The sequence below is a fragment of the Furipterus horrens genome, unplaced genomic scaffold, assembly GCF_987537825.1.
Source record: "Furipterus horrens unplaced genomic scaffold, mFurHor1.1.pri manual_scaffold_2, whole genome shotgun sequence".
In the NCBI taxonomy this organism is placed as follows: Eukaryota; Metazoa; Chordata; class Mammalia; order Chiroptera; family Furipteridae; genus Furipterus; species Furipterus horrens.
In genome coordinates, this window is record NW_028327172.1 from 74,117,400 (window position 1) to 74,405,757 (window position 288,358).

The following is a 288,358-nucleotide window of genomic DNA, read 5'->3' on the forward strand; positions in this document are numbered from 1 at the left end:
TTCTTGCCAGTCCCTTCTTGCCTGCCAAGTTTCTTTTGAGAAATTAGCTGAGAGTCTTATAGGCACCCCTTTGTAGGTAACTCTCTGCTTTTCTCTTGCTGCCTTTAAGATTCTCTCTTTATCTTTAAGCCTTACCAGTTTAATTATGATGTGCCTTGGAGTGGTCCTCTTTAGGTCTAGCTTGTTTGGGACTCTCTGTGCTTCCTGGACTTGTATGCCTATTTCCTTCACCAAATTTTGGGAGTTTTCCTTTATTATTTTTTCACATAAGTTTTCGATTTCTGGCTCTTCCTGTTCTCCTTCTGTCGCCCCTATGATTTGGATGTTGGCATGTTTAAAGTTGTCCCAGAGGTTCCTAAGCATCTCCTCATGTTTTTCAATTTTTGTTTCCTTGTTCTGTACTGGTTGACTTTTTATTTCCTCCTTATGTACCAAATCATTGATTTGAACTCCAGCTTCCTTCCCTTCACCATTGGTTTTGTGCGGATTTTCCTTCGTTTCACTTAGCTTAGCCTTCACTTCTTCCTTTCTGCATTTGCCATACTTAAGCATATCTGTCAAGCCTGTGAGCATTTTTATCTTCAGTGTTTTGAACTCCATGTCTCTTAGATTGGCTATCTCTTCATTTGTTAGGTTGGCTATCTCCTCATTGCTTAGTTCTTCCACTGGAACCTCTCTTTTGGGCCATACTTCTCTGTCTCCTCAACTCGACAAGCTCCTGTGTTTGCCTCTGTGTCTTAGGTAGATCTGTAGCACCTGCTATGTTGTAAGAGGTGGAGACTTAGGTATTAATCAATACAGGTCAACTCATTTCATCATGTTGTGGCACTGTATGTGGGGGAGGGGTCTGAGAGGGAACAATGCCACTTGCTCAGTACTTGCCCCCTTTTCCAGGCACTTCTCCCACTTCCTGTATGAGACTGGCACCTCTCTAGCTGTTGCTCTGGCAATCGTTCCCAGAGTGGGTGGGTCTGTGGACATTCTAGGACCATGGGGACCCTCAGAACAAGTGCAGTCTGCTGAGAGACTGGCAGTTTCTTCCTCCACACCAGCTCCCACTGGTTTTCACAGTCAGAAGCAATGAGACTTTATTTCCCCCAGCACTGGAACTGTGAGCTGCATGGTCTAGTCTGGTGCTGGGAACACTCCCCAGGTGACCCTCCCTACTTATTTTAATGTATGACTGCGTTTTCCGCTGGCCTGCCACTGCCAACTACCTCCACCACTGCTAGCACCACACTGCTTCCTCTCCAGCCCAGCTCTGCCCCTCTTTCCTGTCTGGATGAGTATTTCTTCTTTATACCTTTGTTTGTTGGACTTCCATGCAGCTAGATTTTCTGGAACTTCTGGTTGTCTCCAGTTTTGAGGTAGTTGTATTCCTTTCTAGTTGTGGAGGGAGAAGCAGCATGTCTACCTATGTCTCTATCTTGGCCAGAAGTATCCTATAACATGAAAATGTTGAAGTATTAGAATAATTTAAGAAAAATTAGCAACAGACTGGGAGAAGATATTTACAATAAACATGTATCTGACAAAGGGCTCATATCCACAATAAATTAAAAACACTTACAAATATAGAGAGGAAGAGGTCCCTACGGCTGCGGTGGCAGCAGCGGCTGCTTGGACAGCAACGCATAAAGGGGCCACCGCCAGGTGACGCGGTGACCTCTGCGGTAGGCTCAGGAGCCCAGTGGGCCATGGCCCTCAGTAGGTCCCGCTGGACGCGTGCTTCCGAGCTCTCCATCTTCTCCGGTCGACCCGTGATCACTGAGGCAGCCTCGGGCCCCCTCGCTCCGGCCCCATCCCTCACCTGTCCCTGTCCCCGCCCCAGGAGCTGCTGACACCCGCTTCCCACGATGGCTCTAAAGAGAAGCCACAAGGAATTGAATGACCTGGCATGGGACCCCCCAGCACAGTGTTCAGCAGGTCCTGTTGGAGATGACATGTTCCATTGGCAAGCTACAATAATGGGGCCAAATGACAGTCCCTATCAGGGTGGAGTATTTTTCTTGACAATTCATTTCCCAACAGATTACCCCTTCAAACTACCTAAGGTTGCATTTACAACAAGAATTTATCATCCAAATATTAACAGTAATGGCAGCATTTGTCTTGATATTCTATGGTCACAGTGGTCTCCAGCATTAACTATTTCAAAAGTACTCTTGTCCATCTGTTCTCTGTTGTGTGATCTTAATCCAGATGATCCCTTAGTGCCTGAGATTGCTCAGATCTACAAAACAGAGAAAAGTACAACAGAATAGCTTGAGAATGGACTCAGAAGTATGCGATGTAATTAAATCATTGGATAACCTCTACAAATAAAGGTAGGGGAACTCTGAGAAAATAAAATAAAACACTTACAAATATAAAATACCATCATTATTCATTAGGGAAATGCAAATCTATTCCACTACAGAGGGGGACCAAGATGGCCACGGAGTAGGAGCAGTGTTCTCAGCTCGCTCCTGTTAAGGAGACAATCCAGGAGGAACAAACTCGGGGAGGAATGACTGAGTGAGTGGGAATATCTGATAACGTGAACGGGGAGGAGATCGTGGGAGCAGCGTGGAGGGGGGTGGAGGGGTTTATCACAAACTGCAGGCTGAGTCATTCTGAGACTCCGTGCGTTTGCAGTATCAAGCCGGAGAGCTCACTAGCCGGGAGTGAATTCTTGTAGGGAGTTAGGGAGAGGATTTGGCCGAAAAAGCCAGAGGAGGGAGAGAACAGTGAACAACCAGGACTGGGAGAAACTGTGATCTGAGTCTAGAGAGAAACATCCTCAGCTGCAACCTCCAACCGAAAGCTCGGCATTCCGGGCGCGCCCAGCACTTGCGCTAGGGCCCTACAGAACAAAGGAGCAGTTTTGGGGCAAAGAGAGGGGCCGCACTGAAAAGCTGCTGTGGAAATCCGGACCGGGGAGAACTGTGTTCTTGAAATCAGTGTTTGCTCTTTAGTCACGCTAGAATCCCACAGAACAAAAGGCAGGTTTGGGGCTAAGAGAGAAATAGGACGTGCAGGGTGTGTAAGTAGGGAAGAGAGCAGAGGCGGAGGTTCTGGAGGGGAGACGGTTTTAGGGCAAGGAGAAGGGCCCGCAGGGAAGGGCTGCTGCGGAGCTCCAGACGGCAGAGAGCTCCGGGGAAGGAGAGTGCTGCGCTGACCGACCACACTAGAGTCCCACAGAACAAAGGGACGGTGCTGTGGCGGGAAGAAAGATAGAGCGCGCAGGCCGATAGACAGGGAAGCCAGCGGAAGCGGTAGCTCGGAATAGAGAAAGTTTTGGGGCAAGGAGAAGAGCACACACAGGAAAGCCACTGCAGAGCTCCAGACTAGGGGAGAGGCCCTGGGCAGGAAAGGGCCACTGGGCCCGGCACTTTGACCGACTGTGCCAGAGTCCTGCAGAACAAAAGGACGATCTTGAGACAGGGAGAGAGGTAGGGTGCGCAGGCATATAGACAGGGAAGAGAGCAGAAGCTGTAGCCTGGGAATAGAGACAGGACTGGAGGCGGGGCGGGGATTGCTGGCAGGCACAGGCTGGACCGACAGAGGGAAGGAGTAGCTGGACAAGCCTGAGGAGGGCTGAGGGTGCCTCAGGAGGGGACTACTAAAGGCAGCTCACAGCAGAGCGGCGGTAGGCCCACGAAAAAAAGACTAGCAACCCCAGAATCAAGCAGAACCCTCCCACAGCCAGCCAACCAACCAGAAAAGATTTGAAACTCATAGAATTTTGAATAGGAGCAGACTCAGGAAGGAAGCAAGGAAAAACCAAAAAACAAACAAACCAAAAATACCCAGAGACTGTGCATAAAAGTTGAATTGAGTTAAAATCCTCATTCTTTTATCTCTCACTCTCTCTCTAACTACCCCTACCGTCAGTCCCTTCTTATTCTCACTCCTTTTCTCCCCTCCCCTTCCCTCCCTTCTCTCCCCTTAGCATTCTCCCCTGCATCCTATTCTCAGTTAATTTTATAATTTTAAGTTCTCTCCCTTTATCACCCTCTCCTTTCTCTGCGCTACGCACCTTCAACTTTATTAAATTTCTTTCTTTATTTTGTCCCCCTTCAGTTTACATTCATTTTTCTTTCATCTCTTGTCCTTATTTTCCTTCTCTCCCTATACATAATCTCTCTCTCTCCCTATTACACTTTATATTCTAATCTCTTAATATTCAAATTATAATTCTAATCTATCCCCCTCTCCCTTTACTCTCCCATTCTTACCCCTTCTCTTTTTCTACCCCACCCCCCCACTTCTTTCCCTACCTCTTGTATTTCTCTCCTTCATCCTATCTTTTGCCAACTCTTCAATTTCAATCCTCCCCTCCCTAATATCTCCTCTTCCTCCTGATTTCCTTCCCTCCTCTGAGCTCTTTTCCTCCCAAATCCTCTTGCTTTCCTATCTCCTATTCCTCTCTCTCTATACTCACCTTTTCTCTCTATCTTGCAACTTTATATCATGTTTTAATCTCCTAATCTTTTTTATAACATATAATTTAAAAAAAGAATTTTAATCCAGTCCCCTCTCTTCTACCTCCCCTTCTTCTTTTGTTCTCTCTCCTACCCTTCTCTTCTCTACTTTCTCTCTCTCTTTCCTCTCTCCCTTCCTGTCTTGCTATTTTCTACTCTGTATTTTTAGCCTTAAAAAATTCTCTCTCAATCTATTTCCTACCTTCTAACCTCCCCAGCCCTCTCCTTCAATTTCTGGCTGTCTGTCTACCTGGATGTCTGTTGTGTCTACCCTACCTCCCACGCTAATCATATAGTATATACCGATTATATAATCCTAATACTATACACTTCCACTTTCTCTCTCCACACTGTAACCCTCCCCTCATTTTCAAACAGACAGTGTAAGTGTTAATTGCTCTCTTACATAACCTTGATCCCAATTGCTAATATTAATACTCTATCAACTTCCAGCTCAAAAATTACCCTTCCTTCATTTAAAACAACTCCTTTCTGTTTCTCCTACGAAATAAGAGTCCCAGTATCTCCACAAGTATATTAACACGGGCTCATTGGCAGCCTATAGTGGGATTGTATTTGGGGGAGACATTGGAGGGTGTGGGTTTCTTGCTTGGGTTGTATAATTATGTTTTAGCAGCACCTTCACAAAAGAACTCAAGACAAGGTGGGCAGAGTGACTCTCAATTAACTAACCAGAGAAAAAGATCCACCAAAAAGTAGCTGAAATACAACCAGACAGATTAAAGAAATATCATCAAGGACAACACAGACGGAAATCCAGGAGGGCGGAGGAGTAAGTGGAAGCTACACTTACTCCCAGGACCAGCCAGTGCTGACTCAGCCCCAGTACAGCAGACAGACCATCCCCCTCCAAGTGGTGTCATACTAAGGGGAAATAAAAGCCCTGCCTACAGGAATTAAGTTGCCACACCCACGGTCCTTAAGCCTGACGGCTGATCACAGATTGAGTATAGTAACAACTAAAGAAGAGAGACAAAGGCAGTAGATCCCTGGAAGTCTCCAACAGGCTGCCTAGGGCCAGTCTGGTACATGATCTGACGCTACCAGAGGCAGATCCAGGAAGAACTGATCATTCTAAGAAGCACCAACAAACAAAAGGAATCACAAAAATGGGGAGACAGAGAAACAACCCCCCATCAAAAGGAAAGGTAGAATCCCCAGAAAGAGTGCTAAATGAAATAGAGGGGAGCAAAATATCAGATACAGAATTTAAAACATGGATTATGGAGAAGCTAAATGAGCTCAGCGGAAACTACAAAGAACTCCAGAAAAACTACAGTGAACTCCAGAAGAACTATAAGGAACTTACTGAGAATTATACCAGCATCAAAAAGGACATGGAAGCTATCAATAAGAGCCAGGAGGAAATGAAGAATACAATCTCTGAATTGAAGAACACAGTAGAAGGAATTAAAAGCAGGCTAGAGGAAGCAGAAGATCGGATCAGCGAGCTGGAGGACAACGTACACAAAAACTCCCAGACAATGCAACAAAATGAAAAAAGACTGAACAAGACTGAAGAGGTTCTAAGACAGCTGCAGGACAACATGAAACGTAACAATATCCGTATCATTGGAATTCCAGAAGGAGAAGAAGAAGAGCAAGGGATAGAAAACCTCTTTGAAAAACTAATGACAGAAAACTTCCCTCACATGAGGAGAGAAAGAGTCACGCAAATCCAGGAGGCACAGAGGGTCCCAATGAAGATGAACCCCAACAGGCCCACCTCAAGACACATCATAATAAAAATGGCAACATCCAAAGACAAAGAGAGAATCCTAAAAGCAGCAAGAGGGAAACAACTAATAACATACAAGGGAGCTCCAATAAGGCTATCCTCAGATTTCTCAGCAGAAACACTACAAGCAAGAAGGGAATGGCAAAAAATATTCCAAGCAATGAAAAACAAAGGCCTACAAACCAAGAATACTCTACCCAGCAAGGCTCTCTTTCAAAATGGAAGGCGAAATAAGGAGTTTCTCAGACAAAGGAAGACTAAAAGAATACATCTCCACCAAACCAGCAATGCAAGAGATGCTAAAGGGTCTGCTCTAAAAAGATAAAGAAACAGAGAGAAACAGAGAAGAACACGAGTACAAAGGGGGAAAATGACAATGAATAAGTTCTTATCAGTAATAACCTTAAACGTAAATGGATTAAACGCTCCAATTAAAAGACATAGGGTAGCTGAATGGATTAGAAAGAATGACCCACATATATGCTGTCTACAAGAGACCCACCTTAGAACAAAAGATCTACACAGACTGAAAGTAAAGGGATGGAAAAATGTATTCCAAGCAAATGGACATTAAAAAAAAGCCGGGGTAGCAATACTTATATCAGACAAAACAGATTTCACAGCAAAGTCCATAAAAAGAGACAAAGAAGGGCATTTCATAATACTTAAGGGAAAAATCCATCAAGAAGATATAACCCTTATAAATATATATGCACCCAACTTAGGAGCACCCAAATATGTAAGGAAAATTTTGAAAGACTCCAAGAAAGATATAGGCAGCAACACACTCATCGTAGGGGACTTTAACACCCCATTGTCAACAATGGACAGATCTTCAAAGCAAAGAAACACCAAAGATATTGAGGCACTGAACAACACTTTAGATCAAATGGACTTAGTCGATATATATAGAAGTTTACACCCCAAAGAAACAAAATATACATATTTCTCAAGTGCACATGGAACATTTTCAAAGATAGACCACATGGTAGGACACAAAACAAGCCTCAATAAATTCAAGAAAATTGAAATTATATCAAGCATCTTCTCAGATCACAATGCCTTAAAATTGGAAATCAACCTCAAGGAAAAAACTCAAAAACATTCAAACTCATGGAGAATGAATAACATGCTATTAAATAATGAATGGGTTAACAATGACATCAAGGAAGAAATCAAAAAGTTCCTGGAAACCAATGATAATGAACACACAACAACCCAAAACCTATGGGATACAGCGAAAGCAGTCTTAAGAGGAAAGTTCATAGCAATACAAGCCTACCTAAAAAAGCTAGAAGAATCTCTAATAAAAAATTTAACCCTACAGCTACAAGAACTAGAGGAAGAACAACAAGCAAAACCCCGATCAAGTAGAAGGAAGGAAATCATCAAGATCAGAGCAGAATTAAATGACATAGAGTCTAAAGTAACAATTCAAAAGATCAACAAGAGTAGGAGCTGGTTCTTTGAAAAGATAAACAAAATTGACAAGCCTTTAGCCAGGCTCATCAAGAAAAAAAGAGAGAGAACCCAAATAAATAAAATCAGAAATGAAAGAGGAGAAATCACAACTGATACCGCAGAAATACAAAGAATTATAAGAAATTATTACGAACAACTGTATGGCAAGAAATTTGACAACCTAGAGGAAATGGACAGATTCCTGGAAAACTATAGTCTGCCCAAACTGAATCAAGAAGAAGCAGAAAGTCTGAATAGACCAATAACAGCTAGCGAAATTGAAGCAGTAATCAAAAAACTCCCAGCACACAAAAGCCCAGGACCAGATGGCTTCACAAGTGAATTCTACAAAACATTTAGAAAAGAACTAACTCCTATCCTCCTCAGACTATTCCAAAAGATACAAGAAGAGGGAAGACTCCCAAACTCGTTCTATGAAGCCAGTATAACCCTAATTCCAAAACCAGGTCAAGACACAACAAAGAAAGAAAACTACAGACCAATATCGCTGATGAACATAGATGCTAAAATCCTCAACAAAATATTGGCAAACCGGATCCAGCAACACATTAGAAAGATCATACACCACGATCAAGTAGGATTCATCCCAGGGATGCAAGGATGGTTTAATATTCGCAAACCAATAAACGTGATACACCACATAAACAAAATGAAAGACAAAAACCACATGATCATATCAATAGATGCGGAAAAAGCATTTGATAAAGTACAACACCCATTTATGATAAAAACTCTCAGCAAAATGGGAATAGAGGGAGCATACCTCAACATAATAAAGGCCATATATGAGAAACCTGAAGCCAACATCATACTCAATGGGCAAAAACTGAGAGCATTCCCCCTGAGATCAGGAACAAGACAAGGATGTCCGCTCTCTCCACTCCTATTCAACATAGTCCTGGAAGTTCTAGCCACAGCAATCAGACAAGAAAGAGAAATAAAAGGTATCCAAATTGGAAAAGAGGAAGTAAAACTGTCATTATTTGCAGATGACATGATAGTGTACATAGAAAATCCTTTAGACTCCACAAAAAAACTACCCAATCTAATAAGTGAATTCGGCAAAATAGCAGGATACAAAGTCAATATTAAGAAATCGAAGGCATTTTTATACACCAACAATAAAAACTCAGAGATAGAAACTGAAAGAAAAATCCCATTTACCATAGCAACAAGAAAAATAAAATACCTAGGAATAAACTTAACCAAAGAGGTAAAAGACCTGTACACAGAAAACTACATAACACTGAAGAAAGAAATTAAAGAAGATACAAATAAATGGAAGCGTATACCATGCTCATGGATGGGAAGAATCAACATCATTAAAATGTCCATACTACCCAAAGCAATTTATAGATTCAATGCAATCCCTATTAAAATACCAGCAACATATCTCACAGACCTAGAACAAATACTTCAAAAATTTATATGGAACCAAAAAAGAGCCCGAATAGCCACAGCAATTTTGAGGCAGAACACAGTAGGAGGAATCACAATACCCGATATCAAACTATACTACAAGGCCACGGTAATCAAAACAGTCTGGTACTGGCATAAAAACAGACATATAGATCAATGGAACAGAATAGAGAGCCCAGAAATAAGCCCAGGTTCATATGGTCAACTAATATTTGACAAAGGGGGAAAGAACATCAAATGGAGTGAAAAGAGCCTCTTCAACAAATGGTGTTGGGAGAACTGGACAGGGACATGCAAAAAAACGAAACTAGACCACCAGCTCACACCATACACCAGAATAAACTCAAAATGGATCAAAGACTTAAATGTAAGCCGTGACACCATAAAAGTCCTAGAGGAAAAAATAGGCAGGAAAATTTCAGATATCCCACGTAGCAACATTTTCACTGATATATCTCCTAAGGCAAGGGAAATAAAGGAAAGAATAAACAAATGGGACTACATCAAACTAAAAAGTTTCTGCTCAGCTAAAGAAAACATCAGCAAGATGCAAAGGAAACCAACCATATGGGAAAATATATTCGCCAATGACATCTCAGACAAGGGATTGATCTCCAAAATATATAAAGAACTCATACGACTCAACACCAAGAAGACAGACAACCCAATTAAAAAATGGGCAAAGGACCTGAACAAACACTTCTCCAAAGAAGACATACAGAGGGCCCATAGACATATGAAAGTATGCTCAACATCACTAGCCATCAGAGAGATGCAAATTAAAACCACAATGAGATACCACCTCACACCAGTCAAAATGGCAATCATCAACAAATCAACAAACAACTTGTGCTGGAGAGGATGCGGAGAAACGGGAACCCTGGTGCATTGCTGGTGGGAATGCAGATTGGTGCAGCCACTGTGGAAAACAGTTTGGAATTTCCTTAAAAAACTAAAAATGGAACTGCCTTTTGAACCAGCAATTCCATTGCTAGGATTATATCCAAAAAATCCCGAAACACCAATTCAAAAGAACCTATGCACTCCAATGTTCATAGCAGCACTATTTACAATAGCCAAGTGCTGGAAACAACCTAAATGCCCATCTGTAGATGAGTGGATCAAAAAACTGTGGTACATTTACACAATGGAATTCTATGTAGCAGAAAGAAAGAAGGAACTTCTACCATTTGCAACAACATGGATGGAACTAGAGAAAATTATGCTTAGTGAAATAAGCCAGGCAACAAAAGAAAAATACCTTATGCTGTCACCTATTACAGGAAACTAATGAACAACACAAACAAATGAGCAAAATTGAACCAGAGGTATGTAAACAAGAAGTAGACTAACAGTAACAAGGGGGGCGGGGGGGAGGAAAAAAAAGGTGTAAGGGGATGGGTCAAGTTAAAAAATATATATATATATGAATGACCCACAGACAGGTGCAACTGAGTGGGGACTAAATGTGGGGGAGGGGAGGGACAGGGTGCAGGGAAACAAGAGGGCTAAAAAAGTGAGACAACTGTAATGGAAAAACAAACCAAAATTTCTTAGTGGGGGAAAAATGAAAATATGAAGAATGGAAATGCCAGTTCAGTGAATATTAGGACAAAGATTTTCCTTCACATTGTATATTTTTCTCCCTATTTGATCCCTCCAGAGTTTGGCATTCTAAACAAGTAAGTAATGACATAAGTTCCTTTGCATAGAACTAATAAGACCAGTTGTCAACAGAGGTTCTTTTTTTTTGACCAAGTCTTTGACTGGAATGTCAAGCCTAAAGGAAACATACTTGGGCTCAGATTGTTACCAGAAAGCCCTGAGGAACTGGGAATGACTTTCAAAGGTAATAAAAGCCTGTGAGATAAAAAGGCCTGGTACCATGGTTGGTTGTGCGGTCCACAGCAATCTTTCCAGGGAAGGAACGAAGGTTGTTTTCCTGAAAGATGGCTAGAAGGGACCTTAAGGCACAAGGAAAGACCAGAAAGACTTGGAAAAAACAGGTGTGTACAGGCAAGGATGAATGCCAGATATGTGGCACAGCTTCTGTGCCCTGAAGAACAGACTGAAGGTCACCCCAAATATTCCTTGGGTAAGTTCCAGCAAAGCAGAACTAAAGATCATAAGTGATCATTTGCTGCTCTTGTTATGTTTATGCAAACGAACAGGATAAATTAAAAATGGACTTAATGTAGTCCCTTTAAAGACAAGGAGGGTAACCTTAGGGAGAAAAATTATTATTCAAGGAAAATCACAATGATCAGTAGTAGAGTATAAAACAGGGCAACTAACCATTTTAAAAGTTTCTTCTCCAGATTTAGAGACTTGTTTGCGGGTTACGTTACATAAATTAACACGTGTTTTTTGTTTTCAAAGGACATAAGCCTATGATTGCATTACCTGAGTGATTATCTGTATGCATAAGCCTCACTTAATCCTCTCTGCAGCGCTGCCTCCTGAGACTCAACGGTTTGGCTGAACTAAATGGCTGGGTTGGGGAAGAACGGGGTGGTCTGTGGACTTCACTTTAAAACGGGTTTCTCTTTTCTATCCTAATGGCTTGGACAGAAAAGGCCCAGAGGTCTGAGAGGGGGAAAAACCTAAACTATTTACCTCAGCCCAAACTAAGTATAATGGGCAAAAGGGTTTTGGACAGGCGAGATGTGCCTAGCACACCTTCTTACAAAGAAGCCTTTTTTTTTTTTTTCTTTCCCTAATATGGAACATTGAAAAATTAATCCCTGCCTTCTGTCATCTAGTAGTTATGGATTGAATGATGTCTTTTAACCCTTTTCGCCAAATCTGTTGCCCCCAGAACACAACAAGGACACCAGCCTGTTAAACCAAGCACGCTGTTGACTGGAGACAGCCAACTGACCTGGAGTCTGCACGATCCTTCCCCATGTGGGAAGGCCACCCTCCCCTCCACACCCCCACTCTTATTAGGGTTTTCTGGACCCAAGGGTAGGTAGGACGACGACCATGTCCAGCTTGAAGCAGCTAGAGGAGCTTGAGACCTTCGCCCATTGTCCTTTACAAGATTACAAAGGGTCCTAATATTTGAGAGGGGGGGGATAGTTAATGTTTATGAACCAGGGGTATGGACTTGGGGGTGATTGCTGGGGGAGGGGGGTGCTGGGTGGAGGGGAACAGGGGGGGAGAAAATTGGAACTGTTGTAACAATATAGTCAATAAAAAACATTATAAAAAAAAAAATCTATTCCACTACAGATCCAACAGAACTAACTTTTTAAAACAACAATACCAAACATTGATGAGGATGTAGAACTACTACAACTCTCATATACTGCTGGTGGGAATATGAATAAGTACAGCCACTTTAGAAACCTGTATGATGTGGAATTATCTTCTAGAGGGCAGGCCCCTTGTAGGATAAGTTTCCCAGGCTACGGTAACATTCTAGGAACCCATCTGTGACTGTACTAGCTGGTTTTGTTGTAAGAGGCTGCATTTGGCTTCAGTCAATTGTTTTTGAAGACTCAACATGTTTGCCCATTTCATGATGGGTGATTTAGGAATGCACCTGCCCACATCAAGCTGAGTGTTCAGTAGTTTTTAACCAAAAACAGCATAATCCCCATTCCCCATCTTCTCTATATACCAGATCTTACCCTGAGTGACTTTTTTGTTTCCCTGGATGAAAAAAGTCCTCAAAAGGAAACACTTTGCTGATGTAGAAAATGTGATACAAAAAATGGCAGAAGCGCTAAAAGGCATCAAAATTGACACATTCAAAAACTGTTTTGAGCAATGGAAAAAAAACATCTTGATAGGTGTATTGCGTCAAATGGAGATTACTTTGGAGGTAATTGAAGTTAACACAATTTTTAATAAATAAGTTCTGGGTTTTTTGGGATCCCCCCCTTGTATACTTGCTAAAGCTAAACATGTGTATACCCCACTTCTCGTGTATATCCAAGGGAAAATGAGTACATATTTGCATCAATGACATACACAAGAATGTTCATAACATCTTTATCAATAATATCCATGTAGCATAATGATATAATAAGAAATACATATTTGGTCTCAGTTCCTAGCAGAGAGCTCCTCAAACTCTTTAAAGTTCCTGAGTGATGGGATTAGAGAAACATCTTTTGTTATTTATACCATATCTGAGTTTATGCTGTGATGAATCTTGGAAGATAGGATCTGGTTGCTAGAGAAGCCAATAGCGTGATTAGAGAGTTGGAACTCTTAGGTTCACCTTCTGACTTCCAGGGAAGAGAGAGGACCTAGAAATTTAGTATATGGCCAATAGGTAATGATTCAATCAACTGTAGCTCCATAATAGAACCTCCGGAAAAACACTAGAGCAGTGAGGTTCCAGTTGGTGATCACAAGAGGTTCTTGGAGGGTGGTGTACCCAGAGGGCATGGAAGCTCTGTGCCCACCCACCTTTTATACCTTGCGCTATGCATCTCCTCTATTTGGCTGTCCCTGAGTTTTATCTTTTATAATAAATTAATAATAGTAAATAAACTCTTTTTCTGAGTTTTGTGCAACCTTCTAGTAAGTTATAAAACCTGAGGAGAGCATCATGGGCACTCCCTGACTTTATAGCTGGCTGGTCAGAAGTACAGGTGACCCAGACTTGCAATTGGCATCTGAAGTGGGGAAAGTCTTGTAAGACTGAGTCATTAATCTGTGGGATCTAACCCCAGGTAGTTAGTATCAGAATTGAATTAAATTGTAGGACACCCAGTGGGTGTCTGGAGAGTGCTAGAACTGGTCATTGGTACGAAAAACGTACACATTTGGTATTAGAAGTGCTCTGTAGTAAAAACAGATTCTAGTATCCCGAAACTGGAAAACACATAAATGTCCATCAATAGTTGAGTATATAAATATCTACAATGAAATACTATATTGCATTGGAAGGAAAAAATACTGATATGTGAAACAGTATGGGATGAATCTCACAGATGTATATGGATAGAAAAAAGCCTGAACTATGCTTTCATTTGTATGTATTTCAAGAAGTTCAAAAAAATAAAACTACTCTATTATAATAGGAATCAGAATAGTGGTTATGTTTGGTGTTATGAGTTGAATTGTGCCCCCTCCAAAAAATATGTTTAAGTCCTAAGTCAGGTACCTGTGAATGTGACTTTATTTGGAAGTAGGGTCTTTGAAGATGTAATCAAGTAGGATAAAGCTATGCTGGATTAGGGTGAGCCCTAATCTAGTGACTGATGTTCTTAGAAGAAGAGAGAAATTCGGACACAGAGACATAGAGGGAGAATGGCATCTGAGGAGGATGGCAGAGATTAGATTTATACAGCTACAGGATAAGGAACTCCAAGGACTGGTGGCAACCACCAGAAGCTAAGAGAGAGAACAGATTCTCCCCCAGAGCCTCCAAAAGGAACCAAACTTACCAATACTTTGACTTTGAACTTTTAGCCTCCAGAACTATGAAAGAATAAATTTCTGTAGTTTAAGACACCAAGTTTGAAGTAGTCTGTTATGGCAGTCCTAGGAAACTAAAACACCACAGGGAGATATCAACTGGGAGAGAACATGAAGGAGCCCTCTGGGGTACTAAAAAATGTTCGTATCTTGACCTGAGTGGTGGCTACATGGTGTAGACATATATAAAAAATTTAAAAAGTAGATAAAAAGGAAACTAAACAGAAAAAACATAGTACATATAATAAAATAGAGTAAAATGAGTGTGCTGAAAGAGATTATCTCTACATGCCAGACCTAAACATTCTTAATAAGAACTTTTGTTTTAGCAGAGAAAACAAACCATAAAGGGAACTAGCTAACACCTCAGGTCAGGTCTTACAGAGTGACATCACCCCAGCAAAGCAAGAGCAGTTTCAGGTCCAAATGCTGAAATGATACCGCACAGAGACAGGTCGCATTCCAATTTTTTCAGTCAGGGTTCAGTTGCAAAAACAGTAACTAGGAACATTTTAAACATAAAATGATACAAATGGGAGAATTAAGTGCCTACAAAGAAAACATTTGGAGTGCCTGGAGAAGCAGACACTAGTCAGGTCTCCAGGGATGACTTATAGAAAGAATGTCACTATAGAACTAGCCTACCAGAGGAGCTGCAGCCTCTGCCACAGTCAGGAAGGTGGTGAATCCGAGGCTGCCTCTGGAACATAGTGTGGAAACCGTAATGGACCACCAAGTTCCTGTTGCCACACATGGTGATTGTGAGCCCACTTCGTGTCAGTCAGATGCCCAATGCCTTGCCTCTTGCTACCAGTAAAGCTAAAAAATAAAGAAGAAAACAACACCTCCACTACACTTGGTAGTGGAAAATTTTAGAAGTTACAGACAGATAGCCTTTGCCTCACTCCCACCTGTAAAGCATAAAAAATGATATAATTTGTGGAAACTCTATCACAACAATAATCATAAATGCAAGAGAACCTTAAAAGTGCAGTTTGTAACTTTTCTGACTCTAAAGTATAAGAAGGGAAAGTAGAAGGCATTGGAAATGGGATTGAATTATGTTCCCCAAAATTCTGCTCTTTGGCTCCTCAACAGCCATACTTAAACTTCTAAACAATGCAAAGAGCAGAAACAACTTGCTCCTATCTAATACAGTGCACTTTTTATTCCTAATGAAAAGACATGAAAAATCTCTCACAAGAAGGGTATATTCAAATTCTTAAAAATCCCTGCATCCATCTCCAGGTGATGTTCATTCTTCATCTTGTTCAGTCCCAATCCTGTCTTCGTGTTCTATCGGCAGTGGGCTATATTACGAAGTTAACCACCAACAACATATCCTACACAAATAAAGAAAAAGGAAGAAGAAAAAATGATGAAAATTGGTTCAGGTACATAAATATTATACCCAAGACAAGGACATGGGTGCATGTATTTATTTGGGTGGTGATCCCACAAAGGAAGACTAGAAGAGTGGTGTGCTTGAGACAGGAAAGGAGGAAATATAATAAAATACCCATTATTTAGCTGGCTACCACTGGGAGCAACTGGAGCTGATTCCACTGGGAATCCTCTGAGGAACAGATCAAATGCAACTCTAAGTTATCCCTCTGAAGGATGGAAGTGGGCATTTATCCAACAATTCCAGTCCCCCAGGGTAGAGAGTTGACCCTGGGCATTAACACCTCTACATTTCTGGGCTGCCCTGTGCACGGTTGAGCAAAGTCCCACAACTTCAGAGAAAGCCCTGAGCAGGAAAACAGAGAAACACTTGAAGGGAGACACTGTCAGCAAGCAAAGGAATTGTTTACTAGGGGCACTATTCACAACTGCAGTTGAAATTAGAGAACACCAAAGGCATCTGCTACAATATGAAATACTGAAAGGAAAAAAACCTGGGTTGCTATTACAGGTCACATTTCTGTTACAGGTCATAAAACCGTAGTTGGTATTTATAATTTTCTTCTTCATAATTCATTCCACGTTCCCTTTGCCCTCAGCCAGAAGTTCAACTGGTTTGGGTCTTACCTGGTAGGATGATCCAAACTAATAACTGGTAAAATGCAGTCATAAAGGGCCTGATTCTGGAGTTATGTTTCCTGGGTTTGAAGCCTAACTCTGCCACTTACTAATTCTGTGACCTTGGTCAAGTTATTTAATCTCTCTGTGCCTCAGTATGCTCATCTATACAACAAAGATAATAAAATGGTCTCCATCATAGGGTTACTGTGAGAATTAGATGAGCTGACACATATGAAATGCTTAGAACAGCAGATAACACATAGTCAATGCCATCTAAGCACAAGATGTTATTTATTTCCCGAAAAGTCCTGCCTGTATTAGGTAGCTTAGCTTTAAATTAACTTTTATCACTGGCATGGCACATAAGAGGCAACCCAGAGGACTTCCTAGAGTCCAGAAAAACTTTTGGCCACTGTACTTCTATATCTCCTTGGTGATAAAGATCAATCATTTCAGTAAGTGGAGTGACTTTTTATTGGCCAATAGTGAACAATTAGACACTGGACTGCTGTTGCAAAAAAACAAAACAAAACAAAGTTTTCACCACCCATATTCAACAGAAGTTACAGATGACCTCCACCTCACCTTTACATTTCACATCTTGATCATATACATCTTGCAAGAGCCTAGCTCTTGTCAATATTTTTAATGTACTTATCAGTTAGAGATGCCTTCTAAAATATTTATAGGTACAAAGAAATGGCATCTTAGATTTGTTTTTTAAAATTCTAACAAAAAAAAGTGGAGGTAATAGATGGTACAAGACTGGCAAAATGTTGAAGCTGGATGATGCACTGATATGCAGGATCCAAAATACTAGTCTTTCTACTTTTGTAAATGTTTGAAAATATCCATACAAAAGGTTTTCTTTAAACACAGCCACAAAAGAATCTGGAAATCTAATTTTTACCTTTCCAGGCTTTGCTAACCAGGAAAGCTCACTGGAAGAAAATCAAGTGCTAGGAATGATGATGATCAAGTACTAAGCTATGATGTTATCACATAAATGAAACACAAAAGAGTCAATACATAAATTAGGAAGCCCTTGTCTTGCAAGAGATTCTGTCTCTCTAGTAACTGGAATATTTACATCTGTGAAATACAATGACTCTTGGATAGTGCTGCAGGTTATAACTTTCTGGGTTGTTTAAGCACTAGGATTAAAGCACAGTGTTCATCAGCAATAAATGCAGGTGGTGTTCACTGCAGGAAATAAATAATTAATGCATTGATTCTTCTTGGTTTTGCTCTCAAAGCCAACAAACTTAGGGGAATGCCTTACTGTAGCCCTCTTTTACTTATCTCACTGTCATTGGGGAATAACTCAGGTGCTTGTATTGAAAATATCAAAAGGGAAGAAATTAAGGAGAAAAATGCATAAGGAAGCTAAGTTCATAAAATCTACCTTGTACATTATTGCATTATTGTTCAAGTACTGAAGTACTTTTGAAAAAATTTCCAAGCAGAAGTAGAAAGGGAAAAGATTTGAACATTTAGGATGTAATGGAACATCATTTAAAATTAGTGTTATTGAAAAGTAAGGAGGTAAGCACTTGAGAAATTTGGGCATATAGCATTGACTGCATATAAAAATGATACCTTAAGCTCAAGAATGAACTAAAAGTCTTATTGAACTGCTTACAGTTTTGAAAAATATTGAAAAACTATAGTAGCACAAAGAATTGAAAAGGCAACTAGAGGGTCATCCTGTATCAATCATATAGACACTGTCCCCTAATGTTTCTTACAATTATCCTCACAAGCTCAACCCACTTGTCAGCAAAAATTAAATGGCAGAGTTATAGTGCTATTATTACTGAAATGCTGCCTACTTTTACAAAACACTCTTCAAGACATTTACTAATGCACTACAGTGTGCTTTTATAAATAATTAAAGTCAAATAAATTCAGAACAGCTAAATAATTTAAACACTTGTTAAAATAAATCAGCTAAGAATATTTTGAGGTTTAATATATTTGATTTTCATGCTTTGATTTACTTGTTTTCTCATTAGATAAAATTAAATTAATAAAACAGTTAAACTTTTAACTTACATATGCCAAATAACATCACACTTACTGTCCTGAAAAAATCAATTGTTAGAAAACAGACTTCAATGCATCAACAAAAAGGAGTTATAAAGTTTGAAATTTGAGTGGATTTCCACAAGTGAGGAGTGGCTCATATTCAAATAGCAGTCCTCTCTTCCAATAAGGACACATTTTCACAGACCATCTGTCCTAATTTTTGGTTTAATGTATACAGTCCTTAGGCTCAAGGCATTACTATATGTATTAATACACATAAGTGTCCTTGGCATCAAGAAATTAGCACTTTATTGGTGAAATAGAGAATGTATAGTAAAAGTTAACTGACAAAGTAAGATACTAAATATCAAGCCATAAATTCCACAAGGTGAGATACTTCTAGGCTCAGAGAAAACTTCCTAGGGAAAAAAATACCCTTTTTCCCTGACCTTTAAATTATGGTTAGGACCTTAGATAGGTGACAAGTAGGAGAGCATCTGGAAGCAATGTAAAAGGTGGAGTATTAAATGTGACTGTGAAAGAATAAGCAAAAGAGCCTGGCCGTAAGAGGGAATTTCTTGATAAGAAACAGGAGGAGATAAAAAAAAAAAAAAGGTAGGTAGATTGAGACCAAATTTTGAAGGGCCTTGAAGTTCAGTCCACTAGTTTCAGTTTCATTCTATGGACCCTCATTAAAAGCTTTTTGCACAATAGAATAGTATTAAGAAGATTGCTCATGTAGAATAAATTTAAAAGAAAGGATTCTGAAGGTAGTGAGAGCCAGTAGAAGGTAATTATTGTAACACCACATTCAGTAATAGGGTCCCCTTGAGTAGTAGTGATAGGAATACAAAGGGAAAAAATCAAAACAAAGGAAGTATCTATAGAATCTATGGAACTTGGTGATTTCTTCACAAGGAAGAGGAAGAAATTAAAAATAACATGAAGATTTTGAGAGTCATCAAGAGAACGATGGCACTATTGACAGAGAAAGAGAGAACAGGAGGATTCAGTTTGTGAATGTTTGATTTTCAAACACGCTGCACTTCAAGGAGCAATTAAGTTTTCATTATGTCTGGGCCTGCTTAAGATATATGAAGAAGACAATACTACAGAAGACATTTGGGATTCTTTTGCCTAGAAGTAGTAGCTGAAACAAATTAAATTTCTGAGGATGCAAATATAAATAAAGAAAAACAGAACCAACCCAGCAAATGCCCTCACCTAGAGGATGGAAAAGAGGAAAGAAGACAGGCTATTATAAAGGTCAAAACACATAATAGATGTCAGTTCAGGAAATAAAAATATTTAACATGAATGATAATAATGATTATTCTAGAAGATTATTTCTCAATATTATTCAACAAAATATAAGATATTGAAAATGTGCAATACAACAATGCAATAATAATGATAATAATAATAATCATAAGGCAAGCATGATACCAAAACCTTTTTTCAGGAATTCTGTCAATAGAAGTTATAACATGTTAAAAGAAAGATAAATGCTGCAATGTTTTCAAATTAAATGTGTATTGCTGACTTAAATGAGATGAAGGTTAGTAAAGTATTTGTAACAAAAATTTGAGTAAAGAATGAATACAAAATTTCTAGAAAGGATAAGATGCAATTATCTACACTAATAACATTTATGTATGGGAAATAAATCACCTATGCTAGGTGACTTAGTCAATTAATTGGGACTTTTTGTCAATAAATTGACCAAGTTAATTTAATTAATGTATTTGATTGCTTGTTTAGAATTATGTGGTCACATGGAAGAAGCCAAACATATTCAGATATATGCTTAAATCCTAATTATCCACTGACACTATATAAATTATCCTCAAATGTATTCAGTTGTGGGTCCCTGAACTCTGACTGGGTTGATCCTATTTCCACAGCATATCTAGCAATAAAGTAATGTTTGAAAATAATTACTCTATAAGCATGAGGCTATTAATAAATTTTTATGGAACCACCAAATTATTGGAAGAATTTAAAGAGATTGATATTAAAACCAGGATGCTATTTGGTAAAATAGTATGGATTTAGGAGGAAGGCAAACTTAGACCCAGACAGAACATTGGCAGTATTATATGAATGAATATATGCATATAAAAAGTGATTAGTTAATGTTGTTGAATATGTAGTTAAGGAAGTTCTGACTTCAGATGCTCATGGGCAACAGAGGAAACCAGATATATAAGTCATTAATTAAAATAAAGCAAAATAGCCCTGGCCAGGTGGTTCAGTTGGTTGGAGTGTCATCCCTTCACCAAAAGGTTGCAGGTTTGATCCCTAGTCAGGGCACATAACTAGGTTGGGGTTTTGATTCCTGATCTGGGCACATACAGAAGGCAACCAATCAATGTTTCTCTCTCTCTCCTTTCCTCTCTCTAAAGTCAATGAACATATCCTCTAGTGAGGATAAATAATAAATAAATAAAATGCAATAATAACAGTACCTTATTATTAAGTGCTTACCATAGGTAAATTATTATCCTCACTTTATAGAACAAGAAACAGGTCTGGAGAGGTTATATAAATTGCCCAATATTACAGTTAATAAGTCAGTACACATTCAACCCAGGTTTGCTGACTCCAGGGCCCTTAAACACAGATGTTATACAATTTCCTGATGTAGTTAGATAGAAGATTCTATGAAAGTAGAAACAAGGAGGTTCTGATGCAGGGAGGCAAGAGAGCACTGAGAGGATTTTTAAAAAGGGAGCAAGAGTGATATTACTAATAGGTGACAAAGGCAGTTTTTTAGAAAGTAGGAGTTTGGTAGACAAACAAGAATATGGAGAGGACATTAGAGGAAAAAAAAGAGAAAAAAAGCTGCAAACACACAAGGAGTGGCTGGTTCTCAGAGGACATGTGGAGATGTGGTAAACAAGCACGTCAGAAGTCAGCAGGAACACTCCATACAGAGCTGTAACACCAGGAGGCACAGGAATGTCATGATCATTCTGCAACGTGTGATGGAAAGGAGAGGGCAAAAAACACTAGTTAGAAAGAAATTCTAATAGTCCAGACAAAAGATGAGAGCCCAAACAAAGAACGGAGAGGAGGGAACAGAGTTTGAAGATATTTAGGAAATAGAATCAACAAGGTTTAGTACTGACTGGGTGTCATGGATAGAGGGGATGGAGGAATCTAGCCTAATTTCTGGCTTCTGACTAAGGCAACTACATCAAACATAGTTTATTCCTCTTGAAGAATTTAGGCACATGTGCTGGTCTGAAATGGAAAATAATGTATTTTACATTAGACTTGTGTTCAGAGTGCCTTTAAGACATCCAAATGAAGATGTTTAGGAAGGTAGTAAAAAATATGTCTGTCACTCAGAAGTGACTTGTTTAACATCTACTAATAACAAATTTAATTCACTCTTACAAGCATACAATATTCTTTTATAATTCCAAAAGCATCTTTTCATATTTAGAAATACAAGGGTATAGATTAAATAACTTAGACCAGTAAGCAAAATCACACAACTAGTCAATAACAGATCCCAAATGTGAATGCCAATTTGATTCCCAATCTTAGACTCTATCCACTAACTTGTACTGCTTCCATGTGTATCCAACTTGCAATAGCAGAAGGAATGTACATCAACTACTACACTGTTTTAGAAAACATTATACATACTCAAGCACTTGGTGGCCAAAAGTAATCCAAAGGAAAAGAGTCTTAATCTATGTAACCTTTTGGGAAACTTTTTAGGAGCTCTACCATAGTCTGGTATTTCCCTTAAAGAATTTCAGTATCACCTAAAAGAGTTACTCAGTAATGTGAAAGGACTTTGTTCTTAGCTTTATTAAGTTACCAAGAAGTAATGGGTCAATTAGAAATAAGGGCTAGAAGTAAAATGTAATTATTTACTATACTATCTTCCCATAGTCTTTAGCCAAAAGCACTAAAGGTCTGAATTTCTTTCTAGTATTAACAAAAATAAAAGCAGGACTTCCAGTCAAGATGGCAGCATAGGTAAACACGGCTCACCTCCTCACACAACCACATCAAAATTACAACTAAAATATAGAACCATCACTCAGAACCATCAGAAATCGAATGGAAGTTGAATGGAAGTATGACAACTACAGAATTAAAGAAACCACATCCATCAAGACAGGTAGGAGGGGAGCAGATGTGGAACCAGCTGGTCTCTCACCCACATGTGGTGGATAAAAATTCAGGACGGTTATCTCAGGAGTGAGGAGTCCCAGCCCCACACCATGCCCCGCCAGCCTAGGGTTCCAGTGCCAGGAAGGTAAGTCCCCACAACTTCAGGCTGCAAAAATCAGAGAGGATTGAGTTCATGGAAGAAACAGCTGGAGTCCCAAGCAGTTCATATTAAAGAACCCACACATGGACTCACATACCCAGACTCACTCCCTCTGAGCTCCAGCATCAGGGTGGCAGCTGGGGGGGCACCAGTGGCATACAGGGAGAAACTGAAGTGTCTGGCATCAGGGCCAGCAGAGGCCATTGTCCCTTTTCTAAACCCTCCCCCCACAGAGCCAGCAAGCTGGTGGCATATCTGAGACTCCATCTACCTGGCTAACACTCTTTGACCAGCCTCGGAGACCTCCAGAGACTCCTCCCCACCCAATTTATGGGCCCACCCAAGCAGCTTTTCCATATGAATGGCTGGTCTTGGCTCATGCTTCACAACTTCCTAAACCTCTCAAACAAGCAACAACTGGCCTCAAGGAGCTCAAGACCCAGCACTACCAGCAGCCAGCTTAGATTCACAGCTTGGTTTCACCTGGAAATCTCCAAGCCCAGCACAAGTAGCAGCCATCTCAGATTGCTTTATAGCTCAGACAGGGTGCACAGGGAAAAATACAGATGGGGACTGACCTTAATCTGCACCACCAAGGAAACCCCAGGGGCAGCACACCCAGTGGACAGCTACAGACCACATCAGAGCAACGTCACCCTGCCCCTGCACAGCTGATCCTCCACAGAGGGTGGAGGTTGGTGGTCAGTGGTCACAGCGGTCCTTGCAGCTAACTGGCCTGAGTAAATCTGTCCCATTGATCTGCTAGTAGCAACCACTGCTCAACTACAAGAGGAGGGTGTACTCAGCCCACATGAAGGGTACACCTCAAGTACCCAGCTTGGGTGATAGGGGAAGCTATGCTACTGAACCTTACAGGACACCTATTACATTAGGCCATAACACCGAGGCACAGAGTCAAAGCAGCTCTACCAATACATAGAAACAAGCACAGGGAGGCTGCCGAAACGAAGAGACAAAAAAATGGCCTAAATGAAAAAACAGATCAAAACTCCAGGAAAAGAGCTAAACAAAATGGAGATAAGCAATCTATCATATGCAGAGTTCAAAACACTGGTTATAAGAATGCTCAGGGAACTGAGTGTTTATCTCAGCAACAACAACAAAAAAGTCCAGTCAGAAATGAAGGATTCACTAATTGAAATAGAGAACAATTTACAGGGAAACAACAGTAGAGTGGATGAAGATGAGATTCAAATCAATGACTTGGAACATCTTACTTTGGAATATGGTCTCTGTTGTACAGGAGATTCTGTTGAAACTGCCATTATCTCTTGTTAGATTTTGGCAAAAACTGAAACTTAAATGATAAACTTTCACTGCACTAGAGAATTTTTAAGGTCTCTTCCAGCTCTAAAAACTGTATGTGTGTGGGTGGGGGAAGGTGTATTTGAACAGAAAAGGAGGAAAACGGGTGCAAATGTGTGCAGGGTGGTGTGATCATGGAAGAGTGTAGCAGCCAGCCACGCTGTACATCCTGTTGACTCTCCCTGAAAGCTCCAAGGACAAGGCTGAGAAGATGAGCATATAAGATTTCAAAGAATGACTGGCTAGCCACCATCATTCAAATAGATGTTAAGAAGGTGGTTTGGAGAAAAAATAACCTTGTTTCTTCTTTACTTTCAGACCTTTAGGATGTTAGGAAAATGCGGTTCAATATATTTAGCTCTAGGGAGGGCCATAACACTGACTCTTTTATAAAATGCCAGGTCCCTATATTTTTAATAAAAATAAATGGGTACTCTTTTGCAGTAACTCCATGAATGCATTACTGAAGAATGCAGGGTACATTCAGGTTGCCTATTCCTAATGAAATGTTGCTTGACAGAAAATGTAATAAAAGCTAAATCATTCCTTAAGGAATAATCAGAGCTCAAGCATTTAGCTCTGATGAGGTGAATAGGTCCTGAACACTCTTTGGTAGACTTCCAATCAGAAATAACTGGCATCTGAGAAGGCTTAGAGTTGGAAGAGAGCCAATTCTTTCTCTTTCCTCTTCCTCAGTAATACTGATTTCTGAACATATATAGAAAGCAAAATTTTCTAAATGCTTTAGGTTTGTTACTAGAAGAAAATGTGATTCTACTTTCACAGTTCAGAAGTTCCAACAGAATTGCTTTCTTAATGATCTTGAAATTCATTGTGATGATTCATATAACTTGAACATTTATCATTTAATTTCCAGTGATGGGAAAAGTGAGGTAAGGAAAAACCAGAATGATCAATCATCGTGTTAGTCACCCTCAGCAAAATTGTCAATTTGATAGGAAAAAACTACATATCATTTTTTTAATTCACATCTTTTTTATTACTAGTGAGGTGAGGCATAGTTTTTAGAGCTTAATGGCCATAGTATTTCCTCATTTGTGAATAGCCTGTTCATAGGTAGAGTTGTCTTTTAATAAACCAGATAGCAATTTCCAGTGGGGTAAAGACAAACTGGTCCCTCTGTTTATAACATTGCTCCTTAATGATACTGCTCTTGGATGAGTAGATTACAGGCCCTTAGCCATAAAACAAAACAAAACAAAATGCCAGCCTTTATCGCAAATATAAACCACTTTTAGTATTTTTGTTATAACTGATCTCCTATTTTCAGACAAGAAATGCTTCCAGAAAGTCAACTGTTCCAAAAGTAAATTCTTACCCTTGAAAAACAGATGCCAATGTTTAACTTACTTCTATCCTAAACTTATACAAATTAACTCATTCAGTTACCTATATGTATATTCACTTTGAATGTTTGAGACAGGTATTAGTTTCATATAATTTAAGTGTTTTCCAGGTTAACTTACTAAAATTATGGTCTATTATATTGACCTCTGGGGTTTTGAAGAAACTTTTGTCTATGTGCTATAGTGAATTCCAAACTAGCTCCTGAGGAAAATCTAGGCCCTACCCAAGAGTAGTCTCCTGGTCTACCTCCATGCCTTTATAAGGCTTTTCTGCCTTCAAAAGAGGTTGTCAATTCTATTCCCAGCCCAGCTGACTATTAACATTTATGGTTCTACTTTTAACTACACTCCAGGTGCCTAGCAATGAGAATAACATCAAATTCACAATAGTTGTCCAAGTGAGATAAATAATATTTTATGGAAGATTGACTGAATGATCTATTCTTCTAGTTTATGCTCAGATGGTCAAAATTTATAATCACAATCTCAGAAATATTGCTGGTTCAATTCCAAACCACCGCAATAAAGCAAGTCCTGTGAAATTTTTGGTTTCCCACTACATATAGAAGTTATGTTTACACTATACTGTAGTCCATTAAGTATGCAATACCATGTCTTAAAAAACAATGTAGCTACCTTTATTGCTAAAAAATACTAACTGTCACTGGAGCCTTTAGCAAGTTGTAATCTTTTGACTGGTGCAGTCTTGCCTCAATGTTGATTGTTGTTGATTCAGATGGTGGTAGCTAAAAGTTAGGGAGGCTGTGACTATTTCTTAAAGTAAGACAATAATGAAGTTTGAACACCTAGAGGCCATTGTAGGGTTATTAATTGGCCTAATTTTAATATTATTGTGTCTCAGGGAATAGGGAGGCCTGAAAAGAGGATGCGGGGAAGAACGGCTGGCTGGTGGAGAAGTCAGAACACACACAACCTTTATTATGTTCACCATGTTACATAGCGCATAGTTTGTAGTGCCCCAAGCAATTATAATAATAACATCATAGATTATAATAACAAATATAATAATAATGAAAAATTTGAAATATTGTAAGAATTACCAAAACTTGATACACAGAGACACAAAATAAGAAAATGCTTTTGGGGAAATGGCACTGATGGACTTGCTTGATGCAGGGCTGCCACAAACCTTCAATCTAGAAAAATACAATGTCTACAAAGAGCAATAAAGAAAAGTTCAATAAAACAAGGTAAGCTTATAATTTAAAAATCCAAGGTACACCTTGCTTTAGCTATAGTTTGATGCTGGGGATCAGACTATATCAAGAGAACCTAGTTTCTTTTCAGGTTCAAGAGTCTCTGCTTCCTCCAGGCTGGCTCCATCCTCATGATGGCAAGGAGGCTACACTCATTAGCCTCAAAACTTCAAATCCAACTAAAAGAGATATTCCCTTTATTAATTGCTTTCACTAAAATTCTGGGATTCACTAAGAATCACTCATCAGAAGGTATGCACTTACTACATCCTTTCCTCTCTGGCTTACTAGAATATAGATATGATGGCTGGTGCTCATGCAGCCATTTTGGAGGTAAAAGCCTCATGGAGAGCATGGCCAAGCAGTATAGACAAAGCCTGAGTCCCCACCTTTGGAAAGCTGCCCTGTTAGTCCTGCATATCACTTTATACTTATTTTACATGAAAGAGAAATAAACTTCTACAATGTTTAAACCATTGTTATTATATTATTTTTCTTTCTTCTGTCACTCACAGCCTAATCTAATCCTCAGCCATTCAAAGTGTATGGTGTTGAGATAGACCATGGCATTTCAGGAGCCACAGATAGTATAATAACATAGGGCAAGTAGAAATAGGAGGAGGAAAGAAAATCCAGTGGTGACTAAAGAACATTTTATGCAGTCCTGATTAGTCTTTACTCTTAGCTTCTATTCCAACTAATGACCTAATGTAGTTATTTAGGATATTTTTTATCAGCCATTGTAAGTTTAAACTCTTGTTAGTTCAGGATTTTTTTCTCCCTCCCCATATTTGTTCAGATCATTTGAACTCCTGAATGTTTATATGAGTTCATTGTATTAAAGGTAGAGTGTAGAATTGGACATTGACCTAACTGAGAGATGACAAAGGCCTTTGCTAAAGCAATGGCTGTGAAGTCTTATCTTTTATTTATTATTTTCAGATTTTTTAAGACTTTATTTTTTTGTTTTTTTGTTTTTTTATTTTATTGTTATTCAATTATAGTTGTCCCAGTTCATCCCCCATTGCTCTCCCCTGCCCTGCCCACCCCCACCCCCACACCCCTGTTCCCATAGTCAGTCCCCACCCTGTTGTCCATGTCCATGGGTCCTTTATACTTGTTCCTTGACTAAACCCTTCCCCTTCTTTCCCCCGTTACTCCCCTCCTCCCCTCTGGACGCTGTCTGTTCTTTGTTTGCATGTCTCTGGTTCTATTTTGCTCATTAGTTTATTTTTGTTCATTAGGTTTTTCTTATAGGTGAGATCATATGGTACTTGTCTTTTGCTCCCTGGCTTATTTCACTTAGCATAATATTCTCCATTTCCAACCATGCTGTGGCAAAGGGTAGGAGTTCCTTCTTTCTTTCTGCTATGTAATATTCCATTGTGTAAATGTACCACAGTTTTTTTACCCACTCACTTACTGATGGGCATTTAAGCTGTTTCCAGCACTTGGCTATTGTAAATAATGCTGCTATGAACATTGGGGTGCATAAGTTCTTTTGAATTGGTGTTTCAGGATTCTTCAGGTATAATCCCAGCAGTGGAATCACTGGGTCAAAAGGCAGTTCCATTTTTAGTTTTTTGAGGAAATTCCATACTGTTTTCCACAGTGGCTGCACCAGCCTGCATTCCCACCAACAGGGCACTAGGGTTTCCTTTTCTCCACACCCTCACGAGCACTTGTTGTTTGTTGATTTGTTAATGATGGCCATTCTGGCTGGTGTGAGGTGGTATCTCATTGTGGTTTTAATTGTATCTCTCTGATGGCTAGTGATGTTGAGCATCCTTTCATATGCCTGTGGGACTTCGGTATGTCCTCCTTGGAAAAGTGTTTGTTTAGATCCTTTGCCCATTTTTTAATTGGATCGTAGTCTTATTTTTTAAGCATTAAGGAGTACCTAGAGGAAATTCTACCATCAGATGCTCCTCACTACAAATATAATAAAATTAAAATAATGTCCACACAAGTTAAAAATTACTATTACATTTTTAAAGTATAAATTGACTTCTGATTCATTTTGGATGGCCTGTCCTCTTCAGGAAAAAATTGTAAAGACAAAAATCATAATTTTTTAGAGTACTGTGGGTAGCATGAACATACATTCCAAGCTAACGTCTAATTTTTATTTCCATTCACACTATTCATATACTCTGGAAAAGCTCTATTTTCTCAAACAGCCCAATTAGTTAGTTAAACAAGAATTAAATGAAGCTAGTTAACCAGTTGAAATCAGAAATCTGGTTCTAGTTTAATCTGTCTCTAATTGTGAGGATCAGGATATTTAGGGTACCGAGGATCTTAATCACTTCATATGGACCCCACAATAGTCTATCTCATCACTCCCTGGTGAAACTGTTAGAAAAATATCCAGTTTTAACATCAAATATAATTTATTATCAAGTTAATCCTCTGTAGCCAAAAATTATGAAACACTCAATTTATAAATATGAACTTGAACTAATAAAATTCTGTCTCTACTCTCCATACTCAGAATTTTTTCCTTTCAGACAAAGTCTAAAAAAGTGGTGCTTCCGGTAACTAAGGTGATGAAGACTGACAAAGGAGCACATTCTTCAGGTTGTTTTCTCACTTGTGTATCACAACACCCATAGCAACTATATAAAGCACTTCTTGGTGTTTAATGTAGCAAACACAAAGAGCACCTGAAGAAGTTGTGAGTATTTTAAGAGACTCTCAAAACCAGAAGATGCATTAGAGATCATCTAGTTCACTGGCTTTTGAAATTTTTTACTTTGATCCAAAAGAAATACATTTTACATCTTGACCCAGAGCACACGCATGTGTGGACACACACATGCTCATACTCACACTTATGCACATATCATTGAAACACAAACATCCCTATTATGTACAATGTACTCTGGTGTTTTCTTTTGTTTTTTAGTCTGGTAGTTACCCACCAAATTGATTTTCTTATCCCCAGTTTCAAAAACATTGAGGCAGTTTAACCTTTTTACTGTGTAGATGATGAAACAAACTCAGAGAAAGTATGTGGTTTATAAAAAGCCCCCAAATTAACTGGCAATACTGGGACCTTAACACAGGTCTCTTGACTCCTGATCAATAAACAACAAAAAAAAGGTTAGATCCTCCTTCCCAGTTCTTCCCAGATTTTCACTTTCTTTTAGAAATATATAGTAGCATATCCTTGCAGCATAAGCAGCTTTCTTAAAACAAATGTGCCTTACTTACCTGCCTTATTTTCTAAGTTTACACTTCTATAAACACTTACATACCATTTTAATTAAAATATTAAATTATTTGTACTTAACATGGATATCCAAATATAGTTGAAATTAAGGTTATTATTGGATTATTCAAAGCCAAATTTTTGTAATCATAAATTAATTAATTTTTGTTCATCATGAAGCTCATCAGGTTGTATGCACACTGCACATATGTAATAGTAGTCCAGGTTCATAGAGAATTATGGTTAACAGTTTATTTCCACTCAGTGAGAATTTATAGAGCACCACTATGTGCTAGCTGTATATGTGCTGAAGAAATAACAATGAATTAGTAAGTCCTCCTAGTCTTGAGGAACTTACAAGCTAGCAAGAGAGACAGGCATACCAATAGCCACAATTCAATATGAGATATATTATAGAAGACAAGTACAGAGTACTCTGCTTAACTGCTGTAGGACACAGATTAGAGATAAATCGATTCTCCTAGTGGGTATAAATGGTTTTGGAAGACTATAGTGGGGAGATAATATTTGTTCTGTGCCTTAAGATATAAGTAGAAATTTGACAACCAGATGAAGGGGTATAAGGAGAAGAGACAATAGCTTTGGGAGGAAAAAAAGTAAAACATGAATAGCATGTCATATAGAGGAATCACTGCCTAGATTAGAGATGCCACATTATGATTGGTCATACATAACATAATTAGGTATTTAGACTTCATCCTAGGGTGAATAAGTCACCAAAGGTGTTTGACAAACTAATTCTGGAAGCAATGTAGATACTAAATTGTAGGCTATTATGGGTTGAATTGTATCCTCAAAAAAAAAAAAAAAAAAAAGACAGATCGAAGTTCTACCTCCAGTACTTCAAAATGTGCCTTATTTGGAAATAGTCTTTGGAGATAAATGATCAAGGTAAGATGAGATCATTAGTATGGGCCCTAACCCAGTATGACTGATGACCTTATAAAAAAAACAAAATTTGGACACAGACACAGACATGCACAGAGGGAAGACTAGGTGAAAAGACACAAAAATGCCATTAGAAGGTGAAGCACTGGAGTGATATATCTACACTCCAAGGAATGCGAAAGATTGCCAGCAAACCACCAGAAGGTAGGGAAAAAATGCATGGAATATTCTCCCTTACAACCGTCAGAAGGAGCAAACCCTGCTTGCATCTTGATCTTGGACTTTTAGCCTCCTGAACTGTCTGATAATAAGTTTCTGTTACAGTTGTCCCTCGATATCTGCAAGGGATTGGTTCCAGGAGCCCCTTGCTACCAAAATTCAAGGATGCTCAAGTCCTTTATATAAAATGACATAGTATTAGTGTAAAACCCACACACATCCTTCTATATACTTTCAGTCATCTCTAGATTACTTGTAATACCTAAAGCAATGCAAACTCTATGTAAATAGTTGTTATACTGTATTGTTAAGGAATAATGACAAGGAAAAACAAGCCTATATATGTTCAGTACGATACAGAGGCAACCATCCCAGGCCTAACTACATAGTACATGTCAGCCACAAGGTAAAAGTTTTTTTTATCTGAATACTTTCAATCCAAATTTGGTTCACTTTGTGGATATGGAACCCACATATACAAAGAGCCAACTATATTTTAAGCCATTCTGTTTCTGGTACTTTGATATAGCAGCCCTAGGAAACTAAAACAAGCTATTGAGAAATAGAATCTAAGGTGATGAGATTGAACAAAGAAGTGGCAGTGTGACGTGCACAAGTATCATAAATCTGAAAGATATTAATGAGGTAAAAGCAAAAGGATTTAATGATTGGCTGAATATTTCCAAAGAGAAGGAGGAGTCCAAGATGGATACACAGCACAAACCCTCAGCCTCCAAATTCAACACCACAAGCTCTCACTTGTCTAACGAGCTAGAATAAATACTAAAGTCATTAACCAACCTGTAAATATATATGAAAAGAAAACATGTCAAGAAGGCTTCTGAGTTTACTTTTGGACATTATAGAGACTATATTTTTAAGATTTTATTTATTTACTTTTATATATGTTTTATTTATTTATTTTTAGAGAGAGGAGAAGGAAAGGAGAAAGAGGGAGAGAGAAACATTGATTGGTTGCCTCTCACACGCTCCCAACTGGAGGCCCAGTCCACAACCCAGGCATGTGCCCTGACTGGGAATTGAACTGGCAAGCCTTGGTTTGCAGGCTGGCGCTCAATCCACTGAGCCACACAAGCCAGGGCTATTTATTTATTTTTAGAGAGAAGGAAAGGGATGGAGAAAGAGAGGTAGAGAAACACCAATGTGAGAGAGAAACATCAGTCAGTTGTCTCTCTCATGCCCCCCACCGCGGACCTGGCCTGCAACCCCAGGCATGTACCCTGAGCAGGAATTGAACCAGTGACCTTTCAGTTTGCGGGATGATGCCCAACCCACTAAGACAGACCAGTTAGGGTGAGAATATATTTATGACAGAAAGGGAAGGAAGGTATTGACCTACCTCTTCTCCAGGATTGCGAATACCTCATATACCTCATCCAAAGGGATTGGCTTGATGCAAATTCCTGTCCCACTGGCCATATCTCTTTGGTAAGAACATCTGTTTCAAACTGGGACAACTAGACGGTCTCTACAGAGAAATGGAAATTATTCTCCATATGTATCTAGATGTCTAACATGAAAACTGCAGAAACTTTGGTCTTCCATATGAACTAAGCAGCAGGGAAAACTGGTTTGCAGAGAATTGCAGAGAGAGAGAATTGAGCAGATGTTATAGACAAAGACACATGATGCTTGGGTACCTTACAGCTTTCCCTTTTCTGGTTCTAATCCCTTTCTAATACCAGCTACATTTCTTCCTATGGATTCCATAAAAATACTTATGTATCCTTATGATAAGTTTACTCATCTTTGTAGATCTCCCTAACTGGAGTTTGCTTCAAAGAATCCTAACCAACGCAGATGTGTTTAATATGAAATGTGTACCCAAAATCTAAGAGGAGAGGTAGTTGGAAATGTAGATCTGAAGACCAAACTGAGATTGGGCAGAGGTCATATGGTTTGAGTAAGGGAGTAACCACAGTCAATGGAGCAGATGAAGCCACCAGAAACAGCTCAAAGAGAAGCAGGGGGGAAAAAAAAAGGAAGAGGGTACAGAGAGGAAATATGTAGCTCTTAGAAACTTCAATATGTAAGAAATAGGTCACAGAAAGAGGAGTCAGTGAAGAAGTTTAAAAAGAAGAGGAAACTAGAAGAGAATGTTTTTATAGAAGCCAAGAAATAAATTTTCATGCTGCACTTATAAAAAATCCAACCACCAGTAGCTTAAACAGGTATTGATTTATTTGTCACAAACAAGATGTCCAGAAATGATACAACAGATCAACAACTCAATCAGGGACTTAAATTCTTGCTTTCTCTCCAACTACCACTTTTAGCATCTAGCCTTTGTCTTTATGGTCACAAGGTGGTTGTTACACTTTCGAAGTAGGAAGGAAAAGGCAAGGAGAAAGACTGAAGGGCAGTACAGGTGCCAGTCTCTTATCAGAAAAGCAAAAGTGTTGCCAGAAGCCCTACATACCTCTCATTGGTCGAACTCTTTCACTTGGCCATCCCTAACTAGAGGAGGACTAGAAGAATGGTGGTGAAGAGTTGGGTCAACCACTTCAGCATTTTGCAACACAACATAATCAAGAAAAACTACCAGGAGGTCAAGAAAGATGAGATTGGAGGAGTGGGGCAGGTAGAACTCTGCAGGAGGACGCAGCTGTATTAGAAAATTTCAGGAGTGTATCAGGCATGGAGAGGGTTGTTGAAGACCAACAGGTGGGTGAGAAATGAGAATAAATGGTTCTTTCCTAATGTTTAAAAAGGAGAATAATGTAGGAAGCAAAACTCTAAAGGAGAGGCATAATGAAGAGATATTTTGCTTGGTTTTAGGATTGTGGAGACTTGAGTAGGTTTATAGGCTGAGAAGTAGAAATAATTGAAAAGGGGGAGATTTAAAGTATAAATGCTATGAAATAGAGATCAATTGTTGGAAAAAAGTCCAAAAAACATAGGTGGCAGGGGATTAAACATACCCTCTTTCCCCAAAACAAGAAAGGAAGGATAATAATGATAGTACAGGTTTAGATGTGAGCATGAAAAAGTGTGAAACTGCTGAAAATTTTATTTTGGCAAAACTATACTTTAAAACTATGTTAAAAGATAAACTTTGAATTCATTATTTTCCAGTTTTAAGAAAGGCATGAGAAAATGAATAAGGTCTCACCAGAATTCAGGTGTGCTTTGTTTATTAGGTCCCTGACCAGACGAGCTAAACTGAGACCACATTCAGATTTTTCTGATTTATGGAAGGGAGACATAGAACAGGATTTTTTTTTAAAGATTTTATTTATTTATTTTTAGAGAGCAGGCAAGGGAGGGAGAGAGGGAGAGAAACTTCAATATGCAAGGGACATCGATCGGCATGGGATCTTTATTGAGCATCTCAATATTTCATTTGTTTCCTTCACTCCTTTCGTGAGCTGGAGGACACTGAGAGTATGGGGATGATACTTGGCATTTTTCTCAGTCTTCTGTGGTAGTGAAAGTAGTGAGAAAAAGATACTAGTGGGACTTCTGCCCAAGATAGAGGCCTAGACAAACATGCTGCATCTACCTCCACAACTAAGAAGGAATACAACTACCTCAAAACTAGAGACAAACAGAAGTTCCAGAAAATCAGGCTGCATGGAAGTCCAACAAACAAAGATATAAAGAAAAAATACTCATCCAGACAGGTGCGACAGCTCTACCTAAGACACAGAGGCAAACACAGGAGCCTGTCGAGATGAGGAGACAGAGAAGTATAGCCCAAAAGGGGAATGGATCAAGGTTTCAGAGGGATAACTAAGCAACAAGGAGATAGCCAACCTAACAGATGAGGAGATAGCCCACCTAACATACATAGAGTTCAGAACACTGGTGATAAAGATGCTCACGGACTTGACAGATATGCTTAAGTACAGAAAATGCAGAAGGGAAGAAGTGAAGGCTATGCTAAATGAAACAAAGAAAAATCCACACAAAACCAATGATGAAGGGAAGGAAATCAGGGTTCAAATCAATGATTTGGAACATAAGGAAGAAAAAAACAGCCAACCAATACAGAATGAGGAAACAAGAATTGAAAATGAGAGGCTTAGGAACCTCTAGGACAACTTTAAACGTGCCAACATCTGAATCACAGGTGTCCCAGAAGAAGAGGAAAGGCAAGAAATTGAAAACTTATGTGAAAAAATAATGAAGGAAAACTTCCCAAATTTGGTGAAGGGAATAGACATACAAATCCAGGAAGCACAGAGAGTCCCAAAGAAGCTAGACCACACAAAGACACATCATAATTAAAATGCCAAAGGTGAAAGATAAAGAGAGAATCTTAAAAACAGCAAGAGAAAAGCAGAGTTACCTACAAAGGGGTTCCTATAAGACTATCAGCTGATTTCTCAAAAGAAACTTGGAAGGCAAGAAGTATTCAGTGTGATGAAAAGCAAGGACCTACAACCAAGATTAATTACTCTATCCAGCAAAGCTATCATTTAGAATGGAAGGGCAGATAAAGTGCTTCCCAGACAAGGTAAAGATAAAGGAGTTCATCATCACCAAGCCATTATTATATGAAATGTTAAAGGGATTTATTTAAGAAAAAGATAAAGACTATGAACATTAAAATAACAATAAACTCACAACTATCAGCAACTGAATCTAAAAAATAAAACAAAGTCCAACTAAGCAAACTAGAATAGGAACAGAATCATAGGTATGGGGATCATTTGAAGGGTTATCAGCTGGGAGGGGGAAGTGGGAGAAATGGGGAAATGGTACAGGGATTAAGAAGCATAATTAGTTGGTACAAAATAGACAGGGGGAAGTTTAAAATCATAGAGGAAAGGGTGAAGCCAAAGAACTTATATGCAGGACCCATGGACATGAACTAAGGGGAGATGGGACTGCTGGAGGGAAGGAGGGTACTGGGTGGAGGGGTTCAAAGGGAAAAATATCTGGGACTACTGTAACAGTATTATCAATAAAATATACTTTAAAAAAAGCAAAAAATATAAAATAAAAAATATACTAGTCGCAGGGAGCAATGGCCAAAGCCCTTACAGAAGTATCCATAACATTCTCTGCAAATTTATTTCAATCGTGCTCTCAAACTACTTCACATTAAAATACCTCGGAGGTGACGCTCATCAGGACTAGAGACCAGGAAGCGTCAAAAAGAATCTTCATAAATCTGGAAATAACGGAGGCCACAGAGCTGGTCAAATCTATTAAAGAAGCAACAGCAGTGACCCAGATTATGACCTCCCTGACTTTCAAAATCAGAGCCGGAACCTGATAAGCCCGCCCTGACGCTTGCAAGAAAATGATTCTCACTTTTCATTGACCGACAATACCGGAGTTGGGACCTTACTTTATTTTCATTGGTTGTTGTTTCTGTCACGTCCTTTCACCACACCCACTTTCCCACCGGCGCCCAGTGAGCTTAGCGGGAGAGTGATTTACAGAAGTCTGGCCGGAGCCCGCGGGCGCAGCTAGCCTGTTTCCCCCTCCCCCACGCTGCGGGCCCGCCCCGCCCCGCCCCGCCCCGCCCCGCCCCGCCCCACCCCCTGGCCGAGGTCTGGTTGACCCCGCCTCTCCCTCCAGAATGGGCGGGGCTAGGCCCCGCAGCCACAGGAATATGCTGGAAGCCAGCGGGCTGGCGTCCGAGAGGTGCTGAAGGGACAGTTCCCGCGGCCGAACTTGCCCAGGGCCGTTGGGAGGGTGGGGCGGCCCAGGAGCCTGTAGGGTACGTGAGTGATGGAGACAATTTGGATCTACCAGTTCCGCCTCATCGTGATCGGGGACTCCACCGTGGGCAAGTCTTGCCTCCTGCACCGCTTCACCCAGGGCCGCTTTCCCGGACTGCGCTCCCCCGCCTGCGACCCTACCGTCGGCGTGGACTTCTTCTCCCGCCTGCTGGAAATCGAGCCGGGCAAGAGGATCAAGCTGCAGCTCTGGGACACGGCGGGGCAGGAGCGGTTCAGGTAGGGCCGCTGGAGAGGGGATACCCGGGCACCTCAGGGACCGCGCCGCCCCCTCCGTGCACGCCTTCCCCAAGAGTCGGCCGCAGGAACCCTGCTGGGGAGATGCTCTCTGGTCCTTCCCTCTTGAAAGTGCAAACACTTCATTCTCGCTTCCCCTTTGCCCCTCCTCTTCCAGGAACGACTTCCTTCTCCGCAATTACTCACTTCTTTCTTTGGCGCCCATTTCCTGCGCGCCCTTTCAGTCTTTCCTTACCACCTGAACTCACGCTCCTATTCCCCAGGGGTGAACGCTCTCTCTACCCCTGCTGGCATTTTGGCCCCCAGCTCTTGGCTCCCCTGCTGCTTTCTCCCTAAACTCAAAGTCCTTCGCAGCACACACCCTCTTCCGAGCTCGCCTTTTCCTCTTCTGACCAAGCTGTTTCTCCTCTGTGCGGCCCAGGAGAACTACACTTAGTGAATGATCCCTTTGCTTCACTGCAAGTAGGGCTGAGGTCCAGGTTTCCGCATGAGCTCATTGAGCATCGTTTAGAGGGAGATGGATGCGGTAATGGTTGAGCATCTCACAGAACCGAGTGTGGTCATCAGAAATATTGGGCCATGACCCGTGGGAACGTCTCTTGTACAACCACGAGATGTAAATCAGGGACACTGGCATAGCTGAGGGTTTTTTGTTTTGTTTTTTAAAGATTGAGATCTCTTTCGAAGTTTGTCATCATTGGTGCTTTAATGGGGAAAAGAGCTATACTTAGGTTTGTCGGGAACTTTTGTTTATTTATTTTATAATGGGCACTTAACGTTCCAGGGTGATGATACATCAGAATATGCATTTCTAAACAGAGAAGGAGGGATTCAAATAAGTAGTCTCATTCCAAACGTTTGCTGAGACACTGAAAGAAGGATTTTACAAAGGTGACTCATGTTATTTAAATAAAAACTAAATGCAAATTGTATGTATTTCCTGGATATTTAAGACTGAACCAGATATAAAGCACATTTTAAATTTCTAGGATTCAAAGACACTTTTTAGAGGAAGCTGAGGAATCTGATATATTGTGGTCTTTGTGTTTGTTTGTTTTTTAAAGATTTTGAATCCATAAGCAAGCATTTTTCAGTCTTCAGCAAGCACTAGGTTTCTGAAATACAGTACTCCATGAGGGGACTTCCCAAACACAGCTCCTCCTCAACCCAACAGACATCCCATTCTCTATGAGATCAGCCTACTTCTGTGAGATTGTTCCAACATCTAAAGTTTTGGTTTCCTTTCCCAGCTATGACACAGATTCATAGAGATAACATAAGTGAACTGCTTAGCTTGCTTATTCCTTAGTTTTTCTATATACCGAGTGGAAAGATAGTAAGGCCAGACCTTCAAAAACGTGTTAAAGGTTATTGATTTGAGTTATACAACACCTAGAATTCCATGAAAAAATTTTTTCCTCTTCAAGAAGCTCCCTTTAATTAAAATAATTTTCAAACTTTTTATTCTTCATCTGTGAAATGAAGGAGCCATTGTGATCTCTTAAGATTTCTTGCAGTTTTACTATTATAAGGTGGATTGCAAATTCCTTGTGATTGCAATCAGAGATAAATTCAAAGATATATCAGGGTCAGGAAAGAAAGCACTTACTTATAGCTCTTGCTTTAAATTGCAACTGCAAGAAACATGAGTAGTAAAATCTTGTTGTATCTAATTGATCCCTTAAAAGTAGCTCCTGAACTTATTGACAAGAGAGTAAAGGATAATTATATAGATCTTAAAGAGCTTTCTGCTAAATAGATTATTACCTTTAAGAAGACTGTAAATAGTAGTTCATTTTATATACATTATTAAAACCAGACAGGAAATCCCATAATAACACAAGGACATGTAGGAAACGTCTGCTGAAAAAGTTATACTTTATTTTTGTCTGGCTCTTTACCCAAGGTGTATTTATAAATAGGAGGGGGGACCTCAAAAAACCCAGAATTTATTTATTAAAATCGTGTATTCTTTTTAAATTGTTTTTCTATTACAGTTGTCCCATTTTTTTTACTCCATTGCTCCCCCATTCCCTGCCCACCCTCCCTCCCACATTCAGTCCCCATTCTGTTGTCCATGTCCATGGGTCATTGATACTAACTAGTTCCTTGACTAGACCCTTCCCCTTCTTTCTTCCCTTTCCTCCCTTCTCCTTTCCCCCTGGTCAGTCTGTTCCTTGTTTACCATCCTCTGGTTCTGTTTTGCTCATTTGTTTGTGTTGTTCATTAGTTTCCAGTATTAGATGATATAAAATAGTACTTGTCTTTCGCTGCCTGGCTTATTTCACTAAGCATAATACTCTTCAGTTCCATCTATGTTGTCGCAAAAGGTAGGAGTTTCTTCTTTCTGCTGCATAATATTCCATTGTGCAGATGTATCAGTTTTTTGACCCACTCATCTACTGATGGGCACTTAGGCTGTTTCCAGCACTTGGCTATTGTAAATAGCACCTATAGGGGTGCATAGGTTCTTTTGAACTGGTGCTTCAGGATTCTTCGGGTGTACGTAATCCTAGAAATGGAATCGCTGGATCAAAAGGCAGTTCCTTTTGTAGTTTTTTGAGGAAATCCCATACCGTTTTCCATAGTGGCTGCATCAGTCTGCATTGCCACCAGCAGTGCACTAGCGTTCCCTTTTCTCCACATCCTCACCAGCACTTGTTGTTTGTTGATTTGTTGGCGATGGCCATTCTGACTGGTGTGAGGTGGTTTCTCATTGTGGTTTTAATTTACATTTCTCTGATGGCTAGTGATGTTGAGCATTCTTTTATATGCCTATGAGCTCTCTGTATGTCCTCCTTGGAGAAGTGTTTGTTCAGGTCCTTTGCCCATTCTGTCTTCTTGGTATTGAGTCGTATAAGTTCCTTATATATTTTGGATATCAAACCCTTGTGTGAGGTATCATTGGCAAATATGTTTTCCCATATGGTTGGTTCCCTTTTCATCTTGCTGATGTTTTCTTTTGCTGAGCAGAAACTCTTTAGTTTGATGTAGTCCCATTTGTTTATTCTTTCCTTTATTTCCCTTGCCTTATGAGATATATCAGCAAAAATATTGCTACATGGGATATCTGAAATTTTACTGCCTGTGTTTTTCTCTATGAATTTTATGGTGTTGCAGCTTACATTTAAGTCTTTGATCCATCTTGAGTTTATTCTGGTGTATGGTGTAAATTGGTGGTCTAGTTTCATTTTTTTGCATGTCCCTGCCCAGTTCTCCCAGCACCATTTGTTGAAGAGGCTCTTCTCACTCCATTTGATGTTCTTTCCCCCTTTGTCAAATATTAATTGATCATACAGACTTGGTTTATTTCTGGGCTCTCTATTCTGTTCCATTGATCTATATGTCTGTTCTTATGCCAGTACCAGTCTGTTATGATTACAGTGGCCTTGTAGTATTGTTTGATATCAGGTATTGTGATTCCTCCTGCTGTGTTTTTCTTCCTCAGGATTGCTATGGTTATTCAGGGTCTTTTGGTTCCATATAAATTTTTGAAGTATTGTTCTAGGTCTGTGAAATATGCCATTGGTCTTTTAATAGGAATTACATTGAATCTATAAATTGCTGGATTGGCTCAGTGGATTGAGCGTCGGCCTGCGAGCTAAGTGTCGCTGGTTCGATCTTCCAGTCAGGGCACATCAGAGAAGGAAAACTCTGACTCCAAAAAACCTCCGCTGCCTTGCGGCATACCTCTTCAGGGGAAAGGCTAAGGGAGTAAACCCCGACAGAAAATCCGGAGCCGGAGTCCCTAAGGCGGTTTGACGTTGTAGTCAACACCGGCAACTCCTGCGGCGCACCTGAAGCCAAGCTGTATTGACTCCGTCTTTCCCTTGGACCCTTCAGCTGCGAAGAGAGGGGGGGTCTGCTGCATGGGCAACAGCAGACCCTCCATATCACCCTGCCCAGGCTCTGTAGCTTCAGCTTCACTGGAGAGGACACTCCAGCGTCATCGCAAGATGTCGATTCAACACGGGAGGAGACAGATACCGTGTCACTCCCGAGTCGGACTGCACAGCCATTTTCGGCGGTGCAGATAGACTCTTGAGAAGCTACACCATCGTCTCTCGAGACGGATGGCTGCCGACGACGATAAATTGCTTTGGAAAGTATGGACATTTTAGTGATGTTGATTCTTCCCATCCATGGACATGGTATATGCTTCCATTTATTTGTATCTTCTTTCATTTCTTTCTTCAGTGTTCTGTAGTTTTTCAAGTATAAGTCTTTTACCTCCTTGGTTAAGTTTATTCCTAAGTACTTTATTTTTCTTGTTGCTATAGTAAATGGGATTTTTTTTCTAGTTTCTATTGCTGATATCTTATTGCTGGTGTACAGAAATGCCTTTGACTTCTGAATATTGACTTTATGCCTTGCTATGTTGCCAAATAAACTTACTAAGTTGAGTAGTTTTTTGGTGCAGTCTACAGGGTTTTCTATGTACACTATCATGTCATCTGCAAATAATGACAGTTTTACTTCTTCTTTTCCAATTAAAATATGTGTATTTATTCTTGTTTAAATTTCAGTCACCTTCAAAGTACTCTCTATTTGATGCAATACACCTATTGATACACTTTTCCCACTGCTCAAAGCAGTTTTTGAACTTACCAATTTTTATGCCTTTTAGAGCTTCTGCCATTTTTTGTTTCACATCTTCCACATCGGCAAAATGTTTCCCTTTGAGGAATTTTTCATTCAGGGGAACAAAAAAAAAGTCACTTGGCAGTGAAATCAGATGAATAGAGATGGTGGGGCATGGAGGCACACTATCTTTGGTCAAAAACTGAACACTCATTGCAGTGTGGGCAGGTGTGCTCGTAAATTACCCATCATGAAATGGGCAAACGGGTTTAAAGAGTCTTCAGAAACAATTCACTGAAGCTGACCACAGCCTCTCACAACAATACCAGCTGCTACACTGATACAGATGGGTTGCTAGAATACTCACGTAGCAGGGGAACCCTGTACTATAAGGAGCCTGCCCTCCAGAAGATAATTCCAGTTTGGCGGGGGGTGTCCTCCTTGTACACAGGTATTTCAGTAGCTACCTCCAATTACTTGATTTTCTCTCATCTAGCAGAATGTTTCACCATAAAATTGTGCGTAAAACATTCTGTTAAATCATTCTGTATCTTTCTTCAAGAAAATACAGATGCTTATTTTGAATAAATGATAACCCTGAACATTTATTTCATAGGAAGATACTATAGTTCACAAAGATATAATATATTTCTGTTATTCATAAATCATACTGTTAGGAATTGGGGACATTTTATATTTAGAAGTTTATTAGTGATGAGTTATAAACTAACAAAAATGAACCTCCTTTAGACAGCTTGGAGTGTAGCTTGAAAACATAGACAAATGTTACAAAATAGTGAACCAGTAATTGTAACCATAATTAGCTTTAGCTTTCTTTTTCCACCACCTTTATTAAAATATAATCGATAAATTTATTTATTCCTTAGTTTTCAATGTTCAGATTAATATGCTAGCAGACAATAACTACTTGAGAAAAATAAAAGGGAACAAAGTAAAAATGAAGAAGGTTTAGTTCAACATTTTCAACTGATGTGCCACAAGAATTTTTAAACATGCAGTACCTGACTATACTTAGTCAGGGGCACTAACTTCTTTTTCCTTAGATTGTCAAATTAGTAAAGAAAAAACATGACAACAACCAACACAACAATAGCTGTCCAGTGTGACTGCATCAAACTTATACCTGTTTTTTTTGTCAGATCAGCAAAAAAATATTTTTTGGTGTGCCACAGAATTTTAGTAACTAGTTTACATGTGCCATGAGATAGACAAAAAGGTTGGAAATTACTGGTTTAGAAAAATAATGTATATGTGAGCATACTGTAAGTTGTAATATAACACTCAAATGTTAAGTTTTTATTTTTGATACTATGTTTTAGTGAAGATAAATGTTAAATTGCTATATTATAGAGAGTCAAAATTACAGTTTTTTCATTAAAGATAGAAGTTTATTGCTTTTGCATTATAGTCTTAAGGTAAGTGGCTCTCCTCCAGTGCATCATTCAGGTACCTCCCTTTTCATTTTCCTGTTATCTTTAGGACATAATCATCTTCGTGGACACTGTTCCAGCTCAGGGGAAGGGAAAAGAAAAGATCTAAATCAAGCAATGTTCCTTTTAAGCAAGTGAAGACTAATATGCTACAGGTCAGTTGAGCTTTCAATTCATAGAGAAGAAATTAGTTATAAGGTCACACTTAGACTGGACCACCATGTACCCAGGAAGAAAGGAAGATGGATTTCACATTGTGGGAGTTGCAGGGAAACTAGCAATCACCACTTTTAATTTTTAATCATCATAATGGAAAAGACTTAGCAGGAAAGGAAATAAGAATATTGTTTAACACTGTCAATAAAGATAAATATTGGAAGGGCTAGAAGTGTGGAGAGAATCAAATGTAAGAATATAGATTTTAGCCCTGGCTGGTGTGGCTCAATGGATTGAGCACCAGCCTATGAACCGGAAGTTCGCCAATATGATTCCTGGATCAGGGCGCATGTCTGGGTTGTGACCCAGGTCTTCAGTTGGGGGTGAGCCAGAGGCAACCAATTAATGTTTCTCTCTCTCTCTCTCTCTTTCTCCCTCCCTTCCTTTCCCTCTAAAAATAAAATAAGTAAAAATCTTATTTGAAAAAGTATAGATTTTATTTATTTTAATTTTTATTGTATTTATTGGGGTGACATTGGTTAATAAAATTATGCAGGTTTCAATATACATCACCTGTATATTGTACTGTGTGTTCACCACCCCAAGTCAAGTTTACTTCCATCACCTTTTACCCTTTTCTACTTCCTCCCACCCTCCCTTCTCTCTGGTAATCACCATACTGTTGTCAGTATCTATGAAGTTTTTTTCTTTGCTTAATACCTTCATCTTTTCCAACCAGCTCCGCAATTGCCCTCCACTCTTAGAGATGTCAGTTTGTTCTCTGTATCTATGAGTCTGTTTCTATTTTGTTTATTTTTTTCATTAGATTCCACATGTAAGTGAAATTATGTAGTACTTGTCTTTCTCTGACTGGCTTATTTCACTTAGCAAAATACCCTTCAGGTGCATCCATACTGTCACAAAAGTTAAGAGTTCCTTTTTTACAGCCAAGTAGTATTCCATTGTGTAACTGTACCACAGCTTTTTTATTCCACTCTTCTACTGATGGGTACTAGAGCTGCTTCCAAATCTTGGCTATTGTAAATAATGCTGCAATGAACATAGGGGTGTTTATATTCTTTCAAATTAGTGTTTCAGTTTTCTTTGGATATATTCCCAGTGGAATCACATTGTCAAAGGCAGTTCCATTTTTAATTTTTTGAGGAAACTCCATACTGTTTTCTACAATAGCCGAACCAGTCTGCATTCCCACCAGCAGTGCACTACGGTTCCCATTTCTCCACATCCTCACCAACATGATAGCCATTCTGACAGGTGTGAGGTGATATCTTTTCATATGTCCGTTGGCCATCCCTACATCTTTTTTTTTTTTTTTAGATTTTATTTATTTATTTTTAGAGTAAGGGGAAGAGAGGGAGAGAAACATCAATGTGTGGTTGCCTCTTGTGCACCCCCAACTGGGTACCTGGCGTGCAACCCAGGCATGTGACCTGACAGGGAATCCAACAGGAGACACTTTGGCTTGAGGCCGGAACTCAATCCACTGAGCCACACCGGCCAGGGCTGTATGTCCTCTGGAGAAGCGTGTATTTAGGTCCTTTTCCCATTTTTTAATTGGATTGTTTGGGGGGCGGGGTTGCTGTTGAGTTTTATAAGTTCTTTATAAATTTTGGCTCTCAACCCCTTATCAGATATATCATTGGTGAATATAATCTCCCATTCAGTGGGTTGTCTTTTCATTTTGTTGGTTGTTTCCCTTGCTGTGCAAAAATTTTTTAGTTCAATGTAATCTCATTTTTCTGTTTTTTCTTTTGTTCCCCTGCCTGAGGTGATATATCAAAAAAAAATATTGCTATGAGAATGAGGAGATTTTACTGTCTACATTTTCTTCTAAGATTTTTATGGTTTTGAGTCTAACATTTAAGTCTTTAATCCATTTTGAGTTTATTCTTGTATATGGTGTAAGAAGGCTATCTAGTTTCTTTTTTGTATTTATCTGTCCAATTTTCCCAACACCATTTATTGAATAAATTATCTATAACCCATTGTATGTTTTTGCTTCCTTTGTCAAATATTAATTGGCCATATAGACGTGGGCTTATTTCTGGGCTCTCTATTCTGTTCCGTTGTTCTATGTGTCTGTTTTTATGCCAATACCATGCTGTGTTGATTACTATGGCCTTGTAGTATCATTTGATATCAAGTAGTATGATTCAAACTTTTCCCATAACAACACTTAGGGCAATATGAAAATAAATGAGATAAAGAAATAGCTATGTTGCCTGAAGGGGATAGGAAACTTAGAGGCTTCAAACCAGACTTGGCCTTTGCTTTTTATTTTCATGCTGTCTAAACTTTGAGGTGCCATAGTTACAGCTACTGGTTATAAAGCTCAGAGAATAATATCCTCCTAATGCAGTGCTGCTCAAAGCATGTTCTGCAGAACACGCATCCCTTGGGGTTCTTATTAAAAGATGGGTTCTGTGCCCTGACTGGTGAGGTTCAGTTGGTTGGGCATTGTCCTGCAAAGCAAAAGGTCACCAGTTCAATTGCTGGGCAGGGCATATGCCTAGGTGGCAGGTTCAGTCCCCAGTCAGGGTGCATGCAAGAGGCAACTGATTGATGTTTCTTTCTCTCTCTTTCTCCCTCCTTTCTCCTGTTTTTAAAAATTTATTAATAAAATCTTTTTTTTTAATGGGTTCTGTGATCAAATAAGTTTGGAAATCCCTGTATTCCATATAGCACTGTCTTAGACATGTATATCATTAAGGCTCTAATAAGTACTGTGGCAAAGAAATATGTTTAATTTTGATTAAACTACATTTCCCAAATTTATTTGAGGGACAATTTTTGAAATGAGGAAATCTATGGTAACTAGTGTTCTAAGGAGTATAATTTGAGAGACACTGCCTTAATGAGTTGCTTTAGTAACATTTTTTGAACAGAAGCACTAAACTTTTGAGATTTGGAGAAGTAGAAGACCTGAAGACATAGTTAACCAGCCAACTTAACTTAGCAAAGGGTTGTAAGCTGAAAGTGCTAAATAAAGGACAGCCTTCTCCCTCCCCACCACAAAATAATCTCAGGGTGGCCTCTAATGCTACCAAGCATACTAGGCCTCTCCCTCACCCTCTATCTGCTTCTTCTCTTCTCCTTTAGCTGCTCTTCTACTATGTTACCTCTCCATCACCTTATTTTAGTTTTTCCTTTGTCTGTTTCTACTTATAGTTTCCTCACATGCATCTTCTTTTTCTTTCCTTCTTTTTGATTTTAATGTGTCTCCTACTCTCATTTCTTTTTAGCATATATCCCCTTATATATCTCTCTGGTTCTCCTACCCCTTCAAAATATGGTTAATGTTTAAAGGTGGTTTACTTTGTTTTCTGCTATTATTTTTAAAAGTAAGCAATGTGAACATTTTATATTTCTCTTTAAGAGACCTTTTAAAAAGTTTTGTTTTGTTTCACAGGGACACATTTCATGCCTGCCCTCTTTACTGTTGTTCACAGTGTTCAATATAAAAAAAGATTTTCTGATTCTGGATTGGCGGGTTCATAATTGCATAGGTAACAAAGCAGAGTTTGTCCACAATTAAGTACCATTATCATTGCAGTCTACTGTAGTTCCAAGTTACTAGAAACAATAAAAAGCTAGGCTATATTTTTATATTGAAAAACCAGATAATATAATGTCTTGGTTAAAATTAAGTTGTGATGTGTAATAAGTAACAGAAATCTAGCCAAATTATTTTATTTTATTTTATCCGCACCCGAGGACTTTTTTTTCCCCATTGCTTTTAGAGAGAGAGGAAGGGAGAGAGAGAAACATCCATGCATGAGAGAAGCACTGATTGGTTGCCTCCCATACATGCCCAGACCAGGGATGGGCAATTTATCCCCTGATCAGGAATCATCGGTTTCTGGACCTCAGGGTCACACTCATCCTTGCCCAGACTGGGAATCAAACCACAGCCTAGGTATGTGCCCTAACTGGAAGCGAACTGTGAACCTTTTGGTTACACCACAATGCTTCAACCAACTGAGCCATGTTGGCCAGAGCCTAGCCAACTTAGTTTAGATAATAAGGGATAAATTATAAATAATACAGAACTTATGAAAAACAAAAACTGACTGATTACACAGTTGTCTGAAAGTATGAAAACTCCAACAATAAGAGTGTGGATTTTCCCTGTAGTTTATTTTCATTCGCCAGCTTTGTTGATTCTCAACTCTCAGTCTCTGAGCTTTTTATTCAATTTCTTGAAAGAAAATGTCTCATTGGCTACTTAACTGACCAATGAATCAGCTCCCCCGCAGTCAGTTATTAAGATGTACTTACATGTAATACAAATCTATTATAATACAAATATATTAAGTATGTATTATGTACACATGTACAGATATAATGCAAGTGAATCTGTGACAATCTACCTTTTGGGAAAGAGGAATTTACAGAAGAAGGAAGTGAGCAGTCACCCCCAAAGGTGTCTATTTTATGGTGTTTCAGAATAAAATGGTATGTCAGAATGAGCCAGCATCATTTCTAACAAGTGAGACAGAATGTGGAAAGATGACCCATGTAGTTGAACAAATTTTATACTCTACAGATTTTCACTGTCCACTCAGACAATTCAGACCATTTTGAGTGATTGCATAATCAGTACAGTCAAGAAACTAAATGATAATTTGAAAAATCTGTAATTGATTTTTTTGAGTTCTTTTCAATAAATCCATTGATTTAGCATATGTAGACGCAGCCTCAATGCTGCATTGCAAGGGATATGAAGTTGATTATATATTCTGAAGTAAACTGAATAGTGTATACCAAATGTCTAAAGGGCCTGAGCCAGCAGTAGGCAAAAGTGCTAAGTAGGTAAAGCTTATTCGGGGGGCTTGGGGGCTTTTCCACTTTCTTTCTGTTTTTGGACAGTGAGATTTTGACCTATTTCTTTCTTTCCTGTTCTCTCTCACATCTCAATCAAAAAGCCATCCCTTAATTCTCCTTCTTAGCTTTAGAGAGAGAAGTAGTTGGAAAACCAAGACACACAAAATTATTAATAGTGGAAAACAACTCAAGGGTCCTGCCACTAGTATTTAATATATTCTAAAAGAGGATGACCACCACGTTACCCTGTTGGCAGAGTTATAGATTTGTGGCTGATGGGTGATGGAATTTCCTCTCATCAGGCTGCAATGATGGTCACCTATTCTGACACATTGGCCCCATACACGGCTTTCAAAGCAAGGGCTAGAGAAAAGTTAGAGATGAAATTGTGAGTACCTGGATCATCACAGTAAAGTTTTCACATAAAGGAAAAGGCTTTGATCAATCTGAGAGAAAGAGAGAAGACACTTTCAACCATTGCTCGTCAGTTTAACTAACACAAAGAATGCTTAACTTATCTTCCATAGTCACGTTACTTAAAAGTTTAAAGAGAGATGTCTTATAATAATCTGAAAATATTAATTTTAAGAGCCAGTTACTTTTAACCTAAGTTACAGGGAGTCTGCTTTCTTCCATTCAGCACTGTCAAGCAGTGGAAAAGAAAGGTGAGGTACTGAAACACACATGGACACAGACACACACACACACACACACACCCCAGGGAACATCAGATGTTACTTTAATAAAATATATTCTTCTTTTCTAAGGTAAAATACCTATAAAACCAATTATTTTATTATTCTAATAAACCTGTCTTCATGTCAGTAACTTTTAGTCAATTCTGTTAATATATAATTCAGGGATGCTCACTTTTAAAATTGCCATCCCATAGGGCTCTAGCTGGGTAGCTCACTTGCTTAGAATGTCATCCTGATACGACAAGGTTGAGAGTTCAATCCCCAGTCTGGGCACATAGAAGAAACGACTAATGAATGCCTAAATAAATGGAACAACTAACTGATGTTTGTTCTCTCTCCCCACCTTCCTCTCTAAAATCAATATAAATAAATAAGTAAATAAATAAATAAACAAACAAATAAATAAAATTGCCACCCCACACAATCTATCTGATTTATCTTGAAACATTAATTATGGGGGGGGGGGGAATCATTGTTTTCTGAAAGGAATGACTTTTTGTTAAAGTACTGTTTTCACCTACTGGAGTTCCAGAAATATGTGAAACAGTAGGCAAAATATGTTTTAAAAATGAATTTTTTTACTGTTTTATTGCAGTTTTTTAAAAAGTGAATTTTTGGTTTAAGCTGTGAAAGAGTTTCAAAATACAGATAATAGTTCTGTATTAAGCATTACTGAGTAAACGTTGACGGATACCTGGCGTATTATTTTAGTTTAGTTTAAAATCTTAAGAGTTCCCTTAAACATTCTTGAAATGTAGTGAAAATTTTTTCTGTCTTCCTCCCTATGTTAATGATTCATTTTTTCTAAAATTTTTATTTATTTGTTTGTTTGTTTATTTATTTTTAGAGAGAGGGGAAAGGAGAAAGAGAGGGAGAGAAATATCACTGTGTGGTTGCTTTTCACTCGTGCCCCCAACTGGGGACCTGATGTGCAACCTAGTCATGTGCCCTGACTGGGAATCGAACTAGCGACACTTGGCTCACAAGCTGATGCTCAATCCACCAAGCCACAGCAGCCAGGGCTAATGATTCATTTTTAACTTAGGAACACCTTGCTAAATCAAACTACTATATTAATGGCAGTAAGTCTTTAAGACCATCCACTGGTATCAACAGCTAAGGTATAAAAAACATCCAGAATATCTCAATGAAAAAAAATATTGAAGTAAGGAAACAGACTTCTCTCTTAAGCTTGTTTCTACTTCACTAACAGGGCAAGTGCATCAGAAGTTAATATGAGAAAGGTCTTAATCAAGCCACACCCACAAGATCATCATTGTCTTTTCTTGGCAAAATGTGACTTTTCTCTATGCTTACTTGTTTCTACTTTTTGTTATGATTGGTTATAATCTCCTTTTAAGTTATCTTTCTGATACTAGAAATGTTAAAAGTGGTTTTTCTTCTGATTCTTCAGCCTTTCTAAGTGTATTTTCTTTTTGTAGGACTTAATGTGATCTGGCCTCAAATAGACTCTTGCCTCAGAAACACAAAGGAATAAATTTTGTGTGGCCCGCACTGAACCCTGCAAGAGAACCCAGCTGTGAGACGAGGCATTATGAAGAAAAGTTGCAGATTCTCAAGTCCTAAGCATTGCTCAGCATTTTTCTTCAGAGTAGCATTTTTCAGAATGATAGAAATAGGTGTAATTTTATTTTTTTGTTTTTATATTTTTTTCTGTTTTTAATAAGTGTTTTGAAAAACAAATTTCTTGATCAAATAGTTTTGGAAATGCTGGGCTGTTGCAGGATTTCTCAGAGCTTTTAACATAATACGCTAATACATTGTGAATCCCCAACACAGGTACGATATTTCCCAACCCAGAATCATTTTACATAAAGCATTTTAGGAACAAATAGATAGTGACAGAGAGAGATAAAAACATGTAGGGATCAATAACTCAAAGAAAAAGTAGCAAATCCTTACATTTTAGGGATATATTTGAGAAATTCTCACAGTTTCTTCTCTCTGATGATACATTCTCTATGTCTTTCTTGGTGGTGCTTTTGGATGATTTCATCAGGTCTCCCCTTTAAAATAATTACTGTATTTGAGAATCTATAGGCCCTTGATTTTTGTCCCCTCATCCAGAATTAAAAGGTTTATCTTATTGCCTCACTAGCCACTTTTACATAGTTGGTGCAGTATTATTAGCACTTATTTTAAGCACAAAACCTTCTGATTAGAGTCACTGTGAAAACTAGAAGGATGATAAAGAAGCAAATGAATGAAACTTCACAATCTTAGATTTCATAGATATAAAAGGGCTATAGAAAGGCCATGGGATAAGGAAAGCTAAAGTTAATGAAGCAAATGTAATGTGACATTTAAGACTAAAAATTGATAGAATAGATGAACAGACTCTAAAAAAAGAATTAAAAGTGGTGAGGTTAAGTAATTGTATAGCAGAGGACTGTTGGAGGTGAGGAATATTAGTGACAGAAGAATTAAAAGCAAAGTCCAAGAAACTGAGGGGAAAAGACACATAAAAGAAGCTGCAGAGGTCAACTACACTGTCATCAACATTCTGGCCATTGTTTGTTTTAAAGATTTATTTATTTTTGAGAGGGGGAGGGAGGGAGAAAGAAAGGGAGAGAAACATCGATGTGCAGGAGATACATCAAGCAGTTACCTCTTAAATGTCCCCAACCAGGAACCTGGCCCACAACCCAGGCATGTGTCCTGACTGGGAATCGAACTGGTGACCTTTTGATTTGCAGGCTTGCGCTCAATCCACTGAACCACACCAACAAGGGCAACATTCTGGCCATTTTGGTAGATAGGTAACTATAGCCATAGGACTGGGGAGGAACAAACAGGTGATCTAACAGTCTTATTTTGAAAATAATACAATTAATGTTCAGAAAAGCTTTGACTTGACCCAGGAAAGTAATATAATTCATTAGTGGTTTCTCTAAGAGCCCAGTTCTCTTAAAGCTCTGTTTAGGGCTCTTTCTGCTGCATCAGGCCTCCTGTCATGTTCAAGAGTTTTATTAACACATTGTATAGTTTCCATCCTGGAAAGTATTCTGTTTGCACCATCTCACCCCTGCTCCCATCTCTGGACAGTTAATTACTGTGTCCACTCAGAACATTATTTTATTGCTATATTCAGAAAACAATAGGGGAAATGACTTTACACAATAAAAGCAATACTGAAAACTGACAGCAAACACCTGTGGCTGCAGTGGCACTCAGCCCTCCCCTTTACACAGTACTAGTAGCAGGAATGAACACTGCCGTGCAGTGGAGAAACTTATATGAAGTGTTTTGCCTGTAGACAAGGAGAAGTGTTGGGTATTAGGCAAAGCTACAAGTAAACACTGGCTATGGCGTCCTAAAGTTTCAAAAGCACTATGAAGTAAAGTAGCTTTCCAGTCCTTAAACGCTGCCCAGTTTTTTTCTGGAGAAACTAAAATCAACCAGGACAATGATGTACTTGTGGAAATCCATGCATTTATTTAGCTTAATTGTATGTCAGGCTCTAAATATAAAAATAAATAAGATAGAGTCTCACATCAAAGGTTTATGCTGTCTTTATACTAGGTAGAGTACAGACTACATTGCTGTAACAAAGAGATTTCCCAAATGTGATAAATAATGTAGAACTTTGTTTCTCTCACCTATAATAATCTAGAGTGAGCAGTTCTGGGTTATCAGGGTGGCTGTGCCTCTACATCTGCTTCCAGGGTTCTCCAGTCATACTTCCTTGCAAGCAGGAATGAGAAGAAGGAAGCCTAGGGCAAAGGCTATGACAAGGAGATGAACTTCAGCGGCACACATAACTTCTTGTGTCCCATTGATCCAAACTCACTGACATGACCAAAACTAACTGCAAGAGATCTGGAGAAAAAAATTCTCTGTATGAGTTGCTATGTGCCTGCTAGCACATATGGAGTTGTGTTACTCACGGAAGATAAGGAGAATAGATACTTAGGGCCAATGAGAGGTCTTTCTCACAGACTCATGGCAAAGAAAGATAATAATAAAATAATTGCAGTAAAGGCTGGTAAGTACAAAAATAAATTTTAGTGGCAGAACAAAGTAAGGACTTGTCATCTGTGTCTAAGGTGGTCCTTGATGCCAGGACATGAAGGATATGTCAGAAGAGAAATAACAATAGGAACAAATAACAATAGAAAGAGAAGTGGCTTCCAGTAGTGACAGCCGATTGAACACCTATATTTATTTTAACTTTTTCCCTGAAACATCACTACAGTAATAGTAGTTTTGTTGGATTTTGTTTTCACTCTGTGCTTCTCTATTCATAGCTTTGTGGAGGTACAAAACCAAAGATATATAAAGTATACATTTTGATGAATTTAACATTGTATATACCCATAAAAGCATTGACCTAATTAAAATAAAACACACATCACCCCAAAGGTTTCCTGTGCCCCCTTCTCCCACCCTCAAGTAACCACTAATTTGTTTTCTTTCATTATAGATAACATTGCATTTTATATGAATGACAGCGTTCTTTTTTTTTTCAATATGCTTTATTATGCTGTCACAGTTGTCCAAATTTCTTTTCCCTTTGTTCCCCTCCACACAGTGACCCGCCCTTCCCTCCAGTTGTCCACCCGCCTTAGTCCATACCCATTAGTTGTGCATATAGTTCTTCTTAACATCTTCCTGTCTAGTCCACTCCCTCGTACTATGCTTCTTAATTCCTGTACCATCTCCCTCCCTTTACCCACTTCCCCCTCCCTGCTGACCTCCCCCCACTATGTTCCCCATACCTATAATTCTTTTCACACTCTCGTTGCCTACTTAGTTTGCCTTTGTTTCAATTCCTTAGCTTCTGTTGTTGGTTCTTGTGATGCAGTTTTCATTTTAATGTTCATAGTTTTGATCCTCCTTCTTCTAAACAAGTCCCTTTAACATCTCATATAATAGTTCTGGATCTAATGAACTCCTTCAGTTTTACTTTGTCCTAGAAGCACTTTCTCTATCCTTCTATTCTGAATGACATCTTTGCTGGATAGAGTAACCGTGGTTGTAGATTTTTTCTTTTCATTCCTTTGAATATTTCCTGCCAGTCCTTTCTTGCCTGCACAGTTTCTTTTGAGAAATCAGCTGAGAGTCTTATTGGGACCCCTTGGTATGTAATTCTCTTCTTCTCTCTTGCTGCTTTTAAGATTCTCTTTATCCTTAATTTTTGACATTTTGATTATAATGTGTCTTGGTGTGGTTCTCCCTGGGTCCAATTCTTCTGGAACTCTCTTTGCTTCCTGGACCTGTAAGTCTATTTCCTTTCCCAAGTTAGGGAAGTTCTGCTTCATTATTTTTTCACATACTTTTTCAATTTCTAGTTCTTCTTCTTCACCTCTGACAACCCTATGATTTGGATGTTGGCCCGCTTATAGTTTTCTGAGCCTCACTTTATTTTCCTTGCTTTTTGTTTCCTCTTTCTGCACTGGTTGACTGTTTATTCCTTCCCTATGCTCCAATTCGTTGATTTGATCCCTGGTTTTCTTTACCTCACCACTTGTTTCATATGTGTTTTTGTTCATTTCAGCAGTACTAACCTTCATTCCTTCCCCTTCTTGTTTAAAATCTGCTGTCAGGTCTGTAAGCATTCTTATAACCAAAGCTCTGAACTGTGGCTCAGAAAGATTTCCTATCTGCTGATCCATTAGATCAGATATTTGCTGGCTGGTCAGCTGCATCACTGAGATCTCTATCATGATCTGTGCCATCCTGACAGTTTGTGTTTACCTTTGCTTCCTGGGCTGGGCTGTCACACCTCCTACACTACAGGGGACATAGCCCCATGTACTTGTCACTACCGGGCGACCCTTCTCACCATGCTGTGGCGTTTTGTGTGAAGGCAGGGGTCCAAAATGGATTTTTGTCATTTACTCTGCTGAGAGACCAGGAGCTTCTTCCTCCATCCCGACGCCCTCCGGCCCTCACAGTCTGAGGCAAAGGGAGTCTGCCTTCCCTGGCATTGGAATCTCGAGCTGACAGGTCTGGTCTGCAGCCAGGGGTGCTCTCCAGGTGATTCTCACCTCTTTTTAAATACAGGTGTCTGTGCTTACCACCGTCCTGCCGCTGTCATTGCAGGTGCTGCCGCCAGCACAGCTTGACCTCTCTGCCTCAGCTTTGCCCCTCCTACCCATCCAGATGAGCACCACTTGTTTATAACTTCATATGTTGGACTTCCATGTATTTTTATTTTCTGGAACTTATGGTTATTTCTGTTTTTGCAGTAGATGTATTCCTTCTTAGTTGTGGAGGGAGACAGAGCGTGTCATTGTAGGCCTCCATCTTGGCCGGTGTTTTGTTGGATTTTTTTAAATCATAAACCCTTAAACAAGAATGGATAAGGAAACAGTAGCAACAAAATTTTGGAAGCAGGAAAGTAGATGGAGGAATTAGGTAAATTAATTAGCAGATTCAAAAATAATGACTTATAAGCTACTGATGGAAAAAGCTAAAAACCAACCCTATCCATACCATTGAATCCCCTAAAGATGCAAGAAATGGTGGCACCAGATACTTCTGGAAGTGGGAATGCTAAAATAAGGATCATTGATTATCAGCCTGTTTAGGAAAGATTGTCAGCCTGTTTAGGACAGATTGCATTCTCGCATCTCTTCCACCATTCCCACACCAGGTAACTTCCTCTCCCCTAACATTGGCAAAAAAAAGTGAAAATTTATTCTTTGAACAGAATTAGACATAGAGTCTTTGACTGACAGATCAGGCATAATTGAGTCTGGAGTCCCTTATTCTTTAACAGTGTGACTAACATGCCCCATTTGGGCTGCAGGGGAACCCACACTGCCAGCTTCTCACAATGGGTGAAGGCTAGCCATGGTATTCTTAGCAAATGTGAGAAAAAGACATTGTATGTTCTCTTGACTGGGATAACCACTGTTAATTTCAGGAAACAGAACTTGTTAAAGCTGCTTAGCAAATCAAGTCTGTGTCCTGTCCAATTTGCTGAGTGAGGTTCTGTGAACAGTCACATTGATACTTAAAGAGAAAGAAGATGAAGTGTCCTCCATCCTCAAAATAAAGGACAAATTATAAGTAGTAAGAATAAAAGAGTTCAGTTTCCTGGAATGAGCATTTTTTAAAAGTATGTTTTATTGATTATGTTTTAAAGTAGTTCCAATTTTTCCCCTTTGCTCCCCTCCTCCCAGTACCCCACTTCCCTCCAGCAATCCCACTGCACTTAGTTCATGTCCATGGGTGATGCGTATAACTTCTTTGGCTTCACCCTTTCCTATATTATTCTTAACTTCCCCCTGTCTATTTTGTACCAGCCAATTATACTTCTTAGCCCCTGTGCCTTTTCCCCATTTCTTCCCCTTTTCCCCTCCCTGCTATAACCCTCCAAATGATCCCCATATCTATGATTCTGTTTCTATTTTGGTTTGCTTAGTTGGATTTTGTTTTTATTTTTTAGATTCAGTTGCTGATAGTTGTGAGTTTGTTGTAATTTTAATGTTTATCACTTTGATCTTTTTCTTAAGTAAGTTCCTTTGACATTCCATATAATAATGGCTTGGTGTTGATGAACTCCTTTAGCTTTATCTTGTCTGGAAAGCACTGCATCTGCTATTCCATTCTAAATGATAGCTTTGCTGGATAGAGTAATCTTGATTGTAGGTCCTTGCTTTTCATCACATCGAATACTTCTTGCCAGTCCCTTCGTGCCTGCCAAGTTTCTTTTGAGAAATCAGCTGGTAGTCTTATAGGCTCCCCTTTGTAGGTAACACTCTGCTTTTCTCTTGTTGCTTTTAAGATTCTCTCTTTATCTTTTACCTTTGGCATTTTAATTATGATATATCTTGATGTGGTCTTCCGTGGGTCTAGCTTGTTTGGGACTCTCTGTGCTCCCTGGACTTGTATGTCTATTTCCTTTGCCAAATTTGGGAAGTTTTCCTTCATCATTTTTTCACATAAGCTTTCAATTTCTTGCTCTTTTTCTTCTCCTTCTGGCACCCTTAAGGTTTGCATGTTTAAAGTTGTCCCAGAGGTTCCTATGTTCTCATTTTTTCAATTCTTGTTTCCTCATTCTGTACTGGTTGACTGTTCATATCTTCCTTATGTTCCAAATCATTGATTTGAACCCTGGTTTCCTTCCCTTCATCATTGGTTTTGTGTGGATTTTCCTTCACTTCATTTAGCATAGCCTTCACTTCTTTCCTTATGTGTTTGCCATATGTAAGCATATCTGTCAAGCCTGTGAGCATTTTTATCACCAGCGTTGTAAATTCTGCATCTGTTAGGTCAGCTATCTCCTCATCTGTTAGGTTGGCTATCTCCTCATCGCTTAGCTCTCCCACTGGACCTTGATCCATTCCCTCTTTTGGGCTACACTTCTCTGTCTCCTCATCTTGACAGGCTCCTGTGTTTGTTTGCCTCTGTGTCTTAGGTAGAGCTGTCGCACCTATTACATTGTAAGGGGCAGAGCTTTAGGTATTTGTTAGTAGTGGGTGATCCATTTCACCACATTGTGATGCTGTATGTGGGGAAGTGGTCTGAGAGGGAACAATGCCACTTGCTCAGCACTCAGCCCTTTTCCAGGCACTTCTCCCACTCCATATGGGACTGGTACCTCTCTAACTGTTGCCCTGGCCATCGTTTGCATGGTGGGCAGGTCTGTGGATGTTCTAGGACCATTGGTGCCCTTTAAACAAGTGGACTCTACTGAGAGACTGGCAGTTTCTTCCTCTGCCCCAGCCCCCACTGGTTTGCACAGTCAGAAGCAATGAGACTTTGTTTTCCCTGGGCTGGGTCCATGAGCTGTGCGGTCTGGTTTGGTGCTGGGAGTACTCCCCAGGTGTTCCTCCCTAGTTTTTAAAACGTGTGACTATGCTTTCCACTGGCCTGCAGCTGCTGCCACTTCTACTGCCACCACACCACGTCCTCTTTGCCTGAATTCCACCCTTCCTATGCATCTGGATGAGTATTTCTTCTTTATTTCTTTGTATGTTGGACTTCCATGTAGCTCAATTTTCTGGAACTTCTGGTTGTCTCTAGTTTTGAGGTAGTTGTATTCCTTCTTAGTTGTGGAGGGAGATGCAGCATGTCTGTCTAGGCCTCCATCTTGGCCAGAAGTCTGGAATGAGCATTTCTTATTTAGTTGTAGGGACACCTATTTTACTTTCTATTACAGTGTTGATTCGTTAGAAATAATGTTACATTTATGGTAACTTCATCTGTATGGGGTGTTTATTTGCAGTGGTGTAATTTTTTTCTGTGCATTGCCTTAGTGTCAGAGTGTTGACTTTATTTTAACATCATGTGCATGTTCTCCTGCCAAGGAAACTTTACACAGACCCAAACAAGCACATAAACAAAAATACCTTCAGGTTCTGAGAAAACGAGGCAGAGAATGGAAAATAGGAAGGAAAATCAGTCATGGCTTGGGACACAGACATGTGTGAAAGTCTACAAAGCCAGTGCACATTGGAATAGTGGGTCTGGGCAAAGGGTTTCATTAGTAGAATCAATAAATTAAGAATAGGCGGCGACTTGCCTTGGAGTGGTAAACACACAATACAGTGTACAGATGAGGCATTGTAGAATTGTGAACCTGAAATCAATATAATTTTGTTAACCAGTGTCACCCCAATAAATTCAATAAAAAGAGGAAAAAAAGAATAAAGCAAAGACAAAAAAGTAAGGACTTTCAGTAAATGTTATGTATGTTGGATGTTAAGACTATCTAGTCCTTTCTGCCAGTTAGGTCTTCACCCTTCAAACAGGACACTGGGAAATTATTTCTGAAGAAGCTGACCAGGCCAAGACAAAAGACTTACAATAGCAACATTACAATTTCTTCAACTAAGTAATCCAGTCTAACCATCTTACAGTGGGGTTTTTAGTCTCAATTAGGAATATTTCTTATAATATGAAACCTAAACAGAGCAAAAGCAACTGGAGAAACAAACTTAGTAAGAGAGAAAAGAACATTAATACAAACACACAAAAAATGTTTTTAATTTCCTCAGAGAGGTCATGGGAAAATACTGTAATCATAAAAGAACAGTATACTTTTAAAAAGTTCTGAGAAAAAAAGAACTTTTGGAAACACAGTAGAAAATATAAAACACTCAATATAAAGTTTAGGAAATTTCCCAAAAAGTAGAACAAAAAGACAAAAATGTAGTAAATAGGAATAGAGTTTTTATTAAAAATTAGAGGACTAATCCAAAGGTTCAATACACAAGTAACACGTGAGATAGAAGGCTTCTAGAGCCCCAGGCGGTTCCTCTTAAAGGGCCCCCCCACACACACATTTACTCTTTCACTCTGAGCTTCAGCACTGGGGCAGCAGCTCCAGAGGCAACAGGAATATACTGGGAGAAACTGAATTGTCTGGCATCAGGGTGAGAGCTGGAGAGGCAGCTTTCTGCCAGACAAAACTACTGACTGAGGCCATTGTTTCTTTTCTGAGCCCTCCCTCCAAAGAGCCATCAGTCAGGTGCCATATCTGAATCTCCATCAAACTGGCTTACACTGTTCATCTTTCCCTGGTGATTCCCTGCCCCAACCAAATTGCAGGCCGACCAAGCTGTTTCCAGTGGGTTTTCCATACAAATAGCCTGTTACAGTTCATGATTCAGACATTCCTGAAATCTCAAACCAGCAGCATCTGGCCTTAGTACCTCTTGCTATGTGGCCCCAGGCTCAGTACTAGCAGCAGCCAGCCTTGTTTCACAGTTTGGCCTCGCCTGTGCACCTCCAAGCTCAGCACAAGTAGCAGCCATTTGAAAATAGCTTTGTAGCTCATGCTGAGCGGCCCTGGGCAGAACAGAGGCAGCAGCTAACCTTGGTCTGTACCTCCAAGGAGGCCCCAGAGACAGTACACCTGGTGGACAGCACCACCCAACAACCTCCACACACGACACACTCAAGGGGCAGACTCTGCAGGCAGCAGAACCCCACTAAAGAAAGTCCTTCTCTGTGGGCTAGGCCCCTGCACAGCAGATCTTCCACAGTTGTCAATGTTCACAGCCAGTCCCTACAGCTAATCAGGATGGGGATAAATCCCTCACATTGACACGCCAACAGCAGTCAAGGCTGAATTATACCAAAGGGTGTATATGACCCACATGGGTGTGCTGGGTACACCTGAAGTGCCAGCTTGGATGATTAAGGAGTCTGTGCCACTGGACCCTACAGAACAACTACTAGATTAGGCCACTCTACCAAGCCCAGGAGCTGTAGCAGCTCTACCTAAGACATAGAAACAAACACAGGGAGGCTAACAAAATAAGGAGAAAAAGAAACATGTCCCAAATGAAATAACAAAACAAAAGTCTAGAAAAAGTATTAAACAAAATGGAGACAAGCCATCTACTACATGCAGAGTTCAAAACACTGGTTATAAGTAAGGATGCTCAGTGAACTTAGGGAAAGAGTAGTTGATCTTAGTGAGAACTTCAATAGCATTAAAAAAAGACATGGAAACCATAAAATTAAATAAAAAAAAAAACAGTCATAGATGAAAGATACATTAACTGAACTGAAGAATAATTTACAGGGAATCAACAGTAAAGTAGATGAACCTGAGAATCAAAGCAGCGATTTGGAACATAAGAAAGCAAAAAATACCCAATCAAAAAAGCAAAAAAATAAAAGAATCCCAGAAAATCAGGATAGTTTAAGAAGCCTCTGGGTAAAATGCAAGCATACCAACATTTATATCATGGGGGTACTCGAAGGAGAAAAGAGAATAAGAAATTGAAAAACTATCTGAAAAAATAATGAGAGAAAACTTTCCTAACCTGATGAAGGAAATAGACATATAAGTCCAGGAAGCACAGAGAGTCCCAAACAAGATGAATCCCAAGAGGCCCGCATGTAACTTTGATAAATACACTAAGTTAGAGGAAGAAAAAAAGAAAAGAACTTAAAAGAAAAAAAGACTTGAAAATAAAAACTGCATAATTTCTTTTTTTATCCTCACCCAAGGACATTTTTTTTTATTGCCTTTAGAGAGAGAGGAAGGGAGAGAGAGAGAGAGAGAGAAACATTGATGTGAGAGAGAAACAACGATTGGTTGCCTTCTTGTACACACCCCAGCTGGGGATTGAACCCGCAGCCTGGGTATATTCTCTGACCAGGAATTGAACCCACCACCACTTGGTTTACAGGAAGACGATCCAACCAGCCAGGGCAAAACTGCATAACTTCAGAGATGGAGCAAAATGAGGGAAGGGTAAACATCAGTTATAAATTCCAAGATGTGGACAGCTATACTGAAGCAAATAAAATAAAACTAAAGGAAGTCATATAGGAACCAATAGAAATCACAAAATGGTTGTAGAATTATAAACCAAGAAAAAGTATTCTTTATGTTAGATCACATAAAGCACTATGTTATTTAGAAAATAAAATAATCATGAGAAGCTGGTCATCATCTCATCTTTGTTCTGCAAAAGCATGACAGAAAGCATTGGAATAAGTAAAGTCCATTATTACACTTTCTGGTAAAATACCAAATGGTAAATAACATTCCTTTCATGATCACCTTCTAGGCAATTGATGAAGCTGGAAATATTACTCATTAATTTCTAAATAAATTATTTCAATTTTTACAAAAACTTGTTTGCCTTCCAGAATCCACTGCGAAATACAGTTTGCATTGCTAATTACTTATAATGTAAATACAGTAGTTGTTTTTAAATGTAGATTAGTTTACGTATATGCTTACAGTGTTTGTAATTTTTCAGCTTATTCTGTCCTTTCAACCTTAAAGATCCTAATATCAAAAAGGAGATAAGGGTTTTTCTTTTCTCTGTTATTGTCCCATTTGCTTAGCATTCACATGCTGGCTGGGCACAATCTGAGAAAAATCTAAATTTATTAATCTGGTTCCTTCTTCATTTACAAATATTGGTAGGACTCATGTGTGCCCGGTCTGTTTTAGACACTTAGGAATACAGCATTCCAAAAGAATTGACAATGATCCTTGCTCTCGTGGAACTTCTAATGGGGAGAAAAAGTCTACAACCAGAGATAAGCTGGAAAAAATATAGGATATTATAAGGTGGTCAGGGGAATAAATTCACATGTTCAAAGAGAGAATATGGCCCATTAGGTCTTATCACTGTTATATATAGCCTCCACAACCACAGACTTGATTTTTGATGAAAAGATCTTGGAATTATAAAAGAAAACTAATTTTAATGTTCATATGTATAAATAAAAATATAAACTTCCGGCCAAGATGGAAGCCTATAAAGACACACTGGGTCTCCCGCCCCAACTAAGAAGGAATACAACTACCACAAAACTAGAGACAACCAGAAGTTTCAGAAAATCAAGCTGCATGGAAGTCCAACAAAGATATAAAGAAGAAATACTCATCCAGACAGGTAGGAGGGGTGGAGCCGGGGCAGAGAGGATGCAGTGTGGTGGCAGCAGCAGTGGCGGCAGCTGCAAGCCAGTGGAAAGCGCAGTCACACGTTTTAAAAAGTGGGGAGTACACGTGGGAAGCGTTACCAGCTCCTGACCAGACTGCAGTTCACGGTCCCAACACGGGAAAATCAAGCCTCATTGCTTCTGTCTGTGCAAACCAGTGGGGGCTGGGGCAGAGGAAGAAGCTGCCAGTCTCTCAGCAGAGTCTACTTGTTTAAAGGGCCCCCACAGTCCTAGAACATCCACAGACCCACCCACTCTGGGAACAGTGGCCAGGACAACAGCTAGAGAGGCGCCAGTCCCATACAGAAGTGGGAGAAGTGCCTGGAAAAGAGGTAAATGCTGAGCAGGTGGCATTGTTCCCTCTCAGACCCCTCCCCCACATACAGTGCCACAATGTGGTGAAATGGGTCACCCACTATGACGAATACCTAAAGCTCCTCCCCTTACAATAAATATAACAGGAGTGACAGCTCTACCTAAGACACAGAGGCAAACAAACACAGGAGCCTGTCAAGATGAGGAGACAGAGAAGTATGGCCCGAAAGGGGGAACGGATCAAGGTTCCAGTGGGAGAGCTAAGCGACTAGGAGATAGCCAACCTAACATGAAGAGTTCAAAACACTGCTAATAAAGATGCTCACAGTTTTGACAGATATGCTTGCATATGGCAAACCCTTAAGAGAAGGAGTGAAGGCTATGCTAAGTGAAACGAAGGAAAATCCACAACCCTTAAGAGAAGGAGTGAAGGCTATGCTAAGTGAAATGAAGGAAAATCCACACAAAACCAATGGTGAAGGGAAGGAAACCAGGCTTCAAATCAATGATTTAGAACATAAGGAAGAAAAAAGTCAACCGGTACAGAATGAGGAAACAAGAATTGAAAAAAACGTGGAGAGGCCTTGGAACCTCTAGGACAACCTTAAACGTGCCAACATCCAAATTATAGGGTGCCAGAAGGAGAAGAGGAAGACAAAGAAATTATGTGAAAAAATAATGAAGGAAAACTTCCCAAATCTGGTGAAGGAAAGAGACATACAAGTCCAGGAACACAGAGTCCCAAACAAGCTAGACCCAAAGTGGATCACACCAAGATACATCGTAATTAAAATGCCAAAGGTGAAAGATAAAAAGAGAATCTTAAAAGCAGCAAGAGAAATGCAGAGAGTTACCTACAAAGGGGTGCCTATAAGACTATCAGCTGATTTCTCAAAAGAAACTTTGCAGGCAAGAAGGGACTGGCAAGAAGTATTCAATGTGATGAAAAGCAAGGACCTACAACGAAGAATTACTCTGTACAGCAAAGCTGTCATTTAGAATGGAATAGCAGATGAAGTGCTTCCCAGACAAAGTAAAGCCAAAAGAGTTCATCATCACCAGGCCATTATTATATGAAATGTTAAAGGGACTTATTTAAGAAAAGAAGATCAAAACTGTGAACACTGAAATAACAACAAACTCACAACTATCAACAACTGAATCTAAAAAATAAAAACAAGATGCAGCTAAGCAAACCAGAATAGGAGAAGAATCATAGGTATGGGGATCATTTGGAGGGTTATCATCTGGGAGGGGGCATGGGGAGAAATGTGGAAATGGTGCAGGGATTAAGAAGCATAATTGTTTGGTACTAATAGACAGGGGAACGTTAAGAATAGTATAGGAAAGGGTGAAGCCAAAGAACTTATATGCACGACCCATTGACATGAACTAAGGGGTGGGATTGCTGGGGAAAGGGGGGTACTGGGCTGAGGGGAGCAAAGGGGGGAAAATTGGAACCACTGTAACAACATAATAAAATACACTTTAAAAAAGAAAAAAGAGAAATATAAGTTATAAGCTTCAAGTTTCATAATCTTAAGCAACGGCAGAGACTGTTAATATCAGTAATAATAAAAAGAACGGTAAGACTTGTTCAGTCTCATGAAAGCAGTCTGAAAGGTCGAGATTATAAGGCAAGTGAAGCAGGTAAATAAAACATAATGAGTATTCCCTAAAGGGTGGTCAGAGTGTCATGCCATGGTGAAGAGAGGCTCTCACAAGATTAATGCTTTTATAGGCTACCAACAGCCTTTGGCATCAAAGTACTTCTATCCTCTAATTGCCTATTTTACAATTGGCAAAGCCACAAGAAGGGCATTTCCAGGATGGAACATTTGGTTCGTTTTGCCTAAGTCCACAAGTGCTCTATATTTTGTTGCTTTTTAAAGAGGCCTATGTACATCCAACCAAGCTCATAACAGCATATAAGATGTATATAATCTTGCTACTTTCAGATAAAATTTTATATATAAATAACTAACTAGTTTAAATAATCTTGAGCATTCTATAGCCTGTGGAGTTTTATCCTTCATATGACAACAGCAACCTGTTTCTAACATCTTTCAGGAAACTAGACAACTTTTATTTGAGATATCATTTACATGTTTTAGAATCTCAGTAATCATGTCATTTGTCTAAAAAAAAAATTGCTAATTCGCCAAGGGATATCATTCACACTTGATTGTATTGTTCATACATTAAGTAATTCATTGTAAATGTAAGCAAACTTCAATGGTCAATATCATTTGTCTATGTATTTCAGGTATAAAAGAGGAGTAACAGTTAAAATGTTTACATAAACAAGGTGATAATTTTTTCTATTCTAAAGCAAATATACATATAAGAATAAACTTTGTGGGTAAATAAAGAAAATGCAATGTATACATATGATTGAATATTATTCAGCCATTTAAAAAAAGGAAATCCTCTAATATGCCACAACATGGATGAATCTTGAAGACCTAATACAGTACTAAGTAAAATAAGCCTGTCCAAGAAGGAAGAATAAATAATGCCTAATTCCACTTATATGAGGTATTTAGTGAAACTCATAGAAGCAGAAAGCATAGTGGTTGCCTGGGAGTGGGAGGAGAACGAGATGAGCTACTGCTCAATGGGTGTAGTTTCAGTCATACAAGATGAAAAAGTTCTAGAGATCTGCTCTACAACTTGTGCTTAGAGTTAAGAATACTCTACCATACACTTAAAATTGTTAAGAGGGCTAGATCTCATGTGTTTTTTAGCACAATCATTTTAACAAAGATTGAAACTGTTGAAAGTTTATAAATATTTGTGACTTTGCTTTGTGTCATTCTTTTCTTTAAAAATATATGCAGACTATCAATCAGGTCTTTGGTTGCCAGCAACAAAATCAACTTGAGGACCTTAATCGAAATTGAAAGTAACTGGTAGCATGTATGAGGCACAGACTTCATGAGAAAACTGGAGGGACTAGGCTTGAAATTAATCAGAAAATCCCAGGAGTTCTAGTCAGCAAAAGCCTTGGAAGGCCAGTGTGGTCCCCACAAAACTCTTGTCTCTTTTTTGCCTGTTTACCCACTGCCAAAAGAATCCTCAAATGGCCCTCGCTGGTGTGGCTCAGTGGATTGAGTGCTGGCCTGCAAACCAAAGGGTCGCTGGTTCGATTCCCAGTCAGGGCACATGCCTGGGTTGCAGGCCAGGTCCCCAGTTGGGGTCATGTGAGAGGCAACCATACATTGATGTGTCTCTCCCCCTCTTCCCTCTTCCTTCTTCCCTTACCTTCTCTCTAAAAATAAATAAAATCTTAAAAAAAAAAAAAATCCCCAAATGGCCTGTAGGCAGTCTCCGCTAATTCAGTAGAAGCATTGCATAGTTGTCTGGAAAGCATTTCTTCCTTGGATACTAAAACCTTTATATCAGTATAATTTAGAATTATGGAGATTAGAAGCAACAAAAAATTTAGGGACTTCCTAAGTGTAATTGTGAGAGCCTCCATCACCCCCACTTTCATCCCTTGTTTCCCAAACCACAGCATTTATTCATGGGGAAAATGCCATCTACTCTATTCCTCACTGGTTTAGAACATACATCCTGAGGATCATGCCAAAATTTTACAAATCCGAACATGGGCATAGCTGAATCTTAATACCCATTCCACAGTTTTATAGGGCAAGGTGCCTCTAGGTGGCAGTGACAAGATCAGTGAATTCCCTGGCATCAGCCTGTTTCCCTATCTCTACCTCTGTTAAGTAAGGTCTTTGCTCTGTATCAAAGTAAAAGATATCATGGCTGTATAAGGCATTTCATAAGTTCATGGATGGTGGTGCTAGTATCATTTGAGTCCAGATTAAATGTCTTACAGTGTCTGTTCCATGATGGCTCTCTAGAGTAAAGTACCATATCCAAGATGTCAGTAGCTGCTGGAAAACTGGGTATTAAGCAATGACAGTCCAGGTAAAAGAAAGTCTCTGTTGAGCCCAATCACACCCTCCATCTCTCTACCATGACCGCTTTGAGTCCAAACTGGGTGAAAGTGTACCAATTGTTAACTATAGGACAAAATGTTTTGTTTAACCGATTGTTAGGAACTCCTCTCCGGGGGGTGGGGGCGCGGTTGTTGAAATTTATATAGGATACAAGTATTCACATACTCTAGACCCCTCGACATACCTCTTCCCCAGTATCTCCTTGTTATCAGTCCTCCACTCTTGTTTTTTCCAACACGCCAGACTTAGCCTCTGCTCATGAATTGGTGTAGATTCTTACCTACATCTCCATCTCTTCCTCTGGGAGAAGTTCCACAAATGGAAGGGTTTCTCTTTTCCACTGACCTTTCCACTGACCTTCAAGCTGAGTGGAGCTGACCAATGGCAGCATATGGTTTCAAGTCATCTGTAAGGCAGACTTGAAATTTTTCCCTCTTTAATTATAGTGAAATCCAAATAAGGCCACACATTGAGAGGGTGCTGCAGAAGTAGGTGTGCAGAGGGGTATTTGAGCCTTGTTACTCTAGGTCCCCTCAGGTTCTACCCCTATTCCTGCCTGTATATGTGACTTCTGCTTGTTGACAAAGTTCTAGCCTGGTGAGTCAGAGAACATACGGCTCTTGATGAGCACTTAGATTGCAGTCACTTGATGTTCCACAGCCACATATTTGAGCTCTTACTAAAGAAAGGGTGTAAAGCCACAAACTATTTCTCAAAATTGAAACTGCTCTTGACAAAGAGAGCATGCCTTAATTCCAAAATTCCACTCCTGTAATTGTCCAGTGGAACCTCCCCCAGACTTGATAGAGCATCCCAGTCTGTTATAGGCACTTCAGGCAAGCACTATTAAAACTGGTGGTCCATGGGCCAAAAGGCAAAGCTGCTTGCATTGTAGCTTCAAGCAGCTTAAGGGACTTCCCTTGCTTTCAGCCCTATTAAAACTGGTGGTAGCCTTTTGGGTCTCCCACTTAATGGGTCATAGAAGTGCATCCAAATACCACACAAGTGTCTTCCAAGACCCAAAAAGGTCCACCAGGCATGTTCTTTTCTTCTTGGGAAGTGGCATAAGATAACCACAACTTATCTTTGGAGGTTTTTTTTTCAGCATACTCCAGATTAATGGATCCTCCTCCACCACAGAAACTTTACAGAGATTACTGGCTACCATTTTTCATGGGACATATGATGAGGTCTGTCTGGAAAAAGTCCAGCCATTATTAATATAACCAGGACAGTTTGGTTGACATCAGTGTAACCTGGCAGCCAAGGAGAGTGGACTGGAATGCACATGCATGAACAATGACGACTTCACTGTACTAGTCAGTGGGGGTGGTAGATGCCTATTGAGTGAGCATGTGTACTATGTGGCTGTCACATTTAAAGTGACCAAGCAACTAGAAAAGCAAATCTGCATCAAATTTTGTGTTAAGCTTGAACATCCCTCCATGGAAACTATTCAGATGATTCAGAAGGCCACAGCTATGGGCAACTGGTGATTGGCAGCTTCATCACGACAATGTGCCCACTTATGCATCATGTCTTGTGCAGAGATTTTTGGCAAAACATCAAATCACACAGGTGACTCAGCCCCGTTACAGTCCAGATTTGGCACTCTATGACTTCTGGCTTTTCCAAAAACTAAAAATCACCTTTGAAAGGGAAGAGATTTCAGACCATCGATGAGATTCAGGAAAATATAATGGAGCGGCTGATGTCAGTTGGGAGAACTGTGTGAGGTCCCAGGGTGCCTACTTTGAAGGGGACTGAAGCATCACTGTCCTTTGTACAGTGTTTCTTGTATCTCGTATCTTCTTCAATAAATGTCTGTTTTTCATATTACATGGCTGGATACCTTCTGGACCAACCTATATTTAGGATGCATATACATATATTTAATTTATCCACCCTCCTCTGACAGTGACATGCTCGTAGCAACTTAGTGGCCTAGTGTTGGGCACTTTTCTTTTTTTGTGCACCATTAGTATCCCATTCCTTCAAACTTCCTTACTCCCTCTGCCATGTCTCCCATTTCCCCAACAGCTATATTCATGGTTCCTACCAAATCAACCATTCACCCACTAAGAATGTATTGAGTGCCCACTATGTGCCAGGCACTAAAGAACCACTCAATATTCAGAGATGAGCATAGACATGTCAGCTGTCTACCTCTTATAATTAGTAAACCGACATCAAGGATTCAGAAAGTGGAAAGGAGAGCAAAGGGATGCTCTGCAAGAGTACTTACTGTCCTTGAACACGGTGATTCTGCCCACCAGTCTGAGAAACAGACTAGCCAGACAGCAGCCGTGCTTCCTTCTATGGAGGAATCTTATAAGAAGAGTAAAATGTTCCCTCAGTTTTCTTGTGGGGAGGAAGGTTGGTTAGAAATTCTGTTTCTTACTATGGTAGAAGCCTAAATGTGAAGAAATGGGGAGAAGACTTTCCTGGTACCAGCAGTATTCCTTGACAATATTGCGTGTCCATTTGGGACTGGGTATAATTAATTCATAGTGACACCAACCTGTCTGGTTGAGTGATTTTCCTCAGAAACATTCAGCTGCATGCTGGACTAGTCCAGATATAGTTTTCCCAAATGAAGATGACACAGGGAGGGGCTTGGGAATAGAGATGTTTCCAAGAGAAAAATTATAATAATGCTTCATAGAACTACAATATGGAAGGAGGTAAAGATAATAAGATATTGATGGAGAGAAAGTCATATCATTGGTCAGTGAATTACAGATCTTAATAAAATTAAATAATTATTAAAGTAAAAATATGCTGGTTTACTGTGAGAATTTGGTCAAAAAGTGGATTAAACTTTTAGTTTTGGGGATAGTGAACATTTCTGATGTTGACAAGGAGTGGATGAGAAAGGCGGAATGGAGGGGAAAGTTCATTAGAGATGAAGAAGTCAAGAAACTGAGAGATGACATCAGAAAGTTAAATGGAGATGAAAATCAGTGAGCAGAATGACAGGAATTGGAATAGAAAGAAAATCAAAGCCTAGTGCGTCTTCAGTACATGGAGAATGACCAAGCAGTTGGCAAATGACAGCAGATGATAGAGCCAGATGGCATAAACCTCAAAGGAGCAGGGGATTTTTTTTTTTTTACAACAGGGTTGGGAGAGAATAATTATCTGTAAGTGGCATTGGGGAGGCAGCAGCCACCTCCTGAGCCCATAGAATGAGCAACATGAGCATGCTGCAGAGAAAGTTGAGTTCTCAAGGACCAGCAGGTTTCAGTTAAGGCAAGAAGGAGGAGAAAATATTCTGAGAGAAGACTACTCTTTGAAAATGGGATAGGAGTTGCTTATGTTATAGCTTTCTAGGTAGAAAACGACCAAGAGGGCCCTGGCCCGTGTAGCTCGTTGTTTGGAGCATCATCCTGTATACCAAAATGTTGGGATTCGATTCCCGGTCAGGGCACATACCTAGGCTGCAGCTTTGATCCCTGGTCAGGGCATGTATGGGAAGAAACCAACTGATGTTTCCCTCTCCCTCTAAAATTAATAATTTTTTAAAAAAATTTTAAAGTACCAATAGGGTTTTCTTTGTTTTTTTATGTGATCAAAACCAGATCTTCCACATGGGAGGGATAAGATGCAATTAAGAGTTTATAACCCTGATCCCTGTTCTCCATAGTTCACCTTTCCAATCATACCACCATCACACTGGGTTTAGAGGATGCTGCATCTCCTTTACCAGTATGTAGTGCCAGAGTATAGTCTCATAACTTTTAATTCTCCCATAACACACCTGAGACCTGATTATAATCCATTCATTTATTTCTCCTCTCTCTGCCTCCCTAGTTTTTTCCCCTTTTTAAAATCATCCATTCATTCAGTGAGACTTTCAAAACCCAGAAGGAAATCAATATAAAGTAACATGAAACAAGATGTCATTGCTTATAAAGAACTGTTACTAATTATCAACTCTTGAATTCTTTATAGAGAGGCCTACCTACCCAGTTCTTTTAGAATCTGTTCCCTACCCCCTTATAATGCCTTCAAGAACTTCTAGAGATCTAAATGTCCTGACTCAAGAGAGGAAATCCAAGAAAGATTCTCCCTTACCCTCTCTGTAAGAGCTGCCTTTCAAGTTTTAGTTTTCAGTCTGAAGGCCTATGTCTTCTCCAAAATCAGTGATTTTCAACTGGCATGCAGTAAGAATTTTTAAAACATGCAATACCTGACTATTGAACCAAGGGCACTGACTTCTTTTCCCTTATATTGTCAAATTTTAAAAATGACAGTAGCCCTGGCTGGTGAGACTCAGTGGACTGAGTGCCAGCCTGCAAACCAAAGGGTCGCCAGTTCAATTCCCAGTCAGGGCACATGCCTGGGTTGTGGGCCAGGTCCACAGTTGGGGGTGTGCAAGAGGCAACTACACATTAATGTTTCTCTCTCTCTCTTTCTTCCTCCCTTCCTCTCTATCTAAAAATGAATAAAATCTTTTTAAAAAATAAATAAAAATAAGTTTAAAAAATGACAACAGCCAATACAACAATAGCTGTCCAGTGTGAATTAATCAAAATTATACCTATTTTATTTGTCAGATTGGCAAAAAATATATATTTTTTGATGTGCTGCAGGATTTTAGTAATTAGTTATGTGTGCCATGAGATGAAAAAGATTGAAAATCGCTGCCCTAAATGATTGACAGCAGGAATGCCCAATTGTTTTAGAGAAAACCTACCTTCTAGGACAATCATATCTTAATCTGAAGCCTAACCACATCAAAATTTTAAACCTATTATCTATTCCTGCACCCAGAAACTGGAGATCAACTCATTATGTAGAAAGTGGCAGATGTCATATTGAGACCCTTTATTCTAACTAATCATTAATATGGGCTGTTTTATAGCATAATTGCACATACTTTGCTGTAATCTTACTTTATAGTTATTTGCCAACTGTATTCCAAATATTTTCAAAATTAAATACAAGGTATTAGCAAACAGTATTTCCTACAGTGTAATACATGCCTCTGCCTAATATATAATCATTTCAACATTGAGTTTTCAACCACAAAAGCATGTTTTTAAAAATCATACTAATGGTAAATTAAGTAGGAAGGGAAATAAAATTAATGCAGACTTGGTGCTGAATAAATTAAAGCTCTCAGTCTAATAACGTAACTTTATGATTAAGTTTCTTTTAAGGCAGTGTACATCTGCCTGAATTCACACAAATAAAGATGAGTAGCAGAACAATAACATTAATTATTCCTCAAAAATAACTTTAAAGCAACAACTTAAATGAACTACATTATTTGTAGCCTGCTAAAGATAGTGGGAGATGATTTTTTTATTATCAATAGCTCTTGAGAAAAAAAATTAAGTATATCACTTGAGAATCTCTGTGGTGGAAATTCTGTGGAGAAACAGGAAAGCAGAAGAAATGGCAAGAAAGGGGAGGTAAAATGCTTTCTTCACACTTCCACAACTAATGGTACTTGTGGTATCGGGTCACAGAACTGAGCTATAATTTCAGCAATAAGGACAATAAAGGTATGCAAAAGTTGAAAGTACCAGGTAATCCACTGGTCCTCCACAAAGATCTTAGATGAATCGTGCAAGTAACAGATGAGTTTACTTAAAGATTATCTCAATCCTCAGAATCATTGACAACTCAGAAACTGAGACACATGCCCTTAATGCTTTTCCTCCAATAAAATTAATTAATCCAGTATAACAAATATTAAATGCTATCTATCATTTGCCAGGCAATGTAATTGTTAGGTACATAGATGAAAAATATTTGACCATCACAGAGCCTCGAATTTAGTGGGAGACATACCAGCACCTCCAATCAAAACATTATGAAAATTGATATAATGGCAGTGTGCCAAAGGTCTAATGGACTATCAGAGGAGTGCCCAAGAGAGGTGGAGGTGGGGAGATCAATGGCAGGGAAGCCTTCTCATATATATATATATATTTTATCTGACTTGAAGGAGAAATAAAAGTTTGCTAGGCAAAAAAAGATAGAAGACATTCTAGGTAGAGAAAATAACATTGTAAAAGCAAGAAATGTAAAACAGTGTATGGCCTTGCTACCTTGCCTCATGATTCAAATGGCACACTTGAAGGTTAATTGAAGAATTTAATGAAGTAACCATTTACAGAAATGTGGGAAAGATCAAGGGCACCAACAAAGAATGGTGAAGCATTCAGGGACAGCAACAGTGGGAAGGCAGAAGGGGCAAGAGAAGGGGATGAAGTCAGCAGAACCTGGTGAAAGTCATAGCAATGGGAGTGGGACTACCCAACAGGAGCCTTGGCCACAAGCAGAGGAACACAATCACTGTCAAGTTACAGCCCGGTAACGGGCCCGGAGGTGTCAATATCTGCCTTCTCTTTCTTTCAGGCTCCAGCTGGCACCTCCCATTGGCTGGACCCCACTACAAGCCAGACGGCAAGGAAGTTTGGGAAAGCTTTCTGTGAAGGGTCAGCTTCCTGAGGCCCAGAGAGCAGAGACTAAATCTGGAGAGGCAACACTCATTAGCATACTTCATCCCTGTTCAAACAATTTCCTTTTTCTGAATAGATATAGCATAGGACTATAACTGTGATTAACATTATAACATGTTTGCTGGCAACCTCTGCCCTTCACCAGATCTTTTTGTGTGCCTATTTTTAATTACAATGATGTAATAATTGTTTCAGATATTTAAAAAACAAATAATCCTAAAACAGTGTGAGATGACACACCATGTAAGTGCTTATTTGTCTATTTAAAAATAACTTCTTGTTCAGTGGTTGAAACTGGCTTGTATATTAGTCTCACAGAATATTTTTGTTCACTTATAAATTCTAGGTAAATCACATTAAGGTATCTTCAAATTTTATTATGGTGCTACATTGTTTGAAAAGTGGGAATAAGAACAACTTGTCCTTTTACAGCCTTTTTTTCTATTTATTTTTCAGATCAATAACTCGATCTTATTACCGCAACTCAGTTGGTGGATTTTTAGTATTTGACATAACTAACCGACGATCTTTTGAACATGTGAAAGATTGGCTAGAAGAAGCAAAAATGCACGTACAGCCGTTTCGGATTGTATTTCTGCTAGTGGGACACAAATGTGATTTAGCTTCACAACGTCAAGTTACAAGGGAAGAAGCTGAAAAGCTGTCAGCAGACTGTGGTATGAAGTATATAGAAACCTCAGCAAAAGATGCTACAAATGTTGAGGAATCCTTCACTATCTTGACAAGAGAAATATATGACCTTATCAAAAGGGGAGAGATTTGTATTCAGGATGGCTGGGAAGGGGTTAAAAGTGGTTTTGTTCCAAATACTGTGCATTCTTCTGAGGAAGCAGTGAAGCCCAGGAAAGAGTGCCTCTGCTGACTTCAGACATGCCAAAGAACTCACAAGTACAGGTTGGATGTCATTTCAGGATAAATACCAACATTGACAGGAAAATGATGCAATGAAAGCATTTTAAAAAGTGGTAAACCCATGTTAACACTATTTTGTAAGTTATTTGATTCAGAGCACTATGCTTACTTGTTACATTACAAGATTGAGCATGTTGCTAGAATATCAGGCGAAGCAGACAACTTGAAACTACCAAATTACTCCCATTCTCACTTTGTTAGCATATAGCTGAACTTAATATCCAAATATGTCAATATTACTCATTTTTATTGACAGATTGAAATGGGTTTTTTGTACAAATATAGTCTGATTGAAAAGATTGTATCAGGAATTACATTCTCTTGAGTTAATTTATTAATATTGAACAGTAAAGGGATTTAAAAGCGCACTGTTCACTTACAAATTAAACAATCTCAGAGATATCAACTAGGACTGCAATAGCAGTTCTTCTTTAAGGTACCAGGTTTTTAACCATTCTAGGAAATATTTACCTTCCCTTAATTTTGCCTGAACATAAGGAAATAAGTTTTAAATCATTTTTGTTCTCTGATTTATTGCTCTTGAAAATTTTATGTTTTCTGAAGCTGTCTAAGGATCCAAGCAAAATATTTTATTGCAAATATTTGAAAAAATAAAAACAAAGAACCACTTATGAGCAAATGTTTTGATATTATACTATGCTTATTTAGACAAGAAAAACAAATTTATTTATGTACTGACATTCTCACAAAAGGAAATGCAATTTACCTTGAACTATTGTCAAAATTAGCAATATTGGTAAATACAGACTGTTTTTAGTAATAGCTCTTTGTCCAAGTAAATCTCTAAATTTCCCCACTTTCAATATAAGAAAAAGGTAGGAAAGATTTTTCTGGACAAGAAAAATTGGTTTGATGTTTGATACTTTTAGCATTCAAATTACATTTTACATCTCATCAGTAAAAGTAGAGATAAAATAATGAGTTAACACTGCTACATGACTTTCGAGTTTCCTAATTTTTAACTTACTGGTTAAATTCCCCTGCTAGAAGAGACAGTTTGATGACAATGTCAGATATGTTATCATGTACATTCCTATTCTGTTCTGTAAACTATTCCTATCACAAAGGGGCACCATGAAGCTGCCTTTTTGGAATCATAAGGTTTTTTCTGTTAAACTGTAGTAGCTTCGTTTTGTTTGAAAACCAAAGTGGTATGGTAGAAAGAATATTTAAGGAGAAATTTTAAAAACTGGGTTCCAAGTTCGCCTTTGCTGTACCAGTTATTTCTACACAAGTAAGTCACTTCTCTAAGCATCTGTTTTCTCATCTGTAAAATGAATCTAATAACACCATTTATGGAATTATTTTGAGAATCAACTGAACCATGTGAAAAAGCTTTATAAATAGAAAAAGCAGCATACACATTTTAGATTGGCATCAGCTGCATATGGGCATACTATATATTTACAATGGATAATAATTTGTTTTTCATGTTCTTTCCCTGCATTTCCACATTCTGCGGAGAGAGCAAAAAGGTGCATGTTCTCATGGACCTGGGGAAGTTCCTGGTTTGATATATACCGCCTGCTCTCTTAACCTAGAACACTGCTCTTCCAAAGTGGAGTGATGAAAAGGGAAATCCCAGGAGACTTAATTGAATCGGAAGTCATGTTTGAATCCAGATTTTGTGCATCTTAAAAGTAGATATTTAATTATATTTTTAAATACTTGTACATTTTCTAGGGTCATGTATTTCAATAACACTTATGGAGACAATATAAATTATAACATCACTATAAAATGTTTGAATATTTATACTATCAATATTTTCTTGATATCCTTAAATTAATTTCACTTGAGTAAGTTCAAAGTATAATTGACCAGATGAGAAAATACCTGTCCCACAAAATGTGAAGTAATCTATTTTTACCATTAACATTTTAAATCTTATAATTCTCCATCAGTCCAAAATGGCATAAACTGAATACCTAACAGCAGTTTAAAGTGTAGCCACCTGTGCCTCCTTATAAAGTTAAACAGCTAAAATATAAAATGTGATTTATCTTTTAGTGGACACCCTTTGTAATGTTAATTAAGACTAATAATTAGGCAAAATGGTATGATGTGTTCCAAGATTCAGAATAGAATTAAGGAATCAGAAGAAACGAATGGGAAAGCAGGGCCTCCAAAAGTTGATAATTACCAAGGTCATACAGGAGCAGAAGTGAGCATAGAACTCTGGTTCTCCTTACACCTTGGTCAGGGTTCTTTCCATTACCATGCTGTGTCACGTGTGTATGTGCTTGGGTGTGTGGTGAAGAAAAGAGGAAATATAATCTTAACTGGATCCACAAAATACTAAAATTGGGCTAAATCATTCAGATGTTATACAGGAGCTGTTGTGGTAAAACAGTTTTAAAATGAACAATAACTACAAAGATCTGAGTTCTTATACAGGATTGCCAAACATATATATACCTTAGCCAAATATCTTTATCCAGATATATATGTATATATATAAAATAGCTGACCTATTTTCTTACATATCATTATGGAGAATATGCATAATAATGCCAAAATAGTAAAAATATTTGTTCCAGGAAAGACATTTTGACTAAATGTCTTAGAAGTCAGATATACATCAATCAGATATACAGTAATTTAAATTATTTAATTTAAAATCTATTTAGTTTAAATTTAAATCCATTTAAATTAAAAATTTTTAAATGACTGAATTATGTAGGTAATTGCTAAATATTTTAAATAAATATAATTTTTAAAAGAAATGAAAAACTATCCAATCATATGATAAACTGGTCCCTGACAGAAATTGCTCATTTTGAGTTATATTAACACTTCTAGTAAATGTAATGATGTGATCATTTATTTATTAAATGTTAAGTTTAAGTCAAAATGATTATGTAATCAGAGTGCTTTTAAATATGGTCTTTATATGCATAATAGTAGCAAACAGGATTTTTTGAGCCTAGAAACTTGAGAGTTTACTCTAGGTTTCAAAAAGCCACGAAGAAGTCCATGATTTTTTTGTGTGTGGCAACCAAAGCCATCTTTATTATTTTTTTCTTCTTTTTTTTTTTAATGTTTTTTATTGATTATATTGTTACAACAGTTCCAATTTTCTCCCCCTTGCTCCATCTTTATTATTAAGATAACTTTACCAATCTATTTATCCAACTTTACATCATCAAAAAACTGAACCTATAGATTAATGAAATTATTTTAAGAGTGCTTTTCATCAGATTTTATATTCTCCCTGGTTCAATTAAATACAAAGCTTTCACTGACTTCAAAAAGTGCACTGTATTTGAATAATTTCCTTAGGTCTTCCAGAGAGAAGGATTTGAAAGACTAAAAGCTCATTTCAGATGCTAACCTATTTGTACTCATGTACAGTAACTGCCTGGAGAGATTTAGTTGGAAATGCAAAGAAACATGTAAACTTCAAGAAAAAAAAAGGGGGGGGGGGACTATAAAGGCTTTACATTTAGATCCCTTATACTTTAATATAGAATATATTCCCAACCAGAAGCTAACTCTTGGAAATTCTACAGCTGATAAATAGCTATCTTTGCTTCTTTCTAAATCCAAATGTTTTCACTAGACTTGACTGAACAATGAAACTTCACATGACCTTAAAATAACTAAACTATTCTTCTAAACCTGAACGTATTGCTGCATGGTTTGGTATCTCTATAATCTTAATAACTAATGAAAGTAGACACATGAGTGTAATAACCAATGAAAGTAGACACATGAGTGAAGAGCTGTGACAATCTCTTATCAATCATTAACTGTCTAGTTCATTTTACACGAAATCATTGTATAGAACAAATAAACATTTTTTAAGATTTTAAAAAGTGTTCTTTATTTTTATCTCTCTGGGTAAATTTTTGTTTTAAATACAGTATTCCCTCACTTGTTGCGGGTATTACTTTCTAGACCCCCACCCTCCACGAAGTAAGAACCTTACATTTATTCTACACTCTTAAATCTATGTAACTAACAACATACGTATACAGTACCGCAAAATCCCGCAATATAGCGAAAAATCCGCGATAAATAATTAAATATAATATTTTTAAAAATCCCGCGATACAATGAGGTCGCGATAAGTGAACCGTGATATAGAGAGTGTAGTGCCTAAAACATTGTAACATTCAGTTACTTCTAATTGTTATTAGGTTGAATTAGTCCTATTAAATTGGAGTTCCATATACATGGTTTTAATTTATACATTCCATTCCATTTCATGGAACAAACATATTTTGCTATAATCATATCTTGTCATTTTTAAAAGAATGACAACCAATGGAAGAAAGATATGGTATAAACTTTTTAAAGTATGTTATTAGTATTCTTTTATTTCAAATAATGAATAAAAAGAATGAGAATGAGAAGTATGATTTTCACAGGATTTTTACATTATCTTTCATGGTGCTTTTTAACACAGGCAAATATTTAATTGCAATTAAATGCGTGTCTGTGTATTCACAAATGAAGTGCATATAAGAATCAATTAAAAATCTGAAATTTCTTATGTATTATATAATACCCTAGTAGACTGTGGGGTAGAACCCTATAACCAAATGTTAATATATATGCAGCAAAGTGTATGAATATTTGTACTAAAAAAGACAAAAATCTAATGAGTTCAGGTCAGATTTTTATGTATTTATTTATTTTTTTTTGCTGTCAAATGAGTTATCAAAAGAATTTTAGGTTTTTGGAGCTTTATGAATTTCAGAATTGTGGAAAAGGGATCCTGATCATGTACTATGCCTTAACAGATAATTTAGAACTTGTGACTTTTTTCTAGTTGCTTCATCTTTGTCCTGCTTCAGCCTTGCCTACAGTAGGAGCTTATTAAATTTTGACTTGAAATGTTAAGTCACACACAAAAAACTTTCATGACTTTGCACCTATAACCAGTTACATGTGTCAAATACAGGGTCAGGTAAAAGTAGGTTTACAGTTGTAAGTATATTTTATTTATTAATTATTGTATTATTTTCCATAGGAACAACTGTAAACCTACTTTTGCCCCACCTGTATTTGCAACAGCATTTGGCACATAGTCGTCGGCAGCCGTCCGTCTCGAGAGACGATGGTGTAGCTTCTTAAGAGTCTATCTGCACCGCCGAGAATGGTTGTGCAGTCCGACTCGGGAGTGACACGGTATCTGTCTCCTCCCGTGTTGAATCGACATCTTGCGATGACGCTGGAGTGTCCTCTCCAGTGAAGCTGAAGCTACAGAGCCTGGGCAGGGTGATATGGAGGGTCTGCTGTTGCCCATGCAGCAGACCCCCCCTCTCTTCGCAGCTGAAGGATCCAAGGGAAAGACGGAGTCAATACAGCTTGGCTTCAGGTGCGCCGCAGGAGTTGCCGGTGTTGACTACAACGTCAAACCGCCTTAGGGACTCCGGCTCCGGATTTTCTGTCGGGGTTTACTCCCTTAGCCTTTCCCCTGAAGAGGTATGCCGCAAGGCAGCGGAGGTTTTTTGGAATCAGAGTTTTCCTTCTCTGAATACTAACAGTAAAACAAAGATAAAAGGTGACATTTATCAAGTGCTGGTTTGGCTCAGTGGATTGAGCGTCGGCCTGCGAGCTAAGTGTCGCTGGTTCGATCTTCCAGTCAGGGCACATCAGAGAAGGAACACTCTGACTCCAAAAAACCTCCGCTGCCTTGCGGCATACCTCTTCAGGGGAAAGGCTAAGGGAGTAAACCCCGACAGAAAATCCAGAGCCAGAGTCCCTAAGGCAGTTTGACGTTGTAGTCAACACCGGCAACTCCTGCGGCGCACCTGAAACCAAGCTGTATTGACTCCGTCTTTCCCTTGGACCCTTCAGCTGCGAAGAGAGGGGGGGTCTGCTGCATGGGCAACAGCAGACCCTCCATATCACCCTGCCCAGGCTCTGTAGCTTCAGCTTCACTGGAGAGGACACTCCAGCGTCATCGCAAGATGTCGATTCAACACGGGAGGAGACAGATACCGTGTCACTCCCGAGTTGGACTACACAGCCATTCTCGGCGGTGCAGATAGACTCTTAAGAAGCTACACCATCGTCTCTCGAGACGGATGGCTGCCGACGACTGTTAGTATTACCCTTATAACCACTGAGTTGCCAAGAAACCAGTTTTAATCTCCATGGTGTGCCAAAAACTAACTTTTGATAATGGTTTTCTTACTGGTTCATCATAAATGGTCATGACTCTGAAGTCTCATTCTTAGAGTCAAGGAAGAATGTTTTGATATGACAAAGAGAAGATGATACAGCTGTTGGGGGTAGCTAGCAATGACCAACATCATCTGACCAGATGGGTAGGTGCTCAGATTAGGGTAGGCCACCTTGTCTCAACAGCAGTGCTGGAAACAGTTATCACCAGGAGCAGTAAATGTATGTGCACAGTGTGGTAAGGACTATGGGTCACAGGGTTAGGCTTCTTAGTCTGTTATATTTAAAAATACTGTGTCTTTTTAATCCTCACCAGAGAATATGTTTTTATTGATTTGAGAGAGAGAGGAAGGGAGAGTGAGAGAGAGAAACATCTATGTAAGAGAGAAACATCAATTGGTTGCCTCCCTTATGCACCCTGACCGGGGATCAAACCTGCAACCTTTTGGTGTATGGACCAATGCTCCAACCGAGTGACCCAGCCAGGGCAAGTTTGTTATATATAAAATGATTATTAGTATCATTGTTTCTAAAAAGTTATTTTGGTAACAGCTTTCTTGACATATAATTCACATACCATATAATTTAAAATGTACAATTAAATGGTTTTTCATGAACTCAGAGTTTTACAACCAACACCACAATTAGTTTTAAAACAGGCCCTTTAGCTGTCATTCCCAACACCCCTTCCCACCCCTGCACCACCTGAGTCCTAAACAACCAGTAATCTACTTTGTGTGTCTATATTTGCCAATACTGGACATCTCATAAAAGTGGAATTATATAATATGCTGTCTTTTGTGATTAACTTATTTCAATTAATATAATGTTTTTAAGACAGTAACATAATTTTAATAAAAGTGTCCCTATTGGGTAATAAATACCAGCTCATACATTTCAGCTCTGCCTTTATTTTTTTGAAGCTATTTCTATATTTATTGATTGCTTTACTAATTTATACTTTTAAATCATAGATATGCATATAAAAAAGAAAATAGGCATGTTATTTGATTTGCTTCAATGGCTTTGGTTTAACAAATAAGACAAAAACCACAGGAACTGAATTGACATACAAGGTCTGTCTGGAAGGTATCCAGCCATGTACTATGAAAAATAGAGATGTTTATTGAAGAAGGTACAAGATACAAGAAACATTGTACACAGGACAATGATGCCTCAGTCCCCTTCAAAGTAGACACCTTGGGGCCTCACAGTTCTTCGTTCACCATCAGCTGCCCCATTGTATTTTCCTGAATCTCACTGATGGTCTGAAATCTCTTCCCTTTCAAAGGTGATCTTCATTTTGGGAAAAGCCAGTAGTTGCAGGGCACCAAATCTGGGCTGTAGAGAGGCTGAGTCACCTGCGTGATCTGATGTTTTGCCAAAACACTGCACAAGACATGTTGCATGAGCAGGCACGTTGTCTTGATGAAGCTGCCAATCACCATTTGTCCATAGTTGCGGCCTTCTGAATCGTTCGAATAGATTCTGTGGCGGGATGTTCAAGTTTAAGGCAAAATTTGATGCAGATTCATTGCTGTACTCGCTCAGTCGTTTTGAATGCGACAGCCACACAGTACACGTGCTCACTCAACAGCGTCTACCGCCCCTCTGACTAGTAGAGTGAAGTCATCATTGTTCACACATGCTCATTCCAGTCTTCTCTCCTTGGCTGCCAGGATACATCGATGGCATGCAAACTTTTCTGGTTATATTAACATGGCTGAACTTTTTCTGGACAGATCACATATAAGCAAACTGTAAGAAATATTGCTCAAAATATTTTAACCTAAATTTGATTATATAATTTCACTTTTAGGAAATATTACACATGTAAAAATTTGTAGTACAGTTTTTTATATATGGGACATTTGTCATCGAAACAAAAAATTCACTGATACAAGTAATACTGTAGTTATTAGTACATTTTAATGACATAATAAAAGTTAGCTATAGTTTAGCTGATCAGTAACTTTTCCCTAAAATATTTATGCTGTGTCAGGCATTGTGTTAAGATTATAAGTGTCAACAATGAGACTCATTCTAAAGGAAGTTATCTAAAAGAGTAGATAAGCCATTCAACCATAACATGAATGAGAGCTTAGGACACAGTACTGTGATGGACAAAAGAAGAGAGCTATGGCAGGTTTCATAGTCAGAAAAGGTTTCTTCAACCAGATAAGAAATAATTGGACCAACTAAAAGAAATTTGGCAAACATGGGAAGAGTTTCCCATCAGAGATGGCAGTGAAAAGACCAAGAGGTTGTCCAACATAAGAAACATCCAAACCTGTAGAGAATTTTCGTAAGAGTTTATTTGAGCCAAACTGATGACATACTGGGAAGCAAGATCTCAAATGCTCCCTTACTCTGCTTTTACAAGCCATTACAATGCTCTGTCAGGCCAGCAGCTTCTGGGTGGTGCAATACGTGATGCATTCAGGGATCTCGTTGTCACAGACCTCTCCTGCACATCTTTTGAGATAAAATGGGTTCCTAGTCTGATCTGGTAATTAATATATGGCACGTTGGGCTGAGTCACTGCAAGAAAGGCAAACCCATAGCAGTATATGTTGTCTCTTCCTGCCAGAATTAACAGTTGATTTTTCCAATCTAGTCAACGTGCCACAAAGGGACCAATTATCAATGACTCAGTGTTGGTCTCTTCTGAAGGAAGATTCAGCTTTCAATGGTGGACATTCAGCCTTAATAAGCAGGAGCCCATACTGTTGAGTCTAAACACAGCCTCCATGCCTGCCACCATGGCCACTTCGCTCATGTGTCCTTCGTGCCAGAACTGTGTGGCCAGTGACAGAGGTTGGTTGATGCCAAACGGTAGGGTAATTTTCCCTATTTGGTTTAGTGCTTCTGAAATAGCTGCTCTTGTCAGCATTAACATAATAAAAAGAACTTTGTGCTTTGTGCCCTACCCATATATTCATCCTGTACCACTGTCCCAGACTTCTTTGTCCTAAACCATCCTACTTTCACACCCCATAATCGATAACCAAGCCATTCTCCATGGCACAAACATCTGTATATTCTAATTTCATTCCATTTCTCATTCTACATAAAGTGAATGAGCAAATTGTCACAGAAAAACAAAAACTGAACAGTAATTAAAGCAGTAAAAACAGATTTTACTGAGCAACCAACCAATGGAAGAAAAGAATCCTCCTTATAGAATTGCATTTAAACTAGGAGTGGTGAACACACACTACAATCTACAAATGATGCATTATAGAGCTGTGCACTTGAAACCTACATAATTTTATTAACCAATGTCATCCCAATAAAGTCAATTAAAAAAAAAAGAACTGGGTTTAATTTCAAATTCAACAAGGAAAAATGGGAATTTATAGCCAAGCAGCAGGGTGGGTCCAGTGAATGGATATTATTAAGAAGAAATATGAGGGGATTCCTGCTAAACAGACCTAACAGGATTCTACTGAAGGTGGGCCAGTGTGACCAGTTATCACCTGGGAGATGATACAGGATGAGCAATTTAATCAGCTGTCAAGAGTTAGGGATTTGGGCCAAGCTGACTTAGCAGGATTCTTGCTAAAAGAGAGCTCTGAGACATGCCCAAGGATGAAGCCTAGTCAGGCTCAAAAGAACCTGACTTAAGTTTGGTCAAAGAGAGCGTCTTTGTCAAGCGTACCACTCAAAGCTCTGTCCATAGGGGAGTTTTTCCTAACCACTGTTCATTTTTGGCCTGCACATACACACTGAGCCAATCCATCATGAATCAAGCCTGGCGTTCTTTCTCTCCTTCATCAGTGGGTCATAAGTCCATAGGCGTGAGCAAAGGAAGAGGTACTGGTGCAATAGTGTTGGATTGACATAGAGTTCCAAACTGCCTGCCTACACAGCTTGCTTCTGCTCCTGGTCTCTCCTGTGCTCAATACTGGATGCATCACTCTATCTTGCAAAAGTGTTGCTGTACTTGGTGGCTGTAATGGAAACCAATTTTTGAAGGGCAGTTGTAGCTACAATACATGGTCACTTGGTGCTTCACAGTCAGGCTCTTCACCTCTACCAGTGCCGGGTATCATGCCAGAAATTTTTTTTTAAAGGCATATAATTCTCTACTATAGATGGAACAACTTTAATTCAGAATGCGGGGGACTATTTGTGATTCTTCCATTGGGTCTTGCCATAAACTCCACAGTGTGTCTTTCCCACCACTGATACATCTAATGGTATAGAGTCTTCTGATTTTCAGTACAAGCAGTAGGGCCACTTGCACCACAATCTGGATCACTTCCATTTTTTTGAAATCTGGTATATGGGTTACAGGAGTATTATCCAGTGTGGACTAAGTTGTCTTTAGAACTCAAGAGGCCTTCCAGGACTTGCTCTTCCTTCTGCATGGTAAGAGGAGTGAGATACAATGTCTCAGCATTATCTGATCACTTGACCCTTAAAAAAATTCTACTCCTGTCACAGCTTCCTGAATCTCCATAGGGTCTATTTCTCATCTCTGAAATATATGTGTCTTATAAAGGCTTCCAGCATAATTGCCAGTCATTTATCATAAAATGTCATTTATCAATTAATTAAGTGATCTTTTGCAGGATGTTAAGATAGTCCAGATATCTTTGGACTACCGTATGACAAAGGACAAGAGAGTTAACACAGCCTAGGGCAAAACTATAAATTTTACTCTTGCCCATACCATGTGCAAATTTTTGATTCTCTTTTCTGATGTAGATAGGAAAGAATGTATTCCCAATATCAAAAGCCATATACCATGTATCTAGGACTGTGTTAATCTACTCTAGCCAAGACGGCCCCTCTGGGACAATGCTGCAGTTGGTACTATTGGTGCTGCAATTGGTTGAGTTTGGTAGTCTACTGTCATTCTCCAAAATCCGTCTGCAGTATTCAGGAGCAAGACTGGTGAACTAAATATAGATGTGATGAGAATTACCACCTCTGATTTCTAAAATCTTTAAGAATAGCCCTAATTCCCACCACCTCCCTCAGGATATAATATTTATTCTCTTGGCCCAGGCAGATGTGCACTTTGAGAGCATACTACGTGGCTTTCCCCACTGTGCTAGCTTTTACCCCACAGGCTAATGACCCAATATGATGTGTGAACTACCAGGTATGATTTTCTGGGCTTGGAGAATTCGGGGAAATCTAGTGATTCAAGATTTTCTAAGTCATCAAACTAGATGTCTTCACTCCTTGTGTCAGGTTCCTGTTTTTTTGTTTTTTTTTTTTTCAATTAACTCTTTGGAGCTTAGCTACTGTAATAATAAAGTCTTGGTCCTGGTCCTTGGCTTTCTCTCTCCTCCCATTGTAGGAGATGAAAGTGTCTTAATAAGTGATCAAGGAGACCTTCTGGATTTCACACTTAGTTTTCAATTGGCAATTAATGCTCTCAGCTTTTCATTATTTTTTTCTAGTTCTTAGCAATAACCAGTATCATTATTCTTGGAGTGACTATAGTTACCCTCCAAATTGTTAGCTTATATTCTTCAAATGCCTCATGTATCTCACCAGCTAACAAACTCCTTTCTACCATATATTAAACAATTCACCACTGAAGGAAGTTTTAACATGTTGTGATATGTCCTTATCATACTAGTAAGAAGTGATTCATTTCCAAAATTTCATTTTATAACTGCTCCTTTATTGAAACCCTCCTGGTAACAACTATCACAGGATGGATTTTTCAGGAAGCTGACTCTGAGACAAAGTTTGGTTGAGATGGCCAGGGCTTTATTCTTTTTTGTTGACAAAAGTTGTTAGCGATGGATCTTCCAGAATAGGTGTGGCATTGGGTGAGGTGGCTCTCTGCAGTGGAGACAATCCCTGAGGGAACTGATGGCTGAATGTTACCTGCTGACAGCAGAGCTGAGACAGTAAGTCCTTCATAGAAGGGGAAGGAGCATCGAGTATATCAGTGCCCACCAGAGAAGCTTATAAGTTAAAGAGACTTAAGGGGTACATCAAGCATATGTGTTGAGTTGATCATATGATCCTGATTCAGCTTATTCCAATTATGTGAGAATCAGGGAAAAATGAATACTGAACAATAATATTAAGATGTGTTAGTTTTTTAGGTGTGATATGGTATATAGTCATGTTTTTAAAATGAGCTCTTTTTCACCTTTTAGAGATATATGCTCAGATATTTATGGATGAAATCATAGGCTATCTGGGATTTGTTTCAAAGTCATAGGTTGAAGCAAGTTAGAGTATACATGGAACAAGAGTGACTATGAGTTGTTAGTATGGGTGGAAGACAAACTAATGCCTCACCACCCCCAAATATGGCCATATCCTAATCTGTAGACCCTGTGACTATGTTAGCTTACATGGCAAAAAGGATTTTACAGGTGTGATGAAGTTAAGGATCTTGACATGAGAAGATTACCCTGGATTTTTCCACGTGGGCCCCATATAATCACAAACATTTTTATAAAATCCAGGCAAGGGGTTCAAAGGCAAAAAGAAGAAGAAGGAGGAGGAGGAGAAGGAGGAGAAGGAGAAGGAGAAGAAGAAGAAGAAGAAGACAAAGACAAAGAAGAAGAAGAAAAAGAAGAAGAAGAAGAAGAAGAAAAAAGGAAGAAGAAGAAAAAGAGGAAGGAGGAGAAGAAGAAGAGGAAAGAAGAAGAACCCTGACTAGTGTGGTTCATTGGATTGAGTATTATCCTGCAAACCAAGAAGTTGCTGGTTCGAGTCCCAGTCGGGGTACATGCCTAGGTTGCAGGCCAGGTCCCTGGCTGGGGGACATGCGAAAGGCAACCTCATTGCACACTGTTGTTTCTCCCTCTCTTTCTCTCTCCCTTCCCCTCTCTCTAAAAAATAATAAAAGCTTTTTTTTTTTTTTAAAGGAGAAGATCATGTCACAATGGAGGCAGAGGGAAACAGAGTCAAAGAAAAAAGTTGCTATGTTGCTAACATGGCAGATGGAAGAAGGAGCCACCAGCCAATGAATGAAGGCAGCCACTGGAAGATGGAGAAGGCAAGGAACAGGTTCTTTTCTGAAACCTTCAAGAGAAATGCAGCCCTGTCAGCACCCTGAATTTAGGCTTCTGACCTCCAGAACTGTAAGAGAGTACATTTGTAGTTTTAAGCCACTAAATTTATGATAATTTGTTATAGCAGCAATAGAAGTCTAATATAGTAGACATATGGAAATTTCATGTGCTATTTTTTCTATTTTTGTGAAATATTCTATAATAAAAGGTTTTTTAAAAACATAAAAGAAACACCCTTGGCTGGGTAGCTCAGTTGGTTAGAGCAGTGTCCCAATACGTCAAGGTTGCAGTGTCAATCCCCAGTCAGGGCACATACAAGAGTCAACCAACAAATGCATAAATAAGTATAAAAACAAATTCTCTCTCTCCCTCCTTCTCTCTCTCTCTCTCTCTCTCTCTCTCTCTCAAATCAATAAATAAAAATTAAAAAACAAAAAAGAAGAAAAGAAAACCAATATTAAAAGACAAATGTAATGGAGGTTGATACATACTTGGGCAAGTCCTTATATGCTTTTTTTTAAATTAATTTTTTCTGTTTTTCCACATTTTCTCTCCCAAATATATTTTAATTGGCTTGTCAAGTTTCTGTAAAACACACCCACACACACCCACACACAGGCACGCACACACACACACACACGTGTATTTTATCAGAATTTTATTGAATATACAAATTAATTTGGGGAAAATCATATTAAAGATAAATGCAACAGGACATCCCTGCTAGTTGGATTCTTGTGTATGTCTAGCAGATAGATTCCCGGCTATAGTTCCTTCTAAGTTACAGGAGTTAGAGGAGGTCTGTGGATCTCCAGCCACACCATCTGTGACTGAGTAGGCAAGCTCTATTCAGAGAGAAGAGAGAGAAAAAAAGAATGACACTTGGTCTCCCTTTCAGGACACATTCTCCAAGACAGCTTTACTACCAACATCTAAATGTATTAAGCTAAGCCCTGTTTGTTCCCTTATGTTTGTTCTCAGTTGGTTCATAATTAGTGTTTCTAATTTATTACTGGAACTCACTGATACATTGTAGATGGCTGACTGAATGGAGCTGAAGAACACAAGAACTGACTCTGACCATTTTGAAGCATGCCCTGGAAACTAACACAATAAAACAAAGCAAAAAAAGTGAAGGGGCAGTAGAGGCTGGTGAAAGAAGTAGCAAAATTTAGGTATTAATATTGATGTGACTCATTGCCTAGATTTGTGAAGCTAATTTTAATTTTATAAATAGCAAGTAACTTATTAATAAAAATACAGCAGGACATCTTTTATTCTGCAACTATTAGATTGCTTTAGCACAGAGAAAGTACTCTGACAATTTACTTCTAATTTAATTTAGTTAAGAAATTGAGTTTTATGTAGAAAGTCTCTAAATTTTATTACTTTCATAGTCTATCCTTGTAAACTAAATTGAGGAAAATTTTAAATTAAATAAGGCTTTTGATTGACAGCTTAAATAAAAAGGTGTTATTAATTTTAATATAAAATTCTAATTAGATAAAGTATCCAAGTGAAAGCATAAATAAAAACCTTTAGTTGGGTAACAGCTGCTAATTTTTGTGTCTTCTACTTAGTACTAATTAGACGAGATAAAGTTGTTTTTTCTGGTATTGGGAAAGTGAATGATTATTTGCATAATTATAGATCACAAAACAACTATTAGATGTGTGTCTGTTTCTTTCCGGGTCTTTGAAATCCTCCTTAATCCAAAAAGTCAACGTGATCTCAAATGGCAGCTCCTGTCACTGTAGTTAACTGATGCACCAGGGGCCGGGGTGGTGGTGGTGGTGGTGTACAGTAGTCCCTCTCTATATCGTGGTTCACGTATCACGGCCTCACTGTATTGCGGGATTTTTAAAAATATTATATTTAATTATTTATCGTGGATTTTTTGCTATATCGCAGGATTTTGTGGTACTGTATACATATGTTGTTAAAGTTACATAGGGTTAAGAGTGTAGAATATGTTTAAGAACATAAGTATTGTTTATAAAAGTGTGGAAAAGGTTAATAAGGGAGTGGGAAAGGTTAATAAGGGACTGGGAATGGTTTATAAGTGTGTGGGAAGGGTTTATAAAGCCTTAAAATATATATAAATACTAAAGTAAATGTAAGGTTCCTACTTCACGAACTTTTACCTATCGTGGGGAGTCTAGAACGTAATACCCTCGATAAGTGAGGGAATACTTGTATAGAGTCTTGAACACGCCCCATCCCAGTGGCTGCAGTCCCAGAAGTGGGCATTAGAGGGTACCAGAATTCAAGTTAAGGAGCTCTGAGTTAAATTTTAGGATTCGTCTACTCTTTCCATGGAGGAGAAACAGCAGCTGGAAAATCTATTTAGTAGGTAAGTGAAAAAGGGTGAGCAAACAGGTCCAGAAAAAACGTGAGGAAAGCTAAAACTGTCTGAGGTTTAACCATGACTCTCGTATGTGTAGAGAATTAGGGTAGCGTGAGAGTGCGGCACGCGAGCTCCACAGCTGTGGGCTGGGCAAAGAGAAATTAGAGTCTGAGTCTTCAGTGACGCAGCCTCTGATGAGAGAAGTATCAGGTCCAGAAGTGAGGGTTCAGCCTCCTAAGACGAGCAAAACGTTACTTCAGCTTTTTGTCTGTTTTCTTTGATGTTTTTTTCTGAAACCATCCTTCACACAAGAGGATTGAATCACAAATCAAAGGACTTAGATCTAGTCCCAGTTCTGTCAATCGACAATACTAATTGATATGGTGGAAGACATTTGACTCTAAGCAAGTTCATAGGATGCAAGTTGGTCAACCCAAGCTGGTTAAAATATCTATCTGTTCCAGAAGTCATATACCTAATAACTGTTGAAGAATTAATCATTCTGGGGCCTTCACTGTGTTGTTTTGCAATATTTTAAATTTTTAGACACTTTACCTATTTTTCAGCATTTGGGGGTTCTTTTCCATTATAGATATATAATATCATAAGTCCAAGATTATTTAATTCACCCTTGTCTAGAAAATATAATTGAGGCATAAGCCTCAGATATTGGTTAAAAATGAATAAGAACAGTGAATAAGTTAATAGGTAGCTATTCACCGGTTGCTATGAGAAGACTAGCCCCAAACTAGTTGTTAAAATTTATTCTCCAGAATTCTCAGTACTTCAGATAAGCCTATGTCTCTCCCTGGGTTTCCTGCATCCTCCAGTAAGGGTCAAGATAATTCCCTAAAATTCTGTGGATTTGAATGGAATAGGAGTGCCTCTCCCCAGCTTCTACACTTTCAATGGCAGCAGAGAAGAGGGGACCCTAGAGAGCTGTGTGTTTCTGGCAAGATATCCCTCCCTACCACACCCCCACTATCTGCCCTTCCACCTTAAAGACCAATCTCATTATGTTTTTAGTTTTATTTCAGTCTCTGCACGAAGCCCCAACACCTAGGTTACCCCTCATCTGAGTACACGTCAACACTTAACCCTTTCGGAGTCCATCTCCCATTTCCCCAACCTTCAAGCCTCTAGACAGGCAGTAAAATCCTCTGTATCCTCAAACTCTTCTCTAATGCTTCTTTTACTTATTCTAAGTGGAACTTCCCCATAAATTAAAAAAAAAGCATTCAGCTTTGAGACTGGTGTCAAATGACTATCCATTCATTAACCCTCCTTGTCACTGTCATGAACTGACCCCCCAACCCCCTCCCGTCATACTCCCTCATTCCTTAATTAATTCAGGTCCTGACTCATTATCATTCTCTCCAACATGGCTCCTGTCATAATTCTTACTGATTTCAATATTCACACAAAAAAATTAATACCCTGCTGCTTAGTAAGTTTTCTCCTGAAAGAAGACCTTGAAACAAGGACTTGGGATATAAGTGGTTTATTTGGGAGATAACCCAGGAAGCAGGAACCAGGGAGCAAGGAGAGTAAGATAGGAAAGGAAGAAAAACCTCTGTAAAAACATAAGGCATCAAGGTCACTACCATGAACAAAGGGGACTTGAGACCACTAAGATCTCTGGGAAGTATCCTGAATGCCTCACAAAATTGTTTGCCAGAGGTTGGAACACTTATTCAATGGCTTTTGACCCAACTGGTTAAAAGTTGTTCCCTAAGCCATTATCTTACCCCACACTTTGCTGTACTTGCCTGTGAACCTATAACAGGTTCCTGGGCCTTTGGAGAAGACCTGGGGTGAAAGAAGGAAGAAGAAAGAAAAGGTGCCCTTTTCAGGTGGGAAGCTGTCGGGAGAAGACTGAAATGTCCACTTTAGCTGCTGCTGAAGTCAGAAGTAGGTCAAGGGGCTGTGGGTAGGACACCAAAAGCATCTGAAATGCCTGATTTCTCAGTTCCCTGGCATCCTGTTTTCCAACGATCCCTACCTCAACCACTATCCTTTTATCTTAACCCTTGTCATTACCAATAACTGCAACCAATAACAACCTAAGCTCAATTTCATCCCCCAGCCCCCTCCTTCTATCTTTCCAACTCCCTCCCTCCAATATAGTCATTTTGACCATCCTTAGACTCTCACCTGGGCAGATGGTACTTTGATCCTACTATCTTCCATTGTTCTTTACCCCACAGATTCAGCTTTGATCCCATGGTGAATCATCATACTTTTTTACATATATGCTTAATTCCCTGCAACATCCTCTTTCAATAAAACCCCAACCTGGGTTACATTCTATTCTATACCTATTCAGTGCCAGCACCTGATGTAGCTTTAGAAGCAAACAGGTCCTGCCACTCAAGGGACAAGAGATCTTGGACACTGTGCTTAACCTTGCTGTGTCTTAGTTTTCTTGGCTATGCCAAGTGGTCTCAACTAAAATTCAGGATTATTGCTCTTAACTGGGTATTTGGCACTGCCCAGAAATCAAAGCATTTCCTCTGTCCCTTCACTGTCCCTCCATTGTAGACAATAATTTCCTATCTTCTTTTCTCATTTCCTCTTAAACTTCACAACATTCGTTGTTGCAGACATTTGCAAATCATGTTAAATATGTAAATTGGACTGTGGGAGTTTCACTCCTGACCTGGTCCCATGGAAATCTTAGGATGGTTCTCTTGGTTTCACACAGTTGCTAGTGGGGCCTTCATTTCCTTACTCACTCCCCCATCTTGTCCAGCCACCCATCTTGCCCAGGGCCCCACTTTATGGAGGTAAGAGTGAAGCTTAGAAGTGTTTAGGACCATGGGAGAGGAGCTTATCCAAATAGAGTAGTTTCAGTGTACTCCCAGTACACTTAAAGCTCTACGGGCTGCCAGGAACAAAGTCCAGAAGACCGCCCGCCACTGTGCCAACACCTATTGGCTAAACCTGTGCAGAAGCATTCAGGAAGCCGCCGATATAGGCAACGCACGAGGAATGTATGAGGGTATCAAGAAGGCAACAGGCCCAATCCCCTCCAAGATCGCTCCCCTTACGTCCAAGACAGGTGAGGTCATCACTGACCAGGAACAGCAAATGCGGCGGTGGACCGAGCACTACCTCGAGCTGTACGCAACGAAGAACACCGTAACAGACACTGCTCTTAACGCCATCCCAGACCTACCAGTCATGGAGGAGCTAGACACCCCACCTACTGCGGCAGAGCTCGGCAAAGCCATCGACCGCCTCGCTTGCGGGAAAGCACCAGGAAGCGACGGAATCCCTCCAGAAATCCTAAAGAGCGGGAAACCAGTCCTGCTACAGCCGCTCCACCATCTACTCTGTCGCTGCTGGAAGGAGGGTTACATCCCCCAGGATATGAGAGATGCCAACATTATCACCATGTACAAGAACAAAGGAGACCGCAGCGACTGCAACAACTACCGGGGCATCTCTCTCCTCAGCGTCGTCGGCAAAGTATTCGCCCGGGTCGCTCTTGCCCGCCTGCAGACCCTTGCTTCCCGTGTCTACCCAGAGTCCCAGTGTGGCTTCAGAGCTGGCCGATCAACAGTGGACATGATCTTCTCCCTACGCCAGCTGCAGGAGAAGTGTCACGAGCAGCATAAACCACTCTACCTCGCCTTTATCGACCTTACGAAGGCGTTTGATCTGGTCAGTCGAAGCGGTCTCTTCAGCTTGCTACGGAAGATTGGCTGTCCACCACATCTGCTTGCTGTGGTCATGTCCTTTCACGACAACATGCACAGCACGGTGTCCTACAACGGCGCAACCTCAGGCCTTCCCAGTCAGCAGCGGAGTAAAGCAGGGCTGCGTCCTCGCGCCTACGCTGTTCGGAATCTTCTTCTCCATGCTCCTCCAATACGCCTTTAAGGACTGCAGCGAGGGTGTCTTCATTCACACCAGATCCGATGGCAAGCTCTACAATCTGGCCCGTCTACGAGCCAAGAACAAAGTCAAAGAGGTGCTCATCCGTGAGATGCTCTTCGCCGACGACGCAGCTTTGACATCACACTCCGAAGAGGGACTCCAGCAGCTAGTCACTTGCCTTTCCCACGCATGCAAGGAGTTCGGACTAGCCATCAGCCTGACGAAGACGAATGTTATGGCTCAAGGCACGGGGACTCCCCCATGCATCACCATCGACGGGTACACCCTGGAGGTTGTCAACGACTTCACTTACCTTGGGTCCACCATCTCGAGCTCTCTGTCAGTCGACTTGGAGGTCAACCGGAGAATCGCCAGGGCAGCCACAGTTATGGCCAGACTGAACCGGCGAGCGTGGAACAATTCCAGCCTCACTGAGAAAACCAGACTGCGCATCTACCAAGCCTGCGTACTCAGCACTCTCCTCTATGGCAGCAAGACGTGGACCACCTACGCAAGGCACGAAAGGAAACTCAACAGCTTCCACATGAGGTGCCTGCGACGCGTCCTGCATGTCACCTGGCAGGATAAGGTCCCCAACACCGAGGTGCTGAAGCGAGCCAATATGAGCAGTTTGCATGCAGTTCTTAGTGAGAGACGCCTCAGGTGGCTCGGCCATGTCAAAAGAATGGATGCAGGCCGTATTCCCAAAGACCTCCTCTACGGCGAGCTAGCAGAAGGCAAGAGGATGACAGGGCGCCCAAAACTGCGGTTCAAAGACATCTGCAAAAAGGACATGACCAATGCTCCATCAATCTCAACACATGGGAAGTTCAAGCAGACGACCGCCTAGCCTGGAGGCTCGCGGTCAGGCAAGGTACGTCACATGCAGAGGCTGCGCGCAACGAGGAGGCGGTTCAGAAAAGATCGAGGTGGAAGCAGCGTCAACAGCAGCAACAACGGCCATCTGCCTTCACCTGTAACAAGTGCGGCAGGGATTGTCACTCCCGAGTCGGACTGCACAGCCATTCTCGGCGGTGCAGATAGACTCTCAAGAAGCTACGCCATCGTCTCTCGAGACGGACGGCTGCCGACGAGTGTAGACTTAAGTTACAGGTGACTGTCTTACATGCAATATGGAGAAGGCAGATGCCTCTGAGAAACCCTCTCCCAAGGAAAGCAACTAGCACACCTTTCAGCACAGGCAATGTGTGGCTTTCCCTGGCACAGCTTTGACTTTATAGCTATTGTATGTATTTAAAATGGACTTCAAAAGCCTATTTTAAAAATCCCAAACATCCTGGAGGCAATGGATGCATTTGGGCCTGCCAGTAATTGTTTGAATTTCTATAACAAAGTGTGAAAAAAATAAGCATGGACATATTTTTAGTAATTTATATCATACAGCTGAATGAAAAAAAAGAGATGTTAAGAGTGTAAGTAGTATACCATCATTTGTGGGGAGAGAGAAAAAGAACACATATGTGAATGCTTACATATACACAGAACATCCTAGGGATCTGCAAGAAACATAACCACAGTTATCTCTGAGAAGGAAGAAACAAACAAACAAAAAGTAGCCATAAGGTTCAGAATGTGACCATAGAATGATGACAATTAGGATATTAGTCCCCCTCCCTACCATATGTTCTCAAGTGCATGTTATATTTTTCCTTTGGGCTATTTATCACAATTCCAATTAAGCAATATTTGATTCGTGTAACTATGTTTAATATCTGCCTCCCTTTTGAAACTATAAGCTCCCAGAGGGCAGGGTTCTCTGTCTCATTTATTTCTTGTATTTCCAGTGCCGAATACATACAGACATACCTTGGAGATTTTGCAGGTTCGGTTCCAGACCACCACAATTAAACAAATATAAATCTTTTCACTGGTGGAGGGACTTGCCTTTAATTTGTAAAAAATGCAACTTTTGTGAAGTGGAATAAAGTGAAGAGCAATAAAATGAGATATGTCTATAGTAGGTACTCAAACAAAATTTAAGTACCTTTTTGTATTCTTTAAGTAGGCCCATACATTCATTCATTCATCATATCATGACTTGCCACCTACTGTTTTTTTAGAGTACATAAAGCTGATTATAATTTAATCTAGAATCTTACTTTTTAAATTAAGCAGAAAAGTTGGACTAGAATTGAAGATAACTGAGTTTCACTGGAGAAGAGAACTATAATTATAAAAAGTTTATTCTGGACTAGGTCCTTTCTCTGATCCAGTTGAGTGACCTTGGCCAGATCACCTCTCTGAGCCTCATTTTTCTCATCTGTAGAACAAAAATGACCTCCAAGAGTCATTCCTATGTTAATATTCCAGGACATTACAGGCATAGTAGCTCTGAACTCTTCTTGTACCACTTACTAATTTTTTAATAGTTTCTGTATTGTTCTCTATTAAGTCATTGGTAAAATGGAGACACCTAGGTGGCATGATTGTTGTGTTGATTTAATGAAATATTACAAAAGCTTTCTAAATTAACTTTCTGCTTCTATTCACAGTAATCATGTTAAAATGAGAGTCTGACCATGCCAGTCCTTTGTTCAAAAGCCTTCAATGATGCCCCATTTCACTCAGAATAAAAACCAGTTTTTAGTCCTGACTGGTGTGGCTCAGTGGATTTAGTGCTGGCCTATGAACCAAAGGGTCGATGGTTCAATTCCCAGTCAGGGCACATGCCTTGGTGCTGGCCAACTCCCCAGTTGGGGCATGCAAGAAGCAACTACACATTGATATTTCTCTCCCTCTCTTTCTCCCTTCCTTCCCCTCTCTCTAAAAATAAAAAAAATCTTAAAACAAAAACCAAAAAAACACTAGTCTTTAGATTGGTCAACAAAGCCCTATACAATCTTATGCTTTCTCTGCTCTGAACACACCAACCTTCTCATTGTTCCTTGGACATTCTGGGCAACCTGCCACCTGTGAGTCCCGTCTGGGATGTTGTTCTCCGAAAGTTCTGGCCTTCATTCTTACTGCCTTCAAGTCTTTGCTCAAATGCCATCCTTTCAGTAAAGCCTACTTGGATCACTCTATTTAAAATTTCAAATTTCACGCCCCTTCCTTGGTTTATTTTACTCCCTAGCTGTTATCTAGTTCTAACACATTATCAATAAATACTGTTTGTAAACATGCACAATACAATATCAGTTATATTGTAGGTTCTACATATAAATTACATTCTCTTCCCTTGGCCAGTGGTTTGTGGTCTGAAGGGATAAACCTTGGGGGCTTATGGTTTAGGATCTTCTAAAATAATGCACCTTCGGGAAACCCAAGATTAATATTCATTGCCTAATCAGTCTTTTATAGATTTCAGTGCCAGGCACTTAAAAAAATTATTTATTTTCAGAGAGGAAGGGAGAAAGAGAGGAAGAGGAACATGGACAGTTGCTTCTCCTAACCGCGCGGACCTGGACCAAACCACTAACCCGGGCATGTGCCCTAACCCAGGATCCAACCTTTGCAGGACACACTCAACCAACTGAGCCACACACGTCAGGGCCAGTGCCAGATACTCTTGGATAGAGTAGTCAATACTTTTGTGTAGTCATTCATTCATGTATTCTCAACAAATATTTATTTGGCGGCTTCCACGTGCCAGTTCTTACTGAAGACAGCTGTTAAAAACATTTCATTCTACCTCCCTTAACATCAAGTCCCCGGATTTGGCGCGCGGGATGAGGGAAGATGTGTGATCCCGCCAGCAGAGGGCGCGCTCCTGCTCCACCAAGGCTTCCAGACTCCCACGCTCGCTCCCGAGCGCGTCCCCGCCCGCCACGTCACGTGATGCGGCCGTGGAACCTGAGCTGCCGGGGCTAAGGCGAGCTAAATTCGTTGCTGGTGGCCGCTGCGGGTGCAACCCCAAAGGCTAATCCGAAGGCGTGGGGAACCTCGTAGAGTCGATGCTTCCTCTTCCAATTCAGGTCGGCTGCCGTTACCGTCTCACCATTCGCAGTAGCCATCTCCCTGAGCGTTTGCATGAGCTCTCTCGTGTGGGGAAGCTCCGGTGACCATGTAGGGGGAAAGAGAGGAAGCTCCAGGTACCTGGGACGAGGTCAGCGCTGTCGGCACGCCGCCCCACCTCCCACCACACCCCCGCTGCGGCCAGTGGGCCCGTCGGACCTGGTGGGAATTCCGGCCTCCAGTTGTGGCCTGGTCTCGAGCGCCACGAAATCTCGCGCCATCTCGCGAGATTCTAAGTTGAAGGAACATGGCGACGTCTAATCTCTTAAAGGTAAGACCCTCAGTCCAGCTTGGCTTTTACTCCGTGACTGCCGGGTTCAGCATATCGGAAAAGACTCCGTTCAGGTTCGGGGGGCAAATGTGGGAGTTGTGTACTGGAAGAGAAGCCAGAGAGGCTGTCGCTGAGGACCAGAACGCGGTCTCTGGCCTTGGGATCGAGAGGCTCTGGTTATCCCTCCCGCGGATTGATCGGTGTGAGAAAGGCCCGGCTGCGGCCCGACGGGGGAGCCCGCTTGCAATAGAGCAGTTCTGGCCTCGGGCGGGAGAGGAAAGGTGGCGCATGACCCCTTAGGCAGTTGCTACGCTGAGGGTCTTAAGTTTCTTGTGAAACGAGAGTCTAAGACGCATAAAAGGAAAATCCAAGAAAATGCTACCTGACTTAGGTTTCATGACTATCCCCGCCTCCTCAATTTCTGTTCTCATTCTCTCTGCTGCACGGGATTCCGTGTCAGACAGCAGTGCCTTCCAGCCCGCTCCCTGTTCTGCACGCTGTGCTTTCCCTTCTACTGTTCTCCCAGTCTTCAGTTCCTATTTTACCCTTTTGCCTTGGAAAACTGCTCATCAGTCCCATTACATACAGCGCACAACCAGTTGAGTACTGAGGAAGTGCTGCCATCGTTTCAAGGCTTAGGAAAGTTAACCTTATCAAAGAAAACTATTTAAAGTTAGTTTTATATATATTTGGGACAGCAAGGGAGATCTAGGCCCAGAGGGGCAGGTTCTCTGTCATCAGTTAAAACGTTGAGAGGAGAATGAGGAAGACAGCACTAGTTTGCCTATTTTATGCTTGTATTTATATAGTAGAAACGTTTTACCTTCAAAGTATTTACTGAAATGGGGATCTGATTAGCTCAGGAGCATAAATGCAAACGATGAAGTACTTCTAGCTCAAACCATCGATATGCCTTCAGGTAGTGTGGATGGATAATAGGAAATAATTGAATGGAAAATAATGTTAAATATACTGAAATCTCTCTTATCTCCCCTAGACTACTTATATTAACTGCCTGATAGATGGGACTGTTTTAAAATGTAGACCTATTTCTGCTAACTTAAGTGGCAATATATCTTCTTTTAAAGGGAGGAGGGATCTAGAACTAGACTGAATTTTGGCTAGGTAGAAGCTGTATGACATTGGGCAAGTTTCTTAACCTCTCTGCCTGGTTTCCCATCAATAAAATGAAATCGTTAATAGGGCTTGTTTCATAGGAACGTTGTGAAGGTTGAATTACAAGTGTGAAATGCTTAAAACAGTGACTGGCATTTAACTCTTGAACAATACACATAAATTACCAGAATTGCTACTCTTGTTGTTTTTCTAAGAAAAATAATTCACGAGAACTGAGCAACCAATTCTACTCTGCTCTTCTTTTATAACAGTATAGCAAAATTCTAATACATTAGTTTAGAAAGAAAATTTGTTTGATTTCTAAAGACTACCATTAATGCATCCACATGTAACGTAAGCAATAGCTTGTTATTAATTGAAATTTGTTTGAGAAATAATTGGGTTCCTACATCTTTGTGAATTTTTGACTTGATTACCTGCATATACAACAAGGTCTTTTCCCCCAAAAAATTCTCTCTCAGAAAAGAGGGAGTCCCTTTATTTTACTCTATCCAAAGCCTTGCAAAGGATTGACTGGAGGAGATACAAGTGTGAAACTACTTCAGTCAACACTAGTAAGTGCTTACTTTGTAGATGTTATGAATCTACATCTACAGCACACACCTATAGAATGAAAAAATTGCCTGAATGTATAGAAAATGGGTAGTTAGTATTTTGATTAAAAAGATAACAAGGATTCAAAAATTCTGTAACTCAATGTTTATAAGTGAAAGGAAGGAAATAATACTTTTAAAAACTGGTAAATGACTCTGTCACTCTAGTGAACATGAAAACATGCCAAAGATACACCAGGAAAATTTCAATAAAATGGTCTTATGAAATTTTGAAAGGGGGAAGAAGAATTTCTAAATATTGTTTTATATAGCATGTGATCTTAAATATGTACAACTAGTGTAATATAATGGACACTCTAGAAGACATTTGATTTTTTTATCTGTATCACCAAAAGTTTATGTGTTTAAATTGGCCAGAAAACTTTTATCTCTCCTTTTTGGGGAAGGGGAGATTGCCTTATATTCATATATTTAGGAGTAGCTAATTAAAAAGTGGGAAGTTTGTCTTTTTGGAGAAATATAGCGTGATCCTGCCAGGATAGAGCCATAACATAATTTATAGGATCGTTTAAATTCAAGGCTGGTGGTACCTTGAATAGAAGACAGGGCTGGTTAGGGTGTGGCCAGATTAGCCTCATTTCCTTCTATTTTTTTTACTTTGTGAGAGAGAATAGACTGGTTCATTAGAAAAATGCTTTAGATATTGTGCAATTAGATTTCACGAGAGCATGTTTGACAGAATTATTATGTCCCGTGGTCAAAATGGAGATATGTAGGATAGATGAGAATATAGTTATAAAATGATTCATTATCAGTTAAATAGCTGTACTCTTCATACTGATGACTAATAAATTATCATCAAACTTGAAGGGAGGACTTTAGTGTCCTGGTGAAAAACAGCGTCTTCTTCCTGTTTTGGATTAAGTTAAATTCATTGAACTTGTGGATGATCCAAAGAGAGGTAGTTAATATTATGAAAGAATAGATTAAATGTTTTGATATGAAACTTGTAAGTTAGAACTTAGTGCAATAAAAACCACCTACTTTTTTAAATATTGGGATTTGATTGTAATAATTCAATTGTTTTCTCTATTTAAAGCAGGTAGACAATTTTTAAGTTAATTAATTTTGGGGGGTGGCGGCCCGCTCTGTAACAATTCCTTCCTCTCAGATTTAAGACCCTTTATAATCTTATAAAGGACAGTGGGCAAAGGTCTTGTGCTCCTCTGTCTGCTTAAAGGTGGACATGGTCGTCATCCTACCTACCCTTCGGTCCAGAAATCCCTAATAAGAGTGGGGGTGGAGGGGGGAGGGTGGCCTTTCCACATGGGGAAGGATCGTGCAGGCTGCAGGTCGGTTGGCTGTCCCCGAACAACAGCGTGCTTGATTTAACAGGCTGGCATCTGATTTGTTGTATTTTGGGGGCAACAGATTTGGCAACAGGGTTAAAATGCATCATTATATCCATAACCACTAGATGACAAAAGGCAGGGATTAATTTTTCAATGTCTCACATTAGGAAAAAAGAAGGCTTCTTTTTTTTTTTTTTTTTTTTCAGATTTAATGTGTTTTATTGATTAAAATATTACATTTGTGCCAATTTCCCTTCCCTCTGCTCCCCTCCACCCGGTGGCCCCCCTCCCTCCAGTTTTCCCCCCCTTTTAGATTATGTCCATTAGTTGTGCATACAGTTCCTCCCAATCTCTCTCCATCTATTCCATTCCCTCCTACCATGATCCCCAATTCCTATATCATCTCCCTCCCTCTCCCCACTCCCCCTCCCTGTTGACCTCCCCCCACTATGCTTCCCTTACCCACAGTTCCTTTTCGACTCTCGTTGCCTGTTTCGTTTGCCTTTGTTTCATCTCCCTAGCTTCTGTTTTTTAAACCAGTCCCTTTAACATCTCATATAACAGTGGTTTGGATCTAATGAACTCTTTCAGTTTTATTTTGTCCTGGAAACACTTTCTCTGTCCTTCTATTCTGAATGACAATTTCGCTGGATAGAGTATTCGTGGTTGTAGGTTTTGGATTTTCATTACTTTGAATATTTCTTGCCAGTCCCTTCTTGCCTGTAGTGTTTCCCTTGAGAAGTCAGCTGATAGTCTAATTGGGACCCCTTTGTACATAATTCTTTTCTTCTCTCTTGCTGCTTTTAAGATTCTCTCTTTATCCTTAATTTTTGATATTTTGATTATAATGTGTCTTGGAGTGGTTCTCCCTGGGTCCAGTCTCTTGGGAACTCTCCTTGCTTCCTGGACCTGCATGTCTATTCCCTTCCCCAAGTCTGGGAAGTTCTCCTTTATTATATTTTCACTCAATTTTTCAAGTTCTAGTTCATCTTCCTCATTCTCTGGCAAACCAATGATTCTTATGTTGGGCCTTTTATAGCTGTCCCAGAGGTTTCTGATCCTCTCATTGTTGCTTCCTATTTCCTCTCGCTGCATTGGTTGACTGCTTGTTCCTTCTCCATATTCCAGTTTGTTGAAATGAACTCTGGATTCCTCACCATCTGTCTCGTATGTGGTTTTGTTCCTTTCGTTATGAAAGTTTTTCGCTTCTTTCATATCTTTTTCCTGCTCTTTTGTGAATTCTGTAAGCCACCTGATAACAATGGCCCAGAACTGAGCCTCTGACAGGTTTCTTATCTGTTCATCTGTCAGGTTCTCTATCTGCTGTCTGGTGAGTTGTGCCACCGGGATCTCTATATTTGTCTGCCACATTTTGACAGATGCGTTTTGTTTTCCTGGGCTGGCTGTCCGGGGCGGTGCCTGTGTACGCGTCACAAATTAGCGACCAGTGCCTGTCTGCGACCTATTTCGCAGCCCTGCGGTGCTTTCTTTGGGGGCGGGGGTCCAAGATGGATTCACACAGTTATTCAGCTAGGAGACCGGGATCCGTCCTCCCGCCCCCCTGGGCCTCACTGTTCAAGGCGATGCGGCGGCTGCTCTCCCCAGCACCCGGAGTCGCGCACGCCAGGAGCTTGATTGGAGTCGCGCACGCCAGGGGCTTGATTGCCTCCGGGATTTTTCGCCGCCCCGCCCGCTGCTCCGCAAACAGCTTTGCCTTCTTTAACTCTTACCTGCCCAAATGGCACCGCTGGTTTATAACTTCATAAATTGGGCTTCCGTGTAGTTTTATTTTCTGGAATTTCTAGTTATCCTTTGTTTTGAAGTAGTTGTATTCCTCTATAGTTGTTGAGGGAGACCTAGCGTGTCCGTCTAAGCCTCCATCTTGGCCGGAAGTCCACCAGAAGGCTTCTTTTAAGGAAGTGTGCAAGGCACATCACACCTGTCCAAAGCCCTTTTGCCCGCTATACAGGTACTTTGTTTGGGCTGAAGGGAACATTTTAGGTTTCCCCCTCTCACACCTCTGGGCCCTTTCTGTCCAAGCCATTAGGATAGAAAAGAGAAACCAGTTTTAAAGTGAAGCCCACAGACCAACCCTTATTACTTCACCAACCCAACCACTTAGTTCAGCCAAAGCATTGAGTCTCAGGAGGCAGCGACGCAGACAGGATTAAGTGAGGCCTATACGTACAATCAGTCAGGTAATGAGATCATAGGCTTATGCTCTATGAAAACAGAACATACATGTTAATTTACGCAACATAACCCACAAACCAGTCTCTAAATCTACAAGACTGTCTTATTGGGAAGACATCCAGTTGAAAGGCATTTGATAGTCTTCTGGGCTATAAATTAAGCATCTTTGATGATTTTACAGACCTAGTTTAACTTTCAAATGAAAACAAACTTTAAATGAAAATAAATTTTAAAGACAGTTAGCTGCACTAGTTTATAGTCTTACCACTGAGCATTGTGATTTTCCTTGAATCACAATTTTTCTCCTTAAGATTACCCTCCTCGTCATTAAAGGGACTGCATTAAGTCCAGTTTTAATTTACCCTGTTCGTTTGCATAAACTCAACAAGAGCAGCAAATGATCACATATGATCATTAAGTCTGCTTTGTGAGAACTTACACAAGGAACCTTTAGGATGACTTTCAGTCTCCCCTTCAGGGCACAGAAGCTGAGCTACATACTTGCCATTCAGCCTTGCCTGTAAACACCTGTGTTTTCTAAGCCCTTCAGGTTTTCCATTGTGCCTTAAAGTTCCTTCTAGCCATCTTTCAGGAAAGCAACCTTTGTTTCTTCCCTGGAGAGATTGCCATGAACCACACAACCAACCAAGGTACCAGGCCTTTTTTCTCATGAGCTTTTATTACCTTCGAAAGTCAATCCCAGTTCCTCAGGGCTTTTTGGTAACAACCAGAGCCCAGGACATTCCAGTCAAAGTCTTGGTTAACAAAACCTCTGTTAACAACTGATCTTATTATTTTATGCAAAGAACCTTATGTCATTACTTACTTCTTTAGAATGCCAAATTCTGGAGGGATCAGGTAGGGAGAAAAATATACAGTGTGAAAGAAAATCCTTGTCCTTATAATATTCACTGAAATTGCATTTCCATAATTTACATTTTCTTTTGTTCACTTTCTTACATGTGAGGTTTATTTTGGGGGGGGGGGTAGATTTGATGGCTCATTTATTAATTTATTTTGCTTTCATTTTTTTTTCCCCTACTAAAAAGTTTTGTTTCATTGCTTTTCTATTACAGTTGTCCCACTTTTCTCCCCATTGCTTCCCCGCACCCTGCCCACTCCTCCCACAGTCAATCCCCACCCCTTTGTCCATGTCCATGGGTCACTTATACATGTTCTTTGACTAGACCCTTCCCTTCTTACCCCCTTCTCTCCCTCCTGCCTCCCCCCTTGTTACTGTTAGTCTATTCCTTGTTTACATGCCTCTGGTTCAATTTTGCTCCTGTGTTTGTGTTGTTCATTAGTCTCCTGTATTAGGTGATGATATATGGTATTTTTCTTTCATTGCCTCGCTTATTTCACTAAGCATAATTCTCTCTAGTTCCATCCATGTTGTTGCAAATGGCAGGAGTTCCTTCTTTCTCTCTGCTGCATAGTATTCCATTGTGTAAATGTACCGCTGTTTTTTGATCCACTCATCTACAGATGGGCACTTAGGTTGTTTCCAGCACTTGGTTATTGTAAATAGTGCTTGCTGCTATGAACATAGGGTTCTTTTGAATTGGTGTTTCAGGATTCCTCCAATATAATGATAGCAATGGAATTGCTGGTTCAAGAGGCAGTTCCATTTTTAGTTTTTTGAGGAAATTCCACACTGTTTTCCATAGTGCTGCACCAGTCTGCATTCCCACCAACAGTGCACCAGGGTTCCCATTTCTCCACATCCTCACGAGCACTTGTTGTTTGTTGATTTGTTGATGATGGCCATTTTGACTGGTGTGAGGTGGTATCTCATTGTGGTTTTTATTTGCATCTCTGATGGCTAGTGATGTTGAACATTCTTTCATATGCCTATGGACCCTCTGTATGTCCTCTTTGGAGAAATGTTTGTTCAGGTCCTTTGCTCATTTTTAAATTGGGCTGTCTGTCTTCTTGGTGTTGAGTCGTATAAGTTCTTTATATATTTTGGAGATCAATCCCTTGTCTGAGGTATCATTAGCAAATATGTTTTCCCATATGGTTGGTTCCCTTTTCATCTTGCTGATGTTTTCTTTTGCTGAGCAGAAACTCTTTAGTTTGATGTAGTCCCATTTATTTATTCTTTCCTTTATTTCCTTTGCCTTAGGAGTTATATCAGTGAAAATATTGTTATGGTGTGATATCTGAAATTTTCCTTAAAGCAGGTAGACTATTGCTGGATTTTGGATAATACAAAGATTTGTTTTGTACATTTTGATGTACAATTATTAGTTGCTTGGGAAGTTTATAACTTTTGATTTAAATTTAAATTTAATTTAATTTAGTTTATTTTAGAAAGAGGGGAAGGGAGGGAGAAAGAAAGGAAGAGGAGCATCAATGTGTGGTTGCCTCTCATGCTCCCCCAGCTGGGGACCTGGCCTGCAACCCAGGCTTGTGCCCTGACTGGGAATCGAATTCGCGACCTTTGGTTTTCAGGCTGGCACTCAATTCACTGAGCCACACCAGCCAGGGCCATAACTTTTTAATATTAGCACTTTAACTTTTTGTTTTAATGTTTTATTCTGTTTGTTCCTTTACTTTTGTAGTTATCATCTAGGCCTTCAGGGCTCATTTTCTTTATTTCCAACTGAGTATCCTTTTCCTAATAGCAGTTGTTTAGATCTTATTTTGCTGAGCATCACCCCATTTAATTCTTTGCTCATTACCTTATCCAGCTATCTGGAGTGCCTATGATTTCCTCAGTCAATACCATGAGTTTTTCTAGTTTCCCCTATGTTCTCTTTTCTAAGGCACCTTCTGTATTTGCCTCCTTCCACTTTCATTTCACCCCTCAGTACTTGGCAGCATGTCTCCTGCTATATTTTGTTTCAGTTGCCTTTATTCTACGGGGATAAAAAAAAGTTCACGTAACTCCTAGAAAAGGAACCTGTGCTCTGCTTTGACCTCAAACTTTTGCTTTTTTCTCTCTTTCCATTCACTGTCACAATTCTTAGAAAAGCAGCCCCCACTTAAGTGCCTTTCTAATTCTTCACCTTTTCCCTTAACTTACTGTGACTTGGCTCTCTCCCTGCTCTCACACAATTAAATTGAAACTGTTCGTCTTAAGAGCTCTAGCAACCTCCTGATTGCCAAATGAGATCCTTCTCATACATTCATCCTCTCTTCTTTTATTGTTGATTACTACCTCTGCTTCCCTTTTGGTTTTTAAGACATTTTCTCTTTGGTCTCCTATCTCTCAAATAACTTGTTTTTCACTGACCTCCCTCCTCTTTTCTCCTTTCCTCCCCAATATAATCATTTCTCAGGATTTAGTTTTTAACATTTTTCTGTCTTTGTACTTTTTTTTCTTGGGACAGCCTTAACTTCCATGATTTCACTGTTTTTATCTCTTAATCCTGATCTGAGCTCTAGACCAAAACAGTACTGACCATATCACTTTCCAGATACGTTTGATGGTACAAATTCTTTTACATCCTTCCAGCTGGGTCTTCTCCCTGATAACACATTCCTAATCATGTCCCTTCTTCTCTCCCCCACCCCCACCTCCTTCCCTCTTCCCCCTCCCCCACTTCCTGGCTGGGTATTTTTTGGCTCATTAAGTTACTACAGTCTTCAAGTCTTTATATCTTTGCTTTTTCTTCTGTCAGAAATGCCCCTCCCCTCAAAGTTTTCCTGTTAAAATCTTATTTATTCATTAAGACTCAGCCCACATATCTCCTTTCTTTTTAGTGCTCTCATTTGGAATGAATCGTTGCCTACTCTGCGCAGCTAGAGCACTGCCATCAGTCTCTCTAGCACTTACATTGTGCTGTATGTATTAGTTACAGTATCTGTTTGCACATCTCCCTTTCTGGATTGTAAACCTCATTAGTGCCAGGACTTGATTAATCTTTTGAGGCTTTAACCATCTAGTGCAGAGGAGTGATTCAGAGTTGTATAGAATTTATTCATCAATAAAATAATTTTATTAGACACGTGTAAGGCATCATAAAGAATACAAAGATATGTAAAACAGTGCCCAGCCTATTTGGGAATTTACCATATACTAAAAGAGATTAAAAAGTACTAATGATTTGCTGTAAGACAAGAACTTCAAGAGTATTATCACATGCTGTATGGTCCCTTACAGACTGAAATAATTTCTGATCAAGGAAAGTTTTAATGGAGAAAACATCAGTGCTGGATTTTGAAGAATGGGGAGGATGCTTTTTGTAAGTGGTGGTTAGCAGAAAATTTGGCAGGAGTGGAGACTAGATCATTATGGCTGTAGTGAAGCAGGACTGCATGTTGTGTTACAGTCTATGTGAATGGTTCTCCCTGAAACCTTTGTAGCATAGTAGCCCAGAATATGGGAAATAGTGGGAGACAGGAATACAAAGGAAAGTCAGGGTTAGATTGTAAAGGTCTTCAATGCTAGACAAGGGAGTTATAAATCAAGGTCCATAGATAATGAGGAATATGTGAAAAAATATGTGAGTCTTTAAATCTGTGGAAAATAAATTCACTCAACAAAAATTTGCCATTTTCTAATTCCAACTAGTTAATGGTTATCTAGGCAGACAAATTCTTGCCCTTAATGTAACTTAATTTTTGAAGGGGAGAGAAGCAATAAACATATAAGCAAATAAATGCTGTAAGGTCAGGTTGTGATAAGTGCTATGAAGAAAAATAATCAGGTAAAGGATAGAAAGTGGAAGGTGTTATTTTTGATAGGATGATTAGGGAAGGTCTCTAAGGAGATGACATTTGAGGTGAGACCTGAATGAAAGAATGGAACAAGTCATGTATTGTGTTGACCAAAAAGTTAGTTTAGTTTTTTCTGTAAAATAAAAGACATTTTTCATTTTCACCAGTAACTTTATTGATTTGGGTATTTTATGTATGTCAGTTATCTCCTGCATGGTATAACATTGACTGTGTTCTCAATTAATGTCTTGATTTGATCGCTGTCAACTTCAACTGGTCTACCTGACCGTGGAGCATTGTCCATCAAGAAATCTCCAGCACAAAACTTTGCAAACCACTTTTGACATGTTCAATCAGTCATAGCACCTTCTCCATACCCTGCACAAAGCTTTTATTGCATTTCAGTTGTGTTTTTATCTTTCTTGAAATAATAAAGCATAAAGGCCAGAAGTGTTGCGTATTTTCTTCCATCTTCAATATTAAAATGGCTACACAAAAATTCACCAATTTTGATTTTTTTTAAATGCAAGCTGATATGACAGCTATCACAATGCAATTTAACACAGTTGTTTCGCTGAGGTTAAAGACAACTAAGCACTACTAGGAAAAAAACAGAATGAACTCTAGGCCAATTGAGTAGTTACCATAATCTGGAGTTGATATGTGTCTGGTGAACCTAGCTGTGTCACAGAAAGTCATCTGCCTCTTTCCTCAGTATAGTAGGTGGAGTAAATTGGTGCCTTATAGGCTCTGTAAACAAGTTAACAAGTTACAGCCCTGGTTAAAACATTGGTCATAATACATGGAGTACATACAGGCAATAGCAAGGATATTTGATCTCTATAACTGGGGTTTGTTCATTCCACTAATATATGAGAATCTACTCTGTGCTGTATACTATTCTAAGTGTCAGTGTTACAGTAGTGAAGATGATAAACAAGTTAAAGAAATAAGTAACACATTGGGTAGTTTTTGTAGCAATTAGGACTGTGATGAAAACAATATAATCATAGTGTTCAGGAGATGGGGTCACTATTTTACTTACTTATTTACAACAGAAAATCTGATTTTTTCCCCCTAAATATTGTTTTCAACTATGTTCAGTTGAATTTTCCTTCCCTGGTACTAAATGACATTTCAGTCAGATCCCATAGATTTCTGGTCTTCTTAAAAAGTTCTGTTTAGTCTGAATTAAAATTTCAGTCTCAAAGCAAATCAAAGCAACTCTCCTACCAGCTCAAGACCTTGGCTTTGGATATGCAGAGAAGAAAGGGAGAAGGGCATTTTTTTTAGATTGGTTTGGAAAGTCGTCTCTGAGGTGACATGGGTGCTGAGACCTGAATGATCTGCATTTTAGGCAAAGGTGCAGTGGTGAGCTTGGCATATTTGAGGAATACCTTTAAAAGGGTGGTGTGGCTGGCCTAGAATTGCCAGCATTCAAATATGTGCTGTAGTTTGTGGTTCTTTTGGTTAATGGGGATTGTAAATGTGGTTTTAAAATCACATAACTGGGAGCACTGGTGGCTCATAGTTATGAATGTATGGGAACCCACACATTCAAATAGCCAACCTTATAATTTGTATGAGACCTACAATATACAAATTGGATTCCTTTTGTAAATTATTAGAATGCCATCATTGGATATAATCCGTAATCAATAGATCAGAAACTTAAAAGAAGGAACAAAGACAAATCTTAAAACAACTAAATTCCTTGTGTTGTGGTCAAAACACTATGGTCATAAAAAATACAAATAATAGACAATAATTGCTACTTATTGTGTACATGTTGTTATTTCTTGTCTTAACTTCAATTGGTCCTTTCTCCATAACTCTTCTTGCACTTCTGTCATCATGAAGATGTAGCAGGATGATGTACAATGATAATAACTACATTCTTTATTTTCTCTGAAATGCAATCTTCGACATCATTATAAAATACTGTAGTAACATTGCTTCTACTCTCTGATGGGGTATATTTTGTTCCATATGTTATATACGGATTTCTGGACATTTTCAGGCAAACCAATAAATCATTATTTGTATTTTTGTTTCAAAGTAAGTGAGTCATTTTAAATGATTCTGTTACTTTTAAAATTTTGCCAGCTAGTGGACTATTCTGTTTTTGTTTACTTTTTTTAAAGTATATTATGTTGTTACAGTAGTCCGATTTTTCTTCCCTTTGCACCCCTGTTCCCAGTACCCTCCTTCCCTCCAGCAATCCCACCCTCCTTAGTTCATGTCCATGGGTTGTATGTATAAGTTCTTTGGCTTCATTCACCCTTTCCTATATTATTCTTAACTTCCCCCTGTCTGTTTTGTACCAACCGATTATGCTTCTTAGTCCCTGCACCATTTCCCCATTTCTCCCTCTCCCCTCTCCCAGCTGATAGCCGTCCAAATGATCCCCATACCTATGATTCTGTTCCTATTCTAGTATGCTTAGTTGGATTTTGTTTTTATTTTTTAGATTCAGTTGTTGATAGTTGTGAGTTTGTTTTCATTTTAGTGTTCACAGTTTTGATCTTCTTTTTCTTGAGTGCGTGCCTTTGACATTTCATATAATAATGGCTTGGTGATGATGAACTCCTTTAGCTTTACCTTCTCTGGGAAGCACTTTCTTTGCCCTTCTGTCCTAAATCATAGCTCTGCTGGATAGAGTAATCTTGATTGTAGGTCCTTGCTTTTCATCACTTTGAATACTTCTTGTCAGCCCCTTCTTGCCTGCAAAATGTCCTCTGAGAAATCAGCTGATAGTCCTATAGGCACCCCTCTGTAGACAACTCTCTGCCTCTCTCTTGCTGCCCACAGGACTCTCTCTTTATCTTTCACCTTTGGCATCTTAGTCATGATGTGTCCTGGTGTGGTCCCCTCTGGGTCCAGCTCACTAGAGACCCTCCATGCTTTCCGGACCTGTATGTCCATCTCCTTCGCAAAATTTCGGAAGCTTTCCTCTTTTCAATTCTTGCTTCCTCATTCTGCACTGGTTGATTGTTTTTTCCTTCCTTATGTTCCAAATCATTGATTTGAACCCCGGTTTCCTTCCCTTCACCATTGATTTTGTGTGGATTTTCCTTCATTTCACTCAGCATAGCCTTCACTTCTTCTCTTACGCGTTTGCCGTACTCAAGTATATCTGTCAAGCCTGTGAACCTCTTTATCACCAGTGTTTTTAATCTTAAATCTGTTAGGTTGTCTATCTCCTCATCTGTTAGATTGGCTATCTCTTTGTCTCTTAGTTCTCCCACTGGAACCTTGATCCATTTCACCTTTTGGGCCATACTTCTCTGTCTCCTCATTCTGACAGTCTCCTGTGTTTGTTTGCCTCTGCATCCTAGTGTTACAGAAACAAGGGAGTCCAAAAATCCCCAGAGCTTGCAGCTGGGGGATGGGGAGAAGGAAGCAGCTTTTGGAATGCCTCCACATGCCTGAGGCTGGTGGCTAGTGTCTTTCTTATGCAAATGGATTTAATGCATCCAAAGCCTCAGGCAGATGGGAGGAGTCTTGAACCAGCGGACAGTATGGAGAAAGCACGCAGAGCCTACGTAGGGACCTGTGAATGGTCGGAACTGTTTGCAACGCCCACTGCGTCAGATGACGCAGTCAGGGATATATAAGCAGCTGCAGACATTTTAGCTGAGACTCTCTCTGGCTCTTGCTCGTGCTCTCACTCTGAGACTCTCACTCTCTGACTCGGGCTCTCACTCGCGCTCTGGCTCTGGCGCTCTGACTCTCTCTCTGGCATGCTCTCGCGCTCGCTCTCGCTCTCTCGCTCTCTCGTGTGCTCCTTCCATGTGGCTTGGTGAAGGGGCCTTCTCCATGTGGCTTGGAGAAGGGGTCTCCAGGCTGCTTTAAGAGGCTCTCGCCATGCAGTTTTGAGAAGGAGAGAAGATCCACGCGGTTTGCAGGAAGAAGGCAGTTTGCAAGGAGGCTGAGAATCCAGGTGGTTCTGCATTGAGAGCTGGAGGGCACCACAGCACAGAAAGGACCTCCCCAATCAGATTGAATGATTGGCAGCTGCTGGTAAAGCTGAACTGTGTTTGGAAAGTAGGGAAACAGTTTCTCTGACTTTCCTAAAACTAGCCTGGTTTGGAAGGGGGGGAGGCAAGGATATGTGTTTGTGGGTATTTTAAAGAGCATAAGACTTAACAACAGAAATCCGCAAATAACTAAATCTATATAACTGTTAAATAAACAATTCTTTTTCTTTTCACCAAACTCTGGTATTGAGAGTTATAATTTTGGCGGCGGGCAATCGGGCCCCTAACTAAAGAGCCCGTGGGTTTGTTTTCAACTGGAGCAGCCCAGGGGTTCTGTAACACTAGGTAGAGCTGTTGCTCCTGTTACGTTGTAAGGGGTGTAGCCTTAGGGATTCGTCAGTACAGGGCGACCTGATTCACCACGTTGTGGTGCTATATGTGGGGGAGGGGTTCAAGAGGGAACAATGCCTCCTGCCCAGCACTCGCCCCTTTTCCAGACACCTCTCCCACTTCCGCACTGGACTGGCGCCCCTCTAGCTGCTGCCCTGGCTGTCGTACCCAGAGTGGGTGGGTCTGTGGACCATCTAGGACTGGGGTGGGGCGTGGGGAGGGTTGCCCTTTAATCAAGAAGACTCTGCTGAGACTGGCAGTTTCTGCCTCCACCCCAATTCCCAGTGGTTGCACAATCAGAAGCAATGGGGCTTGATTTTCCCCGGTCGGTCCTGGGACCGTGGGCTGTGAGGTCCGGTGAGGAGCTGGGAACACTCCCCAGGTGTCCCTCCTGATATTGTAAAACATCTGACTGAGCTTTCTGCCGGCCTGCCACTGCTGCCACCACCACGCCATGTCCTCTCCACCCTGGCTCTGCCCCTCCTACCTGTCTGGATGAGTATTTCTTCTTTATATCTTTGTTTGCTGGACTTCTATGCAATTTGATTTTCTGGAACTTCTGGTTGTTTCTAGTTTTGAGGTAGTTGTGGAGGGAGACACAGTGTGTCTGTCTGTCTCCATCTTGGCCAGAAGTCTTTCTTACTGTTTTCATTCTCTCTCTAATTCTTTCTGAGAAACTTGAAACTCCTCCCCTCAGCCCTGTGAGGGAGATATTAATTAGAAAGCAATTTTTAGTAGTAAATAAACTTTTCTTTAAAGAGAAAGGGAGAACACAGGGAAAAAGAAATGAAGGCTAAGAGTTGTAACTGTTTTCATCTGACAGAACATCTGAAAGTGGACTCATCTCCTCTCTTAAACCGTCCAACTCAAATGCGTTCCTCCCCTGGCATTTCTTCTACTGTCAGTGACTCCCCCAGCCATTCACTCAGGTCAGAAACTGTGCGCCCTGCTGTATTATCAAATAGGCAGAAGGAACAAATATTTAGGATACTACGCCACAGAAAAAGATGTGTGGGCAGGGTACACATATATCCTCATAACATCCCCTTCAGATACATGCTTACTGTATCTATTTTATATAAGCGAAGCCGAAGCACAAAGAATTAAGAAACTTACTGAAGGTCATACATTTGGCAAGTGGCTAAGTCATGATTTTATTCTTAGAAAGTCTGTTTCGTGACCATCTTATCATTAGCACTTTCTGTTACTTTTCCTCTGTTCGGGGTTTCATCCTTTATTGTCCTTGTGGACTATTGCAGGAGCTTCCTGTAGACTTCCTTTCAATTTTTCCTTCAATTAACTTATAGATGATGTTTCTAGAAGTTAAATATAATAATGTCAATAGCCAGTGGCTATCATTCTCCCACCGTCCAAAGAATTATTTTATATGTTACCGTCATTTATTTTGCTTAGATTGAATACTTTCTTACTTTCTGGCACAAAAATGTGTTCTAGAATCATATCTGTCCCAAATCTTGGAATTAGCATGTTCTTTAAGAAGTCTTTTTGTGGAACAGAGTATTGAAAAATCAACATCTTGATGCTGGGTATGCTAATGTTCATTGGGGTATCACTCCCCTCAGGTCCTTTCAGTGAACTGAATGAGGGCACACACACACACACATATGCACACTCCTATACTTATTTCTATGTCTATATTACTGAAACCCATGAGTTCATTCCAGTCCCTCCAATTCCAATAAACTTTCTTTTTCCCTTTCCATATATGTAACTTCCATCTCTGGCAGTGAGAGAAGTCTGGCTTTTGGACTAAATTATTCAGGATGAAGGGATGGAAGGAGGGAAGGAAGCTATTAAAACATTTTTTAATATGTATAGATGTGAAACTCCCTATACATTTCTTAAGCTCAAAATTATTTAATAATTAAAAAAATAGACAACAATTAAATACAACACTAGAAACTTAATTTAAACGAACAACACCAGCAAGACAATTTTTAAACTATAGAATTGTGGTCTCTATACATGCATTTTTTAAATAAAGTAAACATACCTTATAATCAGCATCCATAGCTAGATAGAATATTAACAGTACCCTCCAAAGCCCTTCTCATATCCATCCCAGTCTGTAACTTGCTACGCCCTCCACCTGATAATCACTGTTCTGATTTCTAATAACCATCTATGTGTTTTGCCTTTTCACAAACATAGTATGTATTCTTGTGTCTCACTTCATGCTCAACATTGTTTCTGTAAGATTTGTCTATATTATTACATGTTAAGTTTTTGTTGCTTTATCCTGTTTCACTATTATGACTTCCACAATTATTCCATCCTATTGTTTTGTTTTTAATTTAAAATCTTTTAAAAATGTTTGTTTATTTATTTATTTATAGAGAGAAGAGACAGGAGGAAGAAAGAGAGGGAGAGAAATATCAGTTACCTCTAGCACTCCCCCAACCAGGGACCTGGCTCACAACCCAGGCATGTGCCCTAAGAATCAAACCGGCAACCCTTTGGTTCACAGGCCTGCACTCAATCCACTGAGCCACACCAGCTATGGCTGTTTTACCAGTTTTTAAATTGAATTGACTTTCTCGTTAATTTTTAGTAATCTTTACATATCTGGATAAGAACCTTTTGTGGGAATATGTATTAGAAATATCTTCTTCCACTTTGTAGATTGCTTTATTTTCATTCTTTTAATGGTGTCCTTTAAGGAACAAGAATACTTCTTGTCAGCCCCTTCTTGCCTGCAAAGTTTCTTTTGAGAAATCAGCTATGAGTCTTATAGGCACCTCTTTGTAGGTAACTCTGCATTTCTCTTGCTGCTTTTAAGATTCTTTCTTTATCTTGAACCTTTGGCATTTTAATTATAATATGTCTCGGTGTGGTCCTTTTTGGGTCTAGCTTGTTTGGGACTCTGTGCTTCCTGTACTTCACCAAATTTGGGGAATTTTTAATCATTATTTTCTCACATGAACTTTCAATTTCTTGCTCTTCCTCTTCTCCTTTTGACTCCTCTTTGGTTCGGATGTTGGCACATTTAAAGTTGTTTCAGAGATTCCTAAGCCTCTGCTTGTTTTTATCAATTCTTGTTTCCTCATTCTGCACTGGTTGACTGTTTATTTCTTCCTTATGTTCCAAATCTTTGATTTGAACCCTGGTTTCCTTCCCTTCACCCTTGGTTTTATGTGGATTTTCCTTTGTTTCACTTAGCATAGTCTTCTTCCCTTATGCGTTTGCCATACTTAAGCACATCTGTCAAGCCTGTGAGCATCTTCATCACCAGTGTTTTGAACTCTACATCTGTTAGGTTGGCTATCTCCTCGTCACTTAGTTCTCCCACTGGAACCTTGATCTGTTCTCCCTTTTGGGCTGTACTTCTCTGTCTCCTCATCTTGACAGGCGTCTGTGTTTGCCTCTGTATCTTAGGTAGAGCTGTCGCACCTGTTACATTGTGAGGGGTGGAGCTTTAGGTATTGGTCAGTACAGGGTGACCGGTTTCACCACGTTGTGGTGCTGTAAGTGGAGAAGGGGTCTGAGAGGGAACAGTGCCGCTTGCTAAGCACTCACCCCTTTCCTAGCCACTTCTTCCACTTCTTTATAGGACTGGCACCTCTCTACCTGTTGCCCTGGCTGTCGTTCCCAGAGTGGATGTGTCTGCGGATGTTCTAGGACTGTGAGGAGCCTTTAACAAGCGGACTCTGCTGAGAGATGGGCAGTTTCTTCCTCCACTCCAACCCCCACTGGTTTGCACAGTCAGAAGCACGGGACCATGAGCTGCGCTGTCTGGTCTGGTACTGGGAACACTCGCCAAGTGTTCCTCCTGACTTTAAAATGTGTGACTGCGCTTTGTCCCTGCCTGCCGCTGCCACCTCTTGCCTCACCACACCACATCCTCTCCACCCGTCCTATCCATGTGGATGAATATTTCTTGTTTATATCTTTGTTGGACTTCCATGCACCTCGATTTTCTGGAACTTCTGGTTGTCTCTAGTTTTGAGGTAGTTGTATTCCTTCTTAGTTGTGGAGGGAGACACAGCCTGTCTGTCTAGGCCTCCATCTTGGCCGGAAATCCATGTGACTTCTTTAATTCTCTAGGTGTAGGACTTCCATTGAGCTAGGTTTCAGGCGGTTCTGAATGATGGTTCTGCAGTTTAGTTGTAATTTTTTTGTAGTTGTGGAGGTGCCAAATACTCTGTTTACCTATGCCGCCATTTTCCCCCATGTCTTACCAAATATGAGATCTTTGGGTTTTTAGCTTTTATCAAATTAGGATCCATATGATTTTTATTTCCTCACATTCTTTCTACCTTGCGGATTTCAGTTATATGTTGGTTAAGTCATTGATGTTGTTCCATAGTTCACTGATCCTCATTTTAAAAATTTTTTGTTTCTATGATCATGCTTTTTCTATCTTCTTGAATGTGTGGGTTATATTTGTGATAACTGGTTTAACATCTTTGTCTAATAAAACTATCAGTGTCATTTCTGGGTGAGTTTCTGTTGATGGGTTTTTTCTTTGATGGATTATATTTTCCTGCTTTTTTGCCTGCCTGGTAAATTTTGATTGAATGACAGGCATTGTTTTATGTTTTGGGGGTTGGATTTAAATTTTTTAAAAAATATTTTTGGATTTGGCTGTGGCACAGTTAAGTTACTTGAAATCAATTTAATCCTTTTGAACCTTGCTTTTAAGTTTTGTTAGTTGGGTCTAGAATTCTGTTCATGGTAGGGCTACTTTGGCTCCACTATCGATACAATATCTTTCTGAGGACTCTACCCTTGCATGTTAAGGAACATTTTCACTCTGACTGATGGAAACACAAACTATTCCTAGCCCTGTGTGGACTCTGGGGATTGTTCTGTCTTCTCCTTTCTAATGATTCTTTCCCCAGTCTCTGATAGTTTTCTCATACATATACCTAGGTCAATCCATATCCAGTCAAAGGCTCTAGGGGACCCCTATACAAATCTCCATAACTCCCTCTCTGTGCAGCTCCTTTTTTCCTGGGAAATTTTGTGCTGCAAAAGTTTGTTGCTTTGGCCTTCCCAAACTCTGAAGCCTATCTTCTAAACTTTGCGGAACCACCAGGCTGTTTTGTTCCCCCTGGTTGTGCCAAGGCCTAGAAACTCTGTCTAGGCAGTGTGGTTGGGTATTTGTAGGGCTCACCTAATTTGTTTTTTTTCCCCCCTCAGGAAGCACTGTCATGTACAGCCCTTTGGCTTTGTAGTTTTTTAGGCAGGTAGGGAAATCTAATTCCTGTTATTCCATTATGGTTCAAGTATGGTTCTGTTGTCTCTTGTCATCATGATGTCTCTTCTCTCCCTCTTACCCAGCACAAATTCTTTGTTCAATCACTGTGATCATTCCTGTAAATACAGTTTTGACTCCTTGCTTCTCTCGTTTCACTGGTGAAAACCATTTCCTCACCTTTCAGAGTCAGCACCTGTGTCGTTGAATGTTGCAGAAGAAAAAGACACAGTCATACTATTTTCATTTTAAACTCATGACCACAAACTACAACTGAGCCCAGTTATACTATACTTCTAGAGCAATTTTATTTTCCACTTTTCTGTTTCACATCTTTTCTCTCAAAATTCCAGCACCTCCTTCTCTGTCTTCCAAGCATTTTCGTTATTTCCACATCAGTGGGAAATTGAAGCAATAAGAAAATGAACTTCTCAGCATGGTATCACATCTGTCATTCTAACCATTATCTGTTTCCTACTAGCATCCACATGTACATACTCTGTCTTTTCCTCTTGGCATATAGTCAATTCCTCCACCTATGCATTAGATTCCATTGCTCCTGTCTCCCCAGGGCAATTTAAATTCTATGGCAGTTTCTCCCTTTTTCTACTCCATCATCAATATTATATACCTTAGAACATGTTCATCAGTATTCCATTAATTTTTTTTTAATTTATTGATCTGAGAGAGAGAAATATGATTTGTTGTTCCACGTAATTTATGTATGTATTTTTGTTTCTTGTATGTGGCCTGACTAGAGGTCGAACCTGCAACCTAGATGTATCGGAACAATGCTCTAACTGACTCAGCTACCCAGCCAGGCCATTTGTATTCCATTCTAAAAAAAAAATAGATTCTCTCTTATCATATTAGTTACAGTGCCATTTCTGTGCTCCCTTTATGGCAATAATTGTTGAGTTTTCTGTACTTTTTTTTAGGGTTTTTTTCCCTTTCTTTCTTAATTCTATTCTAGTCTGGCTTTTGTCCTTATCGCTTCACAAAAATTACTATTGCCAAAGTCTCAGTAACTTCCATGTTGCTATTTCACTGGTTATATTACAGGAGTATTTGCTAGAGTAGATCACCACCACCACCCCTTTTTTTCCCCAAAGCAACTGACACAGTAAACTTTGGTTACTTAATGATAGGTTCTGGACAAAGTGAAGACAATGGAGACAATGACAACATGTTTAAACTTCTATCACAAATTTATCTGTTATAAATTTCCAGTGGTTCAACGTTTTAAAATGTAAAATATATAAAGAAAAAACCTAGAAATATATTCAGATTTTTGCAGTACAATGCACCCCTTTTTCTTGATATGCTTTATTGATTTGGTTTCTAGAATGCCATAATCTTTGTATCATTAAAAATTGTTTTACAGTTATTGTTAATTTTTTTCAATAAGTTTACATTCAATATTATTCTGTAGTAGTTTCAGATATACAGCAAAGTGGTTAGAAAATCATGTACTTTGCAGAGAGGTCCCACCTGCTTCAAGTACCCACCTGCCCCATACATAGTTATCATGGTACTATTGACTGTATTTCCTATGCTATAATCTACATCTTTGCGACTACTCTGTAACCAACAGTTTGTACTGCTTAATCTCTTCACCTAATTCACTCAGCCCCCAAACCGCTCCCCTTTGACAACTGTCAGTCTGTTCTCTGTATCTGTGAGTTTATTTTGTCATTATGTTCCACAACCAAATGAAATTATATGGTATTTGTCTTTCTCTGTCTGACTTACTTCACTTAGCATAATACCCTCTAGCTCTATCCATGCTGTTGCAAAAAATAAGATTTCATTTTTTTTACTGCTGAGTAGTATTCCATTGTGTGTACCACAGGGTTTTTGTGTGTGTGTGTGTTGTTTTTTTTTTTTTTTAACCACAGCTTTTTTATCTACTCATCTATTGATGGACACTTGGGCTGCGTCCAAATCTTGGCTATTGTAAATAATTCTGCAGTGAACATAGGGGTGCATACATTCTTTCTAATTAGCATGTTGGGTCTTTTCAGATATATTCCCACAAGTGGAATCTCTGGGTCATGAAGTAGCTCCATTTTTACTTTTTGAGGAATCTTCACACTATTTTTCATAGTGTTTGCACCAATCTGCATAACCACCAATGGTGCCTGAGGGTTTTTTTTTCTCTGTATCCTTGCCAGTACTTGTCTGTTGATTTCTTGATCACCGACATTCTGACAGGTATGATGTGGTATCGCATTGCAGTTTTGTTTTGCATTTCTCTGATGATTCATGATGTTGAGCAACTCGTTCTCTGTCTGTTGCAGAATGCCATACTGGGGGATATGTTTATTGACATTGGGGCGGAGGGGCAATGTGAGAAACATTAATCAGTTGCCTTCTGTACATGCCCCAAACTGGGAACTGAACCCACAACCTAGGCATGAATCAAACACGCAACCTTTTGGTGTACGGGATGACGCTCCCACCAATCGAGGCACTTTGCCAGGATCAGAATGCCATACTTTAGATTTTCTTGCCATCTCTCTCATTGCTCTTTCTGTCTTTTTTCATAGTTCATACTCTTCTCCCACTCCTTAATGTTTGACACCTAAGGACTCAGGCCTGGGTTTTCTTCTTTACTCATATTTACTCCCTTAGTGATCTTATTAACAAGTTTTAAAACTCATCTGTATTCTGATGACTTTCAGATTTATATTTCGCAATCAGATCTTTTAAATTCTAGATTTACCAGATTGCCTATTCAATGTCTTCAGATGACTGTTCAATACATATATATCAAATGTAACATTCAGATTTCCTGAACTTTTCTTCTTAAGCGTGTTACATCTGCAGTTTTTCAATTCCAGTTAATGGCAATGCCATAGTTCTCAGACATGTCATGTCACAAAATTAAAACAATTCAGTAACTAATTTGATGTCCTTTATTCAAGAGAAAAAAATTCATGGGTTGTGAGAGTACAGTGCCTAACAAGCAATGGAGAATTCTTCCTGAGGAGTTTTGAGCAAGAGTGGGTTTTACAGAATGCTAGAAGAGGCAATATGGAAACAGGGCATGATTGGCTAGGAGGCCAGGGATTTCCTAATAACGCTAACATGTCCTATTTTTTAGTTTAGGTTAGCTAGCTAGCTGTGTTGGAGGGTTGTGATCAGTATTAGGTTTTCTTGAGAGAGGCATTTCCCATATGCGCAGGTTGATTTAGGTTTAAAATATGAATGTGCACTGGACAACTGGGGTGACCTCCATTTTCTGAGTCCCAATGTATTGTTACGGCTACATAGGCGAGATTGAACACTCTGAAGCGGTGTATAAAGTTAAGCAAAGGATTTTTAATATTGGCCAGGAGTTGGGCAGACCCTGAGCAGGTCTCTAACATGCTCCAACCTCCAATGGAGTCTAAACGCTGGGCTTTTATACTGGTGTAGTCTCTTTGTTTCTTCTTTGGCGGGAAACAGCCTTAGGAAGAGGGGGCTGTGCAGGACTGCAGGAATGTCTTGGCAGTAACAGGAACAGAAATTCGCAAGGCTAAAGGTTATCTTCGACGGCAGCATAGCTCTTCAGCCAGGGACGAACTCCCTGTGAGGCAATTTATTTTCAAAGGGCTAGACATTCTGCAAAGCACAACCTTCACAAATGCTATAAACCAGACACAAGCAAGCAAATGGGAGGTGATAGAGGCTGAAGTCCTTTTAGCTTGTAAATCACTAATTGCTATAACACTCCTTCTTACATTCCTTTTTCCAAGGCCTTTTAGCAAGTCCTTGCTACTTCTTACAAAGAACATTTAAAGCCCTTACATACTTATATATTGAAACTTTTTACAGGGAATATTTGGTTCCCCTACATAATCCCCCCTCTAGTCCCTGGACTAAACCTATTAGGGACGTCTAGGGACTATAAGTAGGGTTTTTAAACCCTGGTTTTCAGGAGGGGCTTAGTAGCAAGGATAAGGAGTTGGGTATTTATAATGCTAGCTTTCAGGAGCTGCAAGGAAGAAATTAAGTTTTCAGAAACAAATGATAATGAGTATACAACATCCCAAAACTAAAAGGGACACAGCAAAAGCAGTCTTTAGAGGAAAGTCCATAGCAATACAGGCCTACCCAAAGAGGATAGAAGAACTCCACACAAAAATTTAACCCCACAGCTACAAAAACTAGAGAAACAATAATAAACAAAGCCCAGAGCAAGCAGAAGGAAGGAAATTATTAAGGTTAGAACAGAATTAAATGACACTGAGACTAAACAAACAACTTAAAAGATTAACAAAAGCAGGGGCTGGTTCTAGGCTTATAAAGAAAAAAAGAATCCAAATAAACAAAATTAGAAACAAAAGAGGAGATATTATGACCGATAACACAGAAATACAAAAAATTGTAAGAAATTACTATAAACAACTATATGGCAAGAAACTTGACAACCTAGATGAAATGGACAAATTTCTAGAAACATATAATTTTCCAAAACAGAATTAAGAAGTAGAAAGTCTTAACAGACCAATAACAAAGAAGGAAATTGAAACAGTAATCAAAAATTTCCCGGCACACAAAAGCCCTGGACCGGATGGCTTTACAGGCGAATTTTACAAAATATTTAGGGAAGAACTAACTTCTACCCTTCTCAAACTATTCCAAAAATTCAAGAAAAGGGAAAAATTCCAAACTTTTTCTATGAAGCCAGTATTACCTTAATTTCAAAACCAGGTCAACACATAACAAAGAAAGAAAACTACAGGCCAATATCGCTAATGAACATAGATGCTAAAATTCTCAACAAAATATTGGCAAACAGGATCCAGCAATACATCAAAAAGATTATACACTACGATCAAGTGGGATTCATCCCAGGGACACAAGGATGGTTTAATATTTGCAAATCAATAAATATAATACATCACCTAAACAAAATGAATGACAAAAAATTACATGATCATATTAATAGATGCAGAAAAAGCATTTGATAAAGTACAACACCCATTTATGATGAAAACCCTTAGCAAAATGGGAATAGAGGGAGCATACCTTAACATAATTAAGGCTATATATGAGAAACCTGAAGCCAACACTCTACTCAATGGACAAAAACTGAAAACATTCCTTCTGAGATTAGGAACAAGATAAGGATGTCTACTTTTTTCCTTTTTTTTTTTTTTAAACAGTGTTGGAAGTTCTAACTACAGCAATTAGACAGGAAGGAATTAAAGACATTCAAATTGGTAAGGAAGACAAAACTGTTACCACCTGCAGAAGACACGATAGTATACATAGAAAACCTTACAGACTTTACGAAAAAACTACTTGACCTAATAAACGAATTTGACAAAACAGCAGGGCACAAAGTTAATATTCAGAAATTAAAAGCGTTTCTATATACCAACAAAACATTAGAGATAGAAACCAGAAAAAAATTCCATTTACTATAGCAACAAGAAAAACAACAGTATTCAGGGATAAACTTAACCAAAGAGGCAAAAGACCTGCACTCGGAAAGCTACACAACCCTGAAGAAAGAAATCAAGAAAGACACAAATAAATGGAAGCATACACCACATCCACGGATGGGAAGAATTAACATTTCCAAAATGTCCACATTATTCAAAGCAATTCACAGATTCAATGCAATCCCCATTAAAATACCAGCAACATATCTCACAAACCCAAAGCAAACACTTACAATTTAATTTAGCAGACATTTGTTAAGCACTTGCTATGTGCCATGCATTGTAGATTCAATGATTAATAAAAAAAGCAAATGGAATGTTAGCAAGATGATGGAAAACAAATTTCCAGACCCTTATGGAAACATTAAATTAACAACTAGGAACTGACTAAAATAAGTTTTAACAGCTTTGAAAACTAGTCAAAGATTAATAGCAATTAAGGAAATGACCAACAAAGAAAGCACTACATTCAAAATGATAGAAAATTTTATGGCACTGTACTTATTTTTGCCTTACCCTTTTTTTTTTTCAATGTAGTGCAGTATACTTGGGAGGAATTAGCCTAATTCCCTTTTTTTTTTTCTTTTCTTATAAGGAATGTCTGAAGCCCCTGTATAATTCCCCTCCTTAGACTTAAGACCTTTTATTTTATAAGAGGACAATGGGCGAAGGTCTCGTGCTCTTCTAGCTGCTTCAAGCTGAACATGGTCGTCGTCCTACCTACCCTTGGGTCTAGGAATTTCTAATAAGAGTGGGGGTGGAGGGGAGTGCGGCCCTCCCTTATGGGGAAGGATTTTGCAGAGTCCAGGTCAGTTGGCTGTCCCCGGGCAGCGGCATTCTTGGTTTCCAAGGGCTGGCACTGTTGGACAAATTGACATCCTTGTCATATTCTGGAGGCAACAGATTTGGCAACAGGGTTAAAAGGCATCATTTAACCCACAACCACTAGATGACAAAAGACAGAGATTAATTTTTCAATGTCCTACATTAGGAAAAGAAATGGCTTCTTTGGAGGAAGGTGTGCAGGGCATGTCACACCTGTCCAAAATTCTTTTGCTCACTATACTTAGCTAGGGCTGAGGGAAATATTTTAGGTTTTTCCCCCCTCTCAGACCTTTAGGCCCTTTTTGTCCAAGTCATTAGGATAGATAAGAGAAATAAGTTTTTAAAGTGAAGCTCACAGACTACCCCATACTTTACCAACCCAACCACTTAGTTCAGCCAAACCGTCGAGTCTTAGGAGGCGGCACTGCAGATGGGCTTCTTAAGTGAGGCCTATAAGTACAATTACTCAGGTAATGAGATCATAAGCTTATGCCCTATGAAAACAGAAAGAACACACATGTTAATTCACACAACACAATTCACAAACCAGTCTCCAAATTGGAGAGACTGTCTTATTGGGAAGACATCCAGTTGCAAGGCACTTGACATTCTTCTTGCCTGTAAATTAAGCATCCTTGATAATGTCACAGACCTGGTTTAACATTTAAGTGAAGATAAACTTTATAGACAGTTAGCTGCACTGAGCATTGCGATTTTCCTTGAGTCACGATTTTTCTCCTTAAGATTACCCTCCTTGTTATTAAAGGAACTGCATTAAATACAGTTTTAATTTAGCCTGTTCATTTGCATAAACACAACAAGAGCAGTGATTGACCATATATGATTTTTAAGTCTACTTTGCTGGAACTTATACAAGGAACCTTCATGCTGACTATTAGTCTGCCCACTAGGACACAGAAGCTGAGCCACACACCTGCCATTCAGCCTTGCCTGTAAACACCTGCTTTTCCCAAGTCCTTTGGATTTTTCATTGTGCCTTGAGGTTCCTTCTAGCCATTTTTCAGGAAAGCAACCTTCGTTCCTTCCCTGGAAAGACTGCCATGAACCGCACAACCAACCAAGGTGTCAGGCCTTTTTTCTCATGGGCTTTTCTTAGCTTCAAAAGTTAAATCCAGTTCCTTAGGGCTTCCTGGTAACAACCAGAGCCTAAGCATGCCTCTTTCAGGCATATTATTCCAGTCAAAGTCTTGGTTAACAATACCTTTATTAACAACTGGTCTTTTTAGTTTTATGCAAAGAAACCTAATGTCATTACTTACTTCTTTAAATTGCCAAATTCTGGAGGGATCAGGTAGGGAGAAAAATATACAGTGTGAAGGAAAATCCTTGTTCTTCTAATATTTACTAAAACTGCATTTCCATGCCTTATACTTTCTTTTGTTCACTTTCCTACATGTGAAGTTTTCTTTTTTTTTTTTTCTTCTTAACTCTCTCTGGGAAACCTCAATTTTCCTTTCAGATTATATGGCTAATACCAATACAGAGAATTCTAGACCTTTTCTATGTCCCCAATGGCTAATGTCAATTCCAACACTGGGAATTCCAAATGACCTTTCATAGGTCCCAAGGCTAAATGCCAATACAGAGGTACAGTAACCATACAATTAGACCACAAGTAGTTGAGGTTTCCTTTCCCCAGGTTTAAAAACTTTCACAACCTTTTTATACATTTTTATGACTTTCCACAGACCTTCTGCAACATTCACAAACTTTCCATATATTTACCCATTCAGATTTAACCATAATCCATTTCCAATTCTTGTTCTTTTCCACACTGTAAAGGACTCTACTCAAACTCAGTATTTAGCAGCTAAAATTTCCCTAGATTTATAGATATTCTGCAGTTTTCTGAAGCTTCCTGCTTCTTCTTCTTTTCTAACATACACTTTTGAGCTTTCCTGAGAAGTTTTTCAATTGTTTTATTTGACCTATTACTATTCTATTTAGGATTTTATTGGGAACCTTTTGTTTGGCCAGGACAATTCCCTGACCAGAAGGATGCTTGCATTTTTTATATTCTTATAGCAGCCCACCTGATTATTCCTCTTTCTTTCCTATTAAAGAGGATGTCTAGAATGGACATTAGTTTTATTCATGTGTAACAACACTTTTCCTTAAGATACAGGCACATTCCCCCTGCTGAAGCAGTGAGGAGATTGAAGGCTCTTTAGTTACAGCTTTAGAGGTGTTGCTGATTGGCACCCAAGCAGCTTGCACCAGTTTGAAGAGCGGCCTGAGTTTTAAAAGTGTCACTTTTTTTTTTTTTTTTTTTACTTTAACCTTAACATTCACTCACACATTCACTCAGAGGTTAAACAATCCCACCCAAACCCCGCTTAGGCTTCTGAGATTAGATGAACAGCATCGGCTACAGGCAGCAGAACCCCAAAACCAAAAGAGCTCTATACAATCCAAATGAAGCTAGCCAAGCCGGCTTCAACAAATTCCCTGTTCGGGAATATGTACCTCTGCATCCAGAGGACAAAAGAGACCAAGTCTCAGTGGCAGTGGCCCAAGTCCGCTGCCCAAATGGGTTGCCACTCACCTGTCGCCGAGGCTGTCCTCTGTCCTTTGTTTACTCTAGACTGGGCCGTCAGGGCTTCTAGCAGCTCCCGAGTGTCTCCTGAAGGCGCAGGGAATTGCTCCCAATCAGAGCTTGCGGCCGCTGTCCTGCCACACGTCAGCTAGACACACGGGACCGCACGAAGCCCCGGGGGCTCACCGAAGGCGGCACCGCTTTACAGAGGCATCTCGCTGGGGCCTCCAAAATGTTACGACTACATAGGCGAGATTGAACACTCTGAAGCGGTGTATAAAGTTAAGCAAAGGATTTTTAATATTGGCCAGGAGTTGGGCAGACCCTGAGCAGGTCTCTAACATGCTCCAACCTCCAATGGAGTCTGAACGCTGGGCTTTTATACTGGTGTAGTCTCTTTGTTTCTTCTTTGGCGGGAAACAGCCTTAGGAAGAGGGGGCTGTGCAGGACTGCAGGAATGTCTTGGCAGTAACAGGAACAGAAATTCGCAAGGCTAAAGGTTATCTTCGACGGCAGCATAGCTCTTCAGCCAGGGACGAACTCCCTGTGAGGCAATTTATTTTCAAAGGGCTAGACATTCTGCAAAGCACAACCTTCACAAATGCTATAAACCAGACACAAGCAAGCAAATGGGAGGTGATAGAGGCTGAAGTCCTTTTAGCTTGTAAATCACTAATTGCTATAACACTCCTTCTTACATTCCTTTTTCCAAGGCCTTTTAGCAAGTCCTTGCTACTTCTTACAAAGAACATTTAAAGCCCTTACATACTTATATATTGAAACTTTTTACAGGGAATATTTGGTGCCCCTACAGTATGAATTAAATTTATTTGACAGAAGCCTTAGAAACATGCTTTACTTCTTCCTCTCATCTCACATGCATACTGTCAGGAAATCCTGTTAGTGCCACCTATAAAACAAAAAATCTAATGACTACTTACTACCTCCATTGCTACTACCCTGGTCCAAGTTATTATCATCTCTCACCTTGCCTCCTAACCCAACACCCAGCTTTAACCTTTACCCTTGTGATGTATTCTTAACACAGCAATCAGGGACATGTTAAAATGGAAGGCAGATCCTGTCATTTCTTGCCCCCCAAATTTTAATGGTTCCCCATCTCTTATATTGAAGCCAAAGTCTTTGTAATGGCCTTTGAAGCCCTGCAAGATCCAACCCTCTGTTTTCCTGACCTCATTGATGCTTTTCTTTGTTCTTACTTTGCTCTCCCCTGAGTACATCAAACAACCTTCTGTGTCTGGATTAGGGTCTTTGCAATGGCTGCTCCCTCTGCCTGCAATATTCTTCCCCCACATATCTTTCATGGCCAACTTCCATTGGCTTCCCATGGCCCATTTATGTGAGAAGAGTACCTGGGAAGGAACTAGTTGTTCCATAAGGAGTGAATGTTAGAGGGGCAAGGATATGGCAAATATTGAAATCCTCTCAGTGAGATAATCCTAGACTAATTAGCAGTTGGTGAGTTCTGAGTAACAGTGTAATTGCTATTGTGAGTAATAGTCAAAGAAGTAAAGCAGAAGATACTTTGTAATACATTAATAGAGATGAGGCAGCTTCATTGAACAATAGGAAACATTCATAAATCATGGTTCATAGTGTGAAGGTTCCTACACTTATAAGGCATTCTGTTTTGTAGATGTTAGGTTTAGTGTCCTGCTGCTTAGTTATGACTTAATGGATGCTTCTCAGTTTAACAGAGAATAGGTCAAAGAACAGCTTGAGTATCATTTTTTGAATCTATTCTGAAAACTTAATAGAATAATTTAATTATTAAATTCCTTCTTTGAGCATTAGGGGGAAATGTTTCCTTTTCTTAAAGTACATTTTATTGGTTATGCTGTTAAAATTTTACCCCCTTTGCCCACCTCCGACTGCTAACCCCTTCCCTCCAGCAACACGCCCCCCACCACACTAAGTTCATGTCCGTTGGTCATGCGTGTAAGTTCCTTAGCTTCTCCCTTTCCTGTGCTATTCTTAAAATCCCCCAGTCTATTTTGGTCCTACCAATTTATGCTTCCTAATCCCTGCATCATTTCCTCCATTCTCCCCCTTCTCCCTCCCATCTAATAATCCTCCAAATGATCCCCATACCTGTGATTCTGTTCCTGTTCTGGTTGTTTGCTTAGTTTGTTTTTGCTTTTTTTTTTAGATTCAGTTGTTGATAGTTATGAGTTTGTTGTCATTTTAATGTTCATAGTTTTGATCTTCTTTGTCTTAAATTAAGTCCCTTTAATATTTCATATAATAAGGGCTTATTGATGATGAACTCCTTTAGCTTTACCTTGTCTGAGAAGCACTTTATCTGCCCTTCCATTCTAAATGATAGCTTCGCTGGATAGAGTAATCTTGATTGTAGGTCCTTGCTTTTTATCACTTTGAATACTTCTTGTCAGCCCCTTCTTGCCTGCAAAGTTTCTTTTGAGAAGTCAGCTGGTAGTCTTATAGGCACCCCTTTGTAGGTAACTCTCTTCTTTTCTATTGCTGTTTTCAAGATTCTTTCTTTATCTTTAACCTTTGGTGTTTTAATTATGATGTGTCTTGGTGTGGTCCTCTTTGAGTCCAACTTGCTTGGGACTCTGTGCATCCTGGACTTATATGTCTAGTTCCTTTGCCAGATTAGGAAATTTTTCTCATATTTTTTCAACTAAGTTTTCAGTTTCTTGCTCTTCCTCTTCTTCTGACATCCCTATGATTTGGATGTTGGTACGTTTAAAGTTGTCCCAGAGGTTTGTAAGCCTCTCCTCATTTTTTTCAATCCTTGTTTTCTCATTCTGTACTGGTTGACTTTTTTCCATCCTTATGTTCCAAATTCCGGTTTCCTTTTCTTCACCATTGGTTTTGGGTGGATTTTCCTTCATTTCATTTAATATATCCTTCACTTCTTCCCTTATGCATTGGCCATACTTAAGCATATCTGTCAAGCCTGTGAGCATCTTTATTACCAGTGTTTTGAACTCTATGTCTGTTAGGTTGGCTATATCCTCGTCACTTAGTTTTCCCACTGGAATCTTGATCCATTCCCTCTTTTGGGCCATACTTCTCTGTCTCCTCATCTTGACAGGCTCCTGTGTTTGTTTGCCTCTGTATCTTAGGTAGAGCTGTCGCACCTGTTACATTGTAAGGGACGGAGCCTTAGGCACTCATCAGTACAAGGCAATCTTTTTCACCAGGTTGTGGCGCTGTATGTGAGGGAGGGGTCTGAGAGGGAACAATGCTGCTTACTCAGCACTCACCCCTTTTCCAGGCACTTCTCCCACTTTCGTATGGGACTGGCACCTCTCTAGCTGTTGCCTTGGCTGTCATTCCCAGAGTGGGTGCATCTGTGGGGATTTTAGGACCGTGGGGGCATTTTAAACAAGCAGACTCTGCTGAGAGACTGGCAGTTTCTTCTTCCACTCCAACCCCTACTGGTTTGCATAGTCAGAAGCAATGAGGCTTTATTTTCCCCGCGCTGGGACAATGAGCTGTGCGGTCCAGTCTGGTGCTGGGAGTGCTCCCCGGTGTCCCTCCTGACTTTTTAAAACATGTGACTGCGCTTTCTGCCAGCCTGCCGCTGCTGCCGCCACCACACCCACCACATCTTTTCCGCCCCATCTCCGCCCTTCCTACCTGTCTGGATGAGTATTTCTTCTTTATATCTTTGTTTGTTGAACTTCCATGCAGCTCGATTTTCTGAAACTTATGGTTGTCTTTAGTTTTGAGGTAGTGGTATTCCTTCTTAGTTCTGGAGGGAGACACAGTCCCTTTATATTTTTCTTTTTATTTCCTTTTTTGTAAACTTCATTTCTTTATTTTTTTGCCATACTCTAGGAGTTCTCTGAGCATCCATATTATCACCAGTGTTTTGAACTCTGTGTCTGATTAGGTTTGCTATTTCCGTTTCATTTAGTTATTTTTCTGGGGTTTTGTTCTGTTCTTTCATTTGGGCCATATTTCTTTGCTGCCTCAATTTGGCAGTCTCCCTGTGGTTGCTTCTATGTATTAGGTAGAGCTGCTTTTACTCTCTGTCTTGTAGTGTGGCTTTTGTAGCAGCAGCCGTCCGTCTCGAGAGACGATGGTGTAGCTTCTTAAGTGTCTATCTGCACCGCCGAGAATGGTTGTGCAGTCCGACTCGGGAGTGACACGGTATCTGTCTCCTCCCATGTTGAATCGACATCTTACGATGACGCTGGAGTGTCCTCTCCAGTGAAGCTGAAGCTACAGAGCCTCGAGAGACGATGGTGTAGCTTCTTAAGAGCCTATCTGCACCGCGGAGAATGGCTGTGCAGTCCGACTCGGGAGTGACACGGTATCTGTCTCCTCCTGTGTTGAATTGACATCTTGCGATGACGCTGGAATGTCCTCTCCAGTGAAGCTGAAGCTACAGAGCCTGGGCAGGGTGATATGGAGGGTCTGCTGTTGCCCATGCAGCAGAACCCCCCTCTCTTCGCAGCTGAGGGATCCAAGGGAAAGACGGAGTCGATACAGCTTGGCTTCAGGTGCGCCGCAGGAGTTGCCGGTGTTGACTACAACGTCAAACCGCCTTAGGGACTCTGGCTCCGGATTTTCTGTCGGGGTTTACTCCCTTAGCCTTTCCCCTGAAGAGGTATGCCGCAAGGCAGCGGAGGTTTTTTGGAGTCAGAGTTTTCCTTCTCTGATGTGCCCTGACTGGAAGATCGAACCAGCGACACTTAGCTCGCAGGCCGACGCTCAATCCACTGAGCCAAACCAGCCAGGGCTTTTGTAGCAAAAGCACCTATAAATTGTGTAGGGTGGAGCCTTAGGTAATTACCAGGGCTGGGCCACCTGCTTCACCACTTTGTGGCTCTGTTTGTGGTAGGGGGCTCAGAGAGGGGTCAGTGCTGCTGCCTGGCTTCTGGTGATTTTCCTGGCACTTACCCTGTTTCCAGTCACTTCACCCACTTCTCGTATACAATTGGCACTCTTCCAGTTGCTGCCCTGGGGTTTGCATATGTTCTAAGACCATGCAGACTCTTTAAGTCGCAAAAATCCTGTCATTTCTTCCACCGCCACAATTCCCACTGGTTTTTACATCCAGAGGTAATGGGAATTTATCTTCTCAGTGCTGAAACCGTGGGCTGTGCGGTCTGTCCTGGAGCTGGGATTGCTCACTCCCAGGGTATCCCTTCTGATATTTATCCATCATGTGTGAATGTGGGACCATCCATCCCACTGCATGGCCCCTCTGATCCACACTCCCTCTCTGCCCTGTTTCTGCAATTCCACCCCTCCTACCCATCTGGATGAATGTGGCTTCTTTTTTGTGGGACTTCGATACAGCTCAATTTTCTGACAGTTCTGGATGTTATTTGTCTTTGAGATCTGGTTGTAATTCTTTCTATGGCTGCACCAGAAGGCAAAGCCTGTCCCATCTACGCCTCCATCTTGACTATAAGTGGGGAAATGTTTTTGTAGTTAATCTTCTATATTTCATAAAACAGGAGAACCAAAATGTGTTTCCAATATTCTTCCATAGCTGATAGATTTCAGAGCCTGACCACTATTTACTTTAGTCCTCTGTACCTTTTTTATTTTTAATTGAAGGATTTATACTATGTTTAATTTTATAAATTGCCAAAATTGCTTGTGGGAATAGACTTAATTGACATTATAAAGTATCCCTTTATGAAGAGGAAATTATGATTATGTCATAGGGAAGTAAAGATTTGTATGTGTTTTCTATTGTTCTTTCATATTTGTACATCTTTTCCTCAGAGGGGAGAGTAAACGAAGAAATTAGGGTTATAGGAAAATAACAGTAGTAGAAAACGATTAGGACACAAGTGTATACCATAGGATCACAAATATGACTGAATTTTTCATTAGCCACCTATGTACTTAAGGTAACAACAAACTATTCAGGGGAGAAGCACAGCTAATCCGGCTATTAAATTTTGAGTGATTATCTTCTTTGGACCTTTAATACAAATACTGTGTGATAAAAGTAGGTATCTGGGACAAGACAGTACAGTAACTTTCAGGATCAGCTATGTTTGTAGATTTAAGAAGCATCATTTGCTTTCCCAGGAGTTTAATATTAGTTAGTGGTACCTAACCTCTTTTGAGTCATGAATCCTCTAACATTTTTACACACTTTTATCATGAATTTGATAAACATGCAAATTCTAAATCACACCTCAAGAGGTTCTGGTCCAGCAGGTCTGAGGTAGGTTTTAGAAATCTGTATGTGTAGCCCCATCCTAGGTGATTTTGATGTAGGTTCTTGTCAGATAATATGTTTAAGAACTGCTCTGGGTTTATAATTTTAGAGTTTGCAGATTCTCTGCAGTCAGTATGTGAACGTTCTCTGATTCAAGTGAGCAGCACCCTCAATTACACTCATATAGTGAAAACAAAATGAATTTCTTAGGGGTGTGCATTACTGGTATATTAGGAAATTAATGATTTTTGTTCAGATTTATTGGCAAAAGCAAGTCACATGACCATATTTAACTTAAAAGGAAGCAGTACTAATGACTAATACAGGGTCTCTTTTTTTCTCTCTTTTTAGTAATGTAGTAAATTGATTTTTTTTCTAATACTGAATATTGAATATATTCTAATATTCATATTCCTGGAGTAAATCGTGCATGATTACGAGGTATCATTCTGTTGATATGCAACTTGTTTAATTTACTATTTAAGACTTTTATATCAATGTTCTTTAAATTGGTCTAGAGTTTTCATTCTCATTAGGTTGGTGTCAGTGTTTTCTTAGCATTATAAAATGAAATAGGTATCTTCCTTGTTTTTTGTTGTTGTTTTTGCCTCAGTGTTCAGAGTTTGTATAGATTTTAAAAGTACTTTTTGTGAGGAGTTTAGGTCAACTATAAAATTAGAGGCCATATTCTCCACACAACAAACAATTTACTTCTTACACCAGCCATATATTTGGGGGTTCCCAAAACCAGCATGATGTTCCCTAATTCATTAGAAAAACTCAGATTTTACTGTAAGCTGCTCTACTCATGGTTATGGTTTATGACAAGGAAAGGAAAGATGAAGGCTTTGGCTGGTGTTGCTCAGTAAGTTGAGTGCCAGCCTGAGGACTGAAAGGTCATTGTTTGGATTCCTGGTCAGGACGCGTGCCTGGGTTGCAGGCCAGGTCCCTAGTTGGGGGCGTACAAGAGGTAACCAATCAGCGTTTCTCTCTCGCACATCAATGTTTTTTTCCCTCTTTCTCCCTACCTTCCCCTCTCTCTAAAAATAAATAAAATCCCCAAAAAAAGAAGAAAAAAGAAAAAAAAGAAAAGAAAGAAAGATTAAGATCAGCCAGAGGAAGAGACACATAGGCAAAGTCCAGGCAGGTTTCAAACACAGAGCTTCCCTTGTCCTCACCTGAGTAGTCAGGTCTCATTTCTCTCTCTGCCTCAATGTGTGACAGTGCATATATGAGGGAGTACCCTAAAAAAGCCAGAATTTATAAAAAATTGTGTTTTTATTTTTGCGTGTTTAAATTTCAGTCACCTCCAAAGTACTCTCTATTTGATGCAATGCATCCATCAAGATTTTTTTTCCCACTTCTCAAAACTACATGAATATCATTAATTCCCTTCATAAATCACATTGTTAGGTTATCTAGTATGTTCCCAGGCAAATAATGATATAACATTCCAAGGGCCCGGAGGTTATGTACCAGAACCAAGGGCATAGACCTTCACTTTGGACAAGACCAAATTCTTCACTATACAGTTTGTAAAATTGGTTTGTTTGTTTTTTTGTGGTTGTCTTTCTGTGATTCCTTGATACCAGGTTAATTTATAGAGATTCCCCTATGGAAACCTGATTCTTTTACATTTCTCTTGCTGTATCTTAAAAAATAAAAATAACAGTTTTGATTTAACTGCATTTAAATTAAACTATCGTTTATCTTTTTTTTTTTTTTAATCAAAGAATAAAGGTTCTCTTCAGTTTGAAGACAAATGGGATTTCATGCGTCCAATTGTTTTGAAGCTTTTACGCCAGGAATCTGTTACAAAACAGCAGTGGTTTGATCTGTTTTCGTAAGTAATCCATTTATTCTAACTTTTTGTTAATAAAAGGAAGTGTTGGTTATGCATTTCTGTATTCAAATAGAATGTTTATTCTAGATTGATCTGTTTACTTGTTTAAAATTATTACAACTTTTGTTGGGGGTCCCCAGGACCACCCCTAGTTTCAGAGATTTACAAGGAGTTCTCATAGGACTGAACATGCAGTCATTCTTACAGCTATGATATATTACAGCAAAATACAAGTCAAAATCTGCAAAGGGGAAAAGGCACATGGGGTGAAGTCTGAGGTAAAACAGGCACAAACTGCCAAGAGTACTCTCCCAGCAGGGTCACATGGGGCACAATTTCTCCAGCAGCGAGATTGACAACATCAGTGTTATGTTGTCTTATCAGGGCAACTCAGTACCCAGGGTTTTTATTGGAGGCTGGTCACATAGGCAGCATCTGCCTGTTATGTACCAAAAGTTCAGACCATCAGAAAAAGAGAACAGGTATTTAGTGTAAACCATACTGTTTATACAGATTATTAGACACAGTTAGCCTTTCTTACCGTTTCAGGAAAGTTTGTCAGAATAGGGAACTGGTGACCACTCAGGTTTTCGGGTGCCAGCCAAGGCCAAGAAGCCTTTTCTAAGAAATAATCTCAGGTCTGTTGTATTAACTCTTGGTCTTTGGCCAGATGTTTTTATAGCAAAACTATTATCAGTAAGATTTCACACAGCAAGGCAAGACCAACCTGTAGTATTGATCTCAGTTACACCTTTTAGAGGTCCTGTATGGACCTGTACATGGCCTGAAGTATCAATTTAGGCAAAGTACAACGCTGGCCCATAAATTGAAACAGACCCGAACACTTTCCCCAGGGTTCAAGCAGTGTCATGATCAGGTACACACATAAAGAAGTACAGTCTCAGATGAGTACCCTTGGAAACAAATATTTTACAATGGATAGGGTATCCCAAGCAAGACACATATTGCTCAGGTAGTATAGGTTAAGAAGGCCCTCCAAAGTGCCCTCTCCTCCCTTGCGGCCTTTCATTGTAGAATTTCTAATCCAGTCCAGTTAATTCATTTCAGGCCTTGATTTCAGGTGGACTGTCTGAAGACAATTAATTCCAAACAGTTTCATTTATCCCTGACACAGTTCATTTGCTTCACTATTGTGTGGATGACATTTAGAGGTGTTCTATGCGGAAAGTGTAGGAGTTGGGGCTGCTCCCTGCTGTCTCAGAGCACTAGAGGTGTGATTGGAACCTCGGCAGTCAGTCTGAATTTAAAGCATTCACAGCAGTGTGAAAGGTTAACATCAGTGATTTTGTTTTTGTTTTTTCAGGAAGAGGGGAAAGCTTTTAAGAATTGTTCTGAAAAAACAAAAATCATTAATGTGCTTCTCCCAATGCTGGGTTTTGTTTTTTCCTCCTTATAAAATCAGTACGTCCAGTTCAGTAATGAAAACTATTCATTTTTTCCCAATTATCCAGACCTAAAAAGGAACAAAAGCATTTGTGCAGAAAGACATTTTTGTATCACCTAACTAGGAAGACATATGATGTTCAGGAATTAGTATGGATGAAATCCCAAATTTTCAAAAACCTTTGAAATAGGTTTATGTCACCTCACACTCCTTTTGTCCTGATCATTTATTTATTGAGCGATCTGGAAAAGATCAGTTCCCCTCTAGACAGCTGTGTTTAATAACCAAGTTGTCTTACTAAGGTGTGTGTATAAGGAGGGGTGAGGTGAATGTAAGAGAAATAGAGGCAAGTTATTTATATATTGTTGAAAACTGCAACTAATCCAGAAGGCTGAACACAAGTCTATAGCAGTAAGAGATCTTGAAGAGGAATTGAGAGTCTAGTCTGTGAGGAGTAGAGTGGTCTCTCCCATCTTGCAGCTTTCATCAGTAACCACAAGTTAGGAATGTACTTATCTCTGTATCAGATATGTAGAACCAAGTAACAGCTTGATTTCAGGTTGCGCATCAGAAAATAAGCCCTTTTCTGTGGGTATTGCAGGTGATTCAAATGGTCCAACCAGAATGTGTGATGTTTTCAGTTTATGGCTCCAGAGTGTCTTAAATCTTCAGCAATTTTCAAGTCAAAGTCATGTTCATTGAGCATATGCCTGCTGTAATTCAGTACAGCTTGTGTTGAGGTTTAAACAGCCCAATACCAGGCATTATCAGATTTCAGCTCAGCTTCAGATCCAGGCAATTGGGATCTGTAAATTCAGAATTCCAAAAAAAGCCAATGACTTTTCTTCAGAGTCAGCAAAGCCAAAATGTGGCAGAACAGACAATGTTCCAAATCAAAGTAACAAGACTTTTCAAAGCCTACTTTATTTTGTCATTCTTAGAGGTCCAAATTGATCCACTCAGAAATACACACTTCAGGCTGGAAGATCATTGGCTATTAAGGGTCAGACATTGATTTCAAAAGAGCTTAGAAACAACTAAAAACTGCTTTTTTAAAACTTCGAAAGTGCATTGCTATCTGGAGATTTTCTTTGTTTTCATGTTGTCTCCTTTTTCTCAGAGACACCAATAGGTAAAAATAATAGTAAATACCATTCATTTCAGAGATTTATTCTGTTCCCAATACTTAAATTCCAGTCCCCTCATCAGCAGTAAAAAGCAAAAAGGTTGTGTCTCACTTCTTTTCCCTTTTTAGATTTTATTTTTATTATATTTTTCTATTACCATTTATCCCCCATACCTTCTACCACCTCATCACCATCACTAACTTTTTATTTTGCAGTTTTTCCTCAATGATACGATCCCTCTAGCATTTATGAGAGTACAAATGTAATATTTTATATCTTTATCATGCATCCAGATGTGATAGCCATAGAATACAAAGCCATCTTTTTAAACTTCCCCTGCTCCTTTATCCTAATTACAAATTTATTTTAACCCAGCAGTAAAATTCAGCATTTATAACATTTATGTTGATCCTGACTGGAATGCAAGAGGTATGGAGGGGTCGATGCAGTAGCAACAGTTTGGATGAAGAAACAGTTTTCTCTCCCTTGGTTTATCTAAAGCTTTCTTCATCCCTGGGATCTAATTTCACTATTATTTTCTCATGCTTAGAGGAGAGAACAATACAGAAGTTTAACATTTGTGGTCGACCCAGAGCCTGCCTTTGGGAACTTCTGGGCTTTTGCTCTTCCTTCTTGGGGGTGAGGACAAAAACCAAAGGTATCACCCACTTTAATCAACATGGCCAAAAGCAGCCAGGGAATTAAGTGAGCCGACTCTTCTCGGGTTAGAGCTATCACTTCTAAATTTCATAGATAACCCTTCCCCCTCACAGCCAATACCAACTCAGCTGCTGTTGCATAGCCACCCAAGCAGAAAAGGTTTGTCATCCTACCATTTCATCCTTTCTTTTCCCAAACAGTGTTTTCACTCTGTTTCAATGAGTAGGAGTTGTTCTAGTGAATCCCACTTCTGACACCACCATGTCATCAGTCTCAAGACCACCCCAGGTTCAAGGTTTTCTAGGAATACTCCTAGAACTCAGCATATAATTGTTTTCATGGCTATAATTTATTACAATGGAGGATACATAACAAAATGCCATGAAGATGCATGTGGCAAAGTTTAGGGTAAACCAGACATCTTCTCCTGGGAGAGTCACATAGGGTATACTGACTTCCTTCAGCAACTAATTGTTGCAACACATGTGGAATCCTGTCTACCATAGAAGCTCATTAAAGACTCAGTGTCCAGGGTTTTTGTTGGGGGCTGGTCACATAGGCCCTCTGCTTGACATGAACCAAAATTCCAGAGTCCTAGGTAAAAAACCAGTGTTTAAAATAAATCAGATTTTTTATATAAACAGTATAGGTACAATAAGCCATTCTTATCAGGAAATGGTGAGAACTTCCCCAAAATCCAAGTTCCCAGATGCCATCTCAGACCTGCTATAATTTGTGTGTGTGTGCACTAGTGAAATACTGTATCAGTGAGTTGTAGATGTGTGACTAAGTCTATAAGTAAACATTAAGCTGTTCTGCTCAGTGTTTTCTCTTTATTACATAAGAAAATAATCTAATTTCCCTAAATAATATAGGACTTGTTTTATAATATTATATAACTTACATCCATGATTTTTTTTTTAATTTTTATTTTTATTACATTTTATAGATTATAGATTATATTGTCACAATAGTTCCATTTTTTCCCCTTTGCTACCCCCCGCCCAGCACCTCCCTACCCCAGCAATCCCTCCCTTCCTCAGTCCATGACCATGGGTCATGCATGCAATCTCTCGGTTTCTCCCTTTCCTATGTTATTATTACTTTAGAATTAATTCATTAATTCATTAATTGATTTCTTTTTATAACAATAAAAAAAGTAACATTCCTCCTCCCCTCAGATTTTAGATCCTTTATAATCTTATAGAGGACAATGGGTGACGGTCTCCTGCTCTTCTAGCTGCTTCAAGCTGCTTCAAGCTGGGCGTGGTCGTCATCCTACCTACCCTTGGGTCCAGAAATCCCTAATAAGAGTGGGGGTGTAGGGGGGAGGGTGGTCTTCCCATATGGGGAAGGATCTTGCAGACTCCAGGTCAGTTGGCTGTTCCCAGACAACGGTGTGCTTGGTTTAACAGGCTGGCATCTTGTTGTATTTCAGTCACTCCTCTCCGTGTTCGTTCCTGACGTCTCTCCATAATAGGAGTGAACAGACAACACTGCCCCTACTCCACCGCCATCTTCCCACTCTGCAATTCCATGATTCTATTTTTTGATAAATTAGCATTCAGTGGGAAATGGCAGAGACCTTTTAAACCTTCATAGCATTCATGTATGCATGTATTTTTCTTAAATTATTTGACTAAACTATTTTATGAATAATATGCTATGATAAGTTTTTTGTTTTATTTTTGCCAATTTGTCTTGATAATATGATTTATCATCTAGAATAATGCTTGTTCTCTGTGCACTCCTGACTGGGAACTGGAGTATAGTGTGATGCTGTTCCTTGCTTAAAGTATATTTCTAAGAGGAAATAGTCAATAACCTTGTACTTGCTACAGTTAGTGGTCTCAACATACTGTTCTTAAAAATCCTTGATCTCCTTGGAATTACCTAAGGTTGCTCAATATGTTGTCCTTTTAGGATTTCTGTAGTCTTTATCATGCCATCACCAAAATTGTAAGAGCTACATTAAGACCTTTTTAAAGTTTATCCTATTTAACCATATTAATAATAGAGGCTGCTTTTATCTAAATGTCATGCATTTAATGTATTGATATTAAACTACATTGACTATTTGCTTCCCTTTTCTCATAATCTGTATCTTTTTTTTTTTTTCCCCCAGTAGGAGTGCTACTGACATTTTGGGTGGTTATAAAAGATTGTCCTGCATGTTTTGGGTTGTTTATCACTCTGGTCTTCACCCTCAGAAAGTCTAGTAGTGGACACTCCCTATGTATTTTCCTTTCTACCCCTCAATATTGAAACAAAAATGCTCTCATGTTTCCAGATGTCCTGAGGGGGCAGTACCTCACTCAGTTGAGAACTGCTGCTTAGAGAACATGTTTAGTTTGACTCTGGTGTGTGAAGTTGAAGCCAGAATTAAATAAAAAATGATTTTCAACTTGTGAGACCTTATTTTTTTAAGAAAAATTCTTCTTTACTATAAATAATTTTTAAATACATGTCTTTTGTGTTCCTGAGTTGGTTTTTATGACACCACTTTCTTCTGTTTTTATACTATCTTTTGTCTAAAGTTTGTCTCCTCTCAGTCATCTTAGCTGACTCATCTTTGTGTGCCTCCAGAGTTCCATTTTTTCTTTTACTTTTACCTGAGTTTTCATGTCTATATAAGCAAATCATATTATTCTTCTGAGTAGAACTTCTTGGCTCATGCAGCCTTTTGTTTTCTGCATATGTCTGTCTTTTAAGTTCATAACTACTCCAAATTTAGAATCATAAAAATCTGTTATTCATAGTCTCAAGCCCAAAATCTGTCAGCTATCATGAACCTTTCGTATTTTTTCTTTTCTTCATATTCAGTTGATTACTAGGTTTCATGTATTTTTATTAAATATCCCTTGAACTTCATTTCAGTTATCTTTTTCCCCAACTGCTTTCATCTGAATTATTAAAATAGTCCTATATCTCACTACCTTTATTGTTCTGTCTCTGCATATTAGTTTTCTTTTGCTACATAACAAGCTGCTCTAAAACTTAGCAGCTTAAAACAAAACAAAACAAACAAAAAAACCATTATAGCCTCTAAGGATCAGGAAACTAATCGCAGTTTAGTTGGGTGGTTCTAGCTCAAGGTGTCTCATGAGGTTGCAGTCAAGCTCTCAGCAAAAGATCTAGGGCTGAATGATTTTTTTCTAAGCTTACGTGATTCTTGGCAAGTCTCAGTTCTTCAGTAGCTGCTTAGTTCCTCACCATGTGGGACCTTCCATAAGGTTATTTATAGCATAGCAGCTTTTTTTCCCCAGAGCGAGAGAAAGCTTCCGAAACAGAAGTTGTGATGTTTTATAACTTAATTTTGGAAGTGACAAACATCACTTTTGTCATATGCTTTTGGTCATACAGACAAATGCTTATACACTATAGGAGGGAACATACACAGATATGAATACCAGGAGACGAGAATCATTGGGCTTATCTTAGAGGCTGTACTTCAGAATTAGAGGAAATAGAAGATGCAAGGTTTAGGGAAAAAACTTCAAAATAAACTCCAGTTTACATCGTTAGTGAGGATTAAAATGAAAGAGAGTACTTGGAAAATAAAGTAGTCAAAATAAAGAAGAGATCTGTGAATAAAAAAATAAAAGCTAATAAAAAAAGACCAAATTAGTAATTTTAAAAATAAAGCCAAAGAATTTTCCCTGAATATAGAGCAAAGACAAATTATAGAAAATTAAATAAAAATTAATAAATATGGAGGTTAGATTTAGAATTAGGTTAACTTCTAATAAAATGAGTTCCATAGGAGAGAACAGAAATAGTAGAGGTGAGGATATAGTTAAAGTATAAGAAGAAACTTTCCCAGGGCTGAAAACTCTTGTCCCTTTCCACCTGTTCTTACAAGTTTTCATATTGAAAATGTTTGGGGGGGGGGGATGAAAGCAAAATAAATTAATAAATGAGCCAGCAAACCCCTCTCCCCCACGCCCCCCCAAAAAGAAAATGCTAAAAAACATGCCTAGATACATCCTCAAGGAATTTCAGAATTCCAAGGATAAAGAAAAAAATCCTAATTCTTGCAGAGAGAAAAAAAGTTCTTTCAAACAAAACAGACTATCCCCACTCTTTTTATTGGACAAATGGGATACAGGAGATTGAAGGAGCATTTTATTTAATATTTGAAGGGAAAATTTTTTGAACCTAGTATCCTATACCTAGTCAAGCTTTTAATCAAGTTTATGCCAAAATAGAAATATTTCCAGACAGATTAGGATACAGAGAATTTAAGGATTCTGTAGAAATGAGACAGGTATCTTTTCCTCCAACATTGCCAATATCAGCCATTAAACAAATTGAGTTTTATTAAACTAAACAGAAAGAGGTGCTCTTGAACTAGGAATCCTGACCATAAGATGAATGTAAATAGAACAAAGCAGACATTATCCATCCAAAAATAAAAAAGTGTAAATCAGAACATTTTTTAGCTGATAAGAATTGTCCCACAGAAACCAACTATGAAGCCAACAAACACAAAACTCCACCTGGAATTTAGTATTCTTACACAACCATTTCAGGTCTTTAAAATCTTGAATCCAAAATTCAAAAGCTGAGAAATAAGAAAAGTAGGAGGAAATAAAAGGAAAATTAAACTCAGGAAACATAGAAAAAGACAAAATCCTATCACTAATCAGTCATCTCGGTAGATGAAGGAATGAACATAAAGAGAGAATCTTTTGAACACAAAATAGGAAAATAAAAAGATTATTCTTTATTACAATGAAAGTCATCTGTAAATACATATACTGTAGTAAACATCCCAATATTGATAAATTCCATTTAAAATTGGGAATAAGACAAAGTATAGGTACACTTTATTTCAATTTTCTCTAAGCTTAGAAATTTGTTGCCACAGAATTACAAGTAGTATACTTTTCTTGTGTATGTGGTTATATTCATTTTTCATCCCTAATCCCCCACGTTTTTCTTTTACTTTGCTCTTAAGGAATTGACCTGCTTTATAGGTCTCCTAATGTAACTAAGTTATAAGAATTACTTTATATCAAAACTTGGTGGACCTTCCTAAGCAGTGCTTAAGTGGTAAGGAATTTATGGCCTATAATGCATATATTAGGGGAACAAGGGGAAAAGTTAGTGATTTAAATTTTGATTTCAAGAAATGAGAATAAACACCCCAGCAAATTAAACCTGAAGAAAGAAGGAAAAGACAAATGCCAGACTTAATGAAACACAAAATAATTGTACAGTAGAGAAAAGAAAAGACAAAAATTAATTCTTTGGAAAAGAGTATTCCATTTCAGTTCATTATCGAATTTATAATTTGCTTTTTTCTGTCTTTTAAAAAATTTTTTGTTCCTTTTCTGGTTTCTTAGTTCTCTTGTTGAATTCTTAGTTCTTTAATTATTTTATAATTTTCTTTAAAATGAAAGCATTGAAAGCTATATTTTTCCAGAAATTAACCCAGATCTCTATAGCTAAGTAATACCTGAAAATGGGGGAAGAAGCATAAAATGGAGTAAAAATAGCCTCTTTAACAAATGGTATTGGGAGAACTGGACAGGGACATGCAAAAAAATGAAACTAGATCACCAGCTTACACCACACACCAGAATAAACTCAAGATGGATCAAAAACTTAAATGTAAGCCGTGACACCATAAAAGTCCTAGAGGAAAACATAGGAAAATTTCAGATATCCCATGTAGCAATATTTTTGCCAATATATCTCCTAGGGCAAAGGAAATAAAGGAAAGAATAAGCAAGTGGGACTACATCAAACTAAAAAGTTTCTGCTCAGCTGAAGAATACATTAGCAAAATGAAAAGGGAACCAACTGTATGGAAAAAATATTTGCCAATGATACCTGGGACAAAGGTTTGATCTCTAAAACATATAGAGAACTTAATACGACTCAACACCAGGGAGACGAACAATCCAATTAAAAAATGGACAAAGGACCTGAACAGACAGTTGTCCAAAGAGGACATACAGAAGGCCTATAGACATATGAAAGAATGCTCAACATCACTAGCCATCAGAAAGATGCAAATTAAAACCACAACGAGATACCACTTCACACCGGTCAGAATGGCCATCATCAACAAATCAATAAACAAGTGCTGGCGAGGATGTGGAGAAAAGGGAACCCTGGTGCACTGTTGGTCGATTGCAGACTGGTGCAGCTACTGTGGAAAATAGTATGGAATTTCCTCACAAAACTAAAAATGGAACTGCTTTTTGATCCAGCGATTCCACTACAGGGCTTATACCCTAAAAATCCAGAAACACCAATTCAAAAGAACCTATGCACCCCTATGTTCATAGCAGCACTATTTACAATAGCCAAATGCTGGGAACAACCTAAGTACCCATCTGTAGATGAGGGGATCAAAAAACTGTGGTACATTTACATGATGGAATACTATGCAGCAGAAAGAAAGAAGGAACTGCTACCTTTTGCGACAACATGGATGGAATTGGCGAGTATTATCCTTAGTGAAATAACCCAGGTGGCAAAAGACAAATACCATGTGACTTCACCTAATATAGGAAACTAATGAATAACACAGTGAAGAAAATAGAACCAGAGGCATGGAAACAAGGAACAGACTGATAGTGACCAGAGGGGAGGGGCCAGGGAGAGAAGGGGGAGGGTCTAGTCAAAGAACTATGTATAAATGACCCATGGACATGGACAACAGGGTGTGGGGACTGACTGTGGGAGAGGTGTGGGGGTGGGTGGGGCAGGGGAGGTCAAGGGGGAAAATGGGACAACTGTAACAGAACAACAATAAAAAAAGATTAAAAAAATAAAGCAACTATATAAAGCAAAGTATAACAAATATAGTTATTCATTGCATAATGAAATTTCCATTATTAAAATTTTATTTCTAAGGTTCTTAAGGAGTAATAAATTTATCTTCTTTAAAAACTAAAAAAAGCTATATTTTAATATTGCTTTTATTATAGCTTTTGTGCTATGAAGTGTTTTCTCTTTTTTGCTTTCTTGATTATTATTAATATTTTTCTTTAATCCATGTGTTATGTAGGAGTTTAATTTCTAAATAGTGAAGTTTTTTGGTCACTTATTTATTTATGGATTATGCTCACGGAACTAACCTTTAAAGATATCTTTTAAAATTTTTGTATGTGTGCATGTGCTCTTAGAAAAAAGATATGTTTTTGAGAGTTTCATGAATAATATATCTATTAATTATATTTTTAAATTGTTGTCTTTAATTTTTTTTCTTCTAGATTTTCAAATGTTAAGAGATTTTGTGATAGACACTGAGAACCTATGATTAGCTAAGCAATACTTATTCCCACTTTTCTCTGCCTTGTGTGCCTTCCACATTAGAGGCTAAGTAATTTAATATTCACTTCTTTGACCTCCCTTCCTGCTAGGGTGGCCATGTGACACAATTCTGACAAATAATTCTACAGGAGAGCTTCTAGAAAAGGTTTTGCTTTCCAGATGAGTTAAACTGATGTGTCAGGCACTGTCCTCCCTTTCCTCTTTAACAATCACATTGATAATAAGCTAACATGTTAAGATGACAGAGTGGAGACAGAAAGGTCCTGATGAGGGTCTAAAAAACAACACCAGCAATTGCCTACCTGTAGACTTCTTGTTATATAAGAAAAAGAACCCAATAATCTAAGCCAGTGATTTTCAACCTTCATTTCATAGCACACATAAAGTAATTACTAAAATTCTGCGACACACCAAAAAAATATATCTTTTGCCAGTCTGAAAGAAATATAGAAATACTTCTGATTCATTCACACTGAACAGCTGTTGTGTTGGTTGTTGTCATATTTTATTTGGCAGTCTACGGGGAAAGAAGTCAGTGCCCTTGACTAAATAGTCAGGTATAGCATGTTTAAAATTCTTGCAGCACAGCAGTGTCAGTGTGCCTGCTCTGGCATATCCATTGAAAATTGATGGTCCAAGCCATTGTTAATTGAGTTAAATATTTACAGCTGAGTGCATCCTAACTGAAATAAGGATGTGCTAAAGTATTTCAGTGTGTTTGTATCAAGCTCTTATATGTCTAATTATTCTTGTTTTATATTTTGATATATTTTCTGATGTAAGTAGATGGACATATCTTATTTTTTTCCATTCATAAAATTTTTATTCCATTACATGAAATAAATACATATGTTCTTAATAATTATTCTTAGATTGTTCATGAAAATTTCATAAGACATTAAATAAAGCTAGCCATCCTCTCAAGTATTTCCCTGTTAACTATTTTATAGCACATGCATGTTAGGCAAGTATAAAAAAAAACCAGGAAAAAAAAAAAAACCCTAAAAAGAAAAAAGAAAAAAAAGAATAAAAAGTAAACACATGGGTTTTTTTTTTTGTTTTACTGCTATGCTTGATGTACACAAAGTAATGGATCTCAAGCAGTTCATTTTATTACGTCTTGTACATTTGTTCTTAGGTTGCCTAAAACATTTAAATACAAATAAAATTAGTGTAGCAAAAATAATGAAAGCAAGCAGCAGGTAACTTTACAAATAATGGAATGTAAACTGTTTCTGCCCTTATCCAGAGCAAACTGGGTCACAACTAAAGGAGCACTTTGCAGCTGTAGTCAAAGATGTGCACATTGAGACTGAGTGTTCTACAGATCCACACAATTCATGTATTTATTCATGAGATATCCATTTCTATCCTTTTAAGTGCCCCAAAACTTAAATACACAGATCAACTACACCTGTGACTGGAAACAGTTATCTCTTTTATTCCCTACTAGGACAAACCAATATGTAGTCAATTTCCTTTGCTTAGACATGGAAGCAGTTTTAGCACTGGCCCTTGTAAAGTCACAATGTACCAAAAGTGCTATGCCAAACATTTATAACTTGTATAAAAATTCCATATTCCCATAATGGCCACCTCACGATGAAAACATAACTCCCTAAATGTTAACTGGCTCTACTCCCCTAAATATTAAACATAAAAACCACATGGGAAATACAGATATTAAAAATAAAAACATAGACCTGTCATAAATTGTAAACAAAATACTTTTTGTGGGACAGCATGGATGACAAATTATCTACTGTGTAAATTTTAGAATTAGAATGAGGCAGACAAAAGTTTGAAGACCAGTTAATTTTCTCCTGCTTCAGCTTCTTGGGTATCTGATGTTCACAATGTCAAATGTCTGTCAGTAATTGCATTATTAGCATGCTGTCCTTGTATAACTTAATGTATGAAGTTCAGGAAAGTCTTCATCAAAAGCTTTCTTTGCAGGAAAGCAAGTTTTCTAAGAGGAGTTCAGAATCTCATAATAGAACACGGAGAAACTAAGGGCCAGACCCAGTCTGATAGGATGTATTGGCTGCATCTTGGTATGCTTTCTTTTTTTTTTCTTTGACTTTTTTATATTTTATTTTATTTTATTTATTTGTTTTTAGAGAGAGGGGAAAGGAGAAAGAGAGGGAGAGAAACATCAATGTGTGGTTGTCTCTTGTGTGCCCCCAACTGGGGACCTGGCATGCAACCTAGGCATGTGCCCTGACTGGGAATCGAACCAGCGACACTTGGTTCGCAGGCCGATGCTCAATCCACTGAGCCACAGCAGCCAGGGCTGCATCTTAGTATGCTTGTTGTGACTGTTCCAAAATTACTTTCTTGTCATCACTAGCAGCAATCTCAGCCAAGTAAAGACTGTAGTCTCCATTCCATTTCAAAGAGAAGACTTTGCTCTCTGCTTGTGAAGCACTGGGGATTAAGAACTTTTCCAAGAGAGATAGTACATCATTGAAGATCTCTCTTAGCTCAGTCTAAATTTTCTGTATTCTCAAGTCATCTGCTGTTTCTTCTCAGTACCTCCTGTCTTTTGCTCAGTACTTGAGACATTCCTCCAAAATGACCTATGGACTCCTACATTTTTATAAGCAACTAAGGAAAGATTCCTCTCCCCTTTGGATAATTCAGGTCCTTACTCAGAGACTTAATGCATGCTGCTGTGTCATCATATCGCTCAGCCTGCTCTGCCAGTTTGGCCTTCTGCACTAGCTAGCTCATTTTTATCCATGACTGGATATTCTGTGTCCAAGTGGCTGTGCACTGACAGCTCAGCAGTCTCTAAATGGGCATATCTTCATAAATAGTGCCTTTCATCATTACATACATAATGTTTCTTCTACTTTTAACCATAAATTTCCATTTGCATGATAGTAATATTGCCACACTGCTTTCTTTTGATTTGTGTTTGTCTAATATCTCTTTAATACACACTCATTTTTTTAAAAAAATTGGTAAATTGTACATTATATAAAAATTTCCATTTTAGCCATTTCAAAGTGTACAATTCAGTGGCATTTAGTACATTCACAATGTTGTGCAAACATCAACTATATACATATCCATTTTTTGCTCGGGCTTGGTAGCTCAGCTGGTTAAGAGTATTGTCCCAGTACACTAAAGTCACAGGTTCGATCCCCAGTCAGGCACATACAAGAATCAGCCAATTAATGTATAAATAAATGGAACAATAAATCAGTGTTTCTCTCTCTCAAATCAATGAATAAAACTAATTAAAAAGGAAAAAGCTAAAAAACATATACATATATCTCCATTGTTAAACATCTTCATTATTTCAAATATAAGCTCTATACCCGTTAAACAGTAATTCCCCGTACCTCCTTTGCCCAGCCTTTATGTCCTCCATTCAACATTCTGTCTGTATGAATTTGCCTATTTTAATTGTCTCATATAACTGGAATCATAATGTTTGCCCTTTTGAAAGGCATACTGTCTTCTAATAGGATAACTTATTCAGTTGATGGTTAGTGTTATTAAAACTGATGTTCTAATTTTTACTGCTTCTATAACACGGGAACTATTTTTAACATAATTCCTGTTGAGTTCAATTTTTCAGCTGTTTTAGACTTAAATAGGCATGTCGATTTCAAAACCGCAGTTAGTTTTCTTCTATTGTGTGAAGTTTTTCTCTGCAGCTTATCTTAATGCAACCGCTCTGGGCTGGATTGAGCCTGGATGAAGGGAAGCACTAGTGCTCTCCTATTGGCTGAGAGCAAATCTCCCTCGAGTGGGGAGGGGTGGGGGACGACCTTAGAAACGAGCTACAGGTTCATACTTGTCTAGGCTATTCAGTTACACATGAGACAGTGTGGTGAGACGTTGTGTGCCTCTCTGTATAGTGAATCGTATTCCGAAGTGTATTCCGACTTCATGTCTGTATACAAGGAGTTAGCAGAATTCACTTTTTTATTTACATATGTACTTATTTCCTTTCCTTCAGATCATGTCTGCCTCTGCTATTTCTCATCATAAGTGCCTAAACAACCCTGATTCATTTTGTTATATCTATGGCAGTTTCACCATTCCCAAAGGACAAACATCAGTGCATTTGTCAGGCAAGCCTATTTTGCATATTTTAAAGTAAAACTTGGTGATCAAGATAAGTCTTGGGCCCCTCACAAGGTGTACAAGCAGTGTGTCAAGAGTTTACGGATGTGGACGAAGGGAACACGTGATCAATTGCCATTTGGTATACCTATGGTTTGGTGAGAGCCCAGAGATCATTCAAGTGACTGTTACTTTTGTATAGTGGAAATGTCAAGATATAACAAGAAAAATAAATCTAAAATAAAGTGTCCTTGTCTACCATCAGCTATATGCCTAGTGCGTCACTCAGCTGAAATCCCAGTGCTAGTTTTTATTGAACTACCCTCTTTTGAAAAGCAGGAGTATGGTGAAGAACTAAGTGACAGCAACGATGAAGATTTTGAAATTGAAGATGACTCAGTTTGTAAGGGATTTGATCAGCACTAGTTGAGTGATTTGGCACAAGATTTGGGACTATCCAAAAAGGCTTCAGAACTCCTGGCATCAAGACTGCACGAGAAGAACTTGCGATCAAGAGAAAGTGCGTTTTTGCAGTACTTTCTAAGTGATAGTGGCTTTGTGTATTGCCATAATATACATGGTTTAATGGAGGAATTGGAGATTCCAATCTATAACGCAACTCAATGGCAACTATTTATCGGTAGCTCAAAGCGGAGCTTGAAGTGTGTCCTTCTCCACAATGGCAACGTATTTGGTGCAGTGCCAATTGGCAATTAAGTTTGTTTTCGTGAAGAATATGAAGATATAAAGAGAGTCATTGATCTGTTTCAGTATCATGAGCACAATTGGATCATTTGTGTTGACCTTCAAATGGTCTGCTTCCTTCTTGGTCAGCAACGCAGATAACCGAGTATCCCTGTTTTCTGTGTATGTGGGACAACAGAGCTTGTGAGAAGCATTGGGTGGAGTGGAATTGGCCTCCAAGATTTGACCTCACACCTGGGTATCGAAACATTCTACATGAACCACTTGTTGACAGAAAGAACATTAAATTCCCACCTCTGCACATAAAACTGGGTCTCATGAAGCAATTTGTTAAAGCTTTGCCAACTGAAGGAGACTATTTCAAGTATCTCATTTTGGCATTTCCTAGCCTGTCGTTTGAAAAGATAAAATACCTTAATATGTGTGTTTGGTAGCAAAACTTTACTACTTGTACACAATTTGACCTACAGTAACAATATATAGCCTTTATGTGAATAAAACAACTAAATAAACAGTATATTCAGGTAATTTTTTCTTTATTTTCCTTTGTATATACATTTTGTATGATTCTTGGGAAAAAGGGAGGGTATCCTGTACCTTAAAAAGTTAACATGATAGAGAAAAACTGGGGTCATTTTTGGATTCAGATGCTAAAAGTTAGTCAAAAACAAGTGTCAGATCTAACTCGGTGAAAATTGTGTTCCCCAATGTAATTTACCACTTATGATACTACTTTTTCCTTATTTTTGTTAATTTGAAGTTTCATTTCCATTAGTGGTTACTTTCCTCTTTCTCATTCCCAGGCAAAGGCACATGGTATTGCTATTAATTAAAAGCAAAATACTGCCCTGGCCAGTGGTTCAGTTGGTTGTAGCATTTTCCTATGCACCAAAAGGTTGCAGGTTTGATTTTCAGTCAGGGCATATACCAAGGTTGTGGATTCGGTACAAAGTCAGGGCATGTACAGAAGGCAACCAGTTGATGTTTCTCATATTAATGTTTCTCTCTCTTTAACCTATTGAGTCACACCAGCCAGGGCAGCATGTCCCTTTTAAAAAGTAGTTTGGTAATGTATTCCAAAAGAGTGTTTTCTTATTCAGTACACTTAATTTCATATATATATATATATAGTTTACTGTTGCTTTTTTCCTTTTATGTTGAAGTGCCATTTGGTATAACAGATAAAGTTTGTGAACTAGCACTACATAAATCTATAAATGGGTAAATATCAGAAGCAATGTTGAGTGAAAAAAAAATTGACTTTACCCTTTGATAAATTTTATTTCTTTCTTTATATTTTATTGATTATGCTGTTACAATTGTCCCAATTAATTCCCCTTTGCTTCCTCCACCCTGCATCCCCCACTCCCTCAGGCAATCCCCAAAACATTGCTCATGTCTATGGGTTATTGGTATAAGTTCTTTGGCTACATCATTTCCTATTCTGTAACTACCTATTCATACTTCTTTAACCCCTCTCATCTGGCAACCATCAAAACACTTCCGTATCCATGATTCTGTCTCTGTTCTTCTTGTTTGCTTAGTTTGTTTTTTGATTCAATTGTTGATAGATACATATTTTTTGCCATTTTATTGTTCATAGTTTTGGTCATCTTTTTCTTAAGTATGTCCCTTTAACATTTCATACAGTAATGGTTTGTTAATGATGAGCTCCTTTAGTTTTGTCATGTCTGGGAAGCTCTTTACCTGCCCTTCTTTTCTAAATGATAACTTTGCTGGGTAGAGCAAACTTGGCTGTAGGTCCCTGCTTTTCATGACTTTGAATATTTCTTGCCAATCCCTTCTAGCCTGCAAAGTTTCTTATGGGAACTCCCTTGTAAGTAACTAACTGCTTTTCTCCTGCTGCTTTTAAAATTCTCTTTCTTTTTAATCTTCAGCACTTTAATTAAGGTATGTCTTAGAGTGGACCTCTTTGCATTCACCTTGCTTCAGACTCTCTGTGCTTCCTGGACTTATATGTCTATTTCCTTCACCAAATTAGGGAAATTTTCTTTCATTGTTTTTTCAAATAGGTTTTCAATTTCTTGCCCCTTTTCTTTTCCTTCTGGCAACCCCGTGATGCCAATGTTGGAATGCTTAAAGTTGTCCCAGAGGCTACATACACTGCCCTAATTTTTTAAAAATTATTTATTTATTTATTTATTTATTTATTTTTTTCTTCCTTATGTTCCAAATCATTGATTTAATTCTCAGCCTCATCCACTGTACTGTGTGCTGCAAATTGTTCTTTATTTCAATTAATGTATCTTTCACTTCTATCTTTTATGCTGTTGAGGTCCTCACTAAGTTCCTTGAGCATCCTTATAACCAGTGTTTTGAACTCTGCATCTGATAGATTCCTTATGTCCATTTTGTTTAGTTTTTTTTTCTGGAGTTTTGATCTGTTCTTTCATTTAGTCCATGTTTCTTTGTCTCCTCATTTTAACAGTCTCCTTGTGTTTGTTTTTATGTGTTAGATAGAGCTGCTATCACTCCCTGTCTTGGTAACGGGGCCTAATGTAGTAGGTTTCCTGTAGGGTTCAGTGGCATAGCCTCCCCTATCACCCAAGCTGGGTACTCAAGGTGTCCCCTTCGTCTATGCTGAGTATACCCTCCCCTTGTAGTTGAGCCTTGATTGCTATTGGCAGATCAGTGGGAGGGATTTACCCAAGCCAGTCAGCTGCAAAGACTGCTTTTGACCACTGATCACCAACCTCTACCCTACGTGAAGCATCATCTGTGCAGGGGCAGGGTGGTGGTACTCCAGACGTGGTCTATAGCTATCCACTGGGTGTGCTGGCCCTGAAGTTTCCCAGGTGGTGCAGACCAATATCAGCCCCCACCTGTGTTCTTATGCCTAGGGCCACCCTGTCATGTGCTATAAAGCATTCTGAGATGATTGCTACTTGTGCTGGGCTTGTAGATTCCCAGGGGAAGCCAAGCTGTGACTCTCTGTAGGCTAGTTGCTGCTAGTGCTGGGCCTCCAACCTCTTAACAAGACATACAGGGGCTGGGGGCCTTACTGAGGCCAGCTGTTGCTTGTTTAATAGGATTTAGAAAGCTGTGAAGCATGAGCAGGCATTCATATTGAAAAGTCACGCATAACAGCTTGGATGGCCCAGTGAGTTGGGTGGGGCGGAGTCTGGGGATCTCCAGTGCATGGAACACAGTGTTAACCAGATTGATGGAGTCTTAGACATGGCACCTGCTTGCCTTCTGTGTGGCTCTGTCAGCAGAAAGCTCAGAAAAGGTACAATGGCCTCTTCCCACCTTTCTCTGGGAGAAAGCTATTCCCCAGCTCTCACGTTGATGCCAGACACTTCAGTTCTTCTCCGTATGCCACTTGAACCTCTGAAGCTGCCACCCTAGTGCTGGAACTCAGGGAGTGAGTCTGAGTAAGTCTGTGTGTGGGTTCTTTAAGGGGAACTTCTTGGGACTCCAGAATATTCTTCCACCAACTCAATCCCTGCTGGTTTTTGCAGCCAGAAGTTATGGGGGCTTATCTTCCTGGCACTGGAACCCTCGGCTGGGAGGGCCTGGTGTGGGACTGGGACTCATCGCTCCTGAGTTACGCCTCTGGAATTTTTATGGATGAGGGACCAACCCGTTCCACATCTCTGCCCCTCTTACCAGTCTGGATGGATGTGGTTTCTTTAATTCTCTAGTTGTCAGACCTCCTTTCAACTTGATTTCTGGTGGTTTTGAGGGATAGTTATTTTATATTTTAGTTGTAATTTGGATGTGATTGTGTGAGGAGACAGGTCATATTTACCTAAGCCGCCATCCTGACTGGATGTGGCTGGTAAAATTCCTATAATGTTTAGAAGTCCTTATACCATTTTGTAAAACTTGAATTAAAATAAATTCAGGCTTGGTTACTTCGGGGGAGGGATGTAGTAGAATTAGGGAGTGGAACATGGAGGGCTTTAAGGGTGTTATCATAGTACATTCCTCAAATACATTATAATAATGTTCTTCAAAATGTGTATGAAAATTGACCAGGAGACTTAGTGTCTTCTATTGTGTGTAGCATTGTGTTTTGAATAAGAAAGAGTATATTCAGGACATTTTCCCAGATTTAGCAACACATGGGAGCACCTGGATGTTGAGGAAAGGGAGCTAAAGAAGGTGTACCAAATCATTATCAAGTTTGATTCCTTCTTGGGTAACATTGTTTTTGGAGCTACTCAACCCCACATCCCTCACCACAGCATTCCTTCTTGCCTTAGGAGGTGCAAGTCATGTTTGAGCCCTTTTGACATGTACCCAGCAGTGGTTTGAATACACAGGGATACTAAGGGCCACCCTGCAGTATCAGGGAGGCCTGGATCTCCTCTGATTGGTAACTTTTGCTCCAAAATTCTCCAACAACTTTATCAAACTGTGGTCTTAATACTCTTGATACAAAACCTTCCTTTCTAGTCTTTCCTATAGGGATTAGACCACCATTGTAGGCTTATATCCTTTGCCCAGCTTCTGGTAGTTCAGCTCCCATTTTCCCTCACAGGCATTTCACTGAGTAGATCTCTTGCTCTTCTAATCCTTAATGCTTCTTGGAATACCTAAACTAACACAAGTCAATATTTGTGAAGTGCTTGGCACATAACAAGCAGTCAATGAATACTGGTTTTTGTTATAATAAACAAGAGATGATGGTGATTTTGATTACGGTAGTGGTGATGGATGGAAATATCCAAATTGGAGTGACACTTATATAATAGGTACAATAGGACTGTGATTGAAGGTAGGGGGTGAAATAAGGTTAGTTTGTCTAGTTTCTTGCTTATCATTCCCCACTTACATGCTAACCACATTGATTTGTTTGTAGTTCACTGCAAGCACCATAGTGATCCATAGTTCTTTACTCATTATTTCTTCTTCATAAAATATTCTTCCACCACCCTCTTACACCTGTGTTTATATGCATAGTAACAGTTGTTAACATTGAATTATAGTCAGTATTTTTGTATGAGTTTCTTCTTTCCAACTGCAGATTCCCTTAGTTGTGAGGTAAGATTACAGCCATATTATAGGGGTCAATTAACCATTCTGTACTTTATTCAAAGAGAAATGGAAAACCATTGGACAATTTTAATTGTAGAGATAATATGATATGACCTTTTAATTTTATAAAGGTTACTTTGGCTACTGTTTGTTGGATGGATTGGAGGAGTGCAAGAGTAAATTTGGGGAAATGCTTTGGTGTGGGCTCTGGACCCCAATTGTCTGGTTGCACTGTATACTAGCTGTGTAATCTTGGGATTGTTACTTGGGAATCTTCCTTAATCTTTTTGGCCTCAGTTTCCACATCTGTGAAATGGTGATAAAATTAGTACTCCTTCAGAGTTACTGGGAAGAATAAATGGGTTAAAACAGCTTAGAATAGAATCTGACACATATTAAGCAGTCAGATGTTACCTGTATTATGTCGTTTAACAAATATTTGTGTGCTTACTGCATCCTAAGCACTGGGCTAGAAACTACTATTAAGGCGAAGTTAACAATCGGCAAATGCAAAATCAAATTAATATACAAACTTTTGGATTATAATAATGTTCCTAAGAATCTGAATATAAAACAAACTATTTGGCCATTGATATAATGTTACAATTTTGGAGATTTTGGACATGTTTTATTTAGATTTCTTTGACATTTTTTATAGCAGGAACTCCAGAATGTACTGAATGAGTCACTGGGGAGCATTTTTTGAACAAAAGAATCCTCAACATAACCTTTGTTATGTTTCCCTGCTCTACAACTTGGTAATTAAGAAATTAACTTTGTGAATATGTATTAATATTAAATAAATTTCTGTAATGAATGTCATACGTCAGTTTTATAAGTTTAGAGCTTTTGTATACCAGTTTATAAGAGCTTTGTTGTTCTTGTTGTTCATATCTTTTTTAAAAAGGAGACTGTAGTAATTAATGTGTAAATGTAATGAATGTATGGGAAAGCTAGGAGATTCGCTGTAATGGGACTTAAATTACTATCTTTTTCTAAAAGATAGACTAGTTTACCTACATTGTGTTAAAAGAATTAAAAGGGCCCTTACTGGTGTGGCTCAGTGGGTTGGGCATTGGCATGCAAACCAAAAGGTCTCTGGTTCAATTCCTGGTCAGGGCACATGCCTGGGTTGTGGGCCAGGTCCCTGCTTTGGAGGGTCTGACAGGCAACCAATGGATGTTCCCATTGTACATTGATGTTTCTCTCCCTCTGTTTCTCCCTCCCTTGCCCTCTCTCTAAAAATAAATTAATTGAATTAAAAAATAATTTAAAGTATATATACTCACTTTGCATAAGAAAATATTAGTAGTTGGCCAAAATGTTTTATTCTGTTTTTTTCTGTAAGGTGGGTCTAGTAGCACTTAGTTGTCTTTAACTTCATTTGAAACAATTTTGTTAGATTGTATTGTGACAGTTGTCATATCAGCATGCATTTTTAAAAAATATAATCAAAATGGTGAATTTCTGTGTAGTCATTTTAATATTGAAGATGGAAGAAAATAAGCAATATTGTCAGTATATTATGCTTTATTATTTCAAGAAGTGGAAAAATGCAACTGAAACACAGAAAAAAACAAAAAAGATTTGTGCAGTGAATGGAGAAGATGCTGTGATTGTGTAAAAAGTGGTTTGTCAAGTTTTGTGCTGGAGGTTTCTCGCTGGACGATGCTCTGTGGTCGGGTAGACCAGCTGAAGTTGATAGTGATCAAATCAAGGCATTAATTGAGAACAATCAACATTATACCACACAGGAGATAGCTGACATAGTCAAAATATCCACATCAAGTGTTGATGTCAATTAGTTTACTTGCTTTGTTGTTTGGGTTCCACATAAGTGGAAAAAAGCTTCTTGACCATATTTCCGCATTTGATTCTCCACTTAAACGTAATGAAAATGTTCTGTTTTTAAAACAAATTGTGATGGGCGATGAAAAGTGGATACTTTACAATAATGTGAAATGGAAGAGATTGTGGAGCAAGCAAAATGAACTACCACCAACTACACCAAAGGCTGATCCTCACCCAAAGCTGATATTGTATATATGGTGGGATTGGAAGGGTGAACTCTATTATGTGTTCTTTCTGGAAAACCAAACGATTAATTCCAACAAGTACTGCTCCCAATTAGACCAGCTGAAAGCAGCACTTGATGAAAAGCATTTGGAATTAATCAACAGAAAACACATCATCTTCCATCAGGATAACACAAGACCGCATGTTTCTTTGATGACCAGGCAAAAACTGTTACAGCTTGGCTAGGAAGGTCTGTTTCATCCACAGTATTCACCAGACATTACATCTTCAGATTTCCATTTATTTTGGTCTTTACAAAATTTTCTTAATGGAAAAAATTTCAGTTCCCTGAAAGACTGCAAAAGGGACCTGGAACAGTTCTTTGCTCAAAAAGATAAAAAGTTTTGGGGAGATGGAATTATGAAGTTACCTGAAAGATGGCAGAAAATAGTGGAACAAAATGGTGAATATGTTGTTCAATAAAGTTACTGGTGAAAGTGAAAAATGTCCTTTATTTTTACTTTAAAACCGAATGATTTTTTTGGCCAGCCTACTAGTTCACGTTGGGGAGGGAGATTAGGAAATAGTATACTTTTATAATTAAAAATATTTTATGCAGTAAAACAATGAATGACAAAGAAATAACAATATAAACAATATAAACAAATGAATGTGTGAGACAACGTTAACAAAAAGTGCTTGGTTCATATAAATGGATTCAAGCACCTTTAGGTTGGTCTAGCTTGGTCCATGGAAACTATTAAAACAGAACTTGTCTTTGTTCTTGTCCCAGTGTTAATGTTTGTTTACTTGCTTTATTTTTATAGGGATGTGCATGCAGTCTGTCTTTGGGACGATAAAGGCCCAGCAAAAATTCATCAGGCTTTAAAAGAAGATATTCTTGAGTTTATTAAGCAAGCACAGGCAGTAAGTTCTATATCTTTATATTAAGCTTGTTTTTAAGGTTTTACATAAGGAAGATTATAAGAAATATTTTAAATGTAGAACTTTCCGAAGTAATTTTAAATGTCACATTGACTTTTGATATATATATTTAAGTACATTTTTTAATGAAATGATTGTCATTTGTGCACTCCCCCCCACCATGCCATTTCTTTCAAGAGAGTACATTACACTCCTCAATTAAAAGGTGCTATAAACAACAGATGAACAAACAAATTTATAGAAACAGACAACAGTATGGTTACCAGAGGGGCAGGGGTGGGGGAGGTTAAAAAGGGTAAACTTATTTAAAGGTTATTAACCAATTTAACCCAAATAAATTTAATTTTTAAAACAAAGAAAAAAGCTAGAAAGAAATTAAGTTTTTTAGATGTCCCCATTATTTTTGGCCATATGTCAGCCCACGTAAATTATTTTTTTCTCACAACTAATACCTCTTCTCAAGCTGACAGTAATTTTCTTCAAGTTCCATCCATGTTGTTCCAAATGGCAAGACATATTTTATAGCTGAATACTACTTCAGCCATATTTTCTTTATTTATCTGTCTATGGGCATTTAAGTTGTTTCCATATCTTGGCTATTGTAAGTAATATTGCAGTGAACGTGGGTTTGCATAGAGTCCTCCTTTATTATCTGCCGGGGGTTGGTTCAAGGACCTCCCCTGCCAAGCAGATACCAAAATCCATGGATTCTCAGTCCCTTAATCAGCCTTCTGTATCTGCAGACGCAGAACCCACAAATGTGGAGGGCTAACTATAGAGTTTTTCAAATTAATGTTTTTGTTTTCTTGGGATATATAGTTAGAGGTGGAATTTCTGGATCATAATGGTATTTCCATTTTTGATATTTTGAGGAACCTCCAAACTTATTTTCTGCCATAGTGGCTGTAGCAACTTATATTCCTACCGACAGTGCACAAGGGTTCCCTATTCTCCACATCCTTGCCAACACTTATTTATTGTCTTTTTGGTCATAGCCATTCTACCAGGTATGAAGTGGTATCTCATTGTGGTTTGGATTTTCATTTCCCTGATTAGTGATATTGAGCATCTTTTCAAGTACTTGTTGCTCATATGTATGTCCTCTTTGGAAAAAAGTCCAATCAGATCCTCTGCCTCTGTTTTTTTTTTTTTTTTTTTTTGCTTTTGAGTTGTATGAGTTGTTTTTTAATCTGTTTTGGATATTGACCCTTTTCAGATATGACTTGCAAATATTTTCTCCCACTCAGTAGATTGCCTTTTTATTTTGTTGGTGTTTTTTTTTTTGAGTGTGTAGAAGCTTTTTAGTTTAATTTAGTCTTACTTGTTTATTTTTGCTTTTGATATCAAATGCAAAAAATCAGTACCAACACTAATGTCAAAGAACTTACCACCTGTGTTTTCTTTTAGGACTTTTATGGTTTCAGGTCTTAAGTTTCAGTCTTTAATTCATTAAAAAAATTTTTTTTTTTCATCACTATGTATCCCTCCTATATCCTATTTCATCTCCACCCCTCCTATCCTCAGTCTTTAATTCATTTTGAGTTAATTTTGTGTATGGTGTAAGATGGTGGTCAAGTTTTGTTCTTTTGCAAGTTGCTGTCCAGTTTGCTCAACACCATTTATTGAAGAGACTGTCCTTTCCACATTGTAGATTGCTTTGGGGTGTGTAACAGTATTTTTCCAGTTCATGAGCACAGAATATCGTTTCATTTTTGTGTCTTCTGTTTCTCACATCAATGTCCTATGGTTTTCAGTGTAGGTCTTTCACCTTCCTGATTAAATTTATTCCTAGGTATTTTATTCTTTTTGATGCATTGTAAATGGAGTTTTCTTAATTTCTCTTTCTGATAGTTTGCTATGAAGCACAAACAGTATAGAAACAGCAGATCTTTAGGTTTTGATTTTGTATCCTTCAACCTTACTGAGATTTTTAATTTTTAATATATTTTATTGTTCAGTTGCAGTTGTCCCAGTTTTTCCCTCATTGCTTCCCCCTACCCTACCCACCTCTCCACTGCCACAGTCAATCCCCACCCTGTTGTCCATGCCCATGGATCCTTTATACTTGTTCCCCCTCCCACTTGCTGAATTTCTATTCTGACAGTTATTTGTGGAGTTGTTAGGGTTTTCTGTATATCATATCACCTTCAAATAGTAACAGTTTTATGCTTTACATTCCATTTCCATTCTTTTTCTTGCTGTGGCTGGGACTTTCAGTGTTGTGTTGAATAAGATTGTTGAGAGTGGGCATCCTGGCTTATAGTTTTTTGCCATTGAATGTGATGTGACGTGATGTTAGCTGTAAGCTTGTCACATATGGCCTTTATTTGTTGACGTACCCATCTCGAGAGTTCTTATCATATGAGGATGTTGAATTTTGTCAAATGCTTTTTCAGCATCTATCAAGGCGATCATATGATTTTTACCCATTTTTGTCAATGTGATATATCACCTGGATTGATTTGCTAATGTGGAACCATTCTTGCATCATGAATAAATATCCCACTTGGTCATGGTTTCTGATCCTTTTAATGTGCTGTAGAATTTAGTTTGCTCATATCTTCATAATTTTTGCATCTATATTTATCAGTGATATTGTCCTGTAATTTTCTTCTTGTGGTGTCCTTGTCTGGTTTTGAAATCAGGGTAATGTTGGCCTTGTAAAAAGAGTTTGGAAGTGTCTCCTTCTCTTGTAGTTTTTGGAAGAGTTTGAGATGAATTAGTATTAATTCTTCTTTAAATGCTTGATAAAATTCACCAGTGAAGCCATCTGGTCCTGGACTGTGGTTTTTTGAAATTTTTGATTACTGATTCAATCTTCCTACTAGTAACTGGTCTGTTCAGAGTTTATTTCTTTGATTCACTCTGGGTAGGTTATATATTTCTAGTAATTTATTCATCTCTTCTAGGTTGTCAAATTCGTTGGTGTATAACGGGCATAGTAACCTCATGATCCTTTGTATATTTGTGGTATCAGTTGTAATGTCTCCTCTCTTCTGATCTTATTTGAATCCTCTCTCTCTTTTGTTCTTGTGAGTATACACAACTTTCTGTGAATATTTTTTTTGTACAAAGACATTTATAGCAGTATTATTCCTGATAGCCAAAAGGTGAAGACAACCCAAATGTCTGCCAGTGGACAAACATAAACAAAATATGGTACATCTATCAAATGAAATAATATTTAGCCATAAAAAGGAATAAAATAATTATACATGCTACAACAGGCAAATATATAGCCACAGAAAAGTAAACTAGTGTTGCTTAGGGCTGGGAGGTGAAAGGAGGGAGAGACAAAGGGGAAGATAAGGTGACAGCCAATAGATTCAGGGTTGTTTTTATTAATTGACATATTACTGACATAGAACATTATATGAGTTTCAGATAGACAACATAATAATTTGGTATATGTATTTATTGTGAAATGATCACAAGTCTTCAGAGAAGGAAAACTCTGACTCCAAAAAACCTCCGCTGCCTTGCGGCATACCTCTTCAGGGGAAAGGCTAAGGGAGTAAACCCCGACAGAAAATCCGGAGCCGGAGTCCCTAAGGCGGTTTGACGTTGTAGTCAACACCGGCAACTCCTGCGGCGCACCTGAAGCCAAGCTGTATCGACTCCGTCTTTCCCTTGGACCCTTCAGCTGCGAAGAGAGGGGGGGTCTGCTGCATGGGCAACAGCAGACCCTCCATATCACCCTGCCCAGGCTCTGTAGCTTCAGCTCCACTGGAGAGGACACTCCAGCGTCATCGCAAGATGTCGATTCAACACGGGAGGAGACAGATACCGTGTCACTCCCGAGTTGGACTGCACAGCCATTCTCGGCGGTGCAGATAGACTCTTAAGAAGCTACACCATCGTCTCTTGAGACGGACGGCTGCCGACGATCACAAGTCTGTGAACATTTTAATTTTCTCTTGGATATATATATATGTTTTAATTTCTTTTGCGTATAAGATAGTTTGTACAGTAAATAAAGTATTTTAAATGTATAGCATAACATTTTCTAGTATTCTTTAAAGCATTTGTATTTTAATTGGTACAATTCTTTTCTTTTTTTTCAGCGCGTACTGAGCCATCAAGATGATACAGCTTTACTAAAAGCATATATTGTTGAATGGCGAAAATTCTTTACACAATGTGATATTTTACCGAAGCCTTTTTGTCAACTAGAGATTACTTTATTGGGTAAACAGGGTGGCAATAAAAAATCAAATGTAGAAGATGGTATTGTTCGAAAGGTCAGTTTTCCCTTTTTTTCCCTAATATTCTTTAGAAAGGGTGGTTTGAAAGACTTCTGAAAGTAATTTACATAAGTGGATTTTTCTACTTCATGTATAAATTTCTTTCCAGATGTTGCTGGGTTTATTGAATAATATGTTTTTTTCTTTCATCCTTTTTAGCTTTAAATTTCTTTCATCTTCTTGTGTGGTGCTAAACTTTAGAATTGTGTTTCAAACATTATGTCCTTTGCTTTTTCTTTTACTTTCTCCTTTTCCTAGTTTTATTTTCGAGGTTTTATTTTCTTATTCAGTCTTTGTACTATAAATTAAATTGCTTTCATTCTGTTTCAAAAATCTGTCCTTTTATTAGGTTACCTTTCGTTGTCTTTGTGTTCAGTCATGACTAAATTGCTATCATCTTTATAATTTTTTTACTTCATTATAGTTATTATAAACTCATTATGTCCTGTGTTTACTTTTATATTTTATATAGTTTCTAGTTAAAAGCTCTGTGCCCAGTAACAACTCATGATTTAATGAAAAAAGCTAATCTCTGAAATTGGAGCCCCAAATTTCCCCTTCAGCTCTCAATCAGTAATGAACTAACCTCTCTGTCCTCATTTATTGTTTATTTTCCTATTTGTGAGAATCAAATGGAACCACAGATATGAAAAGTGAAAAAGGCCATTTGACCTTTAAACAACTCACTACTTGCTACAGTGGTTATAGCAACAAACTCAGATTTCAAACACTCAAGTACCGGCCTGGGTATTATTGCCCCAGCCTTAAAATTTTTACTAATGCTGACAGGGTTATTGTAAATTTAGATACCTAATGCTTCTTCAGTGGTAGAAATAACTGCAGTGTCAGACATTACCACTACCTGCCCCAAAATAAAAACACTTCCAGATGCTTTTTGATTTGCAGTTCCATAATCTTGTTTCCTTTTATTTTTCTGTCATTTCTTTAATTTTGTGGTAGTCAGCATCACTTAATGATTAAGAGCATAGATTCTAGGACCACAGTTGTTGGATTCAGGTTCCAGTATTGCCTCTTATGAGCTGTGTAAATATGGGAGAGTTAGCTTTCCTCTCTGTGCCCCAGGTTCTTCATATGTAAAGGGAGATTATAACACCTATATCTAAGTGGTGAGGATTAAATGACTTACACATATGTGGAAAGTATTTAGAGCTAGGTACATAGTGAATGTTATATAACTGTTATTCTTGTATTGATGTTGCTGCTGTTGTTATTAATATATTTCCTATATCTGACAAAGTTACTTGGAGAGAGAATACATACTCAAGAGTACGTATATATCATTTCATCATTTAAATGGAACATCTGGCCCTAACTGGTTTGCCTTAGTGGGTTGGGCATCATCCCATATACCAAAAGGTCACCGGTTTGATTCCTAGTCTGGGCACATGCCTGGGTTGAGGGCCAGGTCCCCAGTTGGGGGCATGTAAGAGGCAACTGATTGATGTTCCTCTTGCACGTCAATGTTTCTCTCCCTTCCCCTCTCTCTAAAAATAAATAAATAAAATCTTAAAAAACAAACAAATGACACAGAAGACATTCTTTTAAAAAAATGGAACATCTGTAAGATGCATTTATATATTCCTTTTTTTTAAGATACACTATCAAACAGATTTTCAGTTGGTTCTTTTCACAGTTGTTATGTGTTTGTACAAATATGCGCATGAGCATATTAAATACATACCAGTATTTCTGAAATTCAACTTTGGAAATACAGAAGAAATAACATCTTCCATGTATTACCATATTTAATTTTTACAACGACTTGAAATTTATAATATTATTTTCATTATTTTACAGATGGAAAAGCAGGTAAATAAGTAACATCTAAAATTCAAATCCAATTATATTCGACTTTGAAAAATATATTCTTTACTAGGATTTACCATATATTCTTTACCACATTTAAATATACTTCTTCCCTTAAGTATTCAAATGAATGTAGACCTAAGAATTTGATTTCCTTTTTTAGTGTTTGTACTATTTTTTTACTCTAGCTGAGTTGTCAAAATGCCCACCCCTGTTTGTTCAAGACTCACACTCATCTTAATCTTATCTGAACTCCAAACTCTAGGTTCATGTCCCAAGCATCCCACCCCCCACAAAAAAAAAAATAGAAGAAAGTGCTTCATTGCTCCTCCTGCAAAAAACAGAATTGTGTATATAAGGTCTGTCTGGAAAACTCCAGCCGTTGTTAATATAATGAGAACGGTTCAGGTGACATCATTGTAACCTGGCAGCCAAGGAGAGTGGACTGGAATATGTATGTGTGAACAATGACGACTTCACTGTACAAGTCAGTGGGGGCAGTAGAAGCCATTGAGTGATCATGTGTACTTTGTGGTTGTCACATTTAAGATGACTGAGTGAGTAGAGCAACTGATCTCCATGAAATTTTGCATTAAGCTTGAACATTCCTTCATGGAAGCTATTTGGATGATTCAGAAGGACAATGCAGTGAGTGCAGCACAAATAAAAGTGTGGCACAAATGCTTCAAAGACGGTTGAGAATCTGTTGAAAGTGATCCACGTTCTGGAAGGCTTGCAATAACAGAACACCTGAGAATGTTGAATGTGTACAGGCTGTAATCCACAATGATCGGAGAACTGTGTGAAGTCCCAAGGTGCCTACTTTGAAGGGGACTGAGGTGTCATTGTCTTATGTACAGTGTTTCCTTTATCTTCAGAAAATGTCTCTATTTTTCATAATACACGTCTGGATACTGTCTGGATAGACCTCATATATACTTTGTATATTGATCATCGAAATGATTGAGTATTTTGTTTTGTTTTTTTCCTAGCTCATGCTTGATACATGGAATGAGTCAATCTTTTCAAATATAAAAAACAGACTCCAAGATAGTGCAATGAAGCTAGTACATGCTGAAAGGTTAGGAGAAGCTTTTGATTCTCAGCTGGTCATTGGAGTAAGAGAATCCTATGGTATGTTTGAACTTTTATGATTATAATTTCCTTTTCATGCAAATTCTAAGACAATTATAGAGTAGTACTATCAAAATTGTGTTTATTAGCATATAGTCACATCTACTTATACTGCCAAATGCTTTTAAGAGTACAAAAAAGATATTCTGCTTTAAAGTAACCTACAAAAATTCGTATTTATGTGGTTAATATTTGTTTTCTCCATCTAATTTTTTGGTTGCTGAGTCTTTTTAGCAACTTAAATTAGAGAAATATAGATTTGAATCTATAAATTATAAAAGGTAACCAGTTTTCTACTTATGTTTTTAGGATATAAGTTAATTCCATGTGTACATTTATCTTCGATCCTTTCCATTTTTGACAATGATATTCTCATTTGTTCTTTCAATCAGATATTCCTCTAACTAGAATATTCTTCTTCCCTCTTTATCTTCTAACTCATTCTCATCATTTATTCCCTTATGGAGGCCTTTTCTGAAACTCAGACTTAAGTTAGGTCCTCTCATAGTGCTTTGTAGTACCTATGCTTTCCTGTCATACTACTTTATTGTAATTAGTCGTGTTGTTGACACTGTGTCTTCCCTGAATATATAATTCCTGGCACAGAATAGTCGTTAATAAGAACTTTTTATGTTAATGAACCTTTAGTTATCTTTGACTTGCTTTCTATATTATACCCTTATATTTCTTTAGGTATCAGATCTAGATTTTTGTTAGCCAGGTCCCTGAAATTTATTTCTTTTGATTTCACCTGCCACCAGTTTGGACTACTTTAAAACTCTTACTTCTGGAATTTTGAAACAGTTTCTTATAGGGATCATTTTGCTATCATTTTACCCATATACTCTTCACCAGATTAATTTGTAAGTACTATTTTATTGGTATTTTTTTTACCCATTTAGTGCTGTCCCATGCTAAATTCAGATTACTTTGCCTGAGATTTGAGGCTGTCCTAATTTACCCTTTTCATCTATTAACCGTACAATCCACTCAGACAGCCTAGTCACTGTACCCTGACTAGGCCTTGTGCTTTTCTACTTCTGAACCTTTACTTACTTTCGGTAGGTCTAGCTATGTAAATTCTAGTTTATTCCTTAAGACTTATTGTATATCTCATCTCTTTTGTGAATGGTTTGATCCAGTTAGAAGTCAATGTTTTTCCTGTTCAAAAACAAAATAGCCTATGTTCTCTAGGCTGTTTGTCATTTTACTGCTTTGTGCTGTTATCTTTTTAAGTGTTTTTTTATAGAGAAGATTTTGTCTTATATGTTTTTGTATTCTCTTGAGCATTGTCAGTCCCTTGCAAATAATGACTCCTCAATATTTGTTATTTCATTTGTTGTACTCAAAATACTGATTTGAATCATAATTAGAGTAAAATTTTATTTTTGTTTTTCAGTTAACCTTTGTTCTAATCCTGAGGATAAGCTTCAGATTTATAGGGACAATTTTGAGAAGGCATACTTGGATTCAACAGAGAGATTTTATAGAACACAGGCACCCTCGTATTTACAGCAAAATGGTGTACAGAATTATATGAAATATGTAAGTCAGAACTTAGTATATGTGCTAATTTGAGCTAATGTCTTGATGTTCTTAAAATGATTGTTATTTTGCCTCTGGACAGGCAGATGCTAAATTAAAAGAAGAAGAAAAACGAGCACTACGTTATTTAGAAACAAGACGGGAATGTAACTCTGTTGAAGCAGTAAGTAATTTTGTACTTGTATATTTTACGGGATTATTTGAAGTACAGTGGGCCAGGGATGGCAAATATATAATGCAAGTAACATTATTTATCCTTTATCTGTCTCTGACCAACTAATCGATTACAGTACTTTTTCCCAATGAGCCAAAACACAGTTTTTATAGACATCTTATTTAGAACTCATTGTTTTTCAGAGCTGATGTGCAAGATAAAATCTGTTTGCCATCCCTGCTCTAGAGTTTACTATATTTAATGTAGTAAATTTTTAGTTAATTTAATGATTAATTTTTAATCAGTCTCCTTTATTATGTGTTATGCATATCTGAAGTTAACCCTTTTAGTTTGTGTGGCAAGTAAAATACGCTCCCTAAAGATACAGTTGATTCTCATTATTTACAGTAATTATAGAGTGGCTGCAAACACTGTGTTACTGATTATCAAATCATTACTATTAAGGGATGTTTCTTCTTATGGGAAGATGGCTTCAAACTTCATCTTATCATGAGATAAAATATTATTTGATATGTGAACATCAGTCTTTTATATTGTTTTATTTATCTTATATTTTAAGTTCCTTGTTTTAAAAAAAAAATGATCAGAGGTAGTAGCCATGCTACAATATCTGTCCTGGGTGTTTTCTTTAAAATGGAAAATTACCTTAGTGTACCTTTATAAGGAAAATATAGCAATAATCTTTCCTCCAGTTTCTTTCCGTTTTTGGAACCTAGGGATTAATTTAGATTTACATTCCAAGAAGTAACATTCCAGTTGGCTTACAACCAAACATTTTTAACTATGATTTTTTTTCCTTTTAATTTTTCTTTGGCTTCTTCCATCTTAAATGGTAGTCATGTTTATTCTTTGTTCAGGAATTGGGTTGGGTTGGATCTTTTACACCCCGCCCCCCTTGTTTTTATTTTGCATTGCTTTTCATAATGTCCAGTGTATTTCTTCTTTCAAAGATTAAAATAACTTTGATATTGGCCAGAAAAGAAGGGTAACTTAGTGGTTGTTTATAGAAGTTCTCCATAGAAATTCAAAGCTGGCTTGGGCTTTATTCAGAAGGCAGGGAAGGCCATTGGATGTTTATTAAACAAATAAGCCGTGCTCAAAGTTATCCCAGAAGAAGATTAATCTAGTGACAGTAGGCAAGTTTAATTGCAGTGGGGAAGAACTGGGAATAAAAGTGGGTGGGAGGTTTTTACAGTAATTCAAGGAAAATATTAAGAATACCAAATAGGGTTATAACAAAGGGAATGGAAAGGACAAGGGTGAAGAGAAAATTCTGGGAGCAGAACATCGTATCATATGGTTGGGGCTAGATATTGGACAGAATTGAATCAGTTTGTGTCTGAGGTTTTGGCTTGGGAGAATTATGCTGCTACAGAGAGGTCAGTATAAGAATAAATGTTAGGCTCTGGCCAGTGTAGCTCAGTTGGTTGGAGCATTTGGAGCATTGTCCCCTAGACCAAGAGGTCACAGGTTCAATTCCTGGTCAGGGCACACGCCTAGATTACAAGATGGATTCCCTCATCCCCATCTCCATCAGAGTGCGTACGAGAAGGCAGCTGATCAGTGTTTCTCTCTCACATCAATGTTTTTTCTCTCTCTTTCTCTCCCTTCCGCTTTCTCTTAAAAAGCAATGAAAAAATGTCCTCGGGTGAGGATAATAAAAAAGGATAAAGAGTAAATTTTAGTAGTAAGGGAAAATGATTAGTTAACAGGGATTGGAGGGTTTTTTTTAAATATTGATTTTGAGAGAGAGAGAGAGAGAAAAACATCTGTTTGTTGTTCCACTTATTTATGCATTTATTGGTTGTTTCTTGTATGTGCCCTGACTGGAATCAAACCTACAACCTTGGCATATTGGGATGATACTCTAACCAACTGAGCTGCATGGCTAGGGCGGGATTTGAGTATTTTGAGTTGATTTTTGTGTGTGTCCATTTCATCTGGGTGGGAAATGTTACAAATTTGTAAAATAGAATTGTTCTATTCTTCTACTCTAGTCTATACAGCTTAATTGGAGTGTATCCGTATTAGATGCATGGAAATTCAACTGTAAAGGTCCAACTAAGCAAGAAGAAGAGAGAGTAAGAAAAAGAGAATAAGAAAGGTAGAAATAAACAAATACACATGATAACCTGAATAGAATAGTTGAGTCTCCCTTTCTACTATAAAACACACACATAGCCCTGACTGGGTTGCTCATTTGGAACATCGTCCCAGTGCACCAAGGTTGCAAGTTCCAACAGGTTGGGCACTGAGTGAATGGATAGATGAAGTGACAAGTCAGTGTTTCTTTCTCTCCCTTCCCCTCTCTAAAATCAATAATAAAAATACATTTTTTAAACACACACACAGAGTAGGAAGAAACCTGAAATAGGGGATGTGAATTTGCTCTTCCACAGTTACCAAATAGTGTGAGCATCTTACCAGCTGAATGATCGTAGAGTTAAAAGGTAACTTTTTCTTTTGTTATTTTCAACAATATAGCATGCATCCATAGAAATTGTACTTTATTGGGGATGTAAGAGGTCTGTTTGTGTAGTTTGTTTTTATTTTCTGTTAATTAAAAAAAAATCAGCCATTCTCATTGAAATATGACCATGTACTGAAAAGTGCACAAAATCTCAAGTATATATATATATAAGCTAATTATCACAAACTGAACATACCTGTCAAATCACCAGAAAAAGAATTAATAGCAATTCAGAAACCTTTTATTATACCCCTCCAAAGGACTATTACTATTGTTTTCTTCAAAAGTTGTTACTCTCCTAACTTTTAACAACATAGATAATAGCAAAATTTGGTACAGAGGAGACATCAAGCACTAAAACTCTAGAATTAGTTTTGACATTGAGAATGTAAGACTTACTGCATTACTCTATTATATACCTCACTGAGCTGAAGCCACTATAGTATATACATAATATTTATTATATGTTTATTAATTTACAATTTTTGGTTTCAAAGAGAAATAATGTTAAAGTGAAGTATGTTGTAATAGAACAATTAACCAAATATCACCAAGTCCTGGGTTCTAATTTAATATAAGTAAAGTATAAACACTATTATTTGAATAACTAGTAAGAAACAAGTCACTTTTCATACTAAAAACTCTTGAAAGCAGACTTACTATACTAAAGTTTCTCTTAGAGGAATTATCACCCCTCAGAACTGGTCATGCTATACCTTAATGCTTTACTTACTGATAGTAGTTTTAGTCTATACTTACCTTTTAGGTTATTCTTATTAATGGAGGAAAATTACATATCAGTTTATATGGGGCTATACAGTAATGCACACCAGAATTTAAGATTAAAGTATGTATATTTTTGGTACTTATGTTTTACTCTATAAATTAGCAAATTATTATGGTTTATTAATTACCTTCTTTGAATTTAGTTGGTTTGGTTCCATCTTAATCTTCTAAACCTGATTAGTTTTCAATATGCGCAGAAATAACGTTTCTGGACTGTATTCTGTATAATAGAGCAAGTCTCACCTAGGTAGTATCCAGTTGTGCGGCCAGACCTAATAAAGGCCAGATGTACATTTCAAGTACAGTTCATAAAGTGCTTAGCATCTTACTGAATTTTTTTTATGGTTTATAAGAGTTTTCTTTCCTTCTGTTGAGTATTCCAAGCATCTGATCATGTCATTTGCAAATGATGATACTTCTTTTTTTCTAATATTAATATCTGTTTCCTTCAGTGGGTTAAACTTATCTAATATTAAATGGTAAATTTTAGAAAAATGTTTATTTAATTGGGGATCCTTGTATTCTAATCTTTGATGGTTTTTTTGGCATGATGTATGCATTTTACTATGTTGCGTGAGTATTCACTTATTCTTTTATTAAGAATATTATCAGGCCTGCTCTTCTACTTTACTTATAGGAGAGCAACCTTGCCCCACTCAATAGACACACAGTTCTTATAAGCTTGATTATCCTTGGATGGGCCTGTAGCAAAGGAGCAGCAGTGTGTTAGTAAAACTGGGTAAGAGGCTTCAGAGTTGGGCTGCTGAAGAGGCATTAGTGACAGCAAAAAGTGACACAAAACAGTAAGAAAAAGTAAAAAACAAATTTTTTAACCAGAGTAACTTTTTACTTTTTTCCATGGTTATTAGTGTTTTAGGTGATAGTCCATTATACCTTGGTATTCCTTGAGGGCATTCAGTTAGTATTTATTAGCACCTAACATATGTCAGGTCTTGTGCTATTTGGGGATTAGAAGATAGACCTTGTTTTTATCTTCATAGTGACACTAGAATAAATGGGTTGTTTATGTAATAGAACAGTGGAATAGAGAGTTAATTGGTAGTGGAAAGTCTTTTATCGTTCACAATGACTAGGGTACTCATAGGGAGACAGAGCCAGTATATTACAGTGGTTAGGGGCCTTCATATTGGGACTAGATGAGGGTTTGAATTTCACTGTTACTATTTTACCAGCTGTGTGCCCTTTGGCAAGTTATTCAAGCTTTCTATTCTTTATTTTCCCAACTGTAAAATGAGATAATACCCACTCATGTTATCACAGTTTAATTAAATAACCATATAGAAAACATTTAAGTACTGTGTCTGGCATGGTAGTTTTTACTGTTAGGGCTCTGGTTTGGAGATAGTTGCTTACTGATTCTAAGATAGAAACTATTTTACTGTCTCTACAAAACATTGATAAAGCAGAATTAGTACTGGGTCACAGTCATAAATTATCTTTAATGTGGGTACTTGTTCATCTTTAGTATTTTAGTATATTAAGGGTGAATTGGTCTGACTCTTCATTGTTCTGTGTAAAGAGTTCCTTGTGTAACTAGGTTAGAAATGAAGTACCACTAGTTATAATGGTAAAAAAGAAAGCAAGAAGAGAAATCTAAATCAACCTGGAAAGTCCAGGATAAATTAATTTTGAGAATAACCTACCAGACATGGAATAAATTAATTCTTGAATGCATTACAGATATCCATGTATGGTTAAAGATCTAGTTGATAATGAAAAAGTAGAATCTTAAAGTGGAGAAATACAGGATAATTTTTAGTTCAACTTCTGTTTTATAGCTGAGGAAAAACAAATTATTAGTTATACAGAATTACAGAACTAATGAAAATCAGAAATGTACTTGTTGCCTTTTACTAAATTTCAGTGAAGTAGAATTAATTGTTTAAATTTAATACTGTTTAAAGACGACTGCTCTATCACTTAGTCTGCCTATCCCACCTTTCATCTTCATAGACCTGTGCATTCATTCATTCAACAGTTATTGAGTGCTTGCTGTGTTTTATGGCAGGCATCATCTTTGAAGAGTTTTGCTATAGAGGAAGGTAAAACCTAAAGCACATTGATAGTTAAAGTGTTTCACCTTGCAGACCTCTGGGGAGAGATTGCTATGGATTTAGAAGTTGTGCTCATCTCAGGCAAAATACAGGAGTTGATGGCATATGGCAAAAGGTTTTTTTCTTCACGGAAGCTAGCAAAAGGAGACAGAAAGGGAATACAAGGTGAGAGAGTTGGTTTATCACTATCCTTTCCATTCAAGATGTATTTTTAAAATAAGAATATATATAGGGTTGACTGCATATAGTACTCTGGTAAATGACGGGGAAGTAATACAAAAGAGGAATAACACGGTCTCTGCCCTCAAAGAACCAACCCACTTGTTAAGACAAAATCCATTTGAAATTAGGAGAGAGCGCTATAAAGCAATCTCCCTGTCTTCTTTTCGCCTACACAGAATAGTTTTCTAGGCCTGAGTGGTGTGGCTCAGTGGGTTGGGTGTGTCATTCTGTGAATGTGAAAGGTCGCTGATTGTATTCCTGGTCAGGACACAAGCCTGGGTTGCTGACCAGGTCCCCAGTTGGGGGCCTGCAAGAGGCAACCGATTAATGTTTCTCTCGCTCATCGCTCATCGATGTTTCTCTTTCTCCCTCCCTTCCCCTCTCTCTGAAAATAAAGTATAATGAAAATTTAAAAAACAAGTTTTCTAAAGGATTTTTCAACACATAGGGATTCATACCGTAATTATTCTCTTTTTTAAAAAAAGCTTTGTTATGAAAGTTTTTAAGTACAGTGTTCCCTCACTTATCGTGGGTATTATATTCTAGACCCCCCCGCCCCCGCGATAGGTGAAAATCCGCAAAGTTAGGAACCTTACGTTTTTTTTAGTATTTGTACATATTTTAAGGCTTTATAAACCCTTCCCACATACTTATAAACCATTCCCAGTCCCTTATTAACTTTTCCCACTCCCTTATTAACCTTTTCCACACTTTTATAAATACTACTTATATTCTTAAATATATTCTACACTCTTAAACCTACGTAACTTTAACAACCTATGTATACAGTACCGCAAAATCCCGCGATACAGCAAAAAATCCGCGATAAATAATTAAATATAATATTTTTTTAAATCCTGTGAGACAGTGATGCCATGATAAGTGAACCACGATATAGAGAGACTACTGTATTTTTATTTGAGAGGATAGTATAATGAATCCAACCCACCATGCCCAGCCTTCAGATTTAACAGTGATCATCATTTTGCATATTTGCTTGGTTGATCCTTTTTCCCCCTCCCTCCCTTCCTTCCTTTCTCTTTCTGTCCTTTAGCATTTTAAAAGAAATTTATGACATCATGCATTTTTACTCTAAACCCTTCTGTATTTCAACATTATTTCTTAATACCTGTATATATTTTATCATATAGATATTATATTGTTACCTAACCAGTCCTCTAATGGGCATTTTAATTCTTATTATTATTGTTTATTTCTTACAAATAATGCTTTCTGGAACATCCTTATATGTCTATATCTTTTTAACATCTTTATGCATACATATTTCTCACATGTGGCATTCTCTTGAAATAAAACTTCCTTGAAATGTGATTGCCAAAGCAAAGAGTATGCACCTTTTACAAATTGCTCCATAACACCCAACTGCTCTTCAGAAATGTTATAGTAATTTTCACTCCCATCAACAGTGTGCCTGCTTCTCTTTGCTGATCTGGGTTTTGTCAGTGTATTGATTTTGCTAATCTCCCAATATGATAGATTTCTTTTTATGTCCATGTGGAAAATTATCAATGAGGCTTAGTTAGGCACCTTTATTCATATTATGGACCATTTGTATTTCTTCTTTTGTGTGTTCATGCTAATCTTTTATAAATATCACTTTCATTATTTTACTTCTTTATTCAAAAACCATTGTACCATTTCCACTCTCTGATTTTCAAGATCCTTCATAATTTGGCCCTAACTTATTTTTCTAACTTAATACTGTCCTGAAAAAGTCATTCTACTCCAATAAGGAATATTTCCTCATTCATATATATCATTCTATTAATTTTTTCTTTGATTCATTTCTGAATAACATTTTACTTCTTTTTTAAATGTTTTATTTACAACCTTTCTTACTTTTTCTGCCTATTAAATCCATCAGAATCCTTTTAGCCCATTGTGCAATGAAGTTGCTCCAAATTCTCTAGCTTTCATCAATTTTCTCTTACTTGATTTCCCACTGTACTTATTTATTGTTTCTATTTAGTAGCATATTGTAGTCTGCTTTGTTGTGTTATTTTACCAAACACCAACTATGTATGAAACCATGAATAAATACATAATATGGACAGAACTATCTCTGTCCTTATGAAGTTTATAGAGTAGTAATGATGGATTTATTTCCACTACTTTGCTTTATTAGTGAGTCTAAACTTCTTTTCATATACCTCTGTTATATATGAAGTAGGTACACATTTCTAGATATGTAGTTAGTTCTGTTTCCCAACTGGATTGTAAAATCATTGAGGATAGAAACCAAGTTTTATACCTTTCTATTCCTCACAACCTTTAACTCAGTTCTGAGCATGTATTCATTACTAAGTATATACTTACTCCTTTAATGTAGTAACAGAAGTTGTAGGCTGTGGAGTCACTCGCCTGACCTTATATTATAGCTCAAGACCTTATAAAGTAACTGTACAGCATTTACAAGTTACTTTACCTGTCTAAGCTTGTTTCCTCATATGTTAAGTATCTGCTTCATAATTTCATGTGGGTTAAATGAGGTAATGTACGTAAACCATTTAGCACAATACTTGGTACACAGTAAAACATACCAGTTACTATAATTTGTTTAAACTCCCAACCTAGGAACTGCTTCATCAACCTTTTCTTTCCTCAAGTCTTTTCATCTAAGCAGTTAACCAAATTCTGCTCGGTTTACTTCCAATTATTTTGTCAATTAAGCCCTTCAATTATTTTGTCCATTTGACCTCTCCTTTTGATCCTCACTGTAACACACAATAAGAAATACATTTCATATTGTGTATTATGTTCATTTGCAAATACACCAGTTGCACAACAATAGTTAGAAAAACACTCATCTGGATTTTTGGAATCTGCAAAATTTGGACTAGTACTGAACTGGAATATGTTCAAGTGTAAAAATTTTTTTCTTCCCTAGCTGGTGAGGCTCAGAGGATTGAGCGTCAGCCTGTGAACCAAATGGTCGCCAGTTCGATTCCCAGTCAGGGCATGTGCTTGGGTGTGGACCAGGTCCTCGGCTGGGGCCGCACAAGAGGCAACTACACATTGATGTTTCTCTCCCTCTCTTTGACCCTCCCTTCCCCTCTCTCTAAAAATAAATAAATAACATATTTAAAAAAAAATAGATTTATAAAAAAATTTTTTCTGTAATTGCCTTTTTCTTTTTTTATTATTGTTATTCTATTACAATTGTCCCAATTTTTCCCTTTCCCTCCTCTGCTCAGCCCACTCCCTACTCCCATAGTCAATCCCCATGCCATTGTCCTTGTCCATGGGTCATTCATAAATATTCTTTGATCCATTCCCCTTCTTTCCATCATTATCCCTGGTCCTCCCTCACCTCTGGCAGCTGTCAGTCTGTTCCATGTTTCCATGTCTCTGTTTCTGTTTTTCTAGTTCGTTTATTTGGTTCATTAGATTCCTCTTATAAGTGAGATCATATGGTATTTGTTTTTCACTGACTGGCTTATTTCACTTAGCATAATAGTCTCCAGTTCCAACCATGCTGTTGCAAAAGATAGGAATTTTTTCTTCCTGCTGCGTAGTATTCTATTGTGTAAACATATCACAGTTTTTTAATCCACTCATTTACTGATGGACACTTAGGCTATTTCCAGCACTTTGCAATTATAAATAGTGCTGCTGTGAACATAGGGTGCATCAGTTCTTTTGAATTGATGTTTTGGGATGCTTAGGGTATATTCCCAGCAGTGGAATCACTGGGGCAAAAGGCAGTTCCATTTTTAATTTGTTGAGGAAATTCCATACTGTATTCCACAGTGTCTGCACCAGTCTGCATTCCGACCAACAGTGCAGTAGGGTTCCCTTTTCTCCACATCCTCACCAGCACTTGTTGTTTGTTGATTTGTTAATGATGGCCATTCTGGCCAGTGTGAGGTGGTATCTCATTGTGGTTTAATTTTGTATCTCTCTGATGCTAGTGATGTTGAACATTTTTTCATATTCCTATGGACCCTTTCTATGTCCTCTTTCAAATGTAAAAAATTTTAATGATATAGAAAAAAGAGATGAAGTCACTGGAACTTGGAGTTTATTTCAGTTGTACTTTCTATTTCTTCTCCATTAGTTATATATAGTTAATTTTATCTGTTCTTAGTCTGGTTTTGCTGCTGAAGGTGGGAGTGTTTAGTTGTGCTTTTTCCACATATAGAATGGCATAGACCGAGGTTAGTCAGCAGTTGGTGGGACAGAACTTTCTCAGATACTTTGCATGTATATTGTTTTTCATAGAACAGAAGTTGACAAACATAGATTTTAAAGTTGTTAGCACAATTCTCAAAGAAGAACTTGAAAAAAATGTTTTATTATGGAAATTTTTAAATATATTTACAAATAGAAAGAATATTATAATGACTCTCTATTACCTAAATTAAACTTTAGTAATTATCAACATTATGTTAATTCTAGGAGAAATCTTTAACAAAGAACTTTTAAGGCACATATAATATAATTTCCTTTCTTAATATAGATAGATTGTCTGTGTTTCAGAAGAGATAGATCAGCCCAGTGTACCTTGCTTTAGTACTAACAGTCCACCTAATTTATTTGATACTTGCAAAAATAATAAATAGTTATATGGTACAAGGGATCAGTGATGGGATAGGTGGATTTTCCTGAGGGCCACATAGAACACTAAACCCTTGCCATCTTACTTGAAATATTCCAACAGCCTCATTTGCCAGTACCCCACTACCACTCAGTATCACCTACCTTGCTGCCATTAGACTGATCCTTTTTAAATGATTTTGGGGAAACAGAAGGTTTTTATATGTGTCCTCCGTCTAAATATATATAGAATAAAATCCCAAGCATAGATTTTTCATTCATAATCTGATTCCAGCCTGTCTTTCTAGCTTTCTCTTCTACTGTCTGTCTCTTCCCTACCACATTTAGCTTATTATTCCTAGAATACTTGATTCATTTAGGGCTTGTACTTATTATTCAAGATTCAATTTAAATTCCATCTTATGGAAGAGACCTTTTTAACTTCCCCAGAAAGAAGTATGCAGTTCCTTTAATTGCTTTGGTTTTGGGGGGTTGTGTGTGTGTGTTGCCAATTAACTGAGTCATATTTATTAATTTATGTTAGCCTCCCTCCTCACCCTTAATTAGTTATCTCCTCTAAATATCTTATTCTTAGTCTCCTAAACACTTCTTTGGAGCCTGTAAATAATAAGCATCAAATGATGGTTTATTAAATGAATGTATGAATAGTTTTATAGAATTTTAGAATCTTAATTCCAACATGGGTTCTCTTCAGAAGAGTTTTTCTGAGTTTATTTTTTCATTTTGTTTTGTATGTATGTTATTTTTTCTCTCCCCTCCTTTGGAGACGTGTTAAAATTTCTAAAGAGAACCTAAGTTCTATAGCCTTTTCCTTAAAAGGAATTGTACTGTGATAAAGGTAAGTAAAATCTTTTAGTATGCTTAACATTTTCCTGTTATTGAAAAATATAGTCTTATGGAGCTATAAAGTAAAACAAAGTGGAATAAGTTTGTGCTTACAATAGCCTTGACCAATTTTTGATATATTTCAGCTGATGGAATGCTGTGTAAATGCTCTGGTGACATCCTTTAAAGAGACTATCTTAGCAGAGTGCCAAGGCATGATCAAGCGAAATGAAACTGAAAGTAGGTAAAATACCACTATTAAGAGGGTATCTTTGAGGCAGATCACTTTTAATAAATTGCTCTTAGATCATTCTTTTTTACATAAGTATATTTGTTAAAGTAAACTATGCTTAAAGAAAGTGATAAAATATTTAACACAGTTAGAAGCACTATAAAGAAGGTTATAAACATATGTTAAACATTCCCCCCCACCCCTTAGATATCAGTATGTGCATGAATGCATGTGTGTATTTCAATTTGTTCTCCGAAGTAGGATTCTACTTTTAAAGGCTAATTTAAATGGTAAACATATGGTATAGGATAGAATTAGGTATATGACTTTTATGTGGAACCTTGCAGAAAATAGTTTTAGAAAGTAATAAAATACTCCATGTTAGTCTTCATCCCTGTCCCAAAAAGTACTTTATAATTTAATATTTCAGAAGTATTTTTTTGATTACTTAAAGATATATTTAAGTAATTTAAACAATACCATATAAATTACTGATATCCCTGCTACCCAGAGAGAACCACTTCTAACATTTTGATGTATTCCTTTCCATATTTTATTGTGTATAATTGCAAGGTCCCATTTAATTTCTAGTTGCATTTAAGGTATGTACTTCAATTCACTTAAGTTCATACACTTTTTAGAAATAATTTTATAGTGAAAAGCAAGGTTGCTCATTGCCATAAATGAAATACTTGAATTTCTGTATGCCAGGCTAAGTAGAGATATATCTGATCCATTTTGGACTCTCTTCATAAGGATATATTTAGTAGTAACCAGTTCTGTGAGGTAAGATTTTTGTGAAGGTCAAATGGTATGACATGAGAAAATGCTTTTGAATGCTGAAAAATTCTGTATGAATGCAGCTTTACATTATCTCTTAATATAATTTTATTCTGTAGTAATTACTCTGAATAATCTGATGACATGATTTTTTACCACTTATTGATATGATTGTGTGTTTAATATATCTACTTCATAAAATGTACTAACGTTCTATATACATTTTGTATTTCTTAGAATAAAAAAATATTCTGTGTTGACAGTCAAATGACTCACCCTTTAAGATAGTTGAGTTTTGCAGTATGAGATCCTTAAAAAAAATTTTTTTTTATTGTTGACACTATTATAGATATTCCCCCTCCAACCCCATTTTGGCCCCCTCAGTGTGATCACTTTTAATTAGAGTTTCTTTTAGAAATAAATTTTGTTGGACTGACAAGATGGATTAGGAAGTTATAGTATTTATTATAACAACTCTTGAACTAATTGTGCCCACAGGATACTGTCCACTTCAAACTAGTATTTCTCCACTCTTTTAACTATCATAGGCATTCTAGACCCATGATGCAAATCAAAGAAACAGTATATTCTATTGGTTGAAATGATTACATGAGTGTGTTGTATCCTTTCAGAATTACACTTAATGTTTTCATTGATGGACAAAGTTCCTAATGGGATAGAGCCAATGTTGAAAGACTTGGAGGAACATATCATTAGTGCTGGCCTGGCAGATATGGTAGCAGCTGCTGAAACTATTACTACTGTAAGTTTTCCTCAATGGCAATGATAGGAATAAATCAAGTTTATTTTTTAAATGGAAGTTTGGGTATTTAAAATAGTAACTGATAGCAAACAGTGACATTAGAACACCTTTTAATTTTAAGGAAACAATTTTTCAGAAAATTTCCTAAATTAAAATTTTATTAAAATTATGTTTATATTTTCTCACTTTTCTATTTTCTTTTTAAAAACTTGAATATAAAAAATTTTTATTTTTAGGACTCTGAAAAATATGTCGAGCAGTTACTTACACTATTTAATAGATTTAGTAAACTCGTCAAAGAAGCTTTTCAAGATGATCCACGATTTCTTACTGCAAGAGATAAGGTATATATTTCTGTGTATTATACAATGTTATAAATAAATGTTATTATTTACTTTTTTTTAGATTTGGAAAGATATATTATTTACTGAATAAAAGCAAAGTGCAGAAAAGAATATAGATGATTCTGTTTATGGTTAACAGAAAGGATTTTAATTTATCCTTAGTTTGCCTATAATATATCATAATTTACTTATAAGAACCTGCCATTATTATGTTATTAAGATACAAACTACAAACCTAGGAACTGTGATTTTTTTTCATCAATTGAGGACCCCCATGTTCAATATATTTGGTTTATTCTATGTTCTTACACTTGTGAACTAGAATTTAGCCAGAAAATTGCTTTCTCGTTTTTCAAATAATGTTTTCTGTTTTTTAATATTACTGATTATCGAACTCCTACTCATACTTCCTTTATGACCTACCTTAAAGTATACATCTGAAACTTCCTTAATACTGTGCTTCCTCTATCCTATCCGAAGCAGACTTGATTTCTCTGTCCTTCCATAGCGCTCCTGTGAGAGTTGTGTCACATTTATCCTTGCTTCCCACACCTCCTCTTCCATCCTCACTAGAAGAGGTTAATGATAATAAAACTTAGTATTGTCCTTACAGTTGTGTCTTCTTAAATATCACAAAGCTATTACTAGAAATTACTGTCGATTTTTCCCCTTCTTGACTACATTTCTTTACTTCCCAAGTTATTTTTTTTTCTGTGACTCTAAAAAGAAATCAGCTTCCTCCAGTAGCTTTTTGCTCTCATCCATTTTTTGAGATAGATAGATAGATAGATAAATAGATAGATAGATAGGAGTTAGATATAGAGTAGGAGAGGTGTTAAGGGAGTATGGCGTTAATGAGGTGGTTTGAAATACTAAGTTAAATGGCCTGCAAAGGCTTCTTTGAGGTGGCATTTGAATCAGATTGAGGGTGATTAGGAATAAGTCATGTGACTACTGGAGGGAAGAATCTTCCAGCCAGAGGGGAGAGCAGGATGCAAAGGCTCTAAGGCAGGACTACATCAGTGGGGTTCCGAGAACCTAGGAGAAAGAGGTCGTTTTGGCCAGAGTGGCTTGAGTGAGTGGTGGGGAGAATAGTAGAAAATAAAGTCAAAAGAGGAAACAGGAAGCCAAGTCATGTAAGACTCTGAGCTATGGTTTTTAGTCTGAGCAGGGTTTGGAATGTCGTCATAAGCTTTTGAACAGAATAACAGGACCTGACTTATATTTTAACAGGATCACCTGGTTGCTGCAAAAAGAATAAAGGGAGGCAAGATAAGAAGCAAGAATATCAGTTAAGAGCCTATTTAAGTAGTTCAATTAAGTAATGATGAAAGCTTGGCCCAGAACAGTAGTGGGTAGAGGTAGTCAAAAGTGGTTGAATTCTGATTACATTAAGAAAATAGACTATACAAGATTTGGTAATGAATCAGATGTGGAATGTGATAGAGATCATTCCAGGATGGCGCTCAGATTTTTGTTCTGACCAATTACAAGCATATTCTTGCTGAGATGGGGAAGACTGGAAGAAGTGCATTTGGGAGAGGTGGTTGTAGAGAGATTAGGAACTCAGTTCTAGACAAGTTAACTTTGAAATGTTTATTAAACATCCATGTGGCAATGTCAAACCCAGAGTTTAAGGGATGGAAGGGGCCTGGAAAAAATAAATTTGGGAGCTTCAGCATGTGGATGGTATTTAAAGTACTGACCCTCCCCATGGTCACCAGCATAATGAGTGAGGATAGAAATGAGATCCAAGAACTAGCCTGGTGCATTCTAAATTTAGATATCAGAAAAACAAGAAACCATCTTTCATGAGGGGAGAGGACAATGAGTGGTATGACCAGGAAAGTATGTTGTGCTAGAAAACAGTAGAAAAAGCACTTTGAGGAAGAAGGCATGATCTGCTGTTTTAAAATACTCCAGAAAGGTCCAAATAAGATGGGGATTAAGCTGTTATCTTCAGCAACAGGGAGGTTGTGAATGACTTTGACCGAACAGTTGGGTAGAGTAGTGGTGTGAAAGCCTGGTTAGAATATTTTCTAATAAGAACGAAATAAAGAAATTGGAGAAAAGGGGTTAGATAGTTCCTCCAGGAGTTTAGCTTAAAGAGAGAGAAGTAGTGGAATAGGAAGCTTACATCATCAGCAGAGTGTATATGGAGGAAGAAATATTGGAGGTTTGAAGAGGAAAGTAATAGTATGAAAATGTTACTCAGGGTAATGTATAGACAAGAGAAAATGGTGTGGATGTCAGGTAGCATTAAGACCCTACTTGAAAATAATGATAATCATAAAACGACAAAAAGGATGTAAAAGTCATTGACTTAAAAAATCCTATTAGGCCAGATGCACCATTAAAAATAAAAATTAATTTATATTTTTACGTATTTTTGGAATTGTAACACTATATTTTAAATATCAAAACAATATTTATATTTTATTTTAAATTATTTGCAGGCATATAAAGCAGTTGTTAATGATGCTACCATATTTAAACTTGAATTACCTTTGAAGCAAAAAGGGTAAGTTTTTTAAGAATCACATGTTTAAAATTCTTAAAATTTTTTCTAATATTCTTTATTGATGATGCTGTTACAGTTGTCCCAATTTCTTTTCCCTTTGTTCTCCACCACCCATCCGCTCCTTCCAGATGTTCCCCCCCCCTTAGTCCATGCCCATTGGTTGTGCACGTAGTTCTTCTCAGCATCTTCTTGTCTACTTCACTCCCTCCTACTATGCTTCTTAATTCCTGTACCATCTCCCTCCCTTTACCCGCTTTCCCCTCCCTGCTGACCTCTCCCCATAATGTTCCCCATACCTATAATTCTTTTCCCACTCTCATTGCCTGCTTAGTTTGCTTTTGTTTCAGTTCCCTAGCTTTTGTTGGTTAGTGTGATACAGTTTTCATTTTAATTTTCATAGTTTTGATCCTCTTTTTCCTAAAGAAGTCCCTTTAACATTTCATATAACAGTGGTTTGGATGTGATGAACTCCTTCAGTTTTACTTTGTCCTGGAAGCATTTTCTCTGCCCGTCTATTCTGAATGACATCTTTGCTGGATAGAGTAATCGTGGTTGTAGGTTTTTGATTTTCATTACTTTGAATATTTCTTGCCAGTCCCTTCTTGCCTGCACAGTTTCTTTTGAGAAATCAGCTGATAGTCTAATTGGGAACCCTTTGTACGTAATTGTCTTCTCTGTTGCTGCTTTTAAGATTCCTCTTTATCCTTAATTTTTAACATTTTGATTATAATGTGTCTTGGTGTGGTTGTCCCTGGGTCCAGTATTTTTGGAACTCTCTGTGCTTCCTGGACCTGTAAGTCTGTTTCCTTCCCCAAGTTAGGGAAGTTCTGCTTCATTATTTTTTCACATAATTTTTCAGTTTCTAGTTCTTCTTCACCTTCTGGCAACCCTGATTCAGACGTTGGCCCACTTATAGCTGTCCCATAGGTCTGAGCCTCCCCTCATTTTGCTCACTTTTTATTTCCTCTTTCTGCACTGGTTGACTGTTTGTTCCTTCCCTATGTTCCAATTGCTGATTTGATCCCTGGTTTTCTTTCCCTCACTACTTGTTTCATATGTGTTTTCATTCATTTCAGCAGGACTAGCCTTCATTCCTTCCCTGTCTTGTTTAAGATCTGCTGTTAGGTCTGTAAGCATTTTTATAACCAAAGCTCTGAACAGTGCCTCAGAAAGATTTCCTATCCACTGAGCCGTTAGATTAGATATTTGCTGTCTGGTCAGCTGTATCACTGGGATCTCTGTCATGATCTGTGCCATTCTGACAGTTTTGTGTTTACCTTTGCTTCCTGGGCTGGGCTGTCACACCTCGTATGTTACAGGGGGCAGAGCCTCGTGCACTCATCACAACCAGGTGACCCTTCTCACCTTGCTGTGGCGTTTTCTGTGGGGGTGGGGGTCCAAGACGGATTCCTGCTGTTCACTCTCCACTGAGAGACCGGGAGCCTCCTTGTCCATCCCTACCCTCTCCGGTCCTCACAGTCCAAGGCAATCAGGGTCTACCTTCCCCAGCGTAGGAATCGCAAGCTGACAGATCTGGTGTGCAGCCAGGGGTGCTCCCCAGGCGCTTCTTACCTCCCCTTAAATACAAGTGTCTGTGCTTACTGACGTCCCGCTGCCGCCAGCACAGCTTGACCTCTCCGCCCCGGCTTTGCCCCTCCTATCAGGCTGGATGAGCACCTCTTCTTTATAATCTCATATGTTGGACTTCCATGTAGTTTTATTTTCTGGAACTTCTGGTTATTTCTGGATTTGTGGTGGTTGTATTCCTTCTTAGTTGTGGAAGAAGACAGAGCATGTCAGTCTAGGCCTTCATCTTGGCCAGAAGTCTCCTGTGGGTGTTTGCCTCTGTGTCTAGGTAGAGCTGTCGCTCCTGTTAAGTTGTAAGGGGTGGAGCCTTAGGGATTCATCAGTACAGGGGAACCTGTTTCACTTAGTTGTGGCGCTGTATGTGGGGGAGGAGTCTGATAAGGAACAATGCCGCTTGCCCAGCGCTGGCCCCTTTTCCAGGCACTCCTTCCACTTCCGTATGGGACTGGTACCTCTCTAGCTGTTTCCCTGGCTGTTGTTCCCAGAGTGGTTGGATCTGTGGACGTTCTAGGACCGTGGGGGCCTTTCAAACAAGCAGACTCTGCTGAGAGACTGGCTGTTTTTGCCTCCTCCCCAACCCCCACTAGTTTGCACAGTCAGAAGCAGTGAGGCTTGATTTTCCCTGCTGCTGGGACCATGAGCTGCGTGATCTGGTGAGGAGCTGGGAACGCTCCCCACGTGTCCGTCCTGACTTTTTAAAAAGTTTAACTGTGCTTTCCACTGGCCTGCCGTTGCCACCGCTGCTGCCACCACCACGGCTGCATCCTCTCTGCCCCTCTTGCCTGTCTGGATGAGTATTTCTTCTTTATGTCTTTGTTTACTGGACTTCCATGAAGTTTGATTTTCTGAAAATTCTCATTGTTTCTAGTTTTGAGGTAGCTGTATTCCCTCTTAGTTGTGGAGAGAGATGCAGCATGTCTGTTTACGCCTCCATCTTGGCCGTAAGTCTCTTCTTAAAAATTTTGATGTGTCATATATAGATATTCAAAGTGCCCTATTTTCTAATTCTGTTAGGTTTTGCAGCCTTTGATTATTAGAAACTCTGTCTCAGTTTTAATTTTTTTATTATTTCTTGGTTCATAGGCCAGCGCTCAATCCACTGAGCTACATCAGCCAGGGCTCTTATTATTTCTTTTGTGATCAAAAAAAGTTAACCTTATTTTTTAGATAGAAAAAATGTTTCGTTCTTTTTTCTTTGTTTATTTTTTAAAAATCCTCACTTAAGGATATATTATTTATTGCTTTGAGAGAAAGAGAGAAATATCAATATGAGAGAGAAGCATTGATCCAGTTGCCTCTTGTACTTGCCCCAACCAGGGATCAAATCCATAGCCTTTTGGTATATGGGACAACGTGCTTCTGAACTGAACCTCCTTGCCAGGACTTATTTTATTTTTCAATTATAGTTTACATTCAATATTTTGTACTTGTTTCAGATATACAGGATAGTGGTTAGACAATCACATATTTTACAAAAGATTACCCCTAATATTTCCAGTACCCATTGGAAAATGTTTTCCTTTTAGAATCTCTACTTGAGATTCTCATTAGTCACTAAAGTTATTTTATTACCTAAAAAAGCATAGAATATGACTCAATTCACTATAAGAATTAAAAAATGGAAATCAATTTTAATTAAATTTTTATTTACTATTTTAAAAAATTGATATGTCATTGGTAGGATGAATTTAATTATGCTAAGTACTATTATAGAAAATCTGAAAATCAAAATTTAATGAAATAGTAATAAATCTAAGCTACTTATAGTATCTTCACAGTAGTGCTAAGTAGAACTACAGGTTAATTGGAAATATATTTTGATGTAATTTCTAGCTGAGAATTGTTATTTTAAACAAATTTTATACTTAATGCTAAAATATTTTTAAAATAGTATTTCTAGCCCTGGCTCTGTGGCTCAGTTGGTTGATTCGTTGTCCCATGCACTAGAGGATTGTGTGTTCAATTCCTAGTCACTCACATACTTGGGTTGTGGGTTCAGTTCCCATTTGGGGCCCATACAGGAAACAGCCAGTCGACGTTTCTTACATCAATGTCTATCTTTCTCTTTCTCTCTTTATCCTTTCCTGTCTCAAAAAAAGCAATTAAAAAATATCTTTGGGTGAAGACAAAAAAAAAAAGGCATTTCTAAGGTTGAAAATTTCAGGGTTTTTAAATTTAACTTTAATTATCTTTAGGGTTTTTTTTTGTTTTTGTTTTTCAGTTCCCAGACTGGCACTGAATCCACTGAGCTACCTCATTCAGGGCGTTTTTATTTTTCTGTTTGTTTGTTTGTTTGTTTGTTTGTTTTAGCTGTATAAGTTATTTGAGTGGTATTACAGTAGAAGATACCTGGGTCATATAGTATTGTAGTAATTGACATAGCTTAGAATGGTATTTATTGTGTTTTCTATAAATTGTGAAATTTGTAAAACATACAGCACTGTATCTTGGAGCTGTCTTCCTATTAATACATAAAGATCTTCCTCATTGTCCCCTGCCCCAGCATTTTAAAAAACTTTTCAAACTTAAGTAAAGTTACTCTATTGCTTTATCAAATATATATCTCTATATACATTTATTAATCAGTCAACTTTTTAAATACACTTTAAAGAAAGTTTGAGGCATCGATAACCTTTACTCCCTAAACATTTCAATATCAGTCATAAATTAAATTTAGTGTTTATATTTTGAAATAAAATTTGCCTATAGTCATATGCATTTATCTTAAGTGTATAATTTTGTGTTATTTGGCAAATGTCTATACCCCTCTTAAGATATACAATAATGTCTTCATCATTTTTGAGCGTTACCTTATGCCCATTCACAGTCTGTCTCACCTCCACCTCCTTCTGGAGACAACTATCGTTCTGATTATTTTAATAAAAGATAGTTTTGCCTCATCTAGAACTTTATATAAATGGAAATATACAATACATACTTTTTTGTGTAAAGCTTCTTTCAATTTAGCATAGTGTTTTTGAGATTCATCCATGTTTTTGCATATCATATAGATTTGTTTTCCAAAGTGGTTGTACTGTTTTATACAACAGTATAAGAGTACCAGTTTATCCTCATTCTCCAATTGTTTAGTGTTGTCATTTTAATTTTAGTCATGATGGATGTAAGTAGTGATATCTCATTGTAGCTTTAATTCCCATTTCCCTCAATACTATTGATGTTGAGTACTTTTTCATGTATTTTTAGTTATTATATTTTCCTTTATAAACCATTCAAATTTTTGGCCTGTTTTTGTCCCCCCCCTCCCCCCAATTGTGTTGTTTTCTATTAGTGACCTGTAATACTTCTTATATGTTCTGTATACAGGTCCTTTGTAAAATGATGTATACCTTTCTTTTATGGTTTCTGCTTTCTGTGTTTTGTCTAGAAACTTTTGTCTACCCTTAGATCATGAAGATAATCTTTTGTTTTCCTTTTGAAGCTACCCAATTTTTGTTTTCACATTAGATCTAAGGTCCATTTTAAATTAATGTTTATGTATAGTCTACATTACAGATTGAATTTTTTTTTTTTTGTATGGATAGCAAGTGGTTTCATCACATGTTGGAAATGCCTTCCAGTTCTCATTGGGTTGCTTTGGTGCCTTTTGTCAAAAACCAAGTGACTTAAATATGTGTACTTTTTCTAGGCTTTCTATTCTTTTTTTTCAATAGTTCATTTTTTATTTTTTCCCATTACTATTTATCCCCCTGTACCCTCTTCCACCTTCACCACCCCCCGCCAACACCCACAAGTCACCAAACTATTGTCCATGAGCTCTTTTTCTTCTTTGCTCGATCCCTCCGCTCCCTTCAGCCCCCCACCCCAGAGCTGTCAGCTTGCTCTCTATGAGTCTGTCTCTATTTTGTTACTTCAGTTTGTTCATTAAGGCTCTATATTCTATTCCATTGATTTATTTGCGTATCCTTAGGCCAATACCACATAGTCATGATTAATACAGTTTTATAGTAAGTCTTAAGGCCAGGTAGTATAATTTTGTTATTTTTTCCACTGAGTGCCTTTGATATTCTAGTATTTGCTAGTATACACAAATATGGTTGATTTTTTATACTTATCTTACATCCTGTTACTATATTAAAGTTATAATCATTGTTTTGTAGATTTCTTAAGGTTTTCTATTTAACAATCATGTAATCTGTGTATAAAGACAGTTTTAGTCCTTCTTTTCTGGTATTTAGACCACTTCTTTTTCTTAACATGATGAACTGGCTAGGATCATAAGTATAATGTCGAATGAAAGTGCTGAGAGTAGCCATCCTTGCCTTTCTTGGCAAGCTAAAGGGGAAATCCTTTAATATTTCGTCATTTAAGTGCAAAATTAGTGTAGGGTTTTCATAGATGATCTTCATTAGATTGCTTTTTATTCCTAATTTGCTAAAAATTTCTATAATGGGTGTTAACTTCCATTAAATGCCTTTTCTGTGTTAAAATGATCATAAGGTTTTTCTTTCTTCTTATTCTGATGTGATGAAATACATTGGTTCCAAAAAGAAAAAAATGTGAGCGATCCAAGATGATGGCAGAGTAGGTGAAAGCTACAGTAAACTCATCCCAGGACCAAACTGGAATTTACAACTAAATTTTAGAAAAAAATCATACTTAATAACCAACTGAAGACTAGCTGGAGAGAAGCCTTATAACTAAGGACTTACAGAAGAAGCCACATTGAGACAGAGCACTCCCCTCCATGTAGCAACAGCTTGGAAGAAGCAATAACTCCACCATCTGGAATCCCTCTCACCCCACCTGTGGAGCTTAAGCCTGCGGAGGAGTACAGCTAGAGGGTCTTTCAATGACTTAATCTGACAGGCAGTTTGCAGGCAGAGGCAGATCTCTGGATGCTTTGAGACTTTTGCTGATTCACCGGTGCTGATAAAAGCTGACCTTGGTATTTAGTTTGGTCCTTTCTGCACGTACCCAGGCCCAGCAGAGGCAGCCATGAGCTGTGGCTCACTGATAATTCCAAATAGGTGTCCAAGGCCAGTCACAGTCTATGTCTGACATAGCTTTGCACCAGAGTATCTCTGAAGGGGCCCAGAATCAACAAATGCAGAACAGGATCCAATAAGTTTCACAAGCATCATATTCACAGGGAGGTCTTGCTTTGTGTGTGATCAGCACCTGCACAGCAGCTTGTACACTGTGTAGGTGGTTGAGCCTCACAGCCAGCCAGCGAGTCGATCCCATACATGAATGGGCCAAGAGCACTCAAGGCTCAATTACAACAGGAAGACCCACTTAACATGCGCAAGGGACACTCCTAAAGGACACAGCTCAGTTGATCAGGAAGACTGCCTCAGTAGGTTCCAGTGAACACCTACTGCATAAGTCCGCTGTAACAAGACTGGAAGTTATAGCACATCTACCTAATACATAGAAACAAACACGAAGAGGCAGCCGAAATGGGGAGACAAAAGAACAGGCCCCAAATGAAAGAAAAAGAATTTTCCAGAAGAAGAGCTAAATGAAATGAAAGCAAGCAATTTATCAGATACAAAGTTCAAAGTAATGGCTGTAAAGGATGCTCAACAGCATGAAAAAGGACATAGAAGCCATTAAAAAGGACTAATTGGAAATGAAGAATGCAATATCTAAAATAAAGAATACACTGGAAGGAATAAACAGTAGGTTAGGTGAAGCAGAAGTTCAAATCAGCAATTTGGAACACAAGGTAGAAAAAGACACAAAATCAGAGCAGCTAAAACAAAAAAAGAATTTGAGGGTAGTTTAAGGGACCTTCAGGACAACATGAAGTATAACAAATCTGCACCACAGGGATACTAGAAGGAGAAGAGAAAAGCAAGGGATTGAGAACCTATTTGAAGAAATAATGACTGAAGACTTCCCTCACTGGGTAAGGAAAAAGACACATAAGTCCAGGAAGCACAAATGGTCCCAAACAGGATGGATCCATAGAGGCCCACACCAAGGCACATCATAACTAAAATGGAAAAGCTTAGCCCTGGCTAGTGTGACTTGGTGAATTGAGTGCCAGCCTACAAATAGAAAGGTTGCCAGTTCAATTCCCAGTCAGGGCACATACCTGAGTTATGGGCCAAGTCCCCAGGTCAGGGTGTGGGAGAGGCAGCTGATGGTTGTCTCTCTCGCACATCGATGTTTCTTTCCCTCTCTTTCTCCTTCACTTCCCCTCTAAAAATATAAATAAATAAAATCTAAAAAAATTATTAAGAGCCTGTTGTGGCTCAGTGGACTGAGTGCCCGACTGTGAACCAAGAGGTTGTCGGTTTGGTTCCCAGTCAGGGTGCGTGCCTGGGTTGCGGGCTGGGTCTCCAGTTAGGGGCATGTGAGAGGCAACCATACATTGATGTTTCTCTGTTCCTCCCTACCCTGCTCTCTTAAAAAATAAAAATAAAAATGAAAAATAAAAAAAAGACTATTAAAATGGCAAAGCTTAAAGACAAGGAGAGAATCTTAAAAGCTTCAAGAGAAAAGCAGTTAGTTTACCTAGAGGGGAGCTCCCATAAGACTATCTGCTGATTTCTCAATACAAGAATTTCAGGACAGAAGGGAGAGGCATTAAATATTCAAAGTGATGAAAACAAGGATCTACAGCCAAGGCTACTTTTTACATAGCAAGGCTACCGCTTAAAATTGAATGAGAAATAGATATTCCCAGACAAGAAAAAGCTAAAGGAGCTTATCACCACCAGTATTACAAGAAATGTTAAAGGACTTGCTTTAAAAAGAAGAAGAAGAAAAAGAAAAAAAAGGAAGAAAGAAACAGAGAGGAAAATAGTTAAAAAATAAAATGGCATAAATACATACCTATCAATAATCACTTTAAGTGTAACTTGCTTAAATGGTCCAATCAAAAGACATAGGGTAAGCCCTGGCTGCTGTGGCTCAGTGGATTGAGCATTGGCCCGCGAGCCAAGTGTCGCTGGTTTGATTCCCAGTCAGGGCACATGACTAGGTTGCACGTCAGGTCCCCAGTTGGGGACGCATGTGAGAGGCAACCACACAGTGATGTTTCTCTCCCTCTCTTTCTCCTTTTCCCTCTCTCTAAAAATAAAATAAATAGACAAATAAATTATTTAAAGGAAAAAAAGACATAAGGTAGCTGAATGAATAAGAAAATAAAGACCAATATACAAGGTCTGTCCAGAAGATATTGAGCCATGTAATATGAAAAATAAAGACTTTTATTGAAAAAAATACAAGATACAAAAACCAGTGTACATAGGACAATGATGCCTTAGTCCCCTTCAAAGTAGACACCTTGGAACCTCACACAGTTCTCCCAGTTGCCATCAGCTGCCCTGTCGTATTTTCCTAAACCTCATCAACGGTCTGAAATCTCTTCCCTTTCAAAGTTGATTTTAGTTTTTGAGAAAAGCCAGAAGTTCAGGGTACCAAATCTGAACTATAGAGGGGCTTTGTCACCTGGGTGATTTGATGTTTTGCCAAAAAACTGCACGAGCCCTGGCTGGTGTGGCTCAGTGGATTGAGTACCGGCTTGCAAACTAAAAATTTGCTGGTTTGATTCCCAGTCAGGGCACATGCCTGGATTTTGGGCTGGGTCCCCAGTGGGGGGTGTGCAAGAGACAGCCTATATATGTTTTTCTTCCTCACTTCCTTCTTTCCTCTCATTTTCTAGGTAGGTAGGTAGGTAGATAGATAAAATCTTTTTAAAAAACTGCATAAGACGTGATGCATGAGCAGGCACATTGTTGTGATGAAGTTGCCCATCACCAGTTGCCAGTAGCTGCTGCCTTCTGAATCATCCATATAGTTTCCATGGAGGAATGTTGAAGCTTAATGTTGCTCTACTCGCTCAGTCATTTCGAATGGGACAGTCACACATAGACATGCTCAGTCAACATCATCTAGCACCCTCACTGACAAGTACAGTGAAGTTGTGATTGCTAACACATGTGCATTCCAGTCACCCTCCTGGCTCTGATGTTACATCAATGTTGCACAAACCATTCTCATTATCGGTGGCTGGACTTTTTCTTACAGAACTTGTATATGCTGTCTTCAAGAGACCCATCTCAGAAAGAAACATACACACAGACCAAAAGTGAAGTGATTGAAAAAGATATTTCATGCAAATGAAAATGAAAAAATATATATATATAGTAGGTGAGGCAATACTTGTAACTGACACAATAGACTTTAAAATCAAGGCTATAGTAAGAGACAAAGAAGGACACTGCATAATGATAAAGGGAAGAATCCGAGAAGAGGCTATAACTTTGTAAACAATTGTGTACCCAACATAAGAGCACCTAACGATGTATAGTATATATTTTTGGAAATAAATGGAGGGATTGACACTAATACAAGTTATAGTAGTGGATTTTAACACCCCATTAACATCAGTGGGGATCAACCAATCAGAAGGGAGGGCAGTAGCAGGGAGGGAAAGCAAGCAAACCTGCATTGAACCAGTATGTCCCTTCAAGGACTTGAGAATGGCCGGAGAACTGGCTGCACCCTTGCCCCACCAATTCAGGTAGTCAAGCCACATACTGCATTAATAAGGTTCCTTAACAGAAGAGACCATCCTAAACCCAATGTATCAGGAGTTTTGAAATCAGCAGGACTACCATCTCACTCTTCTTCAGTTTCACAACATTTTAAAGGAAGTAAGTCGCCAGATTGGCTGATGAATCAGGGTCTGCCAGACACTGCAGAAATAATAAAAACATTACCTCAGAAATATAGAAGGAAACCTATGTCTCAAGAAGAAATCGAATTTATCCAACATGGATGTCCAGAATAATCACTGACACTGGCTGCTGTTTGTTATCAGACAGAAGAATAATCTTTACAATACAGAACTTCCAAAATGACAAATGAGAAATTGTACATTAATGAACTTTAATAATCTGTAAACAAACAAACAAACAAAAAAACTATATAGAAAATTTAGATGTATACTTATATCTCATAATTTATGTATCTTGGTCAGCTTCTCCAGAAGCTTACCTAATTGTTAATATACTTTATACTTATTAAAGTACACATTTTAAAATGTTAGCCTATTAATTTACTCTTGATTGTCAAGTACAGTATCCCCTCACTTATCATGGGCATTGCATTCTAGACCCCCCCAGTGATAAGTGAAAATCCGCAAAGTAGGAATCTACATTTATTTTAGTATTTATATATATTTTAAGGCTTTATAAACCCTTCCCACACACTTATAAACTGTTCCCGGTCCCTTATTAACCTTTCCCACTCCCTTATTAACCTTTTCCATGCTTTTATAAACACTACTTATGTTCTTAAACATATTCTACACTCTTAAACCTACGTAACTTTAACAACATACGTATATAGTACTGTGAAATTTTACATGTGTACTCACCAGTGAAGTATACTACAACTTGAATGATGAAGATGATGAATTAGCTGTGCAGTACTGATGACGATGAAGGTGATGAAGATAAGATGAATGTACTGCACAGCAAAGAAGAGCATTGCAGCTCTTCTAAAGGCACCACTTCATCAGGCGCTTCTTCAGGTGGTGCAGTAGTATCTTCGGCCTCGTCTGTAACTTCTACTTCCGCTAAAGGCATAGGCGTAACCGATCTCTTCGTTCAAGTGATGAACATAGTTATGGGGAGTTGCTGGCGCTGCTTCTCCTTCTGATTGAGAATGTTTTTGTAAACTGACATGGCACTGTCGATTGAATTTGCAAACTGCAACGAACGAACCATATGGGGTCCCATTCTTCAGCCACTCGTTGAAGTTCTTTGGCCATTCTGACCATCATTGCAAGATGATCAACTGTTAGGCCAATCTCCTCCTCTTCTTCAACCAATTATTCATCTTGTTCCTATTCTCTTCTTCACTTGCTGACTTAGCTCCTTCAGGTCTTCGTCCATCAACAGTTGAGAGTGCACATCGATCAGGGTATTTGCGTCTTTGGTAGTCATGTCACTGAAGCCCTCTCCTCCCAGTATTTTTGCCAGCTTCATGGCCTTATCCATTGCAGAGTGATGGATTTCATCTGGAGAGAATCCCTTGTAATCATGGACCACTTCTGGCCACAATTTTTTCCAGCTGACATTCACTCTTCATCTCCTTTATGGCCTTTTGAATATTTTGGAGACATGATGCAATTGTGTACTCAGGCCAGTACGCCTTTAGCGAGAAGTCTTCATACGAGTCCATAGCTTCAACGAGGTTTTGCAGGGCATTTCTGCTGTAGAGCACCTTAAAAGCGCAAATAATGCCTTGATCCATTGGCTGAATGAGCGATGTGGTGTTCAGCAGCAAGAAGTCTATCAGGACGCCATCATACGTCTGGTTGACAGCATGGCCTCCAGCATTGCCCATTATCAGAAGCACTTTGAAATCAAGGCCTTTCTCTGCCAGATAAATCTTAATGTCCGGGATAAAACATTGATGAAATCTATCAGTCATGAGGAGTTTCGTGATCCAAGTCTTAGGGTTGTGCATCCAGCACACAGGAAACACATTCTTATTTTTGTTTTTTAGGGCCCTTGGGTTCTTGGACTTATACATAAGCCCTGGCTTTATCATAAAGCCCGCAGCGTTTCCACACATGATTAAAGTTACCCTGTCTTTTTGGACCTTGAAATCAGGGGCTTTTGCTTCTTCCTTTATAATGAAAGTGTGAGACAGCATCCGTTTCCAGAATAAGCCTGTTTCATCCATGTTGGAAACTTGTTCAGGCTTTTAGTCCTTCCTCAATGATGTCTTTGAACGTGTTGTTTACGTACTCCTGGGCTCCGGCTTTATCTGCAGAGGCAGCCTCTCTGTGCAGAGAAACGCTCTTGAGTCCAAAGCGTTTCTGAAATTTGTCAAACCAGCCCTTGCTGGCACTGAATGGGGTTGGTCTGGTGGAGAAGCACTCAAAGGTCCTGCTTCAGCATCGTCATTGTCATCCTATTCTTCATTCTCATCACCATCGTGATCATCCCTTTTTGCTGCTAAACGATCATACAGTTGCTTGGCCTTCGTCTGGATGGTGTTCGTATCCAGCGAGATATTCTTTTTTCTGCAATCATTTATCCACACAGCTAATGCAGACTCCATCTTCACAATGATCTTATTGCGGGAAGTAAGCACCCTCTTTCCTGTTTTGTTGAAAGTCACTGATGCCGTAGACCTGATATTCTTCTCATCCTTCTTTGTACAGTGAACTGTAGACTCGTTGATCCCATAATGGCGGCCAACAGATCCATAGCTTCTCCCTTCCTTCAACATGTTGAGATGTTCCACTTTCTCTTTTATGGTAAGCATCTTCTTCTGGCGCTTGGGTTCACTGCCAGAATCCTTAGAAGATGCAGAACGTTTGGGTGGCATCATAGGGCTTGCAATAAATTCAGTCTTTTAAGAAAAATTTCACAAAACACAACACCACAGAGCAAAGCTACACACAGCGATCGGAGGTAGGAGTGAAGTGGACAAGGCAAGATGCTGAACGTATGTGCACAGTGCGGGATAGCAGACAGACTGATGCTACGTGTACCAAGCCAATCAGCGCCCAGGATACACAAAACAATGCTCTGGTTGGTCGCCTTCCATCAATCAGCCAGTCGTGTGCCGTGTACAATCTCATGTAGGCAAATGAGCTGTAGCGTACATCTTGTTTTCAGCATAATGTATGTGTTCGTTGGCAAAAAAAGAGCATACTGTGAACTGTGCAGTATTTTATTTTGATTTAATGTTCTTCTAACGTTACAATCGTGTATTATATATTTTTATATATTTTTTGAAAAATTTTAGGCAAAAATCATTAAAATAATAAATATTACACATATAAATATGTATACAGTACCGCAAAATCCCGCGATATAGCAAAAATCCATGACAAATAAATATAATATTTTTTAAAATTCCGCCATACAGTGAGGCCACGATAAGTGAATTGCGATATAGAGAGGGACTACTGTATTACCAATGTTGAACTATTTAAAGCACAGAATGTCTAGTAACCCATTATAGGTTTTCCGTACTTTAACTTTTCTTTCTGTTTAAACATGCGTTTATCAGGCAGAATTGCTGCTTTTTGGATGTGATTTTCCTGAAATTGGATGCAGATCAGTTAAATAATGGCTCCATTATTCTTAATTCTCTTAATATTTTTTTCATTCACAAAGTTACTGGGGTATAACTGGCTTAATAAGCACATCCTACTCTAAACGATAAAAATATAGGTAAAAATAAAAGTAAAACCAGTGATTTTGTGGTATTAAGACTGGGAAGTTAGCACAAAAGATTATTTGTAACCTGTTTTTAGAAAAATAATGTCAGTATAAAACAGATAAAAATGAATATAGCATAGGTAGAAATGTTTGACTAGAAATTTCAATTTCTTATGTTTTTAGGGTTGTTAAAGTCTTGTTCTTTTATATTACTGTTTTGATTGTGATGTTGTATGCAAATCCTGGTAACCACTTCAACTTTCTCAAACTTAATGTCTGAAAGCTTCATAAAATCAACCTAAATATTCCTTGTTAAGGCAATTTATGAAAATTTAAAAGGGTCTTCCTGTGCTAAGGATATATATTATTGTGAAAAAAAGTCTCACAAAGCTAAGTAAATCATCTTCCATACCTAAAAAACAAACAAGCAAACAAACAAAAATATCATCAATGGATAGATCTTCCAGACAGAAAATCAGCAGGAGACTGTGGCCTTAAGTGGCACACTCAATAAAATGGATTTAATTGATATCTTCAGAGCATTTCACCCCAAAGAGGCAGAATATACATTCTTTTCAAGTGCACATGGAACATTTTCTAGAACAGATCACATGTTTAGGAAATGAAACAAGTCTCAATAAATTCAAGAAGATTGAAATTATATCAAGAAAACCATCCTATTCACAATTGCTTGAAAAAGAACAAAATACCTGGGAATAAATTTAACCAAGAATTTAAAAGACCTTTACTGAAAATTATAAGACACTGAAGAAAGAAATTGAAGAGGATACTAATACATGGAAGCATATACAGTGTTCGTGGATAGGAAGAATTAACATCATTAAAATGTCCATACTACCCAACACATTCTACAGATTCACTGTACTTCCTATTAAGATACCAATGGCATATTTCACAGAACTACAACAAATTTTTTAAAAATGTATGTGGAACCACAAAAGACCCTGAATAACAACAGCAATCTTGAGAAAGAAGAACAGAGTTGGAAGAATCATGCTACCTAATATCGAACAATACTTACAAGGCCATAGTACTTAAAACAGCATGGTACTAGCCTAAAAACTGAAATATGGATTAATGGAACCAAATAGAGTCCAGAAATAAACCCACAACTTTATAGTCAATTAATACTTGACAAAGGCAAAAACATACAATGGGCTAAAAATAGTCTATTAAATAAATGGTGTTGGGAAAATTGGACAGATACATGCAGAAATAAACTCAAATGGAATAAAGATTTTTAAATATTAGTCTCAAAACCATTAATTCTAGAAGAAAATATAGACAGTGAAATCTCGGGCATTTCTCTTACCTATGTTTGTTTTTGATATATCTCCTCTGGCAAGGGAAACAAAAGAAAAAAAACCCGATAGGACTACATCAACTATAGTATTTTAATGCACAGCAAGTAAACCATCAACAAAATGAAAAGGCAACCCACTGAATGGGAGAACATATTTGCTGATACATCTGATAAAGGTTTATATCCAAAATTTATAAGGAATTTATAAAACTGAACACCAAAAAAAATATGCAATTTTAAAAACAGTCCAAAGACCTGAATAGACACTTTCCCAAAGAGGATGTAAAGATGGCCAATGGACATATGAAAAGATGCTCAACATTACTAGTCAGAGAGATGCAAATTAAAATCACAATGACATATCACATCACACCTGTCAGAATGACTGTCACCAATAAATCAACACACAGGAAGCATTGGTGAGGATGTGGAGAAAAGGGAACCCTCATGTACTGTTGGTGGGAATGCAGACTGGTGCAGCCACTGTGGAAAGCAGTATGGAATTACCTCAAAAAACTACAAATGGAACTGCCTTATGACCCTGTAATTTCATTTTGGGGAATTTACTTGAAGAAATCTTAAACACTAATTTGACAGAATATATGTACCCCTCTATGTTCATTACAGCATTGTTTGCAATAGCCAGGCTTTGCAAGCAGCCCAAATGTCCATTAGTAAGTGAGTGGGTTAAACAGCCATTTACACAATGGACTACTACTTGACCATGAAAAAGAAGAAAATTTTCTTCTTTGCAACAGCATGGAGAGATCTGGAGAACTTTATACTAAGTAAGATAAGCCAGTTACGGAAAGGGGAGTAACGTGTGATTTCACTCATGTGGAATCTAATGAACAAAATGAACTAATAAGTAATATAGTGACAGACTCAAAGGTAGAGAGCAGGCTGACAGTTCTGGGAGTGGCTGTGAGGAGGGAGAGATTGAGCCAAGAGAAAGAACTCATGACAACAACAGTGTGGTGATTACAGAGGTGAGGCGATATGTGAAGGTGAAAAAGGTATCGAGTGAATAAGTGGTGATGGAAAAAAAATAAATGAAAAAGAAAAAATAAATAGATATAGATGAAATTAATTAATTAATTTTAAAAATCATTTAACCAAGTTTGAATTTCTGGGGTAAGCTCTACTTGGTCATGCTGTATTTCCTATTCTTTTTATGTAGCCCTCAATTCAATTCACTAATTTTTTTGAGATGATGATAGATTCACAAAGAGTTGTAAAAATTCACTAATGTTTTTTAAAATTATTTTTAGTCTATGTTCATGAAGGATTTATCTCTTCCTTTCTGGTCTTTGTGCTTTATACAATTTTCAGTTTTATAATTTTATTTTCATTTTCTGGGATCAGGATTATGCTGGCATCATAAAAGGGATTGGGAGTTATTCCCTCCTTTTTGTGTTTTAGAAGAACAAGGTAATTGGTATAACTTCTTTCTTAGATGTTTCATAGAATTCATAATTTAAATTTTTTTTATCTTAATATCATTCTTTATTCTTTTTAGAGATTGTTTTTATTATTGATTATGCTGTTACAGTTGTCCCAATTTCTTTCCCTCCTGCTCCCCCCCTCAGTTGTCCCCTCCTTAGTCCATGCCCATTGGTTGTGTGTATAGTTCTTCTCAACATCTTCCTGTCTATTCCACTCCCTCCTACTATGCTTCTTAATTCCTGCATCATCTCCCTTCCTTTTTCCCCTTCCCCCTCCCTCTTGACTTCCCCCCATGATGTTCCCCATACCTATAATTCTTTTTCCCCTCTTGTTGCCTACTTAGTTTGCCTTTGTTTCAATTCCCTAGCTTCTGCTGTTGGTTGTTGTAATACAGTTTTCATTTTAATGTTCATAGTTTTGATCCTCCTTCTTCTAAACAAGTCCCTTTAACATCTCATATAACAGTGGTTTGCATCTAACAAACTCCATCAGTTTTACTTTGTCCTGGAAACACTTTCTCTGCCCTTCTATCCTGAATGACAGCTCCACTGGATAGAGTAATCGTGGTTGTAGGTTTTTGCTTTTCATTCCTTTGAATCAATTTCTTGCAAGGCCCCTCTTGCCTGCAGTTTCTTTTGAGAAATCAACTGAGAGTGTTATTAGGACCCCTTTGTATGTAATTCTCTTCTTCTCTCTTGCTGCTTTTAAGATTCTCTCTTTATCCTTAATTTTTGACATTTTGATTATAATATGTCTTGGTGTGGTTCTCCCTGGGTCCAGCCTATCCGGAACTCTCTGTGCTTCCTGGACCTGTAAGTTCATTTCCTTCCCCAAGTTAGGGAAGTTCTGCTTCATTATTTTTTCACATAATTTTCCAATTTCTAGTTCTTCTTCACCCTCTGGCAACCTGTAATTCGAATGTTCATTCACTTATAGCTGTTCAGAGGTTTCTGAGCCTCCCTTCATCCCTCACTTTTTGTTTCCTCTTTCTGTACTGGTTGACTGTTTGTTCTCTCCCTGTGTTCTGATTTGTTGATTTGATCCATGGCTTTCCCTTCCTCACCACTTGTCTTGTTTGTACTTTTGTTCATTTCAGCAGGACTAGCCTTCATTCCTTCCCTGTCTTGATTCAGCCCCGCTGTTAGATCTGTAAGCTGCTTTAGGACTATAGCTCTGAACTGAGCCTCAGAAAGATTCACTATTTGTTCATTGGTCAAGGGTTTTATTTGTTTTCTCGTTAGCTGTGTGATTGATATTTCAAAAATTAATTCTACCATTCTGACCGTTTGTTTGTCTTCTTGGGCAGGGCACTGTCACTCCTCCTACACTATATTGGGCAGAGCCCCGTGTGCTCGTCACAACCTGGGTCGTTTCTCATCACCCTGTGGCGCTTTGCGTGGGGGCGGGGGTCCAAGATGGATTCCTGCTGTTACTCTTTGCTGAGGAACAGGGCCGCCTCCCAATGGGGTCTGCCTTCCCCGGCACTGGAATCGCGAGCCGACAGATCTGGTCTGCAGCCGGGCGGCTCCCAGGTGCTTCTCTCCTCCCCTCAAATATAGGTGTCTGCTTACCGGGTCCTGCTGTTCGCTGCTGCCGCCTCCAGCACAGTTCGATCTTTCTCATCCGGGGGTTCGCACTTCCTGTCTGTCCGGACGAGCACCACTTTGTTTATGACTTCATACGTTGGACTTCATGTTGCTTTATTTTCTGGACTTCTTATTTTTGATTTTGCGGTAGTTGTAATCCTTCTTAGTTGTAGAGGGAGACAGAACGTGTCGGTCTATGCCTCAATCTTGGCCGGAAGTCTCCTAAAATTTTTTAATAGAACAGTTTGAGGGTAAGTTGCTCATTCCAAGTGTACTAGTATATTTTCTACAAATATAATCACAAAACAACTATTAAAGTCAGGAAATTAATATATCGCACTATCTACTTCTCAGATCCTTTTAAATTTCATTGATTGACTATATAATATATATTTTTTAATAGGAAAAGTATCCAGTAAAGAATCGTGTGTTGCATTTAGTAATTATATTTCTTTGGTTCTCTGCTCTGGAACCATCTCTCTCATTTTCTTTGACTCTCATAACCTTTGAAGATTATAGGCCAGTTATTTCGTAGAATATCCCTTAGTTGTAGTTAATCTGATCTTTTCTTGTAGTTAGATTCAGGTTTGTATCTTCAGCAAAAGTGAAACTTTGTTCTTGTCATTGCATCTTATTTGAGGGTGCATGGTTTTGATTTATCCCATTACAGTTCTTGTTTAGTTTGGTTATGTGGGTTCATATCTATCAGACTTCTCCACTGCAAAGTTATTCTTTTTCTCTTTGTTATTATTTTGTGACCAATACTTTAAAACTGTGAAGATCCTGTTGCTCATTACATTTCCATTTTATACATTGATTTATCATATCAGTATGCACTCATGGTTTTCTATTTTAATCACTGAGTTATAATTTACTATCATTCTTTGATTTTCAAATTAGCCTAGAGTCCACTAGTGGTAACTGGTTTTAGTTCCTCTTGACAGCAAACTCTTCCTTTTGGCACATGAGGATTTCCAGGTTCATTTTCTGCTTTTCCATACCTAGCCTCGGGATCAGCCACTTTTTCACAGAGCCCTAGTCCTTTTAGTGGATGGTAGACCTGGTACTAGGTATATTCATTGCCGTTTGGATATCACTGCTTCTAGGCCTTCTCAGTGGACAAACTTAAACTATTCTTACAACTATAATGCATGCCCTTGTTTCTGGATGCATTCCTCACCCTGCTGGGCCTCTCACCCCCTTAGCCGGGTTACCCCTACATGGATGCCTTCCTCACCCTGCTGAAACCTTAACGTCTAACACTGTGCCTTCCCCTTACATGCACACTCTCCTTACCTATTGGGTCTCTCATACTTCATGCCTGGCCACTTTTCCATGTCAACACATCCCTTACCTATTTGGACTTTGACACGTGATGCTAAGCCTTTCTAGTGGATGTCTTAACTTACCCAGCCAAGGCTGCAGCCCTTCATGAATGGCTTTTTTACCCTGCTTGGGCCTTCATGTCTTTGGTTAAATTTATTCCTAGGTGTGTTTTTCTTTTGGATGCTATTGTAAATGGAATTGTTTTCTTATTTTCATTTTGGATTGTTCAGTGCTGGTGCATAAAAATACAACTGATTCTTGCATATTGATCTTGTACCGCATAGTTTTGCTAAATTAATGCATTAGCCCTAGTAGCTTTTGTATGGATTCTTTCACACTTTGTATATATGAGATAATGACATTTGCAAATAGAGATACTTTTACTTCTTCCTTTCCAAATTTGGGTGCCTTTTATTTCTTTTTCTTGCCTAATTGCTGTAACTAGAACTTTTAGAACAGTGATGAACAGCAAAGGTGAATGTGGACATTGTTGTCTTATTCGTGATTTTAGGAAGAATACTCACCACTGAGTACATGGATTTTTTAAAACTTCATTTTTTTCTAAAGATTTTATTTATTTTAGAGAAAGAGAAAGGGAGGGGGAAAGAGAGGGAGACAAACATTGATCGATCAGTTACCTCTCCCACATCCCCAACCAGGGACCTGGCCCACAACCCAGGCATGTGCCCTGATCGGGACCCAAAGCAGCAACCTTTTGCTTTGCAGATGCGCAACTCACTGAGCCATACAAATCAGGGCAAAAGTTCATTTTTCTTAATAGCATCATGGCATTATGTCTGGTAGATTTAGCATAGTTTATTTAATTGATCCTTTGCCACACTTAGTAGTTTCTGATATTTTGCTATTACTAATAGTTCTCCAGAGAATATATATATTTGTCATTTTATATGTGTGGAAGTGTTTCTGCACTCTAGATTCCCAGAAGTGAGGATTTCTGTGTTTCTCTTTATTTTCTGATTCTAAGGTCACCATGTGCTCCTACCTTACACTCCATATTAAAGTAGAAAATTTCTGTGGAATAAAATAAGTATTATTAGCTGATCCAAGCATCAGAACATGGGCATTGTGGCTATTGGGAGCAGTGGAGAAAAAATAAAACTGCTAGTAGCATCCAGTTATTTTGGAGACTCACTTCTGAGGAGGAATAGAGTAGTTTGTGCTGGGCCAATGCTTTTACTGAGAATAACCAGAAAAATCAGGCAAATTTAGAAAATAGTAATTTTAATATTACTAATGCTACAGAAACAACTCAGACAAAAGATTGGAAACTTACAGAAATGAGAGAGAACCTTTCAGAGGTTAGTGGAGGATTTGTAGTTATGTTTTTCTGAGAAGTGCTGAGATTTGAGTTTTGCTCAAGATGAGCAATACGGCTGAAAGACAGTAGAGCTTTTGTGGTGATCACACAGGAGTGGAATGACAAAAGCTACTAGGCTCTTAATTGAAAGCCTAGGAGTGACATTCCTTACATTCAGTGGCTAACCAGAGGTGGATTAATTGAAACAACGCAGTTTCTGATTAGATTAAAGTTATCAGCCTCTTTCATAGTAGAAGAAAGGATGAACCACTCTTTCTTTCTTTTTTTAATTTTATTTTTCAATTCCACTTTACATGTAATATTATTTTGTATTAGTTTCAGTTGTACAACATAGTGGTTATACAATCATATATTTTACAAAGTGATCCCCTCGTTATTTCTAGTATGCATCTGACACCATAAATAGTTGTTATGATATTGTTGACCATATTCCTTATGCTGTACTTTACCGTCCCATAACTATTTTGTAACAACCAATTTGTAGATTTTAGTTCTTTTTAGAGAGAGGGGAAGGGAGGGACAGGGAGAGGGAGTGAAACGTCAATATGTAGTTGCCTCCTGCGAGCCCCCAACTGGGGACCTGGCTTGCAACCCAGGCATGTGCCCTGACTGGAAATCGAATCAGTGACCTTTTGGGTCTCAGGCTGGCGCTCAATCCACTGAGCCACACAAGCCAGAGCCCAATTTGTAGTTCTTAATCCCTTCACCTTTTTCACCCAGCCGCTAATGCCCCTCCTGTTTTGCTACCATATGTCTGTTCTCTATATCTGTGGGTCTGTTTTAGTTTTGTTTGTTTGTTTATTTTGTTCTTTATACTCTACATATAAGCAAAACCGTATGGTGTTTGTCTTTCTCTGACTTATTTCACTTAGCATAATACTCTCTACATCCACCCAGTCTATCACAAGTGGTATGATTCCATTCTTTTTTATGGCCAAGTAATATTCCATTGTATATATACACCACTTTTTTACCCACTCATTTATTGAGGGGCACTTGGGTTGCTTCCATATCTTGGCTATTGTAAATAATGCTGCAGCGAACATAAGGGTGCATCCATTCTTTTGAATTAGTGTTTTGGGTTTCTTCAGATATATTTCAAGAAGTGAAATCGCTGGGTCATAAGGCAGTTTAATTTTTAATTTTTTGAGGAACCTCCATAGTGTTTTCCATAGTGGTTGCAGCAGTCTGCATTCCCATGAACAGTACATGAGGGTTCCCTTTTCTCCACATCCTCAACCAGCACTTGTTGTTTGTTGATTTGTGAATGATAGCCATTCTAACAGGTGTGAGGTAAAAAGAGTGAACCTGCTCTTAATGGAAGATAACATGATCTGGTACCTCTCTGATTCTTTTATGTGCAGTGCCCAGTATTCAGTCTGACATTACTAGTCCTGTGAAGGCAGAGAAGAGTATGATCAACCAAGAGAAAAGTCATTTTTGGAGCAGACAATCAGATGATTCCAATATTGGAGTTAGCACATAAAGAGTTTAAAATAATTAAGATTAATAGATTAATCACTTACACCCACTAGGGTAGCTAAAATTAAAAAGATGTTGACAAAAGAAAAGATGTTAGCAATTGTTGGTGAGTATGTGGAGACATTGTAATCATACACAGTTGGTATGCAGCTACTTTGGAAACACTTTGGTGGTTCCTCAAGAAATTCAATATAGCCGTTTCTGGAAGATGACACTGAAAGCAAAAAAGAAAGCCCCTGCCACTGCCAAAGCCAAAGCAAAGGCCTTGAAGGCTAAGAAAGCAGTGCTGAAAGACATCCACAGCCACAGAAATAGAAGATTCACACGTCATCCACCTTACGACAGCCGAAGACACTGCGGCTCCACATTCAGCCTAAATATCCTCGGAAGAGCGCCCCAGGAGAAACAAGGTTGACCACTATGCCATCACCAGGTTGCCTCTGACTACTGAGTCAGCCATGAGGAAGACAGAGGACAACAGTGTACTGGGGTTCACTATGCATGTCAAGGCTAGCAAGTATCAGAGCAAACAGGCTATGAAGCTCTGTGACAATGATTGATGTGGCCAGTGTCAACACCCTAATCACACCTGATGGAAAGAAGAAAGCACATGTTCTGCTGGCTCCTGTGTTGCTTTGGATGTTGCCAGTAATTGGAATTATAGAAAACAGAGAGGGGAACATAAACAATAATTAAAGAGTTATCGACAAAAATTTTCCAAAAAAGCTAAAACAGCAAGAGGGGAAAATGACACACCTACCTTCAAAGAACAATATAAGATTGACAGCTTTCTTCTCAATAGGTTTGAATTGGAGGAAGAGAGAGAGATCACTGCAGTTATTACAGGAGTTCACACAGTAAGCTAGTCATTGGCCGTGTGAATAGATTGCAAGATGTGGATAGATTCTTGTGAAGTAAGTTAGTGGTCTTCAAACTGGCATATTTCCTAAGGTATGCCAATGTGTGGCTGCTTCTAAGGAAATCAGTTTCTGAATCCTCAACTTACAAATCTATTTTTTTCCTAAAATTGAGCCCTCTGGTGAAAGTATCATTGCAATTTCTCCTCCTCATTTCTTCTTTCTACAATTATTCTTATTTTGCAAAGAAAAGCATACCTCCCTTCATTCTTACTATGGCATATAGCATTGGAATATAAAAAGCCTCCAAGTTGCATAAGAAAAGAGTATTTTGAAACATTGGTATTGATGTACAGAAAGTGAATTTCAATCACTTGTTATCAGATTTTTTTGCAAGTCAAATGGTTTTCAGTTCTTTGCTTTCAACACAATTAATGGCTAATTTGATGTATTATTAAAAATAACTTTTTTGTTAGATCATCATGTATTTTTTTTAGCAAATAACTCAGAAGGTGCTCAATTAATTGAGTAACATCCTAAGAAAAACTTCTTTCAGTTCTGCTTACTTCTGTGAATAAAATTTAAGACAAAGACAAAAATTTATAAAAATAAAAAGTAGAAACAAAATTCATTGTAATTCCTAGATTCACAATTGGAAGGGGATAAAAGCTTCATCCACCTCATTAATAATTGACACAGTAAAAATTTTCATATTCGTGTTTTATCGTCGGCAGCCGTCCGTCTCGAGAGACGATGGTGTAGCTTCTTAAGAGTCTATCTGCACCGCCGAGAATGGCTGTGCAGTCCAACTCGGGAGTGACACGGTATCTGTCTCCTCCCGTGTTGAATCGACATCTTGCGATGTCGCTGGAGTGTCCTCTCCAGTGAAGCTGAAGCTACAGAGCCTGGGCAGGGTTATATGGAGGGTCTGCTGTTGCCCATGCAGCAGACCCCCCCTCTCTTCGCAGCTGAGGGATCCAAGGGAAAGACGGAGTCAATACAGCTTGGCTTCAGGTGCGCCGCAGGAGTTGCTGGTGTTGACTACAACGTCAAACCGCCTTAGGGACTCCGGCTCCGGATTTTCTGTCAGGGTTTACTCCCTTAGCCTTTCCCCTGAAGAGGTATGCCGCAAGGCAGCGGAGGTTTTTTGGAGTCAGAGTTTTCCTTCTCTGATGTACCCTGACTGGAAGATCGAACCAGCAACACTTAGCTCGCAGGCCGACGCTCAATCCACTGAGCCAAACCAGCCAGGGTATCATGTTTTATATACACCCTATAATTATGTTATTTTGTGAAGTTGTATACTTATAATTTAGATAACTCAATTCTGGTAAATGACACTTGTATTTTATATACACAAGAAATTTTAAAATCTTGAATGTACATATGTAATTTCAAGAAGTAGGGCAAAGAAGAAATGCAAAATTTTCAAGCATAAAAGTAAAATACATTGGTTTTAAAATTTTGTTGATAAGGTAAAAGACAGATATAAGTTCTTCATTAAGGAAACCTTGTTTGCAGTTTTTAAAAATGGATGATAATAGATACCACATCACTGTGGAATTTAGGTTACATTGGAAACATTTTAGAGAGTGGAGGAACAGTTTGATGTTAACATATTAAGTAATGAAAAGTTTTAAATGTAAACTGATAAACAGGCGTGGATTTATACAATGCAACATACAGATGATGTATTATAGAATTGTACCTTTAAAACAATTTTACTAACCAATGTTACCCCAATAAATTAATTTTTTTTAATTTAAAAGTATTTTAGCAACTTATGAATAAAAGCTTTTAAAGATCATTGGCAAGGCCATCATTAGAGTGAGGCAAGGAGGCACCTAGGGTACAAAATTTACGATCTCATTCTTAATGACGTAAAAGTGAGTGCCTCCTTAAATTGCGCACCTGAGGTGTCTTCTTGTTCACCCTAGTCTCAACCCTGATGACTGGATTTAATACAAAATAATGAATTTGTGAAAAATTGTCTTTAGAAAAAATATTTGCAGATATCAATTATTTTTTTGGTTTGTTTTTTAGGGTAGGATTAAAAACTCAGCCTGAATCAAAATGCCCTGAGCTGCTTGCAAATTACTGTGACATGTTGCTAAGAAAAACACCATTGAGCAAAAAACTAACCTCTGAAGAGATTGAAGCAAAACTTAAAGAAGTGGTACATAATTTGTTTTTTACTTCAAACTTTTTAATGACCTTGCTTTGAATTTGTGTTGTATTTCTAAGATGTTATGTGATAGCATCAATTTTTAATAAATTTCTATCTGTAAGAAACTAATAAGGAATTTTACAGTACAAGATGTCTATAGGGTAGTCTTTTTTCTTCCTGAAAATTTTTATTCTGTAGCTTCCAGAAAGGGCAATAGCATTTAATTCTTGCCCTTTACTGATTGTTTTTAGGTAATTAAATTATAGCATCTATTAAAAGGTAAAAAAAAAAAAAAAAAAAAAAAAGGAGGTGCTGGGGGAATGGTGCCGATGGTGATGAAATGATTGTTGAGAGATGAGGAGTTTTTTACTTTTTTCTTTTTATGTGAGTCCAAAATAGGTAATTAGGGATGAGTGAGTATAGATAATTAATTGCTTTTATTTTATTTTTTCCTGGTTATTAGTGTAATGTAATATAAACCCAGGAACACAAAGAGGAAAATAATAAGTAAAGAAATAGAGTATGAACAAAAAGGCCTAGAGGTATTAGTGTCAGAAAAAAGTGAAGAAGATATGTAGAAGAGAAAATTGGGAAGAACCGTTCCTTTTCATGTAAGGTTTTATCACATCTACATAAAAATTGAAAAATTAATATGTATAGGAATTAAAAGGTTATTTGGTTATTGTCTCAAGTACTAATTGTAAGGTAGTATATCAGGACTGATTATTTTTTCAGAAATGGGCGATTTAATAGGCCTCTCTTGTTATATGCTTATATAAATATTTCAATTTTGACAATTGGGATATACAGAAAGGTCTAAATGAAAGAAATAGCTAAGCGTACATATGAATTGAGAGTAACTTTGTTTTTTGTACAGCTCTTGGTACTCAAATACGTACAGAACAAAGATGTTTTTATGAGGTATCATAAAGCTCATTTGACACGACGTCTTATATTGGACATCTCTGCTGATAGTGAAATTGAAGAGAATATGGTAGAGTGGCTAAGAGTAAGTAAATTTTTTGTTAATATTTGGTCTTCTTGATATAGCACATGGTTCATATATGTGGTTAAGTGATACGTTTTGGTGATATCTTTAATGTCAAAGAAATAGGGAACATTTTAAAAGTATATTTTTTAAATAAAGACTTTTAGTGAAGTATCTTTACTCTCATTTTAACTGACCTTATTAAATAGGCTACAGGACAATTCATTTCATTTTTAAGGTGTTTTCTGTACTAAATATTTGACTATAGAGATGTTCGTAAATCAATACTTCTGTACAGCAAAAAGAACCAATAGATAAAAGATGATGGTTTATTTAGAGTAATCATTCTAATTGTGACTAAATTCTCCTATCAAAATATTTTGTCTGTTTCTTTCAGTTTGTTTTAATGGAATTTGAGTTATATTAAAATGTGTTTTTTATTTATATATGGTATTATATATTGTATTATTAGATTAATATATAATAATAAAATTATAAATAAGAATTATCTATATTATTTTTATATATGAGGGAGTACCCAATAAAAGCCAGAAATTATTTATGAAAAAATTCAAATTTATTCTTACATGTTTAAACTTCAGTCATCTTCAAAATACTCTCCATTTGATGCAATACACCTATTGAGACCTTTTTTTCCACTGCTCTAAACAGTTTTTGAACTTGACAGTTTTGATCCCTTTTAGTGCTTCTTCCAGTTTTTTGTTTCACCTCTTCCATGTAGCCAAAACGTTTCCCTTCAAGGACTTTTTTCATTTGGAGAAACAAAAAGAAGTCACTTGGGGAGATGGGTGAATAGGGAGGGTAGGGAACAGGGGTCATGCTCTTTTTGGTCAAAAACTGCTGAACACTCAGCCTGGTGTGGGCAGGTGCATTTGTAAAACACCCATCATGAAATGGGCAAACGCATTGAAAGAGTCTTCAAAAAAAAATTCATTGACGCCCAAAGCAGTCTCTTACAATGCCAGCTGGTACAGATACAGATGGATTCCTAGAGCACTCACCTAGCTGGGGAAGCCTGTACAACAAGAGGCCTGCCCTCCAGAAGATAATTCCAATTTTGGGGGGGGGTGTCTCCTCATATGGTTTTCATTTGTGTATATATATTTCAAATTAGAGAGCCCTGCTTTGTAGTGTGGGGTAGTAAAAATTATTATGCAAACTGATACTGGGCAAAATGATCTTAATATTAACAATCAGTGGGAACAGTTATTATTTTATGACTGATTTCAGAAATTTTTGTTAAAACATTAAAAACTTACTGTCTTACAAATATGTAGGAAAAGGAAGAATTTAAAAAATTAGTATATATTTAGTACACCGTCATTTAAAACAAACTTTCAGAGTTAAAGTGTTTTATTTCTTTGTGAAAAAACTTGAGTAGTTAGGGAAATATTTGCAATATTTGTCTGGCATCATATCTAAAATATGTAAAAACTCTTAAAATTTAATAGAAAGTAACACCGGTAGTTTCCAGGAGCTAGAAGAAAGGAAAATGGGGAGTGACTGCTAATAAATATGGATTATCTTTTTGGGATGATGAAAATATTCTAAAATTAGATAGTGGTGATGGTTACGTAACTCCATAGATGTTGTACAAAAACCCAGTTAATCATACACTTTAAAAGGGTGAATTTTGTGGTCGATAATTATATCTCAATAACACTCTTATTAAAATAAAGAGAAGATTGACTAGCATTTGCCTCTTTATCATGTAATTTCCAGTAAAGAATTAGCATCTTTTTATGCCTTGGATAGTTGTCATGCTCTGTAAGTTCAGCTCTACTTCCAGAATTTTGTCTTTTTGGGCTTTCAATGTTGTAAAATTTTTTGCTGGCATCCCTTCCTCTGGAGCACCTTTTCTTTTTTTTGTCACTACAACTTTTTTCATTTATGTTAGTACTTTACCTTCACTAAGTTTCTATGACTGCATATTTAGAATCTTCAATATTGGCAGTATCAACATTACATCCCAATCTGTTCTTTCTTCCGTAACTCCATTTATGCTCTTTTATTTTCATTTCCAGCATTATTCTAACTTCTTTAGTATACTTCTATCATCTTCATTGGCAGGTTACCTCTTTTGATTATCCATTTTTGTAAATGTCAGGTGGATTTATCATCGGCAGACAGGGATGCAACAAAATACAGATTTTGCTCTCTGGGTGAACTGAAAAATGGATAACAGAGTTTAAAAGAAGTTTGTTTTTTTTTAAAGATTTTATTTATTCTTAGAGCGGAAGGGAGAGAGAAAAAGAGGGGAAGAAACATCAATGTGCGGTTGTCTCTTACACACACTAAACTTGACACCTGGCCCGCAGCCCAGGCATGTGCCCCGACTTGGAATCAAATAGGAGACCCTTTGGTTCACAGGCTGGCACTCAATCCACTGAGCCACACCAGTCAGGGTGAAAGAAGTATTGTGATTGGTCACTGATATGATGTGCTCTGTTACTTGTGTAGTGATTTGCAGAATGAGGAGCTAGAAGTGAAGTTTGTACTTTATGCATTACTCATATTTAACATATAATGGTAACTTAAAATTGAAATGTGTTGTTAGGAGACTGATGTTATTTATCTATACTGTAGTAACTCAAATTCATGCACTTTGGAATTGTGCAAAGAAAGCCAGGATTGCCTATACTACCCTATTTAGTGTCTAAGAATCAAATTTAATAGATATTAGACTATAAACATTGTTGTAAATAAGAGGAATAACTTTGCATTAAAGGATTTAACATATATGAATATATTTTAGCATCTACAATTAAAGCATCGTAGTTTTCCATTAAAAATTTTTATAATAGATTAATTATATATTATTTATTACCTCTTCTGTCTTTGGTTTTCATAGGAAGTTGGTATGCCAGCAGATTATGTAAACAAGCTTGCTAGAATGTTTCAGGACATTAAAGTATCTGAAGACTTGAACCAAGCTTTTAAGGAAATGCACAAAAATAATAAATTGGCTCTACCAGGTATTATTTTATAATTTATGTATATGTTACACACATTATATTTTTTAAAACGTTTTAAAAGGAATATCTTTGTTTTCCAGTAAATTAAAAATAAACCTTGGCAGTAACAGATGCAAAGATGTTGAAAATACCACATTCCTTGATGGCATTCTGCAAAACAATTTAAATTTGCTAATCCTTATTTTGGAATCAAAAGTTCACTTTTAACAAAATCTTGAGTCATGTTTATTTTTCACCAAAGCTTACCCTGTATGTATGTATGAGTTTATTTATTTTGAATTTTATTCATTGTCAAGATTTACTTTATATTTTCCTGATATTCTTGCCTATAGCTGATTCAGTTAATATAAAAATTTTGAATGCTGGTGCCTGGTCAAGAAGCTCTGAGAAAGTCTTTGTCTCACTTCCTACTGAACTGGAGGATTTGATACCTGAAGTAGAAGAATTCTATAAAAAAAATCATAGTGGTAGAAAATTACATTGGCATCATCTCATGTCAAATGGAATTGTAAGTAGATAATGTGTTAGTTATTGGTTTGGCTGAAAGTAGCAGGGCTCCAAATAAGAGTTACTTAAACAAGGTAGATTTGCCTCTCTTACATGTACAAGTTTGACCAGAAATAGTGGATCTCTTCCATGAACTTGTTAGGGACATAAGCTTCTGGTTATAGCACCATCCTTAAGATATTCAATATCATCCTTACTATGTCTTTCAGCACAACAGAAAGACGAGGATATACGTTCGTTTAAGGGCAATTTCTAGAAGTTTCCCCTCATCATTTCCACTTATATCTCATTGGCCAGAACTTGGTCACATAGCTACATTTTGTTTCAGGGAAAGTTGGGAATAAGTCTTTATTCTGGGCAGTCACTGAGGTCTGCTAAAAATTTTAATACTATCTAAGAAATTGAAGAATGGATATCGGAATACAGCTACCAGTCTTTTCCTATGTAATTTCATGTAAGAGATATTATAGTAGTTAGATAATCATTATGAAAAAGATTCTTATTTTTTTAAATTATTTTATCTATTCCAGATAACATTTAAGAATGAAGTAGGTCAATATGATTTGGAGGTAACAACATTTCAGCTGGCTGTGTTGTTTGCATGGAACCAAAGACCCAGAGAGAAAATCAGCTTTGAAAATCTAAAACTTGCAACTGAACTCCCTGATGCTGAACTTAGAAGGACTTTATGGGTTTGTTTATTTTTCGATTTTAAAATTATATCCTGTCACATAGCAGAAAATGTGTTGGCTTCCCTGTAATAAATTTTATGAACTCATAACACTCTCCAATCAATTTTAACCAAAAAAATACACTAATGAGGTATTTATGGACAAACAGAAACAGAAAATAAACAAGTTACTAAAATGGAGAAAGGCAAAAAAGAAGAATGGAGCAAAATATTGAATTGATAGTTAAATATTACCTGTGAGGAGTGTGACATAAGATTTCATAATGAGAACATATTTAAAGATCTTATGATTGAAAAAAAATTTATGATGACCAAAAATTTAAGAATTACACAATTTTGGCCTTGGTTACCTTAATTAGTTAGAACGTTACCCTGGTATGCCATGGTTGTGGGTTTGATCCCTGGTCAGGGCACATACAAAAATCAACCAATGAATGCTTAGATAAGTAGAACAATAGATCAGTGTCATTCTTTCTCTGTTCCTCTCTCTAATCTTACCCTTCTCTCTCTAAAATCAATCAATTAAAAAATAATTAGATAACTTTGGTCCTTTTGTGGGCTGGAAAAATGTACTCATTAGCCTCCTGTTCATGACTACATTTTATCCCTACTCCAAAGACATCTTTTAAAGGTTCCAAAATAAATTATTACCTAGAGAGAAACAGCTGGTATATAACTGGCAAGTGGTGTTTGTTGTGAGTCATGTATGACCAATCTCTGTATTTTCTTATTGTAAAGAAGACATTCATTGCTTTCTCATAACCAGCTCTTTTCTCCTCATTCTGTCTGTCCTCATTATGCGTTTACATTATTATATTCATGGAGGTACCAAATAAAAGTTTGAATTGTGAATTTGTGCTTATAATACTTTCTCACCTCTATTAGTTATATTGGAGAATTGATCTTAGTATTTAATGCTGTTAATAGATGCTAATTGTTTTCTTTTTATTTTTCATAGTCTTTAGTAGCTTTCCCAAAGCTCAAACGCCAAGTTTTATTGTACGAACCTCAAGTCAACTCACCCAAAGACTTTACAGAAGGTACCCTCTTCTCAGTGAACCAGGAATTCAGTTTAATGTAAGGTTTATGTTGGTTGATCTAAAATAAAATTACCTTGTTTGAATTTTAGTTCTTTATTTTTAACAAAATAGTTTTCTTACATGATATTTAAAACACATCTGTATACTCTCATCATTCTAGATCAGCAATTTTCTACCTTTTTCATCTCTTGGTACACATAAACTGACTAAAATTCTACAGCACACCAAAAAAATTAACTTCTTTACCAATCTGACAAAAAAATAAATATTATTTTGCTTTCTTCACACCAGATAGGTGTTGTGTTGTTTCTTGTCATTTTTTTAATTTGACATTAAGGAAAAAGAGGTCAGTTCCTCTGGCTAAATAGTCAGGCATTACATGTTTTAAAAATTCCTGTGGCCCACTGTTTGAAAATTGCTGCTCTAGAGTTATACCATTTAGTTGTTTATTAAACAGTAATGAGCTAGAGATGTTAACTTCTTTACATTTTTTTCATGGATGCATTTTGGTGTCTGACATTATTCTGTATTGCTTTTCATCTGTAAAGTAAACCATCTTTTGCATTTTAAAGCAGCTTTATCCACACAAAGCTTTTTTTCCCTTCAGATCCAATTAGAAGATAATGCTGAGTTACATACAGCCAATAAATCTTAAAATATCTAATCGCTTTCATGGAAATGTAAATTATATTAACTTTGTTATTACAGGGATTGTAGTCACCCATATTTTATTAACAGTGCCTTTATTGTGTTTAAAGGAAATCACAAGTGTTCATTTTAAATAAAGCTATATATGTTGGTTATTTGTTACTTTTCTTTTAAACAATTCTGGACATAAATTTTTAGAATATTTCTAACTTCTCTCAGACATTGTTGCTATAAGTATGATGTTTACAAGGCCTCTCTCTGTAAAATATTTAATTCAATGTTTTTTATAGAAAAAATGCAAAAGTTCAGAAAAGAGGTAAAATCAACTTGATTGGACGCTTGCAGCTCACTACAGAAAGAATGAGAGAAGAGGAGAATGAAGGAATAGTTCAACTGCGAATACTAAGAACCCAGGTTTGTAATGTTAAGACCAAATGTCTACATTTTGAAAAACTTTGGCCAGTTTGTTGTTGTTGTTTAAATCTTCAAACATTTTTTTTGAATTTAAAAACATCTAAGTATTCAAACATTTTTGTAAGGTAGAGCTACGTTTCATTTTACTAGAATTTTAAAATTGTAGTAATGGCATTCTCTTAGCTGCAGAAGGAGATGTTTCCTATGTGGCTTTGTGGACACTGGTACATTCTGTTGGTTGGGAAAACCTTGGTTTTAGGTTATGTCTTCATTTGACTATATCTGATTAAATGTATCTCAGCAACAAATTACAATTCTAGGAATGATATATTTAAATTTTTATTCGACTTCTCATTCCATTGTAATATGAAATTAGGGAACATTTAAAAATTAGGATTATGATACCTTATGAACATCATAATGAATATCTATTGCAAGCTAATATATGATTGTTTTAACTTTAGAAATAATTCTATTAAAACCAAGTGTCCCACTTTTACAATTTTTACTTAGTATTGTTTGAAACAACTGGCCAATGCAATGAAATATGAAACAAATAACAGGAAATGGTCGATTTCTTTATTACTTAGCGATCATATAATATAAAGGAGCAGAGATGAATAAATATAAAAATTGCATTTCTATTTATTAAAAAACAAATTTTAAAACTTGAGGAAAATAAGACACCATAAATTTCATAGGCATTTATTTATTTATTTATTTATTTTTTAATGTATTGATTTGAGAGAGAGAAACATCAATTTGTTGTTCCACTTATTTGTGCATTCATTTGGTTGATTCTTATATGTGCCCTGACAGGGGTATTGAACCCGCAACCTTGGCATATCAGGATGATGCTCTAACCAACTAAGCTATCAGCAAGGGCGAAGAACCATACTCATAATGATAAGGCTGAATAGCTTAATGAGTCAATTTTTCCCATATTAGTGTCAAATGTACTGAATTTCATATGAAAATTCAACCAGGAATATTTTTGGAATTTTACATATTGATTCTCAGTTTTATCAGAAAGAATAAGAATGATTGAAAACCATAAAATAACAATAATAATGTTATTGTGGTTGAACTTGCCTTGCCAAATATTAAAGCTTATTAAAATATCTACAAAAATACAACAATATGACAAGCAGATTAATTGAACAAAAATAACTCAAAATTAAACCTCCTATATAAGTATAGACAAACTTGACAATAAAAGAAATAATTTCTATGGCCAATTTAAAGGGAATGGATTATTCAGTAAGAGGTTTTAGGAAATACTTTTTGGAGCAAAAATCAGGATATATTCCTAATTTATGGCTACACCAGGATAAATTTCAGATGGATTTGAGTTGAGATGTATCATGGGATGGCAGGTGTAGTCATATAATACTTTAAGATGTGCAGAGAAAATGAAGCATTTTGTTTTGTCTTACTGACCCATACTTATGCCCAATCTAGTAATCCAAGCTGTCCTTGTAGGTAATACTGAGACTTTCTTATTTCTACCTGATCCCATTCCAGCCATCCCCATTATTTGCTGTTCTCACAGATGACATCTGGATGTACTGAGGTTTAGAAGAATTCATTTGAGTTTATAGTGACAGTAAAGGGATTATCGTGTTTATAAGTTGTGACAGTATCCCAGCTTCTTGCTATGGAGTGCTTTATCTATCACCTGTGGGAATTTGACTTTCTGTTGCTATCTACTGCTGATGTCTGTAGCAGGTGAACAATGATTTATTCTTTTTCCAGTTGGTAAGGACTGCATAGCCAGTTCGCTGCTCTCCCCTGTCCTGTGCTCTCACTGAGCTCTTGAGCTCTCTGAGACTATGCCACCACATCTTTTTTGTAACCCCTTGGTCTACATGGTACATTGTAATTATCATCTGCTGCTGCAGGGTCACCCTCTTGTGCCACTAAAGGCCCTGTGACAGGTTTATTACCTCTAAACTCATCTGCATTCTGTAAGAACTGAGAGATTCAGAAGTGCAAATTATTTTCATTAAATCATTCCACTCTTCAAGTGACCTCCAGCATATTAAATGGGGACCAGAACCAGAGCTCCTGTGCTTTCTGTTTTTCTCTTAACTTCTTTAACACAACCACCATCTTCACAACTAGTAATCTAGAAGGGAGAAATTGGGACTTTTACAGTTCTTCCTCTTCTCTTCCCTGGTTCCTGTAATCCTCAGGTGCTTGAAGGGACAGACTTTCCCTCTTTCTATCTGGACCCTTGACACAAACCCCTGTGATCAAGAGCCTGGCGTCTGAATATATTGAGAATGGGAAGAATTGACTTGATCTATTAGTAACTGCGTAGGAATTAAAGAAACCATCAAGGAAAATATTGATAACATTGACTTAGATGTAAATGGTTACTCCTAAAGAAACTGAAAACATTGAATGAACCAGTACAAATTGAAGATAATGTTTATAACATATAATTTATTAATCTGTAAAATATATAAAGACTAGTAATTATTGATTTTTAAAAACAGTCACCAACTAGCCTCTACTACTACAAACAAATAACTGATTACAAGGAAGGAATTATGTGGAAGGGGTTTGTTGTATCTTAACTGATTTTTAACACAATATCAGATTATATACATTTTGTGGTCACAGGTAAGATAAAATTTTAAAAATGTATATAGTGTGGAAAAGGAATGAAAGGAATTGGTCAAAACATTAGGTGCGGTTTTCTTTCAGTGGAGAGGTTATAGATAATTTTGCTTTTCCTCATTTTTCAAAATCTCTGTAGTCAGGTTTTCTTTTACAGTGTGTGATAAAAAGATATTTTTAGCTGTTAGGTAAAATATATTAGTTTCAATATTAATCTACTATTTCAGCAATTTTCAACTGTTTTCATTTCATGACACACCTAATGTAATTACTAAAATTCTGTACATACCAGGAATATATATTTTATGCCAGTCTGAAAAAAAAAAGGTATAATTTTGATTGATTTCCAAATAATAATAATAGTAATTACCAACCCATTTTTTCCAAAGTGACTTTTTAAAAAATTATGTGCCTATACTTGTATATAAGGATTTGTGGTACCAAGAGTTAACCAATCAGGCTCAACCTTATTATGCGACATGGCTAATAAGATGCAACTGTTATGTGACCTATATGTTTATAGTTCAAGACAGGACATTCACCCCAGACAGCTGTTGTTGTGTTGGCCATTGTCATTTTTTTAATTTGACAACCTAAGGGAAAAGAGGTCAGTGCCCCTGACTAAATAGTTTGCATGTTTTAAAAATTCCTGTGGTACACTGTTTGAAAATGGCTGTCTTTGTGATTGCTAATCATTTGGATATATGTTGGATAGAGAATGAAGTACATCAAAAGTCATTTTTATTTTTTTACTTAAAGTAATTTAATATATTAATTCTCTCTCATTTTTATTTTTTGTTTTAGGAAGCTATCATACAAATAATGAAGATGAGGAAGAAAATCAGTAATGCTCAGCTGCAGACTGAATTAGTAGAAATTTTGAAAAACATGTTCTTGCCACAAAAGAAAATGATAAAAGAACAAATAGAGTGGCTAATAGAGCACAAATACATCAGAAGAGATGAATCTGATATCAACACTTTCATATATATGGCATAATTTTGAATATCATGGACAATATTAAGAACCCAAATTTTGGAGTGCTTGTGCAGAAAGTTGCAACAGTTTACGCTGGGGGAAGGTTTATTTGGACTTTGATTACATAAATATTAAAATCTCTGCCTTACCTAACAAAACAACTATGTTTTGCCAATCACATTAGTTAGCATGATGGCATTCCCTTCATGTTACACACTCTTGAACAGCATGCTGTTTTGTGGAGACACTTGCATTCATGAAGAGCCCTTTGTGAACTTTTAAAAGTCAATTTGACAAATACCCATCAGAAGAAAAACAGTTGGGACGGGTGAGGGCGGGGTGCTTGTTGCCTTTTTTCCTCCTTTTTCTTCTCTCACAGAAATGTACTTGCACAAGGAAGGATCTTCATATATTTGTGCACTGAAAAATGTTGTTATGTTTTGTTTTAAAAATGCTATTAAAACTAGAAATAGCACTCTTGGTTTCTTTTGATCAGAAGAGTGAGCTGGTATACCCAACACTGGGAAAGGGCAGATGTAGGTGAGAAGATAAGTATTTAATAAGTATCAAGTCAAGTTATTTGTTCAAACAGTGCTTCAGTATAATAACTGGGTTTTAATGGTGACCCAAAAATGGTATTAAATTTTTCCAACTTACAGATATTGGCTTTCTTTAATCAGGAGACTGTTGTTTTAGTTGTTTATTGTTAAATGATAAGGAAAATTTTTTATCTTACATGGTAAAAAGTGAACCTTATATTAATTGTTTCTTCAGTTTTTAAAAATTATATGGTGATAGGTAGGTCATTTTGATTGCAGAGGAAAAATTAGGTGTGTTTACTAGTACACTATATATATATATATATACATATATATATACATATATATATACACACATATATATATATACACACACACATACACACACACATATACATATACCTAATATGTATATGTGTATATATATACCTAATATTTGTTATGCTATATCCACATTTATTTAAAAGCAAGGTGAAAATCTCCTGCTCTCATATAATACAGTTATGTAACTGACCCCTTAATCTGTAGCATAGAAATATTTTGGTATTTTAAAAGTCTCTTGATTAGGGATTCGTAGCCTCAGGTTTCTGGAAAGGAAGACATTCTGTTTTCAAAAGTAATAAGTATTAGTTATTAGGATGAGGAAAACCACAGCATAGGAAAGATCTGAAAAGCATAAACAAAATTGTTGCAATCATAATATGAGCAGTAAACTTGCCAAATATATGTACATATATATTTATATATTTTAAAAATAAACATTTTTAAAATATTCAGAAGGCAATTCTTACCTTGTTCCTTTTAGTCAATCCAAAGTAGCAACTTATTAGTTGCTGGTAACAGAATATCCTGAGTAGTGAAAATTTTTGGATTTAACGATGTGAACAACTTAAAAGAGAAAAACTTATTCCCAATTGGGAAAGTATGGCGCAACATGGATTTTTATTCATTATGGTACATGTTTCAAATTTTCTTGCAACGTATTTTATATCTTGTTTGATACTGGGTAAAATATTCAGTGTATGATTTTGAAGAGAGCAGGAACTGGAGTGCTGGGGCATCAAGGCATACAGTATCACTTCAGAGTGCTTTCCGGAGCATTTCATGGAATCTGCCCCCACCCTCAGGAGGCTGGTGAGCTGCCTGATGATAGGAAGGAAAGCACATTTAAAACACGAAAGGTTTTGGTGGTTATAATGAAATGCCTGTTCTGAAAATGGTAGGAAATTGGAAATTTGTTTCTAATTTAAAATCTTACACTTGAGTTCTAAGGTGGCATATGTGAATTATTTGACCAAGTGTATTGTGAAGAATTAAATTAGTGCTCACCTTTTCCTCTAATTAAAAGACTGCTAACAATGGAGAAAATTTTTACAAATTGTAATAATTGTGGTCCTTATGCTTAACAAATAGTTTGCTATTGTCATATTTGTTTATCCAAGACATGTATGCCAAAGGAAGAAAAAATGGAAGGAAGTATTGCAGGCCATTTTTTAAAGTTTAAGATTTGTTGTTTTAAATCATAATTATTCTCAGAACTTTTGTGGAATTTCTAAAAGAAATTTAAGAGTGAAAAGCCATGATGTTTTGACTTAATAAAGGCAAATTTAAATGCAAATGCGTAACTCATAGCAGACTTTTCTATTAAATTTTATAAATTTTTACATAGCTAATTATGTCCTAATTGTATTTTGGGGAACATAACAGCAGTAAATACTGTAGACTCAAAGTTTTCATCAACTTTTTGTTATATACATAAATGATTAACTACTTTTTGGTGTATATGAAAACCGTTCAGTTGACAAGGTGCCTATACCATTATTGAATTTTCTTTAAACACATTTTGACAACAGATTTGCTAATTTAAATAAAAAGAATCTGAAAAAAGAACTTACCAGCAATTTGCTAAAGACAGAATCAGAGTTAGTATTCTTTATCAGGTTCCTTTTCTATAATGTGCACTTAAAAATTAGTGCTATCTGAGCAGGAATGAAACCTGACTTAGTTAATGAAAAATATATATATATACTTTTTTTTCCCACAAATAGTATGGCATTAGTACTCTTCACAGGTTAATTTAAGCTTCGAACTTTAGTCTTCTAATTAAAGATTGAGCCATCTCAAAAATGTTAACCTTTATTGCCATCTCATTGACAGAGTAAATAGACATGGAAGTAAATTTACAAAATAAAAATATAGAACAATTTAATACTTACAATGAGATAAATATTAAACCATTACTGTTCCATGGATTTAATGGGGATCTTGATACAAATTCTGAAGTCTTCCAATTTTTGCATTTATTGGGAGGGTCTCTGCGTTCTGTCACCTGTTTATTTAAGTCTCTTACTTTAACTTTGTGCCTAAATGTCAAGATCTCAAAAAATGAAATGTTAGCTTTTTTTTTTTTTTACTTCCTATTAAATTTAATACAAAATATGACTGAGTTAGTTTTAAAGCATTATGTATTATTTGCAATAGGATTTCATTAGCCCTTAAAGGGCAAATTTTAAAAATTCAATTTGGGTGAAAGATTGCGCTAATTTTCCAGAAAGATTTGCTATCTTAAACTCAGGATGGTTTTTCTGTTTTCATGTAAATGACTGGAATGCTATCTTACAAACTCTTCCAAGGTCATGTTTGTGAAATAAACATTTCATGAGAGCTTTCCTGTCATCTACACTATATATGTCTTCTGGAGTGCTGAACAAATTTGAGTTCCTAAGTTATAATCTGTCCTCAGATGGTATATATGATTTTGAATGTGTGCCACTACATACTGAGATGATAACGCTGTACAGTTTTAAATAGTAGCAGTTTCTGTATGTAGTAGGCTGAAATATTTTGATGAACTGCTTAATTTTTGAATTTTATTTTTTAAGTTGTATAATTTATTTTCTTGCAAAATAAAAATTAATATAAAAGCTGTCACCTACCCAGAAAATGTTGATGTTCTACTGTAAAATAGTTTCTAAGAGTTTAATTAAAATTTTTATAATGGGTATATTTATATATTTATGGCAAAATAGTAAATCTCAGACAGCCTTAGGAATCAGAAATATGAAAAGTAACCCATTTATTTCTTTTAGATTTCAAATTCTAGTTCAAAATGAAAGCTATCAAGAAGTGTAGCTTTTCCATGGATTTCAGCACATGCCTATCATACCTGGGAGAGGTGAAAATTTCTAAACCTGAAAGTGATTAATGCATTCATTCATCAATATAGAAAGTTAAAAATATAAATTATTTCATGTTTGTATATATTTGAAAACTTGTGAAATACTTAAGTTTTGAAGTTAGAGATAGTTTACTAATAAGGTTATGGAAATGGACCGTGTCTTTGCCATTGGCTGCTATAACAAAGTATAAAGACTGGGTGGTTTGTAAGCAACAGAAATTTATTTCTTACAGTTCTGAAGGCTGGAATTCAAAGATCAGGGAGCTAGCATCGTTGATTGCGAGAAGCAACCTCTTACAGATTGCAAACTGCTGCCAGAAAGAGGACTTAGAATGTGCTCTGAATCTCTCTCTCTCTCTCAAGTTTGTTGATTTGAGAGAGAGCAAGAGAGAGAGAGAGAGAGAGAGAAACATCCAACTTTCACTCATTTATGCATTCACTAGTTGTTTCTTGTATGTACCCTGACTGGGGATCAAACCCACATCCTTGGTGTATGGGGACAATGCTCTAACCAAGTGAGCTACCCACCAGGGCTTCCTGAATTTCTTCTGTACGAGCACTAATTCCATTCATGAGGACTTCACACCCATGACCTAATTACGTTCCAAAACAAAAGCCCCCAGTAACATCACTTGAAGGTAAGTTTTCAATGTATGACTTTTGGGGAGACAGACAATTCATAGCACTTCATAATGACACTAAACTAAACCTTGAACTTTAATTGGCAATGTGTGTACGTGTGTGTTTTCACAAGTGGGGGGAATTGACTTTAAATGAAGATAGAAAAGTATGGTCTCAGTATAAAATTCATCAGAGTCTAGATTTACCATTAAATTTAAGCTTCTGAGCCCTTTACTTGCACAGGCCCTAGGAATTTTGTATTTTTAATTTGTATTTTTATCAGTCCCCAAAATATCAAAAGTTGGGTCCAGTCCTGCTAAAATTTAATGCAAAAAGAAACCTGTCTGGCACATGGGCACTCAAATGTAGATCAGATGAATGAGAGCATGAGTGCTTGAGAACAGAGTAGAGTTCAATATTTTAAGTTTTAAATGGGGAAACTTGCAGTTGTCTATTTCTAGACCATAAAATGCAGCTTTTGTATTCACATAAGCGCTTTGACCAATGGAGAGTCTGGAGCAGGGGTCTTAGACTAGTTAGGAATTGTAGACTTTTATAAGCATCTGATTCAAGAAAAAGACTTGCATATAAAGATATAAACAATTCCGTGTATAAATTTTAAGTGTTCCAACACCAAAGATTAAAAATCTTAGAATGAAGAGAGTGGCACTTGCTATGTGAATGGGTAATGACGTCGTGTCACAAACTCTGATCCAAACTTTAATTTTTGGTTGTTTATCTAAAGAAAACAGGAGACTTCTCTGGGTGTTTTGCTGTTCTGCTATTTTCATTTAATGATAAATGCAGTATGTCTTTTAATTGTATTCTAGTTACTCAGGCAGACTGATAACTACTTAAGATGTTTCTTCAACAGAGGTTGATGGTTGAATGTTAATAATGGGAACCAGAAAGGTGAAGTTTGAGGAAAGAGCCAACTTTGCAATGAGCCAGGTTTGAGAATTGACACTCCTTGGTAAGAGACCCTGACCCTTGTGGCTCAGTGGGTTGGGTGTCATCCCCCAAAGCGAAAGATCTCTGGGTTGGATCCCAGCCAGGGTATGTTCCTGCATTGCGGGCTGTCCCTGGCTGGGCACATGCGAGAGGAGCAATATTTTTCTCACTCATCGATGTTTCTTTCCCTGTCTTTCTCCCTCCCTTACCCTCTAAAAATTGATCAATCAATCTTTTTTTTTTACAAAAGAGAAAAAAGAAAGGGTGGGGCTTGGGACTAACTCACTACAAGGTCTTTTCCTGTGACTGTTTTTTTTTTTTCTTCTACTCTATATTAGCCCCTCCATTCTCAGCAGAAGACTTTGCTTTGAGAAAACAAGTGGAGAAAAACAAGGCCTTTGGCATGAACTTTTCATAACTTGCCATCTCTCCACCTTTAAACATGACCTCTAACCTTGACCTCCAACTGTGTATCTTTATCTACCTCCCTGTCTCAGGAAAAATAACCTCACTTCTTACTCAAGCCCAACTATTTTACATCTTCACTGAATCCCTTCTGCCTCCTGTGTTTTACTCTAAAAATGTTTCCTATCTTTCAGACACATTTCTTTTGGTTACTTCCTTCTTAACTTAGAACAGGGGTTCTCAAAGTTTTGATCTACAGATCAGCAGCATTATCATCACTTGAGAACTTGCTAGGAGTTCTTGAGCCCCACACAGGCCTGCTGATTCAGAACTCTTCAGGTGGGGCCCAGCATCTGAATTTTGATAACTCCTTCAGGTGATGCTGATGCACACTGGCTTACAAACATAATTCAGTATCCATCATCGTTAAAAAATATTCCTCGACCCTGATCATTGCCATGTGTGACCTTATTTTCCCCCTTCCTCTATTCTTTGGTAAACATCTTAAAAGTAGTCCATAGCCTGATTGTCTGTTTCTTCTGCATGGTACTCATGGGTCTATGTTTCCACTGGTCTTCTGACCAAGGTCATCAGTGACCTCCCTATTGCTTAGTCAGAAGTTCATTTTCAGCCTTCCCTTTGATATCCTTGCAGCATTTGCACCTCGAACACTCCTAGGTATTGAATTTGTTTCATCCTTTAGCTTCAAAGATGCCATTCTCTCTTGGTCTCACACTTGTCTTAGCTTTCTCTGCCTCCTTGTCTTCTCTTTTTCTCACTGCACACCTCAGGATTCATCTTGGTTCTCTACTGTTGCTGAGCTGCAGACTCTTCCTGGGTGATTTAATCTACTCTGGCTTCAACCACTATCTGCATATTGATGCTCCAGACTGTCTCCAGCCCAGCTTTCCCTCCTAGGATCAACATGTGTTTCCAGAAATTCCTTGAACATCTCATCTTTCACAAACTTGCTCTACTCAATAACTATCTTAGTTATTAAGTTACCGCAGGTTAAGAATTCTGATGTAATCTCTATGGGTCACCTCCCCACTCCACATTATAATTCCACTTCTGTAGTATCTCTAAGGTCTGCTGCATGGGCAACAGCAGACCCTCCATATCACCCTGCCCAGGCTCTGTAGCTTCAGCTTCACTGGAGAGGACACTCCAGCGTCATCGCAAGATGTCGATTCAACACGGGAGGAGACAGATACCGTGTCACTCCCAAGTCGAACTGCACAACCATTCTCGGCGGTGCAGATAGACTCTTAAGAAGCTACACCATCGTCTCTCGAGACGGACGGCTGCCGACGACGACGACGAGTATCTCTAAAATCTGACCTCTGTTTACCTTCTACTGTGTTCACTGAATAAAAAAGGACATTTTATAGTATGCTTATACTGTTTGATGTAAGGACTTGGTTGGGGTGGCTTCTTGGTCTGCATTTTGAAGTAGACTAAATGTACAGAATGGGAAGTTGTGGTCAGTAAGAATATATTTGCTTTAAATCTAGCATTTCTGGACCATTAGCTTATCCCCAATTTTTCTCTTAATGGAGCCTATACCTCAGTGCCTGAGGCCTGAGACGCCAGATGTGAAATGGATCATTCCCTTTAGCCTATGGCTGAGGGATCACTCCAAATCTAAAGCATAGAAGCAGGGAAAGGATTTTCATCATTTAAAAATCTCTCACACTTTCTAGTGCAGTTCGTTGCTCAGTTAGAAGTCCACTATTTGTAAAGTTGAAATCATAGACCTGGGAACCTGTGTTGACGAAACCATATCCTCTAAAGGTGGAGAGACACATAACAAGGCCAAACATCATTCTCTGGACAAGTAGGGCTTCGGTCTTACACTCATTAAGAACTTCCTAAGATACTTCTTTTGTATCTTTGTTCTAGATCCCAAGATAAATTATGAAAGCTATTTTTAGGAACTGTACTATTGTTTGTGATCTTCCTATTGTAATTATTTTCTTAGATACATGGTGTCAAGTAACAAAACAATTAACAAGTTTGATGTTCTTTATTCAAGGGAAAATGATCCTTGGATTGGGGGAGTGAGTGCAGTACCTCAGAAGCAGCTGAGCATTCTTCCCAAAGAGTTTTGGGCAAGAGCAAGTTTTAAAAAGTGTTAGAAGTAGCAGCATGGAAACGGAATGATTGACTAGGAGGTCACACAGAGAATAGGGAAAGAGTATTTGACTTGAATTAATTAACTGGAGTTGCATATCCGGCCTTACTTAGAACAAGGAAATCATTACAGTTGGAGATTGGCTGGCTGGTCAAGAGGAGCATTTACAGGGATGTAAAAGTTACCGAAGTGTCGGTTTGCTGAATTGGCACTCCAGGCAGGAGTTGCTCAATCTTGGGCCTGAAGATTTATTGTCATAATGGGGTACAAACATTTCCATATGCCCACTAACGATGCTCTCGATTATTTATACTTCCTAGGATTCCAAGGAAGGAGATGTTACACGGGACATATACAGTCAATAGAAAACAAGGAAATGGCATATGTAATTTGACCCAGGATGAGTATATTAATTTCCTATGTGTGGATGCTGTAATAAAAGTACTACAAAGTGGGTGGTTAAAACACAGAAATGTATTGTCTCACAGTCTGAAATTCAGGTGTGAGTGGGATTGGTTCCTTCTGTAGGTTCTAGAGAGAACCTGTTCCTTGTCTCCTTCCTAGCTTCTGGTGGTTGCCACAAGTCCTTGACCTTTGTTTTGTAGGTGAATCACTCCAGTCTCCGTCTCCAGCTCCACATGGTTCTCTCCCAGTGTGTCTAATCTCTCTTATTAAAAGAACACCGGTCATTGAATTTAGGGCCCACCCTGTTCTAGTGTGACTTGCTCTTAACTTGCTTTTCTCTGCAAAGACCCTAAATAAAGTCACATTCAAACTATTCAACCTAGTACAATGAGTTATTCCAATAGACTATGATAGAAGTTACTTGTTATAGAAGAACTTAATTAGAAATGAATAGCAAGCATCCTTGTATTATGAATGTAATACCCACATTTTTTTCTAAGTTTTTCTTAATTTGAAAATTTTTTCAATTTGTTTCCTGATTTCTAAAGCTAACTTCTAGAAAACCACTCTGGGGCTTATGACTACAGTATGGGCCTTTAGAGAGGACGATTCCTGGAGCAGGAATGATAAAGCTACGAATTCAGATATGCCAAAAAAGTTTTTAATTCAACGACTTAATTTTTTCATTTTTATTTTAACATTTATTTATTTATTTTTAGAGAGAGGGGAAGGGAGGGTGGAAGAGAGGGAAAGAAACATTGGTGTGTGAGAGAGGCATCAATCAGTTGCCTCTCTCATACCCCTAACTGGGGACCTGGCCTGCAACCCAGGCATGTGCCCTGACTGGGAATCAAACCAGGACCTTTTAGTTAACAGGTCGGCACCCCATGCCTTGAGCGGCACCAGCCAGGGCTGAATTTAATTATTTTTTATCCCAACACCCTATTTCTGTCTCATGGAAGAAATTTTAACTTAGTCATTTTCATCTAACTCAAATTCAGTTATTCTTTCATAAATTTTAAGTTTAAGTTTGGCTACTTTCAGTAGTGTTTCTTTCACACTTCTGTGCTAGGCTTTGGTATGGTCCTGGGCTACCTCATACCCAGACGTGGTTGAACCTCCACATGGACTGGTATGGTGGTGCCCAGTTTCCTAAGAATGGAGTCACTTGAGGATCACCAGTTCCAGCACAATTAACTTCTGTGCTCTTCACAGCTACAAGAGGAAAAACCACTCATTAAACTTTTTAGGCTTTTTGGGTTATGGGCACTTTTTGTGAGGCTACCTTACACCTTCATATCCAAGCACTGTAAACAGCAACATCAAATTTCTATTTAACTTCTAGTCCTCACATGAGCTACTTTTTTGAACAAACCAGCTTGAATCAGAGAGCTCATAACACTGAATTTACCCTGTGTGTGTTTCTACTGTCATGGTCCCTTGTGGCTAGGCTGCAGGGCACAGAGTCAGGACCTTGCCTCAGTGGTTAATCCTCTGGCTCTCTCTAGCTCTAGCCTTTCTCCCCAGGGTTTTACTTAACCAGAATTAATTGGGTGGTAGCAGAAAAAATGGATTTTCAAATCTTCTTTTACCTCAACTGTGACTTTAGGATTTTTAAATTAAAGATGTGGTGTCCTTTTATTTGCTCTGGTTCTGCTTTCCCACAGGGCAATCATGACTTCACAGGCTGGGTGTAAATGGGGGATGATTCGCAGATTTTACAAGAAGTAGGGGTAGAGGGTGCAGCACATTACAGCATGATCTAATTCTCTGCTATCTACCTTTCTCTTCACAATTCTTGCTCTATCTACTTCCATGTGTCCTCTTCCTCCCCATAAATGCAGGTTTTCCCAAGTTTCTCTCTATATGAGACTCTTCTTTGGGGTAATGTCATCTACTTAACAGTTGCCTCTATGCTCTAGCTCCCAAATCTATAGTTTAATCCTGAATTTATTCCAATTTTTTTGACAACTGTAATAAGGATCAGAATTAATTTTAATTTTTTTCGGAGTCTAAACTGCCCCAAGTATAGACCACTCTAGTGCTACAATTATTTTGGGTGCAGTAGTTTTTCCTGTTTTCTGTGGAAATTCTTGAATTTTCAAATTCCTTAATTCCTTTCTTTAAATATTTGATATTTTTATTGAATTTATTGGGATGGTATTTTATTGAATTTATTGGGGTGGCATTAGTTAATAAAATTATATAGGTTTCAGATATACAGTTCTGCCATACATCGTTTGTGTATTGCATTGTGTGTTCACCACCCCAAGTCAAGTCGTCTTTTGTCCCCATTTATTTCCCCCTTTGCCTCTTTTACCTTCCAGACCTCCCTTTCCCGCTGGCAATCACCATATTATTGTCTGTGTCCATGAGTCTTCTTTTTTTTTTTTTTTTAATCCTTTCACCCTTCTCACCCGGCCCCCAACCCCTCTCCTCTGACAGCTGTCAGTCTGTGCTCTGTATCCATAGTCTTAAATAAAATGATTAACTACATTTTTTGCCTGCTGCTCATATTGTGATGAAGCTGCTGTAATTTTTTTGAGGCTCTTTTGAAGAACAGCTGTCTGCTGTAGATCAGGAGAAAATTTGATATTCTCCCTCAAATACCCCTAAGTCTCTTTGAACTTGCTAGAGGCTGTCCTGGCCAACATGGTGGCAATATTTCCATAGTGGTAGTGCTTTTGATAGCAGAATTGACCAATCAAAGCTGACTCCTCTGCTTCTAGAGCAAGGCTCTCAGGCAAAATCAGTGTAAAGGTTAAAAGCTTATTCCTGGCAACCAGACTGCCTGAGTTCAAATTGCAGCTCTAATGGTTTGTTCGGTGACCTTGGGCATATTACATAACTTCTGAATCCGAGTTTTTTCTATAAAATGTGTATAATAATGAATTAAACTATGAAAGAACTTCCTCATACTAAAAACTATGTAAATCAGTCATCTTTTGCTGTTTGATCCCATAGTCTAGTCATCAGCCTTGGTCTCTGACAACTGGTAATCCCTACATACTGTTAGGCCAGACCAGCTGTTTAATTTTGTTATTCTGTACATTTCTCACGCGTGCGTGCACACACACAGCTTAAGCGCTGATGCACATTGTAGTGATTTCCTTTCAATAGCTATTGAAGCGATAAGTATGAAAAGGTTTGTGCTTGGCCTGGAGTAAGGTCAGCAAAAGAGAAGGCATAAGTGTGACTTTTAAAGAAAAAAGGCAGGAAGAACTTGGTGACCTACTGAATATGGAGGAGATGATAGAGGTGTTCCAGGGGTGTGGGGACCCACTGTGAGTTCTTGGTTTCGCACAAGAAAGAATTAAAAGTAGAACCAGCAGAAACTTTAAAGTGAAAGAGAGCTTATTAGTGAAGCAGTGAAACAGAGTGCCTACTCTGCAGACAGAGCAGCCCCTCCCTAGTGGGATTTACTTCTTTTATTGAGGCTCATTCACTTGAGGGGTAGGGCATTCAAGAAGGAGGGAGATATTAAGGATTTTTCTGGGGAAGGGGTGGAGCCCCTTGACCATGCAGTGTCCTTATATGGACTTAATGTTTCAATCTTGGTGGCGCAGGGTGTGTGGTTTAGCATGCTAATGTATTATAATGAGTGTATAATGAAGCTAGGGGTTACCCCAAGGTGGAAATTAGTCACCATATTTGATTGAGATGTCTTCTGCAGGTTCTTGTTCTTTTTTTTTTAATGATTTTAGAGACGGAGGGAGAGAGAGAGAGAAACATTGATTTGTTGTTCCACTTATGCATGCATTCATTGGTTGATCCTTATATGTGCCCTGACTGGGGATCAAACCCACAACCTTGGCATATCAGGATAATGCTCTAACTGACTGAGCTACCAGACCAGGGCTTTGGTCTTACTATCTCCCCGCTCCTCCTTGTGAGGCAGGGTAGTAAGCTAGGAAAATCCCTTGACTACCTCGAAGATCTTGAAGTAAGGCCTATGGGAGATCATCAGAGACAACCTCTTTTGTCACATCTGTAGGGCAGGACAAACTCCTATTTACTAAACATCTGCTCTTGTTATTATTTTGCAATGACTCTTTGAAGCCCCACCCCTTACTTCATCTCTAGCTCAGGATCTCTTATATACATACTCATGTTCCCTTTCTGTCTTGGAGCCTCTGCGCATGTTCCCATACATATATTTTAAATTTGGTTATTTTCTCTTATTAAACTGTCTCATTTCTTTCTATTTGATTATTGGGCCAGCCAGAAGAACCTTGACTGCAGAGGTAAGTTTCATCATCACCCACATTATCTTATTAATTAAAGGGTATATAATAGCATCTGAGTTTTTGTGAATATTAATCCTTATTAATTCGGTAAAGTTAACTGTTAATATGTATTCTATTTCTTGCCTTCCTCCATCTACTGAAAAAAACTTGCCAAATTATCTCATCATAAATTAAAGCTGATTGGGTTGCTTAAAAATATCTTTCATGACTTTCCTTTGTACTTTGTTGTTATAATTTAAACAACTGGCTCAGTGAAAGGAAGGGGACCAAATTAAATTTAAACCACTGACTTAGGAAGGTTAAAAGTGGTACAGCCGTGAACTAGCAGCGTGGCAAGTGTTTGCGGAGTGGGGGTTCCCTGCTCGCCTCTCAATCCCCAGGGAGCCTTTCTCAGCCAGGCCGCAGGCGGGGCTACGAGGGCGCGGGGAAGTCAGGCTCCGCCCCGCCCTCCTGGCTGCCAGCCAATAGCCGCGGGCCGAGGCTGCTATTGGATGAGGCCTGGCCAGACTAGTTGCCTGCGCTAAAATAAACCTTCTTGCTAGGAGGCGGGTGGGGCGCGGTGGGGTGGGGGTGTGCAGCACTTGCTTCGTCAGTGCCCTTCACGTCTCCGCTCTGTGCTTGGCGACAATGGCTGTGCTGGCACCCCTTTTGCGCTGCGGCGCCCACGGGCGCAGCGTCCTCCTTCGGATGCAGATGCAGGTGAGAGGGGCTGGGACCCGGGTCTATGCGTGCCATCTCTGGCCTTGGCGGGGTCCGGCCTCTGGGCGGGACGGAGCCGGAACAGTAGGCCTCAGGGGACCCTCCTCGTCGCGACCCGCGTCCAGAAAGCTCCTCCACTCCCCACCACGAGCACAGTCTGAGTACTATTACAAAGCGCGTTTCTGTGCCCAAGATTCCTTCTGTACGTAATCGTAATAATCGCTTACTGGTGTTTGGAGAGGGCCACACAGTTTGGCAGGCGGAAATATGGGATTGACTCTGGCCTTGCCTGATGGTACAGGCTCATAAAACCGTAAAACTTCAGTTTTTTTAAAAAACATGTTTGTGAGGGGGCGATGGTGGGGTAGAGGTGATGGAGGGGTATTGGTTCCAGGACTCCTGATGCTCAAGTCCCCTTAGCATTTTCATATAGCAGCAATCCTCCCTATATATTTTGTCATCTCTAGAATACTTATAATACCTAAGACAATGTATATGTTATGTAAATAGCTATACTGTATTGTTTTGGGGATGACTACAAGGAAAAAAGTCTGTAAATGTTTAGTACTGGTGCAGCCATTAATCATTTTTGGCTTAACTACATGGTACATGTTAACAACAATGTAACATTTTTGCCAAATATTTTTGATCTGTGGTTGATTGAATCCCTAGATACAGAAACCATGGATATGGAGGGCCAATTGTACTTGATAAATGAATAAAGCTTACATTCTGAAGGTGTCCAGAGACATGTTTCTCCTCTGGCTGTTGTATTTAGGGAACACAGGAGTGACATTCTTGAAAAAGAGAATTTGTTTCCCATGTATCAAAGCAAGTTAGCTCACACCGCAGATTTAGGGTCTAACAAAACCTAAAGAGTAGGTAGAGAACATCAGGGTGTGGTTGGTGAAGTGTGAGTTTTCCAGTTTGTTTGGGATGATGAACTTTGAAATCCAGTTATTTTGGGAGAATTTGGATTTGACCCAAGTCACTGGGGACTGTTGATATTTTTGTTTTTGTCATAATCAGAGGTCAGGGAAGATTGAAGTGGGAAGAAAACAGTTGTTTCAGGGTGTGAAGTAACTTGTGTGCTGGCAATAGGTGAGCATTATGCAAGAGACTGAAATAATAAATGTAAAACTTGACAAATAATGGAGGGTGTTGAGCTAAGGGAAAAAGAAGAGTATAAAATTAATTCTGGGATACTAATATAACAGAAAAGTCAGGAGAAGGTTTCCAGGAAAGATGAGTTCTTAATCAGCATATTTATTTGTTTCATGGAATGATTTTGGAAATCCAAAAACATTATTAGGTTAACCTAGGTTTCAACCAATGTTGACCAGGTGCACTAGGTGAACTAAGTAAAAAAATGAAAGAAAAAAAAAAAACAAGAGCAGAACCTTCTTATAGTTTGAATTTACAATCAAACACAAATGTTGCCGATGAGAAAAAAGATGCTGTAGGTTATACAGCATATGACTTACTTTGTTCATTTTATTGAACTCTAGGAATTAGTTGTACAGGCACAGCTCAGAGATATTGCAGTTTTCATTCCAGACCACCACAGTAAAGTGAGTTGGAGTCTTTTTGTTGACAGAGGATCTTGCCTTCAATTTGTAAAAAACACAACATCTGTGAAACACAATAAAGTGAGGTACAATAAAATTGTTACTGAAGATCAGTTCTTCTCACCGACAGAATAAACAATTACAGATCAGGCAGACGAAGGTGGATGAGTAAGAGTTTTATTAGTGCGTCCTCAAGAGAGAAAACAGGCCTGCTGAGAGTGGTGAGAAGGATCGAAGTCTCCTGAATCTGCTGCTTTAAGTGCACATGTGATTGTAATAGCATAGGGGAGGGGTTCTGTATTGATTGACACATACTTTGGTGATATAACTTTAGTTTCTTTTGAGCAGGCCCTTTCCCATGATTCTCCTTGACTGTCCACACTACTGGGGCAGGGTGGGGGGGTAGTGGTGGTGGTAAAACTGCAATGGAAGTTTTGCTAATAAGGTCAACTAATAATATGTCAACTATTTGCCTTGGGCCCACAAGGGAAGTGGCCCTGCTCCTCCCACCACTCATTTCTAACTGCTGCCTAACATTCCCCCATCAAGCAATAGGAACCCAAATCTCGGGGCTACTGGGGTAACAACTGCTCTGGCTGCTTCCTGCCGGGGAGGGGCATCATAGTAACCTTGGGTTTCTATGCTTGCTAACTATTGATCAGGAGAGGTGAAGGAGGGGAGGTGTCCAGTCAACAGTCTGCAGTTAATGGTCAGGACTGTAGTCCCAGAGACTGATATCCTTTTGTAACGATCATTTGTAATTTTATGGCTTCTATTCTCGAAGAAATGAATTTAGTTAATAGGTTAATTATCATTGGCCCAAACATTAGTCGTATTAGGATAATTAGAAGGGGAACCGCAAAAGGGAAGAGTAAAGCCGTGAACCATGACTTTGTATCTCAAAATGAGGTCGAAGTTTTAATTTTGAATGCAGACTCAAGGATACATACCTTGAATGTTCTGTTGTACTTGTCCTGATTTGTCAACAGGAGCAACACTGCAGTGCAATACAGACATATGCCTCCTTTTGAGGCAGTGAGGAGATGTAATGCCCTTCGATTCTGGAGGGTGACCCCTGCTAGGGATTCTCTCTGCTCCTGGAGGAATACAAAAGTCTCCCCTGTTTCAGTTAGTGCTTGGGCAGTGTCCTGGGATAGGCGATGGTGGGTGCCTGAGGAGGCTCCCCTACTGCTGTTCCCATAGACGGGAGAATGCTTATGGGTGATTAAGGGAGCGAGGAGACGAGCCCTCTTGATTAAGTGTCCTTGTGCCCTTAATGGGAATGGGAGGGTGGCATTTTCCCAAGCTATGGAGACATCAGGAAGGATGTACCCAAGGGAGCGAATTCCCTTTCACTATGAAGGGCGGGACCAACATGCCCTACACCCTCAAACCCAGTATACTCTTCTGACGGGGGTAGTTCTGCTGCCAGGGTGTTATCGATGAGTTTGATAGGCAGGTTTCAACAAAGACATATTTGCTGTTAACTTTTATTTTTTTCTTTTTTGGGTATTTTATCTCCCACCACTGGACCCCTTAGGTTGCTAGAGAGGCTGCTACTAGAGGATCGACGTAGGCTTGTGGAATTGGGTATCGTTTATGAATTTAGTAAAGATAGGACCCCTTTCCTGACCCAAAGTGTATAGCTACTTGGGAATTGCAAAAGAGAGCAGTGTAAGAATCTGTTTCTTGTGGAAGAAACTGGTTGACTTGAAAGGAGGGTCTGCCTTGACAATAAACCGTTTTTGGTGAGCTTCTTTTTAAGGGCTCACCAAAAAGCCTTCCTACAGGTGTGCCCTCTGAGGCAGTACTGATTATGTAAAAGGGATAGCTGACCTGGAGAAGGTTGATGAGGTGAGAAAGAGGGCCCATCTAGGGAGGTGCTGATTGCTGGAAGAGAAGGTCTTGGCGTCGTTGTTTAATGAGGTTTGGGGTTGTGAAACCACCCCATGGAGTGGAGTATAGAGTTCCCTGATCTAGAGTGGCAGACACATTTCCCCATTGTTATGGAGGTAGGGGTGGACATATCCCCAACTGCGGGTGGAAAGGCAAAGCCAACAAGAAGTATTTAGCCTTAGGAGTTGAACCATGTGGTTTTCAAGATTGTAAGCTGTCTCAGTTGGGATTGGTTGGGAGTAGATAAGAAAAGAGAGAAAAACAATAGGCTACTTAACAAGCTGAGGAGGATGCTTTCAAAAGACTAGTTTGAGATCTTCCAGTACTCACAGAAATACTATGTGGACTCATGTTCCTCTGGCTTGGCTGGCTCTTCCCACAGCTTAACTCGGGAATGGTGGATCTAGATGGGTGATGGCTTTTGGGGAGGATTTAAGAGCAGGGAGAGGTCCTTTTCACAACAGTTGTAGTTGAGAATTGGGGGAACCATTGTTACAAAATGTTATTAAAACCTGGGCCCCTAGAAGGTACAATGGGGTAGCTGAGTCCTGGCTAGGTTTTTGCTGCAGACCAAATTCCCTCAGGGTCGTTAGAAACTGAGCTCCCATTTTGGGCAGGCTTCTTCGGAGGAAGTCTCTGTCTTTATCAGGAGTTCTGAATATAGGAAGGGTCAGCCATATAAGGCCTCAAAGGGACTGAGCATTAGCTGAGGCTTGGGGGCTACTCTAGTCCTAAGTAAGGCCATTGCTAGAGCCCCCTTCCAGCTGAGAGAGGTTTCCTGAGTAATTTTCTTTACAAATTTATAAAACTTCTGCAAACTTCTATAACTTTAACAAACCTTTTTGCAAATTTCACAGACTTTCTTATCCATTCAGAAATAACTATATTTAGCCCTGGCTGCTGTACTTCAGTGGATTAGTGCCAGCCTGTGAACTAAAGGGTCGGTCACCAGTTTGATTCCCAGTCAGGGCACGTGCCTGGGTTGCGGTCCAGGTCTCCAGTTTGGGGCGCATAAGAGGCAACCACCATTGATATTTCTCTCCCTCTCTTCCTCCTTCCCTTCCCTTCTCTCTAAAAATAAATAAATAAAAATTTATTTAAAAAGAAATAACCATCTTCTGAATAACTCGCTTTCAGTCCTTGTTCTTCAAAGTTGCATCTTCATGCCTATGCCTTCAATTACTAAAACCATACAGTTTCTTTCCAACTTAATTTGAACTTTTAACTCTTAGAAACCTCAGTTCCCAAAGATGACCAAAATGTAAACAACCAGCATTCCCTGGATTGACTCTTATGAACACATTTTATTGTTACTGACCAGCAGGTGGGGATCCTGCTGCCCGTTGCCACCCTCTTGGCAAAATTCCAGAGGCAAAGGTTTGGTGATAAAGGAAAGGAGTCTATTAAAAACTATACAATTTTGGAATAGCAGCTTTCCACATGCGTTAGTCACTTAAGAAGTCAGTTTTCCTTAAGAAGGAAAACTCTGACTCCAAAAAACCTCCGCTGCCTTGCGGCATACCTCTTCAGGGGAAAGGCTAAGGGAGTAAACCCCGACAGAAAATCCGGAGCCGGAGTCCCTAAGGCGGTTTGACGTTGTAGTCAACACCGGCAACTCCTGCGGCGCACCTGAAGCCAAGCTGTATTGACTCCGTCTTTCCCTTGGACCCTTCAGCTGCGAAGAGAGGGGGCGTCTACTGCATGGGCAACAGCAGACCCTCCATATTACCCTGCCCAGGCTCTGTAGCTTCAGCGTCATCGCAAGATGTCGATTCAACACGGGAGGAGACAGATACCGTGTCACTCCCGAGTCGGACTGCACAACCATTCTCGGCGGTGCAGATAGACTCTTAAGAAGCTACACCATCGTCTCTCGAGACGGACGGCTGCCGACGACGACGAGTCACTTAAGGCTGTCAATTAAGGCTAAACTCTAACTCTTTAGTTACAGCTTTAATACTTAAACCTATCAATTAAGGCTAAACTCTTTCACACCTGAGTTTTCTTAGCATTCCCTGTTAGTTTTTAATTATCTTATTTCTATAGGGTTAGTTTACAAACTAAAACAACATAAGACACAAAAACTACACAGTTTTGGAGTAATGGCAGGCTTCTGCCTCAGAGCTCACCTCCTCTAGAACACCCAAAGGATTATAACCCTGCCACTCTGCCAGGCCAGCCCGATCCTAGGCTGCGCCCGGAGTTCCTTCTCATTCAGAATACCATCCATTGGGAAATGCAGGCAGCTGCAGCATGATCATCCAGGCATCCTTGAGGAGAAACCCTTAGAGCCCTTCTCTTATTTTAAATCTTCTTGCCCACAATTCCATGTGGCCTGGAGGCATTTAGTGCCTCAGCCAATCCCATCGTAGACTTGTTTTACCATTGCCTCAGCAACCTCCTCCTATGGCCCCTTCCTTCTCCCTAGTGATCTGATCAGATCTCTGTATCTATTGGCAAACACACTCTCACTTTCAAGAAACAGTTCGAGCAAAGCACATGACATTTACCTATAGCTCCATATCTACTCTACAGCCTTCATAATAAAAGCCAAAATCATGTAAACTTAACTTGTCCAGCAATTAACATTTCAGTATCTCATGTTGTTACCGAGCAAAGCAGGGCTCATTCACGTGGCGCCTTGGTGTATGACCCAACAATTAGTGTTGCAAAAAACAGGTCTTTATTTATAACATTCCAGCCTTGGGTGGGTTAGGAGCACCTCAGCTTGGAGCCCTGTTCTCCCATAGGACCCAGCACTTCCCTTGCCCCACAAAAGGCTATAAGCTAAAACCAAGCCCAGAGTTCCCCATTCCGTATCTGTCAGCTCTCTCCTTCAGGTTCTGGGTTATGTTGTCATCAGCCTCCATACAATAGTCCAGGAACACATGTGCTGTGTTACACTGGATCGTTGTGAAGTCCAGTAAAGGAACAAGTCCTAACAGAGTGTCCTTTGCATATGCCCCAAGTTCCAAGAGTCCAGATGGGGGTCTGCAAGGCAGAGTCCTTGGTGGCTTTGGAGTCAGCTAGAGTGGGCACGATCAAAGCAGCAGCAGGCCCCTGCTTTCCTACTAGCCCAGGCTGCATGGCTGAATTCTGACTACAAACTGCATAACTGCTGTTTCTTCCTTCTCACCACAGACCAGCCTCTCTACAAACTGCACAGCTGCTACGTCACTACAGGCAGCAGGGCTGAATCTCCTTCTAGCTCACAGCTCCTTCCTCATGGCTACTCTTCCTTCTTCTCTTCTACACCCACTTTGCCTGCATGGCACTCTCCCGTGGCAGACCAGCTCTCCCACAAAGCTGCCTAGCTGCTACGTCATGGTTCTCTTCTACAAACCAGACCTAGCCAACTCCTGTCTACACCCTTTTCAGACTGCGTGGCTCCCCCCGCCCACCTCTTCCACCTCTCCCTCTCCCCCCCTCCCCTCCTCTCCTTCCGTCCTTATGGCTGCCTACCCTTATTTTAAATACTGGCCTAGCACACCATACATCATTGTTATGAAAAGCATCTTAATCCTATCATCTGCCCATTTACCTGGGGCAGCATAGCTTCCCTTCAGGAAAGGCTAGTAGTATCTTAAGCCTGTCATCTGCCTTTTTGCCCTGGGCTGCAGCACAGTTATTATCTAGTTACCAACTTGCCATAGATATGAAAACAACTTCAAAAGCTGTATTATCTCCTTCCCCCATCCCCCTAACCATGAGCTGTAGGAACTTTGGAGAGGGTCCCCAGCCTGTTAGTGTTACTTCAAAATATTTAGATTTTCAATAACTTTTACCGAAATTTACTAATTTAGAAAAGGATAGCTGAAATAAGTTGAATTGATTTGCTCAGATATAGCTAAGGCTTTTCACCTTTTGATAAAATTTATTCCAAAAATTTGTATTTTAATAGATGGCCCAGACAGGAGTTTTTGGAGAAGACTGGGTATTTGCATTTGAAAAATGTAGGGAAAGAAAAGCTAGCCTCTCCTAGAAGGACTTTGGTTTCATAAAACCAATGATCTAAAAGTCTTTTAAGGTGGATAGAGGAGGGTTTAGAAAGATAAAAGGATTTGGTGGGCTTTGACGTCCTGGAGCCACACCTCTGGTCCTGAAAAGACTTCATTTGTAAAACAAAGACAGTTATTTTTAATCCCTGAACAGCTGGGTCACCACTCACATGTTTGTAAAGGATTTGGCCAGGAAACCTGTTATCCCGTACTGCTGGGTTGATTTGGTATTTCCATGAAGGAGTAAGTGTTAGGGTGGTCAGTGACTTGGGTTGTGAAGGGATTCACAAAGAGAAGAAAAGATAGCAAAGTTTTATTCACTTTCCAAGAGGGGAAAGAGGCTGGTGTGTAGAGAGACACACCAGCAGCAAAATGTAAGAGCTTTGAATTTTTATTGAATTATAACTGGATTATAAAAGGGTGGGGGGTTGGTGTTGTGTGGTCCCTGGGCTGTTATGAGCATTGCTACACAGGAGGTTTTGGTTGGTTTTGCATAAGTGGCAGTTTGTTTCAATGTTATCTTCTGCCTGCTGCTGTGGGGTGCAGTTAGTCACGTTCTGTTCTTGTTTTCCAGTAATTTACAGTCCTGGGCACATAAGCTCAGAAGAGTAAAATGGCAGTCAGGTTTAACAAGGTCATAGGTCTGCTTGGCAAATGGTGCCGTGATAGCAAATGGCACAGGCTTTGTCCTTTCAGCAAGGGTATGTAGGGCCTTCCCCTATAATAATTCTAGTTCCTAATAATTGAAGGAGGTTTCTTCTGAATAGAAGGGTTAGACATTCTGGGATTATGAGTAAAGAATGAGTGAAGTAATACCCATCCCAGAGACAACCCAAAGGAAGGGTGAAGTTTTTGGTTGTAGGCTTTCCAGCTACTCCTAGGACATTGCAGGACTGTGAGGAGAGGGGTCTGGAGAAGGAAGTAAGGACAGAGTAGGTGGCTCCAGTATCCAGCAAGAAAGTTACTGTCCTACCTGCCACATCCATATATACTAGGTTCCAGTCTAGTAATGGTGACCTTTTGAGTCAGGGCCAGCTGAAGTGGGCAACTTCAGTCCTATGCCACCATCTGCAAGGCAGCTGCAAGCTTGGGCCCAACAGTCCAATTGTTACAGGACCCCTGGGCTGCTCCAATTGAAACCTAGCACCCACGGGCTGTTTAGTTAGGGGCCTGATTGCCCGCCACCAGAACTATAACTCTCAATACTAGAGTTTAGTGAAAGGAAAAAGAATTGTTTATTTAACAGTTATATAGATTTAGATTATTTGCGGATTTCTGCCATTAGGTCTTATTTTCCTTAAAACACCCACAAACACATAGTTGTGCCTCCCCCTACCAAACCAGGCTAGTTTTAGAAAAGTTAGAGATACCGTTTCCCCACTTTCTAGACACAGTTCAGCTTTACTGGTAGCTGACAATCATTCAATTCTGATTGGGGAGGTTGTTCTGTGTTGTGGTGCCCACCAGCTTCCAATCCAGAACCGAGTGGATTTCCCAGCCTCTTTGTAAGCTGCATGGAGTTTTCCCTTCTTAAAGCAGCATAGTGTGTGTCCCCTTCTCAAAACCCCATGGTGTCCCTCTGCCCTCCTTGCAAACTGCTTGGAGAACTCCTTCACCAAAACCATATGGAGAACCTTCCTTTTCAAAACCGCATGGTCAGTCAGTCTCAAAGCGGCATGGTCAGACCTACTTAAAGTGTCTGCCGCTTATTTTTAAACCCCTGACTGCCTCCTCTGATGCAGTGGGTGCAATAACCAGTTCTGACAATTCACAGAACCTCACGCAGGCTCTGTGTGCTTTTTCCATACCATCCCCCGGTCCAAGACCCCTCCCATCTTCCCGGGCCTTGGATGCATCAAATTATTTGCATAACAAAGACTAGCCCCTAGCCTCAGGCATGTGAAGGCATCCTGAAAGCTGCTTCCTTTTCCCCATCCCCCAGCCTGCAAGCTCTGGGGATTTTTCGACACTGCCCCTTCTGTAACACTATGACTCCAGGGACAGAGTGCCACCCAGTAACCTGTCTTCTTGCACTTACAGCATGATACCTGAGGTGACTTGTTACGATTTGGACATTCCTTCACCCAGTGCCCTGCCTTCTAGCACACATGACACTTGGTGTCCTTGGTGGTAGAGTTGGAAGGGCCTGTGGAGTGTGGCTATGATTGTCCCACAGGAGTGGCCTAGTCTCCTTTTTTATCCTTCTCCGGAGCCCTGGCCTCCCTCTCCTAGTCCTGGTCGTAAAAGACTGCATTGGCCATAGTTAACATTTTATCCAAGGAAACTCTGGTTTCCTGAATGAGCTTTTGTAAATTTCTCCTAATATCGGGCTGAGATAAAAATTTGTCTTTCAGTGTTACCTGGCCCTCGTATGTTTCTAAATCTAGAGTGGTATGCTTGATGAGCACCTCTCTTAGCCTTTTTAGAAATGTGGGGTTTTTATCCAGACCCTGACTAAAGACAGAGACGTTGGAATAGTTAAGGACCTTCTGATGGCCAGCTGTAAGTGCTGCTTTAATGCAGAGTAGGAAATGGTTCCTTTCCCACTTTCGGGAAGAGCTATTATAGTCCCATTCAGGATCCACTGGTGGGACTGCAGTTTCTCCTATGTGGTATTTGCTCTCTGATAAAGGTAAGTTGTTAGCAAATTTTCTGGCCTCCTTTATTACTTTCTCCTGGTTAATATCTGATAGGGTCTGCCCCAGAACAACCATAACGTCCTTCCAAGTTAACTCATAAAGCCAAGGTGAGGTGTTGAAACGTGTCTTCTTATTTATCTGGGTTGTCAGGATAGTTTCCCAAGTCAGAACTATTCTTAGGTGTCCTAAGTTTGACAAGAGAGAGGAGTTTGTGGATTAACTGAGGGCCAGATTCTCCCTCAGTTTCTGCTAGGGGTAAGAGCCTCGTGGGTGGGGAAGCTTTAGGGATAGAGGAAGCTGGGGCTGTCGGTTGAATTGGGGGCCCCAGGTATGGGGGCAGTAAAGAAGACGGCAGGAGAGTTTTTTCCTGAGTTTCTACAGCTGGAGTAGGCTGTGAAGGGATTTGGGAATTAGAGGAAAAGTCACTGGGTGAAGTACTAGTGGGAGTAAGTTTACACTTAGGAAAAAATCTCCCCAACCCCTTAGATAAAAGAACTCCTGCACATATGGGATTTTGGACTGTTTCCCAAGATGTTTGCAAAAAAGGTCAAGCTATAACATTGTATTTTAATTTAAAGTCCCACTTAGTGGCCAAACTTCCCCTTCCCCTAGCTGATATTGAGGCCAAGCAGTGTTGCAGAAAAATATAAGTTGACTTTTCTTCAAGGTTTGCGGATTAAACTGAGGCTAATTGGAAAAGATACATTCTAGAGGGGTGCCAGCAGGAATGGATTCTTCGCCCAGCTGGAAGGGAGAGATTCTGTGAGGTTAGAGAGCCCAGTATCCTGGGTTCTAAACCCGAGGTATCTAGGCCTCGGTGTCCTGAGACCTTGGGATCTAAAAATGAATGTCTCTATTATGGAGAGAGTGGAGGCAGAGGCAAGTATGCACCTTCCCTTTGTGAGGGGTTGCTTACCATTCATAGGAAGAGTCTTGGCAGTTCCCACCTACTGGGAACCAAAAAGGCGTGACCAAGGGTGGGAGCCAATGAGGCTCGACCAGGGATTGAAAAGGAAATTATAGAGAGCTAAAGGGATAAGAGGAAGAGTGGAGTCATGCAGAGCCTAGGAAAGAGTAGTGGAGGAGAAAACTTCGGTCCCATTGGATTGGGCCTGTTTGCTGGGTTCCTGCTAAAAGCTAACGCTGGGACTGAGTGTCATTAACCACATGACCCAGTAAGATTGTAGGCCTAAACTGTACCGACTAATCCAGTTGCAATGATTCTCAGAATGGTGACATACTGTCCAAAACCAGCAGTCTGGACTGGCCCAGTCTCGTGGGTCCTTGGGCCTTAAACTAAGGAGATGTCTGAGGAGGAGGGGGATCCCTGTCTCAGTGAACAATCAGAGGGGCCTGTTGCAAACCCAAGTTTGTCCCCTCTGCCTCTTGAAGGCACACAAAGGACAGGTTTGTGTCAACTTGTCTGCCCTTTCAAAATAATTTAGGAAGTGGGATTGATTTGAAAAATGTACAGGAGGCCCCTGAGAGGGTACATGCAAAAGGTCCCTTGTTCCCACATAATGTGGGCACGATGGGCCCAAGTCCATGTTGAAATGGGAATAGAATGCAGGGCTCAGAGCAGATGCATAAAGAGTCTAAGGACCTTGGATTCAATGTGGTGGTCTAACATTAGGCGGGGCCATAACCAGCCACAGTATCAGGAGTTATCTGTTGATACTATTCGGCCCATGGCGGCGTAAGCAATGTTCATAGAATTGAGAGAAGAGAGGGATAGGGTCACTATCGGCGGGGTAATATCTAGTGAAAACATGACTTGGAGGAGCATGGCCATCGTTTAGCAAAAGAGCAGATGCAACAGCTGCTCTGCCTGCAGGATTATACCGGGGAACACAATTTTCGTTGAGTTAGATCTGACACTTGTTTTTGACTAATTTTTGGCATCTGAATCCAAAAATGACCCCAGTTTTTCTCTTATCACGCCAACTTGTTAAGGTACAGGATACCCTCCCTTTATCCCAAAAATCATACAAAATGTACATACAAAGGAAAATAAAGAAAAAAATTACCTGAATATACTGTTTATTTAGTTGTTTTATTCATATAAAGGCTATATATTGTTACTGTAGGTCAAATTGTGTACAAGTAGTAAAGTTCTGCTACCAAACATACACATTAAGGTATTTTATTCAAACGATAAGCTAGGAAATGCCAAAATGAGATACTTGAAACAGTCTCCTTCAGTTGGCAAAATTTTAGCAAATTGCTTCATGAGACCCAGTTTTATGTGCAGAGGTGGGAATTTAATGTTCTTTCTGTCAACAAGTGGCTCATGCAGAACGTTTGGGTCACCAGGTTTGAGATCAAATCTTGGAGGCCAATTCGACTCCACCCAATTCTTCCCACGAGCTCTTCTGTCCCACATAACACAGAAAACAGGGATACTTGGTGTATCTGCGTTGCTGACCAAGAAGGAAGCAGACCACTTGAAGGTCAACACAGATGATCCAGTTGTGCTTGTGGTATTGCAACAGATCAATGACTCTCTTTATGTCTTCATATTCTTCATGAAATCAAACTGAAAGGCCAATTGGGACTGCACCAAATAAATTGCCATTGTGGAGAAGGACACACTTAAAGCTCCGCTTTGAGCTATTGATGAACAGTAGTCACCATTCAGTTGCTTTCTAGATTATAATTCCCAATTCCTCCATTAAACCATGTATGTAATGGCAATACACAAAGCCACCGTCACTTCGAAAGTACGGCAGAAATGCACTTTCTCTTGATTCAAAGTAGGATGCCTTCACTCCTTTTTCAAGCAAGTTTTTCTCGTGCAGTCTTGATGCTAGGAGTTCTGAAGCCTTTTTGGATAGTCCCAAATCTTGTGCCAAATCATTCAACTCATGCTGATCAAATCGCTTATGAACTGAGTCATCTTCAATTTCAAAATCTTCATCATTGCCGTCACCACACTCCTGTATTTCAAAAGAGGGTTGTTCAATGAAAACTGGCATTGGGATTTTAGCTGAATGAGGCACTGGGCATATAGCTGATGGTAGACTAGGATACTCTATTTTACATTTACTTTTCTTGTTATATCCTAACATTTTCACTATACAAAAGTAACAGTCACTTGAATGATCTCTGGGCTCTCGCCAAACCCATGGTTTACCAAATGGCAATTTATCACATGTTCCCTTCTTCCACATCCGTAAACTCTCAACACGCTGCTTGCACACCTTGAGGGGCCCAAGACTTACCTCGATCACCAAGTTTTACTTTAAAATATGAAAAATAGGACTTCCAGCTAAGATGGAGGCGTAGACGAACACATTGTGTTTCCCTCCACAACTAAGAAGGAATACAACTACCTCAAAACTAAAAATAACCAGAAGTTCCGGAAAATCAAACTGCAGGGAAGTCCAGCAAACAAAGAAATAAGGAAGTACACTCATCCAGACAGGTAGGAGGGGCGGAGAGAACGTGGTGTTGTGGTGGCAGCAGCGGTGGCAGCAGTGGGCCGGCGGAAAGCAGTTACACATTTTAAAAAGTCAGGAGGGACACCTGGGGAGCATTTCCAGCTCCTCACCAGAGCAGGTCACTGTCCCAGCTCCAGGGAAAATCAAGCCCCATTGTTTCTGACTGTGCAAACCAGTGGGGGTTGGGGTGGAGGCAGAAACTGCCGGTTTCTCAGCAGAGTCCACTTCTTTAAAGGGTCCCCATGGTCCTAGAACATCCGCAGACCCACCCACTCTGGGAACAGCGGCCAAAGCAGCAGCTAGAGGGATGCCAGTCCAGTGCAGAAGTGGGGGCTTGGAAAAGGGGCAAATGCTGGGCAGGCAGCATTGTTCCCACTCGGACCTGTCCCCCACATACAGTGCCACAACATGGTGAAACAGGTCACCCTGTACTGACGAATCCCTAAGGCTCCGCTCCTTACAATGTAACAGGAGCAACAGCTCTACCTGGGACGCGGAGGCAAACAAACACAGGAGACTGTCAGGATGGGGAGACAGAGAAGTATGGCCCAAAACGGGAAAGGGATCAAGGTTCCAGTGGGAGAACTAAGCGACGAGGAGATAGACAACCTAACAGATGAAGAATTTAAAGCACTGGTTATAAAGATGCTCACAAGCTTGACAGATATGCTTAAATATGGCAGACACATAAGAGAATTGAAGGCTATGCTAAATGAAAAGAAGGAAAACCCACACAAAACCAGTGGTGAAGGGAAGGAAACTGGGGTTCAAATCAATGATTTAGAACATAAGGTAGAAGAAAAAAACAGTCAACCAGTGCAGAATGAGGAAGCAGGAATTGAAAAAAAATGAGGAAAACTTCCCAAATTTTGCAAAGAAGATGGACATACAGGTCCAGGAAGCACGGAGGGTCCCTGGTGAGCTGGACCCAGAGGGGACCACACCAGGTTGCATCATGATTGAGATGCCAAAGGTGAAAGATAAAGACAGAGTCCTGGGGGCAGCAAGAAAGAGGCGAAGAGTTGCCTACAGAGGGGTGCCTATAGGACTAACAGCTGATTTCTCAGAGGACATTTTGCAGGCAGGAAGGCACTGGCAAGCAGTATTCAATGTGATGAAATGTAACCTACAACCAAGATTACCCTATCCAGTAAAGCTATCATTTGGAATGGAAGGGCAGATGAAGTACTTCCCAGACAAGGTGAAGCTAAAGAAGTTCATCATCGCCAAGCCATTATTATATGAAATGTCAAAGGGACTTACTTAAGAAAAAGATCATAACTATGAGCACTAAAATAACAACAAACTCACAACTATCAACAACTGAATCTAAAAAATAAAAACAAAGTCCAACTAAGCAAATCAGAATAGGAACAGAATCATAAGTATGGGGATCATTTGGGGGTTATCAGCTGGGAGTGGGGAGGGGGAGAAATGGGGAAATGGTGCAGGGATTAAGAATCATAATTGGTTGGTACAAAATAGACAGGGGATTGTTAATAATATAGGAAAGGATGAAGCCAAAGAACTTATATGCACAACCCATGGACATGAACTAAGAGGGGTGGGATTGCTGGAAGGAAGTGGGGTACTGGTCAGAGGGGAGCAAAGTGGAAAAATATTGGAACTACTGTAACAACATAATAAAATGTACTTAAAAATTAAAATAAAAATAAATAAAATATGCAAAATAGGCTTGCCTGACAAATGTGCTGATGTTTGTCCTTTGATTGGGAATGGTGAAACTGCCACAGATAGAACAAAATGAATCAGGATTGTTTAGGCATTTAAAACGAGAAATAGCAGAGGCAGACATGATCTGAAGGGAAGGAAATAAGTATGTTTGTAAATAAAACAATAAATTCTTCTAACTCCTTATATACAAACAAGAACTCGGACTACACTTCGAAATACGATTCACTATACAGAGTGGCACACAACCTCTCATCACACTGTCTCTTGTGTAACTGTGTAGCCTAGACAAGTATGAACCTGTCAGTGGTCTCCAAGGTCGTCCTCCACCCCTCCCCACTTGAGGGAAGTTGTCTCTCAGCCCATAGGAGAGTACTAGTGCTTCCCTGGATCCAGCCTCTATCCAGCCTAGAGTGGTCACATTAAGATAAGCTGTACAGAAAAACTTAACACAATAGAAGAAAACTAACTGCAGTTTTGAAGTCAGCATGCCTATTTAAGTCTAAAACAGCTGGAAAATGAAACTCAACAGGAATTATGTTAAAAATTGTTCCCCTTTGTTATCAGAGAGGGTAAAGGTGTAATTAGAGTGTCCAAAAGGCAACAGGAAAATCTAGATCTAAAAGGAAAAATGAGGAGTCATGAATAAGGCTGACTGAACAAGAAAGCATCTTGGAGGAAAGGAGCTTAGAAAGGTCAGAATCTTCTGCTGAAGGTTAAAATCTTGCCTCCTCCTCTCAAGAATTAAACATAAGTAGGGGAAGTGCTGCAGGGGTGGGAGTGGGATTGCTTCTGCAATGTTCCTCCTGGTATGCATGTTTGCTTGTGGCTGGCGGGATACTTAGTGTCTCTTCTCAGGTCCATTACCAGCTTATCCTTTCATGGGACTCTGCTAGAGGCAAGCACCCTAGTGGCTTCTAAATGCTCAACCTGTGCCCCCTGGGGAGCGGCAATTTCTTGAGAGGGAGAAAGGTCTCAGTAAAACCAAAAACGGTAGCTCTGCAATCTGACCTTGAAGAGGGCCCAGGCAACGTAAAAGAGTACGAAAAGATCAAGGATCTGTGGTGACGTGGTGCAAGGAAAATTGTGATGGAAGAGATTTACACTATGCAGCGATCTGAGTCACGGCACCAAAAGATATTACTGGAGCTCAGTTCTTCTACCAGACACAGCAAAGAATTACAATTGGCCAGATGAAAGTGGATAAGTAAATAAGTAAGAGTTTTATTAGTATGTCCTCAAGGGGTAGAACAGGCTTGTGAGAGGGGCAAGAAGGGCGGGAGTCTCCTGAATCTGCTGCCTTAAGTACAGGTGTGATTGTATTAGCATAGGAAAGGGGTTCTTTATTGATTGACAGATACTTTGGTGAAATAACTTGAGATTCTTCTGTTCATGCTGTTTCCCATGATTCTCCTTGACTGCCCATACAAGGTACGGTGGCTAAAACCGCAATGGAAATTTTGCTAACAAGGATGGTAAACTGAAACTGTCAACTATTTGTCTTGAGTCCACAACATTGGTGTCCCCCTTCCTCCCACCACTCATTTCTAACTGCTGTGTAACAAAACAAGGTCTGCCTATTATGGTTACTTGAATTCAATGACCATTCACTAACCATGGAAATCTGTTTGATTTGACAGGATTTCCAATATTCAGTGCCATTTTGTGGAATGGAACTTGACCTGACTGTACTTTTAGTTTCCTTACCTGTAAAACAAGAATAATGGTACCATTGGCTGGTTCTACCTCTAAAACAGCAATTTTCAACTGGTATGCCACAAAAAATTTTAAAACCTGTGTGACTCTTTAGTCAGAGACACTGACCTCTTTTCCCTTAGATTGTCAAATAAAAATATGACAACAGCCAACACAACAATAGCTGTTTGGTGCAAATTAATCAAAGTCATACCTATTTTTTGTCAAATTGTCAAAAAATATATTATTCGATGTCCTGCAGAATTCAGTAACTAGTTTATGTGTGCCATGAGAAGAAAAAAGTTGAAAATCACTGCTTTAAAATATATTCCAAATCCATCCATTTGTATCCAGCCTTCTTGTGACCTCTCTGGCACTAGCCACATGAGCTCTTGCCTGGGCACCTCCTTTTTCATCTCCTGCTCCTCTATAATCAGTTCTCTACACTGTGGCCAGAGTGATCTTTTAATAACAAAAGAGCCTTCAGTGGGTTTTCATTGCACAGACCAGAATCCAGACACCTCCTCCTGGCCTGTGGGGTCCCTGCTTACTATTCCAGCCCAAACTCAGCTCTGGCTGTGCTTTCCTGAGTGTGTGGCTCCTGCTATACTAGTCTGCTCTCTACACTTGGTATGTGCCAATCTTGCTCCTAATTCAGGGACTTTTTCCTAGTACTTCCCTGTGCCTCAGATGCTCTTTCCCTAGTTTTTCCCAAAGCAGACTCTAATATTTATTAGCAGCTCCAGTGACATGTCCAGAGAACTCTTTTTTGACCATCCCATGTCAAATATGCCCTCCTGCTAGCTCATTATCCCATTTTGTGGCTTCATAAAGTGTTTACCTTGCCTGAAATGGTTTTGAGTTACTATTAAGCGTCAGACTTTGTTCAAATATTTGTACAGCATCTCCTGCTATCTCTGGGATAGAAAATAAAATCAATCTCTTCTTGGAACTCACAGTTCTGTAGGGGTCACTGAGGAAAAATTAGAGTGTGCACAGGGTGCTGTGGACGCTGGGATGGGATTTCCCACCTCTGCCTGGCACAGTCAGGTGAGGTTTCCAGATGGGGCATTACAGCTGAGCTTTCCTTTAAAGATGATTGTGCTATGATTTTGTCCTTCATTCCTGAGGTATTTAATGCATAGTAGGCACAGTGCCAAGTGACAGCTCTGCTCTCAGGAATTGATGTGAACCCCATATTTACACAGTATGAGAGGTGCTTTGAAGAAAGTAAACATGTTGAAATAAGGGAAGCCAACTTTAGGTAGAGTAACTAGGGAGAACTACTCTGGGAGATGTGTCTTTTGAGTTGAGAACTAAGAAGTGAAAATGAACCAGCCATGAAGAACTGAGGAAGGACTTACTGGCAAAGGCACACTGCAAGATCTTAAGGTGGGAATGGGTTCAGAAGAAGGAGGAGGCTGGTGTGGCTGATGTAGCAAGAGTGACATGACTTTGGAAAGAAAATCGGGAGCCAGATCATGCAAGACCTTGTAGGGTAAGGCGAGGAATTTGGATATTATTCCAAGGGCAATGGAAAGCCATCAAAGGGTTTTACTCAGGGGAGTAATGTGATCCAATTTACATTTTAAAAACTGGATGGTTTGGAAGGGAAGTCAGAAAGCAGGAAATGAGGTAGAAGTCTATTACAGTAGTAAGAGGTGGTGGCTGGAATTAAATGACAGTAGTGGAGATGAAGCAAAGTGGAAGAACTTAGGTGTATTTTGGATACAGTATTGACAGTATATGTGATTGAGTATCTGGGTTTTAAGGAAAGATGATGGGTGAGTCCTAATATTTTGGCTTGAGCACCCAGGTAAATTGTGATGCAATGCCCTGAGGGGGGTAGTACTGAGAATAAACTAGTTTTCTAGGAGTAGAAATTTTCTAGGGGTAGCCATGATTTGGTCATTAAATTGAAGCTATCAAGTCAGCACTTGGATATACAAGACCTGTCCAAAAGGTATCCAGCCATGTAATATGAAAAACAGAGACATTTATTGAAAAAGGTACAATAAACATTGTACATAGGACAATGAGGCTTCAGTCCCCTTCAAAGTAGGCACCTTGGGACCTCACACAGTTCTCCCAGTCACCATCAGCTGCCTCATCGTATTTTCCTGAATCTCATCGACAGTCTGAAATCTCTTCCCTTTCAAAGGCAATTTTAGTTTTGGGAAAAGCCAGAAGTCACAGGGCACCAAATCTGGGCTGTAGGGGGGATGGGTCACCTGGTGATTTAATGTTTTGCTACAAAACTGCACAAGACGTGATGCGTGAGCACGTATATTTCTGTGATGAAGCTGCCAATCACCAGTTGCAAATAGCTGCAGCCTTCTGAATCATCCACATAGTTTCGATGGAGGAATGTTCAAGCGTAATGCAAAATTTGGTGCAGATTCGTTGCTCTACTCACTCAGTCATTTTAAAACTTATTTTGTTTTATTGTTCTTAATTACAGTTGTCCCAATTATTCCCCCCTTGCTCTCCCTTGCTCCACCCACACCCCCATTTCCACAGTCAGTTCCCACCCTGTTGTTCATGGCCATGGGTCCTTTATACTTGTTCCTTGACTAGACCCTTCCCTGTCTTTCCTTCCTTATACCCTTTCTTGCTCCCCTCTGGTCACTGTTAGTTTGTTCCTTATTTCCATGTCTCTGGTTCCATTTTGCTCATTTGTTTTGATCTCCCCTTATAGGTGAGATCATTGGTATTTGTCCTTCACCACCTGGCTTATTTCACTTAGCATAATACTCTCCAGTTCATCCCTGCTGCCTTCTTTCTGCTTCGTAGTATTCCATTGTATAAATGTCCCACAATTTTTTGATCCACTCATTTATTGATGGGCACTTAGGCTGTTTCCATCATTTGGCTATTGTAAATAATGTTGCTATGAACATAGGGGTGCATAGGTTCTTTTGAATTGTGTTTCAGGGTTCTTAGGGTATAATCACAGCAGTAGTATTGCTGTGAGGTCTAGGCAGGACTTATGGAGTAGGTCTTTTGTCATAACTGCACCTGTAGCAATACCACACTCAAAAAATGCCTACTTCTCAGCCAAGACCCAGATTCCGAGGCATCTCTCAGACCCTTTCCCAATGCTCCTAATCATACTGCCTTCTGCCTCAGTATTCCCCTAACTTCAGTTGTAGAAATAATGGCTATTATTTATCAGACTCATTATGGATAAGACATGGTCATATCTTTATATATATTATAGCATTTTGGATTGAGCGTCGGCCTGCGAGCTAAGTGTCGCTGGTTCGATCTTCCAGTCAGGGTACATCAGAGAAGGAAAACTCTGACTCCAAAAAACCTCCGCTGCCTTGCGGCATACCTCTTCAGAGGAAGAGCTAAGGGAGTAAACCCCGACAGAAAATCCGGAGCCAGAGTCCCTAAGGCGGTTTGACGTTGTAGTCAACACCGGCAACTCCTGCGGCGCACCTGAAGCCAAGCTGTATTGACTCCGTCTTTCGCTTGGATCCTTCAGCTGTGAAGAGAGGGGGGGTCTGCTGCATGGGCAACAGCAGACCCTCCATATCACCCTGCCCAGGCTCTGTAGCTTCAGCTTCACTGGAGAGGACACTCCAGCGTCATCGCAAGATGTCGATTCAACACGGGAGGAGACAGATACCGAGTCACTCCCGAGTCGGACTGCACAACCATTCTCGGCGGTGCAGATAGACTCTTAAGAAGCTACACCATCGTCTCTTGAGACGGACGGCTGCCGACGACGACGAGTATTGCTGGATCAAAAAACAGTTCCATTTTTAGTTTTTTGAGGAAATTCCATACTGTTTTGCACAGCGGCTGCACCAGTCTACATTCCCACTGCAGTGCACTAGGGTTCCCTATTCTCCACATCCTCACCAGCACTTGTTGTTTGTTGATTTGTTAATGTTGACCATTCTGACAGGTGTGAGGTGGTATCTCATTGTGATTTAATTTACATCTCTTTTATTGGTAGTGATTCACTTTGTCATTTTGAATGCGACAGCCACACAGTACATATGCTCACTCAGTGGTATCTAGTGCTCCCACTGACTAGTACAATGAAGTTGTCATTGTTCACACATGCACATTCCAGCCCACCCTCTTTGGCTGCCGGGTTACACTGACATTGTGCAAACTGTTCTTGTTATATTAACAATGGCCGGACTTTTTCTGGGCAGACCTTGTATGAGTCTGGAGGTGAACTGAGAGGACATAAATGCTGTTTAAAGCCATGGACTAGATTAAGGAAACAGTGAAGTGGCAAAGTTAAAAGAGGCCTATAACAAAGTTCTGGGATGTTCCAGTACTTAGAGGTTGGGAGGAGGAGGATGGGACAGCAAAGGAGACAGAAATAACTAGGAAGGTATGAGGGGAACCTCAAGATTGTGTTAAAATAGAAGCCAAGAAAAAGGAGGGTTTGCATAGTTGCTTACATATGTTACCTCACTTCATTTTCTCAATAGCCCATGAAGCGTATTTGGAAAAACCAAGGTAAGCCCTGACTCTTAATTACTGTGCATATTTACCAAAGAAAAAAAAGTTAGTTCAGTCTTGCCAAGAGGTGATTATAGTGCTTACTGGATTTTGCTAGACCTTGCTCAGAACCAACAATAGTATAGATAAAAGCCAGATTGGAGGGGGTTGAAGGATAAATGGGAGGTGAGGATAAGGAAATAGAAATTGGAGAACTTACAGTTGTACAAGGGAACTAAGAAATGAGGTGAGAGTTCACTGGAAACGTAGGTTCAAGGAAATTTTTTTTTTTTTAGGTGGGAGGAACCAGAGCCTGTTTGTATGGAGCAAAGAGGATGAATGATGTAGGGGAAAGGGAAGGGATCACTAAAGTTGTGAAATCTTCAGGCAGCTGGAGGTGGCATCTATGGCAGAGTGAAGAGACCAGGGAACTTTAATTAAGTGGAACCATAAACTTTAGAGAAGAGTCGACATTGCTTGAAAGGGCTTTTGATTGCAAGGAATAACACCCCATTCCAAAATAGCTAAGTGGAAGATATACAATAGGCAAGCCCTCAGACATCCATGGAGAGAAAATTAAGTGCAACTGGCTTTGCAGAAAGCCTAACTAGAATATCACTAAGCAAAGAATTCTTTTGTCTCTTGTAGTGTGCCGTGGTCATCTTCCTCCTCTTCTCTGAGTGCATGTGTTCCATTCCTTTGCTTCTCTGCTTACAAATGACTTTTCTCTTTGCTGTAGCCTCTGCTTTGACATGGCATTTGCTTGCCATGGTGCTGACTAGCTCTAGCCCCTAGTGACCTCTCACCTTCACCTAGTTGACCCAGTCTCTCAGGGTGCCAGTGTAGGTCAAAGTCTATTCCATTCTTGGTCCTGTCAGCTCTGGTCAATGGGAGGATGGGAGTCAGGTTGTATGTGCTTAGGGCTGTCCATTACAGACCCTTTTGACTTGGATAGCAATGACTGTCATGCTTATTACAAGTAAGAACTTTTAATTCAAAATTGGATCACAGATAATATGTTAGAATTCTTCATGATTAATAGGTTATATAAGCAGCAGCCCAAATTATATGACACATGAAGGGTGCACTTGTTTTTACACAGCTGATACTGAGAAGTACATCCAGTAAGCAGATGCACTTGGGCCTTGCCTACTCAGTGCAGATGTGTGTTGGCCTGGGCCTTTATGTACACTATCATGTGGGCAGACATGTGAAGTTTAGGAGAGTAAAAGCACAAACATTGCTAGTCTAATGACACGGCTCTCAGTGGTACAAATACTGATAGAGATGACAGATAAATTTTTCTTTAAGGTCTGTACAAACAGGCTAATCTGGTATTAACAAGTAATATGTTGGTGATCTCTATTGTGTTTATATGTAGAACTCCTGCCTGAAGCATTTCAGGGGAATCCCATGAACATCAAACATGGGTGTTTGATGTCCATTGCACAATGCCAAGTAATCTTTCTCCTCTGAACCCTGGAGATGGCATACTTATTATGTCCCTTACAGTTCTTACCATATTCTGCCTTAGGGGTATGTAGAGATAACTTTCAGATTTCTCCCTTACTAGATTATAATGCTGCTTGAGTATAGGGACCATATTTTACAGATCTCAAATTCCCCATAGTGCCTCTGTGAGGTAAGTGATCTTAGCATGTTTATTGAGCAAGTAAATTATCAAATAGTCACCTCTCCCTCGCAAAGGCCCATAAAGGTATCTCTTCAGAGTAGGGGTTCCCTTGAATATTGTGATACTTTTCAATCAAATCAGGACTAAATTATTTATTTCTTACAGCAAAGTTATGTGAACTTTCTACATAAGAGTGACTTTTCCATCATACTAACATTAGAGAAAAGATTGCCTTAAGTAAATTCTGTTCTTCCACAACCTAGCAAAATAGTCTGTCTTTAAGCTGCCATTTCATGATCTATTCTCATGTGAACATTAGAAAAATCAATTTTGTGGGAATACCTTTTGGTTATCTCTATTTATAACCAGTATTTGTCAAATATTATTTGCATTGAGTCAGGACAAAGCTTGTTTAATCTGTGAAAAGCTAAGGTCTTCGGTTAAAGTTTTTAATGTTTCGTAGACTTGTTTTATTACTCTGTGAGATATGTTTGTACATAATTAACAAGATTATGTTCTAAATATGAGTTGTCATGTTTGAATGGTTATACTTTTTTTATAGATTTTACGTATTTATTTTTAGAGAGGAAGGAAGGGAGAAAGAGAGGGAGAGAAACTTCGATGTGTAAGAGAAACCTTGATCGGTTGCCTCTTGCACTCCCCTCCACCAGAGACCTGGCCTACAACCCAGGCATGTGCCTTAACTGGGAATCGAACAGGCAACCTTTCGGTTCACATTTTGGTGCTCAGTCCACTAGCCACACCAGCCAGGGCTGAATAGTTATGCTTTCTGACCTCAGAGGACAAAAATTTTTCTTTGTCATTTGTCCTATAAATTGTCCAACTTCAGGTCTCTGAACTGTATGTAACCTGTGTTTTTAGAATTCGTTCTTCTTGGCATTTGTTCCTAAGAACTGTGTGGGAAAAACTGAGATGTAGGGGCAAAATATTTACTCTTTTCTTTCTTAAAAAAGAATTTATCTGGTAATATAGACCATATTAATGTGAGGTGTGTATTCCTTGCATAAATCAGAAACAGTTGTTAGGAGTGGATGGGGAGAAATAGCAAGTTTTACTTAAATACTCTTTTCAGCCATGAGGATATTTTCTTGTAGTACTTTTAAATTACTTAATTTAGAACTTAAAGATTTAACTTAAATCTACATTAGCGATTTCGATAAACATATTTCTAATGAACAGTTAATCAGAAAAGTATATTACAAAGTAATTTTTTTTCTCAGTGTAACACTGATATATGCTAACTAGAAATCTTGGAAAAAGAAGTATAAAGAAACAGAGAAATCACCATAAGCTCATCACTGAGAGGTATAAGATGACATACATTAATATTTTTTACATCATAACATTATAAATATTTATATTACAGGTAATAAGATATGTGGAGCGAAGTTATGTGTCAAAACCTGCTTTAAATGTAAGTGTAAATTTAAATTATGCTTTAATTAAAGAATTTAAAGAAAATATAGTTAATAAAAAATACGTATTTTTATGATCTGTGTATATGAAAGAGTCAGCTCGGGATGATGCAATGGTTACAAATAGCTAATTATTGAAATACTCCCAACTTAGCATAAAGAATTTTTAATTTAGTGCCCTGTGTAATTTCTGCTTCTTTCTCTTTTTCTGCTGTAAAAACACCTCTCAAAAACTGAGCAGTACTCTTCCTTTCCTCTCGGGGACCCTCATTATATTGTATATTACACATTCCAGATGCCCCTTAAAGATACTAGAAGAAAGGGACTGAGCCAGGCCGTGTGTTAGGAAGGACCATCACCTGGTGCTCGGTGAGGGGGTCATCTCTGTGTTTCATGAGGGCCACTCAGTAATAGTCCTCTACCAAAAATCTAGGGAAAAATTATTTATTTATGGACTTAAAATGGGAATGTGAAAGGAGTTGTGAGGAGAGAATTGTCACAATAGTGTTTTATAATATTTGAAAGCTTTTGTCTACTTTTTCTTAAATTTCATATTAATATTATCTTATTAATCATTTAAGAAATTATGGCTGTGGTATAGCCCTACAGATATCGATCACTAGTCCAGAGTTTCCTTCAGTAAGGAAGCCCTTTGGTTAGGTTGTTTATTATGCAATTAACAAGGATAAAGTTACCATTTCTTAAATTTTGACTGGGGAGTAGAATTTAAATTTAAGCTTCTCGTTTCAAACCTCCTGTGGAGAATTGAGAAAGACCAATGCCTATTTTAGAGTGGAGTTGTCTTAGATTTTCTATTAGATCTTAAATCATTAAGTACCAGCATTAAATGGATTAGTTTTACTGCTATTCAGAGATGGAGATTATTTTAATCTGTGATTAGTAATTAGTCATTCGTAAAAAGTCTTTTTCCTAGGTAATAATATCTATGAATTAGGTTTATTTATTAAAAGATGATTTGGGTAAAATATTTAAATAAAATTTTTATCATCTTCTGTCTTACCAGGAAGTGGTCATAGCAAGTGCCACAAGAACACCCATTGGATCCTTTCTAGGCAGCCTTTCCTCCCTGCCAGCCACTAAGCTTGGCTCCATTGCCATTCAGGGAGCCATTGCAAAGGCAGGTCAGTAGTTGCTTTGCTTTTTGTGTTCAATGGGCAGTGATTCAATGGAACAGATACTTACTTGGCATACATTATATATGTAATACATAGAAATGAATTCTGTTTTAAAGAAGTCTTTGTATTATAGAGTTAGGAACGAAATTCGAAAACTGGCAAGAAAAATAAACAATTCCTGTTATGTAATGCCATGTACCTTACTAGGTAATCACTAATTATTAAATTGAATAAAATATGGAAATGCTGTTTTGATTTTTTTTTTTTTTTTTAAGGGATACCAAAAGAAGAAGTGAAAGAAGCATACATGGGCAATGTTCTACAAGGAGGTGAAGGACAAGCCCCTACAAGGCAAGCAGTACTGGGTGCAGGTACTAGGAATACATTCTTGCTTTTACACTTAAAATGTTTAAGATGGAAAAATGGAGTTCATTTCAGCTTAAATAAAATGTTCAATGCATAATATAAATTAACATTTATAGACTTGTATTGGTAGAAGTAATGTTGCAGATTATAGTTTAATACACTATTAATTTTAACTCTACAGTTAGTTGTGTTTGAAGGGTATTTCTGTTTTTCAAAAGTATGACTTATATATATTGGTTTTAGGCTTACCTATTTCTACTCCATGCACCACTATCAACAAAGTTTGTGCCTCAGGAATGAAAGCCATCATGATGGCCTCTCAGAGTCTCATGTGTGGACATCAGGTGAGAAGCTCCTTTTCTATTTTATAATTAAAATAATACACACTGCTAAAAGACACCAAAAATCATGAGGTATTCATTCTTAGGAAATACTCATAAGTACAGTTGCTATGTTGTTTCAGACACTCAGGAATGTCTACATGTGCTAATTTACTTTGAAGTAGAGGTCAAAGAATAGCTAAGTGTTTTGTGTTAAAAAGTAGTTTCCAGCCCTGGCTGGTGTGGCTTAGTGGATTGAGCACTGGCTTATAAACCATAGTGTCACTGGTTTGATTCCCAGTCAGGGCACATGCCTGGGTTGCAGGCCAGGTCTCCAGTTGGGGGTGCCTGAGACTCAACCACACATTGATATTTCTTTCCCTCTCTTTCTCCCATCCCTCCCCTCTGTCTAAAAATAAATTAATTAATTAATTTTAAAAAAAAGTAGTTTCCAGCTCTGGTCAGTGTGACTCAGTTGGTTGGAACAAAAGGTTGGGGGTTCAATTCCTGGTCAGGGCACATACCTAAGTCGCAGGTTTAATCCCTGGTTAGGGCACGAATGGGAGGGAACCAACTGATGTTCCTCTCTCATATCGATGTTTCTCTTTCCTTTCTTCGCTCTAAAATCAATAAATATATTTTAAAAAGATTTTTTAAAGTAATTTTCAGCTAAGATATTTCAGTCTTCAAATAATTCGTATAGTCTTTCTCTGAGATTCTTGGTATTTTCAAACATCATAAATTTTGTATTTACCAGAGTAAGGGTTTTCATCATACATGAGAATAAGGTGCTGACCCTGGGAATCAAATAATTGATTGAGCCCAGAATTGATGAGTGTTTAGTAGTTCCCATGTGCCTAGGTTCAGTTGTTAAACTGTGCAGGCTTTCAGTTAGCCTTGCTGATTTAGATCTTGTCTTTACCTCAGATCAAGCAAAAGATTGCAGTATATGCTGTGGTGTTAGAAGACTAGAACTAGATCCATTGAACTAAGACTCCATTAGCTCTAAGCCCTTCTATTTTTTCAGTTGATGGACGTGAGATTAAGATGACCACAAACACAAAGTCAGAGGGCTGGAATTAGAAAACAGACGTCTCTAGCCCTCTCTAGTGCATTCCAGCTCATGAGGACATAACACAGCAGGGTAAAAATCAGTTGAGGTGTTTGCAAATTGTTTCTTACATATGCAAGAGCCACAATTATATGTACCCTTGATGGCTCCTCCTTTGCTTTGCTTCCAATTGTAAGACAAGCCAAAGAGAAAAATTGTGCTAGCTTAGTGAATGTATCAGAGATGTTATGTTATATATGCACTTGCTAAAATCTGACTGTATAGAAAAATATAAAATGAAAAATAAGTCTTCTGAATTCTCACCCCGTTCTGTGTCTCTGACTTATTTACTACTTGTATATTCTGACACCCAAAAGCAGGTGAATGGATTAAAAAGGACAAATCGTTGTTACAGAATAGTCATGGGGATGTAAAGTACAGCATAGGGAGTATAGTCAGTAATAATCTAGTGACTATGTATGGTGTCAGATGGGTGTGAGATTGATTGCGATGATCACTTAGTAAGTTATGTAATGTCTAATCACTGTGGTGATTCCTGAAACTAATATAATAGTGTATATCAACTATAATTGAAAATGAAAATGATTTTTTAAAAAGAGCAGAAAACTTTGGGCAAGTTGCTTAAACTCTGTGCCCACCACTTAATGTCTTAGAGATTTTTCTATATCAGCACAAAAGATAGTATTCTATTGAACTGAATAACTATATTTTATGAATCCTTATTGAATGAACATCTGTTTAAATAAAGCTGCAGTGAGTATCCCTATACATATATTTTTATGTACTTATAAATACTTGAATCACTTCCCCTGATGCAGTACATTGTAGTGGTTTAGAACATAAAATCTGCCCTGGTAGGGTAGCTCAGTTGTTTAGAGTATTGTCCTGATATGCCAAGGTTGTGGGTCTGATCCCTGGTCAGGATAAATACAAGAATCAACTAATTAGTGAATAAATAAGTGGAACAACAAATCGATGTTTCTCTCTCCCTTTCGTCCCTCTCTCTCTCAAATCAGTAAATAAAAATTAAAACTCACTCTCTCTCTCTCTTTCTCTTTCTCTCTCTCTCCAGTCAGACTGATTCCAAATTCTACTTCTGTCTTGCATTAACTGAGAATGTACTATATGACATTCAATGGAGATTGGTCAAGGAAACATTAAAAAATCTCATCATGTGCAAGTCTGATGGAAAAATTCCTAAGAGGAGAATTTTTGAGTCAGAAGTTTTTTAAATTTTGATATTTTCAAATGCTTTCCATAAAAGTTGAACCAGTTACACACTTTCTAAAGGTTGTGAGAGCTTGTTTGCCTACATATAAGGAAACACAAACATTGCGTGTTAACCAAACCCTCATGAAACCAGTGGGTGTTTTAGGTGGTTATGAAATTGTTAAATGTTTCAAAACTTCAAATGACAAAGAGTTTTGTCTTAGTTGATTTATTGTGGTTCTATACCAAATGCTCTTTGCACCACATTAAAATGCTTTCAGTTACTATTACTTGATTCATATGTGCATATATATAATTATCTGACTTATAGGAATATTGGGAATTGCCTTATTTTGAATACTTATTTATGATTTTGGAAAATGATCAATTTTATCTTTTTCAATTATAGTTGACATTCAATAGAATATATTTTATATCTATTTCAGTTATATAGCATAGGTTAGACATACAATTTATGAAGTGATGCCCCCCCAGTAAGTCTAGTACCCATCTGGCACCATGCATAGTTGTTACAGTATTATTGAGTATATTCCTTATGCTGTGCTTTACATTGCAGTGACTGTTCTGAAACTACCAATCTGTACTTCTTTTTTTCTTTTTTTTTTTTAAGATTTTATTTATTTGATTTTAGAGAGAGCAGGAGGGAGGGAGACAGAGAGAAACATCGATGTGTGAAAGAAACATCAGTTGGTTGCCTCTCATATGACCCTAACTGGGGATGTGGCCTGCAACCAGGCCTGCGCCCTGACTGGGAATCGAACTGGCGACCTTTTGGTTTGCAGGCCAGTGCTCAATCCACTGAGCCACGCCAGCCAGGGCAATCTGTACTTCTTAATCCTTTCACCTTTTTCACCCCTGCACCCCACACCAAACTCCCTCCATTATGGCAATTGTCAGTTTGTTCACTGCATCTAAATCTGTTTCTGTGTTTGTCTTTGTTTTATTTATTTGTTTATTTATTTATTATTGATTTTTCTTTTTAGGGATAGAGGAAGGGGAAATGGGGAGAGAGAGGAATAGAGAGAGAGAGAAAGAAGCATAAACATTGATTTGTTGTTCCACTTATTTATGCATTCATTTATTGATTCTTGTAGGTGCCCTGACTAGGGATCAAACCCACAACCTTGATATATCGGGATGATGCTCTAACTGACTGAGCTACCCAGCCAGGGCTATTTCTGTTTTGTTTGTTCATTTATTTTGTTCTTCACACTCCACATAGAAATGAAATTATATGGTATTTGTCTTTGACTTAGTCCACTTAGCATAATACCCTCTATGTCTGTCCATGTTGTCACAAATGGTAAGATTTCTTTCTTCTTTATGGCTGAGTATGTCATATGTATGACTACATCTTCTTTATGATGAATTTTATTTTATATTGAAGAATGATGGGTACCTTATTTTCTGTCACTTACTGCCATCATCCCCAGAAAATATTCAATATTTCAGGATAACTGAATAACACATACATGAGAACTAATTGAGAAATCTTAATGTTTCAAAATAGGCAAAATATTTAGGTTTCTTTGGTATAGAACTGTGTCTCCTTATTGCTGATCAAAGGCTGAGGAAATAATATTTGCTTTAATTACCCCTTTAATGTAAACAAATTTCTATTGTTGATTTGTAATAACAGGTCATTTGATTAATATTTATTAAACTTCTCTATGTGCCAGACACCAAAGACATGAAAATAGATTTGATAGAGTTTCGGGATTCAGAGGAGCTTAGTTTATTGATTATTTTTTTAAGAAAGAGGAAGGGTTGGGGTGGAAGTGGGGGTGGGGAGAGAGAGAGAGAGAGACAGAGACAGAGAGACAGAGACAGAGAGAGACAGAGACAGAAAGAAACATTGATTTGTTGTCCTACTTATTTATATATTAATTGGTTGCTTATTGTGCCCTGACCTGAAATTAAACCCACATCCTTGGTGTACTGGGACAATACCCTAACCAGCTAAGCTAACTGAACAGGAACTGTTCCACAAGCTCTTTTATCCACTCATCTATTGATGGGCACTGGGGTTGCTTCCATTTCTTGGCTGTTGTAAATAACATTGTAATGAACATAGGGGTGCATATATTGTTTCGATTTAATGTTTTAGGTTCTTTCAGATACATTCCCAGAAGTTGAATCACTGGGTTAAAATGTAGTTCCATTAATTTTTTTGAGAATCCTCTATACTGTTTTCCATAATGGCTATGCAAATCTGCATTCCCACCAACAGTACATGTGGGTTCTATTTTCTCCATATCCTCACCAGCACTTGTCATTGTGGATTTATGATGATAGCCATTCTACTAACATCAGAATAACTAGGTGTGAGGTGAAATCTCATTGTGGTTTTAATTTGCATTTCTCTGATGAATAGTGACATTGAGCATCTTTTCATATATCTCTTGGCCATCTGTATGTCTGTCCTCTCTGGAGAAGTGTCTATCCAGGTCCTTTGCCCATTTTTTCTTTCAGTGTTGAATTGTATCAGTTCTTTATAAATTTTGAATATTAATTCCTTATCAGATGTATTATTGGAGAATACCTTTTTCCATTCAGTGGGTTGTTTTTAATTTTGTTGATGGTTGCATTTTTTTTTTCTTTTGTTTCCCTTCTCTGAGAAGATATATCAAAAAATATTGATAAGAGAAATGTCTGAGATGTTACTGTCTATGTTTTCTTCTAGTTTTGTGATTTTGAGTCTTACATTTAAGTCTTTCATCCATTTTCAGTTTATTCTTGTATATGATGTAAGAAGGTGAGCTGGTTTTATTTTTCTTACATCTGTCCAGTTTTCCTAACACCATTTATTGAATAAACTATCTTTACCTTATTGTATATTTTTGCCTCTTATGTCAAATATTAATAGATCGGTATAAGTGTGGGTTTATTTCTGGGCTCTCTTATTTTGTTTCATTCATTTTTGGTCTTTTTTTATGCCAGTGCCATGCTGTTTTGAGATTTTATTTATTTTTTAGAGAGAGGGGAAGGGAGGAAGAAAGAGGATAAGAAACAGCACTTGATTGCCTCTTGCAAGCCCCCATCCGGGGACTTGGCCCACAACCCAGTCACGTGCCCTTACCAGGAATCAAACTGGTGACCTTTTGGTTTGTGGGATGATGCCCAGCCCACTGAGCCAAACCAGTCAGGGCACCATGCTGTTTGGATTACTCTAGCCCTGTAGTATAGTTTGATATCAGGTAGTGTGGTAACTCCAGTTATATTCTTGTTTTTTCAAGATTGCTGTGGTTACTGGGGTCTTTTGTGGTTCCATTTCAATATTGATTATGTTCTAGTTCTGTAAAGTACATACGCCATTGGTATTTTGATAGGAATTCTGTTGAATCGATATATTGTTTTGGGTAGTATGGACATATTAATGATGTCCCTTATTTTTCTATCCATAAAAAAAAAACATGCTTCCATTTGCTTGTATCTTCTTCAACTGCTTTCTTCAGTGTCTTACAATTTTTGAGTGTAGGTCTTTTACCTCCTTGAATAACTATTCCTAGGTATTTTATTTTTGAGTGGGATTGTTTTTTTATTTTCCCTTCCTGATTATTCATTGTTGGTGTATAAAAATGCAACTGATTTCTGGATATTTATTTTGTATCCTGCTACTTTACTGAATTCATTTATCAGTTATAACAGGTTTTTGGTGTTATCATTAGGCTTCTCTATAAACTGTATCATGTGATCTGCAGATAATGACAATTTTACTTCTTCCTTTCCAATTTGGATACTTTGTATTTCTTCTTGTCTGATTGCTGTGGCTCCGACTTCCAGTACTGTGTTGAATAAGAGTGGTGAAAGTGGACATCCCTGTCTTGTTCCTGATCCTAAGGTAAATGATTTTAGTTTTTCCACCTTGAGTATGATGTTAGCTGTGGGTTTTTCATATACAGCCTTTATTTTGTTGAGATATGTTTCCTCCATTCCTACCTTGCTGAGCTTTTATCGTAAGTGGTTGCTAGATTTTCTCAAAATCTTGTTATCCATCTATTGATATGATCATATGATGTTTATCTTTCATTTTGTTTATATGATGTATCACATTCATTGCTTTGAAGATATTGTAGCAACCTTGCATTTCTGGAATAAATTCCACTTGTTCATGGTCTGTGATCTTTTTAATGTATTGTTGGATTTGGTTTGCTAATATTTTATTGAGGATTTTTGCATCTATGTTCATCAATGATATTGGTCTATAATTTTCTTTGTAGCATCTTTATCTCGTTTTAGAATTAGGATAATGCTGGCCCCGTAAAATGAGCTTGGATGTCTTCCCTCCTCTTGAATTTTTTTGGAATAGTTTGAGAAGTATAGGTATTAGTTCTTTGAATATTTGGTAGAATTAACCTGTGAAGACATTCGATCAGGAATTTTGTTTGCTGGGAGTATTTTGATTACTGCTTCAATGTCAGTAGTTGTTACTGCTTCAATTTTATTAGTTATAATCATTCTGTTCAGATTTTCTGTTTCTTTTTGATTCAGTTTTGGAAGATTGTATGTTTATCCATTTCTTCCATATTGTGCTAGTCATTGGCATACAGTTGTTCGAAATACTTCCTTATTATCATTTATATTTTGATTATATCAGTTGTTACTTCTCCTCTTTCATTTCTGATTTTTATTTGTGTCCTCTCCATTTTTTAAAATTCTCACCCAAGGATATGCTTATTAATTATATAGAGAGAGGAAGGGCGGGAGAAGTGGGGAGGAGAAAAGAAGAAGAGGAGGAGGAGGAAAAGAGAGAGGAGAGAGAGAAACATTAATAGGTCATCTGCTGTATGTGCCCTGACCATATGGAACCCAAGTGGGGAGGAAACCCACAACCAGGCATGTACCCCCACTGGGGATCAGATCCCACAATCTTCTGGTGCATGAGAAGACACTCCAACCATCTTAGCTGCCAGGCCTTTTTTTTTTTTTTTTTTAATTTTTTTTTTTTTTTGAGAGATTTTAAGGGTTCTTTTCTTCTTGATGGTTCTGGTATAAGGTTTATAAATTTTATTTAGGTTTTCAAAGAACTAGCTCTTGGTTTCATTGATCTTTTATATTATTTTTTAAAATTTCTATATCATTTATTCCTGCTCTTTTCTTTATTTTTCCTTCTTCTAGTCACTTTAGGCTTTGTTGGGTTTTTTTTTTTTTCCCCCTTATTCCTTTAGGTGTAAGATTAGCATCTTTGAAATTTTTCTTGTTTCTTGACATAGGACTGGTTTTGCTCTGTCCTATAGATTTTGAGTAGTTATGTTCTCATTTTCATTTGTCTCAAGATATCTTTTGATTTCTTCCTTGATCTCATTGTTAACTCATTCATTGTTTAGTGACCTGTTATTTAGCCTCCCCATCTTTGTGTGTTTTACAGTTTTTTTTTCTTGTAATTAATAGTTCCATACTATTGTCGTCAGAGAAGATGCTTGATGTGATTTTAATCATCTTAAATTTACTGAGACTTGTTTTGTGTCCTAACATGTGGTCTATCCTAGGTCATGTTCCATGTGCACCTGAAAAGAATGTACATTCTGCTGCTTTGGAGTAAAATGATCTGAAAATATCAATTAAATCTGTTTGCTTTAATATGTCATTTAAGGCTACTGTTTTTTTGTGATTTTTGTTTTGAAGATCTATACACTGATATCAACGAGGTGTTAAAATCCCGTGCAATGTCTATATTACTATTGATCTCTTTATGTTCATGAAGATTTGCTTTCTATACTGTATTGAGATGCTCCTATGTTGGGTGCATAAATGTTTACATGGGTTATATCCTTTTATTGGATTGATCCACTTATTATTATATAGTATCCTTCTTTATCTTTTATTATAGCTTTTGTTTTAAATTCTCTTTTTTCTGATATAAGTATAGTTACTCCAGCTTCTTTAAAATTTCAATCTCCACAAATTATCTTTGTCTATCCCTTTTCTTTCAGTTAATGTGTATCTTTCATTCTGAGGTGGGTCTCTTGGAAACAACATATATATGATCTTGTTTCCTTTTTTTTTTAAGTATATTTTATTGATTATGTTGTTACAGTAGTTCCAATTTATTTTTCCCCCTTTGCTCTTCTCTGCTCAGTACCCCCTTCCCTCTAGCAATCCCACCCCCTTTAGTTCATGTACATGGGTTCTGCATATCAATTCCTTGGCTTCACCCTTTCCTATATTATTCTTAACTTCCCCCTGTCTATTTTGTACCAACCGATTATGCTTCTTGGTCCCTGCACCATTTCCCCATTTCTCCCCCTTCCCCTCCCAGTTGATAACCCTCCATATGATCCCCATACCTATGATTCTGTTCGTATCGTGGTTTGCTTAGTTGGATTTTGTTTTTATTTTTTAGATTCAGCTGTTGATAGTTGTGATTTGTTGTCATTTTAATGTTCATAATTTTTATCTTTTTCTCAAGTAAAGTCCTTTGACATTTCATATAATAATGGCATGGTGAGTATGAACTCCTTTAGCTTTACCTTGTCTGGGGAGCACTTTGTCTGCCCTTCCATTCTAAATGGTAGCTTTGCTGGATAGAATAATCTTGGTTGTAGGTCCTTGCTTTTTATCACATTGAATACTTTTTGCCATTCCCTTCTTGCCTGCCAAGCATCTTTTGAGAAATCAGCTTAGAGTGTTATAGGCACCCCTTTGTAGGTAACTCTGCTTTTCTCTTGCTGCTTTTAAGATTCTCTTTATCTTGAACTGTTGGCATTTTTAATCATGATGTGTCTTGTTGTGGACCTCTTTGAGTCTAGCTTGTTTGGGACTCTTTTTTTTTTTTTTAAGTCCTCCGTTTGGGACTCTTTGTGCTTCTTGGACTTATATGTCTATTTCCTTTGCCAAATTTGGGAAGTTTTCCTTCATTATTTTTTCATATAAGCTTTCCATTTCCTGCTCTTCTTCTTCTCCTTCTGGCACGCCTGTGATTCGGATGTTGGTATGTTTAAAGTTGTCCCAGAGGTTCCTAAGCCTCTTCTCCTTTTTTTCAGTTCTTGTTTCTCATTCTGTACTGGTTGACTGTTTTTTTCTTCCTTATGTTCCAAATCATTGATTTGAACCCCAGTTTCCTTCCCTTCACCATTGGTTTTGTGTGGATTTTCCTTCGTTTCATTTAGCATAAACTTCACTTCTTCCCTTATGCATTTGCCGTACTTAACCATATCTGCCAAGCCTGTGCGCATCTTAATCACCAGTGTTTTAAACTCTGTGTCTGTTAGGTTGGCTCTCTCCTCATCACTTAGTTTTCCCACTGGAACCTTGATCCATTCCCTCTTTGGGGCCATACTTCTCTGTCTTCTCATCTTGACAGGCTCCTGTGTTTGTTTGCCTCTGTGTCTCAGGTAGAGCTGTCACTCCTGTTAAATTGTAAGGGGCGGAGCCTTAGGTATTCATCAGTACAGGGCTACCTGTTTCACCAAGTTGTGGTGCTGTATGTGGAGGAGGAGTCTTAGAGGGAACAATTCGGCTTGCTGAGCACTTGCCTCTTTTCCAGGCACTTCTCCCACTTCCGTATGGGACTGGCATCTCTCTAGCTGTTGCCCTGGCCTTTGTTCCCAGAGTGGGTGGGTCTGTGGATGTTCTTGGACGGTGGGGGCCATTTAAACAAGTGGACTCTGCTGAGAGACAGGCAGTTTCTTCTTCTGCCCCAACCCCCACTGGTTTGCACAGTCAGAAGTTAGGAGGCTTTGTTTTCCCTGGTGCTGAAATCGTGAGCTGTGCAGTCTGGTCGGATGCTGGGAGCACTCCCCAGGTTTCTCTCCCCACTTTTAAAAAGGTGTGACTGCGCTTTCCTCCAGCCTGCCACTGCTGCCACCACATCTCGACCTCTGTGCCCTGGCTCTGCCCTTCCTGCCTGTTTGGTTGAGTATTTCTTCTTTATATCTTTGTTTGATAGACTTCCATGCAGCTCAGTTTTCTGGAACTTCTGGTTATCTGTAGTTTTGAGGTAGCTGCATCCCTTCTTAGTTGTAGGGGGAGATGCAGTGTGTCTACCTATGCCTCCATCTTGGCTGGAAGTCTTCCTATATTTCTTTTTCCTTCACCAGGTTAGGGACTTTTTTTAGTCATAATTTTTAAAAGATTTTATTTATTTTCGGAGAGAAGGGAAGGGAGAGAGAAAGGGAGAGAAACATCAGTGTGTGGTTCTGTTACACGCCTCCAACTGGGGACCTGGCCTGCAATTCAGGCATGTGCCCTGACTGGGAATCAAACCGGTGACCCTTTGGTTCACGGGCCGGCACTCAGTCCACTGAGCCACACTAGTGACTATTTTTAAAATATGTTCTCAACATCTTGCTCTCTCTTCTCTTTCTGTTTCTCCTATGATGCAGATGTTACGCTTCATGTTGCCCTAATGGTCCTTTGTACTTTCCTCACTTTTTAGAAAATTCGTTTTTTTGCCCTGAGCAGTGTGGTTCGGTTGTTTGGGTATCATCACACAGAGTGAAGGGCCACCTGTTTGATTTCCAGTCAGAGCACATGCCTGGGTTGCAGATTGGTTCCTGTCAGGGTGTGTATGAGAGGCGAACGATCGATGTTTCTCTCATACCAATGTTTCTCGTCCTCTCTTTCTCCTTCCCTTGCCTCTCTCTAAAAGTAATAAAGAAATAAATTCTTTAAAAACATGTTTTAAAATTCTTTTTTCTAAAGAACAAACTGAGCTAAGAAAAAAAGAGACTCATAGGGAGCACTCTGCGAGCTCTGTGGCTGGTTGGGTGTGGCGGGATTGATCGAGAAAGAAAAAGGACTCATGGACATGAAGAACTGTGGTGATTGGGGGCAGTGACGGGCTGGGTGGAGGTGGAAGAGGATGTAAGGTGGGGTACATGGTAGTGGAAAAAATGCAATAAAAAATAAACTATTAAAAAATGCTTTTTTTTTTCCTGCTCTGATTGGGCATTTTTTGCTACTTTGTCTTCCAAATTACTGATTTGAATTTCTTCTTCATCTAACCTAACGTTGATTCTCTCTAAAGTCTTGTTTCTGATATTGTATTTTTTTATTTCTGACTTTTTTAAATGGTTTCTATGTCCTTTTTATGCTGCTGAAATTCTCACTAAATTCACTGAGCATTCTTGGAATCATATTTTTGGATTCTATACCTGGTAGATCGCTTGCCTCCATTTCATATTTTTCTTTCTCTGGAGATCTCTCCTGTTCTTTCACTTGGGGCATGTTTCTTTGTCTCCCTGTTTTGGCTGCTTCCTCGTTTGTTTCTGTGTATTAAGTAGATCTGCTGTCTCCCAGTTTCAGGAGAGTGGCCTCATGTAGTTGACATCCTGTGGGACCCAGTGGTGCAGTGTCCCTGATCACGGGGTGCTCTCCAGGAATGTCCCTTGCGTGGGTTATGTGAGCCTTCCTATTGTAGTTTCTTTTTGTTTTTTGTTTTATCTGAAAAACAAACATGTATTTCTTACAGTTTTGGAGGCAGATAAGTATAAGATCAATGTGCCAGCAAATTCAGTTCTGGTGATGGCTTGTGTCCTGGTTTGTAGATGGCTGCCTTCTTGCTGTATCCTCACATGGTAGGGTAACTTAAGTTGAGTTTTGATTTTTGTTAACCCATCCATTTGTGGGGTCAGCCCTCAGGCTGGCTGATTATGAGGATTGACCCCCACCACAGTGTATGAGCTGCTGTGTGGGTGCTGATCACATGAAGTGGGACTTGCCTCAGCAAAGATCTCCCTTTGGATGTGCTGCTTGTGGAGCTAATTGGATCCTACTCTGATGTCTGAAGCCCACCACTGGATGTGTTGGTTCTGGGACCTCTTGGGAGGAATTCTGGCACAGGTCAGTGTCACACTTTGCCAGTGACTGGCCCTGGGCAATCTGTTTGGAGCTAGAAAGCAATCCACAGTTTGTGGCTGCCTTTGCCGGGGTTGGGTGTGCGTGAGAAAGGCCAAGTGTTACACCAAGCCCAGGTTCCACCAGCACTGAGCCTGGGGGAAGGTCAGCAAAAGGCGCAAGGCACCCCAAGATCTTCCTCATCTCTGCCTCTGCCTGCTAGGCACAGTCCCTGGAAGAGTCTTGGTTCTATGCAAGTTGCGCGAGGTGGGTTCTCAGTGAAACACCAGGTAGGTGTTGAGTTCTGATTAGCTGATAAAAATTCAAACTCGGGTGCCAGTGCTGGGTCTAGGGCCACTCAGCAGAAGTCCTAGGGTTCACTAAGGCCAGCTGCCATCCACCAGGTGCCCATAGACCTTTGTGGTGCAGGAGGTCTCAGGCAATTGTCAGGGTGAGGCCAGCAGAGTTTATTAGGTATTAACAGACCAAAATTTAGCCATGTGAAGAGAGGGCTCTGTACCAGGCTGGTGTGCAAGGGAAAGATGGCCCCTGCCTTAGAGCCACACTGCTCTATCTTGACATCCTGAGTCTGCCTGGACCTCCATCTATACCATGTGTCTAGTCAGCTGACTTCTGTGCAGAGCATGGGCTTGGCAGGGTGGCACCACAGGGAATCAGAAGTGTGGGGCTATTGCATTGATACTGTATGGAGACTAGTACTGTACCCAAAAATAGATGGCATTAGTGTACGGTATGGGTGAGGGACTCAGCACAGGGATCCTGGTGGTTGTTCCTTCAGCTCTCCTAAGCCACAGTACTCATTCTGTCTTCACATGAGTTTGTTCTGCTCCAAGGTGCCTTCCCTCCACTAGAGCCCAGGGTGAGTGGCTGCCAAAGAGATTTTGTGTTTTCTTTTTAAGAGGCTGCCTGGGTTTCTGCCTGACTCCTTTCTCTCCCTGGCAGCCAGAATACCTGCTGATTTTCACAGCTATATGCTCTGTGGGCTAAGACTTCTCTGGTGCTCTGGGCTAGGAAGCTTGGCATGCGTTGAGACCCCATGCTCCTCGGGTCCTTTGCAGCTGATATCCCTGGGGATTCTCAGTTGCCACACATGCAAGTGGGGTCAGTCCTTTTTGTGTCTCTGCCTGTCCTACCAGTCTTGATGAGGCTACTTCTGTAAATCCTTAGTTATAAGTCTTCTGTTCAGCTAGTCTTCAGTTGACTATTCTGGTTGATTGTTCCATGTTTCAGCTGTAATTGCAGTTAGGTCCTGGAAGGGGAAGAGTGTAACTTCTACCTACTCTGCTGCCATTTTGGATCCCTTCTGACTCTATCTTAATTATCATTACACATTTTAAACCATTTCCTTTCACCAAGGTCACTGTGTTCTGTATAACAAATGTTTAATAAAGCCCATGTTTGCTGCAGCTGTGTAGTGGGTTTGCAACTACTATCTACATTGACATTGGTTTTTCTTTGTGTTGCTGATCAGGATGTGATGGTGGCAGGTGGGATGGAGAGCATGTCCAACGTGCCCTACGTAATGAACAGAGGAGCAACACCATACGGTGGAGTGAAACTTGAGGATTTGATTGTAAAAGATGGGCTAACCGATGTCTACAATAAAATTCATATGGTAGTTATTGCTTTTTACTAGTGAAATGCCATGTAATATATAATACTGCTTGTTTTCAAACATGTATTTTAGAAATTGAACTGAAGGATCAGCTCTATAACTGTTGATTTTAGCTATTTATTTTAGGAAAATATTTGCATATGCTCATTACATCAGCTTGGCTCAATTATTGAATAAATTGCCACACACTGGAATGGGCATTTTCTGACTTCCAGAATGGACTCTCTGTAACTGTGTAATTATTTGCCTTTGAAAAAGCAACTTCTGGTTTAACCCAAGTATTTAAAGATGAGACATGAGTGAAAAGTTACCTAGTACAGAAGAACATATTTTAGGAAACTAAATTTAACTGCTATTTTGTTATCCAAAGGTAATAGATATTTTATAAGTTATACAAAGGTAACTGTTCTTTTAAAATTTCCAACTTTTATCAGGGCAACTGTGCTGAGAATACTGCAAAAAAGCTGAATATTCCACGAGAGGAACAGGATACTTATGCTATTAGCTCCTACACCAGAAGTAAAGCAGCATGGGAAGCTGGGAAGTTTGGAAATGAAGTTACTCCTGTCACAATTGCAGTAAAAGGTAGAGAGATAATGTTCCAAAATAGATTTTATTTTTTAGTAGACTTTACATGTTGGTAAGTTTTTTATGTTTAAAATTTAAATTAGTACATTTTCATCTTTTCCATTTCAACTGAGGACACTGACCCTTCTACTTAATTAAGGGAAATGTTGCCAGAGAATATAGTTCAACCCTACTTAATATAAGATTTCATTAAATTCCACTAAGTGTATTATTTTAATTTGAGGAATGTATTTATTAGAATTCTTTCTAATATAAGTGACAGACAACTCATTACCTTAAGGGAAAAAGAAGAATTATTAGGTTTCTGGGATTACCTTCTAGAACTGAAGGATGTATAGCAGCAACCATTCAGCTCCTGGAGTTTTAGGGATTTGAGCTACATATACAGTACTTATCAGGACATGCTCTCTTAGCTTCTTGGTGTTTCATGCTTTTGTGCTTAATTTGCACAGGTTTCTTAAGTTTCTGCCTTTATCTCTGTTCACATGTATAAACCTCAAAGAGACCTCCTGAGCAACTGCAGCAGAATAAATCCATAGTAAAGGCTCATTAACCTGGTTTAGGTTACATTTCCATTCTAGGAATTATTACTATGCCCAGAATGATGGAATACTAGAGCTTATCCAGCCTAGGTAGAACATCTACCCCTGGGATTAGGAAAATGGGATCCTTGATCATAGAAGGAGGTGTAGAGAGGAGAATGGGATGCGGCTGAATAGATTTAAATTATGTCAAGCTATGCATTAACCTTTAAGATATTAACAGATATAGATGGTAGATTCTACAGGCATACAAGGGAGGCACAGACTACCAGGCACCTTCTGCAGCTTCTTACTGAATGACTAATTGTTGTCTTAACTGACGATAACTTAAAAGATTTTTGGCCTAGGCCAGGTAGCTCAGTTGGTGGGAGCGTCATTCCAGTACATCAGAGTTGTGTGTTTGATCCCCAGTCAGGGCACTTACAGGAATCAACCAATGAACGCAGAAATAAGTGGAACAACAAATCAATGTTTCTCTCCTCCACCTTCCTCTCTCTAGAAACTTTTTTTAAAAATTTAAAAAAGATTTTTGTTTTAGGAAAACCAGATGTAGTGGTGAAAGAAGATGAAGAATATAAGCGTGTTGATTTTAGCAAAGTTCCAAAACTGAAGACAGTCTTCCAAAAAGAAAATGGTTAGTATTAAGAAATGAAGCATAAGAAAAAACATGGAGTCTTAACACTATATCTGTTCTTGGAATTGCATAATTCTAGAAAACATCTAGGAACTATTTAACATTTTCAATACATCAAGCGTAAGTGAAATTAACAAAACAAATATTTGGATAAAAGTATATTTAAAATTGCCTAACAGTTAATACCATTCATATATAAATCCTAGGAAAGATTATAGAATGACTTTAGAATTGGTTTTCACATGTAGCTCATCTTAAAAGTTTATCGTGCTATGAAAGTCAAGTTTACTTATTATGTTAAATATCTATAAACTTCTTGAGGACCTGAGATGACAGCTGTGTTGTTCACTGTTATACCTCCATTGCCAGGCATGCAGTAGTAGTTCCTTAATAAATACCTGTTGAATGTTAGTATAAATGAGATTCAAATGTTCTTAATGGTTTTGAAATCCTTTGAGAAAGACAGTTCTGCTTTAAAAATTGGCTGTATATACTTGTGCTAATAAACCAAAAAAAGTCCCCCTCCCCTGGTTGAATCTCTCAAAACCAATTATAGGAAAGAATCAGTTTTTTTAAAAAGCATCATATAAAAATTTATATTGCAAAAGTATATTTAAATATATTAGCATTGGTCTGTTATGTCCATTAAGCTGTTAAAAAACACACCATAAAATTCTCATTTAAAAAGTATAGCTCAGTGATTTTTGGTATTCACTGACATTTAACTTCAAGTGGTTGACGAGAAGACAAAATAAGTGATTTTGATAGATTTATAAAATATATGAGTGTCTTTTCTATGGTGGGTAAGCAAAGAGACTAGGGGGGAAAATATGAACTGGTCTTTCCCTTTAAAGAATTGTAAACTAGCATTTACCCAGTGCCATCACACATGTATTTCTGAGCTAGCTTTGAATAAACTGTTACATTAATTGTGTTATAGTTAGCTATATGTATATATATTTCCCAAGGGCAGGAGTTATCTCCATCTGTATATGTAATTTTCCATGCATCTAGCAACATAGGCAGTACTTGGGAGGAATTTGTTTTATTGAACCAGATTAACTCAGTGTGAAAGCATGGCTTGACTCCATGCTCACTGATGACTTTAGGCACAGTAACAGCAGCCAACGCCAGCACCCTGAATGATGGAGCAGCCGCTATGGTTCTGATGACTGCAGATGCGGCCAGGAGACTCAACATTAAACCACTGGCAAGAATAGCAGGTAGGAAATGTTCTGAACCTGTTTATTCCTAAACCTCTACAAGCCATTCCTGAAACTGAGTTTCTTGATCAGTAATACATAATATTGGAGGAATTTCTAGCAAAAGATTGTGCTTTGTGACAGGACATAACTAGTACATATTTTAACTGAGATAGAAGCTCCTTTAATATTTTTATTATAATTTGCTTTCTATAAAAGTAAGCTTAGAAATCTTTTCCTATTCTATGAGTGTGAGAATATGTGGTACATGACTGACGCTGGCATTATGGGGAAAAGTCACCAGATAAAATTCCATATACATAAAAAAGAATATGGGATTAGGAGTCTAGAAACAGCAAACCTAGATATTCTGGCATTTATTATTAACTATATGGCCTTGGCATACCCTCAACCTCTTTAAGCCTATTTTTAGCTGTAATGAGTTAAAAAGACATTTTTTCATAATGAGTTAAATGGATATTTTGTTAGTTTACAAAAAACCTTGTTACTGCATTTTATTTTTAGTTTAGAACATGGCTTCTTAACTTTAGCCCTATTCACCTTTTACAATAATTCTTTGTTTTGGGTTTGTTCTGTACATTGTAGGTATCCTTGGTCTCTACCACTAGGTACCACAGAAAGTGGCATTGTACCCACTGCAACAAGCACAAATACCTCTAGATAATGCCAGTGTCCCTGGAGGCAAATCCCTCCAACCCCTACTCATGAAAATCAATGGCTTATACAGAATCTTAGGAAAGAAAGAACTACATTTGCATATATTACAGGGGTTAGGTAACTTGCACTTTTTCATATTAAATATAAAGTTGTTAGATACAGCTTTGGGTGCTTATAGAAAGGATTTTTAAAACTTTTAATTTTTTTTATAAAGCATTTGCTGATGCTGCTGTAGAACCTATTGATTTTCCAATTGCACCTGCGTATGCTGTACCTAAGGTGAGAACATACTCTATTCTGCCAACTTTTGGTTTGCTTGTACCAAGATTGCAGGTTTTATATTTTAAATGTTATTCATATCCTAGAGCATAGCTTGAATTACTTGTAAGTCACACACCAGTGCAGTAACCACAAAGTGGGAGTTTGGTATGGCAGAGTAAAAGGGGATGCTGAGGGTCCCAGTTCTAGAATTCAAAGCAAATACTCATTACGAGAAGGAAAGGTCTCCATCCAGAAAGAGAACTGTTAGGAGCGGGTGTTAGAGTAAGACTAGATACAGAAAACCTACCTACTCCAATTTGTCAGTCTCAGTCTCTGTGGAAAGTTGCTGATGAGTCATAAGAAAAGAGCCTCAGGGAGGTTTGTCGAGGAATCTTAGAAGACCGAACACACATTGTTTCAGGAGAAGGAGGCCCTCATACAAGAGAGTGAACTTCCGAGCACAGCACTGAGATTAAGACAAATGCATGGAGATTAAGGGCAGAGAAGGGTCAGGAAACAGTGGGGAGCGATGACCTGTCCAGAGATGGCAGATCTCAGAAAGTGACAAAATTATACAATTGAAAGTGAATGTATTACACTGAAAAGGTGATAGCCAGTTCTGGGTTCTGAGGGTAGATGCCTGACCCAGCCAGATTCTGAGAGCTAGAGAAGTGTCTACACTGGGTGCCGTGCTGTGTCCCATGCTGTTGGAACAGAAGAAGCTGCTTGAACTCGACAGCTTTAAAGTTACCTGAGCCCAATGGAGGAAGACAGGAAGGCTCAGGAGTAGTTCCATGTTAATTTTATCGATGCTTACAACATAAAAATTTCTAAAGAAAAAGAGCACAAGCAATATTTTATAAAGATAATCACTACCATCATAAAACCTTTCTGCCTATGAGGAACTGCCAAAACAAGAGATATTTTAAAACACTTTAAAGAAATAAAAGAATTTAAATAAAAATTTACAGTAAAGTTACAATAACTGAATATCTGTGCCCCAAATAACTCCACAGCAACGTTTATAAAGCAGAAACTATAAGCAACACAGTAAAAACATTAAGATACTAACAGTACAGATTAATATACTTCTTTTATTTGATAGACCAAGTTTCTCTTTCTCTACAAAATATCAGTAAGATAGCGCAAATAAAATCCTTCGGACGCCCGCACGTCTCAGTCGTAGGTTGGCCTCTCGCGGTTTCCTCTGCAAATAGGCTCTGTGGCCTGGAACCCGGCCCCGGGTACCCATGATCGTGCACCGAGGGCCGTGAGGGGTTGCCTCCGAGGTTCCCGCCACTCCACAAGCAAAAGCATGACAGCCATCCCCTGCAGCAGGTCGTTCGTGGCCACCCACGACTACTGTGGGCGCTGCCTGGGCTCCACTTCCAGTAACAGCTCCTGTAGAAGTGCCGAGTACCCTGAGGAAGTCCTCCCCAACCACCCTGGTCACTGCAAGGCTGACCCGGGTTACTGGTGGGCGAGCTGCTGCTTTGGGAAGTCCTCTTTCGTTCATGGCCACGGTGCTGGAATCCCCAGAGCACTCGAGGTTCCCCCCAGGCCTCCAGCAGCATGATCACCTGTGACCTGACTCTGGAAGCCTCAAGGAAGCCACCTGCCCGCCCCGCACCTCCCCCCATCCTGAGTGGCCGCCACCAGACTTCCAGAGGCAGTGGGCTCTTTTGAGCCCCTCCCCATGCCTCCCTCTGTGCCCCGGTTCCCCCTCCTCACCCCGCCCCACAAACTAGGCAGACTGCAGCAAGCAGAAGCAGTGGGCTCTTTTATATCAAAACAGCAGAACACCAAAAAGGAGGTTGAGAGAGCCCTCTCTTTACCACCCAAGCCACACGCAAGCCTTCCTGACACCCGTGACCACATGCCTTGTCCCCAGTGTAAAATAAACGACGAGCAGCCAGCTTAAAAACAAAATCCCTTGATGACAACGCAGTAAATTGAGAAATTAAAATTGGAGTTTCTTCCAGGAAGCTAAGAAACGCCTTATTTAAATATATCTTGTATCAAAAAGAAACACAAATTGAATTTCTGTTCAATATGGCAGAGTAGGTAAATACAGTGCTCACCCCCTCCCAGAACCACATCAAAATTACAACTAAATTATAGAACAATCATCACTGAGAACTACCTGAAGACTAGGTGAACAGAACTCATACTACAGATAATGCAGAGGAAGCCATGTGAAGACTTGGATAAGTGGAGGCATGGAATGGGTAGATCCTACACCCTTGCTGAGGCAGTTAACAATTGAAGGGATATTTTGGCTGTGGGGATCCCCTCGGAGGAGTGAGTGGTCCCAGCCCAGGGCTCCAGTGCCAGGAAGAAGAGGTCCTCATAACATCTGGCTGTGAAAAACAGTGGGGACTGCAATTAAGTGTGAGAGACGGCTGCTGGCGTCCTAGGCGGTCCTCTTACAGGGCCCATGCAGAGACTTGGTTGCTCACAATCTCACTGTCTCACTTCTTCTTGGCTCTAGCACAGGGGGACATATGGGAAGGAATGGAATTGACTAGATTCAGGGACAGGGCTGGTGGGGCAGGGCTCTGCATGCAAGTGCTGGTAGGCACCATTGTTCCTTTGAGCCCTGCCTCTGTACAGCTGGCGGATGCTAAATTGAGCTCTCCATTAACCTAGCTAACACTGTTTGCCCTGCTCTTGATTTACTCTGAGGCCCCACCCCCCCAAATCATGCAACTGGTTTGAATGTCTTCGAGCAGCTTTGCCACAGAGGTGCCTTACCTTGGCTTGCACTGTGGACTTTCCAAAAAATCACAAAGGTCCACAAAACCCAAACAAGCATCATTTGGCTTCAGTGTGCCTTGTACCTCTTGCTAAATGGCCAAGCCTGGCACAAGAACTGACTGGTCTCAACTTCACAAATCTGGCATAAAGAGTGGCCAGTCTTGGCTTGGAATATAGCTTCGACTAAGCAGCCACAGCAAAGTACAAGGGACAGCTGGCCTCAGCTCACTGTTGTGCCCATCAAAGTATCCCATATCTAACACTAGTGGCAGCCAGCCTTGGTTTGCAGGATGGTCTCTCCCAGTGCCTTCAAGCCCAGCAGAAGTGTCAAGCAACTGCAGGCCACTTTGTAGCTCCTACCAGGTAGCACCAAGCCAGGAACAAAGGATGGCTGACCTTGACATCACTAACAACCCTCCTAAGAGCCTCCAGAACCAACACACCTGGTGGCCGATTTCAGACCATGCCAGAGCACCACCCAACCAGCTCCATAAATGACACAGCAAAGGGCGGACTTGGCTGGCACCAGAGCCCCACTAAAGCAACAATTTCCTCTGTGGAGGCTGCCCCTGAAAAAAGTCTGTGCCTGCTGTAGTCAAGTCCAGCCCTCATGAGAGTCAGCCTCACCTCCTGACGTACCAACAGCAAATAAGGATGAACTACATTAGGAGGGTACACACAACCTACACATGGAGCAACCACCTCAGGTTACCAGGGAGATGCCCCACAGGACACCTTCCACATAGAGCTACTCTGCCAAGATGAGATGTACTAGCTCTACCAAATACATAGAAACCATCACAGAGAGGCAGACAAAATGAGGAGACAAAGAAATATGGCCCAAATGAAAGACCAGGATAAAACTCTGGAAGAATCTGAATGAAATGGAGACAAGCTTTGTACTAGATACAGAATTTAAAACACTGGTTATAAGATGCTCAATTACTTGTAGGAAGATTGTGTGAAAATGAGAACGCCCAGCAAAGAAGTGAAGAATACAGTAACTTAAATGAAGAATAATTTACAGGAATCAACATTAGATTAGATGAAGCAGAGAACTGATTCAGCAGTTCGGAAGACAAGCCTGGAAATAGAGGGATGCAAAAGATATTTCATATAAATTGTAAAAAGAATAACTGGGGGTAGCAATACTTATGTCATACAAAATACATTAAAACAAGTGCTGTAACAGACAGGAGGTCATTTCATAATGATAAAGGGATCAATCGAACAAGAGGATATAACTCCCTTAAACATCTATGCATCCAACTTAGGTGGACCTAAATATATAAAGCAAATATTGACTGATAAAGTGAGATTGACACTAACAGAGTAATAGTAGGGGACTTGAACACTCCAGTGACATCAATAAATAGATCATCCAGACAGAAAACACAGAGTACTGTAGTTATCTTAAGGGACACATTAGAACAGTACTTAACTGAAATTTTAAGGATATGTCACCCCCAAATCAGGCAATACATTCTTATCAAGTTCACACAGAACATTCTCCTGGATAGACCATATGTTAGCCTACAAAATAAGTGTCAGTAAATTTAAGATTGAAATACCAAGCATGATCTCTAGTAACAATGGTATGAAACTAGAAATCTATTACATGAAAACTGAAAACACAAACATGTGGAGGCTAAATAACTTGCTGCCAAAGAGTGAGTGAATGAGATCAAGGAAGAAATCAAGGTACCTCCAGGGGCTTCTGGCCAAGATGGAGGCATAAGTAGACATGCTTCGCCTCCTTGCACAGCCATAAGAAGGATTCCACCTACCTCAATACAAAATACAAGCAGAACTACCAGAAAATCAAACTGCATGGAGGTCCATCAAAGATATAAAGCAATAGTCATCCAGACAGGTAGGAGGGGCACAGCCGGGGTAGAGAGGATGCAATATGGCAGCTATGGCTGTGGTGAAAAGGGAAGTCACACATTATAAAAGCTGGAACACCTGGGGAGCAATCTCAGTTCCGGGCCAGATACTACAGCTCATGGTTCCAGCACCGAGAAAATAAAGTTGGATTGCATAATCAATAAAAAAAAAAAAAAAATAGAGTACCTTCAGACAAATCAAAAGGAAAACACAATAACTAAATTTATAGGGCACTTCAATGCAGTTCACAGAAGGAAATTAATAGCAATACAGGCTTGCCTCAAAGAACACAAAATACCAAATAAGTAATCTTATACCTAATGGAACTATAAAGAGAAAAACAAAGCACAAGGTGCATAGAAAGGAAATTTAAAAGATCAGAGCAGAAATAAACAAAATATTCTAGAAAAGCAATAGAAAAGGTCAATAAAACCAAGAGCTGTTTGAAAAGATAGATAAACCTTTAGCCAGACTTATTTTAAACCAGTATAGTATTGTATCACATGCAACTGAAAAAATAAAATTTAGCCCAAAATTGCAGAATTTCAACAAAACAATGAAGTTTTAACTGTTAATTATTGAAAAATAACCTATATATTTTTAAATTTTAGGTTCTTAAAGATGCAGGATTGAAAAAAGATGATGTTACAATGTGGGAAATAAATGAAGCCTTTAGTCTGGTTGTACTAGCAAACATTAAAATGCTGGAGATTGATCCTAAAAAAGTGAATATCAACGGAGGAGCTGTTTCTCTGGGACATCCAATTGGGTAGGTAAAATTGTCAAACAAATACTCTGAAGTAGGTTAATGGTTGCCTTTGTGTTTCTATCTAAAAGTCCTTCATGATATGTTATTACTACTCTGTGTTAAAGATTTCCTATCCACCCTTCATAATGCAAACAACAATTATGACAGGCAAACACTGAACACGTATTCGTAACATTCATTGCTTGAAAACTAATATTGTATTATTCTGAAGAAGATTTAGGGTTAAATTCTACAGTTGGACTTCTAGAAAAGCTGTACCTATTCTTTTTTTTTTTTTTTTTTTTTTATCAGACAATGGGTTTATTGAGGGGAAAGGGAGAAATGGGGTGCAGGGGAATGGGGACTCCTGGTCCTCCTCATGAGCCCGTAGAGTCCCCTTTTTTTCTTTATTAAGTGTATTTTATTATGTTGTTACAGTAGTCCCAATTTATTTTCCCTTTGCTCCCCTCTGCCCATTACCACCCTTCCCTCCAGTAATCCCACCCCCCTTAGTTCATGTCCATGGTCGTGCATATAAGTTGTTTGGCTTTACTGTTTCCTGTATTTTCTTAACTTTTCCCTGTCTGTTTGTACCAACCAATTATGCTTTTTTTTTTAAAGAATTTATTTATGTATGTGTTCGTTTGTTTACTTATTTATTTTTAGAGAGAGGGGAAAGGAGAAAGAGAGGGAGAGAAACATCACTGTGTGGTTGCCTCTCACTTGCGCCCCCTGACATGTAACCTAGTCATGTGCCCTGACTGGGTATCGAACCAGCGATACTTGGCTCAATACACTGAGCCACAGCAGCCAGGGCTCCGGTTATGCTTCTTAATCCCTGCACCATTTCCCCATTTTTCTCCCTACCCCCTCCCTGCTGATAACCCTCCAAATCATCCCCACACCTCTGATCTGTTCCTATTCTGGTTTGCTTAGTTGGATTTTGTTTTTATTTTTTAGATTCAGTTGTTGATAGTTGTGAGTTTGTTGTCATTTTAATGTTCATAATCTTGATCTTTTTCTTAATTAAATCCCTTTGACATTTTATTTAATAATGAACTCCTTTAGCTTTACCTTGTCTGGGGAGCACTTTTTCTGCCCTTCCATTCTAAATGATAGCTTTGCTGGATAAAGTAATCTTGGTTGTAGGTCCTTGCCAGTCCCTTCCTTGCCTGCCAAGTTTCTTTTGAGAAATCAGCTTAGAGTGTTATAGGCACCCCTTTGTAGGTAACTCTCTGCTTTTCTCTTGCTGCTTTTAAGATTCTCTTTATCTTGAACCTTTGGCATTTTAATTATGATATGTCTTTTTTTTAAAAAATATTTTTATTTATTTATTATTAGAGACAGGGGGAGAGGAAGAGAGGGAGAGAAACATCAATGTGTGGTTGCCTCTCACACACCCCCAACCTGAGACCTGACCTGCAATACAGGCATGTGCTCTGACTGGGAATTAAACCAGTGACCCTTCGGTTCACAGGCTGACACTCAATCCTCTGAGCTACACCAAGCAGGGCTAATTATGATGTGTCTTGGTGTGGTCCTCCTTGGGTCTAGCTTGTTTGGAACGCTCAGTGCTTCCTGGATTTGTCTATTTCCTTTGCCAAATTTGGGAAGTTTTCCTTCATTATTATTTCACATAAGCTTTCAGTGTCTTGTTCTTCCTCTTCTCCTTCTGGAACCCCTATAAATCGGGTGTTGGTATGTTTAAAGTTGTCCCAGAGGTTCCTAAATATTTCCTCATTTTTACAATTGTTTCCTCATTCTGTACTGGTTGACTGTTTATTTCTTCCTTATGTTCCAAATCATTGATTTGAACCCCAGTTTCCTTCCCTTTACCATTGGTTTTGTGTGGATTTTCCTTCGTTTCATTTAGCATAGCCTTCACTTCTTCCCTTATGCTTTTGCCATACTTCAGTATATCTGTCAGGCCTCTGAGCATCTTTATCACCACTGTTTTGAACTGTATGTCTGTTAGGTTGGGAATCTCCCTGTCGCTTAGTTTTCCCACTGGAACCTTGATCCATTCCCTCTGTGGGCTATACTTCTCTGTCTCCTCAACTTGACAGGTTCCTGTGTTTGCCTGCCTGTGTCTTAGGTAGAGCTGTTGCACCTATTATATTGTTAGGGGTGGAGCCTTAGGTATTCATCAGTATAGGCGACCCATTTCACCGCATTGTGGTGCTATATTTGGGGGAGGGGTCTGAGAGGGAACAATACCACTTGTTTGGTACTCGCCCCCTTTCCAAGCACTTCTCCCACTTCCATATGGTACTGGTACCCCTCTAGCTGCTGCCCTGGCCATCGTTCCCAGAGTGGGTGGGTCTGTGGATGTTGTAGGAACATGGGGGCCCTTTAAACAAGCGGACTCTGCTGAGAGACTGGCAGTTTTCTTCCTCCGCCCCAACCCTCACTGGGTTTGCACAGTCAGAAGCAATGAGGCTTTATTTTCCCTGGCACTGGGACCGTGAGCTGTGTGGTCTGGTCTAGTGTTGGGAGCATGCCCCAGGTGTCCCTCCAGCCACCACACCATATCCTCTCTGCCTCAGCTCCACCCCTCCTACCTGTCTGGATGAGTATTTCTTCTTTATATCTTTGTTAAACTTCCATGCAGCTCAATTTTCTGGAATTTCTGGCTGTCTGTAGTTTTGAGATAGTTGTATTCCTTCTGAGTTATGAAGGGAGATGGCAGTGTGTCTGTCTAGGCCTCCATCTTGACTGGAAGTCCTGTACCCATTCTTGGAACAACTCTCCCAAGTTTAAGAAAAGTAATGAAATTCACCTATAATGGCAAATAATCTTTTCAATAAAACCTTTTTTGTGTGACTCATAAATTCTTATTTATTAAAGAACCAAAATTCTTTCTTAATCCTAGGATGTCTGGAGCCAGGATTGTCACTCATTTGGTTCATGCTCTGAAGCAAGGAGAATATGGTCTTGCCAGTATTTGCAATGGAGGAGGAGGTGCTTCTGCCATGCTGATCCAGAAGCTGTAGACAACCTCTGTAATCAGTGTGACCACCCGGCTACCTTGGGTCAGCTTATACTCAAAATGTTTCATTTTTTATTTTCTATTTAACTTTTAAAAATAAGACAGAAAAATCAAATCCCTAAATGTTTTGAAATAAATTTTTTCTTCAGGTTTAAATTTTAATCTTTTGAAAGTTAAAATTCTTATGTTATAAAGCTATATATTTGAAATACCAGTATGCAAACTTAGTGACTTATAAGTTGCCAGAGCCGTCCATTTTAGAGAATGATTTGAGGATTTTTATAAGGTCAAATGAACATTATCTGTTGTTAATTTAGATTTACTAGACTCTTTAAAGTGAGAGCGACTATATTGGGCAAAATAACAATGCCTCATACCATTCACAGAGAAGCCACAACCAGTGACTGCCGTTAGAAAAGGAGAAACTTATGTGCTCAGGCCTAGAGTAGGTATAATTTCACATAAGCTAAGCATTTAGGATTTGGGGTGGGGTCACACTGAGAAAACCCTGGGGTTTGCGCTCTTAATTACTACAGCAACACAGAATGGGAAAGAAGCTAGAAACTGCTCATCTAAATGGATTTGTAAAGGAAAGAGATTATCCCTTTCAATATGGCACAATGCTTGTTCTTAAGCAGGATAAAATGCAGCACAAGTAATTCAAACTGCATTTCATCTGGAAAAAAGCACCCTGTAGGCAGGGGCTATGCACATGCACGTCAGCTGCCGCTCCGGGAGGGAAAGCTCCCACTTCATGGAGACTGGCAGTAGTGGGGGGACAGAAATGGTTGTTTACTGTCCTCAAAGCTTTGTTTTAACCCCTTTAATCCTCACAAAAATTCAAGAGGGTATGTACCATTATTATCTATTATCATATTAGATGGATAAGGAAACTGAGGCACTGGATGGCTAAATAAAGGTCAAGTAACTGGTAAGTAGCTGAGATGAATTCAAATTGAAGCAGTCTCACTCCAGAGCCCATGTTAACCATTATGCTTAGCTTCTCTATGCTCTTAAGTGTCCAACCTAACTGGAATAAGAACCTGTAAGATACATGAAAAAAAAGAAACCCAAAGTATATTAGAACACTGCATTGAAGAGATGCAGAACTATCATTGCATCCAAAAGTCAGTGATCTGAAAATGTCTAAAAAGCTCTGGCAATTCTGTAAAAAAAAAAAAAAAAAAAAAATTTAAAAAGTAAAAAATAGAGGAAATGAAAAAAGATATAGAATCAACAAGTTGTATTTCTTAAAAAGAAATAAAAGCAAATAGCATTCGAAGGCAATAATTACAATATATTTTTAAACTTTTCTTTTTAGTACTAAGCAGGCAGATGTTGAAGGTCTTATTTCATTAGGAAAATTAACAGAATCATGCTAAGACAATATGGAGCAAACGCAGTGAAGAAAAATAATTCTTCAAACATCTAGGTAGAAAAATTGGTAGCCTCAGTCTTTATTTCTATTATAGTGAATAACAGAAGACAAGCGACCAGCATCTGCATAGTATTTTTTTTTTATCCTTACTTGAGGACATGCTTACTGATTTTAATGAGTGGGGAAGGGAGGGAAAGAGGGAGATAAACATCAATGCAAGAGAAAAACTGAACTGTTGCCTTTCCTACTTGACCTGACTGGGAACAAACCAGCACCTACGTATTTGCCTTGACTGGGAATCAAACCTGCAACCTTCTGGTTTAGATTGCAACACTGCACCCAACTGAGCCACACTGGCCAGGGCTGCATAGTATTTTTAAAGGAATAAAGTCATAAAGACACCAGAATGTATCTAGGCACATAAGAGCTTAGAAAATAGAGTACTGTGATGTTTCCTCCAAAAATGACAGGGTAAAGACTAAAAATTAAGAATTCAGGAATGTGAAAGTTTAAAAATTTTTAAATGATTAAGGACTGGCTACGGATGAAGGTTAGTTAGTGGTAACAGGAATATAAGTTATACAGTTCATTGAACTATGTAGAGATCAGGGGTGCAGTCAAAAATCTGCATATAACTTTTAATTCCCCAGTTAATTGTCCCTTAGTATCTGCAGAGGATTGGTTCCAGGACACCCCATAGATAAAGAAACATAATGCTGTTCAAGTTCTCTCTATAAAATGGCATAGCTCGGCGCGGCCGGAAGAGCACCCACCCCCTCACCCCGCCATGCACCGCACGTTGGTGAGGAACCTGGCGCTAAACCAATCGCAGACGACCTGCTTCTGGGTTGGGGTTTCCTGTGTAGCAGAGCAGCTCCCTTGCTGCGATCTATTGAAAGTCAGCCCTCCACACAAGGGTTTGTCCTTCCTTCCGTGTCCCACATGGCGGCGCGGAGGCGTCCCCTCGCCAGAGGGCTCGCGCAGACCGCCCCCCGCACCCCACCCCCACCCCCGGGGTGCGCTGCGTGTCCCGCCGCAGCCACGGCCCTCAGCGCCCGCCACCTCCCCGCCCCGAACCGCCGTCAGGGGACTCCGGACCCGCAGGCTGGGACTGGGGAACACGGGGCAGAGGGACGGCGGTGGGCGCGCGAGGGTCCCCGGTCCCTATTCCAGGGGCACCGGGTCCAAGAGCAGGACCGCCGCATCTCTGGTCACGCGTGTTTCCTTCTTCCCCCCAGTTGTCCCCCCCCAAAAAATAAAAAATAAAATGCCATAGGTCATTGCATACAGTCGGCCCTTCATATCCAGACTCCCAGCAGTTATTTATTCAAAAAAACCTGCCTAAGAAGTGGACTTACATAACTCAGTTCAAAGGTCAACTGGATATGCTAAATAAAGGCAAATGCCCGTATAAATAAAAACAAGTTCTATATCTTAAATTACTATAGAAGGTAAGAGCTTAAAAGCCCAATTATAAAGTTAAAAGAGAGGATGACTTCTAAATTTAAAATAGGACAAGAACTATTCTGTATAAAGAAAAGATGATTCAGTTATGTAGAATCCAAAGAGAGAGAGAGGAGTGTAAGGAACTTCAGCACATGAGTGGGAGCTGACTGTGACCTTCCTTGGAGAGCAGGGGTGCCAGCAGATGCCACCTCCATTCTGACTCAAGACCACTACAAATCACCAATATCTCTCTAGAAGGAGCAGGTACACATGTCTGGCACCACAGATTTGCAGGTGACCCTCAAGGAACAGGCCCTTGGGTCACCAGCTTTGACAGGCAACAAGGCTTACACTCATGTGTCCAACAAAAACTATAGCAAAGCAGCAGCTGTTAATGGGTGTAGGATATGCGCCTTTTCCACCCATAGCTATGTACTCGGGCCCAGTGCAAAGGGAGCAGGCCAAAAGCCCATATCCGTGGAAGGGTGCTACCTACCTATTTTCCCAGCTGCTACCTGATGGGGTCAGAGAAGGAAAACTCTGACTCCAAAAAACCTCCGCTGCCTTGCGGCATACCTCTTCAGGGGAAAGGCTAAGGGAGTAAACCCCGACAGAAAATCCAGAGCCAGAGTCCCTAAGGCGGTTTGACGTTGTAGTCAACACCGGCAACTCCTGCGGCGCACCTGAAGCCAAGCTGTATTGACTCCGTCTTTCGCTTGGACCCTTCAGCTGCGAAGAGAGGGGGGGGTCTGCTGCATGGGCAACAGCAGACCCTCCATATCACCCTGCCCAGGCTCTGTAGCTTCAGCTTCACTGGAGAGGACACTCCAGCGTTGATTCAACACGGGAGGAGACAGATACCGTGTCACTCCCGAGTCGGACTGCACAGCCATTCTCGGCGGTGCAGATAAGACTCTTAAGAAGCTACACCATCGTCTCTCGAGACGGACGGCTGCCAACAACAACCTGATGGGGTACAGCCTCCAATCAGCCTGTATATAGGTGCTTGCTGCGATCCTCCCCTTTAGGACACTGAGAGGTTTTGGCACATCTTCAATTATTGGGAGCCACTAAGAACAAAGGCAGCAAAAGATTAAAACAATCAGGAGCTCTGGCCAGGCTGATTGTGTCCTCCAGAATTAACACTGTGTTAGGACTGGGAGAAGTGGCTGTTTTATCTAATGAACAGAAATCAACACAGAGTAAAGGAAAATGAAGAAATAGAGGCGTATGTTCCAAATAAAAGCATAAAACACACCCCAGAAACAGACCTTAATGATAAAGATGTAAGTAACTTACCTGATAAAATTTCAAATTGATGGTTATAAACGTGCTCAATGAGGTTAAGAGAATAATGTATAAGCTCTGGCAGGGGAACTCAGATGATCGGAGTGTCACCAGATACTCCAAGGTTGCAGGTTCGATCCCCAGTCAGGACTCACACAACAATCAATGTTTCTCTCTTTCTCTCTCAAATCAATTAAAAAATAATGCATAGGGAATTTCAGGAGCAAAATATAAGCACCAAACAAATTACAGAGTTGAAGAAGAAAATAACTATACTGAAAAATTCAAGAGAAGTTCATTCAACATCAGAGTACTTCAAGTGGAAGACAGGATCAGTGATCTCAAAGACAGGGCAGTAAATGTCATCTAATCAGAGGAAAAAGAAAAAAATGTTAACTGGTTAAAGGCCTTGTGTGATACCATCAAGTGGGCAAATATATGCATTTCGGGCCCCCCAAAAAGGAAAGGGGCAAAAGCTTATTCAAAGAAATCATGGCTGAGAACTTCCTTAATATGGGAAATGAAATGAAATGAAAATCCACGCAAGGAAGCCCAGTGTTACAAAAAAGAAGAGAGTGCAAGGAGCACCATACTGAGACACATGATAATGAAACTCAAAATACCTGACAAGGGGAGAATCTTAAAAGCAGTAAGAAGCAGGTTTCTAGCAGAAATTTTATAGGCCAGATGGAAGTGGCATGATATATTCAAAATGCTTTAAGAATAACCTGCCAACTAAAAAAACTAACAGCAAAGCTGTCCTTCAGAATTGAAGGAAAGGCTTAGTTTCCAGATAAGGAAGAGCTGATGTTTATCACTAATATACCAGTCTGATGAAAAATATTAAAGAACCTTTTTTATCCTGAAACAAAAGGAAGGTAAACATTTGAAAGTATAATTCTGATTGGTAGAGATAAGCAGATAAATTCAGAATGCTCTTAAGTAATGATGGTGAGCACATCATTTACAATTCTAGT

At 38.8% G+C, this 288,358-nt stretch overlaps 3 protein-coding genes, 1 long non-coding RNA gene, 1 other non-coding gene and 2 pseudogenes across 5 annotated transcripts; 5 read left to right on the forward strand and 2 right to left on the reverse strand.

Annotated features, from left to right (window-relative positions):
* Positions 1 to 1,848: 1,848 nt before the first annotated feature.
* Positions 1,849 to 2,296, forward strand: LOC150018828 (ubiquitin-conjugating enzyme E2 D2 pseudogene; annotated as a pseudogene).
* A 12,401-nt stretch (positions 2,297 to 14,697) lies between these two features.
* LOC150018829 (uncharacterized) lies at positions 14,698 to 36,389 on the reverse strand. The gene is made up of 3 exons (XR_016509227.1): positions 36,241 to 36,389; positions 15,764 to 15,905; positions 14,698 to 14,728 (listed from the first exon to the last, which is right to left on the reverse strand). It is a non-coding gene; the product is annotated as an uncharacterized LOC150018829 (long non-coding RNA).
* A 346-nt stretch (positions 36,390 to 36,735) lies between these two features.
* RAB39A (RAB39A, member RAS oncogene family) lies at positions 36,736 to 74,381 on the forward strand. The gene is made up of 2 exons (XM_090267860.1): positions 36,736 to 37,094; positions 73,451 to 74,381. Exons 1-2 carry the CDS (start codon positions 36,868 to 36,870, stop codon positions 73,875 to 73,877), a joined length of 654 nt encoding a protein of 217 aa, XP_090123986.1. The 5' UTR covers positions 36,736 to 36,867; the 3' UTR covers positions 73,878 to 74,381.
* A 22,701-nt stretch (positions 74,382 to 97,082) lies between these two features.
* On the forward strand, positions 97,083 to 218,274 carry CUL5 (cullin 5). Its single transcript, XM_090265883.1, has 19 exons — positions 97,083 to 97,556; positions 133,777 to 133,886; positions 157,001 to 157,100; positions 161,183 to 161,359; positions 164,182 to 164,323; positions 165,723 to 165,868; positions 165,951 to 166,031; positions 177,146 to 177,239; positions 178,644 to 178,774; positions 179,011 to 179,118; positions 181,575 to 181,639; positions 206,794 to 206,926; positions 207,795 to 207,926; positions 210,778 to 210,901; positions 211,234 to 211,409; positions 211,939 to 212,100; positions 213,058 to 213,176; positions 214,078 to 214,201; positions 217,631 to 218,274. Exons 1-19 carry the CDS (start codon positions 97,533 to 97,535, stop codon positions 217,823 to 217,825), a joined length of 2,343 nt encoding a protein of 780 aa, XP_090122009.1. The 5' UTR covers positions 97,083 to 97,532; the 3' UTR covers positions 217,826 to 218,274.
* On the reverse strand, positions 146,181 to 147,101 carry LOC150018832 (14-3-3 protein zeta-like; annotated as a pseudogene).
* On the forward strand, positions 181,589 to 181,659 carry LOC150018833 (small nucleolar RNA SNORD36). Its single transcript, XR_016509361.1, has one exon. It is a non-coding gene; the product is annotated as a small nucleolar RNA SNORD36 (small nucleolar RNA).
* A 12,574-nt stretch (positions 218,275 to 230,848) lies between the features above and the next one.
* On the forward strand, positions 230,849 to 283,432 carry ACAT1 (acetyl-CoA acetyltransferase 1). Its single transcript, XM_090265884.1, has 12 exons — positions 230,849 to 230,983; positions 255,399 to 255,446; positions 256,472 to 256,589; positions 256,859 to 256,954; positions 257,193 to 257,293; positions 270,841 to 270,984; positions 271,419 to 271,569; positions 272,653 to 272,748; positions 273,858 to 273,971; positions 274,843 to 274,907; positions 280,145 to 280,302; positions 283,154 to 283,432. The coding sequence occupies exons 1-12, from the start codon at positions 230,912 to 230,914 to the stop codon at positions 283,272 to 283,274; spliced, it is 1,284 nt and encodes a 427-aa protein (XP_090122010.1). The 5' UTR covers positions 230,849 to 230,911; the 3' UTR covers positions 283,275 to 283,432.
* Positions 283,433 to 288,358: the final 4,926 nt, after the last annotated feature.

Bases quoted from the DNA above. Each gene is read 5' to 3' on its own strand.
- RAB39A (XM_090267860.1), top strand. From the start codon at position 36,868: ATGGAGACAATTTGGATCTACCAGTTCCGCCTCATCGTGATCGGGGAC. The intron at 37,095-73,450 runs GTAGGGCCGCTG...TTTATTTTTCAG, and splicing joins GCGGGGCAGGAGCGGTTCAG to ATCAATAACTCGATCTTATT.
- CUL5 (XM_090265883.1), top strand. From the start codon at position 97,533: ATGGCGACGTCTAATCTCTTAAAG. The intron at 133,887-157,000 runs GTAAGTAATCCA...TTATTTTTATAG, and splicing joins CAGTGGTTTGATCTGTTTTC to GGATGTGCATGCAGTCTGTC. The intron at 207,927-210,777 runs GTAAGTAAATTT...TGGTTTTCATAG, and splicing joins ATATGGTAGAGTGGCTAAGA to GAAGTTGGTATGCCAGCAGA.
- ACAT1 (XM_090265884.1), top strand. From the start codon at position 230,912: ATGGCTGTGCTGGCACCCCTTTTGCGCTGCGGCGCCCACGGGCGCAGC. The intron at 230,984-255,398 runs GTGAGAGGGGCT...TTTATATTACAG, and splicing joins TCCTTCGGATGCAGATGCAG to GTAATAAGATATGTGGAGCG. The intron at 273,972-274,842 runs GTAGGAAATGTT...TTTTTTATAAAG, and splicing joins ACCACTGGCAAGAATAGCAG to CATTTGCTGATGCTGCTGTA.